Source organism: Molothrus ater, chromosome W (assembly GCF_012460135.2).
Source record: "Molothrus ater isolate BHLD 08-10-18 breed brown headed cowbird chromosome W, BPBGC_Mater_1.1, whole genome shotgun sequence".
Classification (NCBI taxonomy): Eukaryota; Metazoa; Chordata; class Aves; order Passeriformes; family Icteridae; genus Molothrus; species Molothrus ater.
Window position 1 is genome coordinate 3,915,534 of NC_050510.2, and position 287,924 is coordinate 4,203,457.

Below are 287,924 nucleotides of genomic sequence, written 5' to 3' on the forward strand. Positions count from 1 at the left end.
CCCATACATCCTTCTTTACACCATCTGTTTCTTGTACATAGTGACGAATCACAGCAGGAACCTTATTTTCCCCAAAAACACACAGGTGGTTCAAAACAAGCAAACACTTTAACAATCTCTCTTGTGGCTCTCTGGTATCCATATATTTACTCAGATATCTTTTCAAGGTACCATTTGCTCTCTCCACAATCGCTTGCCCTGTAGGAGAATTGGGGAGGCCTGTTATGTGTTCTATCCCCCACATCTGCAAAAATTGCTTTATTCTTTTGCTACAGTAAGCAGGCCCATTATCCGTCTTGATGCGCTGTGGCACTCCCATTACTGCAAAACAACTGCTGAGATGTCTCTCTACCTGCCCTGCTTTCTCACCAGTCTGTGCTGTGGCCCATATAAAATGACTGTAAGTGTCTATGGTGACATGTACATACTTCAACCTCCCAAACTCTGCCACATGTGTGACATCCATTTGCCAGGTTTCGTTTGTTCTCAGCCCTCTTGGGTTAACTCCCAGACCTAAACCACAGCCTCCATTATGATGACTACATATAGGACAGGCTTTGACTATTGCCCGTGCCTCCTCCATAGGTATCTGAAATTCTCTATGAAGGCCTTTTGCATTTTGGTGGAACATGGAGTGTGCCTCTCTGGCTATGGTTTGTTTGGGAATCGGAGTTGATTGTGTGATTGAGACTAATTTATCTGCTCGCATGTTACCCTCTCCCAGACCAATATCCCATTTGTGACTTCTGATATGGATAACACAAAAGGAATGCTTTCTTAGCTTAATTGCTCTCTGCAGCTGCATAAACAGTTCATGTAACCTCCTGTTTTGAACCTCTTTTATAGAGGCATCCTCTATTCGCTCACACACTCCTGCAACATACAAAGAATCTGTTACAATGTTAAGAGGTCCAGAGAAATGCATCATGGCCCATACAACAGCCAATAGCTCCATTTTTTGCAAAGTGTCCAACTCAGTAGCTCGGAGTATATGATGATGCCATTGTCCCTCTTCTTGCCAGGTCACTGCAGCAGTTTTGGATCTTCTTCCTGCATCTGTATAAGCAGTTATAGCATCCGACAAGGGCTTTAGTGGTCTTTTTGGGCATTGAATCCAACCCCACTGTCCTATCCAATTCAATGGTACATTGGGAATATCATCAGTGGCAGTCACACTACCGGCTCCCAATAGGGCCTCTTGTAACTCCATACTGTTTGTCAGGTACCAGGTTAATGTATCCTTCTTCATTGGTATCTGTATCTGATCAGGTTCCTTTCCCGTAATCTGTACCGCCCGTTCACGACCCTTTTTGAGCAAATCAGCTAAAATTTCAATTTTCTGAAGAAGGGTTTTATGTTGCTGAAGTGGAGGAGATATCCATTCCAAGGCCCATATCTCCCCCGTTTTTCTGTTATGCTGAGTAAGTGCACCCAGTAAAAATTTTGGTCCACACCAAACTGTCAGCTGTATAGGAAGATCAAGATCACGTCTCCGAACACTGCCTTGTGTGACACAGTCCAATATCTGCTGCAGTGTCTCAACCTGTTCAGGGGTTATATGAACAGGCTGTGCCGGATCAGTTCCCTTTAACAAAGGTCGAAGTTCATCTAACATTTCATTAGGGATACCAACAATGGGGCGTAGCCACTGTAGGTCACCCAGCAGTTTTTGAACATCATGCAATGTATGTAATTTAATGTTTAATTGCAATTTCTGAGGGGTAACAATTTGATCAGTAAGTGTCCACCCCAGATATTTCCAAGGTGCAGATAATTGAATTTTCTCAGAAGCTACAGTCAGTCCATAAAGCTTCAAAGCATCATATATTGTCTGAATTTGTTGACCTGTAAAAGGTTCTGGCTGTGCAAATAAAATATCATCCATGTAATGGTAAATGATTGTTTCAGGCCAGGCATGCCGTAAGGGTTGTAAAGCGGCGTTGACATAGAGTTGACACAAGGTGGCGCTGTTCTGCATCCCCTGGGGAAGAGAAACCCATTCAAATCTCTTGTCCGGCTCTCTCCTGTTTAGAGCTGGCAGAGTGAATGCAAACCTCCGAGTGTCTCGAGGATGAAGAGCAATAGTAAAGAAGCAGTCCTTCAGATCAATAATCAAAAGTGGCCAGTCCCTTGGCAACATAGCCGGATTAGGTAATCCTGGTTGTAAGGCTCCCATAGGCTCCATTTGTTCATTTACAGCCCGCAAATCATGTATTAAGCGATACTTCCTCGACTTCTTTTTAATAACAAAGATGGGGGTATTCCATGGGCTTGTTGACAACTGTAAATGTCCTTGTTTATATTGTTCATATACCAGTATGTGAACCTGTTCGAGACTCTCCCTTTTTAATGGCCACTGCTTAACCCATACCAGAACGTCTGTGGTCCAGGTTAATGGGATTGGGAAAGTCCATGCAATGGCCCTTAGCCCAAAGGGTGTTCATTTGTCAGTACTACACCCATCTGAGCCAAAATGTCCCGACCAATAAGGCACTAATAAGGCACTGCACAGTAGGAGGCAAAGGTACAACTGACAAAACGCTCCACACAGTTTTGTCATCAATAGTCACAGATAGCATGGGTGTGTTCCTTGCAAGTGTCAGGCCTCCAACTCCGGTTACTGGCATTGTGGTTGACTGCAATGGCCAGTTGTGGGGCCAAAAATCCGGACTCACAATGCTGGAGTCCGCACCAGTATCTAATAATCCTACCAAGGTTTGCTTTTCACCCCGATAATCCAAAATTACAGTGCGCTTTGGTCGTTCATTCAAGTTCATTGTTAAAAGAGTAAGGCCCCCAGTGGATCCAAATCCATGCTCTCCTCTCGACTGTGCTTGACGAGGGGGTACAGTTTTAGCCAACTGTTGCAAAGGAATCAATTGAGCTATCCTTTGTCCTTTTTTGATTCGCATAGGTGGAAAAAGAGTATACACCATAATAGAAATCTCCCCTGTATAGTCAGCATCTATTATTCCAGATAAAACAAATAATCCCATCATTGTAGCCGAGGAACGACCTAAAAGCAAAGCTCCCATAGGTAATCCATCAATAATGAGTGGTCCCTTCACTCCAGTTGGAACCTTTTCTGGGTGGGTGGTCATTAGGGTTACTGTGGCTGCAGCTTCCAGGTCCAATCCGAGGCTCCTGGCGGTGGCGGGCTGGAGGCAGGTTGAGCTGAAGCGGTGACAGCTGCTACTTGTGTCTGGGCGCGGCAGCTGGTGGGTGCGCTGGCTCTGCCGTTTCCCGAGTGGCGTCTGCAGGCTCCGGTGTTGTGGGTAGCCAGGTGGCAATTATTACACCAAACACTGACTGCGGGACAGGCTCGTCGCGTGTGCCCCATACCTCTACACCGGTAGCATTTGAATCGGCCAGTAGATGGAGCTCGTGGAGCATTTATTGCCGCTGCCTGGAGCGGGGCGAGGGCTGCAAGCATCTGATTCTGGGAAGACTCTGCCTGTTTCTGTAACCTGACTCCTAGCTCTTTAATAGCATTTACTAGCATTGCTTGTGATCCCACCGGAACATTTGCTAACCGACCTAAAGCTTCCTCTATAGACCAATTAGCTCCCAGGGTATTTAACACATTCTTGGTAGGCGGATTGCTGTTTTGGAGTGCACATTGCTTTAGCAAGGTCCCTTTCATGAATTCAGGGACTCCTGCCCATTCAATAGCGTTGGCTACCCTATCTATAAAAGCTCCAAATGACTCATCTCTATCCTGCTTTATTCCTATGTAAGAAGGAATTCCTCCCGGATCCTTAATTCTGTCGATAGCTAAATGTGCCAACCGCATAGCCTCCCTGCACTTTTCCGGACCAATTAATGCCTGTGCTTCCGTTCGAAGAAAAGGCCCGAACCCCATTAATTCCTCCAGGGTCACCCCATATAACGGGTCGCCTGGCTGCCGTACTATTGCGACACATTGCTGACAGATCGCGTGCCAATGTGCGTTGAACAGAAGCTGTTGATGCTGAGTAAAAATGAGCTGTATTAACGCCCTGCAATCTGCCGGCAGCAAAACCTGAGTGCCCCAGATGTAATCCAGCATTTGTTTTGTGGGTTCACTGGTTACTCCAAATTGACTAACCATGGATCGTAACTGTGATAACAATTTCCAATCCAAAGCAGTTATTGTAGCTTGAAACCCTCCCCCCGCCAGGGGAGAATAAACCACTGGACAGGAAATTTCCATAGCAGCTGATATCGCTTCGTCATCCCCCGTGTCCATGAATTCTTTCACTACCGCCGCCCATGCCTCCCTTCGCTGTTGTGCAATGGCCCTTGCTAGGTCACTCTCTGACCCGGGGATGGGCGCATTACTAGGCGGAGGAGGTGTAGGGTTTGACACCGGGGCAGGCGGTGCGGACGGCATTGGTGGAGTACACGCGGGGGGGAAGCTGCTGCCTGAAGCAGGAGCTGATACCGGCGGGGAGCTGCTGTTTAGAGCAGGAGCTAATGTCGGCGGGGAGCCGCCGCTTAAAGTAGGTTCTGGTGCCGGCAGGGGACTGCTGCATAAAGCAGGAACTGAAGTCGGTGAGGAAGTGCTACTTAAAGCAGGAGCCGATGTTGGCGGGGCCGTGTTGCTTAAAGCAGGCGCCGATGTCGGCGCGGCAGCGTTGCTTAAAGCAGGCGCCGGTGCCGGTGGGGAACTGCTGTTTAAAGCAGAAGGCGATGCCAGCGGCAGATTGACTGTGGACGTAACAGGGGGTAACGGGGAACCAAACCAGTCCCCATAATTCCTGTTTCTTTCATGGGCTGCACTAGCCTGCTGAGCAGCTCTTTCCTCTGCCTGATATTTCAACAATTCATCATGCACGACTCGCCATAACTTTCCCAACTTTCTTGCAGTTTTATCATCATCTATGACTGCCTGCCACAACTTATCCCCAAATATACGCCACTCTGACAACTCATGCACTGTGTGAGGATTTCGAAAAAGTCCCTGTGCACACCCATAAGCTAACAACCCAGGAAGCTCTTTCTGCAAGTCTATACCCTTAACCCGACGCTTTTGTAAAAAGCCAGTAAATAAATCATATGCTGCTTGCCTTTCTTCATCCATGTTAAAGATAACAGCACGCTTCTTGCAGCCCTTCAAGGCTCCGGCAGCACGTATCGGCCGGGGTCTCCGATGAGTTCCCCGAGGTGCGGCACTTTCCCTTTTTCAGCGGTGCTTTCGCCGTCCTCGGCTGCGGTAGGACCCGAACTCCTTACGCCGATCGACCGTGGCTACCGGCAAAAAACGTCTCGGGTCACCATTTGTTGTGAACGGCAGAAGAAATGCCTCACACAATATGCGTGAACAGCAAATCCCAAAGTTTATTGATAGCTCACACATATTTATATTGGTGTTAATGAAGCTTATACATATTGCAAAAGCTGGGCTCATTATTGGTTAAAGCACACTTAGATCAACCACACCTACTTCTATGCTCTAATGATTATTTTGTTTCTATGTTTACATTCTTATAGCTACTCTACCTAGGCTATCTTCATTTTCTGGCAAGCGATTTTCTCCCCCATCTTCCTGTTTCAGCGAAGGTCACTATGACCTTTGTCAGTGATTGGACACTGGTTGCTTAATCCCCAGCTTGTTTCCCCTATTCTTATCCAACGGTATCACATCGAAGTGGCCTTTCTCAGCTAGCCAATTATCCAAAAAGCTCTCCACACAGTACACCTGGAACCGACTGCCCCAGGGGTGGAAGCACAGCCCCACCATCTGCCATGGACTGATCCAGGCTGCACTGGAAAAGGGTGAAACTCCAGAACACCTGCAGTACATCGATGACATCGTTGTGTGGGGGAACACGGCAATGGAAGTATTTGAGAAAGGAGAGATGATCATCCAGATTCTGCTAGAAGCTGGCTTCGCCATGAAGAAGAGCAAAGTCAAGGGACCTGCCCGAGAGATCCAGTTCCTGGGAGTAAAGTGGCAAGATGGACGGCGTCAGATTCCAACTGAGGTCATCAACAAGATCACTGCGATGTCTCCACCAATTAGCAAGAAGGAAACACAAGCTTTCCTAGGCGCCATAGGTTTTTGGAGAATGAACATTCCTGAGTGCAGTCAGATTGTGAGCCCTCTTTACCTGGTCATCCGCAAGAAGAACAATTTCCACTGGGGCCCTGAGCAGCAACAAGCTTTTGCCCAGATTAAGCAGGAGATGACTCATACGGTAGCCCTTGGCCCAGTCAGGACAGGACCAGAGGTGAAGAACGTGCTCTACTCTGCAGCCGGGAACAATGGCATGTCCTGGAGCCTTTGGCAGAATGTGCCTGGGGAGACTCGAGGCTGACCACTAGGATTTTGGAGTCAAAGTTACAGAGGGTCCGAAGACAACTACACTCTCACAGAGAAGGAAATTTTGACCGCCTGTGAAGGAGTTCAAGCGACCTCAGAGGTGATCAGCATGGAAGCACAACTCCTCCTGGCACCCCGACTACCGGTGCTGGGGTGCATGTTTAAAGCAAAGGTTCCCTCTACCCACCACGCCACTGACGCTACATGGAGCAAGTGGATTGCTCTTATCACACAGCGTGGCCGTATTGGAAACCTGAATAGCCCTGGGATTTTGGAGATAATTACAAACTGGCCGGAAGGTGAAAACTTTCGTCTCAGTGATGAAGAGGAACAAAAGAAAGTGACACGTGCTGAAGGGGCTCCACCATACAACCATCTACCAGCAGAGGAAACACGCTACGCTCTTCTCACTGACGGTTCCTGTCGCATCGTAGGAATGAACCGGAAGTGGAAAGCAGACGTATAGAGCCCCACACGACAGGTTGCACAAGCTACCGAAGGAGAAGGTGGATCAAGTCAACTTGCTGAACTCAAAGCTGTTCAGTTGGCCCTGTGTCGCAGTGCCTCTCCGAGTGTGAGCTCAGAGCCACTCCGGCTTGCTCTGGCACAGCGAGCAGCGAGGGACACTCTCCCGTTCCTCGAGAGGTCAGGAGAGCAGCTAAGGCTTTCACCTTTCGGACGAGACAGCAGCATGACGTAGGTAGAAGAAGGAGAGTGGACTCCAGTTGGGGGCAAAGTCCAGGTTTATTCCAGAGCTCAAATGAGGTCCCAAACCCAGGGAATCCAGCCAACAGAAGACCCCGATTTGGGGGTCTGCAGGGTGTTACAAAGGGGGAAGTAAACCAGGGAGGGGTTTGCCCGCCTGCCAATGGAGAGACAGGAGGGCATGGGGACCAGGGAAACAGGCAGGTAGGGGGACCAATAAGGGCCACCTGAGGGAGGGGCCCCGGTGCCTGAACCTATCACTCGACACCCTTGGTAGAAACTTCTAGAGGGAGAGGATGGGCCATCGAGTGAAGGACAGGACACCGGGGAGGGGTTAAGGGAAGGATTCAGCCACTTTTGGGGAACAGGGGGAGGAAGTAGGGAGATTGACATTAACAAGAAGGGAGGAGGCAGCAGGGGCAGAACCATTATAACAGGGGGGAAACTGGGATAAACCGAAGTACAACTTAATGAAACTAAAACATATAAGAACACAATACAACATATCCCCCTTTTTTGTTTAAAACAAACAAAAGGAGAGAGGGGAAAAGCCAAGTCTTTAAAACAAGGAAGACTCCACTTGATTGCCATACTCGGAGTCTGTATAAATGTCACCAAACAAAGGTTGGTTTATTGGGGCCGAAGCCCACTGATTGTCTTTGGCTGCCTGGTTGTCCTCAGCTGTCTCGGAGACTGTCACTCAGTTCATGCTTGGTGGGGAGAGTGCTCTGTGCAACAGCTGAGTTACCATTCTCCAAAGGATGCTGGAAGCTATTATGACTACTAGAATAGTAAAAAGAACTAAAAGCCCAGTTCTTAAAATGGACCCAGCCCATCCTGAGAGACCCCATCCAGAAAAGATGTTCCCCAGCCAGTCCGCAGTCTCTTGTTTCAGGTCCTGGACCATGTCTTGCATTTTCCCGATGGTCTTTCACGCATCCTCGGCCTTGGTGGTCAAATTAAAACAGCAGAGACCCTCAAACTCCTCGCACTGATGCTTGTGCAATAGGAGAAGGAAGTCTATCGCAGCCCTATTTTGTAAAGTCGCCTTTCTTGTAATTTCCTCGTCTGATAGGAGGTCTGATAGAGCGGCTAAGATTTGCCTGTTCCTCTACCCAATACTCTAGGCAGGCCAATTCACCGAGAGCCTTGGCTGAAGCCACCCAAGGCAAAAACACTGTAACTGCAACGCCTTTTGGTTTCGACCAATGGATAATTTCGGAATTGCAATCTGGGTCCAAATTCTTAAGGTCTCTTTTTGGGACGTGCCGAATCATGGGTATTGTTTTTGGTCTGCCAATCTACATCTTGGGTTTGATTGGGTGTGAACAGGGTCAGCCGTCCAAAGGTGCATGGGCCTCCAATCAGGTGAGAGGGGATGCCTGGCCATGCTCGGTCTCCACAAATTAAGAAGATACCTTTGGGGAGAGCTAAGGGTTTATAATTTAGGATTGAGGCCATCATTATGTGGGCCAGTCTGACACACCAAGGGTTTGCGGTGTATTCCTCTTTGTACTGGTGGACAGCCTGAAATAACTTATCTGAAGGATCGGGTTCAAACATAAACTGAATGCAATGGAAGGCTTTGGAAGAACTGAGCAACTCAAATTCAAGGGGCTCACTGTCGAGTAGGGTTAGTGTCTGGATTGTGCCCCTCCAACTGACCGTTGGATTGGCCACAGGAAGGGGGGATTGAGGCTTCAGGACATCGGTTAGGAAGGGAGGAAATTCATTTGGTTTAAAAGGGATCCCCACAAGGCAGGTCGACATAGGGTTCTCTGCTGATGCAGTGGTGAGGCAAATGTGGTCTTGGCCGAGGGCTCGCGCAAGGGTCTTCCAGACGTTGACCCTTGGCTGGGGATCAATCCATTGGTCCGTGGGGTGGATGATGGACCACAGGATGATCACAAAAATTAATTCTGCCATACAGATTTGAGTCATTGGGCTCAGGTCACTAAAAGAAAACATAACATGTCAAAGGGGTAACTTAAAGGGATTTGGTCCTATTGTAACTCAAAAGGGTTGGAGTTTGTGCTTCCTCCTCCAGCAGGCCTCTTCGACCTGTGCCACAACTCCAATGTCCATCTGTTTTTTTGGTAAGTAAGGCTTGACCCATTTGGAGGGGACCCACTTCAATCCTGAGGGGGTGGATACGCAGGCCTACCCTCTCCCCCAGATGACCAGGTCGAAGGGCCCTTCCATCCTCCAAGTCTCCCGGTCTTTTACTAGAACCAGAGGCCTGGCTTTCAGGTGCACCTGTGTGTTCTGCTGAAAGTGCTTTGAAATAGGGGGGTTAAGGTTTTCAAAAGTACAGTTTAAAAAATTCAAGGTGAAAAGTGCTTTGGAAAGCTGGACCTGAGGGGATTCCACCTTCATTGCCTCTTGTTGTTGGAGGACTCTTTTGAGACTCTGGTGGGTCCTCTTGACCACGGCTTGGCCCGTTGGGGAATAGGGGATGCCGGTCTTATGTTCAATTCCCCATTGCTGCAGGAAGCTCCGGAACTCCCTGGACTTGTACGCAGGCCCGTTATCAGTTTTAATTACCTTGGGGACACCCAACACGGAGAAAGCTTGTACGAGATGTCTTTTTGTGTCAGCAGCTTTCTCCCCTGCATGGGCTGAGGCATAAACAGCACCAGAGAAAGTGTCCATCAAGACGTGGATGTAATTGACCCTGCCAAAAGAGGGAATGTGGATGACGTCTGTCTGCCACACCTCACAGCTTTGCAGCCCACGAGGGTTCATGCCTGAGCTCAGAGATGGTAGCTGGTGGGACTGGCATGAGGGGCATATGGCCACAATCGCCTTGGCCTGTTCCCGAGTTAGATGGAATTGCTGAACCAGGCCAAGTGAGTTTTGATGGAAAAGCTGGTGGCTGATCTTGGCCTGCTGGAACATATCAGGAAGCGGGGCCATCTCAATAGGGGCGGCAAGGGCATCAGCCCTGCGATTGCCCTCGGTGATGAACCCCGGCAGGTCTGTGTGTGACCTGACATGCATCACATAGAATGGTTGCTCTCAGTGGGAGACTAGTGTTACTAATTTTGAGAGCAACTCAAAGAGAGGCATGTTGGAAACCTCCTGCAGTACTACATTTTCAGCCCTGGATACTACACCGGTGACATATGCCAAATCAGTGACCAAATTAAATGGTTCAGAGAACCTCTCAAAGGCCCTGACGACAGCAGCCAACTCAGCTACTTGAGGTGATCCTTCCACCTCGACAACATCTGCCTCCCACCTCTGAGTCTGAGCATCTTTCCAAGTCATCACTGACTTGTGGGACACTCCAGAAGCATCTGTAAAAACTGTCAAAGCCTTTAGAGGTGTCCTACTTTGGATGCTTTTCAATGATAGAGAAAATTGCACATCTGAATTGAAAAACTTGCGGGCCAGCCAATGAAATGAAATTTGACCGGTGTAGCTATCCAATGCAAACTGTAGGGCTTTGTTCTCCTGAAGCAATTGCCCCAATATGGCCTTTTTTAGTTGGCCTGAGCTTAATTGGAGAGGCAAATGGATGCAGTCAAGGTCACAACCTGCTAATTCCCTGATCCATGATCTTGCTTTGCGGATCAGTTCTGCCACCAGCTCTTGTGGCCATGTCATTCTCTTGGACCTGTGATGGCTGAGGAAGACCCACTCTATAATTAAGAGAGGGTCCCTCTGGCCCTGGTCCTTCTGTTTGGATGTTACGTCCCATTGAAAAATCACCCCATGGAGGTGTGGCAGTTTCCCTAGTACAATGAATTTAAAGGGCAAGCCCGGCTGATACCGATGGGCCTGCCTGGCAGAGATGGTCTCCTGGACTTTCTCCAGTGCAGTCCTTGCCTCCTGGGTAAGTGTCTTGGGAGAACTGAGCTCCTCTCCCCCTTTCAATAAATTGAAAAGGGGGACTAGGTCATCGGTGGGAATGCCCAGCCAAGGTCTTACCCAGTTCAAAGACCCACACAGTTGGTGGACATCCACCAGGGTCTTGATGTTATTTTTGATGGAAAATTTTTGTGGAACAATGGTCCGCTTTCCAATTTCAAGACCCAGGTACTTCCAGGGTGGCATCCGTTGGATTTTTTCCTCCTGAAGCTCGAACCCTGCAACAACCAATGCATTGATTGTGAGGTCAAGCGTATGGGTAAGTAGGTCGTCATTTGGAGCATACACCAAGATGTCATCCATATAATGTAAGATAATTGCATCCCTTGCGGCTGCATGGACAAGAGACAGCAAAGAGGAGACGTACCACTGGCATCTCACTGGACTGTTTTTCATTCCTTGTGCAAGAACTTTCCAGTGGTACCTCTTCTTTGGGGCTTCTTGGTTGATGGTAGGAACTGAGAAGGCGAACTGTGCAGCATTGTCAGGGTGTAGGGGAATTTGGAAGAAACAATCTTGGATGTCAAGAATAGCCAAATTCCAATTTTGGGGGAGCATCATGGGGACGGCATCCCAGGTTGGAGAGAGTCCATATCTTCAATAACATTGTTTATTTGGCGGAGGTCATGGAGGAGCCGCAATTTGTCTTTGTTTGGCTTTTTTATTACAAAGACAGGGGAGTTCCACTGACTCATGGTCTCCACGATGTTACCTTTTTCTAGCTGCTCCTTCACGAGCTCCTCAAGCACCTTTAATTTTTGTTTATTGAGCGGCCACTGTTCTACCCATATTGGCTTATCGGTCTTCCAATTCAGTTTCTGGGTAGAGCGCTCTTCAGTGGCCGCTGCCAAAAAAACCTGGGGGGGGGGGAGTCTTAGGAAGGTCAATTCTGGCCCCCCACTGGCCCATGAGGTCTCTCCCCCACAGGAGTTCCACATAATCTAAAACGAATGGACGTATTGATGCTAATTGTCCATCCGGCCCCTCAATTTGAACGACACTCTTTGACTGTTTTGCCAATTGAATTCCTCCTATACCCTAAATACGACCAGCCACGTTTTGCTGCTCCCAGTGTGACGGCCATTCCCAAGAGGGAATGATTGTCACATCTGCTCCCGTGTCTAAGAGTCCATCTAGATATTTTCACTGTCCACCTCTTTGCATCCCACATGTAACACATGGTTTTTCTTTTCCCAGTACCTGAGCCCACGAGACCATAGGATGGGTATTTCATTGGAGCAGATGGCCTCGCTCTGGGTCCCAGGTCAGCTCAGGCACTGGTATGGCCTGTGCTATGATTTGGCCCTTTGGCAGATAGGTGGGGAGGCAGACACAGTGCAGTCCAAGGGAGAATTATCCCGGGTCCGATGTCAAGAGACCCGGAACAATGTTGATCTTGTGTGGTGTGTATTCGGTGTCTCCAATGACAACGTACTTACATCAGATCCGGTTCCAAGTACCTTGAATCTCAGGGCACACTGACACAGACTGGAAATTTGAGTCTTGCAGGTGGACCGGCTCTGTCAGCTGCAACCTGAAAGGTTCAACATTGGAAAAAGTGGTTAAAATGGGTCTGGGAATGTCCGGTTGAGTTGTGGTCACAGGTAGGCTCTGCTTTCTAACATGTTCTCCTTCACTCCTCCCCTGATATGTTAACGAGCCCACCTCATTTATGTCATGGCGCAGGGAGGGACTGTGCTCTTCAATTAGTTTTTTTGTTGAGCCTCCACAGGAGCCATTTTCCCCTTTTTAAAATCTAAAAATTGTTGTTTCAGTGGGCAGTCCAGAATCCAGTGTCCTTTGAGTCCACATAAATGGCACGGCTTGTCCGGGTCAAAAGATTTTCTAGGGGGTTTTGGGAAACGAGAGGGATGCACAGTTGGTGTTGAGGCCGAAGTGACAGCAGAGTTTGCAGCAAAGACGCGCCAGGGCGGCTGAATCTTATTATCATGTTCCTCTGGGGCAGTGGTGACTTTTCGAGCGCAGACTTCCAACATGTGAGACAGAGTTGGAGGAGGGTCGAAAGGCAGACTCTGGATGGCGGCCTTGTACTTTGCGTTTGCATTGGCCAAAGCCACTTCTTTAAGGATGTTCTGCCGGGTGTCCTCACTCTGTACCTGCTGCTCAATTGCCCTGTGGAGTCTCTCAACAAACGTAAGAAAAGATTCGGCTGGTGACTGCATAATTTTTGTATAACTGCAAGCGGGTGCCTCGGGTCGCAAGGCAAGAAAGGCTTTTTCTGCTGCTTTGGTGCTTTCCCTCAGCGCCTCCCTGGGAATCCCCTGTGCCTGTTTGGCACCATCGTCCCATTCCGCCTGCCCACAAAGATGGTCTATAGAAATGGGGTCAGCATTGATGTCTGATGCCATGCGAGGGTAATCCCATATTGATGGGGGAATTTCCCTTACCTCTCTCTTCCATGCTGCTTCCCACATTAAAAATTTGGTGGGGATGAGCAGGCAGGAAAATAACTGTTTAAAATCAGCTGGAGTGGCATCTGATGCTGACAGGGTTGCCTTCAGGAGCCCCTGGAAATATTCGCTTTCCCGGGAAAACTCCTTCTGGGTTTTACACAGCTCTTTAATAGTGTGGTAGGGGAATGGGGTCCATTTGGCCTGTACTGTCCCTTCCCTGTCTGGATTATATGTAACTGGGGCACCTGACAGCGTGGGAACAAGTCCCTGGCTCTGATTCTCAGGCTCCTCCCCCCCAGATGCTGAAGTGTGGGAACCAGAAGAGGGGGGCGTGGGAACTGGGAGTGGCTGGGAAACTGGGGACACTTCACAGACAGGTCTCTGATTTGGAGGTGTGGTCAGAAGGCGGGTCTTGAGAGGGCATGGGAGGAGCAGAGGGAGGAGGAGGAACATAAGAAGGGGAGGGTTCACGAGAGGACTCTGGGGATATGAAGGGGTTGGCAGACTGGTGAAAGGGGTTATGGGAAAAAGAAGGGAAAAAGGCGGGAAAAGCCATGTGGCTGCCACCATTTTGAGCTCCACAGGAGCCATTTTGAGGACAGTCAGGGTCAGGGAGATTAAACTGGACAGAAGGTTTTTGGGACAGGGTTTTACTAACTGGGTAAATGGGAGAAAGGGAAGGATCCCGAGAAGTTGGGCCCAGATTCCTCAGGCAGGGGGAATCGAGACTTGAGGGGAGCCGGGGAGACGGTGGAAACCCCATGCTGAGGAGGAGCAGGCTGCTCCTCTCAAGATCCCAGTTTGAGGGAGAGCAGGTGAGGGAAGAGGGCTAGGACAGGGAGAGTTGGGAGAACTGGGGAACAGGCTGTCAGAGGATGGTTGTTTTCTCACCCCAAATTTGGATTTTAAGACTGTTCTGATTTGGAGACTCCAGAAAGTAATTTTAGACAAGGAGGAGTCCCCTGACATGCCTAATTCTGTTAATTTATTACCAGCTAAGTCCCAAAAGTGAATGTCATAAATTTGTTCAGGGGACACCTCAGGAAAGTGAGAAAGCAACCACTGGACAAGCTGTTTTAATTCCCTTTTTGAATAACAAACTCCCCCCCCCCCCCCCCCCCCCCAAAAGGATTCCAACAACTTGGTTTTAAACTCCTTTTTGAGCTGCCAACAGCCTAGCACCCATGGCTGAGATAACAAATTGAGCAGCTCAAATCACCCCACCGCCCTGGAAAAACCACAAAATGAAGCAGAACAGCACTGCCAGCTCCCCACGAGAAAGAGAAAAAGCTGTGCAGCAAAAAGAGAGGGGTCCTGGCTCCAAACCAAAAGGAGCACAAGGACAGGGTCCCTTAGACAAAGGAGACCTGTACAGATGGCAGGGAGAGTAAGGAGAAAAGGACCTCACTCCATAGAAAGGGAGAAAAGAGGATTCCTTACCTGTCCGATGAGTGGAAAAGAAAAATCCGGAGGCGATGGGTCCTACCAGAGAACGACTCCTGTGGGGCTTCAGGAGCTACTGTCCTCGTCCCCCAGGAGCGCCGCCCACGAAAATGGGGTCTGCTCCCACTGGGGGTAGCTTGCCAGCCAAGAAACCTTTGAGGGCACTCCAAGGTACAAAGTCCAGGAAAGCATCCAAGGTCTCATCCGTGGGGTCCGGTGGCACAGCCCCCATGTGGGCGACAAACTGTCGCAGTGCCTCTCCGAGTGTGTGCTTGGAGCCACCCCGGCTTGCTCTGGCACAGCAAGCAGCGAGGGGCACTCTCCCATTCCTTGGGAGGTCAGGAGAGCAGCTAAGGCTTTCACCTTTCGGACGAGACAGCAGCATGACGTAGGTAGAAGAAGGAGAGTGGACTCCAGTTGGGGGCAAAGTCCAGGTTTATTCCAGAGCTCAAATGAGGTCCCAAACCCAGGGAATCCAGCCAACAGAAGACCCCGATTTGGGGGTCTGCAGGGTGTTACAAAGGGGGGAGTAAACCAGGGAGGGGTTTGCCCGCCTGCCAATGGAGAGACAGGAGGGCATGGGGACCAGGGAAACAGGCAGGTAGGGGGACCAATAAGGGCCACCTGAGGGAGGGGCCCCGGTGCCTGAACCTATCACTCGACACCCTTGGTAGAAGTTTCTAGAGGGAGAGGATGGGCCATCGAGTGAAGGATAGGACACAGGGGAGGGGTTAAGGGAAGGATTCAGCCACTTTTGGGGAACAGGGGGAGGAGGTAGGGAGATTGACATTAACAAGAAGGGAGGAGGCAGCAGGGGCAGAACCATTATAACAGGGGGGAAACTGGGATAAACCAAAGTACAACTTAATGCAACTAAAACATATAAGAACACAATACAACAGCCCTGGACATAGCTGAGAGAGAGAAGTGGCCAAAGCTCTACCTTTATACTGATTCGTGGATGGTAGCCAATGCTCTGTGGGGCTGGCTGGAAAAGTGGAAAAAGGACAACTGGCAGCGTAGAGGAAAGCCAGTCTGGGCTGCTGATGAGTGGAAAGGCATTGCCTCTCAATTGGAGAAGCTACCTGTGAAAGTCCATCATGTGGATGCCCATGTCCCCAAGAGTCAGGCTAATGAGGAACACCAAAACAATGAGCAGGTAGATCAGCCAGCAAAGACAGAGGTGTCAAAGATAGACTTAGATTGGCAACATAAGGGGAAGTTGTTCCTAGCTCAATGGGCCCATGATGCCTCAGGTCATCAGGGCAGGGATGCCACCCATAAGTGGGCACGAGACCGAGGGGTGGTTTTAACCACAGACAGTAGTTCTCAGGTTATCCGTGACTGTGAGAGGTGTGCTGCCATCAAGCAGGCCAAGAGGGTGAAGCCCCTATGGTATGGTGGGTGGTGGTCCAAGTACAAGTATGGGGAGGCCTGGCAGATTGACTACATCATACTGCCCCAGACACGCCAAGGCAAGCGCTACGTGCTGACCATGGTGGAAGCCACCACTGGATCATTAGAGACCTACCCTGTGCCTCACACTACTGCCCGGAACACCATCCTGGGCCTAGAAAAGCAAATCCTGTAGAGACATGGCACCCCTGAGAGAATTGAGTCGGACAATGGGACCCATTTCAAGAATGGCATTATCAACACGTGGGCCAGGGAACATGGTATTGAATAGATATATCATATCCCCTATCATGCACCAGCTGCCGGGAAAGTTGAACAGTGCAATGGACTACTTAAGACTACCCTGAAGGCGCTTGGCAGGGGAACTCTTAGAAATTGGGAAATGAACTTAGCAAAGGCCACCTGGATGGTCAACACTCGAGGGTCCATTAATTGAGCTGGTCCTGCCCAGTCTGAACCCTTGCACATAGTGAATGGAGATAAAGTCCCTGTTGTACACATGAAAGGTATTTTTCCCACCTCAGGCAAAGACAAACCCATCCGTGGGATTGTTTTTGCTTAAGGACCTGGTTACACTTGGTGGGTAATGCAGAAAGGTGGAGAAAGCCGTTGTGTACCACAGGGAAACCTAGCCTTAAGTGAGAACTCTCTGTAGCGTTTCATTGTGATGCAGATGGAAATAGAATAAGGTGTGGATAATGTCCTGCATTGTCAAGCAAATTGTATTCTATTTACCATCTCTATGGCAGTTGTCTTCTGTTAAGTGGGTAGTTTTCCTTATCTCTTCCACAACTGGGGAGACATCTGCTGATAACAGGCTACTGAATGTCACTGCATGACTGATAAGAACTATAGCATCCCAGTGTGAGATGCTCCGCCCAGAGGGGAGAGCCAAGCACTCTACCCAGATGTAATGTGGAGATTCTGGAACACCAGCACGGCCTTTTCCACTGGATTTCCCAGAGGAACAGCAGCTCTCTTCCCTTGGATTGTCAGAGGAAGACTACACCTTTTCTACAGGATCCCTGCTCCAACAGAAACACACCTGTCACTCCCAGAGGACTGCAGCCACACCTCCAATTGGACTGCTACCAACACCCTGACCAACAGGGTGTCAGGTTGTGTTCTGACTCTGTCAGTGTTGTTTTAGTTTACTGCATTGTTTATTTCATCTTTTTATTTTCTTCCCTATTAAAGAACTGTTATTCCCTGCTCCCATATTTTTTGCCTGAGAGCCCTTTAATTTAAAATTTATAGCAATTCGGAAAAACGGGGGGTTTACATTTTCCATTTCAGGGGAGGCTCCTGCCTTCCTTAGCAAACACCTGTCTTTTGAAACCCAGACATGGAGCCAGCCAAGGGAAAAATCATCAATATTTGGACAGACTCCAAATATGTTTATGGGATTGTCCATGCTCATGGCATGATTTGGAGAGAAAGAGGACTCTTAACAGCTCAGAAGAAAGTTGTCAAATATGCAACCGACATCCTCAGACTCCTTTAAGCAGTGAAACTCCCATCACGGGTGACAATTATGCATTGCCGGGGACACTCTAAAGGTTACACTCTCCCTGAAGAAGGTAACAGATTGGCAGATTATGAAGCTAGGCTGGCCGCTGAAAGAAAGGAGCCAGTAGTGGCTGCATTGATACTCACTGAAGTAGATACTGGGCAACCAGTAAATTATCAGCCATCAGATTACAAATGGATGCAAGATAATCAAAGGAAACTTCCAGAGAGAATGGATGGGGACAGTTAGAAACAGGCCAATGAGTAATACCTGAAAGAGCTTTGAAACACTATGTGAAATCTGAACATGATAAAACTCATTAGGGAGTAGACTCCCCTCTACCAATATCTCACGCCCACGTCTGTTAGAAGTCATTAAGGAAGTAACATCACAATGTGACATTTATTTAAAGAACAATCCAAATACAACAGTTAGGCTAGAACAAGGAGTGATTGGCAGAGGAACTTTTCCGGGGGAAGTATGGCAAATAGATTTTAGCTCCATACTCTTTTACAGAGCAATATAAAATAGAGGACTATCTCAGCAGAGTATTTCAAGTGTATCTGTCTTACCAACTTGTATGTAAGTGTTTTCTTCTTTGTACACAATACATTCATTTCAATTTTTAATTTTAAAATCCACAAGAAAATTTTCAGTTATGTATGTATTAATTTTTTCTTAAAATAAGCAAGTGCTAAAAAAGCACAAATAATTAATTTTGTATACTGGCATGCATTTCTCAGAGTAATGCATTTAACCTGCTCTGCTTGTAAGGCAAGTAATTGTTTTACCTTTATGTCCAGGAACCACTACCAGTCTATTCTGCAACCAGTTAGCAAGTCCCCTTGGAAAGCCCCTTCCACACTCCAGAGGCTAAATGCTCTTGTTGGTGATTGAAATAAAGGCATATCCCAAAGCTATGTATTGCAGTGGGAGAAACCAGAAGCTGGCTTCCTTCAGTGGGCACCGCATGGCAAGTCTTAAGGGTCTATTGATAAGGACAGTAGAACAGAATAGCACAGCCTTTAAGAAGTGGATTAAGGATGTAACTTGGGCAAAAAAAAGTAATGCAAAATGCAAGCAGGATGCCAGCTCAGCTTTGCAAGGCTGACAAAGTAGAAGTTATGCAAAACAAGGATGTTGCGCTTACTCAAGAGCAGGGGTTGAGAAACAGCCAACTAAAAAGGCCACTGGATGTTGAAGACAGACCCCAAAGAACCATATAAGGACTTTTGATAAGGGATGCGACTATGTAAAATAAAGTAATACATATATCTTGGGATCTCTAGCTGGTCAGAGTGACCCCGAGTGTCGTGAACGGCGGAGGAATTGCAACACACCATATGCGTGGATGGCAAATCCCCAAGTTTATTGAAAACTCACACATATTTATATTGGTGTTAATGAAGCTTATACATATTGCAAAAGCTGAGCTCATTATTGGTTAAAGCACACTTAGATCAACCACACCTACTTCTATGCTCTAATGATTATTTTGTTTCTATGTTTGCATTCTTCTAGCTTCTCTACCTAGGATATCTACATTTTCTGGCAAGCGATTTTCTCCCCCGTCTTCCCGTTTCAGCGAAGGTCACTATGACCTTTGTCAGTGATTGGACACCGGTTACATAATCCCCAGCTTGTTTCCCCTATCCTTATCCAACGGTATCACATCGAAATGTCCTTTCTCAGCTAACCAATTATCCAAAAAGCTCTCTACATTTCCCCCGTTTTTCTGTTGAACAAGCATGGTTTGATTAAATGCGGTAGTTATCATCTTTCGCACCATATTCTGCAAGCATATACAAAAACATGGCAAGACTAATATTAACAAAGCTACAATAGCTACTACAATGCTAACCTTAACAATAGAGCGTAACCATGATCCTAAGTTTAAAGATTTGAGCCATCCATCAATACCAAGGCCTGATTCTACCTGTAAATTCCCAGTTAACCTTCGTAACTCAGAGAGCTGTGAGTGTACAGACTGCGCATGATCAGAAAGATTCATGCAACACATGCCCTCAAATTCATCACAGCCATGGCCTTGTGCAAGTAAGAGAAAATCAATTGCAGCTCTATTTTGAAGTGTCGCATGGCGAATAGAATCTACATCAAGCAAAAGACTAGAAATCACTAAAGAAGTTGCCTTTGTTTGTTTAGCAAGCCAACACCCTAACCTATTTAAAATAGCATGAGCACGTGCTGCTGATACCCCTGGAGCTACGAAAGATGCTGCGATTATGGCCGCTGGGGACCAAAACTTCACATCATCCCGGCAGTCTGCAGCAAATGCATGAGCCATTCGTTTGCTTCTACGATGGCGGCGGCTCATGTGTAGTATCATGGACATGTTAGGTGTAAGTAGAGACAGCCGTCCAAGTGTACATGGTCCCCTGTGCAGCATTGATGGGATACCGGCCCAAGCATGGTCTCCACATATCAGGAAATATCCTGTTGGCAATTGAATAGGGTCATTCGATGAGACTGACACTCTCTTTGTCGTATAATTACACCAGGCCGATGCATTACGGTAGACAGCCATGCTAGAAGTTACGACATTAGAATGGTTCTTGACTGACAGCTGGCTTCTATGGTTAAAATGAATGCACACATCTGCCATCACTGACCCTAGCAACTCTAACTCTTGGGGTTCCTGTGGTGCTATAGGAAAGTGGGAAATCCACTGATCCCAATTATCCACACTCGTCCTAGCGTTGCTGACCTTACAAGTTGGCACATGTGAAGGGCACGGCCAGGGATCTGCTGGTAATCCAACCAAACAGGTTGTGAAAGGATTGCCAGGAGAAGATAATGACAGGCAAATAGTCTCCTGTTTAGTTAAGCTTGCCAGGCTGACCCATATGTTAGTCTTGGGCTGAGGTGGGGCCCATGCCTGATAGTCTACACTGTCCACAAAAGAAGCAAAAATTAATAAAGCAACAACATAAAGATATCCGCGGCTCCAATATAACACCTTAGCAGGACCTTGCCATTGTCCTGTTTTAGGATCTCTATATCTCACCCATACATCCTTCTTTACACCATCTGTTTCATGTACATAGTGACGAATCACAGCAGGAACCTTATTTTCCCCAAAAACACACAGGTGGTTCAAAACAAGCAAACACTTTAACAATCTCTCTTGTGGCTCTCTGGTATCCATATATTTACTCAGATATCTTTTCAAGGTACCATTTGCTCTCTCCACAATCGCTTGCCCTGTAGGAGAATTGGGGAGGCCTGTTATGTCTTCTATCCCCCACATCTGCAAAAATTGCTTTATTCTTTTGCTACAGTAAGCAGGCCCATTATCCGTCTTGATGCGCTGTGGCACTCCCATTACTGCAAAACAACTGCTGAGATGTCTCTCTACCTGCCCTGCTTTCTCACCAGTCTGTGCTGTGGCCCATATAAAATGACTGTAAGTGTCTATGGTGACATGTACATACTTCAACCTCCCAAACTCTGCCACATGTGTGACATCCATCTGCCAGGTCTCATTTGTGCTCAGCCCTCTTGGGTTAACTCCCAGACCTAAACCACAGCCTCCATTATGATGACTACATATAGGACAGGCTTTGACTATTGCCCGTGCCTCCTCCATAGGTATCTGAAATTCTCTATGAAGGCCTTTTGCATTTTGGTGGAACATGGAGTGTGCCTCTCTGGCTATGGTTTGTTTGGGAATCGGAGTTGATTGTGTGATTGAGACTAATTTATCTGCTCGCATGTTACCCTCTCCCAGACCAATATCCCATTTGTGACTTCTGATATGGATAACACAAAAGGAATGCTTTCTTAGCTTAATTGCTCTCTGCAGTTGCATAAACAGCTCATGTAACCTCCTGTTCTGAACCTCTTTTATAGAGGCATCCTCTATTCGCTCACACACGCCTGCAACATACAAAGAATCTGTTACAATGTTAAGAGGTCCAGAGAAATGCATCATGGCCCATACAACAGCCAATAGCTCCATTGTTTGCAAAGTGTCCAACTCAGTAGCTCGGAGTATATGATGATGCCATTGTCCCTTTTCTTGCCAGGTCACTGCAGCAGTTTTGTATTTTCTTCCTGCATCTGTGTAGACAGTTATAGCATCCGATAAGGGCTTTAGTGATTTCTTTTTGGGCATTGAATCCAACCCCATTGTCCTATCACGACCCTTTTTGAGCAAATCAGCTAAAATTTCAATTTTCTGAAGAAGGGTTTTATGTTGTTGAAATGGAGGAGATATCCATTCCAAGTCCCATATCTCCCCCGTTTTTCTGTTATGCTGAGTAAGTGCACCCAGTAAGAATTTTGGTCCACACCAAACTGTCAGCTGTATAGGGAGATCAAGATCACACCTCCGAACACTGCCTTGTGTGACACAGTCCAATATCTGCTGCAGTGTCTCGAGGATGAAGAGCAATAGTAAAGAAGCAGTCCTTCAGATCAATAATCAAAAGTGGCCAGTCCCTTGGCAACATAACCGGATTAGGTAAAACAAATAATCCCATCATTGTAGCCGAGGAACGTCCTAAAAGAAAAGCTCCCATAGGTAATCCATCAATAACGAGTGGTCCCTTTACCCCAATTGGAACCTTTTCTGGGTGAGTAGACAGCAGGGTCACTGTGGCCGCTGCTGCTGCCAGGTCCCATCCGAGGCTCCCGGCGGTGGCGGGCTGGAGGCAGGTTGAGCTGAAGCGGTGACAGCTGCTATTTGTGTCCGGGCGCAGGGAGCTGGTGGCCGGGAAGCAGAACCGCGCCGGGCAGCCGCGGGGCGGGCGGACTCCCCGGAGCCCGCTTCCCCACGGGGGGTGGGAGGCCCGTCCTGCCGCCCTCCCCCTCAGCTCGGGGGTCGGGGCGGCTGCGGAGCGGAGCGGGGCGGGAGGCGGCCGCGCTGCAGCTGCTAAGCCGCTCAGGGCCGGGGCCGGCACGAGCCTCTCCGGCGGGGCGGCTGCAGGCCGTGCTGCGGCGGGGAGGCTGAAGGCGCGGACGGCACTGCTGGAGTACGCGCGGGGGGGGCGCTGCCGCCTGAAGCAGGAGCTGATAGCTGCAGGGAGCTGCTCTTTAGAGCAGGAACTAGCATCGGCGGGGACCCAAACCAGTCTCCGTAACTCCTGTTTCTTTCATGGGCTGCGCTAGTCTGCCGGGCAGCTCTTTCCTCTGCCCGGTATTTCAAGAATTCAGCATGCACGACTCGCCATAAATTTCCCAACTTTCTCACGGTTTTATCATCATCTATGACTGCCTGCCACAACTTATTCCTAAATATACGGCAGTCTGATAACCTATGCACTGTGCGAGGATTTTAAAACAGTCTTTGTGCATACTCATGAGCTAACAACCCATGAAGCTCTTTCTGCAAATCTATACCCTTAACCTTACGCTTTTATAAAAAGCTAGGAAATAAATCATATGCTGCTTGCCTTTCTTTATCCATGTTGAAGATAACAGCGCGCTTCTTGCAGCTCTTTCAGGCTTCTGGCAGCACGTATCGGCTGGGCTCTCCTTTGAGGTCACCCGGGGCCCACACTTTCCCTCTTTTCAGCGGTGCTTTTGCCGTCCTCAGCTGCGATAGGACCCGAACCCTGTACGCCGCTCGACCGTGGCTACCGACGAAGAAGAACGTCCGGGGTCACCATTTGTCGGAATCGGCGGAGGAATTGCAACACACCATATGCGTGGATGACAAATCCCCAAGTTTATTGAAAACTCACACATATTTATATTGGTGTTAATGAAGCTTATACATATTGCAAAAGCTGAGCTCATTATTGGTTAAAGCACACTTAGATCAACCACACCTACTTCTATTTTCTAATGATTATTTTGTTTCTATGTTTGCATTCTTCTAGCTTCTCTACCTAGGATATCTACATTTTCTGGCAAGCGATTTTCTCCCCCGTCTTCCCGTTTCAGCGAAGGTCGCTATGACCTTTGTCAGTGATTGGACACCGGTTACATAATCCCCAGCTTGTTTCCCCTATCCTTATCCATCGGTATCACATCGAAATGTCCTTTCTCAGCTAACCAATTATCCAAAAAGCTCTCTACACCCGAGATACGTTAGAAAGGCTCTTTTCCCAGCCCAGCGCTCGAAGAAGGAGTCAGAGCTCTTCAGTTCTCAGACTCAAGGTTGTTTATTGTATCTTATCTATAAAATTTTTTCTCCTGTCCGGCCGACGTCCACTCAGCAAGACAGTAAGAGGCACTCTGCCAGCCCCCAGAGTGGTGTTATCTTTTTATACTAAAAACTACGTGTACAATATTTACAATTACTTTCCAATACCTATCACCTATGTTAGACAGTGAGCTTCCACTCTAAACAAATCTGTAAGTGCCAACATCACACCAAAAGATGGAGGCCAAGAAGAAGAAGGAGAAAGGCTGGACACGCCCAGATTCCTCCATCTTGCCCCCTGAACCCCCATTCTAGAAAACCCCAAAAATCTATTTTTCACTCTGTGATAAATTCTACTTAAACTGTTGTGGTTTGCAGATCTTCATATAAGGTTGGTAACTTGCTCCACGGGTCATAATCAAAACTACAGGCGTCTTGGGCTCTGTGCCAGGGTCTCTGAGCCCCCTGGCAGGGGTCTTGGCAGTCCAGGACAGCCAGAGGGATGTCCTGGGTTCCGACATTTCCCCCTTCTGTTTGCAGCAGAAACACCTCTTTTGCAGCTTTGTTCATGGCCCGCCGCATGCACTGAAAAATGCATAGCAAAATGAGCAGAAGAACTACAAGCCCTATTAAAATATAACAAGCTATCATCTAACAAAAGTTCTACAACATCACTGATTCCCACACCCATGAAGAAACCCAAAGTTCACAATCTTCTGTGGGCGAAGCACAAGGGTTGGAATCTCAGCACAGTCCATGTCTGTGCGTCTTCTTTTCTGCTTGTAGAATGGTCAGCGTTTTCTGGCCAGCGTTCTCTTGCACTTGATGGAGTTTCACATTCTTCACTGAAATCCACCTGGACTTTTGCACCTGATAAAACACAAACAAATCCACGTCCCCGCAGGGACTGAAGGATTTTCTCAAAATCCCAGAGGTGAAGAATGGGTCCTGCTGTGAAAATAAAACATTGATCAGTTCTGTTTCAGTCTCTATGCAAGATTGCATAGAGAAATGTAAGATAACAGCAATTAGGAATCAATTAGATAATACACATAATCAAAAACACATCTGAAATCATACAATTACCAAGCACTACAACACAGAACTGTCATCCCAGAGTCTGCGACAGCTGATAAACCTTAAAACAACAGAAAATTGGAGAATTCATGTCCGGATTCATGTTTCTCCAAACTCTCTCTGAAAACAGGCTCAGCTGTCATATATGGTCAAATCGCCAAGTCAAAAGGACTTGAATACTCTTTGATGCAGAAAACATCTGGGCTGATTTTCAATCACTCCATTCAAGTAGAGCTAGGGCTTGGCCAGAGCCCGAACTCTAAATGATGGATATCATTTACACATTTTGAAACAAGACTCTTAAAAATAACAGTTATGAATAAGAAACCTTAGGGTTAAAAACCAATCAAACCATCAAATAATCGAATCCCTCCGAAACTTCTTTCAGGATAGAGATTCTTCAAACACAGCAAACTTTTTGACCTCTCTGCTTGAGTACTTCTGTAATAATAACTGAAGAAAACCATGAAACTGGCAATCTGGTTTTAAAAGAAATCCAAAAACATATGAGTAGTTAAGAAATAAAAAGACAAGATTTTGAAGGGACACATGTCTTGTAGATGATCACACAGAGATAGCAAAATACACAAAAGCTGGATACAAATACTACAACAATATCTTGATAATAATTCTTATCAAAATTTCTGAGAATTCTCATTATATAATCAACTTATCAACAGGAAGTGTTTGAAAGGGTTAAGACAACTTTTTTAAAGTATTCATATAGCATTAACAACAATCATTATTTATTAGTATTGCTTATAAAAAAACAAAAATAACAAAGGTTACAAACTCAATACCAACAATCCCTAAAACTCTGAACCATTGGAGAATCAGCTGATGACCCCACATTTGTAGCATTGTCCTCCAGGAGAATTACTGTTCTTTTCAAAGTTCGCAAAAACCTTTTTGAGCTTTTCATTTTGCTCTTGGAACATTTTCTCTATCCGTTCTTCCAACCGTCCTTCCAGTCGTACTTCTAACCATTCCTCCATGATGGATGCAACATGCTGAGGTGTTTCCACCTTGCTGCACGCCTCTGATAGTGGAGCTCTGGAAAATGTTAAAGATAGACTCTGAAAATGTTAGGCTTTGTGTTTTCCCAGATCACTGCACCTGCATAAGCAGTATGATAAATGATATAATTGTTAGATGTGATGATTGTTTAGTAATTAAATATAATTATTATATAATCATAAGAAGAATCATGAGAAACTATGTTAGAAATTTAAGGGGGGCTATGCTTGGCTGAAATCTATGTATACAATAGAACAATATAAGTTTAATAATTAACATGAAAGTTATATAATGATAGAGTATAAAAACGTGATCATCTCGAATGTATGGTCGGAGTCAGATTTGAGTTGAATACTCCTGACACCCAGAGCTCTTAATAAAAGCACCTGCATATAATTGCTTATGTGATTATGTGTTTCTGAACGCTAACACCTCCACCATCTCTGCCAGAGAGGGTTGATTTGGCATCACATTGATGACTCACCTGCAGTCCTGGTTGGCATTGGCAAAGGCAAGGCTCTTGATGATGTGTGGTTTCGCTCCCTAATCAATCACCTGTCAATTCACTGCTTGCGTGAGACGATATGTGAATGAAGAGAAAGGTTCAGGACCTTGCCTGACATCTGTGTAAATGGTGTCTTGGACTCCTGCTGGTGCGATTTGTAGGATTGCCCTCTGTGCTGCTTCCTTGATGTCGCTCAGCACCTCTCGTGGAAGCCTCTCCGCTTGCTGCACCAGGCTGTCCTCTGGAGGATCACCTGCCAACTGTGCCAAGGTGAGGTTTGCATTTGGTCTGCCCTGGTATCTGGCTTTCAGCTCACCAAGAGCTCTTCTCCATCTCATGTCCCACACGAGGACCTGTGTGTCTGTAAGAATCATCGACACAAGACATCTAAGATCATAAGGTGTTAAATAATATATTTTGAAAGTGCCCCTCAAAAGCTGCTTAAAATATGAAGAACCCAGTCCATTGTCTCTGATGGCCTTGGCTAGATCTTTGACCACTTTGTGATCTAACCTCTCCCATCTTGGGTTCTGGCCCTGTGCATCGTAATTCACAGGCATCACAATGTCTCCTGAGCGCCGTAATAGGTCTTTTTCTTTTGCTAATTCTTTTTTAATGTTTGCCTAATCTATAGCTGGAATTGTTTGTGCTTTGGGTACCTGTGTTTCCATTGGTACTTGCATGTAAAGTGGAGTCATCTGTGGGGGTTGCTGCCATGCTGCAGCCTCTCCCATCGTGGAACTCACTGGCGTAGTTGGAATCCGCATTCCCTGCCGGGCTGTAGCCTTGGCCCTTGACCCTAGATTAGGAACAGGGATTTGAAAGTCCTGTGCTGTGGTTTCCAAACCTTTATCCAAATACTGTAAAAGAACTTTGGCCGCACTCTTCGGTATTGCAACTGTTGGCCCCTGGCCAGATGAGCCAGTAGTTACCGATGTTGAGAGCATCCAGGCTGGAACACCCTCTGAAGCAGTAATACGTACTGTATCATCCTGTTGCTGCACTTCAGTAGGAGTATCATGAACCCCATGATGTTCTGGAGTTGATGGAGGCTCCGCTCACTGTGTCGGAGCTGTCTTCTTTGACCTAGCCTTTTTATATGAAACTGGAAAAAAATGTTGCAACGTTACAGTCCTGCCACTAGGTGGCACTGGGGTCCAATCACCTGGGTCTGGCAAAACTTGCAATGTGATGATCCCACCACAAGGTGACGCTGTCGCATGCCCAGTTGAATCTGTCATGGCGAGCAGTTGTAACACTTGCACTTTCTCGCTATAGTCTCTTATCTGTGTCTCTGATGGGTCGTTGACTGCCTCACATAATATCTGCTTTATTTGTGACAACTCTCCCATCTGAGATTTTGATTAGGCTGAAACTATGCGGTTTGCTGAGCTTGGTTTTGGGCTGGCCGCTGGGGCTGGCTGCGTGCCCGCTGCCATGGGACCGGAGAAGGGGTGGTACCTCGGGAAACCTCTGCACCCTGACCATGCCCTGTCTCTGCCTGTGTCATCACAGGAGTGCGGATGCCCCCGCCCCGACCGCGCCTCCTCTGAGCTCGCTTCAGCGCAGGCGCGATCTCAGGAATGCCCTCATCTCCCAGATCGACACCCTCACTGCTCAGATCCCATTCCGGCTCTGATGTTTCCGCCCTGCCCTGATCCCCATTGGGACGCTCATCTTCTGACCCCGTGTCAACACCCACAACCAACGCGCGCGGTCCCCACTCGGTCGATGCTTGAGACGTGTCCGCGAAATGGGAAAAAACCCTCCTCGCTCCGACTTCCGGGTTTCGCGTCATCATCGGGCACTTGCCGCGTTTCGCCGCGGTAGCCCCCGTGGACTCTGCAGCTGTCCCGGCTGGCTTAGTCCCTCCTGATGCATCTGCCGTGACCCGTGAGCTTTTCCTGGGTGGCTGCTGATCGCCTGCCATCGCAGTCGTGCGGGTTTTCCCCTTCGCATGCGTCTTTCACACCGCCCTGCCTGAAACCGCCGCTACCACCAGTACCACGCATGCGCTCGCCGCCGCAGCTTCTGTGCCTCCCGCCGCCCCCGCGGCTCCCCCGGCTGTCCCCTCTGCCGCCCCAGGCTGCCTCTGGCTGTCTGGTGCTTCCGCCGCGCGGCTGTGCCAGTCGCCAAAGGGCAGATCCCCCTCCCCCTCGGGCCCCGCGATCTTGTCTGCGACCCCCCCCCCCCCCACTGGTTTTGCTGCCGTTCCCGCAGTGAGGCTGCGCTTTGGCTTTCTCGATTTGGGATACAGAGCCTCGAAATAGGCGGAATCCCAATCCTCCTCAACGGGGAAAATGGCTAATTTCAGCTTTCCCGGTGAGACAGAGTAGAAATTCTCCAGAGTAGAAATCCATTTTGATTTAGGTGAAATGTACATCTTTGAGTTAAGTCTGTAGTTTGAAAACATAGCTATTTAGTCTCACTGCCTGTTCTCGCAAAAAGCCTATGCTCAGAGAAACTGCTTTAGTGAAGGACAGAGATAAGGGGGGGAGACAGAGAGACTGCTGTGAGAGCAGGTCAACCTGACCTAGGAATTCTTTCTGATGAAGAAGAACTACCGGCAAATGTCACGCGAAATTCGTAAAAATGAATATGTATGAACCTATTGTGAAATTGTATGCATATGTATTTGAGAGGGGGATAAATAGGGACCTGAAGTCCCCAGAAGTACGCATGTCTTTTAAGGAGAGTAATCTCCAGATGCGTCCAGTGCTGTAATAAACAAACCGGCTTTACAACTTTCACAAAGTTGTGGAGTTTTGTTTATCTCCACAAAACATTCTGGCGAAGCCAGGCAGGAGGAACCGTCTCTGTCCCCGCAGAGGCAGGGGAGAATAGACGGACCTCCTAGGCGTGCCCTGGGATTTTCCTGGAGGAGCTCTGCTTGTCTCGGCTTGCCTCCTGCAGACACAGACAAGGACCTGCTGGTGTGCGGAGGATACGGTATGTATTGAGGGGCCTCTGGGCAAAAAGAGAGCTAGGACGGCTGAATAAGTCACTCAGAGACATCTGAGTGCTCAGCTTGTGCCTGCAGGCAGACTGGTCGATAGAGTGACTGAGAGACAGGAGTTCACTGTGCGATAGAGCGGCCCCTAGCGACCCTGGCGCTGTGTTCGAGTGGACTCGTGTGTGCGTGTGTGTGTGGTGTCCGGACACTGTATCGTTGTATAGTTAATGCATTGTGTGGTTAATGTTAGGGTATTTGTAATCGTGCGAGTGCATGGTGTACAAAAGAGAGTGAGCGAGTGAGTATATCTACACTGTGTGGGGGGGTTTCTACCCGCGACTGAACGGGCCGAGTGAGTCCTGAGGCGCCGGCTGGGGCAGGCTGTGGGGGCAGGGAGCGCCCGGCAGAGAAGTAGAGCAAGAAGTGGAGAAGCGTGGGTGAGGACCTTCATTAAGTAAAAGTGGTGAATTGTAGTGTAGATTGTGCACGCTTTTACCATGGCTAGACGAACTCAAGGGGTTCCTCTGCCCCAGTGGTTTGGACTCGACCCCTGGGAATTTGTGAATCCTGTGAATTATTGGATAGATAAAGGAGACGAACGAGTTCATTTAGAGGGGCTTTATCGGACTTCAGCTGGTACTATAGTAAGTCTGGACTGGGAACAACCTGACGTACAGGATTTAGAGTTCCCTGTAATAAACAGAATAGCCTGCCTCTGCGGACAATTCCTGAGAGCCTTTGGTGCATCAAGAGGCTGGCACGCTGCGTGGGTATTATTGCAGTGCGGAGTTTGTGAGAGACGCTGGTATTGCTGTTCTAATAAGTGTAGGGGCATATACCCTGAGTGTAAATTAAAGTTTCCTGATCAAGCTGATTCAGAACCTAAGATCTTAAAGCTTGTGTGTGGGAAATCACATCTGATACCTGCCATGTGGAGTTGTGTGTGGGAGGAAGACTGGGAAACGACTGTAAAGATCTGTGAAGAGAGGTTTGGGTGGAAGCGAGATAGGGCAAGGAGAAGGAGATAATGGGAACTAACCAGAGCAAGGAAGTTCCTTGGGCTAGCCCCTTGGGGTGCGTCGTGGCCCACTGGGAGGAAGTCACTAGTAGGGGGGCCTCTGAGAATAAAAAAGATCTAATCCAATATTGCACGCGCTGGTGGCCATTATACAGGTTAGAGGACGAAGTGAAGTGGCCACCCACTGGAACTTTAGATTATAATACCTTATTGCAGTTAATGTTGTTTTTAAGACGGGAAGGTAAATGGGATGAGGTTTCTTATGCTGATATGTTTTTTGTTTTAAGAAATCACCAAGAATGGCAAAGGGACTGTGGGATCAGACCACCCTTGGACCCACTGGTCTTAGCCCTTGAAAAGGAAAACAAGGCAAAGAGGGGGCAAATCAAACGTTGTTGTTCAGCATGCGGTATAGGACAACAGTGTATGAGATCAGACAAGGTTTATCATTCTGAGGAGCAAGAACGAGATAGATTTGAGTGGATGAAAGCTCCTCCTAGGAGGAGGGAGGTTGAGGATGAGGATGAAGAGGAAGAGGACTTCCCCAAAAAGGAGGAGGACTCAGGCTGGGAAGGCACATCCACTAGAATCCACCCCTTGCCTGACAGTCCAGTTGCATCTAGATCTAGGAGGCAAGCAGTGTTACAGGCCCCTCTGTGAGAGGCAGTGGGACCAGAAGGAGGGAGATTAATGATTAAAGTGCCATTTACCACTCTTGATTTAGAGGCATGGGAAAGGATTGCTAGGAGTTATCGTATCGATCCGATACTTACTGCCAAACATCTACGATATGTTATCAAGCAACACAATCCAGATTGGGCTGACATCCAGTTACTACTGGATGCTTTCACTGAAATGGAAAAACAGCTGATCTTAAAGACAGCAAGGACTTTGGCAGAGGATCACTGCAAGAGCAAGGAGCTAGATGTAAAAGAATATTTCCCCCTCCAAGACCCAGAATGGGATCCTAATGTATCAGTAGAGGTAAAGAAATTAGCAGATTATCAAGAGTGGATAGCAACAGGGGTGGAAAGAGCTATTCCAAAAACCATAAATTGGTCTGCCTTATATTCCCTTAAGCAGGGGCCTTCTGAGACTCCATCCGAGTTCCTAGAGCATTTAAGGGATGCAATGCGTCATCATACATCATTGGATCCGGGGTCTGAGATAGGGATGAATCAACTAGTTAATTCATTTTTGGGGCAGTCTGCTGGAGATATTAGATGTAAACTTCAGAAAATTCGGGGACCGGAAGGGAGAAATCTCGAAGTCTTGCTAGAGGAGGCCTGGACGGTATTTAGTAACCAGGAAGAAGGGTATAAACAAGGAATGAAAAAGTTAGTGGCAGTAGTACAGGAGGAAAGACAAAGAAAAGGCAACCAGGGACCACCCAGACAAGGATCACCTCGGCTGGGCAGAAACCAGTGTGCAATCTGCAAAAGAACTGGTCACTGGAAAGATCAATGCCCAGAACGGAGACGAGGTGACCAACAAGTGACTGCACACGCACAAAACAACTGAGGAGGACCGGGGGATTCTGCCCCAGCGGATCCACTGGTTATAACAATGAGGCTGGGGGAAGAAGGGAAAGGGTGGAATTTTTGGTCTATACAGGGGCCACATATTCAGTTTTAAATAAAGCTTTAGTACCTGTGGAAAATTATTATAAAGCAGCAGATTGTAAGACTGGGGCAGGAAGTTAATCTACCCTGGCCCTAAGCTCTTCCACTGGCAATACTGATACTGTGAATTCGAACTAAACCTCGGGCTGAAGAAAAGCTGAGTCCTTTTGAAATGCTTTATGGAAGACCATATGGAATACAAAAGGCAATGTCCACCCACATTGGGGAGGTAACACTGGCCAGCTACATGGTGGCTTTAAGCAAACAGCTCAGAGAATTTGAGAAACACGTGGCTGGAACTTGGAGCAGGGAGTTAGATGAGCCAGTACATAACATACAGCCTGGGGATTATGTATATGTTAAGTCTCTTACAGAGAAGACTTTGGAACCACAGTGGGAGGGACCGTTCCAGGTGGTGCTTCTCACCACCTTCACTGAAATCAAGATCAAGGAGCCGAATGCCTGGATCCATCACTCTCGAGTGAAGAAGGCCCCAGAAGCCCCTTGGAGAGTGGCACCAGGAGACAATGAACTGGGACTAAAACTTATTCAGGCAAAATGAGTATGAGTATATTGCAGTCAGGGGTAGTTCATACTTTTGCTTACAGAATTGTTTTGTATATAATTATAACTGGAGTCTTAGAATTAGAGAGTACCTCTTTCGAAAGCGATGCTGAACGGCCTTGGTCCCAGGCTTTTAATCAGTATACTGGATCCATGGGAGAACTTTCTGAGATAAAAGATTTAAACCTATCCACTGCAGTAATTCACAGGGATCAGGTATATGAGGAGCAGGAGTGGCAGGAACGGGAATTGTGGACACTTCAGGGGATCAGAGGAGAAGAAATCAAGGTAGCGTGCTGGGTGGTCAATGGGACGGCTTATGAGAGACCAGATGCAATTAGTGTCTCAACCTCTCCCGTATACAGGCATCAGGAAGTTTGTGATAGCCTAAGTGAATCAGACTGTTGGTGTAATTTCACCTTGATACAGCCTGTAGAAGTGACTTGCCTTTGGGCTTGGGATGCTATCAGGCTCTCATTTAAGTTTAAAATAGATACTGCACTTTTTACAACAGCAGGACCTTATACAACCAACACTAGTACTCAAATAGTTCAGACTCAACCCAAACTTGAACCTGAAGTGTATGAAATAGGCCCATATGTAGTGAGGAATGTGGGTGAACAACAACTGTTGTTCAATCCAGAATGGTCTCTCAAACGTGTTGAGTTGCTAATGCAAATTAACATCTCAAAAATCCAACCAGCCTGCTCCTCTTTCCTAAGAACATCCTTTGAAAGCTAGACAACATGGTTACAAAGACAGGTATACCTCAGGAGCAGAATAAGAAAGGATCTAACTGGGATATTAGGGACAGGATTGGGAGTTTTAAATTGAATTGATTCAGAAATACTGATGAATAAGCTGGCCACTGCAGCAGGTGGCCTAACAAAATTGAAGCAACCTTTACAGTAATTTCTATTGGCATTAGGAACTAGCCAGTGGCAGATTTCAAAAGTACTGCCAAAGTGGGAAAAGGCCAGGGACCAAGACCACAAGCTAATAGTAGAAGCACTTAGTACAGTTCAAGATAATGTGTCTTTAGCTTTCAGTTGTATACAAGCACAGTTATGGATGCAGGCAACAGCAGCTCTGATCATACGGGAAGGGGATGAAGGTAATTTTCCAGCTGAAATTCAGAAAGTTGTCTGGGATAATGCAATTGATTTTGAAAGGAAGTTTCAATCCTGGTGGACTATGATAAATTTCACCTATGATCCTGCTTGTAATGTGGCCACTGCCTTTGTGCTTACCATACGTAATGCCACTGTTTACGTTATCCACCCCATCATTGCACTAGGATTAAATCATGAAAAAACGGTGCTCTACCCTTCAGAACATAGAGTGTGGGCATGAAAGGTGAATGAAAAGTGGCAAACAGTAAACTTAGAATCCTGAATTACTAGAGAACAACTAATATTCATTTGTGAAAGCAATACTATTAATGCCCAAGATGTGTGTCTAGACACTGAACAGAGTATTTGCCACTTCGAAATTCATCCAGTCACTGATCAGAAGACTGTGCTTGTATATACTGGTAAAGGTTGTGTGTGCCTGAGAACTGCTTGTGCTGCTGTAAAAATTGATAACAACGATGTTGTCTTGCAGAAATCATTCTAATTTTTGTATTTGTAATTTTTTTAAGATTATCGGGTGTGATTTTTCGTACTTGGCCCCAGTGACATCCCACCAGTTGATTAAAACCAATTACACAATGTATCACAGACTGTCACCTACTCCTATTGGAATGGACCTCACATTGGTAAAACAATTAATTAAGCACCAAGACCTACTGGAGATCTTGAAGGAAATTCAAGAAAGCGAAAAGAAAACCTTAATTATTGTCCAACATGATACAAAAGAAATAACCAGAATTCTACAAAGAATAAAACAAAATGTGGATCATCACTAGTGGCATGTGGTCTTTGGGTGGTCACCAACTGGAAATGGAATCTTTAATAAGTTGTGTCATCCCGTTGTAGTTTGGTTAGTATTAGTTGGAATATGTTTAGGATTATCCATTATATTGCTAATTTGGAATTGGAGAATACTACAGCGAGTAGCTGTGTTAACCTCCTTATCAAACATGCATGGTAAAGCATTAAAAGACACTTATTGTCGTAGGGATTTGCATTAAGTAAAAGAATTTACTTGTTTTCTAGAAAAGGGGGGAAATGAGACAGAGTAGAAATCCATTTTGATTTAGGTGAAATGTACATCTGTGACAGTGTTCACAGGGGCTCTTGGATGAGGCAAGAGACGAGAATGTTGACTCCATATTTCAGAAAGCTTGATTTATTATTTTATGATATATATATATATATATTACATTATAGCTATACTAAAAGAATAGAAGGAAAGGTTTCCTCAGAAGGCTAGCTAAGAATAGAATAGAAAAGAATGATAACAAAAGGCAGCTCTCTCGGACTCTGTCCGAGATAGTTCGGCCTTGATTGGCCATTAGTTATAAACATCCAAGATGGGCCAATCACAGATGGACCTGTTGCATTCCACAGCAGCAGATAACCATTGTTTACATCTTTTTGCTGAAACTTCTCAGCAGGAAAAATCCTAATGAAAGGATTTTAATGAAAAGATGTCTGCAACATACATCTTTAAGTCTGTAGTTTGAAAACATAGCTATTTAGTCTGACTGCCTGTTCTCGTAAAAAGCCTATGCTCAGACAAACTGCTTCAGTGAAGGACAGAGATAAGGGGGGGAGACAGAGAGAGACAGAGAGAGACAGAAAGACTGCTGTGAGAGCAGGTCAACCTAATCTAGGAATTCTTTCTGATAAAGAAGAGCTAGCGGCAAATGTCATGCGAAATTTGTAAAAATGAATATGTATGAACCTATTGTGAAATTGTATGCATATGTATTTGAGAGGGGCATAAAAAGGGACCTGAAGTTCCCAGAAGTATGCATGTCTTTTAAGGAGAGTAATCTCCACATGCATCCAGCGCTGTAATAAACATACTGGCTTTACAACTTTCACAAAGTTGTGGAGTTTTGTTTATCTCCACAAAACACCGGGACTGGCAGGGGTGTGTCTGAGTCCGTGTCCGAGGACCCTGAGGCTTCTGGGGTTTCTGGGCGTTCTGGGGACCGTTGGGACCTTGGAGGTGATGGCATTCCCTCCTGCTCCCCCTCAGTGGGAGCAATTTCTGCTTCCCCTGGGCTGGTAGGGACAAGTGCAGCCTGCTCCTGCTAGGGCAATTTCCTCCATCCGACCCCTGTGGGAGTTTGGGCTGCCTGCTGATGGCTGGCAGCCCTCCTGCTGTTTCTCGTGGTTGCCTCCAACATTACCCTTGGGGACGGCAACAACTTTACAGTTGCTTTATCTCTTCTCGTGGCCAAGTGATAAAGGTGTCTGTTGATCTCTTGCCAAAAGCCTAGCTCAAACAACAGATGCGTTTCTGTGTGTGGATAATTACACCGCACCCACAACAAGAGATCTTTGAGCTCTCTTTTGGAAATTTCCACAGGGTGTGTGGCTGCCATGCCCTGTAGGGCTGACAAGAGGCTGAGCTGTTCCTGGGAGCATGTACCCCCCATGTTCTCAATTTTGACCTTTCTTACCAAAAGCTGAATCGTCTGCAAGGTCAGTCCAGAGGTTGCCCTGGTCACTGTCCAGCAGGTCACAGGTGAGGATTTCCAGGCCGGCTCCTGGTTGTCCTCCTTTCCAGGTTGAGCTTGAAGTAAGTCGTCTTGGCAGAGGTCAAGTTGTTCTCTCTGGACTTTTTCTCTGGTGGCGTGCCTCTTCTCTGAGAGTGCCTCTTCTCTGAGTGTGCCTCTTCTCGGGCTGGTTTTCAACATCTGATGTCTGGTGGCGTGGCTGCTTTCCAAGTGCCCACCTGGGTGCCCTCTAAGAGCCCACCCAAGGGACGCCAATGTCTTGAGATCTCTAGCTGGTCAGAGTGACCCTGAGATACGTTAGAAAGTCTCTTTTCCCAGCCCAGTGCTCGAAGAAGGAGTCAGAGCTCTTCAGTTCTTGGTCTCAAGGTTGTTTATTGTATCTTATCTATAAAATTTTTTCTCCTGTCCAGCCAAGGTCCACTCAGCAAGACAGTAAGAGGCACTCTGCCAGCCCCCAGAGTGGTGTTATCTTTTTATACTAAAAACTACGTGTACAATATTTACAATTACTTTCCAATACCTATCACCTATGTAGAGCTTCCACGCTAAACAAATCTGTAAGTGCCAACATCACACCAAAAGATGGAGGCCAAGAAGAAGAAGGAGAAAGGCTGGACACGCCCAGATTCCTCCATCTTGCCCCCTGAACCCCCATTCTAGAAAACCCCAAAAATCTATTTTTCACCCTGTGATAAATTCTACTTAAACTGTTGTGGTTTGAAGATCTTCATATAAGGTTGGTAACTTGCTCCACGGGTCATAATCAAAACTACAGGCGTCTTGGGCTCTGTGCCAGGGTCTCTGAGCCCCCTGGCAGGGGTCTTGGCAGTCCAGGACAGCCAGAGGGATGTCCTGAATTCCGACACATATACATCAAGTAAGCAGGGATAGCTAATGAATATGTAATCAGTGTGTATGATAAAAACTCTGCTTAACCAACACCCAGGGCACTTGATTAGAGGAAGGATCCTCTAAGTGACCAGCATGCTGCAAAAAAGAATGCCTGTTTTCTAATACTCAAAACTGTGTTACAAAGTTTCTGTAAGACCAATTTGATGTCACTATAACTAGAACACAGACTGTTAGGGCAGGGATCATATAGGACATGGCCACAGAGGAGTAGACCTTATTTCTAGGTAGACATCTATACCACCTCATGGAAACTGCCAGGCTCATGAAAGAAACACCAAATCATAGCTGGGCTCAGACAAATGGAGTACCCATAGAGCAACACTGTTATCATTAATACCTTGCTGTTAATACTTTTGGAATTGCTACTAGTTCTTCTGCATCTATGCCATTGCATTTGTTCTATTATGAGTGTCAGCTCTAGTGAAGAATGAATATCACTGCTCTTTATGACCGTATCATCACAGCTACCTGATGGCTGTAAAAATGCTTGTCCACAGTCTAGAACTTTCAATGTAATGGTGTAGCCATGATATTTTCTGAAAAATCCTTTCCTTAGGATTTTTTCTCCTGAGAAGCTGAGAGGCCTCAGGAACAAAATGTAAACAATAATTATCTGCTGCTGTGGAATGCAACAGGTGGATCTGTGATTGGTCTCATCTGGTTGTTTCTAATTAATGGCCAATCACAGTCCAGCTGTCTGGACTGTCTCGGTCAGTCACAACATTTGATTATCATCCCTTTTCTATTCTTTGCTAGCCTTCTGATGAAATCCTTTCTTCTATTCTTTTAGTATAGTTTTAATATAATATATATATATCATAAAATAATAAATCAAGCCTTCTGAAACATGGAGTCAGATCCTCATCTCTTCTCTCTTCCTGGGACCCCTGTGAACACCATCACATAATGGTAGCTCAGAAAAATAGTCTACATTGGATGCAACATGCAAACACATCACACCATATTAATCAAGGCTCTCAATGCTATATTTATGCAGAGGAACTATTCATATAAAAAATACTAGGTGCTATAGGCAGATATAACATTAATATTAACCAGAACCTACAACAACGTTTCAATCTTTGCAAATTCCTCTAGGCAAATAAGACATGTTATTTCGAATTAGTCCAGTGTGCCCCGAAACAAAGTATATATTCTAAGAAACAGGACTGATGAATTGGTTCATCCAGGCAAGTACTCTGTTTCTGAGGAACAGGCAGAGAATTTGAGCAGTCAGTACTGGAAGGAGCTGTACACAGAGGAAGTGTCTTCTCAGTCAAGGACCAGAGGTTATCTTAAAAAAAAAACAGGCTGTAAAAATTTATATCCTTTCCCAGGTTGCAGTGAGATTTCTCCCACATAACTTTAGCCATACTGTTGCCTGGAATCACACAGAATCACTAGGTTGGAAGAGACCTTCAAGATCATCGAGTCCAACCCATGCCCTAACACCTCTACTAGACCATGGCACTGAGTGCCACATCCAGTCTTTTTTTAAACACATCCAGGGATGGTGAGTCCACCACCTCCCCAGGCAGACCATTCCAGTACTTTATCACCCTTTCTGTAAAAAACTCTTTCCTAATATCCAACCTATATTTCCCTTCGTGCAGCTTAAGACTGTGTCCTCTCATTCTGTCAGTTGCTGCCTGGAGAAAGAGACCAACCCCCACCTGACTACAGCCACCTTTCAGGAAGTTGTAGAGTGATAAGGTCACCTCTGAGTCTTCTTTTCTCCAGGCTAAACAAGCCCAGCTCCCTCAGTCATTCCTCATAGGGCTTGTGTTCCAAGCCCCTCACCAGCCCATTGCCCTCCTCTGGACACACCCAAGGGTCTCAACGTCCTTCCTAAACTGAGGGGCCCAGAACTGGACACAGTACTCAAGGTGCGGCCTCACCAGTGCCAAGTACAGGGGAAGAATGACCTCCCTGCTCCTGCTGGCTACACTATTCCTGATACAGGCCAGGATGCCGTTGGCCTTCTTGGCCACCAGGGCACACTGCTGGCTCATGTTCAGCCAACTGACGACCAGTACCCCCAGGTCCCTTTCTGCCTGGGCACTGTCCAGCCACACCGTCCCCAGCCTATAACATTGCAGGGGGTTATTGTGGCCAAAATGCAGGACTCGGCACTTGGACTTATTAAACATCATCTTACTGGACTCTGCCCATCTATCCAACTGTTCCAGGTCTCTTTGCAGAGCCCTCCTACCTTCCAACAGATCGACACACGATCCCAGCTTAGTGTCATCCGCAAATTTACTAATGGTCGACTCAATACCCTCATTCATGTTGTCAATAAAATTATTAAACAGAACTGGCCCCAGCACAGACCCCTGAGGGACACCACTGGTGACTGGTTGCCAGCTGGATGCCACACCGTTCACCACCACTCTCTGGGCCTGGCCATCCAGCCAGTTCTTAACCCAGCAAAGAGTGTACCTGTCCAAGCCATGGGCTGCCAGCTTTTCCAGGAGTTTACTGTGGGAGACAGTGTCAAAGGCCTTGCTGAAGTCCAAATAGACAACATCAACAGCCTTTCCTGCATCCACCAGGCAGGTCACCTGGTCATAAAAGGAGACCAGGTTGGTCAAACATGACCTACCCCTCCTAAACCCATGCTGGCTGGGTCTGATGCCCTGACAATCCTGTAAGAGCTGCGTGGTGACACTTGATAGAAACTGTTCCATTACTGGGTACTGAGGTCAGGCTAACTGGCCTATAATTACCAGGATCCTCCTTCCCACACTTTTTTGAATGGGCGTCACACTGGCCAGCTTCCAGTCATCTGGAACCTCACCAGTGAGCCAGGACTTGGTAAATGATAGAGAGTGGCTTCACAAGCTCATCTGCCAGCTCCCTCATCACCCTGGGATGGATCCCATCTGGGCCCATAGATTTATAAACATCCAAGTGGCTCAGCAGTTCTCTGACTGCCTCTTCCTGGATAACAGGGGGACCATTCTGCTCCCTGACACCATCTACCAACCCAGGAGGAGAGTTGTCCTGAGGACAACCCCTCTTCTAACTAAAGACTGAGGCAAAGAAGGCTTTAAGCACTTCCGCCTTCTCATCTGCAGTTACTAAGTTCCCTCCTGCATCCAATAGAGAACAAAGTTTGGTCTTACCCTTCCTTCTACCATTGATATATTTGTAAAAACATTTTTTATTATCCTTCACAAAAGTTGCCAAATTAAGTTCAAACTGAGCTTTGGCCTCTCTAATTTTTTTCCTACATGCCCTAGCAACCCTCCTAAATACTTCCTGAGAAGTCAAATCAGAAGACAAACTTTCAAAAAATATTAAAAGTGGTAACATAAAGAGCAGTTCTTTAATGAAAGCTTTCAGGTGCACAAATTATAGCTATGCTTACCCGCAGCATCGGATTTTCACAATTTTTATAAGTTTAACCAATTAGTCTACCTAGCAAGTATATTCAATAGGAGACCAGTTGTCCTGGTAACCCACCCTTGGATCTGCCCCATTGGAGTCCCTCCAAGGGGTTCTTAGCCCTTTATCTTGTTATTTCTCCCAAATGCTGATGCAAAACAGGATGTCCTTGTTAGAAATTCTTTTCTTGAAAATAAGAGTAAATAGAATTTCAAGTGTGACATGTGAGAAAGGGTAACTACTGTTCCAAAGTGTAAGAAAGTGCTAGAAACTATACAGTTATATATTAAAAACCTACAAAGCTACAAATATAAGAAAAAGCTAAAAATATTTAGGCATCAATATAAACAAGACGCTCAGTGTAAACCAGTGCCTGGCATCTGTCAGTAAAGTGAGAGGAACATCTTAGAAAGGCTGATTTATCTCAGACTGCTCTATCCTATTTTAGAGGGGGATAAGAAACTTTTAGGAGGTGATTGAATTTCTTTTCAATGAGTTTCTGTGTATTGGGGAGCAGATGACTAACTTTTACATGGTAATCAAGAGGAACCAAGCTTTTGTTTTGGCAATTGTAGATGTTTTCTGATACCAGTTCTCCCTGGAATTGCTTGAGCCCAGTCAAAATTAGTTACACAAAGCCCTTTGAACTTCTGGAGCCTTCAGAGTATGGATATAAGCATCTTGTCCAGAAACACTGCTTTTCTGGCATAAGTCATATATCTATATCTATACCTGAATGTGCAGAAAACCTATGTTTTTAGTATCTTATTAAGTGAACTGCTTTAAAACAAAACAAAAAAGTTAACAAAAATATTTAGATTGCCAGTAGGGAGGGAGGGAAATACGACTAAAATTTTGCTGCACTGCCACAAGATTCAGGAGACTGAACTCTTGGCCTTGCACAATGGAGCTGCTTTTTTCATCCAACATCAGGGTTGCAGCTGGAGCCTCGGCACGGCCATGATGCTTCAAGGCTGAGATCCTGGGAGAGCCTCGGGGAGTGGGAGATGGCCAAGACAGCAGTAAGGGTCTGGTAAGACAGGGTAAGACAGCAGGAGGGCAAAGGAGAAGGTTGTATATGTGAGGGACGACGGACCTTCGCCGGCCAGGAGAACACAAGCGGAGGGGTCACGTGGAAGGTCGAGGTGCACCTCAAGGCCACCCTTGCGGCGGTCCCTCGGGAAATTGTTCTCCCCCCTGCGTTCTTCCTGCTTCCGGGGGCCGCCGCCGGGAGCGTTTGCCGCAGATGACATCAGCTGTGCATGCTGGAAAAGTGGCTGTGCGGGGATGCGCCGGCTCCTCCCCCCCTCCCCGCCCCTTTTCCTGCTCCTTCTCCTCCTCCTCGCCAGGTCCCTGCCCTGCACCGTCTCCACATAAAAGCGCCGCCGCCTCCCCATCCATCCTCACTTTCTGCTTCCTGCGGAGCAGCCGCGGAGCGACCTTTCTTCCCCCCAGCACTCCGGAGCCGCGGTGCGGAGGAGTGAGGCGCCGGCGATGGCCACCGTGGTGGTGGTAGAAATGGATTCAGAAGCCTCCTGTAGCATCCCCAACCCCACCTCCCTCTCGCCCAGCCTTTCGTACCGCTTCCTGGACAGAAAATTTTACCTGCTGGTGGTTATTGGCGAGCTGGTGACCGAAGAGCATCTGCGGCGGGCTATCGCCAACATCGAGCGAGGTGAGACAGCGGGGAGCGGCGCCGACGCAGGAAGCGCCGGAGCCCCCACCCCGCAAACGCCTTCCCCTCAGAGGGCAGGCAGTCGCTTTCTTCCCCTTCCGCGCGGGGCCAGCAGGGGCGCTGACCGGGTTCGGCCGGCGGGGTGGGGGTGCCTGGACGCTCTTGCTTATGATCGGAGCGACACATGCAGAGCACAGACATATAAGCTGCGAAGTCTAGGTCTCTGGTTTCTTCTTTTTATTGCACGAGGGACTCTTCATCCCATCTGCGCGCACGCCCCTCCCGTCTTACCGGACTCGGAACCCTTCCGTCGGGTGCGAGCGTCGGGAAGTCGCCCGCGGCGGTCAGCGACTGAGGGCCGGTCCCCGTGCGGCGTCTGCAGGCGGCGGCGGCTCCCTGCTACCGCCCGCACAAAGATCCGCAGTCGGCTCGACGTATACTGCGCCCCACTGTTCGTCCCCAGGAGCGTCTAGCGAGCAGCGGTCAATGGTGGCAAGCCTCCTCCTCACCACTGTTGGAGTGGAGGGGCTGCGGCAGTGATCTAGCGCCGCCGAGACCTTCTGCCCGGAGACAGTGGCGGGTGGGCGCGGCGCAGTCCGCACTGCGGTCCCTATGGCAGCCCGGAGCTGACAAAGGGCGTCCGCGCCTCCAAAAGAACCGGGGCTGGAACTGGGGCGGTTGGGCTGCGGGGCGGCCGTTTGGCGTTTCCCTCGGTTCCTCAGCAAACCCTTGTTCCCCACCGCGAAACGAAATCAGCGGGCTTCAGAGCGTTTTCCTTCTCAGTGACAAAGATCCCTGAGCAGGAATGCGGCTGTGCCTATTGTGTCTAACTTTCGGCTACGAGACTTTTCTCCTGGCTGGAGAATTTTTCAGGACCTAGGCTCTATATGCACATAGATATTTCAAAACCCAAAAAGATACGGGTAATAAGGCTAATACCTGAGTGATCAGCCTCATTATTGTCCAGCTACAGGATGCTATGATTCACTGTTTATTTGTCCTTAAGACAGCAATACAGGAAGGTATTGCTAGTGAAATAACAATATTATAACTTCTCGATGTGGTTTCTGATACAATAGATTGTAGTGTACATGGAGAGGGGAACAGAGTCCTGTTGCCGTAATAGTGGCATGAAGCACAAAGAAAATTATTGCTGGGCTCTGTAGTTTGTTAAATTCAATTGATAAATGATTTTGTAACATATTTTTGTTCTGGGCTGGTGAAAACAGAAATATCAGAATCCTGTCATTGTTAGGAGAGACCTTGGAAAGGGGAATTGGTAGCAGCCTTGTCTTATAGGTGTGGTTCAGCAGTCCAGCTAGGACTTGATTTGTCTCTATCGTTTTCTCAACTATTGTTACTTTAGTTGGCAATTTCTCTTGATTCTTTTTTCATAACTGTTTGTGGTAAAAGGCTCTCTCATCACTGCTAACCAGCTTCACTGTGACCTGTGTATGTTTATTTGCTACCATTGTGTCCTAGGTACAACTACTGAGTCAGATGCTTTGTCATTCAGAGCCTCTTCAGCACTGCACTTGTCTAATGCTATCTTAAGTTTTGGTTGTGCCAGAAGTATATTGGCTACATTTATTTACATTTTTGTCCACTTGCTCTATACATTTTAATACTTATGCCCTCAAAACATTTGATGTCATTCTTCTCTGAAAAAATGCTCTTCAGTTTCTTCATTACACTCTTCTATTAGTCTCTTCTATTGTACAGTTGCTGCTACATAGCTCTGTTGCCGCTGTCTACCTCTTGCCACCTGCAGTTTTAGAACTTCAGAAGGAATGCTTTTGCCTTTTTATTAATCATTTTAGGTTAGAAGTCACCTCACTGTTCCTGGTGTCAGACAGTCTGATTGAAATTTTGCCTGCCAGGAAAAAACCTTGATCAAATTTTGAGGTGCATTGTTCTAGATGAGTATACTAGGAGTCTGAAGCTCTATGTGAGGCAAATATGATCTTGGCTAATCTCTTTCTTATGGAAAAATATGTTGTAGTCTGGAAAAAATTGCTTCTTTCAACCTTTATTCTCAACATAGCCTTAGGGTTCTTGATAACTCTGCCTCACTGTCTTCTCTGGTGCATCTCCTAAGTACCATCACTGAAAAGTGTGTATTCATGCACTGAACTACGGTACATGTCAAAGAAAACATCTGCTGATAACACATCAGTGGTGTGATACCATGCAACCTGGTGGAATGTGGAGTCATTTCTCAACATGTCATGAAGAGGGAATAGTATGGTGAGCTGAATTTCCAGTAATTACACTTAGGATGTCACTTTGTTAAGGGGGCAATCTTCCAACCCATTGTCCACCAAAAAAGGAGGGAGCAAAGACAAAACTTCAAGATTTTTCCACCGTTTGGCAGATGCCATTGGGTGTGCCCTGTCTGCTGTCTGCTAAGTCCTATGTCTAGAGGCATTGCACTCCTAAGCCTGCAGAAATAGCTCCAGTCATACTTCCAGTAGTTACTTCCATGCTTTTAATGATATACATCATCGGATTGATCTTTGATTTTAGTTCCAGAATTGCCTCTGTTCTACCCAAACCTGATTTGGTATATAATACATTATACTACATTATAATGTATGTCCAGATTTTTTGCATCCAGAATGCTGAATCATACAGCTGCAGATTTGGGATATTCTATTGTCATGAGTTGGCACTGGCACAATGCCAGTGCACCCATGAAAATATTTTTTTCTCAAATGGCTGCTGTGAGATACGACCAGAAACAGAGCAGAGCAGGCTCAAGCTTAGAAATAAATTTAAAAAACTTTATTACCCTATACTATAATAAAAGGAACACACAGAATTCAAAATGAAAACCTTCCAAAACATTCCTCCTCCCCCCACCCAATTTCCACCAAAGCACAGTGAGACAAAACTTTGGATTCTCAGTCAAATTGCCACTTCTCAGATAATCAATTCTCAGTTCATCAAGGGAGAGAGGAATCTTTCTTGTACCATAGTCTACCACAGGAAACACAGTTGAAACCTCTTATGTTTCCATGGCACTACCCAGAGAAAATCTGCTATCGTGACATCCTCCTTCCATGTACAGTGCTCTCACCACCGTCCATGGACCAAAACTGCTTATAGGGTTCCTTTTAAGGATGCTTTGCCAAGTACCAAAAAAAACCAATTGCTCATTTTGGGACAACAGTCCCCCCCCCCCCCCCCCCCCCCATTTTCACCTCCCCTGGGGCCAAGGGTCTTGAGAACAGAGATCTTCTTCTTCCCTGAAGACAGAGGGCACCACCACACCTTCCTCATCTTTCTCTGTTCACTCCTGCACTGGCAGTCACTGCAGCAGGTCACTCTCAGTCCTGCACTAGCAATCACTACAGCAGGTCACTTTCTTGGCTCAAGCCATTGCATCCCCCTAAATGCAGTCTCTGTGTGTCACGATCCGTCCTTACGAATGGGTTTCGTGATGGTTCGTGGATTGATCTCAGGGTGCAAAAAACCGACACGGCACAGGGGATTTGCAGTAATAATCAAAACAAATATACCTTTATTGAATGACCACAGCAAAATGCGATAGAGGGATTAAGGGAGAGAAAAAGATAGAGAGAGAGAAAAGGGGGGGGGGGGGGGGATGATATAGCTACCAAATGTAGAGACAAAGTTCTTTGGTCCAGTCCAGCCGAGGATCTGCCTGTTACGTCGGGGAGATTTCGAAATCTCTAGCTAACTCAGAGGTTTTTATTATGATAACTCTATTGGAAATTGTGAGGGGGGGGGAAACAGATACAATAAGGAATAGATGTAACAGGTAGTCCATGTTCGCAGCAGTAAGCGAGAGCCATTGTTTTCTTGGTCCAGTGGTCACATCCTGCAGGCAAACATCTCACTTTGGTCAGCTTGCCTCCCCCACACACCTCCCCCAGGTTGGGGGCTTCAGTCCCAGTCCTTGGAAAGAGGAGAGGGGCCTTTTCACATGGGGGTTTCATGTCTCAGTCTTTGATGGAGAGGCTTCTTACATCTCAGTCTGTCTGTCACAGTGGTTGTAAAACAGGTGAGGGTCTTCTGTGGGAGACCACCTGAAACTCAAGTCCAGCCAGGCCAAGAGGTGGGACAGCTTCCAAGGCTATTGTTGCAAAAAGGGCACGGTGCCCCTTCTTCTCATTGGGCTCAGTGTAGCATACAGCAAACAACACCTGTGAAAACAATAGCTTAGCAACGCTCTCAGGTCACAGGCACATGACTTTCCCCCTACAGGTTCAGCAGACATTAGGGGTTTTGTTTTTTCGGTGGTCTCCCCAATGACAATTGTGAGGCAGATGAGGGATATTTTGGACAGACTCTCACACTGTGTTACAGGAAAATTGGTTCAGTCTATGGCTGTACAAGAAAAAGTCCAGCCAAAGGCCAGTCCATCATCTCTTCCCACCTAGGATTCTTTCCCATCTTCTTCTGACATCTCAGGTCCCAGGCTGCCTCTCTTTTTCAGATCAAGGAGGATTAGTGTTTCGAAAAGTTTTCTTTGTCCAAGAAAGGGTTAAAGTCTCGGGCTCTGCTGCCCTCAGGATGGCTGAAATCTCACAGCAGCCTGCCCAGGACTCCCACAGCTGGGCACCTTCCCCCCCCCCCTTCTCTTTCCCCTCTCCTTGCGGTGCTGCCAAATTTCAAGGTGGCATAGGCTCTCTCTCTCTGGGGGGGGAGGGGGGGGGCTGTCTGGGACATCTCAGTGTTTCTCCAGCCCTCCATCCTGCAGAGACTGGCCCGGTTCCATTCCCTTCACCCCCCTTCTCTGTCCAGGGCTCCTGGCCTACCTCAGCCTAGGCTGCATGGCTTCCCCTCCCCCGCCCAGCCTGTGGCTGGGCAGGGGAGGTCTGAACTCTTCACTGACTGGAACAAAAGAGAGTTCCTCTGGGCGTTCTCTGCTTTTAACCCCCTGTGTTCTTAGAGGCGTGTCCATGTCTTCAGTGGTTACACCAGGTGTCAATATCCAAATCTGACCACTGATTGGTTTGGCTATAACTTCCTGAGAAAACTCACTTCCTTGTCAACTTATGACATCTATTCAAATCCCAACTTCAGCTTCTAGCACTACTGTGTGCATGGTATATCTAGGCTTTTTCTTTTTGGACATTTTGGAAATTACCTGACTCATTAGTCCATGTCTAATCAGAATCTTATCCCTACTGTAAATTAGGATTAATAACAAAAGCAGCTAGGGATGGATGGTTGACAGATCCTATCATCAGTAGCATTAAGTGGTTTGACCTTATCTGGATGCCAAGTGTCCATCTAAGCCATTCTATCACTCCTCTCTTCAAGAGGACAGGTATTGTAGATGAGTGACCCCCATCTGGGGAATAACATGCAGTGACTCCAATGATTCTAGAAGGCTGAGCAATTGCTTTATTAAGCTATACTATATTACACTAATACTCTATTATAACTATACTAAGAGATACTAAAGAAAAACCCGTGACTCTCTCCAAGTCACGACACAGCTTTGACCTAATTGGCCAATCAATCCAAACAACCATCACCGATGTCCAATTAACAAATCACTCTCAGTAAACACTCTCCATAACACATTCCACATGTGCCAAACAACAGGAGCAGCAAGTAGAGATAAGAATTGTTTTCTCTTCTCTGAGCTTTCTCACTGCCTTCTGCAGGAAAAATCCTGGGAGAGAGAATTACGTCTCTCTCTGTTCAGAGAATGTGAATACCACAGACAGGGAAGTAAAAATATAATGAAAGGCTTGTGGGTTGAGATAAGGAGAGGGAGAGATCACTCACCAATTACTGTCACAGGCAAAACAGACCTGACTTGGGGAAATGAATTGAATTTATTACAAATCAAATCAGAGTAGGATAATGAGAAGTAAACCCAATTCTTAAAAAACCACCTTCCCCTCATGTTGCAGCCTGAATGGCTGCTAGTAAAGTCCATGGTAAAGAAGCAAAAAGGGCCTTTGCATAATATTCACAGATGTTTAATTCAGCTGCGCAGTGAGATCTTCAGGTCCCAGACACCCACACACCCGGAGGGTCCAGCTCTCTCCCTCCAGGGGCCCCTGGGGCTGACCTTGGTCTCCAGGCAGTACAAAGGTAAGGCCCAATCAGGAAAAAGGGAGGGAGTGGCTCAGGAACACCTATGTTCAGGCATAGGAACAGGGGAAGGAGCCAATGGGGTGTAACTTAGGAGAAGCCCCTCCAGGGCCTCCACACCCCCACCCCTCCCTTCTTCCTGGGTTTTAACTTTATGCCCGATTTTCTACCTCCTTCTCACCGGTGGCACAAGGGGATGGGGAATGGTTGTTTCTGCCACTCCCTCCTCAGGGGGAGGACTCCTTCACCTGGTCCAGCATGGGCATCTCTCTCCATGGGTGCACAGGTTCTACCAGGAGCCTGCTCCAGCACTGTCTTCCCATGGAGCCACAGCCTCCTTCAGGGCACATCCACCTGTTCTGGTGTGGGGTTGTCCAAAGGCTGCATGTGGATATCTGCTCCACTCAACCTCCATGGGCTGCAGGGGGACAGCTGCTTCACCATGATCAACACCATAAGCTGCAGGGGAATCTCTGCTCTGGTGGCTAGAGCACCTCCTTCACTAACCTTGGTGCCTGCATAATTGTTTCTCTCACATATTTTCACTCCTTTCCAGCTGCAATTTGCTTCTGCACAGTAACTTTTTTCCTCCTTCTTATATATGCTATCACAGAGGTATTATTACTGTCACTGATTGGCTTGGACTTGGTTCATCTTGGAGCCAACTGGTGTTTGCTTCACTGGACATAGGAAAGGCTTCTGACAGTTTCTTGGAGAAGCCATCCTGTAGCTCGCCCACTACCAAAACCTTGACATGCAAACCCATGTTATGAACTAGTTTAACACAGAAGACCAAAGGAAACTAAGCCTCTGTGAATAAAACAGATCGGACCCAGAAAAGTTTGAAATATACACAAAAAACATTATTAAAACCAAATGAGGTTAGATGTTGGTGCTAAAAAATGGATATATGTTATTTAATAGTAAAAGAGGCAAAGAGAAAGAAAGATAAAAGAAAGAAAGAAATAGAAAAAGAAGTGTGTGTGGAAGCTAGGGGGACAGGGAGAGGGTGATGGGGTTAGGTAGAAACATCACCCATCCAAGGGGTCCCAATGACGTCTCATGGCTTCCCTCCATCTGGTCTTCTTGGTGGTGAGGGTCCCCTGCCGCCGTGCTGTGCCACACCATGCCACGCCAAAAAGTATAAAATCCAGTGGATTAATAAATGTTTGGGCCAGGTGGGAATGCCCAGGTCCCTCCCTTGCAGGGGCCCAGTTTGACACTGTCCCCCTGCAACACTGTGAATCTGTTGCATCATGTTGCAGTGCTCTGGTGCAGGGTCTGGGGACCCCTTTGGGGGGGGCTTTCATGGGGCATGACACCCCTCTGCTGTGGATAAGCTTTTCCCAGGGTGAAGGGGCCCCTGCAGCTGGGCTCCTCTGCACAGTGGAGGATGGGCATTCCCTGCCTCTGACCAGAGGCTTTTTCACCAGAAACCCAAAGCCTCTCTTCCCCCCCTCCCCTTTGGTGTGAGGGTCTGTTCGAGCCTTGCAGCTGATAGCCCTGGGGCTATGGTCTCCACCTCAAAGGTGCTAAGCTTGATCCCTCTGTGAATGTATTTCTTCTCTCCCCATACCCGAATTTACTTTATATTATCTCCATCAGGGAGCAGTCCAGGGCCTCAGTCAGAAGGCCTATTCAGGGTGTGGTAGTCTTCTCTGCAGCTTTTGTACAGTTTTGTTATAATAGGCAAAGGTCTTTCATGAAGATGCTTAAGCCATAAATCATAACATTCAGTCTCCCAATAACCCAATAACCCAATACACAGCATTGTTGAATCATAGTCCATATTGCTTAATTGATCTCTAGAAAGCTTCGTAGCCTCTCCACACAAGCCTGCTGCCAGAGGCCAGTGAGCTATCTTCTAGTTTCTTGAAGTTCAGCACCTTGTTGGGAGGAAAGGGTTAAAAGTAGAAGAATGATGAGGAGATGGTAGATTCTCTTAAGTCACCTTGCAGCTGGGAACATCAGGGCCTGGAGAATAAGTGTTGCAAACCCCAAATATTATGCCTACTGCTGTTTATCCTCTCTGTAGTAATAACATAGGTGTTTGGAGAGATTTGGAGGCACTCTCATGGACATTCTTGAGCTTCCTGTTTTAGGAGAGAGATCAATGCTCAGAGATCATAAAAAGCACATGCACGGGCCCTTGATAAATTGGTGCAAGCAGCAGGCCTGCCACCTGTCAAAATGGACTGAGCCTAATGGGGTCTGCATTCCCACTTGTGTGTCTCTACCTGGATGTTGCTTCAGGATCCTCCAGTTAGCCAGTTAATTAAATAAATTTACTCTTTGCATTTCAGCTGTGGTTTTGTGGTTGTTCTTCTGGCCACCTGCCTGTGTCGATTAACACAAACTTCTTTTCAATGTACTTCAGCTTTGTGATCAGTGTCAGTTTACTAGTCATAGTTTTCATATGTGCTTTATGTGTGTGGTATTATATCATCATTACTTTCTTGCTCTCAGAAATTTCCAAGACCTGGAAAAAGTTAAAGCCTGCTGGGCTGTATTTGTCTGACAAGACTACACTCCAAAAATGCACTATATGGCCAAGAGGTTTTTGAGAAATGAAGATAAGGAGACTTACAGAAGACTCTCACTGCTTGTGCTTGTGAACAATGATGCATAAATTCAGGAAGTGGAGGTGGCCAGTTATAGTTCAGTTATTTTTCTCTTGAGTGGTTATGAAACACACAGGCGATACTTTATTTCCAAAATTATTTCGTTTCAAATGGCAGCTGCTTAATAGCTGGTAGCATATCACAGTAAGAAGCATGGTCCTTCCTTGACTGGGATGCTGACAAGGAAAAGCCATGAATGAATTACCCCTGAAGAGGCTTCAGGCTCTTGAAATGCAAAGGTTTTCCTACACAGAGCTGCAATGGGAAACCATCAACACAGATCTGGTTTCTCTGCTCTTCCCCCTCTTTCTCCTTCTCTACTTTCAGCCCTTACAACAGGGTTTCTGACAGTGCAAGACTTGATGTTTCTGCTGCCTTGAAAGAGAATATATTGCATGAGAGGCAGTGTTGACAATAAAGTTTGCAGCCTGAAATCCTGACAAGAGTTATGAGAAGAAATATTAGTGCTAGTCTCATGGTAAGGGGTTGACCACACAGCTCTTAAAGCATTTCTGTACCCCAAAGGTACCAAAACTCAAAGTGATTTAACTAAAAGATTTCATGAAACCACATGCTCAGGAATGTGGGGAGAGGTCACTAGACAGTTCCTCACATGCAATCCCTTATGCATTTGCCAGCTCGTTTGTGTATGTTTAACGACCTTACTTTAGGGGAAAAAGAAAAAATCGCTATAATGTTGGTGTTCAAAATCACTGCAGGGCTTGGATTTACCAGTAGTGAAACTGTTTGCTCATTATTTTCAAAACAAAGCAAGAAAACAATAGGAAAAAATCATAGAATCATAGAATGGTTTGGGTTGGAAGGGACCTTAAAGATCATCTAGTTCCAACCCCCCTGCCATGGACAGGGACACCTTCTACTAGACCAGGTTGCTCAGAGCTCCATCCAAACTGGCCTCTCTTATAGCCAGGTCTTCTCAGAACCTTCTCTTTTCCAGGCTGAACAACTCTAACTCTCAGTCTTTCCTCATAGGAGAGGTGCTCCAGCCCATCATCTTCGTGGCCCTCCTCTGGACCCAGTCCAACATGACCTTCTTATGTTGGGGGCCCTAGAACAGGACACAGTACACCAGGTGGAGGTCTCATAAGAGCTGAGAAGAAGGGGAGAATCACCTCCCTTGACCTTTAGGTCATGCTTCTTTTGATGCAGCCCAGGATGTGGTTGGTTTTCTGGGCTGCAAACACACATTATTTTATCATGTCAAGCTTAGAATCATATCAGGGATCTCTTACCCAGGAGACCAGGGTAAAGGAATCTAGAGGGTAGTGGTCAATGGCTCAGAGTGCTGTGCTTTGGGGTTCCGTATTGGGACCAATGTTATTTAATATCTTCATTAATAACATAGACAAAGGCATCAAGTATACCCTCAGCATATTTGCTGATGACACCAAGCTGAGTGGTGCAGTTGACACCTGAAGGACAAGATGTCATCCAGAGGGACTTGGACAAGCATGAGAAGCAGGCCCATGGGAATCTCATGAGGTTTAACAAGACCAAGTGCAAGGTGCTCTACCCAGGTCAGGGCAGCCCCTGCTATTAATACAGGCTGGGGGATGAACAGATTAAGAGCAGTCCTGCTGAGAAGGACTTGGGAGGTGCTGGTAGATGAGAGGCTGGACATAAGCCAGCAGTGTGTGCTCACAGCCCAGAAAGCAAATTTTATCCTGGGCTGCATCCAAAGCAGCATGGCCAGCAGGTTAAGGGACTTGATTCTGCCCCTCTGCTCTCATGAGACACCACCTGGAATGCTGCATCCAGCTCTGGGGTGCCCAGTACAGCAAGGACATCAACCTGTTGGAGTGAGTCCAGAGGATGGGCACCAAGATGATAAGAGGTATGGAGCACCTTTCCTACAGGGAAAGGCTGAGAGAATTAGGACTGTTCAGCCTGGAAAAGAGGAGGCTTCAGGGTGACCTAATTGTGGCCTTACAGTACCTGAAGGGAGCCTACAAGAAAGATGGAGAGAGACTATATACAAGAGCATGGAGTGACAGGACAAGGGGGAATGGCTTCACACTGAAAGAAGGTAGGTTTAGATTAGATATTAGGAAGAAATTCTTTACTGTGAGGGTGGTGAGGCACTGGAAAAGGCTGCCCAAAGAAGTTGTGGATGCCACATCTCTGGAGGCCACGCTAGATGGAGCTCTGATCAACCTGGTCTAGTGGAAGGTGTCCCTGCCCATTGCAGAGGGCTTGGAACTAGATGATCTTTAAGGTCCCTTCCAATCCAAACCATTCTGTGATTCTGTGAATCTTGGAAGAAAGACTCTTGGGTCAAGGGGGATTAGATTAGAGAACACCTATGCAAGCTTGTCATCCAGAACTCCATGGGCCCTGACAGGATGCATCTACAAGTGCTGAGAGAGCTGGTGAATGCCATAGCTAGGACATTCACAATCGTATTTGAAAGGTCATGACAATCAGGAGAGGTGCCTGAGGACTGAAAGAAAGCAAATGTCAACCCCGTCTTCAAAAACGGCAAGAAAGAGTACCTACGGAACTACCGGCCAGTCAGCCTCACATCGACCCCTGGAAAGGTGTTGAAGCACCTCATTTTGGAGGCCATCTCTAAGCACATGGATGACAAGAATCACAGAAGCACACAATAAGCTGAATTGGAAGTGACCTACAATGATCATCAAGTCCAACTCCTAGCCCTACGCAGCACCATTCCCAAGAATCATATCATGTGCCCAAGAGTGTTGTCTAAACTCTGTCATGCTTGGTGCTGTGACCACTCCCCTGGGGTGCCTGTTCCAGTTTCCAACCACCCTCTGGGTGAAGAACCTTTTTCTAATATCCAACCTAAACCTCCCCTGACACAACTTCAGGCCATTCCCTCAGGTCCTGTCACTGGTCACCACAGAGAAGTGATCAGTGTCTGCCCCTTCTCTTCCCTTCATGAGGAAGTTGTAGACTGCAATGACTCCCCTCAGTCTCCTCCAGGCTGAACAGACCAAGTTACCTGAGCCATTCCTCATACAGCTTCCCTCTCAAGGCCCTTCACCATTTTAATTGCCCTGGTTTGGATGCTAATAGTTTAATATCTTTCTTACATTGCAGTCACCAGAGCTGCACACAATATTCAAGGTAAGGCCACACCAAAGCAGAGTAGAGTGGGACCATCACCTCCCTTGACCGTCTGGCAATACTGTGCTTGATGCATCCCAGAATATGGTTCGCCCTCCTGGCTGTCAGGGCACACTGTTGAATCATATTCAACTTGCCATCAACCAGGACCCCCAGATCCCTTTCTTCAGGGCTGCTCTCTAGCCTCTCGTTCCCCAGTCTGTACAGATATCCAGGGTTGTCCCATCCCAGGTGCAGAATCTGGAACTCATCTTTGTTAAACGCTGGGGATTGCCCAGCCCTCTAATTTGTTACAGTTCCTCTGCAGGTCCTCTGCCTTCAAGGGAGTCAGAAGCTCCTCCCAATTCAGTGTCATTGGCAAACTTAGTATTTATGAAGACAATTAAGAGCAGTGGCCTAAGATAGAGTCCTGCAAAACCCCACTAATGACTAGACTAATTAATTGGTTTTGTGGTCCTGGCTGGGTGGCCTATAGTAGACTCCCATGATGACATCCACTATATTTGTTTGTCCCTTAATCCTTACCCAGAGGTTCTCAACCATGCCATTACCAACTGCAAGCTCTGTTGTGTGAGTTGACACAGGCAGGCAGCCAGAACAAACTCATGGGTAGAATACAAAGAATCAATTTATCTCTGTTATCTCACTAACTGGGTTATCCCCAAAGCAAAACCCAGGCAGAAGCACTCAAGTGGAGACACAGGCACCATTAAACTTGGTCTATGATAGAGGATCACTGGCCTGCTTTTCATACAGGCTTACCTAGGGAAATTCCCAGCTGCAAGGTCACTTGATCTATTTACAATCTGCCTTACCAGTTTTCTGCTTTTAACCCATTCCTCCCAACATCCATACATTCCAGCCCATCCATTACCTACTATGCCCCTCCCCCACCTTGCCTGCTCTGCCTATCCCTCCTGAAGATACTGTAACCATCCATCATGGCACACCAGTCACAAGACCCATCCCACCAGATTTCACTTATGCCAATGGTGTCATATCTCTAGGACTGGACCAAGGCTTCAAGCTCCTCTTGCTTGTTCCTCATGCTGTTCATGGTGGTGTAGAAACATTTCAAGTGCAGTTCAGTGTAGCCAACAACTCGTGGAGCAGAATGAAGGATCTCACTAGTACTCAGTCCCTCCAATTTTGGCATGTCCCATTGCTTATCACTGGCAGGCCTGGTTTTGTCCCTTTCCCCTTTCCAATCTAGTTTAAAGCTCTATCAATCAGCCCTGCTAAGTCCTGAGCTTCTCATTAACCAACATCCCCAAGTCTTTCTCCTCAGGGCTGCTCTCAACCCATTATCTGCCCAGCCTGTATTTCTGCTTGGAATTGCCCTGACCCACATGCAGGACCTTGCACTTTGCCTTCTTGAATTTCATGAGCTTTGCACAGGCCCACATTTCAACCCTGTTAAGGTCCCTCTGGATGGCATCCCATTTCTCCAGTGTGTCAACTGTACCACACAACTTCATGTCATTGACAAACTTGCTGAGGGTGCATTCTGTCCCACTGTCCATGTCACTGACAAAGATGTTAAACAGCTCTGCTCCCAATACCAACTCCTGGGGAATGCCACTTGTCACTGGTCTCCACTGGACATTGAGCAATTGACCACAACTCTTTGAGTGCAACCATTCAGCCAATTCCTATTGTATTTGTGGGACTCCCATGGCAGGAAGGAATGATGAATCTGACTCCATGTTCTCAGAATGCTAATTTATTATTTTATGATACTATATTATATTAAAGAATACTATACTAAACTATACTAAAGAATACAGAAAAGATACTTACAGAAGGCTAAAAAGATAATAATGAAAACTCGTGACTCTCTCCAGAGTCCCAACACAGCTTGGCACTAATTGGCCAAAGAGTGAAAACAACCCACACCAGAAACCAATGAAACAATCACCTGTTGGATAAACAATCTCCAAACACATTTCACATGAGCAAAACAGAGGAGAAGCAAATGAGATAATTATTGTTTTAATTTTTCTCAGAGGCTTCTCAGCTTCTCAGGAGAAAAATCCTGGGCAAAGGGATTTTTCAGAAAATGTGAATGTGACAAATTCCTTATTCACCAATTGGTCCACCTGTCAAATTCACGTCTCTGCAGTTTAGAGACAAGGATGTTGCTTCAGATAGTGTCAAATGCTTTGCACAAGTCCAGGTAAAGTCAGTTGTTCTTCCCTTATCCATCAACACTGTAACCCCATTACAGAAGGCCACCAAATTTGTCAGGCACTATTTGCCCTTAGTGAAGACATTTTGGCTGTCACCAATCATCTTATTTTCCATGTGCCTTAGCATAGTTTCCAGGAGGATCTTCTTCATGATCCTGCTGGGCACCGAGAAGAGACTGACTGGCCTGTAGTTCCTCAGGTCTTCCTTATTTCCCTTTTTAAAATTGGGGATTATGTTTTCCCTTTATTCAGTCAGTGAGAACTTCACCGGACTTCTCAAATATGATGGGCTGTGGCTTAGCAACTCCATCCGCAAGTTCCCTCAGGACCCATGGATGCATCTCATCATCAGGTTCCATGGACTTGTGCATCTTCAGGTTCCTTAGGTGCTCCTGAACTTGATCATCTTCTACAGTGGTTGGTTCTTCATTCTCCCAGTCCCTGCCTTTGCCTTCTGTGACTCAGGCAGTGTGGCTGAAGCACTTGTCAGTGAAGACTGAGGCAAAACCGTCATTCAATACCTCAGCCTTCTCCATATGTTCGGCTACCAGGTCTCCTGTTTCCTTACGGAGAGGGTCCACCCTTTCCCTAGTCTTCCTTTTATCATCAATGTACCTATAGAAGCTTTCCTTGTTGCCCTTGACATCCCTGGCCAGGTTTAATTCTCTCAGGGCTTTAGCTTTCCTAACCTGATCCCTGTCTGCTCAATCTCTGTATTCCTCCCAGGCTACTTGTCCCTGCTTCCACTTTCTGTTGTCTTCTTCTTTGTGTTGAGTATTTCCAGGAACTCCTTTTTCATCCACACAAGGCTCCTGTCATTTTTGTTTGACTTCCTCTTCTCTGGAATGCATTGCTTCTGAGCTCAGAAGAGGTGATCCTTGAATATCAACCAGCTTTCTTGGGCCCCTTTTCCCTCCAGGGCCTTATCCCATGGTACTCTACCAAGCAGATCCCTGAAGAGACTAAAGTCTGCTCTCCTGAAGTCTGAGAGACTTTATTTTTATAAAGAAAAATCCTAAAACATGTTCTGTTAGTTTGTTGTAGGTTTTGGTTTGGTTTTGGTGTTTTGGGTTTTTTTTTTTAATTTAGTCATCATAATGTTATGGTAGGAAACAATAAATTTTCGTTTTGGCTACAGTGATTTTTTTTTCTGGTCAAATTTGAATCCTTAAAAATACATTTCAGAAAAATACATTTTATGATAATATATTTGTCAAATGTCTCACTTTCTAAGTAGCCGGGGGAAAAGTGGTAGTGAATAAAGATGAGATTTATTTTTTTAAAGAAAAAAGATCAAGCATAGCATTTTAGTCTTAAAACTAGGATTTTGATATTACATTAACAAAAGATCACTTAAATTTTAATTTAAATAGGGAATGCTTCAAAGCTTTTGAATGAAGAAGTCAGCAATTTAATATTTTGTATTTAAATATTAATTTGCAACATGCTACGTGTTGTCTTTATTTTTTTTCTCATACAATTGTCTTGCAATAGGGCTAACGTATCTCCTGAGTTATTCAGTCTTTTCAGTTTTATAAAACAGTGTATTGCTATTTTAAAGTAAATTCCAGGACATCTCATAATGTGGCTATTAGGATGTTGGAACCAGCAGTCATAAATCAGGGGCCTTGAATGATTGTTACCTTTTGGAAAGGCAGATTTCCTCTTGCTTGTGACTGATCCCCATCCAGAGTGCTTTTTGTGAGTGCTCAGCACTTTGCAAAGGATAGCTGCATGGCTTGAAAGGAGTAGTGAGTCGTTAAAACCAAAGATCATGGACAAAGACTCTCTAACTAGTCAAATTTAAAAAGTGGTATGTTTATTAACACTGGCAGGTGGTATGGGAGTCGTCCCCAAAAGGCGTGACCACACTGCACAAGGTTCTTTGTCCTCTATTCTTTGTCCTCCGAGATCTTACATACAATACATATGCATAACCCCAGCACCTCCCATCCTCGCTCTGTATTAAAATGAGGTTATTAGTTCTTCATGCGTGTGCAATTCTTCTCCTGAATTGGGTTGGTGGTCTTGAATTGGGTCAGTGGTCTTAACAGATGAAGTCAGGAATGTCTTCATCAGGTCTCCATGACCCTCTGGCACGATCTAAGGCCCCCTGCTTCGTGATTGATTGATGTAAAGCCCAGGTGCTAACCATTTTTCTATTGGTTTCAATATGTTCACTTCACTTCCTTCTACAAACAAGCTCATAATGGCAAACAATATAACAATCAGCTCTAGCTTAAGCATCTAATAATCATTAACCTATCATCTACGTATTTACCTTACATCCTGATCAAAATTAATTGCTTCTAACCCTCAGCTGAAATCTTAACTTTTTGAAATCATGCTTCAGTAGAGGTTGGTTTTGGAATTTAGAAATATGCGAATGTCATTAGTGTAAATGGAGAAATAATCAATTAAAACAGTGCTCATATATCAAGGTAGACAGGTCTTGCATTTTAAATTTTAGGAATCCGATCATGGGATACAAGCTTGATTGAACGCAACTTGGATCAAGAACTAAGACTTTTTGTATCCCGCCATTCAGCTCGATTCTCTCCTGAAATTCGAGGTGAGTTTTTGGAAATGTTGGTGAAAGTTTTATATGTTTTTTTTAATGAGCAGAATTAACAAATACACTCAGGTATTGGGTGGACTTCTTTCATTTGTGATTCTCTACAATGAATACTTTTTTTCTTTGTTTAAAATAAAACCTGAAAATTATAGTTCATTTTAACTTTCTGACAACAGGAAATCTGAAAGATTTAAATAATCAGCCTTTTAGGTTAGCTTCATGTATCTCACCACGATTATTTTAGCAGTAGATGTTAGTTTTAGGCCACTTTTAAAGTTAAGTGAAACTCACTTTTTGACTGAATAGTTTGTTTGTGTAGCACCAATCTAGTAGTCCTGGAGACTGAAGCTGTTCCTCACTGTGGTAGGTAGAGCACATACAGAAAATAACCTGAAAGGTTAGCTTTACAGTTTGATAGAGCCAGAAATGGCATCATGGCTGTTGTAGGAGCATGGCTCAAACCCCATGTTTCTTCCTAAAGGACAGACTCTTTTTCTTGGTATAAAAAGCTGAGGGGTAGAGGGTCTAACTTGACTCACAGGAACTTTCTTTGGCTTGTATTAAGAAACTAGAATTTTAAAGGCTACATCTTCTCTTCTGCTGCGTTTTCTTCAAGACTGTCCTTCCTTTAGAAGATTAATAAAATAAATTTAAAAACCCAACAATTTTGTGAAGTGTAAAATTTCATTTTATTCTCAGTGCATGGAAACTGTATATTTGGTAAGTTTTTTAACATGTCATTACTTTAACACAAATGGTTAGAGAGTATATGATGGATTAATTTTGGGTTTTGTATTAAAATATATATCTTTCTCCAATAATTATAGGTTGCTTTTATTGGTGTAATTATTGTAGCCATGTGCACATTGACTAGTACAACCTAGCATTGATGAATGTTATAAATTCTGACTTCAGGAACATCTTTTAAGTATGGTGATGTCATGGTTTAACCCCAAGGAGCAATTAAGTACTACACAGCCACTCTCTGACTTACCCCCATCCTGGTGGGATGATGAGGAGAATCAGGAACAAAAAAGTAAAACCTGTAGGTTGCCATAAGAACAGTTTAATAATTGAAACAAGTATATTATTATTATTATCATTATTATTATTATTATTATTATTATTATTATTAATAATAATAATAATAATAATAATAACAACAATAATAATGGTAATAAAAAGGAGAGCGAGACAGATAAAACCCAAGAAAAACAAGTGATCCACAATACAATTGCTCACCACCTGCTGACTGATGCCAAACCTATCCCTGAACTGTTATTGACACCCATTCTGGGTAACTCCCACAGTTTATATACTGAGCATGACATTCTATGATGTGAAATATTTCTTTGGCCAGTTCGGGTCAGCTGTCCTGGCTATGCTTCCTCCCAGCTTTTTTGTGTAGCTCTTCACTGGCAGAGTGTGAGACACTGAAAAGTCCTTGACTTCAGGTAAGCACTACTTAGCAACAACCAAAAGATTAGTGTGTTATCAGCATTATTCTCATACCAAATCCCAAGCACAGCATTGTAGCAGCTACTAAGAAAAAAAAAAAAAAAAAAGAACTCTATCCCAGCCAAAACCAAGACAGGTCAGGTGAAAAGGGGTATGAAATGTTGTATCATACTACTGCATCACATTCCTAAGGTCAGTTGCTATACACTGTTGACAAAGAGGTCTTGATGTCTTGCTAGCATGACATCATTGACCTGATGGTCTTGAATAATGTACCAAATGTCTTGTGTTACCAATTCTTCCTCTTGCAGCATAGATTATAGCAATTTTTTCCATATCTATAGAGAGTAAAACATTATTTTTCAGCACTGTTCAATCTTTAAACAATAAGCTGCCAAAATCTGTGTTGAAAGAGCTTTAAGAGAGCCTGAAACTGGGAAAGAGGGAACATCCAGGAATAAATCTAGTCCTCTTGACCAATTTAATTTCTCAGATTTTGTGGAGAAGCCCATTGACACCTTCAGAATTCCACTGCACAGATCAGAGGACAATATTTTAGTTTCTCTATTCTCTCTGTGGTTGTCTGATGTAGAATCTTTATGAGGCTCCTTTATGTCTTCTGTACTGTTTGATAGGAAGGAGGGTTTTTTTCCTTGCCATTCATCAATAAAATTTTAGAATTTTTGATTTCTGTTCAACAAATGTTGAATTTTGTGTGTTTAATCAGGGAAAATGACAACATTTATAATGAAGAAGATTGTAAATATGTATTCTCTTAAACTCAGAAATTCTCTGGAATTTGAAGAACTAGGTGACCTCTTGCCCAAGGAAAGTATTCATCCAAGATGATGGGATAGTCTGTGGGATTTAATTAAACAGCCTTTTTTTTAGTCTTCTGAGAGTAAACTCTGTGCAACTCAAACATAGGGACAGTTTACTCTTGAGAGTCATTTAGTATGTCTGCACAGCTCTTAGTATAGTGAGGTCTGACTAATGGACGAAACTTTTTATATTATAATGTTTATTATGGTAATTGCAGGCCCAATTCAGTACATGCTTGTGCGATTCTCAAAGCAGCTTGAGAAAATATGGAACACACTTTCCAAGAAGATACATGCAAGAGAATGTCTGTCAAAGCATTTGTGTGTTTTCACTTGAGGAATTTGAGGTCTAATCCTTTGCCATGTGTAGTGAAAAACAATGTACATATTGACATTGCAGGCACCATGACCAGATCCAAACACTCTTTTTGTGCTTTTATCAAGGAAATGGATTGTCACAGTGGTATTTATGTATTGTATATTCTGCTGCTGGGCAATTTATGGATGATTTATGATTCCCTGAAAAATAGGATTGAGAATGGAAATGCCAGCAGATATTTTCTGATACTTTGTAAAGCAGATCTTAGCAGACTCCTTAATAATACCAAATCTTGCAGAGACATTGTCAGGTGCTGATGAAAAATGAGTAACGGAGTTTATTAACTGATTGCCAAGACAACAGGCAACATGACTTAAAATAGACACTCCAGTGCTTGCCTCTGTTTTCTCTGTCAAATACTGATGATAGCTTCCATCTTATGTTAACTTCACAAGGACAAAAAATTCAAACAATGAGTTGTAACATATACATGCTGGAAAAGGAATTGTGTATCTGATAGTGAGAGCAAGTGGAGAGTATTGGAAAGACATCTGTTGAAATTGCAGCTGTTGCTACCAGCCTTAATTAAAAAAAAGTTTCAGCTGCATAAAGCTGAATATCCTGCTTCACAAAAGATGAAGTAAAAGAATTCTGTGTGTGAATGAAGCCATTGAGGGCCTTTCTGCAAGATTTCCACACCTGCTATTTTGTCTATCAGCTTCCACCTGGGATACATGACTCTATCATTGGTTTGTATTCAAGTCCTTATATAGATTAAAATCTGTTGTAATTAAGGTGCAAATGAGACCATGTGCCAAAGTCAACAATACGGATTTTATTTAAAAATAAATGTGAGGTAAAGAGATGGAAAGAAATAAAAAAGAGGAGAGAGAGAGAGAGAGAGAGAAAGATATCAAGCAGAAGATAGTCACCACCCATGGATCCAGTGGTGTCCTGTTGGTCCTTCTTCATCCTGGGCTTCTCGGTGGTGGGGGTCCCCAGGTCATTCTTATGGTGGTACCACCTTTATCCAGTCCATGTTCTGGGTATCCACAGAGGCATATTCCTAATTTACATGTGAATTTGCATGCTAAGCAAGGATGGGTGTGTCCTGCGCATACTTCCTCCAAGATTTCAGGGGGCTTTGGTGGTTGTTGGTGACCGCAGATTCCTTATGTCCCATAGCTTGGGGTGATCTTTATTTGACTGGTGATATGCGTATAAGCAGTTGCTTCCTTTCACACAGTTCACCACAGTGGGAATTTTTATCTGGGTGAATTAACCAGGATGTGCTAACCAGATCTTGCCTCTGCCAGGCCTGGAATTAATGCCTTCCTGTCACAAATTCCTCCCTTCTGTGCTTATCTCAAGTTTCAACTGCAGTGGCTTATCTTGTGGCAAATTCCTTCTGTGGCCTTGACAGTGTTTGAGACAGGTGGCAACTGTGCTCTTTAAGTCCTTACAACCCCTCACTACAAGTGTCCCATCCCAGAGTGAGACCAGGGGAATTCTGGATTCCTAGGGCTAAATTAGATGCAAATGAGGCCAATATTACACCTGTGAACCGTTTAATGATAAAAGAAAATAAACGGGCCTAACAGGGGGATAGAAAAGCCAGAGAAAAGAGTGAGAGACAGTGTTACTGCTACAGCGTTGCTATGGTGTTTGTGGCACACTGTTGATGTTTGGTTGGCAGGTGACGTGCGTGCGCTGCGAGCCAAGTCGACACAGCACTCGCAGCGCGATTCTAACGGCCTGAACTGCATGCAACAAACAGCAGGACGCTCAGTAAGCGACATGATGCTCAGGCAGGAGACTCGGCAGCAGCAGGGAAGGAGGCAAGGCGTCAAGCTGCAGCAGGGACAGCGGGGAATTGGGACAGCGGTTGCAGACTGCAGCAGGATAGGGACAGTGGCAGCTGCAGGCAAGAGAGAGCAAGGGCTGGGGCCAGGAGCAAGGTGAGGCTTGGGGTTTGGAGGCACTTATATACTGTGTAACCCCTCCCATGGTCCTATTATCCTAGGAAGGTCACCTGGAGAGTCTCCCTAGTGATAGAGGCTCTCTTCACCCTGATAGGCTGTCAGGAGAAATTTCCCTCAGAGACAGAGCCGTTTTTGTGCACATGCTGTCCCATGCTGGTACTGCCAAGACACGTGAAGCTTTTCTAGTACTTTCCATTAACGTTAAAAAGAACAGATTTATAACCATCAATCCAAAATAAAATCCCAACAATGTTGAGGCACTCTTATTCTAAAATTAATTGGTCCCTTACAACAAGAAAGACATTAAGGTGCTGGAGCCTGTCCAAAGAAGGGCAGTAACGCTGGTAGTAGAGTCTGGAACACGTCTTGTGAGGAATGGCTGAGGGAACTGGGGTTGTTTAGCCTGGAGAAAAGGAGGCTTGTTATGGGGAGCACATGTTTATCCTTGTTACCAAATGTAGCATGAGAGGTGCCACTGTATCTACTGCAGTCAGTCTCACAGTATCATGAGGAGCTCCAGCCATCATCTACCTTGAAGAGACAAATGCAGAAAGCATTGCAAGACATGCATTAGTGCTGGCTGCAGATCCAGGTGCTCCTGTCTATAGACTGCTGGGAGTATCCCTTAGTACTTCATAGTCTGCATGAGTAGGTGTTTTAACACACTCTGGGTGGATCTGTCCTTATCTCAACCCTTCAAGCCTCACATTGGGTGCCAAAAGGACTGTCTGGTTTTAAGCCCAGATGGAAATAAAACACCATGCACCTGCTTGTTCAACTTGCCCCTCTCTTCCCCTCCACCCCACTGGAATAGGGAGAAGAATTGAAGTAAAACTTGTAGGTTGGGATAAAAACAGTTTAATAATTGCAAATAAAGTAAAATATAATAATAATGTAAAATAATAATGATAATTAAAAAAAAACCCCAACAAACAAGTGATGCACAATGCAATTGCTCACCACCCACTTACCAATGCCAGACCTCCCCTCCTGAACCCAGACTGGATGCCCTTCTGGGTAACCCCCCCAGTTTATACACTGTGCATGACGTTTTATGATGTGAAATATTTCTTTGGCCAGTTTGGATCATTTGTCCCAGCTATGATCCCTCCCAGTTTCTTCTGCAAACCTCCTGACTGGAAGAGCATGAGACAAGGAAAAAAAAGTCCTTGACTTAGGATAAACATGTGTCTTTGGGATGGTTTTTTAAATCCCATATCCGGTCTTGTTTTTGTTTTGTGTCCAAGGTGGTCACTGCCTCCCCCCCACCGATGGCTCTGGGAGTATCGTGATAGGTGAGACCCAGCTCAGGATTTCCTGCAAGTTGGGGGTGAGGGGCAGCTGCTTCCTTCCAGTGGAGCGATCGTCTCTGTGGCCATGTGGCGTGGTGTCTGACTAGAGATATTGTTGTCTTGTGTGTTTTGCCCGCTTATTTCTTTTCCTTTGGCACTGTGACTGGAGCTTACTGGCTTGCTTGGGATCCCAGAGCCAGCGCGTGCTGTGCCGGGAGCCCACCGCCCCCCCGCCAGGGCTGCACCCTCTGCGCAGCTGGACCCCAGAACCAGCCATCACAGGTGAGCTATCCATGAGAGTGATTCCCCACTCAGTCCTCCTGTTATTGCCACTGCTTCAGGGCTTCTTGCTATACTGTAACCTGACACCCAGACATCCCACGGCTTTGGTTAGGGCCCCAGAGTTTCTGCTACATTTTGTCACCCCCAGGTGTGCCCACATCTGTGTCACTCGTGCGCCAGGGTCGGGGCAGGAACAGGCAAGAGGCAGGATCGTAGAAAAGGCAAAGAAGGCTTTATTCAAAAGAACCGTGTGGTTTTTATAGAGTGGTACGATAGATTCTATTCTATTGGCTAACTAACAGAAGCATCTTTCTCATGCACTGTCCTTGAGAGGAACAGAAAAATAAAGTAGAAAAACACCACCTGCAAATTGTTTATAGTCAACAAGTTATCACATCTTTCCAGCTCCCTAAAACTTCTCACAAGCTGCTGTGAGAAACACTTGCCGTTTCTCTCTCTCTATCCCATGGCATCCACACCTCTGCTGTTCCAGCTTGCTTCTTCAGAGGTTTTCTGCTGCAGTCCATTCAGTTTCCTGAGTGGCATTGAGACTGGCTGCTTCCTGTGAGTTTGCAAAGGAAAACCCCTTCTCTCTCTCCTGCCGGCACACCCACCATTACGGCATGGAGAGAAGTGGCTGAGCTTGTGTCACAGCGCCCCCTGCAGACGAAGGGAAATCATCGCACCTGCCCTGCCCGGCCAGGAGACAACAGCGCCCCTGCCAGCTGTCACTGTAACTACACCAAAGGGGAAAGTGCTTGACAGCTGAGAGTAGGCCGGTGTTGGGTCTCTGTTTTTGTTTGTTGTTGCTGCCATAGTTGTTTTGGTTTGCCATGTTATACATATATATATACACTAGTGCACAAATGTTATTCCTTTTCCTGTATCTTTGCCTGAAAGCCCCTTAATTTCAAAGTTGTAATAATTTGAAAGGGGGGGGGGGTGGTGTCATATTTTCCATTCCAAGGGAGGTTCCTGCCTTCTTTGGCAGACACCTGTCTTTCAAACTAGGACAACATGACTTAGCAGAAACAAAAACATCAGTGTTTTATCAACACCCTTCTCATTCTGAATCCAAAACACAGCACTGTAATGGCTACTGAGAAGAAATGAACTCTACCCTAGCTGAAAACAGGACAATATGTACTTTAGTCAGTAATAGTCACAAATAGAAAGCTAGATAGTTCTATAACAGAGACCCATTCTTTTGCATCAAACGCCCAGATGGTCCCACCAAAAAGACATGATAGCTACTTTTGATTTGTAGTTGCTGGTTGCAATCTGTTCCTAGAGATAAGAAAAGCCAGTGCTCCTGTTGACTTGGGTTTGCATGCTGTCTGTGTGGGATCCATGTGTGCAGAATAGACTCATAAATGTAAGGACATTATTTTTCTGGTTCTTGGATGTTCTACTGGTTGGAATTAGTCTGTTTATGATTCAAAACCAGTTGCTGATATAAGACATAATCAAGTTAAAATTATAAAAAAAATAATTAAACAGTGTATTCAGAAATGAATGTAGAATTTCAGTATTTGATGCTGCAACTTTATGTACTTTGGTACTTGAGGGCTTTTCTATAATGCTGAAATGAGTGACTCCCTTGTGTCCCTATGTCCCCATCTCCTTCATAGCTGTTTGTGTGAGACTCTGCCTATCAGAACTGTGGAATGCTTAGGCTTTTATTTAACAAACAAATAAACCAACAAACCCTTCCAAGGAAGTAACCAAGTTCGTAGTCCTTTAATATTAGGCTGTGTAATCTCTGAATGACTCTAATGAGCTATGGAGACTTTCACATGGAAGTCAACTACCCTTTGCCAAGCTAGGCAGCCTTTGGAAGCTCTTCCAATTTTATGTCTATTCTGTAGCTCTTCTGGTGAAAAGACTGATCCCACCTTCAGCTCCCATGTCTTGAGTCACAAATGAGGTTTTCTAAGTCTCTGTCATGGTTTAACCCCAGCCAGCCACCAAGTACCACGCAGCAACTTGCTTGCTCCGCCCACCACTGAAATCAGGGAGAGAATTGGAAGAATAAAAGCTTGAAAACTAATGGGTTGAAATAAAGACAGTTAAATAGGGAAAGCAAAAGCTGCGAATGCAAGGAAAACAAAACAAGGAGTTAATTCACTGCTTCCCATGGGCCGGCAGGTGTTCAGCCATCTCCAGGAGAGCAGGGCTCCATCATGCATAACGGTGACTTGGGAAAACAACTGCCATCACTCAAAGTATCTGTTCTCCCTTCCTCCTTCTTCCCCCCACTTTATATACTGAGCATGATGTTATATGGTCTGGAACATTATTTTGATCAATTGGGCTCAGATGTCTCAGCTGCATCTCCTCCTGTCATGGTTTGACACTGGCAAACGCCAGGCACCCACAAAAGTCGTTCGCTTATGCTCTTGTCCTGGTTTAGGGCAAATTTGGGAGAAAACCTCCAAAAGGGGGCCCCTCCAGAAAGTAAACCCACACGGCCCCTCCCCCCAACGGGTTCAGGAAAGATTCCTCAGAGAGAAGTGGAAAGAACCTATTTATTTAACAGGCAAAACACCCCCCAGCACACAAAATGAACAATACCGGATGGCAACACTCTTTCACTGCTCTGAAAAAGATGACAAACTCAGAAAGTCTCTCTTGGGGGTGGTCGCTCTGTTATCAGTCCCACTGGTGCTGGGGGTAGCTGCTGCAGGCTGCAAGGTGCAAACTTTTGGTGTTTCCCAAGTCCCAGTCCGGAGCAGGTTCGAGTAGTTCCAAAAAAGGGAAAGGAAAAACAGTCCAGGGAAAAATTTGGACTGCTTAGCTAAACTAACTAATGAGCAGAAGCAAAAAGCAAGGGCAAAGCAGGAGCAAAGCAGAAGCAAGAGCAAAGCGAAAAGCCAAGCAAAAAGCAAAAGCTGCACTATGTACTGCCCCATCTCTGTGTCCCGCCAGCCGCGGGGGAGAAGGCTGATAAGAAAAACCAAAACAAACCATTCGCTCTTCAGACCCAGTCTTGAAGGCACAGGACATAATATCCAGCATAAACAGAACACACGAATGGGGATACAAGCATCATAACATCACCCTAGGACAGCTCTCCTGCTATAGCTGAGCAGAGGAAAGGGAAAAAAATTAACGAAGGGCTCATGAGTTAAGAATTGGGAAGAAAACACTCTAAGGGCAAAAAAGGTTCAAATTTAAAGGTATAAAGTAAATTTATTATTAACAGAGTCAGAGGAGGATAATGAGAAGTAAAAGAAGCTTTTAAAACACCATTTCTGTGAGAAATGACTACTCACTTTTAAAATTTTAAAGGTTTATTAAACCTTAACAAAAAATACAACAAAAGGACTAAATAAGGAAAAATTACAGCGCTGGGAGCTCCGGTGACTATCAGCCACGTGCTCATCTACAAAATGGATGCTCTGCCTTTTATACCCTTAGCCCCTCCTAAAGTTTTGTCAGTCAACTCCTTCCTTGCCGTCTAGTGGTGGAGATCACTTTCTTACATCCTGACTGGAGGTCAGGTATTACTATAGTAACCAGCCAACCCTCCCCAAATGCCCTGACTACCAAGGCCATCCCGTGATAACAATGCAAGGGGGAAGACAAATTACAGTAACATAAGTATACATCTACAAAACTTCTCTTAACATACATATAATGTTCACCCCTTAATTGTGAGAGCCAACCATTTCATTACTCATTTATAACAGTTTCCCCCCCAGCCCCTCCCTCCTTCCCACCAACAGCACAGGGAGACAGGGTGTGGGAGTTTTGGTCAGTTCGTCACTCGAGGTCTTTTTCTGTTCGCTCAGGGAGAGAAGTCTTTGCTATGCTGTGTGGTCCCTCCCATGGGCAAACAGTCTTCTCAAAAGTGTTGTGGCATGGGTCACTCGTCCATGGGGTGCAGTCTTGTAAGGATAGGCTGCTCAAGTTTGGCAGCAAGGGCTCTCTATCTCTGGAAGCAGGGACCCTCTCTCTCTATTCAGGTCTCCCACTGGATCACAGCTTTCTCTAGCATCCACTCACTCCAGCGTGAACACTTTTCCTACGGGCTGTGAATGGACCTCTGTATCCCCCCTGGACAGGGGGACAGTTTGTTTCACCATAGTCCTCACTATGGCTTTCAAAGGAATCTCAGCTCTGATGGTTGGAGCACCTACCCCCTCTCTTTTTTCCCACTGAACATGGTGGTGCCATGTTGTTTTCCCTCACATGTCTTCACTTCCTCTTCTTTGACTAGAAGAAAAATTGTTGCTCGTAGGCGCCATTGCCAACAAGTTCCACCAATTCAGATTCCTATAGGATCCTGCAGCACCAAGAGGTCAATTTCATCTTGGTTCTGCATCAGGGAATCCCTTGCCATGCTTTTGCTGCCGTGGTGCTGGTGCTAATTTAATGCCTCTCTTAATGCAGGGCCCCAGGAGGAACTGCCCCTGCCCTTCTACCAGCAGCGCGGCTGTCTAGGAGTGGCCAGGCAGGCAAGGCTCACTGCGGGCCATGCCGAGATAGTGGCAGCCACAGTGCTTTGCCACCCCTGGAAAAAACTGTGCGTACTCTGTTTTGAGTTTCTTCTTAAATATGTCATCACAGAAGCATTACCAACTGCTCTAATTGGGCAAGTAGCATGTCCATCTTCAGAGCCATCAGAGATTGGTTCTGTCGGACATGGTGGGAGCTTTTAGCCGCTTCTCACAAAAGCTACCCCTGTGTCGTCATTCCCACTCCCCAACCACTACCAAAAAACCAGGCTGTGCAAACCAACACACCTCTCAACTTCCCCTGCACCCTCAGCCTCCTTGCCATCATGGCAGTATGAAAAACAGAAAAGGCCTTGGCTCTGTGCAGGCCCTGCTGAGCAATAATAAAAACATCTCTATATAATCAACCCTGTGTTCAGCACAAATCCAAAACACAGCCCCATACCAGCCACTGGGAAGAAAATTCACCTTACTCCAGCTAAAACCAGCACACCAGCTTAGAGAAGAGGGCAAAGCACAAGGTCAGAGCCTGCACTAAGCAGCCTCCAAGGCCAGGCACAAGGACAATAATCACAGGAAAAAGGATATGCAAAGCATTTCAATTTCCTTAAACAGTGTAGACTAACTCTCCATTGCATTGAACCATATAATACAATCATGCTTTTGAGCTGTACTTACCAAAAAATAATGTAGATTTGAACTCTGGATTGTTTTGTGGCCTGCTTTAATTAAATTAATTTAAATTAAAAGAAAATTCCAGACCAAGGAATCAGTTTCTTGCAGACAATATGTCCTAGGGTGACATTATGATGCTTGTATCCCCAATTGTGTCTTCTGTTGATGTCGCTGTCGAGGCAGTCACGACACAAAGCAGAGACCACAAGCAGTCTCAGTTGGCAACTCTTTATTATTGAACATGGCTGACCTTTTATACACTTTCCAATTGTTTATGCTTCTTCTACCCTAACTATTGGCCACAATAAGTCAACATAATTCTATTGGTGAAAAGTTATAGTGACTTCAACTAACTTTCTAAAAATACTTCGTCCAGCTGCAAGGTTCTCTTATCTTTCTTCTCTCAGTCTCCTTGGTTACAGCCTTGGAGAGAGCTCCTTATCAGCTTCTTCTTACTTCTCAGCTTCTTCTTGCTCCTTTAGCTAACAGGCCCGCTGTTAGCCCCTTCCACATGTTTATGCTGGATGTCATATTCTGTGCCTTCAAGACTGGCTCTGACAGTGAAAGTGGAGAGAAGAAGAAGCACGGAGTTTCGTTATCAGCTGCACTCTTCCCCACAGTCTGCTGGAACACAGAACTCCACTGTTGTTGTCTGGGCATGGACAGGGCAGAACACAGCGCTCCTTTTGCTTTTTAGTTAGTTTGGATAGCTGAGGCAGTCCGAGTTTTCCCTGGACTGTTTTTCTTTCCCTTTTCTTGGAACCATACAAACCTGCTCTGGACTGGGACCTGGGGAAACACGGAGAGCTCTCACTTTGCAGCCTGCCAGAGGCCTACTCTGGGCAGCAGCCTTTCCCAGTGCCAGAGGGACAGGTAACAGCAACCACTCTCAGGAGAGATTTTCTGAATTCGTCATCTCTTCAGAGCAACGAATGAGTTTTGTCATCCAGTATTGTTCATTTTGTGTGCTGGGGAGTGCTTTGCCTGTTAAATAAACAGGTTTTCTTTCACTTCTCTCTGAGGAAATTCTTCCCAAACCGGTTGGGGGAGAGGGGCTGTGTGGGCTTGCTTTCTGGGGGGGCCCTTTTGGAGATTTTCTCCCTAATTTGCCCTAAACCAGGACAATATGGAAGAAACATAGAGATTTACTTTGTTTTACAGGTCTCCACTTTTTTCAGTTTTGCACAGCATACTATAAATTTGCAGCGTTGTTGTTCTAACTTTCAGTCCATTCGAAACTTGATTCTTTTCCCCTGATGATGTCGGACACAGCTGGGCATCTATGAAATTACCTGTGTCCTCCTGCACTTTTCAGGCCTTTCTAAGTACTCAGAGTGTCTAGTGAGATTTTAACAGTCTGCTGCTTTCCAGAGACATGGTAGTTTGTGTGGTGTATTCAGACCAGGGCAATGTTTAGTCCTGGTATGGTAACTTTTCCCTTTCTTGTCTTGACTTGTAGTCACAAAAAGAAGCACCGTTGACTTTAAAAGAAGGGCCCACTTGAAAAGGGAAAGGAAAGGGGGAGGGAGGGAAGAAGAAAGAAAAGAAAAGAAAAGAAAAGAAAAGAAAAGAAAAGAAAAGAAAAGAAAAGAAAAGAAAAGAAAAGAAAAGAAAAGAAAAGAAAAGAAAAGAAAAGAAGAGAAAAGAAAAGAAGAGAAAAGAAAAGAAAGAAAGAAAAGAAAGAAAGAAAGAAAGAAAGAAAGAAAGAAAGAAAGAAAGAAAGAAAGAAAGAAAGAAAGAAAGAAAGAAAGAAAGAAAGAAAGAAAGAAAGAAAGAAAGAAAGAAAGAAAGAAAGAAAGAAAGAAAGAAAGAAAGAAAGAAAGAAAGAAAGAAAGAAAGAAAGAAATGGTGCAAGGCAGCCCTATGTATATCTATCCTACAAGCACCAGATAAGCTGGTACACTTGACCAGGACAGTGCAGCTTCAGACTTCAGTCCCTAGGAGCAGAATGATCACATGGGTGATTGAGTCTCTCAGAAGACCATCAGGAGGGATTATCTTACATTCATCATCACATCAGTATTTAACTTTGCCACAGCACTGTGATGGCAAGAGTCTACTGCCATGTTTCAGAGACAGCTTTGGTGTCTCTTTCAAGGGCAGTTTTTGCAAGAACGAAGCATGCAACATAGACTTTATTCTGTGACACTGACATCTGAAACTATTTTTCCCATTTTCCTGATTAGTTATTTCTTCATCTTATGAGAAACGACTACTCACTTTTAAAATTTTAAAGGTTTATTAAACCTTAACAAAAAATACAACAAAAGGACTAAATAAGGAAAAATTACAGCGCTGGGAGCTCCGGTGACTATCAGCCACGTGCTCATCTACAAAATGGATGCTCTGCCTTTTATACCCTTAGCTTCTCTGCCATCTGTTGGTGGAGTTTACTTTCTTGATTGGAGGTTAGATGTTGTTACGCTGCACTTCCTGGTAGCAATGTGGCCTTCTCTGAATGTCCTGACTACTAAGGCTATTACAAGGGGGAGGGCAAAGAGGACTATGGAAGGACATATTACCATAACATTACTATACATTTTAACATCTACATAATATCTATCTCTTATTTGTGAGAGCAAATTATTACATTACTCATCTATAACAAGCTTATTTTAGAAATTGTATTCTATTTCCTTCTACTTTCCTAAAGTATGTGAAATGCTGAATTCTGATATTAGCAGATGTTTTTATGACTCGTGAAGAAGAAGCTTGTGTTCATCCTAGATGACACTTCTTCCTTTCCCTGTTGCTGTTCTTCCTGTAGTCTTCCTATATGTCGCAGTAAGTTAAGGTGACTTAGTGGTATAATGTGAATGGTACCTTTTCAGTACTGGCACTTCCAGGCTTCCTCCCTTTCATGAAACCATGCTGCAGCTAACAACCAAGGAATTTTAAGAAATGAGTTTAGAAAAAGCTGTGGTCAGGGATATCTTTGCTGACAAGTGATGCTTTGTAGTCTACTACTACTCCTGGCTTCTCTCTGCTATTAAATACATTGGAGGCTACTTCTGACACTTCCACCTTTTCTTCTTTTTATTTTTTTTTGTCTTCTCTTTGAGCAAATTGCTGTCTCTCTATCAGTGCTTGTTTAAGATTTAGACCAAAGATCTTTCTGAAACCCACCAAATATTACTCCCTGTAATATTCTCCCACCAAATATTATTATTGTACTCGCAAAAAATATTACTTCATATATATTACTTGCAAAGATAGGTGTCATGGTTTGACACTGGCACAATGCCAGTGCCCCCATGAAGATACCTTCTCCCTGGTTTCTGCTGTGAGATGTGACCAGGAATAAGCAAAGCAGGCTCCTACTTAGGGAAAAAAGAACCAGAACTTTATTAACTACTCTACAACTACAGATAAAAAGGAACACACACACAGGGAAAATGAAAACCTCACAAATGCATTTCCTCCTCCCCCCACCAAATTTCCAACACAATACATTTGTTCCTCAAATCACCAACTCTCGGTCCAGCACCACCTTTTAGACAATCAATCCTCAGTTCATCAAGAGGAGAGGAGTCCTTCTTGTACCATGGGCTTCCCCTGGAAACACAGTCGAAGCCTCGTGTGTTTCTGTGTCACTCGTGGCACCGCCCGGAGTACATCTGCCGTCGTGACTTCTTCCTTTTCATGTCCAGTGCTCTCACCACTGAACACGGACCAGAGCTGCTTCTAGGGTTGTCTTTTTTTAAGGATGCTCTGTCCCGATCCAAAAAAGGCACAGTCTCTCCTTTGGGACACCTGTCCCCACAATCTCTCCTTTGGGACACCTGTCCCCCCCATATTTTTTCACCCCCTGGGGCCGAGGGGCATCAACACTGAACCCTCTTGGTTCTGAGGCCATTGCCTCCCCCTAGAATGCAGTCTCTGTATCACAAGGAACATGGTTCTGTCCATGGCTATACAAAAAGAGTCCAGCAAAAGCTACTCCATCATCTCTTCCCACTAGGATTCTTCTCTATTCTTCTACTATCTCTCACTCGCCCAGACCTCTCTCACACTGGCCCATTTCCTTCCTCATCTTCCACTCTATCTTCTAGGAAAGGTCAATGTTCTGTAAAGTTCTCATTCTCCAAAAAGGGGTTAAAAGCTCCTACAAGCGGCCGGCTGAACCCCCCCCTCTTCTCCGTCCCAGCCATGCTGCCGGCACAGGCCCATGTTTATCAAGCTTCAAGGTTACAGTCTCAGGCAGCGGCTCTTTCTCTCTCTCTCTGTGTCTCTCAGGGGGGGCTGCCCGATGGCTCCCGGTGTCTCTCTCTCTCTCTCTCTTCCACCCTTCCACCCCGGGGCTCAGGCCTACCTCTCTCGGCCACATGGCTTTCCCCTCCCCCTGCCCAGCCAGCAGCTGGGCCGGGGGAGAGACCCGAACTCTTTCCCGCTGGAAACCCAAGAGGACCCTCCCAGGGGAGAGCTCTGCTTTTAACCCCGTGTTCTCAGAGGCGTGTCCATGTCCCAATGGCCAGGTTAAATGCCAATATTAAAGTCTGAATATCCATTGGCCCAAAACACAGCATCCCAAAAAACACATTTCCTGTCAAACCACCACAATAGGACACTCAAAGAATATTGGTACAATATATAACCAACTGGTTTTCATTAGATAGTCTAAGTAACCTGATTGTTGACTAAGCATGGACTGGATGCAGTAAAAAATCTCATCAGTAATTGCAAAAAAAATATAAAATGTCTGCCTTGCCATAGTGCAATGACAAGAGCTATTGCTTTGTAAACAGAGTTAATAGGACATATTCTCCACCAAGGTGACTATTTGTCATAAAATCATGAATTGGCTGAGTAAAGTTTGGAATCAGGGTTGATATAGCTGACAGCACAATAAGTTTCATTGCTGATTTTGATGCTTTTTCAGATTCTTAGTGTGTGTGGTGGTTTAAAAGTAAACTAGTGGGAGAAATGAACCCCACTCAACTACCTCAAGAGAGATTACAGGTCAGATTTACAATTTACTAAAGAGATTACAACAAATACAGTGATGAACCAGGGAAAACTGTTTTTAACTCAGGAAGTCAGAGTACAACCTGGCACCCTGTTGGTCAGAGTGGTGGTCACAGTCCTGTTGAAATTCTGATCCTCCTCCAGATCTGTCAGGTGGTGGTGGTCAAAGCCCTCAAGCCTAAAAATTTTATAGGTTCCAGTGGGAATTCTCATTACCTCCCCCAGGACGCGAGAATTGGGGGGGGGGGGGGGGGGGGGGGGGGGGGTTCTGGTTCCCAATGGAATTATGTAGTACTGTGAGTCATGGGTTATTTTGGGACTTTTGATGGTCTAAGTCCCTGTAGCTGCCTATTCTGCTAGTGCCATTGAGTCCATTATGGCCCATTAGCAGAGATGACCCCTCAGGATGTGTGTGACTGTGCTGGTGCTTTCCCGGAGGGGAGGGGAGTTATCACAGCTGAATCATTTGTGTGAAGAAAAAGAAACACTACCCTGCCTCCAAGGGTTTGCCTTTTTTCCTTCTCTCCTGTAACACCCCAGTTGTAGCTTGAGGTGTTGGGTGTGCACTGGGTAGCTAGTGCAAATGATCCATCATTAACAGTTTATCAGAAATTATGTAGAGGGGTGTAAGAATACACAGTTTGGTTACATCCACATAGTGCTAAACTGGCACCCAACTTCTGTAACCAGGACAGTGTGAAAGGCTTAGACACTGAATATCCTCACCAAATATTTAAAGAAGTTTAAGGAGTTATTTTTCAAGGTTCTGTGAAATAAGAGACATCATAGGAAAGTAAAAGGAATCTCAGTCTTGCAGGTCTATTAATATTTTCTTATTATCTCTGCTGTCTTTTAAATTGTTACTATTTTCAACTATTAACCTTTTCTGGTACAAACTTAATTTGCAAAAATTTTAATAATTTTCAGAACTCATTCCCAGCAAAGTTTCTACATAAAATTCAACATCATATATTGTAGTTAGAACTGCTTATTTTAAAAAAGAAAGAGTGAAATGAGTAAATTAAAAAAAAACAAACACCAAAATCCAACAAATTAAAAACCCACAACAACCCACAATTTTATTACCCTTTCCCTTTTTTTGGAAATAGCCTGCCATGGAATTAGGCTTATTTGTGCCTTTTTTTTTGCCAGTAGATGGCATTGTCAATGCCTATATTCATTCCTGTGCAGTAAATGAGTACATATTAAAATCAGTACGAATACTTCTCTGCTGTTTTTAGGCCATGATACTTAATGTCATAGATATGTTTCTGTTTTGCTCTGATCTTGCTTGGAGTTTAAATTTCAGACAATTCAGATCTGTTGACTTTAAAGGACAAATCCCTCAATGTGAAATGAGCTCAGCAAACTTAAGATCTATCATAGAAGCAAAATGTAGCTCAGCCAGGGTGAGAGCTCTCAGTTTGAAGACCACAGATAGTGATCATTTATGAAAATACTTAACATTATGTTGATGACACCAAGCTGTGTGGTGCGATTGACATGCCTGAAGGATTGGATGCCATCCAGAAGGATCTGGAAAAGTTTGAGGAGTGGGTCCATGGGAACCTCATGAGGTTCAATAAGAAGTGTAGGGTCTTGCATCTGGGTCAGGGCAATCACTAGCACAAATTTAATTTGGAGGGAGAATGGATTGAGAGCAGCCTTGAGGAGAAGGACTTGGGGGGTACCAGTGGATGAGAAGCTTGGCATGACCCAGAAACCATAGAATCATTAAGGCTGGAAAAGACCTCCAACATAGAGTCCAACCTTTGACTGAACACCACCATGCCAGCTATATCATGGTACTGTTATTAATGAATTAGCCAATTTGATTAATAAGGAGAATTTATTCCATAATTAAAATACAATTGTAAAAAGGCCACAAGCAAAGATCGGATCGGTGCTGAACCAGGCTAACAGCGTCGGGTGAGACAGGTGGGGCACTCTGGCTCCTCTCTGTGTAACATGGAGAGATAGCTCTCACAAAGTCTTTTTTATACATTTCCAAGCTCCGAGGGTTGCTGGGGAGGGTTTTTTGCTTTCTTATGTTGATCTTATCCTTTTAGCATATTCATGTAGTTTTTCTTTTCTTACTGCTGCTCTTGCTGAAACTGGTAAATAATTCACTTTGTTAGAGGAAAATCTCCTGCAATATACATTCTAGGAGACACATATTTATCTTATCAATGATGCATATCGAATGCATATTGCTGGGGTTTGGTCAGACGAATAATCCTCTGGAATCAACGTTTCTGGAGACGAATATTCAGGCTAGGATTTTGGTGCATATCGCTGTGATCTCATCAGAGGGAATTTCCCAGAACCCTTCTTTGGTATGCCAGGTTTTTCATCAGGCGAGATTACTGTAGCCTCAGCATGAATTTATACATATCATCTATTACAGTACTAAGTGCCATGTCCAGCCATTTCTTGAACACTTCCAGGGATGGTGACTCCACCACCTTCCTGGGCAGCCTGGTCCAATGCTTAACTACCCTTTCAGTGAATAAATTCTTCCTGATGTCAAACCTGAACCTCCCCTGGCACAGCCTGAGGCTATGTCCTCTTCTCCTGTCATTAGTTGCCTGTAAGAAGAGGCTGATCCCCGCCTTGCCACAACCTCCTTTCAGGTAGTTGTAGAGAGCAATAAGGTCTCCCCTGAGCCTCCTCTTCTCCAGACTTGTCATGGTTTGATGCTGGCACAATGCCAGTGCCCCCATGAAAATACATTCTCCCTGGTGTCTACTGTGAGATATGACCAGGAAGAGAGCAAAGCAGGGTCCAGCTTAGGAATAAAAGGAAAAAAAACTTTATTACCTTACAATATATAAAAGAAACACACAGAACTCAGGATGAAAACCTTCCAAACATTCCTCCTCCCCCCACCAAATTCCCAATACATCACAGTAAGACAAAACCTTGGATTCTCAATTCAGTTACCATCCCTCAGATCACCAACTCTCAGTCCATCACCACCCTTCAGATAATCAATTCTCAGTTCATCAAGAAGAGAGGAGTCCCTCTTGTGCCATAGGCTTCCCCTGGAAACACAGTTGAAACCTCTTGTGTTTCCATGGCACATGTGACACCGCCAGTGCTCTCACCACTGCACATGGACCAGAGCTGCTTCTAGGGTTTTCCTTTTAAGGGTGCTTTGCCCAATTCCAAAAAGAGCACAGTCTCTCACTTTCGGGACACCTGTCCCCCCTGAATTTCACCCCCTGGGGCCGAGGGGTCTCGAGAACAGACATCTTCTTCTTCCCTGAAGATCGAGGGCACCACCACCCTCCTGACCCATTGTCTCTGTTCATGCACTCCTTCACATAACATCACTGCACTCTCTTGGCTCCAAGCCATTGCCTCCCCCTAAATGCAGTCTCTGTGTCACAGGAAAAATGGTTCTGTCCATGGCTATACAAGAAAAGTCCAGCCAAAAAGCCACTCCATCATCCCTCCCACCTAAGATTCTTCTCAGCTTCTCTCGTGGCCCATTTCCTCTTATCTCTATCTCTCTTCTCATTCAACTCCAGGAGGATCAGCATTTGTAAGGTTTCCATCATCCAAGAAAAGGGCTAATAATCTCAGGTTCTGCCTGTCCAGAACTCCCACGGCTGCCCTGCCGGGGATCTTCTTGCGGCACCCCCCCCCCCCCCCTTCTCCTTCTCGGCCGGCCGTGCTATCAAATTTCAAGGTGGCACAGGCACAGGCACCGGCTCTCTCTCTCTCTCTCTCTCTCTCTCTCTCTCCTGGGTGGGGGGGGGTGGCTGCCCGATGCCTCTTAGTGCTCCTCCACCCTTCCATCCTGCTGGGGCCTTCACCTCCTTTCTCTGTCCAAGGCTCCGGCCTACCTCACCCAGCCGCATGGCTTCCCGTCCCCCACCCAGCCCACAGCTGGGCAGGGGAGGTCTGACCTCCTTCATGGACTGGAACCCAAGAGAGCTTCCCCCTGGGAGTTCTCTGCTTTTAACCGCCTGTGTTCTCAGAGGCGTATCCATGTCCTCAGTGGCCACATCAGGTGCCAATATTCAAATCTGAGCACCTATTGGTTTGACCACAGCATCCCAAAAAACTCACTTCCTCTCAAACCAGGACAAGACTAAACAACCCCAGTCCCCTCAGCCACTTCTCATAGGTCTTACCCCCTAGACCCTTCACCAGCTTAGTTGCCCTTGTCTGTACACACTACAGCACCTCAATGTCTTTCCTGAAGTTAGGGGCCTAGAACTGGACACTACTCTGTGCCAAGTACAGAGGGACAGTCAGTTCCCTAGCCCTGCTGGCCACACTGTTTGTGTTCTTGCAGCCCAGAAGGCCAACTATCCAGGGTTACATCAAAAGAAGCGTGACCAGCAGGTTGAGGGAGGTGATTCTTCCCCTCTACTCCACTCTTGTGAGATCCCACCTGGAATACTGCATCCAGCTCTGGGACCCCCAACCTAAGAAGGATGTGGGTCTGTTGGAGTGAGTCCAGCGGAAGGCCACAATGAGGATCAGAGGGCTGGAACACTTCTCCTAGTGGAAGGTGTCTCTGCTCATTGCAGTGGGGTTTGACTAGATGAGGTCCCTTCCAACCCAAGCCATTCTATGATTATATAATTAATTATGCAGTGCCAGTGGGGAAAAAAGCAAGAACATTATACATATGGCTATATTTGTGCATAAATGAATGCATGCTGTAGATCTATCTGAAGAAATAATTGTTAAATCAGCCTTACAGATGTTAGGAAAATTAATCCACAAACATCAGAAGTTTATGTCCAAAAAGGAGACAGAGGAGTCCTTTTACTTTATTCGAATAAAGGAAGAGGCCATGGGGCATTCCCCTGGGGTGTCTCAAATTTTTGGAGGACGCAGCCTCCTTTTTATCCTAATTTCCTGGCTGCATTTCCCTTCTCTCTTTCCCCATTGGCTGAGGTACTTGAGAGGTACGGACTTCCTGATACGCCTGATACCGAAGATTTCCCTCTAATGTATAACCTTCCCTTTTAGTTTTTAATTCTTATGGAATTTAGGGGTTTTTCTTCCCCATTGTTTCTTTCATCTTTCAATGTCTAATTTCATTTATTATCAAACTTAAAGTTTATTTGTAAAGGCAAATATCTTTTTCTATTCATCAATCAGTGGAATCCTTCCCATTGTTTCTTTTATCTCCCAGTGCTAGTTTTACCTACCAGCAGACCCACAGCTTGTTTGTAAAGACAAATTCGCTATTCCTCTCACAGATAATGTATTCTCTGTCTTGTCAGAATGCCTCTAACAGACATGTTTTCCCTGTTTTGAAGTTGCAATATAACCACACCAAGGCATATAGTAGTGCCTTTTCTCCCTTGATGAATTTAAAGCACAGCATGAAATAAAAGACCTGACACCCTGACACCTAAGCAAGTAGACTGACTTACTTGTCAAGTTTAGTATATCTCAGCTTTTCTCCTGTCTCAGTCTGTGGTATGACTGTCTGTTGGGAATATAGGACTACAGTAGCATATAGTTTGACAAAGCATTTCAGTGTTGTCTACCTAAAAATACTGGTTCAAACAAGTTAAATCCCAGTGTGGCCTGTTGCCTTTCTTAGAGGATGGAAAAAAAATTCATGGCTTTCTAAGTGACTGTAGAACACATGACAAATCCTAAATCAAGACACCTGAAGTTTAGTTCTTAACTTTGCCCCTCAACTGCATAAAGACGATCTGTGACTGTCAAACTCGAATGTTGTGGACAAGCCTTGATCTGGATTATTCAGTTGCAGTGGCCTAACAACTTTTTTTTTCTTGCTTCAGCTTCCCATCAAGGACTACTCTGCCAAGTGTGCCAGTAGAGAAGCTAATGTCAGTCATTTATGTGGTGTGGTTTTCATTAGAATTTAGAATGAGGCCACCAATCCTCTTCAAATAAACCACCAGCCAGATGTTACAAAGTAATCACTACAGGGATCAATCAACTTGATTAGATTATTATGTTAGATGTTAGAAAGAAATTCTTTACTCAGAGGGTAGCAGGGAAATGGAACAGGTTGCCCAGAGAAGTTTTGGATACCCCATCCCTGGAAGTGTTCAGGTCAGGTTGGATAGGGCTTTGAGCTACCTGATCTAGTGGAAGGTGTCCCTGCCCATGGCAGGGGGTTGGAACTAGATGACCTTTAAAGGTCCCTTATAACCCAAGCCATTCCATGATTCTATGATTTGAAAATAACAGAAAAGTTGAAAAGCTGTTATTAGTCATTTACCATTTGTGGAACTTCTTCAGATTTCTGAGTTGTGTTTAAAAAAAGGTAAAAAAATAAGTGAGGGCTATTTTACGAAACTGAATACCTATGTACATCTGTATGGGCAAAAGTTTTTGATATACATCATTATATATTAGACAAACATTGGAGCGCTGTTGAAGAACTGCAGTTTTTGAGATCCCATCTATAGGTAGTTTGAGGGAACTGGTTTTAGTTTGTAACAGGGTTCCACATAAAATTAAATGCAGCACTGCTCAGTTGCTGTGGCACCACATGAAATAAATCTGAGCAATTCTCTCAGATGGTTTCCTTGCTAGTTTAGTGCTGGAGTTGGCTATAAATCAGCTGACTTCCATTAGACCTTAACCCCTCTAGGAAGCTCAGCATTTGTGCACAGCACAAGCTGGTGAAATATTGTCTGCCATCTCTATACAAAACTTCATGTCAAGTGGGACTGAAACGCTTTTAAGTGCTGCTGCATGTCTGTGGAAATGTGTGCTTTATGATTACTAAAATCTTTTTGCCAGTCCTAACTCCAAAAATGCTTACAGGGTAGAAGTTAAAATGCCATGGAGAGATGAAATAAATTACATTTTTATTACCCCTCAGAGACTGACTTAGTGACTGACACAACCTTCAAATCCTGGGGTAAGACAAGTGGCAAGGAATAGTCTTTTCCCTTTGACACGTCTGCTATGCTATCCCTGCCTCTGCACGACTGCTTATCTCATGTCAAAGGGTTAATTAGAAGACTTTAGGATGAAGTTGTGGAAAAGAATTTAAATTCTATCTGTATGGATTATGATCTTGTGGAGTTCATGAGCATGCAGACAGTCTTTGAGTGTAATTAATTTGGATGTGTACTGAGCACTGCAGTGGATTTCCTGGGAATTTAGTGAACATTTTTCTAATTAGAGATGACACAGTTCTCCACAGCAGTTCTTTTATGTATAGGATGAAACTATTTCACCAAGTGCAAATTCTGTGCCCTCCTATAAAAGCTTGCTGTAGCCATGCAGGCAGAAAGTATCCTCCCTTTATGGGGCAGCAAGAGTAGTCCTCTGCTCTCCAGCTCAGAGTCTGTCTGAACTCTTTTGGGAGGCATCTGCTTCTTCCTAGGGTGAAGTAAGAGAGGATATGAGAAATGATAACTCAAACACTTGAAGATGCAAGTAGGTGTTTTAAGAACTAGATCTGTTTCTCACTTCTTTTTTTTTCCCATACTGAAGTTGGTGCAGGGACAGTGTACAGGGTCAGGAAAAAAAAAGTAAATCCAAGCTAGACTCTTGACTGGTTTCTGGAGTCTGCCCACTTTTATCATATAGATGGACAGCTTTTGCCTTCACATGTGCTGGTTCATTGATTTCTGGTTTCCAAGCCCTTTGACTTCCAATAGCAGGTATTTTTTTTCTAGTAGTGTATCCGTGGATATGAACAACCACTCTTTGTTGTTCATACATTTCTTTTTGATACTACAGTTTCCATCACTGAAAAATTTACTGGTTGCCAGACTGTAGGAAGATTCGACCATAAATAATGTCATATATTACAAAGTTCAGTGTCTAATCTGGAGTGCAAGGCTTGCTGCAACAACCCTTAGTGCTTGTGAACAGATCCATCATTCATTATTCATGGGCTACCGAGACAATTAAATTCTCTGAATTGAACTAGGAGGAAAGATAGAAATTACATATAAACTAAGAAACCATAATCTTGTATTAAATACATGTCAAAGAAAATCTGCTTGAGGGGAGAAATGGATTCCTTGTGTGTGAAATCCCTATAGGTTGTATTGTCTTGTCTGACTGAACAGAGATGGTAGATGAACTTAAAACTAAATTGCATTTGTAGTAATGACCCCAAGACCAGACATCTTACCTAGAGGATTTTAATTGGCAGGTTCAGCTGTCATATTGATGAGAGCCCATTAGTAAGAATATTGTGGCAATTTTGAAACATTAACAAAGAATATCTGAAATTATCAAAATTTAGAGACTTTTCCCTCAGGAAGACACTAAAAGTCTAAAAATGTATTCATGTAGAGATGTCCGAGAACAGGAAAGGCAGACTTCTTACATTTTTTTGAAATATTAATTTCAGTATTTATTCATTTGCTGCACAATTTGTGTTTATATACTTTTATCTGATGCTGCTCCATTTTCCATATGAAGGTGGGAGTTGTGATATGCAAGGAAGGATCTGCAGAGAGAGCTGCAGTGAAAAAGAAAAATTCTGGGCCCACATTTTTCTTAGTCTTCCTTTTATCTCTGACTTCTATAGAAGCTTTTTTTTTTGTTGTTGTTGCCCTTGACATCCCTGGCCAGGTTTAATTCTCTCAGGGCTTTAGCTTTCCTAACCTGATCCCTGGCTGCTTGGACAGTCTCTGTATTCCTCCCAGACTACCTGTCCCTGCTTCCACTGTCTGTAGTCTTTTTTGTGTTTGAGTTTGTCTAGGAGCTCCTTGTTCATCCACGCAGGCCTCCTGGCTTTTTTCCCCTGACTTCCTCTTCATCGGGCTGCTTCACTTCTGAGCTTGGAGGAGGTGATCCTTAAATATTAACCAGTTTTCTTAGGCCCCTCTTCCCTCCAGGGCTTTATCTCATTGGATTCTACCAAGCACATCCATGAAGAGGCCAAAGTCTGCTCTCCTGAAGTCCAGGGTAGTGAGCTTGCTGTTTGCCCTCATTTCCCTAAGGATCTCAAACTCCACTATTTTATGATCACTGCAGCCAATGCTTCCCTTGAGTCTCACATTACCCAACCAGCCACTCCATGCTGGTGAGCTCAAGGTCCAGCATAGCAGATCCACAGATCAGTTCTGCAGCACATTGTAGAGTTGTCCTTGCCATTTTCTATGCATTTAAGGGCAGGAGAGATTAGCATGAGACAATGGAAGGATTACAGCCTAAACATATAGTGCGGACTACATGTTTTGCCAGTGGGTAGGGTCAGAGACACAGAGAGAGACACCAATTAAAGGAATAGTGTAATTTACTATAATGCAAAACTGCAAAGACTCAGAAAATTATAAGCTAAGCAATGCACATAATCATTACTACGAAAAAATGCCTATAGTGATTAGGAAAGATACATAACAAGTTACCCTTATACTTTACCATCATCCTAGTCCACACATCAGCTGTGGGAGGAAGCTGTCACAGTGAAGGAACGGAGAACCATGCCAGGTAACTGCGGTGTGTCTACCTTGCAGGCCATGAGGCTTTCCAACTTTGCTGTGACAGTAGCCCAGCTCTTACACTGTTAAACAACAAGCTCACAATTTCTAAATTAATTCTTCTGTTGGCTTTTGCCTAAAGCCTGGCCAGGCCTCAAGGAGGAACCAAGGGAGTTGTCTTTGATCCTATACCCCCCTGATGCCTTAAAGATCTATAAATAAAACAACACACTTTTGAGACAAAATTAGTATAGGAGGTAATATAAAAGCTGGTCTTTATTGGAGGCCTCTAGGGGCAGATATGGAAAAATGCCCAGGTAACATAAGATGAATACAGCTTTATAAGTTTAGCAAATAGAATAATTGACAAGAATTCCCAATTAGAAGCACAGGTGATGAGGTAATTCCCCCTTCTAGTTCAACCCTTTTCTTGAGCCCCTCCCCCCTTGGTACTAGCTGTACTTTGTTTATGAGAAAGTGTCTGGGGAGAGTATTTCGTCCTTGGCTCCCAGAGGAAGCAGCAAGATAGGATAGGAGCCTTGGACCCCTGGAGCTTGGAGTCGCTGGGGAATGTATTTTGTTTTTCTGCCTGATAGAATAGGAGAAGTACTGGAGTTAGCTAGGAACTATATAACTATGCAATAGTCTACAGAGCTATGAATATATATATGAAGGAATATAAAGACTATATAAAAGCAAAAAGGCAAAAATCTATTTGGCATCACCCCAATAAGGTCAGATGTGGCCTTATCCAGTTTCTAGATATGGAAAGGTAAATACATGTTTTGTGAAAAAATGAACACATATGACAATACTTTGTTAATGAATGAATATATGTACAATATTTGGTTGGAAGGTTCATCTAGAGGTCAACTTTGGCTCAGGGCCTGTTGTTCAGGCCTTAGTACTTCACCACAGTATATGTGCCATTAATTTATTTAGTTGCCGTTAACAGCTTTTTAAGGTTATTACTTGTAATGGAGAAGTGTAACTCAAGACAAAAGAGAATTTAACATTTGACTATCTGTCTGTCTCAAGTTTATGAAATAAAAAAACTGAGACAGGAAAATATTAAATTTATTTGCTTTTTATTGATAGTCCCAGACAAATTTCTCACTAAGTCCAGTGGGTGCTGTTTTCTGTTGCCATTTGCTTCCAGGTCTGCAGTGATAAAATTATTATTTCTTAAATATTATACATATCTTAATACCCAGGTGAGCAGTGTATGGAATTTCAGCCATGGTGTTGGGGGTTAGTTTTTCTTTTTTCTGTAGGGAATTTTCTTCCTATTTGTTTTCATAGAGATGGCAAATGGTTTTAAAAGACAAAAGATGTAGCCAGTGCCTTGGCATACTGTTGGAATGGTTCTGGAAGAGGGGGTGAAGCAGTGTGGGTTTTGGCAGTTTCTTATCTTGGGGTACTTCAGTCTTTGCCTGGCTTAGAGGGCAGATGGTTTTGGGTTTTGGTGCTGAACTCCTGCCCAGAGGACTTGCTGCTATTGCTGAACCTTCCTTGCTGTTTCTCCTTACCATTAGTAAGCCACTGCTCGCAAGAGCAGCCATTGGACTGGGACTTTTCAACATCTGCCCCTCACTGGGAGAGACCCTCACCTTCTGTGTGGGTGCCTCAGAGGAAAACTGGGCCCCCACCTCCTCCCTCTCTCTGGAGGGAGCACCTCCCAGCTGCTTACTAGAGCCTCAGCTGCTGCTGCCGTTGCTGGGACACCACACAGGACGTGAGAGCCTGGGGAAAACCAAAACACCACCTCACTTCAGCTTCTCTCTCTCCCTGAGACCACCACTACCCTTTAGGGAGGCTAAGATCTTACTTTGTCTGCCCTCTGAAGCTGCTTGAGCCAACAGTGCCCCCTGGAACCATGGGTGAGTCACTGCATCCTCTCTGCCTCACCAGGAGCCAACAGCGCACCCTGAAGCCATGGGGGAGTCATTGCAGCCTTTCTGCCACAACACATGCCATCAGTGTCCCTAGCCGGTTGAGGTTGTAACTATGCCAAAGGGGAAAACAGCTTGATGTGTAGGGAAGAGGCTGTTATTGGGTTTTCTGGGTTTTTGTTGTTGCTGTTGTTGTTGTTTGTCTATATATATATATTCTAGTAAAGAACTGTTATTCTTTTCCCCATATCCTTGCCAGAAAGCCCTGTAATTTCAAATCTATAATAATTTGGAGGGAAGGGATAATCTTTTCCATTCTAGGAAGGTTCCCACCTTCCTTGGCAGACACCTGTCTTTTAAACCAGGACACATGGAAAGTAGTTAAAAGTGACTTAGGGAGTCCTTCCATTAAAAAAAAAAAAAAAAAAATCCATTATGCATAGTTTTTCAAGCATTCGGTATTTTCTAACACACAAGATAGTTGTGTGCCTACCAGAACCAAAAGGGCTGTGCAGCTAAAGCACTCTGGCTTCTAAAGATTCAGGGTTTTGTTTCTGTACAACCCTAAAAATTATTAAATTATGTCTATTTTAGGGGATTTAAGTTCTTTCAGACCTATCAGATGTGTTCTAAAGATAAAATTCATTGTGAAAGTACTTGTTCAGAGATCACAGTGTCTATAGAATTCTAATCTACAAAACCAATATGTGGAAATATTAAATGAGATTAAAGTATGCATTTCAGGAAGCCACTCTAAACTGAATATTTCGGAAGAAGATCCTAAGTTTTGTTTATATGGAGCATTAATAAGTGCTACCTATTGTCTTGAAAATAAAGGAAAAGACTGCAATTTATATAAAAAGGCTTTAAGAGCAAAACAATAGGGAAAAATATATAAAGATGGATACGGAGATTTCCATGTTGGTAAGTGCTGCAGTCTTCTAGCTTTCTGTGAAACCTTTCATTTCAAGGTTGGAAGGGTGATTCCTGAGGATGATGGTGTCTTGAGTTAAATGAATTTTTAGTGAAAGCCCATGTCAGACACTTTGTGATGGATGTTGGCTTCTCAAAGCTATACTGACTACAGCCATGTCATTGAACAAGACAGTTCTCATGACTACAGACATTGCATGGCCCTCTGGTAAACAGCCATAACTCTTCCCTCTCTACCCACACATGAAATTGCCCTGTGTACTAGTTTGAAAGCAAACCAGTGGGATATTCCAAGTCAGAGCTACAATTAATTAGGAAAATTAAAATAAAGGCAATAGTACAGAAACACTGGCTTAAACTGACAGAGTCAGAATACAACCTGACACCCTGTTCACCAGGGTGGTGGTAGCAGTCCGATTAAATGGTGGCTACAGTCCTGTTGGAGTGATGGATGTGGTTTTGTTGAAGTGGTGATCCTGTAGAAAGAGCTAGTCTTTCTGTGGAGGTCCAGTGGTGGTTATTTAGCTCCTGTCCTCTGGGAATCCAGTGGTACTGCCCTCCTGGTGTTCTAAGCCTCAGATTATATACAGGCAAGAATGTTTGGTTCCTCCCTCTTGGGCGGGGAATTTCACAATGGCATGATGTAATTCTATGAGTCATGCTGGGAGACCTTGATGGCTCATTAGCCGAGATGGCCCCCTTAGGGTGGCAGCTGTTTCCCCAGAGGGTGTTATCAGGGCTGAGTCATGGAGAAGATAAAGAACACTGCTTATCTATATTAACAGCTTATGTAGACGACAATAGAATACATACTTTTGGTTGCATCTTCCATTATAACCCAAGACACCCTGCTTCCTAAAAACTCTTCTTTTTTCCCTTCTTATAATTACAGGATAACATTTTTTGGAGTAGGGTTATAAAGCCTCACTCACCTCTTTGAAATGTGTAATTCCATCTGTGCCAGTCTGGATTTATATCCTTTGCTAGCCATGCTCTCACTGAATTTATGGGGCTGGCAAATAGTGAAGGACAAGGCTTATGGAATTTGAGCCTTATCCACCAAATGTGGATTGTGAATTACTCAGATCACTGAAAGAAGTGGCAGAGTTCAGAAACAGCCCATGGATGCATTTTTCTTTGCTTGAGGCAGAAATAATCCAGTCTTTCCTAACATACCTCTCATATGCACCACCAGAACCTTATCTCCATCAGTTGTACACAGGGGTTTGGACTGAGCAGGGCCAGCTTGGTTGGTGGAACCTCTGGTGTTAACTAACCATGTAGCCTTTGCTAAATGCCGATCCCACTGCTTGGAAGGTCCCACCACCCATTGCCTTCAATGTTGTTTTTAAGAGTCCATTGCTGGCTCAACTTTCCTGGCAGCTGGTGCATGGTAAGGAATGTGATACATCCACTCAATACCATGTTCTCTAGCCCAGGTGTTTATAAGGCTATACTTGAAATGAGTCCTGTTGTCTGAGTCACTTTTCTTGGGGGTACCATGCCTCCAAACGACTTGCTTTTCAACGCCCAGGATGGTGTTCTGGACAGTAGCATGAGGCATGGGGTACGTTTCCATTGCTTAGGCATCACTACCATTGTAAGCACATAGTGCTTGCCTTGGCAGGTTTGAGGCAGTGTGATCTCATCAATCTGCCAGGCCTTCCCATATTTATATTTGAACCGCTGCCCAGCATACCACTGGGGCTTCACCCACCTGGCCTGCTTGATCTCAGTGCATGTCTCACAATCATAGATAACCTAGGAGATACTGTTCATGGTTGAATCCACCCCTCGGTCTCATGCCCACTTACAGGTGGCATCTCTGCCCTGACAGCCTGAGGCATCATCAGCTCATCGAGCTAGGAACAACTCTCCCTTTTGTTGCCAATCCAAATCTATCTGACAACTCTATTTTTGCAGCCTAATCTGCCTGTTGGTTGTTGCAGTGCTCCTTGTTAGCCTGACTCTTGGGCACATGGGCACCCACATGATGAACTTTCACAGGTAGCTTCTCTACCCGAGTGGCAATATCTTGCCATCCTTTAGGAGCCCAGTTTGGCTTTCCCCTATGGTGCCGATTGGCCTTTTTCCACTTTTCCAGCCACCCCTCAGTGCATTGGCTACCATCCACAAATCAGTGTAAAGGTGGCTTTGGCCACTTCTCTCTTGCAGCAATATCCAGGGCCAACTGGAGAGCTTTGAGTTCAGCAAGTTGGCTCGATCCTGTTTCTCCTTCAGTAGCTTCTGCAACTTGTCACGTGGGGCTCCATACAGCTGCTTTCCATTTTCTGTTCATCCTTACAACGCAACAGGAACTGTCAGTGAAAAGAGCATAGCATGTTTTCTCTTGGCAGTTGGTTGTAGACTGGAGCTTCCTCAGCACGTGTCACCTGTTCCTGCTCTTCTTCATTCGTCACACAAAAGTTCTCACCTTCAGGCCAATTCGTAATTATTTTCAAGATCCCATGGCGATTCGGGTTTCCAATCCAGGCACACTGTGTGATGAGGGCAATCCATTTACTCCGTGTGGCTTCAGTGACGTGGTGGGTAGAGGGAAACTTTCCTTTAAACATCCACCACAGCACCGATAGTCGGGGTGCCAGTGTCCAGAACGAGTGTGCTTGAGATCGCTCAAAAAATCACCAGGGTATGAGCAAAAGTCAGATTTAATATAAAACTACAAATCACAACAGATTCGTTGGCAAGATTCACTCTAGTTACAAAGGGAAACTAAGACACAACAGGGAAAGAAAGCAACAACAAAACCAAACAAAATCCAGGCAATTAAAGCAGAAATGAATTGAAACTACTTAAGGGGGTGTGTGTGTGAAGACAGTGTAAACAAGGATGAAAAGGAATGCGACCTAAAGCTTGAGAACAGTTAAACTTAACAGTACTTTATTTGATACCTTATTTATAGCTTAACCTTAGCAATCTGTCTTAGGTTGAAAGATTTAGCTGGGGTGTGTATTCTATTTGCCATCTGTTAGAGGTGAGCCAGTTATCTTCTGTTAATTGGGCAGTTTTCTTTATCTCTTCCACAAACCAATCCTCCTTCTGGGAAATATCTTCTGTTCGTGGGCCATTGAGTCTCACTGCATGACTTATAAAATTACATCATCCCATTGTGAGATGCTCCACCCAGGGGGAGGAGCCAAGCATTCCTACCTGGATATAATCTGAGAATTGGAACACCACAGTCAGCCTTTTCCCCACTGGATTCCCAGAGGAGCAGCTGTCTTCCTCACTGGATTCCCAGAGGAAAGCCAGGCCCATCTACACCACCACTGGACCTTCAGAGGAAACCTACACCCTTCTACAGGATCACTGCTTCAACAGAACCATATCTGTCACTCCAGGAGGACTGCGGCCACCATTTAATTGGACTGCTATCAACACCCTGGCCCAGAGGGTGTCAGGTTGTATTCTGACTCTATTAGTGGTTTGTTTTCTTTTTTTGCACTATTGCATTTGTATTTTTAATTTTCCTAGTAAACATCTGTTATTCCTATTCCCACATCTTTGCCTGAGAGCCCCTTAATTAAAAAAATATAATAATTCAGAGGGAAGGGGTTTACATTTTCCATTTCAAGGAAGGCTCCTGCCTTCCTTAGCAGACACCTGTCTTTTCAAACCAAGACACAATCTAACAGAGAAATAACACTTAACAGCATTTATCCTAAATTATAACTTAACCTAACTTCCAGATTTACTATGGCATATGCACAAAGGGTATGCATGCAGGCAGTCAGTGCAAGATAAGGTACCTGTGGAAAAATTTCCCTCAGAGGTCTGTGAAAATACTCACTTCAGATGCTTTTGCATCTCCTGACGGCCGAAGGATCGGGCCTCAAGGAGTGAGGACATCAGCCTAGGACACATTGTGGTTCCGTGATCCTCCAGGTATAGCAAACCTGAGGGTTTGCTGGCTCTGAGACGCGTCCTACTCAGAGGGAGATTGCTGGTCACAAGCCCGCTGAGGTCCAGGAGAACTCAAGGGTCCCATTTTGGACCGCTGTTTATAGGGTCGCAAGAGAATGGGCTTTAGTCATAACAATGTTTCATCTTGGCCATAGTTTGGGTTGGCACTTTCTTTGAAAGTGTGAGAATAGGAATGATATGCCATTCAGGCCAGAGAAATATTTTCCAAGGCTGGTCATGAGAAAAACAGAAGCTCATTAGGAGTTCCTGAGAGCTGACAGTGTTTTTTGAAAAGTTCAGAAAGAGCTGAGTCCAGGTGGTGTTTTGAAGGACGAGGCCTAACAAGCATTTTCTCAGATCACACTGCAGCCTGGAAAGGAGTTGAGGGGGAATGCACCACCACAGCCAGGAGGAGTTGGGCTTCCGTGCCAATCACCTCCGAGGCAACTTGAACTCCTTCATAGGTGGCCAAGATTTCTTTCTCTGTTGGAGTGTAGTTGGCTTTGGACCCTCTGTAACTTCAGCTCCAGAATCCCAGTTGTTGGCCTCAAGTCTTCCCAGGCACCTTCTGTCAAAGGCTCCAGGACAGACGATTGCTCCTGGTTGCAGAGTTGAACATGTTCTTCACCTCTGGTCCTGTCCTGACTGGGCCAAGGGCTACTGCATGAGCAATCTCCTGCTTGATGTGGGCAAAGGGTTGTCATTGTTCAGGCCGCAGTGGAAATCATTCTTTTTGCAAGTAACCAGGTAGAGAGAGCTCACAATCTGGCTGTACTCAGCGATGGGCATTTTCCAAAAATCTATGGTGCCTAGGAAAGCTTGCGTTTCCTCTTTGCTGTTCGGTGGAGACATTGCAGTGACCTTATTGATGACCTTGGTAGGAATCTGATAGCGTCCATCTTGCCTCTTCACTCCCAAGAACTGGATCTCTCAGGCAGGTCCCTTGACTTTACTCTTTTTTGATGGTGAAGCCAGCTTCCAGGAGAATCTGGATGATTTTTTTCTCCTTTCTCAAATGCTTCTGTTGCCATGTTCACGCACACGATGATGTCATTAATGTACTGCAGATGTTCTGGAGCCTCACTCTTTTCCAGTGTAGTCTGGATCAGTCCATGGCAGATGGTGGGACTGTGCTTCCACCCCTAGGTCAGTTGGTTTCAAGTGTACTGCATGCCCTTCCAGGTGAAAGCAATCAGAAACCTGCACTCTGCTGCCAGACAAATGGAAAAAAATGCATTAGCAATGTCAATAGTGGCATACCACTTTTCTGCCTTGGACTCCAGCTCCTACTGGAGCTCCAGCATGTCTGGCACAGCAGCGCTCAGTGGTGGAGTCACTTCATTCAAGCCATGATAGTCCACAGTCAATTTCCATTCTCCGTCAGACTTGCATACAGGCCAAATGGGACTGTTGTGTTTTGTGGAGATAAACAAAACTTCACAACTTTTGTGAAAGTTGTAAAGCCGGTAAGTTTATTACAGTGCTGGACACATGTGGGAATCCTTCTCTTAAAATGACATGTGTACCTCTGGGAACTCCAGATTTCTTTTTATCTCCCTCTCAAATACATATACATGCAATTTCACAATAGGTTCATACATATTCATTACACTGATTTCGCGTGACACTTCCCACTAATTCTTCAGAAGGAACTCCTGGGTCAGGTTGCCCTGCTCTGTCTGCACCCCTCCTCCCCCCTTATCTCTTGTCCTTTGGCTGAAGCAGTCCTTTTAAGCACAGGCTTTTCAAGAGAACAGGCAGTCAGACTAAACAGCAAGCTACAGACTTAACTCAAATATGTACATTCTACTTAAATCAAAATGGATTTCCACTCTGGAAAATTTCTACTCTGCCTCAGTTGAAGGGAAATGGGCCTTGCTGACCACCCCTTGGCTCTCCACCTCACAGATCATCTTGTGGATGGGGATCACGGCATCCTGATTCATCTGATACTGCCAGCAGTGCACTGTTGAGCTGGCAATTGGGACATATTTATCTTCCACCTTCAGGAGCCCAGCTGCAGAAGGATTTTCTGATAGTGCAGGCAAAGTGTTCAATTCCCTAATTCCCTCTGACTCTACAGCAGCTATTCCAAAAGCCTACTGGAGTCCTTTTGGGTCTTTGTAATAGCCATTCAAGAGGAAGTCTATGCCCAGAATACATGGGGCCTCTGGGCCAGTCACAACGGGATGTTTCTGCCACTCCTTCCCAGTCATGCTCACCCTGCCTTCCAACAGGGTCAACTGATGCCTTCCCCGTGTCACCCCAGCAACAGAAATGGATTCTGCCCCCACATATCCCGATGGCATTAGGGTACACTGCCACCAGTATCAACCAACGCTTCATATTTCTGTGGGTCTGTTGTGCCAGGCCATCAGATCCATACCGTCAAAAAGATCCGGTTTTCCCATGCCTCTATCTGGCTAGAGGCAAGGCCCCTCTAGCCCTGGCTATCATTCCCTCCCTGGGCATACATTTTAGAGGTTCCTTCAAGGGGATTTGACATATCATCCTCTCTTCTGTTATACCTGTCAGCTCGGTCATGGGAGGCTGAGGCTACCTTTGCTTTATCGGAACTCCCTCGGTTAGTGTTTTCTTCCTTGAGTTGATGCCAGGATGGAAGTGGGTTTCCCATCCCATCTTCTCATGTCTTCCCCGTGATCACACAGGAAAAACCACAGGTCAGCTTGTGGGGTGTACCCCCTCTCCCTAGCTGGGGGATGTCATGCTCTGACTTTGGGGTCTGTGACACACTGGTGCCAAACTTCTTCCTCACCTCCTCCCTCCCTTCCCTAATCTCCTATTTAAACTCCTCTTTGATGTCCTTAACCACAGCAGAGACATGGGCGTGCATTGGACCATTGACCATACTCTCATAATACCTGAGCCTGTTGGCGACAGAACCCACTGTTTCTCAGTTGTCCTTTATTAAATATTAAGCCCCAAATGTTTCAGGGTGTGTCCTGCCTGGCTTCGTCTGGCCTCGCTGCTGGACCAAAGGCGGCAGCTGTGGCGTTTTTCACCCCAGAGATGCCTTTGGCTGGCTAGGTGCTGCAGCTGGGCGCTCAGAACAAGTCCAGGCAAAATAGGAACTCAGTTTACCTTTGGTAGAAAAGGTTCAGACGGTGAAGAGAAAAGGAGCGGGTTCTGCCGTGTAGCTTAGATCCAGAGTTTATTGTAGCATGGTAGACATCTGAATGTGGCAACAGCTCCAGACAGAGCCTGCAGAGACCGAACCACAGCAGAGACAATGGCAGAGACCCCGACCGCATGGTCTCGTGTCCTTTTTAAGTCCTGGGGAAAGGGGGAGGGGACGGACAGGTGAGGGCCAACCAGGTGTGAGCAGGGGAAGGGTCAGGGGATGTGGACGCTAGGACAAACCAATAAGCCCAGGCCTGGGGGGGCATCTGCCAATCACACGACACCTTGCTGGAAGGTGAAGATTAATGGACAGCTTCCAGGCAAGAGGGAAAAAGGGGGAGGGGGAAAGGTTGGCACACCTGAGGGGATTGGGATAGGTGAGACAGGAAATGGTGACACACTGCAACAGTCCTTAGCATTAATCATTGCAATGATGGTGGTGTATTTGGATGGCCCTAGATTTGTCAGGTTCCACAACATTTGCCCTGTGCACCTGACCTTGTCAGGGTCATTATCATGCTTTCCATCCCTTCCAAAGAGCACCTCTAATACTGCCACTTCTCTCAGCTGTTGGATCCCTTCCTCAAGTGTCTTCCAGTGCATTCTATGATGGTAGTCCTGTATTCTGTCTCTGTGAACAAACCTCTCTCTTTCACTCATTAAAAGCCGGTCTCAGAGAGAAAGGGGCCTTGGATCCCTCACAAATACCTGATCCACACCTGCGTCCTGGGTCAAGGATCCCAAATACCTTGCCTCGCCACTATCCAGGTACATGCCTGTACCCATAAGGTCCCAAATCTGAAGTAACTATGTCAAGTAAGCCTCGTGCTCCCGTAGCACAATGTCTTTTCGCATATTAAGAGACCATGATACAACAGAGACTCAGTGATGATTTCAGCCTCCAGCTCCCCTGCAGGTTGTGAGGGCCCTGGTTCCCCATCATCAATAACTGGGTGCACTGATTTGGTCTTATACTTCCTCCACTGCACAGGGGAACTGCTGCTGGCTGTGGCTGCTCTTGCGGTTCCGCTAGGACCTGGATGGTTTTAACGTCTGTGGGTTCCAGTGCTGCACCATGAGACTCTCTCTCTCTTTGAGGAAGGGAGAGGGTTTCCCACCAGCTGGGGTAGTGTATTCCTTCAGCACCTGGCATATCTTCTCCTCCATTACCCCCATCTAATTTGGGTGGTTCATTTCTGAGGTGGACTTTTGGGCAGGGTCAGGCTGTGGGGCAGCGTCTGGGTCAGGGGCAGCATCAGGTTCTGGGGTTGATGCCTAGAAAGGCTGATCTGGAACAGAGACTAGGCAGAGCTAAATGAACAAAATAGGTGTTTATTGAAAGGCCTTAAAAGGATACACCTTGGGCAGCACAAGAGCCTGGCCAGGGCTACACACAGGTTGAATCCAAGATGGATCCCAGTCACAAGTTTTTACACCTTTATAAGTTTTGGTTCATCTACATATTGGGTTCAATTGTCCAATTACAGCTCCAGGTCATGAAGTCTCAACCCCCTGGCTTGCCCCCTTCTCTTCGCCATTGTTTATGCTTTTTGGGTTATGGCTGTCCTGGATTCTCTAGCTGGGAAGGGATTGTTTTGTCTAACTAGCCTGTGAAGAGAACCTACTAACACCTAATATGAAGTTTCAGAGGTACATACCAGGCAGCAGAGAATCTGAAAAATATAAAAGCTAAAACCCAAGGCATCAGGGTGTGTTGCCTTCTTGTGAAGGCCGCGATGACCTGGTATCGGAGTCCAGCACTGCGATCTTATCCTTGGGATCCTTCGTGGCCAATAACGGACACTGACACCAATGTGGTGGACGGTTAAAGGCGTTTATTGAGGGGTCTCGAGGGTATTTATGGACTAAGGGGCTTCTCTACGTCAGACAGGGGTTTGGCTATACTTTCTAGGGTTAGTATGGAGTGGAAAGTTACTGGCATGCATAGGTTAGGGGGGCTACACGTCTGGCTACATTCCAAGGGTGATCTTTATCTATGGGGAGAGGGGTAGAAGGATTCCTGTAATTTTCCGTCACAGCCCGAAATCTTCCGAACGCCTGTCCCTACGCCTACTACACTTCCCCCCCCTCTTTCACAAATGAACGAGGTAGTCTTATACATAGGCACTGAAATGAGGTAGGGGGTTGAGATCTGACTAGGGAAAAGGGTCTTGGGAAACCTGAGTAAGTTTCTGCCAGGCAAGTCTCTCGTGACTGGCAGTGTTCCCTGTTGAATTCACAGTAATTGTTGCTGTCCCACGAATAGGATGTTAGTCCATTCTAGGTGGGCCTGAGCGAATGAGACTAGCTTGTTCAGCAGGCATGGCCCGAAGGTAATAGCTAAAAGCAGCATTGCCAATGGACCTATTAGGGTAGAAATCAGGGTGGTTAACCATGGTGATTGATTGAACCAGGATTCGAACCAGCCCTGTTGGGCTTCCCTGTCTTTCTGTCTCTGAGCCAGTCTGTTTCGGAGTTCTGCCATGGAGTCTCTAACGACTCCTGTGTGGTCAGCGTAGAAACAACATTCCTCTTTCAAGGCAGCACACAGGCCTCCTTGTTGCATGAACAGGAGATCCAGTCCTCGCCTGTTCTGCAGGACCACTTCCGAGAGCGAGGAGACTGACTTTTCTAGAAAGGAAATGGACTTCTCGATCCTCTGCAGGTCCTCATCGATGGTCATCTGCAGCTGAGACAGTCCTTGGTGTTGAGTTGCTAGGGCTGAGACACCTGTTGCTGTTCCAGCCGCTCCTAGGCCGAGCAGCATTGCGATAGTTATACCTGTTAGTATCTCTCTCTTGTGGAGCCGGCTGTTTTCCTCGAGAAGGTGGTATACCTCCTCGTCTGAGTGGTACAGGATCCTAGGGATGATCAGAACTTGGACACAAAAGTCGTTAGAGTTATCGAATTTGGCAAGAGACACGCAGGGACTCACTCCAGATCTCTGGCAAACCCACATTCCAGATGCGGATGGTACTACCCACTTATTATTCTTCCTGTCAGGCTCAACTACTTCGGTGCAGACGTCGCCTTTCCGCTTAGCTAGGGTTGCATTGCCAAAGCATCTGCCTTGACCTGTGACTTGACTCAGGGTAATTCCTTTGCGGGGTGTGTCCCATCTGCACTGGCGAGGGGCATCGGCTGTGGAATAGCTGAAGGGGGTATCTAAAGCGATTCCTTCGTAAAAGGGGGGTTTAACATCATAACAAAGCCAGCAGGAGTCGGTTAGGTTAGGGTTAGATTCATTCAGGGATAGAAAGGTAGCTTCTAACATGCGAAGGATTGGGTCCGGGTCCGACCTGGCTGGGCGGCCTATCTGGAAGGCTTCTTTATCGCCAGTCGGGACCTCGGTGACCCTTGTGGGCAAGGGTTTGGGGTAGGTCATGTTCCTCCCTTTCTGTGTGCTTTTGATCACTTTGTTGGGCCCAACTGCTCTGGGTGCTGACGGTTGGAGTCTGATAATTCGCACATTCACCCATTTTCCTGACCCTTGAAGGACTACCGTCCACGTTTTGCCCACGGCCCAGCTAGGGTGATTTGGCTGCAAGACTGTCATGTTATAGTGAGTGCATTTCCGGAATTTGGGGACTTTATGGTGGTTTCGATAGAAACTTCCCTGAAGGAAGATGGGTGTTTTGCAACCTGCGGGTGCCCAGGTGAACTGCAGGAATCTGTCGGGCTCTTGTGGGTCCCACCCAGGTCCTGATGGCCTGGCGTCTGTAACTATTGTTTCGCAGCCCCAGTGCCCACAGTATCCCCACCCTGGGCGATTGCAATAACTTTTTCCTGGGTTTGATGCTGGGCACCAGTAAGTTAGGTACATGTGTGTGGCGTGTGAAGAATGGGGGTCTACCTTTGGCTGTTCCGGAAACAGGTCGGTGATGCTAAGCACGAAGGACGGGGCGTTTGGCGTGGTGATGTCTCTGAGCATCTTGTCACCATCAAGATGCTGCATGACCCACCTGAAGGGCTGGTGAGGGTAGTGGTCTGGGCTGGCTTGTCCTCTGGCAACAAGCCCCAATAGCATAATCACACAGAAACACCGTTGTAGCTTGGGTCTCGCCCGTGCGGGTCTCTCGGGTGCTGTCCGGCGGCTCGGTGGACTGTCACTTCCCTCTGGGAGGGGAACATACGCATCCCGGGGACGACCCATAAGCATGTCCTGTAAATAGAAACTCACAATTCTCATCAATCTTGTCCCGCCCAGTGCGAAGGTCGGGCTTGATCGACCTAAGCGGACACCACCTAATTTCGCCGTCCTTTTTGACAGCCGCGTACCCTCGTCCCGTGAGCATCAACCTCCAGCCCTGTTCCCATTCGCCTAGCTCATTTCTAATTGCAACCTGTGGGCCTTCCTCTAACGCCTTGGTGGCCCAGTGTTTCTGGATGGGGCTGTTTGTTTCATCCCCCCTAGGGAATTGATTCAGTGCTAGCAAGGCGGTTGCTAGTATGTGTGCCTGATCTCCCGGGGGAATAGAATTGGCAAAACCCTCTGCTTTTGCCAACACCTCCAGCCTGGTTTTCAGGGTTTGATTCGCCCGCTCGACTATGGCCTGCCCGGTACTGTTGTACGGGATACCCTGTACTAATGTGATGCCCCATTTCGAGGCGAATTCTTGTACTGGTTTGGAGGTGAAATTGGAACCGTTGTCAGTTTTGACCTGTTTGGGGATGCCAAGCCACGCCATGGCTGTCAGTCAGTGTTGAATTGTGGCTTTAGAGTTAGTTTTGGGGTGCTGTGTGGTCACGATCATTCCGCTGAAAGTGTCCACCGTCACGGCAAGCCACGCTCGGGGCTTCAGCAGTTGACACAAGGTGAAGTCTGACTGCCAGATTTGTGAAGGCTTGAGACCTCTCGGGTTGACTCCACTGGTCCACAGGGGTGACTTCTGGCAGTAAGGACAGGTCGCCACCACATGTCTTGCGTCTGCTGTAGAAATCCCACACCTCTTCGCCAGGGCCTTGGCCCCGATATGGAGTGATTCATGCAGCTGACGAGCTTCCTGCAACGTCCATACGCCTTTTGCTGCGGCGTCCGCCTTGTCCCTATTTTCATGGCCAGGGCCACCCAGGGGTCCCGGTTTGGGACGTCCCCTGCTGGTCCTGTAGCGCTTGCTTGGCTTGTGATGATGGGTGGTGTGAGGGCACGGTTGGTGGTACTGCATAGCTCTGCCATTGTATCGCTGGCGGGGGTGTGATACTGACTGCCTCCTGTGGGGGCATAGGGTATGAAGGTCCCCTGCCCCACTGTGGGTTGGCATAGATGGGCCGTCTCGCCTCCATAGCGGGAGGGGGCCGAATATGGCCTGCACGCCCCCCCCCTCTCCCGTTTCCCCGGGGCCGGGATCTACAGTCCCTAACAAGGTGACCTCTCCTCCCACAGTTCCAGCAGATCCCTCTGGGGCGCTGCTGGGACGAGGGTGTTGCCTGAGGAAGCTGTGCTGGTTGAGGGCAGCTGGCCGCGACATGACCTGACTGGCCACATTTAAAGCAGGCCATCGCACTGGTTAGGGTGTGGACGGCTGCTTTGAGTGGGGTCAGCTGCTCTTCCCTCACAACATGCTTAATCATGTCAGCCAGGCTGGCCCCGGCCGGCAGGGAACGCAATATATCTTTGGTTACGGTGTTACATTGCTGCCGAAGGCAGTCGGTTATCACCGGACCTTTAGCAACAGCGGGTAAGTTAGAAGAGTCCACCGCAGCCTGAAGGCGGTCAACAAATTGTGTAAAGCCTTCACTCTCCCCCTGTTTGATGGTCGACCATGGTGTCGGTCTGTCCACAACCCTGGATGCGGCGCGTATAGCTTCTCTGGCCGCCCGGGAAGTCGCCCTGACTTCCTCAGTCCGAAGCTGCGCAGCTTGCTGCTGGGGTGTGGCTACTTCGTCATGCTTCCCCAACAACCTAGATAAACTCGACCCGTGGAGTGGTTGCCCTTCTCCCGCTGCCTGAGCGAGCATGGCCGTACATCGGTCTGTCCATTCCTGTTTAAATATTATCAAACCCGCCCCATCAAAAAGCATACGGCTTATTTGCACAATATCAAAAGGGAGTAAATCATCATTGCTAAAAAGACCGTCCACGAGAGTGGAAACCACTCCTGAGTTAATTCCTTTTTCCGAAATAGCTTTTACTATTGTTTGAACGTCTTTGGAATTAACGGGAGTATATGTTCTTTGCTGGTTCCCCTGGGGTCCTGTAATTCTCACCGGGAAGGCATGCACCGATGCTGCGGGTGCCCATCCCGCGCATTCGATTTTGATTTTACCCCAGTCGGTGAGTTCGTATTGGGGCTGGTTCTCGATTGTTTTAAAAGTTTCACTTGGTTTCGTCCGAAACCGCATTGATTCAGTTTTCTCTGCTTCCGAGTCGCTGCTGGACTCAGTGGGCTCTGTAGAGCAATCCGAGGAGCTGTGGCTCTCTTCAGAGTCGGAAGTCGACTGCCAGTGAACTTCCGGTCTCTGCTGCCGTTTTGTTCGGCTTCGGTGCCGCTCCCGCCCCCTGGGCTCGCCCCGCCTCCCGCAGGGAGGGATCTCTCCCATATATGGCGGCATCAGTGGGCGCGGCTCCCGAGCGAGCGTCCGCCCTCTGTCGCACCCCCACGCATGCGCGTCTGCTGGAATCCACAGCTCCCGGCTGGGCATGGGCTTAGCGTTGGTTTCCCGCGCATGCGTGTTCGCGGCTGGCCGTGCCTCCGGGTTCTTCCCGCCGCGGGCTGGCGGGCTCCGCCCCTCCCCCCGGCCACCCGCGCCATATTCAAACGGGTAGGGCGGCGGATCCCCTCCGCCGTTCGCCCGCGCGCCAGCCCTCTCGATATTTCGGGCTTCTGCCGTCAATCCCTCCCAAAGGGACCGTGCGAGTCCCTCGGCTTCTTGCGCTAAGTCAGCTATCGGCGGGGAAGGGATGGGCGAGGGGTCCGCGGGCACCCCGGGGGGCTCCGGAGGTGGTCTGGGCCCCGGCGGGTCCCCCGAAGGGGTCCGCGGGTCTCCCGGGGGCTCCGGGGGCTCTGGGCTCGGGGAGGGATGGGATGCGCCCGGCCCCCGCGTTTCCTCGTTTTCAATCGGTTCGCCACCGGGGGGGGTTCGCGTTATCGCCCCCTCCCCCCGCTGCGGCGTGATTAACAGACAGGAGCGCGCAGTGTTCCACGCCTCCTGTTCTTCTAATGCTTTGCGTAGGGCGGCTTCTGCCTTCCCCCACGCTTTCAGGCTTTTGCTGCTGCCTGTGGCTTTTGTGTCCTCCGCTAGCGCGACAGTACATTTCTGCCACACCTCAGAGTGTAATATATCTATGGGTCGAGCAATGACCCGAAGCTCTAAGAGTCTCGTCAATGCGAGATTAAAATTCTTGAGCTCACATTTGATTCCCCATTGCATATGTATCAAACTTACGACCTTCGCTATTGCTTCCATACGAATCGCGGGTCCTGGGACGTCCCCCTTCTTCGCTATAGCCGTTCCGGCGTTGAGTGCTGTCCCCTGGCCAGGAGTTCCCCCGTCGCCCGGACTCGTTCCCGGTCCCGGGTTTCGGCACCACTATGTTGCCTTCTTGTGAAGGCCGCGATGACCTGGTATCGGAGTCCAGCACTGCGATCTTATCCTTGGGATCCTTCGTGGCCAATAACGGACGCTGACACCAATGTGGTGGACGGTTAAAGGCGTTTATTGAGGGGTCTCGAGGGTATTTATGGACTAAGGGGCTTCTCTACGTCAGACAGGGGTTTGGCTATACTTTCTAGGGTTAGTATGGAGTGGAAAGTTACTGGCATGCATAGGTTAGGGGGGCTACACGTCTGGCTACATTCCAAGGGTGATCTTTATCTATGGGGAGAGGGGTAGAAGGATTCCTGTAATTTTCCGTCACAGCCCGAAATCTTCCGAACGCCTGTCCCTACGCCTACTACAAGGGTGGCATCAGGATCTGGGGCAGCATCCCTAGTCTCTGGGGTAGATGTTAGAGTCATTACCTGCCATCACAGCAGACCCCTGGCGGGGTAATAATTAGCATTGACTCCATGATTCACAGAAGGCTGATCAATAATAATCTTTATTAAGAAACCCATTGCTTTTATAGACTGCTACGATACACGTGTACTTGATTGGTCCTTTAATTAAAACATCACCACCACTGGCTAATTAGGAAACCACCCTTTGTTAAAGAAATCTCCATAACACATTCCACATGTTCACAACAACAGGTGCAGCAAGTTAAGATAAGAATTGTTTCTCATTCTTTTCTCTGATTTTCTCACAGCCTTTCCCAGGACGATGCCTGGGAAAGTTGTGTTTCTCTCAGTGGCCAGAGAGCTGCTGCCACGATTACCCACGGCAATCTCACTTTGCCTCTGTATGCTAAATAGAGTAGGCCTATCAGCAACACAAGCCACTGTACAATATTGTTAGCATCTAGAGATCTGAACCCTTCAAAAGTTTGTGGGATAGGCTCAGAGAACTGGGTGAAGGGTTAGGAAAAACCTTCCCCCAGTGTTACTTCCTCACAATAGGTACCATTATTAATGTAACCCCAAAAATATACACTTAATGCGTGATAGCCCTGTATCCATGTGCCTGCCTTCCAGACGAAGTTAAAATCCATGAATTCCTCACCTTATTGACCCATAGTGCAAACTGGATAACAGCCACAGTAGCCTTAGTCATAGGACCCATGTTTAGATAAGGAGCTGCAAATGGGAAAAATATAGCCACAACCATGTGCGACCTGAACCAGAGTAAGCTAGACCACATGGTGCTGCCCAACAAACTTTCTATATTCAGCACACAAAAAATTAGTTTACTTAGGAACTGTTATTCCTTTTTCACCCTTTCCTCTAAATGGCCTCAGGCCTCACATTGGGTGCCAAGATCTGTCTTAGATTCAAAGACAGGTGTCTGCCAAGGGAGGTGGGAACTTCTCTTGGAATTATGACCCCCTTCCCTCTGAATTATTACAACTTTGAAATTAGGGGTTGTACTAGTTTGAAAGCAAACTGGTGGGAGATCCCAAGTGAGAAATACAATTTAATGGGAAATTAAAAATAAATGCAATAGTACAAAAACACTGACAGAGTCAGAATACAATCCAATACCCTGTCAGTCAGGGTGTTGGTAGCAGTCCAATTAAATGGTGGCTGCAGTCCTCTTGGAGTGACAGATGTGGTTCTGTTGAAGCAGTGATCCTGTAGAAGGGTGTAGTTTTCCTCTGGGAATCCAGTGGGGAAAAGGCTGACTGTGGTGTTCCAATTCTCAGATTATATCCAGGTAGGAATGCTTGGTTCCTCTCCCTGGGTGGAGTATCTCACAATGGGATGATGTAATTTTATAAGTCATGCAATGAGACTCAATGGCCAATTAACAGAGGATATCCCACTGGAGGGAGGATGGGTCATGGAAGAGATAAAGATCACTGCTCCACCTGGTTTTAACAGATGGTAATAGAATACATACTTTTGGTTACATCTTACATTGCAACCTAAGAAAGGGGTTTTCAGGCAAAGATATGGGAAAAGGAATAACAGTTCTTTATTAGTATGTATGTGTATAACAAAGCCAACTACAACGATGGTGGCAATGACAAACAGAAAACACGTTATGAGTAAAAAGTTGTCCATATTTTTAAAAGTTGCAAAGTTCACAAGTTAAACAAATTGCTGCCAAGTTGGAGTTCTAACTATTGTTAATATTTTCATGTTGTAATCTCCTGTTAACAGTTTCCTTTTGATTACCTGTACTGCCCCGAGCCGGCCTGCCGCTGCCTGCCCGCCCAGGAGCGGCGGGGCCCCACCCCCACCTTTTGGCGTGGGCCTGCCTGTGCCAGGAGTAGCCCGAGGGTGCCCCAGGAACGGTGGGACACCCCTCCCTTGGCGCGGGTCCCAGCCGTGCCGGGGGAGCCCTGTGGGTGGTGCCCCAGGGGTGCGGACCCGCCCCAAGAGCGGTGGGGCACCCCCCCCTCAAGGGTCCCAGCCGTGCCAGGGAAGCCCTGCGAGGGGTAGCCCAGGGGTGTCCTGAGAGCGGGACCTGCCCTGGGAACAGTGGGGCGCCCCCCCGCCTCGGCATGAGTCCCGGCCGTGCTGGGGGGGGGCCCTGCAAAGACCGGCCCGGGTCACCGTGTCCCGCGGGGGCAGCTGCTGGCCGGCTCCCTTAGCCGGGCGTCGCCCTGCTGCTTCCTGGAAGATGGCACCCAGACAGTGAAGAGGAGGGGACATCGAGTCAACATGTAAATGACATCGGATCCAGCATGCAACGGGAGAAACCCCTCACCAAACCTAGCCAAAAACCCCTAAAAACAATGAGCCAACACAAAATTGACGAATCAAAGTGATGTCTAGACATGAGGAATGGAATCTAGTATCCACTAAGACCCTTTTTACCCCTCACCCTAACCTAAAAGATGTCAGCTAGACAGAGGACCTCGAATGTTGAACCGAAAAGTAAGGAATCTCTTGATACTCTTGTGAGGACGGATCCCCCAGCTCTGCCCACAGACCAGTGGACAAAGCTGCACTCTTCCACCTCCTCTGTGCCATTCCTGGGAGCAGCGGCGGCAGGAGGGTGGACCCGTTGGTTCTCCCCAATCGATCTGATCACTTTTAATAAAGGCATTAAAAAGGAGTAAGATCTCCAGCCCATGTTTATTTCACCCAATAAACAGTCTTTCTTGCTCTTTAAGTAAATTCCCCTTTGGTGTCGTTATGGTCACAGCCGGCACGGGCGCTGCTGGGCTTCTGCTGGGAAGGGCAGGTGCGATGATTCCCCTGCAGCTGCAGGGGGTGCTCCAGTGCGAGCTCAGAGACCACGCGGTTAATGGCGGCTTGGCCCAGATGGGAAGTCACAGGTGGCAGCTGGTCACGGTTGCCGAGCTACTGTGCAAAGGTGGCCTGTATGGGGACACCCCACACGTCTGCTCCGGACCCCGCCCCAAACAGCTGGGAAACATAAAAAAAGAATTAAGCAGATTTGCAGTGCAGGAAAACCACAGCAGACTGGGATCTCGGAGTCCAACACACAGAAGTGGCCATGGCAACACGTTGTGGGCAGAGAATCTGGTGTGAGCCGATCCCAATGTTTCGGCACCACATGCGTTCGTTCTGAGCTCCAAGCAGCCAGGTCACAGGGAAGCAGGCAAACAGCTCCTTCATCTTCAGAACCCGGAAACTGGACTGACCAAAAACCCAGCCCTAAAACTTCCGGGGTAGCCCACTCACCTTTTCTCCTGCGTTAACCTTTTCCCCAGCCAGGGGAATGGAATGTTGTGACACTCAGCTACATCTTTGTTTTCTTAAGTATTAGTAGTTATTGTTTCCTAGTAACATATGGGACAAAGTTCCATGAGGGAAAGAAACAAAAGGAAAAATCCTGACCCACAACAGCCCCCTTCAGATACTGAAAGGCTGCAATAAGATCTCCTCAGAGCCTTCTCTTCTGGAAGCTGAACAAACACAATTCTTTCAGCCTTTCCTTATAGGAGAGGTGTTCTATCCCTCTAATCATGTTTATGGCCCTCCTCTGGACTGAAAACCATGAAATAAACTCTCCAACCAATTTGCTAGGTTAGAAAGCCAACATTAATTAGCAGTGCTGGATGCGTGGGGATTTGTCCTTAAAGCATACATGCTGAGTAACCTAACAGACCAGCTTATATTCCTGAAACTAATACATATTAATCACATTTCCTGAATACATGCATGTATGCTAATTAGTTGTGTGGACTTATTTGGATATGATTTCAGATCTGATGAATCTTTTCTCCTTGAGACTATCTCAAATATGTGGTCAGGTCATAACGTACTTCTCTTGTCATTCTTTGCTCTGACACACAATCCCATCCTCAAAGTTAAGATATCAGCTAGTACATATTAATCATTAATAGAAGTAAACAAGGAAGCATTAGCTGGCACAAGACTTTTTAGTCATAGATATAGGGAGTTAACATAAGGCTGTAATAATCTCTGGCATTTGTACTAAGCACTGGATGGTACAAAACTAAGCATTAACCATGAATATAGGGATCATACACTTGTCTAAAGTTAAAAGAATTTTCCAACATCTTCCCTGACTGCTGCATAGACTTCTTCTTAAACAAATATAACTTGTTCAGTAACAACTTCAACTCAAGTAACAACTTTCCTGTACTGAGGACCCCAGAGCTGGACCCAGTACTCCAGGTGGGGTCTTATGAGAGCAGAATAAACTTGTTTTGGTAGGGACAGTCCAAACAAATTAGCCCATTTAAAAAAAAAGGAAAAATCCACCATGCAGTCATTTTGTGTTTTGCATCAGTGCTGTTGGTAGCTTCCCTGGCAAGTGGTCCACAAGGTTTAGTTAAAGTCATAGGTACAGTATTGATGCATAGTAGATTGAACATCACAGCCTGTCCTATCTGTAATGTTGTTGTATATTATCTTTTCCCAGTAAGTGGAGTGCTAAGCTCATTTTTTACAGAAAATACTCTGCTTACAGGGCTTCCAATAGGCCTGTATTGATTATTTAATTGATGGAGCACTCTGGGAAGTCTCATATCTCATTGACCTTTGTGTGGTTTGAGTTTCCTTTTCAATAAGCCATTAGCGCTTTCTACCATCCCATTTGATTGAGGGTAGTATGGAGTATAGAATACCCATTTCATTTCCTCTTGTTTTGCCCAGTCTTGCACTTCCCTACACAAAAAATGTGAGGCATTATCACTTTGGATAACATCAGGAATAATTAATTTGCAAACGAAAATTATAGCCCTTGCACTATATTTCACTGATTTTCTTTCTGGCACTTAGTCACCATAAGCAAGCCAGAGACTACTTCCACTCCTCTGAGGATGTATTGATATCCCACAGAGGATTTAATAATCAATTTGCCATGTAGACCATAACATTTCCCCTTTGTTGGTATGTAGAGGTGGTGCTTTAGCAGGGTGATCTGCTCTTAATTTCAGTCTATGCTGGGGACATTTTGTAAGAAAAGTTTCACAAGTTCTCTGTTTATATTTCTTTTTATATTTCTATATTTTGTTTCTATTTCTTTACTCTGTGGAGAAAAATAAAGTGCTTCTTTATGTGTGTGGCCTAGGTTTTGATGTAACCATTCTCCCAATCAATACCACTCAGGATTTAAGATGATTTTCCTAATTTTAGTTAGCTCATCTGCCTTTTGATTCCACTTTGTAGCTGGTTGATTATCCTTTGCACGAGCTTTTGCCCATCCCATCTTGAAAGGTGTTTTCCTGGCTTTATATAGCAATGATTGCCAATCTTTGCTTCACCAAACTGGGGATTTCTTTACTTTCCAATTCAAGGTTTCCCATTGTTACTGAATTTTTGGAACTCTCTTAACACGGACAAAGAGTCAGGTTTAGAAAGAAGACATTGTTTATTCTGCACAGGGTGTAAAGTGGAATATCTCCATCCCAATCTTCAGGGGACACCACTACTTTCCTAATCTGTAGGATTTTAGGGGAATGAGTAATCTGTAAAAGCATACTTTTGACCTGTTCTCATGACTTTTATGTTTTTTACTTTTCTTCCTATAATTGTTTTTGCAGCTGTTTGATTTTTAAAGACAGCAATAACTCAGTTGCCTTCCTACCCTCTGTTTCTTTCTCTAGGTCCTGCTCCTTATTTTATCTATTCTCCCTTTCTTTTGATGCAGTCCAGGATACAGTTGGCTTTCTGGATTCCGAGCAGACACTGCCAACTCATGTTGGGCTTCGCGTCCATCAATACCCCCAAGTCCTTCTCCTCAATCCATTCTCCACCCAGGCTGTATTTGTGCTTGGGATTGCCCTGACTCAGGTACGGGACCTTACACTTGGCCTTATTGAACCTCATGAGGTTTGCACAGGCACACTTCTCAAGCCTGTTGAGGTCCTTCTGGATGGCATCCCTTCCCCCCAGCATGTCGACTGCACCTTACAGCTTGGTGTCATCTGCAAACTTGCTGAGGGTGCACTTGATCACACTGTCGCCAACAAAGATGTTAAGCAGCATCAGTCCCAATACTGACCCCAGAAGGACGCCACTTGTCACTGGTCTCCACTTGGATGTTGAGCCATTGACTGCAACTGTTTGAGTGTGACCATTCAGCCAATTCCTTATCTGCCAAGTGATCCATCTGTCAAATGCACGTCTCTCCGGTTTAGAGACAAGGATGTCATGCAGTACAGTGTCAAATGCACCACTTATATCACCTTGTTCCAGTACCAGTCCTATGAGCAGTTGCATGGGGCACTTCAGTCCAACGAGTGGGTGCATCCTGTGGCCCAACTCTGCTGCCCAAAGGTGGCACCTTGTAAGAGCCATAACGAGAGATGCGGGACTTCAAGTGGCTCTTCAAAATGCAGTTTATTGTATCCAAGATGTTACAGCAGTCCAGGGTCGTGGGTGACAGAGCCTTTTACCTACAGCCTATCATAACTACTATCATTACCATATTATGGTTAATACTATCCAATCACATGAGTTAGTATACTACAGTTTAAGCTTAAAGTTGTTTTTCAGATTTCTTGCAGTGGAAAATTCTTAGACCTTTTTTCTACTTGCCACATCGACAAGTCTTGTTTGCCTGTGGTATCTTTCTGCTTGGTAAAAACATCCTTTTGTTTGTGGTCAGCTTCTCCTCTGCTCTAAGTAAGTCATAAAACCTCTTTCCAAGTCGACATAACATTTGCCTTCTTAGTTGTCCAGCAAGACTGGCTCAGTAAACCTCAATTTACACATCTATTATTCTTCTATATCAAAACTTGCTTCCATCTCTATTTCATTCTCAGATTCTACATTCAAAGATCTTCCTGCCAAGCATAGATATCTGTTAAACTTTCTTGTCAAACTTTCATCCTTCTCAACAGCACCTGAGCTTGGGCCCCTGAGTGCTCCCATTCCAGGACTACCACAAGCAATGCTTTGGCTCCTCCTTATCTCATCACCAAAGAAAACTCCATTCTGTTTCAGGGACTCTTCCTGTCTCTGGCATCCCTGTTTCCAGCCAGTTTAGCCCCTTCTGCAGCTGGGCCTTCTTGCCCTCTGTTCCTGCCAGATCATTTCTTGGTCACAAACTACCACTGCCAAGCAGTTACAATTTGAATTTCCCTTCCAGAAAGGAGGCTCTGTTTTCATCCAAAATATGAACAGTAAGTGATACTACTGAAATTGGGAAACCACTTAAGCACCCAGGGACTGAAACGATTTCAGAAAGCACAAAGTGTCACTAATCCCAAGTGAAACACAGCAGACATAAATACCATTCATTCTGAGAGATAAAACTTAAAATGCACCAATATTTTTCTACAAACCAAGGACAGTTAATAATTCTACACTGAACTTTTGAAACAGTCCAAATACTAATATCATAGTGTCTAACTCTTAATAAGCAGAAAAGAACTTCTAGAACTAACATTAAATAAACTCTAAACTTTGCAAATGAGCATCCCCAATCAAAATGTGGGCTGTTAACCAGGATGTCCACCAAGGTCTTTCAGCTGTCATCTGTGGGCTACTCCTGGGAAAGCTGAATAAGGAAAGCAAGTTGGCTCTGCACAGAGTGGTCTGAAAGCCCATTTCCAGAGCTGTGCTAACCAAAATGCTGCTTTTCTAGCTTTGTTACTGGGCTTGCATCCAATGTTTACATTGCATTACCAATATCTTCTCTATATTGTTTCTTTCACAGTGTTTCAGATGGCATACATTTTTATTTTATAGCTCTCCTGCTTGTCTTTAACTTATGATCTTTATTGAAAATTAACCCATTTGCTTGCAGACTGCCAGGCAAAATGGTTAAATCACAGGGGCTTGGCATCTGTGAAATGCTTTGCAATCCACTGCAGCGGTATCAGGAAAGCAGTGATGGACAACAATAAACTGCCTGAGATTAGTTTATTCTGCAGGACCCCAACTTTCCTTAGGAAGGCCAAGCACATTTCAAGCCCTCCCCAAAATAAAAACAAAGGCCTGTCAGGAATGGACATTTTGATGTTTCTCTAATGCATTTCATTATTGACTTTTCAGTCTTTAAAAAGCATTTCTATCCTTTTCTTCATACCTTTACTGCTCATGCAACTCACAGTCCTCCTTAATGGATCCTAGGTGCTTGCACAAAGTGTTTCAGAATCCAAAAGGGTACTGGGTGAATTCTAGAACTCAGCAAAGTTTGTCAGTGGGAACCCAACAGCAGCGCCAGGACATCGCACATTACAAAACAGAGACAAAAATCCATTTTGCTTTTATTTCAACAGCCCACTAAAACCTAACCACTCATGTTCTTAGGATGTCTGCATTGTTTCCTAACAACTTATAGGATGCTCTCAGTTTAAGAAATGCATATTCAGCATTCATCTTTTGTTCAGAGCAGAGCAGGGTGAGCTCTGAACCAGTGCCCCTGACAAGGGGAAGGGTTTAGCATGCTTGCCAGGAGGATGGGACAGGTCTGAGGCTGCTTGTCAATGCATGCTGTTGCTGCATATATACTCATAACAAAAGTCTCTTCACACCCAGACTTGGAGCTAAGCAAGCCCTACCTGAAAGTGCCTTTTAGGAGACTAGGCATTTTCCCAAGAGTTTAGGTGGAAGCCTAGATTGGATTGAGTATTCTGTGGAAGGGAACCACAGGTAAAGCCAATCTGCCTGCTGTCCCCCACCCCACTGGTAATGCTCTGGAAGTATGCAGTGGCAAGTACATGTGCAGTTGCTTTCATTGGGGGCCTTTGCTGGATATCTTTGCTTCTCTGGGTGCGGCAGAATGAAAATCCCATGGCAGCTTCCCTGAAATGGCCACAGTCTTCAGAGTGGCAAAGGGCTGAGACACAAAAAAAGAGCAATGAGGTCAGTGGAACAGGCTTATTTACTTGGCTTCTGAGCTCTGCTGCTTATGCTCTCCTGCTAGCTATTGACAACTCATACAAGTTCTAACAGCCTTGGCACCAGTCAGAAAAACAACAGCACCTTTACTGAACCTGAAATTTTGGAGTTGGAGGGCTTTGATATTCTGGGATAGGTATGTTTGGAACATGATTTTCAAAACATAACCCCCCCTTCCCTTTTCCCTTCCCCAACCAAACATAATCAACAGCCACAGTGAAAAAGTTGACAATGGCATTTATGTGTGGTCCATACAACTGAGAGTTAAGGTTACATCCTTGTAAAACATGAAATTCATGCTTACCAGAGTTTATTGGAGGCTCAGGGCAATACCATTTCATCAAGGTTAATCTGGGATGGGGAGAGGGAGGAGGAGCAGGGTGGGGAGGGAGTGACTTGATTCCATGCCCTTGATAAGAGAGATACAAAATTTGGATGCTATGAAAGGAAGAGGGAAAAAATTGAAAATTGAACCAGAACACTGCTCACACCATTGTTCAGGCAACTCCATCTGGTATGAGATACCATGGAAGGCTACCATATTTAATCATGATTCCTATACTGGAGTATTCCCCATTGCAGTGCATAAATACCTGATTGGCGGGAGTAAAGAAGTCAGAGACAGACTCTTCTCAGTGGTGCTCACTGACAGGATGAGAAGGAACAAACTGAAGTATGAGATATGCAACTTAGACTTAAGGAAACACATTTTTACTGTGAGGGTGGCCAAGCACTAAAACTGGGTTCCCAGAGAGGTTGTGAAGTATCCATCCTCAAAGATATTGAAAAAAAACCCTGGATATGGTCCTGAACAATCTGCTCTAGCCTACCCTGCCAACCTCAACTATCCTGCAATTCTCTGACTGTAAACAAATTCAAATGCTGCAGTACAAATTGGGTGGGTTATGTTCCATTTCACCTCACACTATGCACGTTCCTGCTTCCTGTGAAGTAGAAAATTCTGTATCTTTTCACAGGCATGCCAGATTTTTGCTTAATAATATTCATTTTGTATTGTTTAGATAGCTGTCTGATTTTATTGTTACCTTATGTAGAGGAAAGCTTACATGCTGATTTATTCTGTTACTTTGGTTCTGATGCCTTTTCCTGGTATTAAAAAATTGAGAGCCAGACACGGTTAAGGAATAAGGGGTTTTTAGGTTGATATTTTAATAAGGATCCTTATTGGTGCACCACTTCGCCAAGGTGGAATGTGTCACAATGCACCCACTCGATAGATCACATATACAATTTATAGACCTTAAAAATTAGCATATCTAACAAGGATGCCCCCATGGGAGGCCTGGATGAATGGTGTAATATTCCCCCATTCGAGGAATTGCCCCCTGGATGGGCCAAATCTCTCATTTACAGGATATATTCTAGAGAGGACCTTGGTTTTCCAAGATAGTGTAGGGTTTTCCAGCCTCCTACTACGAGGCCTTTAGGATGTTTGGTCTCCTGGCCTAACAAAATACTAGGGCTATGCTAAGTTATCAGACTTAAGGAATTACAAGAATGCATGCTAAGAATACTGAGGATAGATAAAAGGTATATAAAAGAAAAGGCAAAAAAATCATCTTGGCATCATTTCCCCCCTTTTAGAGACTAACAAGACTCTACTTTGTCTAGTCTCTACATTACCTGCAGTACCGGTTTACACAACTGGCTGATCCACAGGCTATTACACAGATGATAACTATAATTACAGCTATTATAAATGTTTCTTTTATCCAGATACAGTTTGGTTACCATGAGGTGAGGGTGTGCAAGATATGGTCAAATTTCAAGGTGTCATTACTGGAAGCCACTTCATGTAAAATTTGAGTCCCCTTCCAAATTTCATCCACATCCTTCTTAACTCTCTTACTTTGGTCCACATAAGAACAACAAGTGGTATTGACAATAGCACATACACCTCCCTGTGTGGCAAGTATGAAATTGAGAGCTATCCTGTTCTGCATAACTGCATGGGACAGACTGCCAACTTACTCCTGTAAGGCTGAAATTGCATCTGCAGTATGCTGCTCAATACATTCAATGACGGCTGAGATGTTTACAATTACTCTCTCCAGTTCAATCACTCCGTAAGAGGGAAGGAAAGCTCTGACTATACTATGAAAAAATGTGGGACGCTCAATGAGGGGATTAAGAGATCTTTTCTTCCTCCCATTTGGTTTTTCAAGATGATCAAATACTGTTATATTTGGGACCACAGCCCCAAGGGCACAAGCCTGATCTTTATTCACGGGCAGGACTTTCCAGGCCTTATCATCACATATAGTTCCCATGTTTTATCAGGCCGCTCAGGGGTATAGGGGCCAGAATTGGCTCCCACCTTTCGGTATGGTTCTCTTCCATTAAAATGCCAATCAATGGCCAGTGACCACCCCCATCTAGAGGTGGTAGCTGGATACAGATCCAGCAATTGTTCCTATTAAGAACTCTGGACACCTTTTGGACTACAGTCCTATGCAAATCATGGGGCGAACCCTGAATCATGGTTACCAGTTGGGCAGACAACAGACATGTAAAAAACAGTTTAAACCACATCCTCCTGATTTGTATCAATCTCCATTTTCTTAATGGTTTCGGGAACAGAAGCTTTCTTCACTCTGTAGTAGTGGATCCCCAGTCCCTTGCCAGCAACCTTGACTGCAGTGAGGGTGGTCAGCAAAACTTGGAACAGTCCCTTCCACTTGGCTTACAAGGGGTCACTGTCCCACTGACAGTAATTGATAAAGAGACGGGGTCTCCATGGTTTGCACACATGAAGCCGTTTATTGATACACAAAGCTGAGTTTATATACCTTTTCAGCTGTAACTAAAAATAGCACAACTATAACATTTATGTAACTAGGTAACATTGCTTAATTCAAAGCCTCATACAGACTAGGACAGGTGTGTATGATCTTACATAATTTCTGCTTACCAAGCACATGGTTATTGTAAATCAAAGGCGACTCTGACAAAGGGGAGAGAGAATGATGCATCTGACTCCATCATCAGAAGGCTAATAAATTATTATACTATACTATATTTATTTCATCTAAACAGAATCTGCCATGCACTCACTCTTGCTCACAACTGCACAGAACTGCACTCATCTCTGATTCTCTCGTGACTGTCCCGTGACAATCCGACACACGCACACTTCTTGGCCCTGATAGGCCAAGGGAACAAAACATCCTCACTTTGGGTAAACAATCTCCATATTGCATTCTACTTTAGCACAACACAGGCACAGCAAGCAAGATAAGAATTGTGTTTTCCTTCTCCTCTGCTTGTCTCACAGCTTCTCTCTCTTCAGAGGGCATGTGAATACCACATTTCCCCCTGTTTACTATAATAAAAAGAAAAGGAGCTGCATTTGCAATTCTTCTGCTGGGCCCTTGCAGAAGAGAGAACAAACACATCTTGAGAGGTTCATCTGTGGCCAATCAAAATCTCAATCAAGTGCTGATGTAGAATGATCAAGGAGATTCTTTACCTGTAGAATATCTACTTCTATTATACCACTAACGCAGGGTTTTCAATATCAGAAACCCAAACCAACATGCAAAGAATGTTCATTGTTTCAAGTCCAAACATCTGAGTTTCAGGGGAAGGTCCATTCTGGAGATGTTGCTCTTTGAGATCCCTGGTGATCCTTCCTGGTTCTGAAACAGACCTGCAGAATCCTGAAACAGAGAACTGCTAAAGAAAATCATTAATAACTATTTAGAAATCTACTGAGCCAGTAGCTCTTTCCCCCTTTTTCTTTTTTTCAAAAAGACCACCAGCAGCAGAGGCTTCTTAGACCCTGCGCTGCTGGGCAGGGCGGAGTCCTTGGCCTTGGTGGTCGGGCCAAGGAAACCAGACCCAACCCACGAAGCGGTGGGCCAGGCCCAGATGGGGGGACCAAATCCCCCAAACCTGGCGGTGGGCGGGGAGGGGGCCCCGGGCCAGGGGGATGGGCCAAGCGGCCCAGACCCGGCCCGTGGGGCGGGGTCCTTGGTCTCAACCCAGCCCCACCAGGCTGCCAGTGTCCCGGCAACAAGAGCGGCCAAATGCTTCCTCCCCCTCCCCCCAGACCCAGCGGCCTGTGTTGGCGGCTGGGAAGGAGAAACTTTTTCGGGAATGTGAATCCCCATGATGGATATGGAGTTCCCACTGGCCCAGGACAAGCAAGTGCCATCCGCTCTCTGCTGCGCCGTTCTCCCCCGTGATACAAATGAGGGTTGCCCAGCCCTCTGATCAGCGGCCCCATCCCCTCGGGGCTCGGGACCAGAGGTAGCACCTCCGGAAACCACCCCCCCCCCCCCCCCCCCCACGTCGCTGATGCGCGCGGGGAGAGCCATTCGTCCCAGACGCCAGAGAGAAGCCCCCGACCAAACCAGAGCTGGCCCGCGAAAAATACCTTGCCCGAGAACACTGAGTTTCAGAGTTGTCAGCCAGGAGGCACCTGCAATCAGCTGTCGAGCCACGCCTCCCCAGGGAGACAGGCTGACACTCCCTGCTGTTGTCCCAGCTTCCCCCGCAGGGGCAGCCTTGGGACAGCCCGAAAAAATCGGGGTGGGGTCCAGGCTGGTCGCAGGCGCCGCGACAGCCGCCGCCAGAGGCAGAGAGGGCGGCAGAATCGGCAGCGGGGGCGGTGGGAGTGCGCAAAGAAGCGCTGCCGCTGTCTCTCTCGGCTCCGGGCAGGGCGGCTCCGGCGCGGGCTCTGCCGCTGCGGGAGAGGGTGGTGGGCTGATCACGGGTGCCCGCGGAGGTCGCCGCCAGAGGCGGGGCCACGGGCAGCGCGCGAGGTGGTTCTGCCGGCTGGTCACCGTCCTCAGCATCTTCTTGAATTGGAGCCGGGTCGGCGGGAGGCCGTGGGGGTGGCTCTGCTGTCCCAGCTTCAACATTTCCCGCCGCGGCAGCGGGCGAGGGCGGGGCCGCCGCGGTCGGAGCCATCACGGGCTGTGCTGGAAGGGCGGTCGCGGGCGGGGCCGGCGGGGCGTCCTCAGGCTGGCAGGCAGCGAGGGGCGGTGCCAGAGTTGGCACCACCACTGCCGGAGCAGCGGGCAGGTCTCTCAGCTCCAGGAGGGGCCGAAGAGGCGGGTCCTGCGCATCCTTCAGGGAGTCAGAAAAAAAACTCTCCGCCGGCACCTTGGGCAAAGCCTCCTCTCCCCACTCTGCGCAGGGAGGCAAGCCAGTAGCGGGGACTGTCCTTGATGAGTCTCTTCTCCCGCCGGCCGCGGCGGGGGGGGCAGGTGGCCCTCCGCGTGGGGGGACATATCCCCCCACGTCCCTGCCGGAGGCCCTCATGAAGTCAGAAACGCTCTTGAAATGAAGGGGGTCCCTTCTCACAAATCCGAAGAGCAACTCCCAGGTCGGCATCTGCCGATGGACCCTCCCAGTCCATTCGAAATGCCTGAGAAAATAAGCACCCAGGGCATTCCACAATCGGGGGTCCCAGGAGGAATTCATGCCCATGGGGAGTCCATGGCGTTTGGCCCAGTCAAAAAACTAGTAAAGTTCTTGCTGGGGCACGAGAACTCCATGGTCACAAAGTGTGACCTCCCAGAATTCCAAAGTGAATTTCTCTCCACATGAAAATTGAGTGCTGATGTCTATAGACATCTCTTCCCAAAGTCAAAGCCCACCCATTCGGGCAGTGCCTACCAGAAGAGCTTCCCCAGCCCCTGCCTCAAGGCTTGGGGGCCAAACACAGCCAGAAAGACCAGGTCTTCTCCTAGGGAGACTCAGGAAAGGGTTAATACCTTTCTCTCTGGGGAAAGCAGGTGTCATCGTCCAGGCTTGGGGTCCTGTGGGGTTCTAGGGGCTTCCCATCTGTTCCATGAAGATCTCTGGACATGCTTCTGGGATTTTTTCGACAGCTTCTTTCTGTGCTCAGCCGTGCTGCAAACTCTGCCCAAATTCAGGGTCTTGGTTCTCCAGTCTAGGCCACAGCCACATGTCGGGTCACCACTTATTGTAAATCAAAGGCGACTCTGACAAAGGGGAGAGAGAATGATGTATCTGACTCCATCATCAGAAGGCTAATGAATTACTTTATTATACTATACTATATACATTTCATCTAAACTGAATCTGCCATGCACTCACTTGCTCACAACTGCACAGAACTGCACTCATCTCTGATTCTCTTGTGACTGTCCTGTGACAGTCCGACACACACACACTTCTTGACCCTGATAGGCCAAGGAAACAAAATATCCTCACTTTGGGTAAACAATCTCCATATTGCATTCTACTTTAGCACAACACAGGCACAGCAAATGAGATAAGAATTGTGTTTTCCTTCTCCTCTGCTTGTCTCACAACTTCTCTCTGTTCAGAGGGCATGTGAATACCACACATTGTACCAAGCACACCGTTAACTTCTGCATTCCTTCTTCAGGGTTCTGCTTTCTGTTGCCAAGGCTTGTGGCCTAATGCTAACATATCTACTTCTGTCATGAGTTGAACAGTACTCCCACCTTGGCTTTCTAGCTGTATTTCTACATGTCCCCCTTTCTTTCCCACCTGTAAAATTTTCTTTGTGGATTTATCAATCAGTCTCTGAACACATTGCAAAACACATGGCGAACAAATCATCATAAGCAATAATATGGCTGAAATATAAATTCCTGTTTTAGCTAAATGTTTAAACCAGCCAGTAAGGCCCCATCCCCCAAGTATGTGTCCAAGCCAGTTGCTATCATCTAATACTTTTAATTTGGTTACTCTATCTCAAAGGGCCTGTATGTTAGCATGAATAGACAAAGAGTTGTCAGAAAGGTTCATGCAGCATAAGCCTTCAAAATCCTCCCAACTGTGTCCATGCGCCAAAAGTAAAAATCTATCACAGCTCTATTTTGCAGCGTAGCATGCCTCACACTATCAATATCTGTTAATAAGCCAGTTAAAGCAGAGCTAGTAGCATTAGTTTGTTTTGCAAGCCAGCAGTTGAGGCTATTTAAAGTTTTTAATGTGTGTGCTGTGCCCATAGATGGAATAATAGAGGCAAACACTTAGGCTCCAATGTTCCAGGATTCAACATTATCATCAAAATCTGGGCTATACGTCTGCGTGTTATGCTTTGCTCACACCAATCTGGGTAAAGACAGTAAGTTTTCTCAGAAGGAGTGAAACATGGTTAGTCGCCCAAAAGTGCAAGGGCCTCCTACAGCCCTTCCTGGTATTCCTTTCCAGGCTCTATTTCCACATATCAAAAATATGTTCTCTATTAATCCAATAGAAGCACTTCCAGGTAAAATTGGTTGAGGCAGGGTATGATTACACTAGGCAGAAGCACTGGCATAAATTCCCATACCTGAAACATCAAGACCAAATCTTTTCTCAGCAAAGGGTCCACTAGTATAATTTTAAAATAAACATGCAAAAGACTGCGTAGATCCAAAAAAGTCCAATTCTTGAGGCTGTAGGGAAAGAGTAAAAAAGTTAGAAACTTTATTTACTCCTAACCTTCTGCTGTTAGCAAAATACCATCCAGCTGGCCTATTATTCTTTTTACAATACTTATTGCACCACCATGCTGGGTCAATTTGACCCGGGGTCTCATGTTCTTGGCTGGGATCCACCTTGGGCTGTTTTCTGTGGAGACACAAGCAAAACCTCTTCCCCATGTGACAAGGGGATAAAGTCGCATAATTTTACCTGTTTCTGGGTCCTTAATAAGGACTGGGGCTTTCTGTTTAACTTCTAACTGAGGGTTATTGCCAAAATGACTTAAAATTGGAGGGTTAGGATCCATGAGGGAACAATCAGAAAAGTTAAAAACATACAATGCCTTCTGTAATCGCTCTGCTGGGGTAGCATTCCTCATTCCCCCTTTCTGTTGTAACAAAAGACACTTCAGTGAAGCGTGGGTTCTCTCAATTACGGCTTGGTCTGTTGAGGAATGAGGAATCCCCGTTTTGTGTGTCAGCCCCCAGAGGGCAAGGAAGTTTGCAACCCTCTGGGAAATATACACTGGGCCATTATCAATTTTGATTTGTGAGGGGATTCCCAGGACTGCAAAGGCACTCCTGAAATGACAGCAAATGTCTTTTGCTGATTCTCCTGTATGACAGGATGCAAAGAAAGCACCTGAAAAGGTGTCAGTAGAGGAGTGAATGTACTTAACTCTGCCAAATTTGGGAAAATGAATAACATCTGTTTGCCAAATTTGAAGGCTCTGGAGTCCTCAAGGTTTAACACCTCCTGCAACAGAGGGAAAGGAGTGTCTTTGACAGTCTGGGCACACAGCCACGGTACTAGCAGCTTGGCATGTGGTCAAGTCAAAGGCGCGGGCGAGCGCAGCAGCATTCTGGTGAAGCAATGAGTGACTGAGTTTTGCCTGGGCAAAGCAGTCTGGCAGTTGAACAGGTAAGGCAAGTAAATCTGCTTGTCGGTTCCCTTCTGCAATGAAACTGGGTAATGTTGTGTGAGACCTGACATGCATGACAAAGCAGAGGGTGCTGCCTCGTATCTAAAAGGAAAACAAGTTGCTGTAAACACTGAAACAATTCCTTGTTGGGCACATCCTTTAGTACAGCAGCTTCAGCTCTCTCCACAATTCCTGCAACATAAGCAGAATCTGTTATTAAGTTAAAAGGGGTAACAAAGTGCTGAAAGGCCTGCACAACAGCTGCCAATTCAGCAATCTGGGGAGAAACGGAAACAGTAGTGACATCCAAATCCCATTGGTTGAGATCAGTGTTCCACCAAAGCAGTACCGACTTGTGGGTGCAGCCAGATCCATCTGTAAAAACAGTTAAAGCTTGTAATGGGACCTTGCTTCTCTCGGGTCGCGTTAGGAGATTAAAGCTGGTTGCCACAAGCTTGTGCTTTGGGGGATGTGTAGAAAGCTGTCCAGAAAAGTCAGCGAGGGCCATTTGAAAAACTTCAGATGGCTGCAACAGCCACTGTAAATAGACAGTAGTAATAGGCAAACAGATCAAACAAAAATCCACACCTGAAAGTGTGGTCTCTGTCTAGCTTTTACAATAAGCAAAGCAAAAATCTCATGTTGTGTGCTTACAGTTTTAGACATTTGGTCTGGCAGTGTGAGAAATGATGCTCACTTTTAAAATTTCAAAGGTTTATGAAACCTTAACAAAAAATACAACAAAGGACTCAATAAGGAAAAATTACAGCACTGGGAGTCTCCACAACTAGCAACCATATGCTCATTTACAAAATGGATGCTCTGCGTTTTATATCCTTAGCCCCTCCCAAAGTTTTTCCAGTCAACTCCTTCTCTGCTGTTCATTGGTGGAGATCACTTTTTTACATCTTGATTGGAGGTCAGGTGTTGTCATGTCGTGCCTCCTAGTAATAAGCTGGTCCTCCCCAAATACCTTGACTACCAAGGCTATTACAAGGGAGAGGGGAAAGAAGACTATGGGAGGACATATTACAAACACATTACTATATATCTACAAAACGTAACATATGCATAATATTTATCTCTTAATTGTGAGAGCCAACTATCACATTATTCATCTATAACAAACCACCCTTTTCCTTTTTCATAAGTCATTTGGCTTGAACAATTAACTCTTATTTTTGATTTTGATAATTTACTTCTCAAAAAAATTATGTTACTGAGTCATATTAGCATTAGTTGATGGGAGCGAGGACAGTGGGAACAGAAGGAAAAAATCTCAGGTTTTCTTTAGACACACTTATTTGGAATGGACAAAATGGGATCACAGAGGTCTGGTACAGCTTATTTATTTTTTTTTTATCCTTATCTACTGTTCCTATGGGGTTGCTACTCATAGCAGGTGTATCTTGGTGGCAAGTTCAGAGGCCAACTCGGTCTTGTCCTCTAGTCCCTGTTGTATTAAAAGACAACTGAGTAAGGATAGAGGCTCCCTTGTCCCCGCCTTACCATGCCTACTGCCTATGGGATTGCTGCCCGCAGCAGGGCTATAATCTTGGTGGCGAACACAGGGGCCAACCCGGTCTTGCCCTCTATTTCTTGTTTTACTTTATTTGTTGGTTCTTAAGGAAACCTCTCCAATACCTCTTACAGTTTCCTGTGTACTTCCCCTCAACAGATGCTTGTAACTCTCATCTATTAAAACAGGACAATTACATCAATAAACGATACAGTTCAAGCTCTCCACCTAAAGTGTTAGTTAAAACAATCCTCAAGCTGGCTGGTAAAAGCTGGACTCTACTTTTTGGACATCTTCGAGCTTCTTTGGTTATCTCTCACCTGGTCTGGATGTTATAGTCTATTCTTTGGGTTCTTTTACTGGGCCTTTAATTCTGTTGATATGAGTCCACTCTTGCTCTACGATTCACACAGCCGATTCAGTGATTAGCAGTACCTGAAAGGGACCTCCCCACTCAGGGGTTAAACTGAAGACAATGCACAGAGGACTGCCTCATATGTTTCATTATTTGAAAGGGTAATTGAGTTTTAAAGTTGTAACTTACTACTGCTGACACAAGAGAACTGCACGGCCTAGGAAGCAGTACAATCACAGAGAGGTTTAGCACTTGGCCTAGCATCCTGTTTTGATGGAAGCAGTTTTTAGGGAATGTGGGTTACTCTTGTTTATAGGGATTTAATGGAAACTAAAACACTATTAAATTTGATGGAAATCACTGTACACAACTTTACATAAATCTTTTGGCCAACTTATACGTAGAGGCAAATTCTTCTCCCTACAGGAACAGAGTGTACACAGAGAGCCAGGGGCCACTCTAGCCAGCAGAGCTGGGTAGTGACACACACACATATAATATATACACACGTCTGTTTTTCTAGGTGGGACAGCAGCTGGATGCACAGAGCCATGTATCCAGAGCCATGTCCCTGGGAATGCCCAGCCTGTGTGTGCACACAGGGACATGTGCAGAGCTAGTGCACATACACACAGGTACTTGCTCACTTGCACAGAGCTCCTGTGCTCAACGGTACTTGCTAGCAGTACACACTTGTGTGCACCTGACTTAACACACCAGCACACATGTGCTACACAGACATTAACACATGCATGTCTCACACAGAGCCATGCTCACACTTGTAAACAGCAGTGTACACATCATGTGTACACGTCAGCACATCTATGTGGACAGCGCTGTGCACACCAGCACACATATACACTGTGCAAAGAGTGCACACTCACATCTGGGCACACTAGAAAACCCATGTGCACACAGAGCCGTGCACACTGGCACACATGTGCACAGCACTCTTTTAGAACTCTCCTGGCCCCAATGCCCCTGTGTGTCTCAGTCTCTCTGCGAGCCTCTCAGGAACCCTGGGCCAGTCCCGAGTCGGCAGACACCGGGGAGGGCAGCCCCGACACGGCCGACAGCAGGGAAACACTCTCTGTGCCCCGAGGGTACTGAGGGCACTTAGGCTGGTTGCCTTCGCTGCAGCAGAGACAGCAGAGACATCGGTAGAAGAGAAGGGGCCGACTCTCAGCAGGGGTTAATCCAAGGTTTTATTCTAGGAGTCCCGAAGGAGCTCCTGCACCTCAGGGGGCCTCCTGCCGAGAGCCCCGGGGGATGTCCGGAGTTCACATTTAAAGGGGGGAGAAAACCAAAAGCAGATAACATTTACTGACCAATAGGTATCTCTGGGGGATAGATCCTGGGGGACAGGCATATCGGACAGCATATGGGACTAGGCCTGGGGGGCTGACCCCTGGCCTCTGGCAAATCACTCGACAACTTGGACCGAAACTTCTGGATGGGGGGCTGGGATGCTGAGTGATAGACAGAGAGCCAGGGTGGGGGTTTAGGGAATGATCTCATCCCAGGAGAGGGATAACACAGATAAAGGGAGGGGAGTACAGTCTGGGATAAACCATTTGGGAAAAATATTGGAATACAAAACAAAACTATTTCAAAATATTACAAAATATAAAAACGCACTACAACACCTGTGGGTCCCTCTGTCGCGGTGAGGGAAACTTGGACACTCAATATGAGTGTTTAGCAAGCTTCGTTTATTGAAGAGAGCATCAGACTTTTATGCACAACAAGTAATAAGCTCATACATATTCTGCAAGCTAAGCAATCTATTGGCTATACTACAATATCAGCTCTTCCTCATACCTTAGGGGTTACATCTTTCTTTTCTCATGTCTCTCTCACTACTTGTTATTGTACCACAGCTATGCTCAAGGACACAGTGTTTTGAAGGTGCAGGGACCCAGATTAGCTGCATCCTCCCGATTCTTGGTCCAGAACGTGGCCCCTGTCACGTAGCCATTCCTCCACAATTCCCCTGTTTTCTTTTTGCACAAGCAATGTTTGATTAAATGCAGCAGATATCATCCTTTGCACCATATTTTGTAAGCATATGCAAAAGCAAGGCAAAACTAATACTACCAACAAAGCTATAATGCCTACTATAATGCCAGCCTTAACAATAAAGCGTAGCCATGATCCCAGGCCTAAAGATTTGAGCCATCCATCAATACCAAAGCCCGATTCTACCTGTAGGTTTCCGGTTAACCTCTGCAACTCAGAGAGCTGGGAGTGAATGGACTGCGAATGGTCAGAAAGGTTCATGCAACAAATGCCTTCAAATTCTTCACAACCATGGCCTTGTGCAAGCAAAAGAAAATCAATTGCAGCTCTATTTTGAAGCGTTGAATGGCGAATAGAATCAACATCAAGCAAAAGGCTAGAAAGCGCCATAGAAGTGGCATTGGTTTGCTTCACAAGCCAGCATCCCAACTTATTTAGGGTGGCATGGGTGTCTGCTGCTGCCACCCCTGGAGCCAGAAAGCTACCGACTGAGCCATCCAGGCTGCAGGGCTCCCATACTATGCATCTGATCATTGACGGCACGTAGATCATGCAGGAGCCAATATTTGCCAGATTTCTTTTTGATCACAAAAATAGGAGTATTCCAAGGACTAACAGATAACCGGAGATGTCCTTGGTCAAACTGCTCCTGTACCAGCTTGTGTGCCTGAATGAGACTTTCCCCTTTTAAAGGCCATTGCTCAACCTACACTGGGTCCTCTGTTTTCCATCGGAGTGGGATTGGGAAAGTCCATGCAATGGCCGTCCCTATAAAGGGAGATCTGTGGTAAGGACCATTCCCAACTGTGCCAACACATCATGGCCCAGCAAGGCGTGGACACCCTCAGGGAGCGGTATTACAGAAACTGCACAGGTGACAGTCTTTCCCTCTATAATAATTTTCAGCAGAGGGGATTTCCGTGCAAGCGTGAGTCCTCCTACTCCTGTGACTGTGGCATTTGCCGCATGGGTGGGCCACTGGGGTGGCCATTTCTGTGTCCCTATGATGCTGACGTCTGCACCAGTGTCTAGGAGTGCAACCAGGGTGATGGTTTGACCCTGATATTGGACGTCAATATGTTTTTTAGGACGATGCTCTAAGTCCACTGTTAACAATGCCATTGTTCCTGTGGAACCAAAACTACCTTCACCACGTTGCTGCTTGCCAAGTGGTACAGTCCCTCCGGTTAATTGAGGCAAAGGGATTAATTGAGCAATTCGCGATCCGGCCGGAATAAACAATGGTGGGAATAGTGTTTGTGGCATTATTTGTATTTCACCTGTATAATCAGCATCAATTAGTCCAACAAGAATAGTAAGTCCCGACATGCTGGCAGATGAGCGTCCAATCAACAAAGCTCCTGCAGTTTGTCCACCGGCTGTAACAGGGCCCTTAATCCCCATTGGGATACGCTGCGGTTTGCAGTCTATTAAGGTGCAGTCTATTGAGGTTGCCAGGTCCAAACCGAGGCTTCCACTGGTTGCGGGGCAGAGGGAGGAGGTGCTTGTGCTGGGAAGGCGCTTGGGCTCTGGGCCGCCACTTGTGTCGGAGCGGGGCGACCCCTCCCGCTCCGACATCTTTCTTTTCTCATGTCTCTCTCACTACTTGTTATTGTACCACAGCTATGCTCAAGGACACAGTGTTTTGCAGGTGCAGGGACCCAGATTAGCTGCATCCTCCCAATTCTTGGTCCAGAACGTGGCCCCTGTCATGTAGCCATTTTTCCACATCCCTCCTCGTGGGATCATGACACGGTGGGGATGGAGACATTCTGTCACAATTTAAGGAACACCCTCTGTGCCTTTGGGGTGGGAACAGACAGGCCTGTCTTAAAGGAAAGGTCAAAGAGAGACTACGCTGGATTCTTGCTTCTTGCCTTTCACTGTACAAGGGCAAAACTGAGCACTTTTTGCTGTCCTGTTTTCTCAGGAGCTTGACTAGAACAAAGGAGAGGATTAGAAGGATTTATTGAGGATCACTGCTAGTGCATAGCACACATGGCATTTTTCACCCCTTACATGATCATGGGATGTTGGGGTAGGAACTAACAACAGCCTTGCCCCACTGCCTTAGAAGCTCGTGTTTTGTCAAGGGGCATCTTTCACTTTTTAACTGAGACGGGGTACTTGTGGCCTTTATTACTGTGGAGGGTAGCTCACAGTCCCCTGGGGATAAGGTAAGTAAAGCTCCAGGCCTCTCTGCAGGGGTGACAGTGACTTTGAAATCAATTTTTTACTGAAAGACAGAAAGGTATCTATGTTATGCATGGAAATTTGAGTGGAAAACAACTGTAATTTCTAATGAATAATTCTTATCAGTGTAAGGTCTCCTGTTTTCCAAAGAAGTTTTGGTTCAGTGAGACAGAAAATCACTTCCTGATGTACAGCTGTCAGTGCTGACTTAATGTGCACTTTTACAAGGTATATATTTAGTTTTCTACAGCAGTGCTAGATATTCTATGAGCATTTGAATCCTTGCAGTGCAACAAAGCTTGTGAGACTCAGCTGTCAGAGGGCAGCCACAAGCAGGAAGGCAGCTATACCTGGTTAGCAGGAGTTTAAATTGGAAAGATAAAGGCAAATTAACTTTTTAGGCAGATAACGTCACATCTCGTGGTCACCTTGGTTTTCTGCTGGGTAAACATGCTGACAGGAGCCGCTGCCAGTGCCCATGGGAGGAGCTGGGAACTCCTGGCCAAGATTGGATGTGCTGTTTCTGATACTGCCAAACTATTACCTGGCTCACTTGGAGTCAGGAAACCTCTGTTAGAAACTGTTATAAAAATAACTGCAGTCATTTTTAGGGATCTTACCAAAATTTCTGAGTTAGCTCCCTGGCCTCACTACATGTGTCTACTTTAAAATTAAACTGTTAGGTAGAAGGATATTGATTTGTGGAAAAAACCTCTACAACTTGTAAAAGTTGTAAAGCTGGTATGATTTATTCTAGTGTTGGGCGTATGTGGGAATAGCTCTCTTTAAAGGACATGCGTACCTCCGAAAATTCTTGAGTCTACTTTATTTTTTAACTTGTATATGTATAAAAGACATATGCATATATATTAAACTGTTTTATTAATTTTTATGAGCTTGTGCAGTTCTTCAGTTATGTAACTTAGATTTAGTTTTTCTGTCTGCTTTAGTCTTAAGGTTGGTGGGGTTTCTTTTTATTTTTCTTTTGGTTGGATGTTTCTAATTTTTTTAAGTAGTTTTGAATTTCTTTTGTTCCTTTTGTAGGCTTTTTTTTGTGAGTACACAAGTTAACAGACTAAACAAGTAGATTTTAGTTAAACCTAAAATTGCTTTCTACTCTGAGTTAAATTTCTAACTTCTTGTCTTTCTCTCTTTTTTTAGACAATGAGTAAATTTTTTTACTTAGTATAAGTTTTTATGATAATAGATGCCTTTTAATGTTTTGCTAGGTATATTTGATAAGGAGGTCAACACTGTTACTCACTGTAGTATTTTCTAATTCTAAATTAGCACTATAAAAGATAACTTTAAACTTACTTTAATTAATATTAATAAAACTGTAATGGATTGGTACAACTTATTGAAAATCTTAGTTGTAGTTGGTGACTATTTAAAGATTACATCTTACTAGGGATGATTTGAATCTTGTTTTTTGCAGAATTCTGTTTATTTCTTTTGTATTATGATGGACTATGTATTGTATTATGTATTATATTATGATGGTATTATGATTAGAGTTTTTTCTTTGTTTTTTGGATCTTTTAAAAAATTTTGATTAGGTTTTGGTGCCTAATTAATTGTTTTACTAATGTAAGATTTATTCTTATAGGAGTAGGTGATAGCTTGTGATATATTGTGTAATTGTTTCTGATTAGTTGGTGGGACGTTACTGGTGCTAAATACAAAAAATTGCACTTGATAATTTTAACAAAATTATAAATGTAAAAATTAGAATGATTTTTTGATCTCTTGAAGTGGCTACAGTCCCCGTTTTTGTTACTTTTGCTTCTTATATGCTTAACTTCTATGTAGTACTACAGTTGATAGGTTTAAATGTTTTACATTTACATTAGAATGCATTCTAGTGCAAGATTTGAAGGCTGTCAATAAGCTAACAGAAGATTTATATCCTGTAGTAGCAAATCCATATACTTTACTAACTTGCTTAACACCTGAGCTAACCTGATTTACTGTTTTAGATCTGAAATATGCCTTCTTTTGCCTCCCTATCCATGAAGCCAACCAGAAATTTTTTGCATTCAAATGAGAAAGCCCTAAAAGTAGGCACAAAACCCAGCTCACATAGACAGTGTTACCCCAACACTTTAAAAACTCTCCCACTCTGTTTAGAAAACAACTTAAAAAAGACAGAGTCCTGAGAAGCTCTACCAGAAGAAGGAAAGCAATTACAATATGTAAATGATCTTCTAGTAGCCACTCAGAGTAGAGAGGCATGTATAGCTTAGACAGTAAGCCTTTTAAACTTCCTAGGACTCCAAGAGTATAGAGTATTGAAGAAAAAAGCACAAGTAGTGAAACAAAAGGTAATCTACATCGAGTACAAATTTAGTGCTAGGCAAGAGACTTTAGGGCAGGCTCGCAAGAAAGCAATATACCAAACCCTGAAACCCCATACAATAAAAGAACTCCACAACTTCTTGGGCATAGCAGAGTGGTGCCAACTGTGGGTCTATAACTACGAGCTACTCGTAAGACCTCTATATACTCTTATTACCAATAGAAATAGAGATGTTCAGTAAACAAAAGAAGACACATGAGCCTTTCACTAGTTAAAAAGTACCTTCATGTCACTTCTAGCTATAGGACTTCCAGATATAAGTAAACCATTCTTTCTGTTTTCCCATGAAAAGCAGGGAATTGCCTTAGGAATAGTAGCCCAAGACTTGAGTCCATATCAGAGGGTAGTTGCTTACTTTTCTAAGCAACTAGATACAATGGCCAAAGGATAACCAGGTTTGCTCAGAGCTGTAGCAGCAGTTGTGCTGAATATCCAAAAAGCACGCAAATTTACTCTGAGACATAAAATAACTGTACTAGGATCCCACAGTGTGTCTGCAGTACTGGAAGTAAAGGGCAGGCACTGAGTTTCACCGCAGAAGTTCTTAAAATACCAGGCCATCACAGTAGAACAAGATGATATAGAGATAATAGTAACTAATATTGTCAAACCAGCTTCTTTTCTCAGTAAAAATCAAAGAGAAGCAGTATACCATGACTACCTAGAGACTATTAAAGCGACTTACTCCAGCCACCCAGACTTAAAAGACACTCTTTTAGACAGTACAGAGACCTAGCTCGCTAATGAGAGTAGCTACGTTACCAATAGAGAACAACACACTAAATATATGGTCACTACCTACAGAAACGTAATAGAATCTAGACCCTTACCAAAAAGTACCTCTGCACAGAAGGCCGAGATAATTGCTCTGACCAGTGCTTTGAAAATAGCAAAAAAAAGAGAATAAACATCTATACAAACTCGAGGTATACATTTAGATTTGTACACACACAGAGCCAGCTGGAGGGAGAGGGGACTGTTGACCTCACAAGAAAAAAACATCAAACATGCGCAAGAAATAATCCGGCTGTTAAAAGCAGTTCAACTGCCTGAAAAAGTAACAATTATACATATTAAGGCACACCAGAGAGTGAGCTCAGAATTAAAAAAAAAAAAAAGAGCTAGTAGATAGAAAGGCAAAAGAAGCAGCAAAAAGTGAGATTGCCATTAAAGAAGGTCTAATTCCAGATAGCCAGATTTCCCTTAAAAGTAAGCCAAAATATAATAAGAAAGAAAACTAATCGAAGATCAAAAAAGACATATAACCAAAAAGAGTAAGCTACTATTAAAGAGAAGCTAGTAATCCCTTCCCATGTGTTGTAGTCACTAATAAAAGAACACCAGAAAACACACTGAAAAATTGACTCCCTAAACACCTATTTAATTAAACGAATCATTACCAAAAATTTATATGCCACTATTACTCAAGTAACCCAACAGTATAATCTTTTCCTCCAAACTAACCCCAAGAATACACCCAAACCAAAACTTAGTCAAATTAAGAAGAGTCATAGACCTAGACAACAGCAACAAATTAACTTTTCAGAACTCCCAAGAAAAGGGGGGCATCAATATTTATTAGTATTAACAGATACATTTTCAAAGTAGCCAGAAACATTCCCCACCAAGACTGTCAAGACTCGAGATGTGACCAGGGTATTATTACAAGAAATAATACCAGACTTCAGAGTCCCAACCACAATATCCTCAGATAAAAAAATCACATTTCATTTCCAAAATAGTACAACAAATTAGCAACCATCTAAGCATAAATTAAGAACTTCATACACTATACCACCCCCAATCGAGTTACCAAGTAAAAAAAATGAACCATTTAATTAAACAACAAATTGTAAGAATTGTAAGACTAGAGCAAGAAGTTAATTTACCCTAGCCACAAGCTCTTCCACTAACATTATTACAAATTCAAACTAAACTTAGAACCAAAAAGAATTGAACCTCCTTAAAATACTTTATAAAATATTATATAAAATACAAAAAGAGATATCCACCCACATCGGAGAGGTGACATTAGCCACATACTTAGTAGCTTTAAATAAACAACTCAGAAATTAAAAAACATGTAACTAAAACTCAGAACAGAAAGTTAAATAGACCAATGCATAACATACAGCCTAGAAATTTTGTATGTTGTCACTTACAGAAAAGACTTTAAAACCACAGTAAGAAAAGCCATTCCAAGTGCTTCTCACCACTTTCACCATAATTAAAATCAAAGAACAGAATACCTAGATCCAACACTCTCAAGTGAAAAAGGCCCCAGAAGCCCCTTAAAAAATAACACCGAGAAACAATAAACTGAAACTAAAACTTAGACAAAATAAGTATATTGCGACCAGAAGTGGTTAGTAATTCCAATTACAGAATTATTCTGTGTGTAATTACAATTAAAGTCTTAAGATTAAAGAATACCTCTATCCAAAACAATACTGAATAACCTTAGTCCCAAACTTTTATTCAGTACACTATATCCATGAAAAAACATTCTAATGTAAAAAAGACTGATTGTGGTTTTTCTTTAAGTTTGATTACTATGGAGGGGTATTTTTTGCCTTTCTTGTTGCATCGGTGGCCTATACTTTGGGAGACACTTCACTTAATACCTCTTCACTAATTTCTTCTTTAGGTTTAATGCTCATTAATATTAAACTTAACACTTCTATGTTCTTTTGATTATTTACTTCTAGAGTAACATCTCTATTTGTAAATGTAATGGTCGCTTGTAACTATTCTAATAGGTCTCTCCTTAAAAGTGCCTTTGGAAAATTGGCTATATACAGAAATTTGTGAATACTTTATTGTTTTCTAAGCTTATACTTTAAAGGTTTGCAAAAAAATCCTTTCTCAGCCTGTCTAGTTGCCTCCCATACTACAACATAATCATTCTTCACAGGTACTAAAGCTTGGTTTAAAACTAAATATGTGACTCCTGTATTTACTAAAAAATTTATTTTCTTCCCATCTTTCCCCAGTTTCATTGTTATAACTAGTGGATCTGCTGGGGTGGAATCTCCTGGTCTTCTTTAGTTGTCTTTCATATGTGCAATTACTTGTCGGTCACCTCGTCTCCGCTCTGGGCATTGGTTTTTCTAGTGAACAGTTCTTTTCCAAATTGCACACTGGTCTCTGCCTGAGGTGGACCTTGTCTGGGTGGGCCCTGTTTGCATTTCTCTTGTTTTCCCTGTTGTACCACTGTTACTAGTTTTTTCATTCCTTGTTTATATCTTTCTTCCCAGTTACTAAATACTCTCTATGCTTCCTCTAGTAAGACTTCAAGGTTTCTCCCTTCCGGCCATTGGATTTTCTGAAGTTTACACTTAATATCTCTAGCAGACTGTCAAAAAAATTAATTAACTAACTGATTTATCCCTATCTCAGACCCTGGGTCTAATGATTTATGGTGACAGATGGTATCCCCTAAACAGTCTAGAAACTCAGACGGAGTCTCAGAAGGCCTCTGCTAAACAGAATAAAGGGCAGACTAATTTATGGTCTTCGGAATAGCTCTTTCTACTCCCATTGTTATCTACTCTTAATAATCTGTTAGTTTCTTTAATTCTGCTGATCTATTTGGATTCCATTTTGGATCTTGGAGGGGGAAAAATTCTTTTACATTTAGCTGTTGACTCTTGCAGTGATTTTCTGCCAGAGTCCCTGCGGTCTTTAAGATTAACTGCTTTTCTGTTTTGGTGAAAGCATTTAGTAGTAACTGGATGTCCCCCAATCTGGGCTGTGTTGTTTGATAACATATTGTAGATGTTTGGTAGTAAGCATTGGATCAATGTGATAATTTTTAGTAATCTTTTTCCATGCTTTTAAATCAAGAGTGAAAAATGGTACTTTAATCATTAATTTTCTTCTTTTCAGTCCCACTGCCTCTCTCAGAGGGGCCTGCAACACTGCTTGTCTCTTGGTTCTGGACGAAATAGGACTGCTAGGAGGGGACTGGGTTCAAGTGGATGTGCTTTCTGAGCCTGTGTCCCCCTCTCTTTTAGGAAAGTCGTCCTCTCTTTTGGGAAAGTCCTTCTCATCTTCATCTTCATCTTCATCTTCATCTTCATCTTCATCCTCATCCTCCCATCCTCTAGGAGGAACTTTCAACAAATCTAATGTATCTTGTTCTTGAGCCACAGCATGATAAACTTTGTCTGATTTCGTACATCACTGTCTTATACTGTATGTTGAACAACATTGCTTAATTCACCATCTCTTTGCTTTATTTTCAAGAGCTAACACCAGTGGGTTAGAGGGAGCCCTGAGCCCACAGTCCCTCTGCTATTCCGGGTGATTTTGTAAGGTGAAAAACATATCAGCATATGAGACCTCATCTCACTTCCCTGTCTCGCTTTAAAAACAGCATTAACTGTAATGAGGTGTTATAACCTAAAGTTCTGGCAGGTGGCCACTTTGTTCCATTCTCTAACCTGTATAATGGCCACCACCATGTGGAATATTGGATTAAGTTTTTTTATTCTCAGACCCCCCCCCTGCTGGTGACTTCTTTCTAGTGGGCCAAAATACACCCCAAGGGGCTAGCTCAGGGAACTTCTTTGCTCTGGTTAGTTCCCATTAAATCCTTCTCTTTGTCTTATCTCACTTCCACCTAAACTTCTCTTCACAAAGCCTCACAGTCTTTCCCCAATCTTTCTCTCACACGCAACCCCAGGTTACGGGTACTAGATGTGACTTTCTACACACAAGCTTTAAAATCTGAGGTTCAAAATCGGCTTGATTTGGAAACTTCTGTCCACACTCAGGGCATATGCCCTGCCACCTACTAGAACAACAATACCAACACCTTCTGCAAACTCTGCACTGCAATAGTACCCAGGCAGAGTGACAGCCTCTCGATGTGCTAAAGGCTCTCGAGAATTGCTCGCAGAGGCAAGCTATTGCGTTTATGTCTTCGGGGATTTCTAAATCCTCTACAGCAGGTTGTTCTTAGTCTAGACTTACTATATTACTAGCTGAAGTCCGATAAAGCTCCTCTAAGTAAACTCATTCATCTCCCCTATCTATCCAATGATTCACAGGATTTACAAACTCACAGGGATCAAGCTCAAACTACTGAGGCAGAGGAACTCTCTCAGTTCCTCTAACCACGATTGAAACTACAAATTACCACATCTAAACACAATACGTGTCCTCACTTACACTTCCCCACTTCTCCCCAGCCACCTCCTTGCAGAGCGCAGTCTGCCCCCACAGCTGCCCCAGCCGACGCCTCCCATCCACCTCTCCGGGGCCCGCTTGGCCGCCTCAGATGCGAGTAGAACTCTCCCCCCGACCTGCCATGGGTATACTCACTCACTCACTCCTCCTTTCATGTAACCAAGCCCACTAAGCTACTCACTCACACAATCACAAACATACTAACAATGTCCAGACACCACAAGCACACAATAGCAGTAAGTGGAATAGCAGCAATAAGGTCCAGATTCACTCGGCCCACCCCCAGAGCGCCTAGTGATCATACAATGGAGAGTGAACCCCTTCCCGGTCACCCTATCAATCAGGGTACCCCCTCTGCCGCCGGCTGCACTTGGCCAATGGCTGCCAGCAAAACCTCAAACTTTTACTCACACAGGGACAAGGCCATGCACTCAGATGTCTCTGAGTCAGCAGATCAGCAGTCCTATTCCTTGCCCCCCAGGGCCCTTCTAAGGATACATGCTGTTTGATCTGCACACCAGAAGGTTGTTGTCTGTCTCTGCAGGGTGCAAGCTGAGGCACGGAGCTCCTCCAGGGAAGATCCCAGGGCACGCCTAGGAGGTCCATCCCCCCCTGCTCCTGCGGGGATAGAGAGTCTCCTGTCTGGCTTGTCACAAATGATTTGTAGAAAAAACCTCCACAACTTGTAAAAGTTTTAAAGCCGGTATGATTTATTCTAGTGTTGGGCGCATGTGGGAATAGCTCTCCCTAAAGGACACGCGCACTCCCTAAAATTCCCGAGTCTACTTTTATTACTTAACTTGTTGCATATGCATGAAAGACATATGCATATGTATTAAACGGTCTTATTAATTTTTATAAGCCTGCGCAGTTCTTCAGGCGCATAACTCAGATTCAGTTTTTCCATCTGCTTCATCCTCAAGGTCCGTGGGACCCCTTCTTATCTCTCTTTGGCTTGGTTGATTGCATTCTTTTCTAAGTAGCCTTGAATCTCCTTTGTTCTCTCTGCAGGCCTTTTTGTGAGCTCACAAGTTAACCGACTAAACAGATAGACTTCAGCTAAATCCAAAATTGGTTTCTACCCCGAGTTAAATTTCTAACCTCCTGTCTCATATATTTCTAAGTAAAAAGGATTTCTGAAGCAGTACTAACCTGCACCACTTGGGTGCCTTCAGGCCATCTATCAAAAATGAAAATTAACTTCTGGACCTTGAGAGAGCCAAGTGTTCTGTTGGCATGAGAAATCAGGAATAGAGAAGTTGATTCTAACTTTGTGATTTGCTGTTCCTCCCCATTAGACAGGAGAGGATCAAGTACGTTCAATCAGCCTTTGCTTCCATAGGGCATGAAATCTCTGAAGAGATAAGGCCACTTTAGGGCCTTCAGATCCCACCTGATAGAAGCAAATGCTAAAAACTTCATCATGGTCTCAGCCACTGCTTTCAATCTACTAAAATGAGGAACTTTTCTTGTGGGTGTTCAATACCATTTCTAACAAAGCCCACTTGATGTTGAAAATTGCATTCACATTCAGGAGGCAAAAAAAATTAAGGAATTATAAAAGACTACATGGAAGTTTATAGACATCTGAGGTAAAATTAGGGTTCCATAAAAGTAAAATTTCTCTTTGTTTTCAACAGAGGCAGATTTTCATCTTTTAACCCCAAATTTTCTCTGTCACACAAAAGAACATAAAATATAGAAACACTTTAGTTCAAATCTGAAACATTTGTCTTTTGGGAATTCCATTTCTACATGAAGTGTGGCTGGATGAACACTACTGAAGCACACAAATACTAAGACCACCACTACAAACTGCAGAAATTACTGAAAATTCTCTTCTACTGGAAGTAAGAGTAAACATGTCTAAAGGTTTCTTTATATGGAGAGCAGCTACAATGAATGGTTTAAACATCAAAATTAACTGGAAAACAACGATTTCAGGTAAAGTGTTAAAAAGAATTAACACTGTAGTTTAGGTATTTTCTCAGTTACATTTTCAAGATGATGTACACAAACTAAACTGCCTGAGGGCAACATCATTACAGTGTACTGTAAGACTCAGCTTTTTTTAGTGAGAGGAGGGAAGAGTAGAAGCTTAGCAAAGCTTTGCCAACTTTCTGTCCCCTTACAGAGAATCTAAGAATTCAGAATTAAGCATAAATAAACACTTGCTTATGGTTTGGGGATCCCTGTACCACTGGGTCAGTTCTGCCACTCCTCTCTTGCTTTGGCTTGGTGCCCCGGCACTCTTGGCACACCAGCTGTCCTGGTTTAGGGCAAATTTGGTAGAGAATCTCCAAAGGGGGGCCCCTCCAGTAAGCAAACCCACACGGTCCCTCCCCCCCAACTGGGAAGAATTCCTCGGAGAGAAGTGCAAAGAACCTGTTTATTTAACAGGCACAGCTACCCCCAGCACACAGAATGAACAATACTGGATGACACCACTCTGAAAAAGATGACAAATTCAGAAAGTCTCTCTCTTGGGGGTGGTCGCTCTCTTATCAGGCCCTCTGGCACTGGGGCAGCTGCTGCAGGCCACAAGTTGCAAACTCTCAGTGTTCCCAGGTCCCGGTCCAGAGCAGGTTCAAGTTAGTTCAAAAAAGGAAAGGAGAAACAGTCCAGGAAGAAATTTGGACTGTTTAGCTAAACTAGATAATGAGCGGAAGCAAGACCAAGCAGAAGCAAAGCAGAAGCAAGAGTGAGAGAGCAAAGCAAAAAGCAAAAGCAAAAAAGCAAAAGCAGCACTATGTACTGCCCTGTCTCTGTGTCCCACCAGGCTGATAAGAAAACCCAAACAAAACTTTCACTCTTCAGAGCCAGTCTTAAAGGCACAGAACATAATATCCAGCATAAACAGAACACATGAATGGGAATACAAGCATCATAACGTCACCCTAGGACATCAGCACAAGCAGCCACTGAGCCACTCACATGGTCTTGAGCTTGCGTGACTTTATGCTGACGGGAAAGTGGGGAAGCCTCTGTGCCTCAGCACTCTGGCCCTCCTTCCCAGCACACCAGTGCAAGCAATCACTGAATCGCCCACGTGGTCCCCCGCGCTTGAGCAGCTCCATGCCGGCGGACACCACAGAAAAGTCTCTGCAGACCGGCACTCCCGGGCCAGCCCTGCCAGGCACCACTGCTCCCAGCAACCCCAAGTCCCCGCAGGCAGCCCTGTACAGATGAGCCCACAGTGCCGAGGCTCCGCTAAGAGGCACCGATCACCGGTCGCGCCATGTGCAACAGTGCCCTGTGCCCCCAAGCTGCTGCTCCCTCCCTGCCGAGCTGGTGGTGCTGGGAACAGCAGCACTGGGCTTCGGTGCCCTGGTGCTTTTTGTGCCCACTTGGCTTTATGCTGGTGGGTCGCGGAGAAACTCCTGCACAACTAGGAGGTTTTGACCCTCAGTGGCTTTTTATGTAGACTGTGTCTCGTGCCACCACCGGGCTAGTGACTTTTGTGGTTTCTGAGGCCCTGGTACAACTAAGCCAGCTCTTATCCCTAGCGGCCATGCCCTTGCTTCCGAGCTAGTGATCCCTGTTAGTTTCACAACCAAGCCCATTCCTGACTCTCAGTGGCACCGTGCACAAACCGCGCCTGGCATCACCACCACCTCTGCTGGGGCAGCAAGCACTGGGAGCAACCACGCCAGGTCTCTGCTGGCTGCCACTTACACAGACCAGCCTCCGCCTGCAGCTCCCTCTCGGGAAACTCCCGCACAACCTCTCTGCTTGTGATCTCTTGGAAAACCCCACACATGTGGTTCTCTCTGAGGGGCTTTCCCGCTGCCAGCACCAATCTTACACAACCGGGAAAACCCTGAACATGCGGCACCCTCCAAGCAGCAGTTTGGTGAACACCCTGCCCGTGGCTTTTTCTTACTTGCATTCAGCCAGCCACGGCTCTGCCATCTCCTTGGATTTTCTTAAATCTAATATCTGTCTACCACATGCGTCCCCCTGGCCACAGGGTTCCTGCTTTTCTCTTCTACGCGTCCCGCCTGCAGCTTCTCTGCCCCTCCTCTACACATGTCCCACCGACCACGGGGTCTCGGCTTTCCTCCTCTGTGCATCCTGCCTTATATGTCCAACCGCCCAATTGTCCTTAAGCTCCAACAGACTCCCAGAATGGATCCCACGTACTACTTGCCTGGAGCTGACGTTTGTACACTCAGATTGTGGACAAAAAATCTGGCCAAAACAGTCATCAGGATGGTACTCACCTTCCCCCTTTTCTTTTTCGTTATTCAGTCTTTTGCTGTCTTTTGGGTGTTTACCTGCTAATCCCCAGTGACCCAAAGAGAAGTTGACTGAGCTGCCAAACTTGGTGGGGCGCACCTCCTTCTCTAAATCTCCCAGGGCCACGAAGACAAGGTTTTTATCCCAGGCAAGCCCCCATTTGTGAGAAACAATGCTCACTTTTAAAATTTCAAAGGTTTATGAAACCTTAACAAAAAATACAACAAAGGACTCAATAAGGAAAAATTACAGCACTGGGAGTCTTCACAACTAGCAGACACATGCTCGTTTACAAAATGGATGCTCTGTGTTTTATATCCTTAGCGCCTCCCAAAGTTTTGCCAGTCAACTCCTTCTCTGCTGTTCATTGGTGGAGATCACTTTTTTACATCTTGATTGGAGGTCAGGTGTTGTCATGTCGTGCCTCCTAGTAATAAGCTGGTCCTCCCCAAATACCTTGACTACCAAGGCTATTACAAGGGAGAGGGGAAAGAAGACTATGGGAGGACATATTACAAACACATTACTATATATCTACAAAACGTAACATATGCATAATATTTATCTCTTAATTGTGAGAGCCAACTATCACATTATTCATCTATAACAGCAGGAAAATCTACTCTATGATCAGCAAGGGGTTAGATGCTTTAGTATCCCACTGAAATATTAAAGCATGGGGTTGCCTATCCAGACTCAGAATTATTTAAGAAAAAGGCAACTCAGGGGCCCATCGGGCCACTTGCCAATTTGAAATAGCATCAGCTACCAGTTGCAGTGTCTAGCAGGTTACTGATGTGAGCTGCTGAGGCAACAGGAGATCTGGTTCACTTTTCAACAGATCAAACTAAGGGCTCAGGTCTGCATTTGAAATTCCTAATAAGGAATGAAGCCAATTAATTGAACCCAAAAGCTTTTGAGCATCATGCAAAGTGCAAATGTTTGTTGGAATTGGTAAAGGCTAAGGAGAAATACTATGAATTCTAATGTGCCAGCCAAGGTATTTCCAAGGGGGTTGACGTTGGATTTTTTCAGAAGCAGCACAAAACCCTGCTTGGGTTACAGCAGCAATGACAAGGGCTAAGGCTTCCTCCATGACTTCCTGTTTTTCTGCCACAATAAGAATGTCATCCATGTAAATATACAGTAAAGCAGCAGTCATCTTTTGTCAAATGGGGCTGAGGACCCTCACAACAAACCACTGGCAAATAGAAGGGCTGTTTTACATGCCCTGGGGAAGGATCACCCAGTGATACCTTTACAGGGGTGCTTGCATGTTAGTGCTTGGGACAGAAAAGACAAATTTAGGAGCATCATCAGGATGCAAAAGAGTGTCAAAAAAAAAAAAAAGCAGTCTTTAAAGTTAGTGACTGTCAAGTGCCAATCTTGAGGGATCATGGTGGGGCATGGGATACTAGGCTGGAGTGCTCCTATGTCCTCCATAGCAACATTGATTTTGTGGAGGTCTTGGAGCAAGTGCCACTTGCCAGTTTGTTTTTTAATTACAAGCACAGGTAAATTCCAGCGACTGGTAGAGGGGACTATATGCCCCTTCTGAAGTTGTTCTTGGACAAGATCAGTGAGTGCATGCAATTTAGGTAGTGGGAGGGGCCACTGGTCCACCCAGAGAAGTGTATCAGTTTTCCAGGTTAATTTCAGGGTGTTGTATGCCACAATGGCCCCTATTAAAAATCAGACTGAATTTTGAGACCTTATTAAGAAAGTTCATCTTGTCCCCATAAAACCATGGGCAAAGGCAGAACAAACGGCTTTACAGAGGCTATGTGACCTTCAGGTCCCATCACCTGGATTAAATGGTGACTTTGATACCTGCAACTACTTCCCCCAATCCCAGTGAGGGCTTGGGGTACCTCAGTGAGGGGCCAAGTAGGAGGCCACTTAGCTTGAGAGATAACAGTGACATCAGCTCTGGTATCTAAAATACCAGTGAGTGTTATCTGTTCCCCCTGTAATGACAGGGTATGTCACGGTTTGCAGCTAGCTTGTAGTTGCCAAATGAATCAGACCTTCAACCTTGGCCAGACTAGAGGTAAAACAGGTCCTCAGATGAGGCAGGGATAGGTTAGATTCCAATTTACACAGGGACTTCACCCAATCACATTCTGTCAGGGGCTGTAGACATCTCACTGGTCAGGAGTTGGGCTGTGTGGGGATCAGACCAATCAGCAGCTGACACCAAGGAGTTTTGAACTCCCTATATAAGAAAGCTCTCAACAATAAAATGCGGTTTGTCGCATGGAGCTTTGAGGCATGTGTGTGTGTCATCCCTGTCTCCGACCACTGACCCCACAAAACATGTGGATTTAAACATAATAAAGGTGCATTTGCAAGTGGGACGTTCATCAGAAAATGCCTGTGCCCATAGTATTTGTGGGGTTCCTGTAGAGGCAAATCCTCCCAGCCTTGTTTTTCATTCTTTTACAGGGGATGACAAATTGTGTGAAAAAGGAATCAATTATGCTATACAGGTTCCTTGATGGACAGTACAGGGTGGAAAGGGGATCCAAGCCATGATTTTAATTTCCCCATCAGAGTCTGAGTCAATAACTCCTGGGAGGACAAGAAGTCCTAAAAGGGTAGTTGAGGATGTCCCCACTAGCAAAGCACTTTTCTGGGGTCCTGGTGGGTCAAAAATTCCTGTAGGGAGTAAATGAACAGAAGAATCGAGCAACATTACTGTGATTGAGGTTGCCAGGTCCAGTCCGGCACTGCCTGCAGTTGCTGGGTGAAGACTTGAGGCGACTCTCCGCTGGGTATCCTTGGTGGCTGTGCTTGTGGAGGCAGCATCTGCGGAGGCAGCATCTGCAGTGGTGGCTGAGGTATTTGTGTCGGAGTGTGGCGCTGGCCAGTGCTGCAGCTCCAGTTTCCCTGGATCGGGCGACCTTCAGAATCATACTTGGAGCAACACTGGTTAGCGAAATGGCAACCTTTATGACACTGTGGACATATATCAGGGGTTTTAGACTTGGCTTCTTTCTGAGCAAAGCAGTCCTTTTTTAGGTGGCCAGGTTTGCCACAGCCAAAACAGACTCCCAGAGTTCCAGAGGGACCTTTGATGGCTGCAAAAGCTGCAGCCATGGCTTCATATATTGATGTTCTATTGCCCTAATACAATTGCATGCTTCAAGCATTTCAATAAGAGTTGGGTCTTGGTTAGGCAAAGATGCAAGGAGTTTTCTACAGTCTGTCTTTGCATTTTCAACAGCAAGTTTTGAAAGAAAAATTTCATGGGCGTCTGAATTATCAATTTGGCATTCAAGTGCTTGCTTAAGGTGGTCAATAGGCTGCATGTAGGGCTCTTGAGGCCCCTGGGCAATGGTTGTGAACGCTTCCTGAAGTGTTTTTGCATTAGGGACCTTAAGAAAGGCTTGACGAGCTGCATCCAGGACTCCATCAAGGGCTTCCATCAGGCAGTCTTGTGCCTGGGTGGCAGGATCTGTGTATGGTCCTGTTCCCATAAGCTGACTGATTGAGGCCCACCAGGGTCTGATTAGCATGACCCACTTAAGTTATAAGAAGGTCCTGCAGACCCCTCTCCCACTCCTTTTCCCATAAGGCATATTGAGTAGGGGATAGCAATAACCAAGCTGGAGTTTTTACATTGTGAGGGGTCATTATGTGACCAGCAAACACAGAATCTAGCATGCTAGCAAAATGTGGTAAACTGATACTGTGCTCTGTAGCTGCCTGTCGGAGCTCTTTAATTTCTGAGAAAAACATGTGTTCCCAGTGGCAGTTCGCTTTCAGGGTCCCACATATATGACCAGTGCCACAATTCTTTCAGCAATGTCAAATTCTCCCTCCCTTAATGCTTGCTGTTTTAAATGTACCCAGTTGTCATGAAGGTAGGGGGGATATAAATTAGGCTCTTTGTCAAGATCGATGAGTGCGGGATCAAAGGGATCCTCCTCTTCGTTTTCCTCACTGTTCTATGGGCAGTAGTCAGCAGCAAAAGCCCCTACAGATCACATGCGGCCCTTCTCCCTTTCACTCATAAGAGGGGGTACAGGAGTTTTGGGCCATGTTTGCTGTAGCAGGAGACATGCAGTCTCTTCCGAATGTAAGGAATTCTGAGACTGCCATAAAGGGGGATCAAATGGCAATCTGTTAAAATTTAGCAGCAATCTCTTCAGATTTTAAAGAGCATTGAGCCTCTGCAGTAGGGGGAGGGCATTTTTCTTGAGCCTTTAAGACCTCAAAAATCACCTGCCAGGAGGGTAGCGTTTCTGCAGCCACTTTATTTCCCTTGGTTGCAGAATCCCATAGCTTAATTCCTGCGTTGTCCCACAAATCTGTCGTAAAGACCATGGACTGTCTCAGTCTCTCTGCGAGCCTCTCAGGAACCCTGGGCCAGTCCCGAGTCGGCAGACACCGGGGGGAGCAGCCCCCACACAGCCAACAGCGGGGAGACACTCTCTGTGCCCCGAGGGTGCTGAGGCCACCTGGGCTGGGCACCTGTGCAGCACAAGAGACACCAGAGACATCGGTGGAAGAGAAAGGGCTGACTCTTAGCAGGGGTTAATCCAAGGTTTTATTAGGATCCCAAAGGAGCTCCTGCACCTCAGGGGGCCTCCTGCCGAGAGCCCTGGGAGATGTGCCAAGGTCACATTTAAAGGGAGGTGGAAACCAAAAGTAGATAACATTTTACCAACCAATGAGTGACCCTAAGGGATGGGTACTGGGGGATAGACATTTAGGACAGTGCATGGGGCAAGGCTTGGGGGGCTGACTCCTAGCCTCTGGCTAATCACTCGACGACTTGGACCGAAACTTCTGGATGGAGGCTGAGTGATTGACAGAGAGCCAGGGTGGGGGTTTGGGGATGATCTCATCCTGGGAGAGGGATAACACAGGTAAAGGGAGGGGAGTACAGTCTGGGATAAACCATTTGGGAAAAATATGGGAATACAAACAAAACTACTTCAAAGTATTACAAAATATAAAAATGCACTACAACAATGGACTCAAGTGACTCCTGGTATCTCAGCTGCTGCCCATCAAAATAGGACTTTTAATCATGTGAGGGCAAAGTTTTGCCATGCTGTCACAACAGATTAAATATAAGTTCAAAAAGGTCTCTGTCCTGGGCAGACATCCCCTGACTGATTGTCCCCTGCAGCAGCTAACCTCCTTTATCCTGGAGGGGCTCATTGCCAGCTGGCTTTCCTGCTTCCTCACATCAGCACTTCATTCTGCAGGGCTTGTTGTCAGTTGCTCAGCTAGGCGATCATCGCTTCCTCACATGGGGCACCATTTGATGGCGTGTCTTAGGTTGGAAAAGGTGTGTATTCTATTTGCTATCTGTTAGAGGTGTGGCAGTTATCTTCTGTTAATTGGGCAGTTTTGTTTAGCTCTTCCACAAACCAATCCTCCCTCTGGGGAGATATCTTCTGTTAATGAGTCACTGAGTGTCACTGCATGGCTGATAAAATTATATCATCCCATTCTGAGATGCTCCACTCAAAGGGAGGAGCCAAGCATTCCTACCTGGATATAATCTGAGATTTGGAACACCACAGCAGCCTTTTCCCACTGGATTACAAGAGGAGCAGCTTTCTTCTTCACTGGATTCCCAGAGGAAGACCAGGCCCATCTACACCACCACTGGACCTTCAGAGGAAAACTGCACCCTTCTAAAGGATCACTGCTTCAACAGAACCACACCTGTCACTGCAGGAGGACTACAGCCACCATTCAATTGGACTGCTACCAACACCCTGACCCACAGGGTGTCAGGTCGTATTCTGACTCTGTAAGCAGGGGGTTTTTTGTTGTTGTTTGTACAATTGCATTTGTATTTTTAATTTTCTTAGTAAAGAACTGTTATTCCTATTCCCATATCTCTTCCTGACAGCTTTTTAATTTCAAAATTATAATAATTTGGAGGGAGGGGGTTTACATTTTCCATTTCAAGAAAGGCTCCTGCTTTCCTTAGTGGTCACCTTTCTTTTAAAACCAAGACAGATTTTGGCGCCCAATGTGAGGCCCGAGGGCATTGAGAGAAAAAAGGGTGGAAAAAAAGGAAACACAGTTCTTAAAATCCCTAATTTTTTGTGTGCTGGACATAGAAACCTCACTAGGTGTCACCATGTGGTCAAGCTTACCTTGGTTTGGATGGCACGTGGTCATGGCTATATTTCTCCCATTTGGAGGCCCTTATCAAAACATGGGTCCTATAACTAAGACTACTGTAGGTGTTATCCAGTTTGCTTTATGGGTTAATAAGGTGAGGAATTCATGGATCTTTACCTTCCTCTGGAAGGCAGGCACATGGATTCAGAGCTATCACACACTAACTGTATGTTTTTGGGGTTACTTTAATAATGGTACTTACTGTGAGAAAATGACACTGGGGGAAATTTTCTCCCAACCCTTCAACCAGCTCATTGGGTCTGCCCCACCAGTTTTCAAAGGGTTCAAACCTTCTTTAAATGCTAATGATATCATATAGTGGCTGGTGTTGCTGATATGCCTGTTCTATTTAGCATTCAGAGATTAGGGAAGATTGACTTGGATAACCACCCTGATACCTACCCCAGAGAACAGGGATGCTGCCTCAGAACCTGAGACAGCCCCAGAAACTAGTGATGCTGCTGCCCCAGAGCCTGACCCTGCCCCACAGCCCACATCAGAAATGAACCACCCAGATTGGGTGGGGGTTCTGTAGAAAGAGATTTGCGAAATGAGCCAGATGCTGATGTACTACATTTCCCCAGCTGGTGAGAAACCCTCCCACTGCCTCAAAGAGGGAGAGTCTAATAGTGCAGCAGTAGAACCCACAGATGTTACAATCATCAAGGTTCTAGCTGAACTGCAAAGGCAGTCACAGCCAGCAGCAGTCCCCCCTGTGGAAAAAGGAGGTCTAAGATGAAATCAGAGCACCCAGATAATAAAGATAAGAAAGGAGGGCCCTCACAACCTGCAGGCGAGCCAACGGTTGAGATCATGACTCAGTCCCTGACATATGAAAGTGTCTGTAATCTGCACAAAGACATTGTACGATGGGGACGTGAGGCTTATACAACCTGGTTACTCCGGCTCTGGGACCTTATGGGTACAGGCATGCAACTGGATGGTGGTGAGGCAAGGAATTTGGGACCCTTGACCCAGGACACAGGTGTGGATCAGGTATTTGTCAGGGAGCCAGGATCCCTTTCCCTCTGGGAGCAGCTTTTAATGAGTGTAAGCGAGAGGTTTGTCCACAGAGAGAGAATGCAGGAGCACCATCATAGAATGTGCTGGAAGACACTTGAGGAAGGGATCCAACAGCTGAGAGAGGTGGAAATATTGGAGATACTCTTTGGTAGGGATGGACAGCATGATAATGACCCCAACAAGGTCAGGTGCACAGGGCAAATGTTGTGAAGTCTGGCAAATCTAGGGCCATCTCAATACACCACCTTCATTGCAATGATTAATGCCGATAACAACCGAGAGACAGTGGGTTCTGTTGCCAACAAGCTTAGGAATTACGAGAGTATGATCAATGGCCTGATGCAGGCTCATGTCTCTGCCATGGTAAAGGAACTCAAAGAGGAGTTCAAAGAGGAGATGAGGGAGATGAGGGAGGAGGTAAGGAAGATCAATGCAGCACTTTTAAGTCACAGGCCCCAAAGTCAGAGCCCAACGTCCCCCAGCTAGAGAGAGAGGGTACACCCCACAAGATGACCTATGGTTCTTCATGCGTGACCATGGGGAAGACATGGGAAGGTGGGATGGGAAACCTACTTCTTTCATGGCAGCATGGGTGCATCATCTCAAGGAGGGAAACACTAATTGAGGAAGTTCCACTAAAGCGAAGGTAGCCTCAACCTCCCATGACTGAGCTGCCAGGTATGATGTGTCAGATCCCCTTGAAGGAACATCTTGTATGTATGCCCAGGAAAGAAATAATAACCAGGGCTAGAGGGGCCCTGCCTCTAGCCAGGAAGAGGCATGGGAAAACCAGATCTTTGGATGGTGTGAAACTGATGGCCTGGCACATCAGACCCACAAAAATATGACGCCTTAGTAGATACTGGTGCACAGTGTACCCTGATACCACCGGGACATGTGGGGGCAGAACCTGTTTCCATTGCCAGGGTGATGGGGGGATAGCAGCAATTGACCCTGTTGGAAGCTGAGGTGAGCCTGACTGGGAAGGAGTGGCAGAAACATGCTATTGTGACCAGCGCAGAGGCCCCATGCATTTTGGGCATAGACTTCCTCCAGAATGGCTATTACAAAGACCCAAAGGGACTCAGGTGGGCTTTTGGAACAGCTACGGTAGAGGCAGAGAACATGAAGCAGTTGAACACCTTGCCTGGACTATCAGAAAACCCATCTGCAGTAGGACTCCTTAGGGTGGAAGAGCAGTGAGTACCAATTGCCACCTTGACAGTGCACCGCTGGCAGTATCAGACAAATCGAGATGCTGTGATCCCCATCCACAAGATGATCTGTGAGATGGAGATCCAAGGGTTGGTCAGCAAAACCCATTCACCCTTCAACAGTCCCATTTGGCCTGTGCGCAAGTCTGACAGAGAATGGAGATTGACTGAAGACTATTGTGGCTTGAATGAAGTGACTCCATTGCTGAGGGCTGCTGGACATGCTGGAACTCCACTACAAGCTGGAGTCCAAGGCAGCAAAGTAGTATGCCACTGTTGACATTGCTAACATGTTTTTCTCCATTCCTCTGGCAATGGAATGCAGGCCTCAGATTGCTTTCTCCTAGAGGGGTGTGCAGTACACCTGGAACCGACTGCCCCAGGGGTGGAAGCACAGCCCCACCATCTGCCATGGACTGATCCAGACTGCACTGGAAAAGGGTGAAGCTCCAGAACACCTGCAGTATATCGATGACATCATTGTGTGGGGGAACACGGCAATGGAAGTATTTGAGAAAGGAGAGAGGATCATCCTGATTCTGCTAGAAGCCAGCTTTGCCATCAAGAAGAAGAGCAAAGTCATGGGACGTACCCAAGAGATCCAGTTCCTGGGAGTACAGTGGCAAGATTCCCATTGAGGTCATCAACAAGATCACAGCAATGTCTCCACTGAGCAGCAAGAAGGAAACACAGTCTTTCCTAGGCGCCATAGGTTTTTGGAGAATGCACATTCCTGAGTACAGCCAGATTGTGAGCCCTCTCTACCTGGTCACCCGCAAAAAGAATGATTTCCACTGCGGCCCTGAGCAGCAACAAGCTTTTGCCCAGATCAAGCAGGAAATCACTCATGCCGTAGCACTTGGCCCAGTCAGGATGGGACCAGAAGTGAAGAATGTGCTCTATTCTGCAGCCGAGAACAATGGCTTGTCCTGGAGCCTTTGGCAGAAGGTGCTTGGGGAGACTCAAGGCTGACCACTGGGATTCTGGAGCTGAAGTTACAGAGCGTCCAAAGCCAACTACACTCCCACAGAGAAGGAAATCTGTGGCAGCAGCTCTCTGGCCACTGAGAGAAACACAGCTTTCCCAGGCATCATCCTGGGAAAGGCTGTGTAAAGGTCAGAGAAAAGAATGAGAAACAATTCTTATCTTAACATGCTGTACCTGTTGTGAAAATGTAGAATGTGTTATGGAGATTTGTTTACCAAAGGGTTGTTTCTTAATTAGCCAGTGGTGATGGGTTTTGATTGAAGGACCAATCAAGTCCAGCTGTATAGTAACAGTATAAAAGAGCAATGGGTTTCTTAATAAAGAGATAGATTGATCAGCCTTCTGTGAATCACGGAGTCTATACTAATTACTACCCAGCCAGGGGCCTGTTGCTACAACACAAATCTTGGCCGCCTATAAAGGAGTTCAAGACGCCTCGGAGGTCATTGGCATGGAAGCACAACTCCTCCTGGCACCCTGACTACTGGTGCTGGGGGTGGATTCTTAAAGGAAAGGTTCCCTCTACTCACCATGCCACCGATGCCACATGGAGCAAATGGATTGCCCTCATCACACAGTGCACCCGTATTGGAAACCCGAATTGCCCAGGGATTTTGGAGATAACTACAAACTGGCTGGAAGGTGAAAAATTTGGTCTAAGTGATGAAGAGGAGCATGAACAAGTGACAAGGGCTGAAGAAGCTCCAGCATATAACTGACTACCAGCAGAGGAAACATGCTACACTCTTCACTGATGGTTCCTGTCACATCGTAGGGATGAACTGGATGGGAAAAGCAGCCGTATGGAGCCCCACACGACAGGTTGCACAAGCTACCGAAGGAGAAGGTGGATCAAGTCAACTTGCTGAACTCAAGGCTGTTCAACTGGCCCTGGACATTGCTGAAAGAGAGAAGTGGCCAAAGCTATACCTTTATACTGATTCGTGGATGGTAGCCAATAGTCTGTGTGGCTGGCTGGAAAGGTGAAAAAAGGCCAACTGGCAGCGTAGTGTGGGAACCCAGAACATCCCTCTGGCTGTCCGGGACGGCCAGGACCCCTGCCAGGGGGCTCAAAAGCCCTGGCACAGAGCCCAAAACACCTGTTGTTTTGATTATGACCCATGGAGCAAATTACCAACCTTGTATGAAGATCAGCAAGCCACAACAGTTTAAGTAGAATATTAGTGAAGTTATCATGGAGTGGAAAAGTAGATTTTAGGGTTTTTGGTATGGGGGTTCAGGAGGCAAGATGGAGGAAACTGGGCGTGTCCTGCCTTTCTTGTTCTTCTTCTTGGCCTCCGTCTTCTGCTGTGATGTTGGCACTTACAGATTGGTCTAGAGTAGAAGCTCACTGTCTAACATAGGTGATAGGTATTGGAAAGTAGTTGTAAACATTGTATATGCAGTTTTTAGTATAAAGACATAGCATCACCCTGGGGGCAGGCAGTGTGCCTGGAACTGTCCTGCTGGATGGACCTCAGAAGGGCAGGACAAAATTTTTTATAGATAAGACGCAATAAACAACCTTGAGACCGAGAACTGAAGAGCCCTGACTCATTCTTCAAGCGCCTGGGCTGGGAAAAGAGACTTTTAACAATCTCGGGGTCGCAGTGACCCAGAAAGGCCCAGAGAGCGTAGAGGAAAGCCAATCTGAGCTGCTGATGAGTGGAAAGATATTGCCACTTGGGTAGAGAAGCTACCTGTGAAAGTCTGTCATGTAGATGCCCATGTCCCCAAGAGTTGAGCTAATGAGGACCACCAAAACAATGAGCAGGTAGATCAGCCAGCAAAGACAGAGGTGTCAAAGATAGACTTAGATTGGCAACATAAGGGGAAGCTGTTCCTAGCTCAATGGGCTCATGATGCCACAGGTCATCAGGGCAGAGATGCTACCTATAAGTGGGCATGAGACCAAGGGGTGGATTCAACCATGGACAGTATTTCACAGGTTATCCATGACTGTGAGATGTGCTGCCATCAAGCAGGCCATGCAAGTGAAGCCCCAGTGGTATGATGGGCGATGGTCCATATAGAAGTATGGGGAGGCCTGGCAGATTGACTACATCGCACTGCCCCAGACACACCAAGGCAAGTGCTATGGGCTGACCATGGTGGAAGCCACCACTGGATCATTAGAGACCTACCCTGTGTCCCATGCTACTGCCCAGAACACCATCTTGAGCCTGGAAAAGCAAGTCCAGTGGAGACATGGCATCCCTGTGAGAATTGAGTTGGACAATGGGACCCATTTCAAAAATGGCCTTATTAACACCTAGGCCAGGGAACATGGTACTGAATGGTTATATCATATCCCTTATCATGCACCAGCTGCCAGGCTACTTAAGACTACCTTGAAGGCACTTGGTGGGGGTACTTTTAGAAATTGGAAAATTAACTTAGCAAAAGCCACCTGGATGGTCAACACCCAAGGGTCCATCAATCGAGTTGGTCCTTCCCAGTCTGAACCCTTACACACAGTGAATGGAGATAAAGTCCCTGTGGTACACATGAAAGGTATTTTAGGAAAGACTGTTTGGATTAGTCCCACCTCAGGCAAAGACAAACCCATCCATGGGATTATTTCTGCTCAAGGACCTGGTTACACTTAGTGGGTAATACAGAAAGGTGGAGAAGCCCGTTGGGTACCAAAGGAAAACCTAGTCTTAAGTGAGAACTGTGTATAAAGTTTCATTGCGTAGAGTTTATTGATTTGGGTATGATGCAGCTGGTAATAGAATAAGGGGTGAATCATGTCTTATATTGGAAATGGGTGTGTGTATTCTATTTGCCGTTTCCTAGAGGTGGGGTGGTTATCTTCTGTTAATTGGGCAGTTTTCTTTAGCTCTTCCACAGCCAATACTCCCTTCGGGGAGATATCTTCTGTTAATGGGCCATTGAGTGTCACTACATGACTGATAAAAATTACATGATCCCATTGTGAGATGCTTCACCCAGGGGGAGGAGCCAAGCATTCCTACCTGGATATAATCTGAGAATTGGAACACCACAGCAGCCTTTGCCCACTGGATTCCAAGAGGAAGACAACATCCTTCTACAGGACCACTGTTTCAACAGAACCACACCTGTCACTTCAGGAGGACTGCAGCCACCATTCAATCAGACCACTAACATACCCTGACCCACAGGGTGTCAGCTCGTATTCTGACTCTGTCAGTGGGGTTTGTTGTTGTTGTTGTTTGTACTATTGCATTTGTATTTTTAATTTTCCTAGTAAATAACTGTTTTCCCTATTCCCATATCTTTCCCTGAGAGCCTCTTTATTTCAAAATTATAATAATTTGGAGGGAGGGGGTTTACATTTCCCATTTCAAGGAAGGCTCCTGCCTTCCTTAGCTGACACCTTTCTTTTCAAACCAAGACACGGCGATCGATAAAGAGACAGGGTCTCCATGGTTTGCACACATGAAGCTGTTTATTGATACACAAAGCTGAGTTTATATACCTTTTAAGCCGTAGCTAAAAATAGCACAACTATAACATTTATTTAACTAGATAACATTGCTTAATTCAAAGCCTTGTACAAAGTAGAGCAGGTATGGATGGTCTTTCATAATTTCTGCAAGCACATTGTACCAAGCACACTGTTAAATTCTGCATTCCTTCTTCAGGGTTCTGCTTTCTGTTGCCAAGGCTTGCGGCATACTAATGCTAATATATCTACCACTGTTATGAGTTGAACAGTGCTCCCACCTTGGCTTTCTAGCTGTATTTCTACATTTCCCCTTCCTTCCTTCCTTCCTTCCTTCCTTCCTTCCTTCCTTCCTTCCTTCCTTCCTTCCTTCCTTCCTTCCTTCCTTCCTTCCTTCCTTCCTTCCTTCCTTCCTTCCTTCCTTCCTTCCTTCCTTCCTTCCTTCCTTCCTTCCTTCCTTCCTTCCTTCCTTCCTTCCTTCCTTCCTTCCTTCCTTCCTTCCTTCCTTCCTTCCTTCCTTCCCCTTCCTCCCTCCCTCCCCCTTTCCCCTTTCCTTTCCTTTCCTTTCCTTTCCTTTCCTTTCCTTTCCTTTCCTTTCCTTTCCTTTCCTTTCCTTTCCTTTCCTTTCCTTTCCTTTCCTTTCCTTTCCTTTCCTTTCCTTTCCTTTCCTTTCCTTTCCTTTTCCTTTTCCTTTTCCTTTCATCACAGCCAGCCCCACCCATCATCCTCACTCCAGCTCAATGACTCATTATGCCCTCAGGCAACCAAAGCCCTGACACACACGAAATGCAACCCCATCAATCTGGTCTGGAATGAGTCCCCAGGGGTTCCCTTTGCAAAGCAAGCACAATCTCCTCCAAACCTTTGTCACATAAAAAATTGGGTGACATGACCCATGTAAGCTTTTAGTTAATAGGTATAAGCTTTTATTTAATGTTGGAGCGGGGGCATTTTTATTATTAATATCTGCAGTTATGCATTTGAGGGCAGGATGTCATATAGACTAATGTTGTGCTACATTTTTAGTGAGAAATACTTTTCAAAAGATCCCAGGGTGGCAGGGATGATGCAGAGGAACTTGTGAAGTTATCCAATGTTAAGCCCAACACTGCTTTAAACCAGCACTGTCCTTTCCCTCAGATCTTTGCTGAAGACAAAGGTGTCAGGGTTTACTTTCTAAATTAGTAACCTTTTCAAAGATCTGTTTATTAAATGACACCAAGATTACTTAGGAGCAAGTTCTGGTTGGTGTGTGGAGAAGCCCAGAAGAGAAGGGGCTGCTGGGTAAATCTCAAACACCAAGAGTCAGATGGCTCTGGAACCCACCAAGGACTGTTGGTTAAAAGGCAAGAACAAGATGTTACTGGAGAAGGGTCCATGCAGGGTGCAGGGGGAAGGCAGCACTTTTCTAGCACAAACATCCTTCTTCCATTCCCTGGAGACACAATAAACAAAAGACAGCATCAGCACAGGAGTGGGCAGGAACTGTTGACCTAAGGGTGATCTGGTAAGTGGATAGAAATCACCCAAGACCCCCAAAGCCTTGGACCCACTTCCAGAAAGGTCTGAAAGAACAGACTTCTCATGAGAACTAATTTGCAGACAAAGTGACAAACCTGTGTCAGAGTGAGGAAGTCTGTCCATAAAAAGGTACCCCCAGCAACCCCAGGCAGTGCCTCCAGGACCCTGAGTATCCCAACACTTGCTTGCTTGCTTTGTATCTTTCTTTCATGGCCTGCAAGAGGACACAGTGAATGTGACAGCTACATGGTACTAAATATAATTTCCTTGAACAAACTGTCCATTTGCTTTTCTCTTCCCACCTTGCTGATGTCTGCAGAATCAAGAGAAAATGCACAGAGTGACTTGATGGAAAATAAATTATCTGGATTTGCTTTCTAGAAATTTTTACTCCCTGGTGTGAGCCTATTAACAAGTGTAATGAATTGGAAATCTGTGTCACATGGCCAAATCACTTCAACTCACATCAAATCAAGAAACTTGCTGAAAGGTTGTCCTGGTTCAGGCCAGAAGAAGGTTAATTTTTGCAGTTGCCAGAAGGGGCATGGCTGGGACTCGTGTTATTCTATACCATCTCACGTCATTTTCCAGGTATGGATGAAGGGATCCCTCCTTGGGTCTTGCAGCATGGGGAAGGGAACAGTTGGCAAGTGTCAGGGATTTCTGCATGGTAAGCTTGTGTCATGGTAACAAGAGAAGAGTGCCAATATGGGTGTAACCAAACTGTGTATTCTACTCCCCTCTACATCATTTGTGATAAACTGTTAATGATGGGTCATTTCGTAGTAGCTGCCCAGTGCCCACCCGACCTCTCAGGCTACAAGCTGAGTGTTAAATGAGAAGAGGCAAACCCTGCAAGTCAGGGTAGTGTCTCTTTGTCTTCGCAAATGACTCAGCTATATGATATATATGTTAACTCCCTCTGGGGAAGCACCAACAGTTACACCCATCCTGAGGGGGTCAACTCTGCTAATGGGCCACAATGGCTCAACAGCACCAGCATATAATAGGCAGCTGCAATGACCACCAAAGACTCAAAAAATATCCTATGACAGTATTACATCCTTCCATTGTGAAACTCCCTGCCCTAGAGGAGGTACTGAGCATGCCTGCCTGAATCTGAGCATATATAATCTCGAGGTCTGGGGACTTGGAACACACCACCACCACCGCTGGACGGATCCAGAGGAGGATCAGAACTTCCACAGGACTACTGCTTTCACTTTGTTAATCTCAGTCTGGTCAGACACACCATCAGAGCCCAGTATTGACACATCAATGACAACACATATGAGAACAGTCAAAAGTTTACAACGTAATAAATATTGAACTGAACTCACGCATGCTATCCTTTTGTGGCCTGAGTAGGATTGTAGGCAACCAGTAATTTGTAGGCATCTGTGATTCTGTGATTTCTTTTTATGGCTTCAATATGGCATCATGTTGCAACACAAGAATTGAACTCAAAAATTTATGGAGCCCTCTGCTGTTTATCTGAGTTCTCATTTGCCTCAGCAGGTTACCTCAGACAATGGACTGATCTAAAACAAACACCACCTAAAAAGTGCTTAACAATAGACAATTATGATCTAATCTGCCTTAAAGGGACATGTATTTTTCCCTCTCACATCCTGAGATGCAGCCTAGAAGAAGAAGGGCAGTCTGGTAGAGACCTAGACAAGTCACCTAGACTGGCCCATTGGCATATAAGGATTGATATCTCAGAAGCAGATAGGATTTCTGAAATGTGTAAACTGCATGTTTACGTGGAAAATTTGTCACCAGAGCTCAGCTGTGTTTTTAGGGTAAATGCTAGTATTCCATTAGAAAACCATGCAGGTTGCTTTAATTTCCCTTTCAGTCTTCAGAGAGAACATATTGTCCCTTTGCCCTTTCTGCCAGAATCATTACATCACACCACATCATTTGCTGCTGCATATAGGTTATTCTGAATTTAATTTGTGTGGGAATGGCAATGATGGGGAGCAAGTTAGCACTGGTGTCCGTCTGGGATGGCAGGAAGCACTGATGGGAAGCCCTCTGTTGAGTAGCTTGTTGCCTACAGCATACATCCCCATGGACTGCTGTTGCAACAGCATGGCCAGTAAGAAGTTTGTCAGTAGTGATCCTTGGTTAAACAAGACTTGAAGTAGGACTTGCTTTCTTTCCCTTGCTATTCATTTACATTTTGGTATTGCACAAAATTGTCTGCAACACAATCACCATAAAAAGTGGGCCCCATGATCAGCCTGAAAAGATCAAATGTGTAAGTTAGGAAACTTTTCATTCACTTCTCTAGAAAATGTTACAGACACCATCCTGATCTCAATAATTCTACCATAAATGTCATCAATATTTGGCTGAATAGGTGAGCAATAGGATTTCATGGCTGTGGGAACTAGGATGATGCACATGGAAATCACCCTTTAAGAAACTGTCACATGGTATTTACTTCTTCTTTGTATTGGACTGATTCTGAATCAAGCAGCAGCCAAGTCTCCTTATTCATATCTGGTTTTAATTTGAAACTTTACTTAATAAAATCAAGGATGAGGAAATACCTACAAACAGATAAATATTTTTTTCCCCAGAAGTCTTTAGATAGGATTTTAACATACAGAAACTAGAGGTAGATACAATCTAGCTAGTCAATCACTTCTGTGCAATCTGGAAATGTCTTCCTTTCTTCCTTTGACGAGTCACAAAAATATTTTGTCTAACATGTAGAGATAAGCTGCAAAAACTTGGTAGAGTTACTTTAAAGCAACCCCAGATCTTCTGTGCATGTCTCAGATTCTCCCACTTCATCTGTAGTTTAATAAATCTCGGTCTCTTGCCAGCTTGTAAAAGGCTGTTGCTGCTTTCTACTCCCAGACTATATTTCATTTCTGTTTGATAAAATTCTTTCCAAGGGAGACTTTCCTTCTTTCCTTCATTCCAGCTGAGCATCTGAGTATCAGCCTGAGCAGTAAGCTTGAGTTATTCTTACAAAAATCAACTACCAGCATCCCACCCTGTAAGATAATAAGTTAAATATGCCAAGGAGTGGAAGAGGGAGGCAGTCACATATGAAGCTCTAAATAGGCCCATTTACATGGTCAAGACCTCTATACTTGCCTCTGAAATTGTGCAAAGCATTTGACAATGTCACTCATGACATCCCTGTCTCTAAACTGGAGAGACATGGATTTGACAGATGGAACACTCTTGTCGTGGATAAGGAATTGATAGGATGGTCAGTCTCAAAGAGTTGTGGCCAACGGTTTGATATCCAAGTGCAAATCAGTGACAAGTGGCATTCCTCAGGGGTTGGTATGGGAATTGGTGCTGTTTAACATCTTTGTCAGTAACATGGACAGTGGAAATGAATGTACCCTCAGCAAGTTTGCTGATGGCACCAATTTCTGTGGTGCAGTGAACACGCTGGAGGGAAGGGGTGCCATCCAGAGGGACCTTGACAGACTTGAGACATGGGTATCTGCAAACTTCATGAAATTCAACAAGGCCAAGAGCAAGGTCCTGCACCTGGGTCAGGTCAATTTCAAGCAGAAATACAGTCTGGGCAGAGAATGGATTGAGAGCATCTCTGAGGAGAAGGACTTCTGGGGGTGTTGGTGGATGAGAAGCTTGACATGACCCATCAGTGTGTGCTTGCAGCCCAGAAAGCCAACTATATTCTGGGCTGCATCAAAAGAAATGTGATCAGCAGGTTAAAGGAGGTGATTTTGCCGTTCTACTCTGCTCTTGAGACACCCCACCTGGAGTACTGCATCCAGCTCTGGGGTCCCCAGCACAGTAAGGACATTGACCTGTTGGAGCAAGTCCAGTGGAGGGCCACAAAGATGATTAGAAGGATGAAGCACCTCTCCTTTGATGAAAGGCTGAGAAACTTGGTACTGTTCAGTCTGGAGAAGAGAAGGTTCTGGGGTAACCTTCATGTGGCCTTTCAGTACCTGAAGGGAGCCTACTAGAGGAGTGGAGAAGGACTTTTTACAAGGGCATGTAGTGTTGCTTTTTCTCTGATCCTAGAATTATGAGCCAGATACGGTTAAGGGATAAAAGGGTTTTTACCATGATATTTAATAAGGATCCTTATGGTGCAACAATTTGTCAAAGTGGAATGCACCAAAATGCACACACCTGGTATACCACATTGCCTTAGATTGCAAGATAATGTGTGTATTCTATTTGCCATCTGTTAGAGGTGTGGCAGTTATCTTCTGTTAATTGGGCAGTTTTCTTTAGCTCTTCCACAAACCAATTCTCCCTCTGGGGAGATATCTTCTGTTAATGAGTCATTGAGTGTAGTAAACCCCATAGATTTAGGAAAAGCACCATGGAGAATATGAACTATAAGAATGCTGAAACAGCAAAAGAAAATTCCTGTTTCCCTGTCCTCCGCCCTTAAGCTATCTCTGTAACCCTATAAGGCAATGTCATGTTAACCCCTTACCCATTGGTCAAGCTTGGAGCCTTTCCAACCCTATAAAAGAAGCATACTGTACCCCATTAGGAGAGAAAGAAGAAGAGCAGAGACCCTTCACGGACCTCCCCAAATAAAGCCATCTCCGTGGAACAGCCTGCGCCTTCTCCTTCTCCTCTCTCTCCGTCTGCTGCAGCCTCAAGCCCAGGGCACCACTACCTAGCAAGCAAAGCTGAAATCCTGAGAGCTTGCTAATCACTATAGAGCTGATAATCACCATGCTTGCTAGATGGTAGCCCCGCGGCGTTGGCATAAGCAAGCTAGCCTCGGGCACCCGGTCCCTACCCAGGGACTGAGCTCCTGAGCCCTATTGCTCTGCTTTATAATAACACCAAATGAGGCTTTATTAATTGAGTGTCACTGCATGATGGATAAAATTACATCATCCCATTGTGAGACGCTCTGTCCAGGGGAAAGAGCCAAGCATTCCATCCTGGATGTAATCTGAGATTTTGGGACACCAGGGTAGCCTTTTCCCCACTGGATTCCCAGAGGGGTAGCTGTCTTCTCCACTGGATTCCCAGAGGAAGACCAGGCCCATCTACACCACCACTGAACCTTAAGAGGAAAACTCCACCCTTCTACAGGATCACTGCTCCAACAGAACCACACCTGTCACTGCAGGAGGACTACAGCCACCATCCAATTGGACTGCTACCAACACCCTGACCCAAAGGATGTCAGGTCGGATTGTGACTCTGTCAGTGGTTTTTTTTTCTTGATGTTTGTACTATTACATTTGTATTTTTTAGTTTTCCTAGTAAAGAACTGTTATTCCTATTCCCATATCTTTGCCTGAGAGCCTTTTAATTTCAAAATGGTAATAATTTGGAGGGAGGGAGTTTACATTTTTCCATTTCAGGGGAGGCTTCTGCCTTCCTTAGCTGACACCTGTCTTTTTAAACCAAGACACACCTATACAGTTTTATAGACCTTGCAAATTAGCATATCTGACAAAGATTCCCAAATGCGAAGTTTAAATGAATGGCGTGACATCTCCGTATTCTAAAGTATTTCCTCCAGATGGGGCTTGAACCTAGTTTACAAAATATGTTCCAGAAAGAGTCTTGGTTTCTCAAGATAGTGTAAGGCTTTCCAGCCTTCAACTTTGAGGCCCTTAGGATGTTTGGTCTTCTTGCCTAGTAGAATACCAGGACTAAGCTGAGATATCAAGCTAAAGAATAACTGTTGCATATAGGTAAAACCTTAGAAAGGAGAGGCCTTGTAAAATCATGGATCAGGCCTGCTACTTCAGCTAAGCAGAAAAGGACTACGGGAAAGTGACTCAGCTGAATTAGAGGTAGAAAAACAAGTTATGTAACCATCGTGTGTTCACATCGGGGTGTATGGTGGTTGGTAGAATTATGTTTGTTATTATTTAAAACTGTGTAGCTGATAACCAGCTAATTGCTTTAAAAGGCCAGGTTTTTGAAATAAAGCAGCTCTCCTCTGCACCTTCCTGGGGACTCTACATCACTACAGACCCTCACCTCACAAATTACAAGTATGTATGCTAAGAATACTGAGAATACATAAAAGGTATATTAAAAGAAAAGGCAAAAAATCATCATGGCATCAATAGTGATAGGATGAGGTGGGAGTGGTTTCAAACTGAAAGAGAATAGGATTAGATTAGATATTAGGAAGACTTTCATTACTGTGAGGGTGGTGAGGCACCAGAACAGCTTGCCCAGAGAAGCTGTGGATGCCCCATTCCTGGAATTGTTCAAGGCCAGATTGGATGGGGCCCTGAGCCAACTGGTCTAGTGGAAGGTGTCCCTGTCAATGTTGGGGAGTTGGAATGAGATCATCTTTAAGGTCCCTTCCAACCTAAACCATTCTATAATTCTATGAATTTTTGAGAGTGGTGTTTCTGGCCCATAAGACCACATGCTATGGGTATTCCTGAAGACATGAGCCAGCACACAGTAGTTGCTGTGGCCGGTGTGCACTGTCCTGGGTAACCTTAGGGCTGTGCCACAGTGGAACATATAAGTAGCTCTGGGAAAGCACTGGTTTAAGCCACGCTGGTTGAATTTAATGTCTTCTTTTTCCTCTCCGTGCTTGCAGGTCAGAAGATTCTTCACCACAGAAGTGATGTCTTAGAAACTGTAGTCCTAATCAATCCCTCAGATGAAGCAGTTAGCACTGAGGTAAGTCAGAAATATTTCACTGGATGTGTCATAAAAGCTTCATTAAGTGGACAGGTTGAGAGAAGCTCCTAACTGCAGACAAGAGGACAAGGTAGGAGCAAATATAATCAAAAACATCAAAAAAGCCCCTTGATTTTTTCCTGTTTTCCTGGACTTCTGATAAAGCTTCAAAGACATAGGACAGAAACATACCACTTAGCCAGCACTCATTTCCTCATAACACACCAAATTATTTTCTTGATGAAGTGAAGACAGCTGTGGTGAAGCTACAGCTGGTTTTCTTCTGTTCCTCCATTGTTTGGTAGCTCTGGCTGCCTTTTTTGCATACAAAAAAGTGCCTGAAATGAAATCCAGTTCCTTGAGATAAATTTAGGTCCTCAAGAAGAATGACCATCTACGTGGTGGTGATGCTAGATTGATCTATGTGATCTGTCCTTCAAAAACTGTATGGCATGATCAATGGACTCTGAAGAGTGCACCAGAAGAGTTCTGTCAATTCCTCATGAACTTGCTAGAGTAGAGCCAAATAACTGAGGATGTAGTTCAAAGAAAAAATTGACAAATTTAGCTAGTGATATTGAAGGTTGTAAAAATTAGTGATAATTACATTGCTAGCCAGTGCTGAGAAGCACTGACATAGTACAATTTCTTTTGTGAAATTAAATTACTCTGTGTGGTGATTTGAGAGTTGCCAGATGCCAGACACCCACAAAATCCATTCACTCACCCTCCTCTGCTACAGCTGGACAGAGGAGAGAAAATTTAACAAAGGCTTCATGAGTTGCGATAGGGATGGGGAGAAAACACTCCAAGGGCAAAACAGGCTCAACTGAGTGATTTAAAGTGAATTTATTACTAAAAAAATCAGAGCAGGATGATGAGAAGTAAAATAAACCCTTAAAAACACCTTTACACCCCCCCCCCCCCCAGCCTGTCCCTCCTTCCCACTGACAGTGCAGGGACACACAGAGTGGGGGTTTTGGTAATTTATTACCGGTAGTTTCTCTTGCTGCTCAGGGAGACAAGTCGTTCCTCTGCTGCACCATGGGGTCCCTACCGTGGGAGACAGTTCTCTGAGAACTTCTCTGACGTGGCTTCATCTAATGAGCAACAGTCACAGAATCACAGAATCACAGAATTTCTAGGTTGGAAGAGACCTTTAAGATCATCGAGTCCAACCCATGTTCTAACACCTCAACTAGATCATGGCACCAAGTGCCACATCCAGTCTTTTTTTAAACACATCGAGGGATGGTGACTCCACCACCTCCCTGGGTAGATGATTCCAGTATTTGACCACTCTTTCTGTGAAAAACTTCCTCCTTAATTCTAGCCTGTATCTCCCTTGGTGCAGCTTGAGACTGTGTCCTCTTGTTCTGTCTGTGGTTGCCCAGAGAAAGAGACTGACTCCCAGCTCACCACAGTCACCCTTCAGGAAGTTGAAGAGCGTGATAAGGTCACCTCTGAGTCTCCTTTTCCCGAGGCTGAACAACCCCAGCTCCCTCAGTCATTCCTCATAGGGCTTATGTTCCAAGCCCCTCACCAGCCTTGTTGCATCTCAACATCCCTCCTAAACTGAGGGGCCCAGAACTGGACGCAATACTCAAGGTGTGGCCTCACCAGTGCCGAGTACAGGGGAAGAATGACCTCCCTGCTCCTGCTGGCCACACTATTCCTGATACTAGCCAGGATGACATTGGCCTTCTTGGCCACCTGGGCACACTGCTGGCTCATGTTCAACCGACTGTCAACCAGCACCCCCAGGTCCCTTTCCTCCTGAGCACTGTCCAGCCACACCATCCCCAGCCTATAACGTTGTAGGGGGTTATTGTGGCCAAAGTGCAGCACTCGGCACAAAACTTCTGTAGCGTGGGTCACTCTTCCACGGGGTGCAGTCCTTCAAGGACAGGCTATTCCAGCCTGAGTGCAGGGCCCCTCTCTCCATGGGTCTCCCACAGGATTACAGTATCCACCAGGCATCCAGCTGCTCCAGCGTGGGCACCTCCTTCATGGGCTGCAGGAGGACAGTCTGCTTCACCATGGTCTTCACCACAGGCTGCAGAGGAATCCCGGCTCCAGTGCCTGGAGCACCTCCTCCCCTTCCATTTTCACTGACCTTGGTGTCTACATAGTTGTTTTTCTCACGTGTTCTCACTCTGCTCTTCTCTGGCTGGAATTAAAACTGCCCAATTATTTTGTTTTTCTTTCTTCTTAAATATGTTATCACAGAGGCGTTACCACTATCTCTAATTGGCCCACCCTTGGCCAGTGGCATGTCCACCCTCAGAGCCATCAGGGATTGGCTCTGCCGGATGTGGTGGAAGCTTCTAGTATCTTCTCACAGAAGCCACCTCTCTGGCCGTCACCCAATACCAAGAACCAGGCAATGCAAAACCAACACACTCTGCTTGCAGTACTTTGTCAAAAATTCTACTTATTTACCAACGTGAAGTGATATCAAACACAAACAGGAAGAAACTTTCATGGTTTGACCCCAGCAGCAATTAAGTACCAGGTTGTTAGGATCCAATTATTAAAAGATGCCTCCACCCAAATTAAGGTACAAATGTGACCATATGCCAAAGTAAATAGTATGGATTTTATTTAACGATAAAGGGGGGGGGGCAGGGGGAGGAAGAGAGAAAGAGACAGATTAAGTAGAGAGATAGCCACCACCATGTGGGTCCCTGCATCATCCTGCTGGCTTTTCCTCTTCTGGTCTTCTCAGTGGTGGGGGTCCACTGGTTTTCTTCTGGAGGTGCCACTTATACAGTCCAAGTCCCAGGTATCCACAGAGCATAGATGGTGTTCCCACAACCTGGGCTGGCATGTGTACAAGGACTTTCTTTCTCACAGTTTGCCATGGTAGGAATTTTTGTCTAAATAGGTTACCCACGTCTGCCTCGCCAGGCCTGGCATCTTCCTTTTCTTGACATCTGCGCTTATCACAAGTTTCTACACTACAATTTTGTTTAGTGTCTGAATTCCAAACATTCTCCTCCATTTAGGCCGGAAATTAACACCTCCCTGTTTGCCAGCTGTGCCTGTTTTGGTGGCTTATCTTTTGGGAATTTCCTTCTTTGACAGTGTTTTGAGACATTTCACTGCATTCTTTAAGTCTTGACGCATGCAGCCACTCACTCACTCCACACTGGGGAAAAAGAGAATCAAAAAAAAAAAAAGTAAACCTATAAAAACAGTTTCATAATCAAAACATAATAAAATGCAATAAAATAATAAAATAATAATAAAATAATAGTAACAATAATAAGAGTAATGAAAAGGATAGAGGGAGAATAATAAAACCCAAGAGAAAGAAGTTATGCACATTACAGTAGCTCATAATCTGTTGACCAATGCCCAGTTAGTCCCCTCCTGGCCAACTCCCCCCAGTTTATATACTGAGCATGATGTTCTATGTTATGGAATATTCGTTTGGCCAGTTCAGGTCAGCTGCCCCAAACTGCAGTCTCTATTCCTACACGTCTCAAGTGGATGGATTACAATATGGGGACTGAAGGAGCAAAGTCCCTGCCACTGTAAGAGAACATTAGGTCTGTGATAGCCTAAGGAACTTGAACATATATGAATCTATGGGATCTGATGAGATGCATTCCAGAGTCCTGAGGGGATTGACTGATGTAGTGGCCAGACCACTCTCCATGATATTTGAAAAGTCATGGCAGTCAGGTGAACAAGATAAAGGAAAAATCGCACCCATCTTAAAAAGAGTAGAAAGGAAGACCCCAGGGACTACAAACCTCATCTTTGTGCCTGGGAAGATTGTGGAACAGATCCTCCTAGAAGCTATGCTAAGACACATGTAGGACAGGGAGGTGATTTGAGACAGCCAGCACAGCTTCACCAAGAGCAAGTCCTGCCTGACCAATCTTGTGGCCTTCTATAATGGAGTGACTGCATCAGTGGACAACAGAAAAGGCTACGGATGCCATCCATCTGGACTTCTGTAAAGCTTTTGATACAATCCCTCACAACATCTTTCTCTCTGAATTGGAGATATGGATTTGATGGGTGGGCTGTTCAGTGGATGAGGAGTTGGTTGAATGGTCACATCCAGAGGGTAGTGGTCAACAGCTTAATGTCCCCATGGATACTGGTGACAAGTGGTGTTCCTCAGGGATCTGTATTGGGACCAGTGCTATTTAATATCTTCATCAATGACATAGACAGTGGGATTAAGTGCCCCCTCAGCAACTTTGCAGATGACACCAAGCTGAGTCGTGTGGTTGCCAAACCTGAAGGACAGGATGCCATTCAGAGGGACCTGGGCAGGATTGAGATGTGGGCCCATGGGAATCTTATGCGGTTTAATAAGGCCAAGTGCAAGGTTCTGTACCTGGGTAGGGGCAACTCCTGGTATCAATACAAGCTAAGGGATGAATGGATTGAGAGCAGCCCCACCAAGAAGGATTTGGGGGTGCTGGTAGATGAGAGGCTGGAAATGAACAGGCAATGTGCACTTGCAGCCCAGAAAGCTAACCATGTTCTGGGCTGTATGAAAAGAAGCATGACCAGAAGGTCAAAGGAGGTGATCCTGTCCCTCTGCTCCACTCTCGTGAGATCCCACCTGGAGAACTGCATCCAGTTCTGGAGCTCCCAACATAAAATAGATGTAGACCTGCTGGAGTGAGTCCAGAGAAGGGCCATCCAGAAATGCCAGTAGGATGGGATGCCACCCAGAGGGACCTTGACAGGCCTGAGAGGTGGGTACGTGCAAACCTTATGAAGTTCAATGACACCAAGAGCAAGGTCCTGGACCTGGGTCAGGGCAATCCCAAGAATAATATAGGCTGAGCTGATGTGGACTTGGGGTTGTTGATTGACAAGAAGCTTGACGTGACCTGAGAATGCGCACTTGCAGCTGAGAAAGCCACCTATATCTTGGGCTGCATGAAAAAAGCATTACCAGCAGATTCAAGGAGGCGATTCTCCCCTTCTGCTCTGTTCTCGAGAGACCCTACCTAACCTAGAGTACTGCATTCAGCTCTGGAGTCCTCAGCACAGTAAGGGCATCAGCCTGTTGGAGAGAGTCCAGAGGAGGACCATGAAGATGAGAGGGCTGGAGCACCTCACCAATGGAGATGGGCTGAGATAATTGGGACTGCTCAGCATGGAGAAGAGAAGGCTCCTTATAGTAGCCTTTTGATATCTAAAGGGAACCTACAAGAAAACTGGAGAGTGACTTTTTACAAGAGTATGAAGTCATAGGACACTACATACAATATGTCATAAAAAGGCTTGGTGAGGCCACTGAAGGTCAACCCATCACATTTGCAAAAAGTTTACTGAACAGTACAGAAGTTTACTGAATATATGGATTTTTCTTAGCATGCAAGTAAATCTCCCTCTGGAGGGAAATAGGGATTATTAATAGCTATAGTGAGGGTAAAATAAAATAACAAAGCTCTAGTTTAAAATATTTAACAGTTGTTTCAAAATGCAGAAGTATATTTCTCCATTGCATGTTCCTTTGAGCCATCAGGCATCTACATAATTTATTACTGTTTTGAAAAACATCTTGGGATGGTACACTTAAAAAAGTTATTGTGTCCATAGTTAGTGGTATCATGAGATGTAAATAGTACATGTGACTGTATCTGAGTGCTTGATTATAATTATGGTGAAACAGAAACATCCTTTAACTTTGTAGGGAATTTAACAGAATGACAGTAAATATGCAACTTCTTTGTGTGATTTAAGGCTGTTGCTTTTTAGTGACATTTTTGTAACAGAATGACAATCAATGCTGTACATTGGGAAAAGAAATTTGGCCTTCCAAAAACAGTCTGATATATTAGCATGTGGGATACAGTTGCCCAAGGGTGTCCTGATACAGTGTTATTAAAATTCAACAAGAGTTATGGAAGGAATATATACTTTTTCATTCAAATTTTGTTTTCTTCTGCTCCTTACTCTATTTTCCCTTGTGTCTTTACTTTTATTTCCTTTCTCTTTTTCGCTTGCCATGGTTTTACCCCAACTGGCCACTAAGTACCATGCAGCCACTCATAAGTCTCCCCCCACTCTGGTGGTATGGGGAGGACAATCAGGAAAAGAAAAATAATCATGGGTTCAGATAAAAACAATTTAATAATTGAAAAAAAATATAATTTAATAATAATAATGGTAGCAAAAAGGTGAGAGAGACTTCCAGCCTTCTTGGCCTCTTTTGCTCTTCAGGACTGCCCCCCAAGGAACTCTCTCAACCAGTCTCCTTAACAGGCCAAAGTCTGCCCTCCAGAAGTCCCAGGTGGCAGTTCTGCCGACACCCCTCCTTATTTCTCTAAGAATTGAAAACTCAATAATTTCATGATCACTATACCCAAGATAGCCTCCAACTGTCACATCACCCACCAGTCCTTCTCTGTTCACAAACAGCAAGTCCAGGGAGGTGCCTTCCCTAGTTGGCTCCCTCACCAGCTGTGTCAGCAAGTTTTCTTCCACACACTCCAAGAATCTCCTAGGCTGTTCTGTCTCTGCTGTATTGTATTTCCAGCGGATATCTGGTAAATTGAAGTCCCCCAGGAGAACGAAGGCTAGCATTTGTGAGACTTCTCCCAGTTGCTTATAGAATATTTCATCTACCTCTTCATCCCAGTTGGGTGGTCTATAACAGACTCCCACCAGGATATCTGCCTTGATTGCCTTTCTCCTGGTTCTTACCCATAAACACTCAACTCTATTTGGGCCATCATCAAGCTCCAGACAATAAAAAAACTCCATAACTTGAAAATGTTTTGACAGTCTTATGGAGGCTTTGGTGCAAAATATGCTTTAAATTAAATGAGGTAAACCTTATGTTCCCAGAGGAATGTACAAACACATGATAACTCCCATTACTGATGTGTTTCTCTCCTCTTTAGGTGCGCTTAATGATTACAGATGCTGCAAGACACAAGCTCCTTGTACTAACTGGACAGTGCTTTGAAAACACAGGAGAACTCATTCTTCAGTCAGGGACCTTCTCCTTCAATAATTTTATGGAAATCTTCACAGATCAAGAGGTGTGTTCAGAAAAGTGTTTTCCATATATTGTCATGTGATGGCACAGGTTTTTAAGAGACTAAAATTGGCCCTCTTGTTAGAATTAGCATTAACTAACTAATGCTGATGCTTTTTACTCTTTATTATGGGCTTTCTTTAAAGACATTCAATTTACTTCAGTTTTGATGTAAATTGCTTTATAAAGGAATTACATTTTAATTTGGGGGAATTAAATTGTAATTTCAAGAAAGAGAAAACCAAGGAACATTTTGACAATGGAAGGAGACAGTGTTGTGTTTAAAATATACAGCTTGTTTATCTAAGGTGCACATACAAAGCAGTTGAATTTGACAGCAGGTTCTTGCCTGATGGGAGTTAGTAATAAATAACATGAAATAAGACAGACTATCTGTTGGAATGGCTCTAGTTTTTTGCACCTCCTACCTGTTTGGCTTCTTTACTGTAGTGCTTAACATTTTGATAGTGAAATCTAAATCTTGTGGGATTTACAGAAGAAAAATATAATAATGAAATATACCAATATTCAATGCTGTTTCTTTCATGACTTGTGATTTTGCTGTTTTGCTTAATGTATTGTCTAAATGTCCCTGTAGGGCAGGAACCTGTAGTAAACAAGCTGTCACACTTAATTTGGCTGCTGTGTAAAGTATATATTTAAATAATCTGTATGGCTTCATCCCTAGGTATTTAGTTCCCAAAATTAAATAGGAGCATTTCAGTGGAGTGAATTTTGAAAGTTCAGCACTGACAAAAGTTTGCATGAGTTCCAGTGTGACCTTGTTCTATCCATTTGGGAACAGACTTTTTAGCAGGGCCTGTTGAAATAGGACAAGAAATACTGGTTTTAAACTAAAAGAGGGTTGATTTAGATTAGATATAAGAAATAATTTTTTTTATAATGAGGGTGGTGAAACATTGAAACATGTTGCCCAGAGTGGTTGTAGACCTTATTGTAGAAGGATGTAGTGGATGATGGGAAGGTGATGGATGTAGTTTTTCTGGATTTTAGTAAGACTTTTGATACTGTCCCTCACAGCATCCTTCTGGAAAAGTTGCCCAGCTATGGGATGAGTGGGCTTATGGTGAACTGGGTGAAGAACTGGCTGAAGGGCATGGCTCAAAGGATTGTAGTGAATGGGGCTATATCTGACTGGTGACCAGTCTCTAATGGTGTTCCTTAGGGTTCAGTTCTAGGGCCAATTCTGTTCAATATATTTATCAATGATCTCAATGCAGGAGTTAAATGCACCATTAGCAAATTTGCTGATGATACCAAACTGGGAGGTGCTGTTGACTCTCTTGAGGAACAAGAGGCCTTGCAGAGGGATCTACATAGATCAGAGCATTGGGCAATGAAATTTAACAAGTCCAATTGCTGGATTTTGCACCTGGGATGGAGCAATGCCAGACATGAGTATAGATTGTGAGATGAGTGGCTGGAGAGCAGCCCTGCAGAAAGGGATCTGGGCATGCTGGTTGAGACAAGTTTCACTTCCTTTTTTTCTGCTTTGCTTTTTTACAGAAGAGCCATGTGTGACATAGGAGTGAGATTTATACTCAAATCAAATGGTTTCAATGCAACAAAGATAGAAAACATGTATTTTCTGCTTGATTTAGTTATTGGTATGATCATTTTTCTTTCAATTACAGCCATTATCTTTGTTGCATTTTATTATTGGTAAGTGCTGAAAATAAATTATGTAACACAAAGAAAGGAAGCAAGACACACAGAGGACCACAGAGATCTGCTGCAATCAAGCATCTTTTTTTATATATCCATTTCTTCTGATTCAGTTTGTAGTCCAAGACTTTCAAATTATTCAGCTGCATTCTAATTGATATTATCTTTATGAAAGCTACTCCTATAGCTTGAACTAGTAATTGAGTGTCTGCAAAGAAGGTTGGGGTATTTTGCATGATACCATGTGGGTATATTTTGCATTGAATTTTATGTCTGAATTAATTCTATAGTTTATATAATTTGGTGATCTCTTTGTTAAGTGCAAATAAAACAGAAATGAGCTACATTTGACCTATTTTCCTGTTAAAAAAAAAGTCAAATGTGTCTGTGGAATTGGAAGAACATAAAAAGTATATCATACCTTTTCATGTTTGTGTACTAATATGGAAACACCAAATATTGGTTTTTAGTTCAGACTGGAATAGAGCAATAGCTCTTCATACTATGGCATAGAATGTTTTGTTTTCTATGCCTTTATTTCAGTAAATCATGTTAGTACTAGCATGTTGTGGTTTAGGAATGGTACTCCCCAATTTAGTGCCCCCACCAAGACTCTCCCAAACCAGATGCCACGCTCTACCCCTCCACCCCCACTGAAAGCACAAAAGGCAAAGATCATGGGTTGAGAAAAGAATAATATACTGGAAACAGCAATAAGATAAGAAAACTAACAGTAACAGCAAGAATATTAATAATAAAAGCTGTAAAACAAAGAAACTATTTACATAGAAAACTTTGACAAATACTGACTGACTCTTCCTGACCACATTTTTCTCCTGACCAAAAAAAGGTCACCCTCCTCCTCTGAAGCCAGAGACAGTCCCTTTCCCCCATCCCTAGCAATGACATGAGGTGGTATTGAATAACACTGGGATCTGGCCATTCCCCCTCCTGACTACTGTAAAAAATTAGCCCTGTCCTGGCCTAAACTAGGAAACATATTTTCAAACACTGTCAAAATTAATGGAGTTATTCTAGATTTTCACTTTTGTGATCCATGAGTTGAAAATAAAAATAATGACAAGATTGTTTTTAACCATAACACTTTTTTTCTGGCTCTTTCTTTATCACTGAATTTATATTTTTTTATTTATAAAACTATATATATAAAGCATTATAAATATATATTGCATAATATTATATATGTATTTATATATATATTTGTCATAGCTTAACCCCAGCTGGCAACTAAGCCCCACATAGTGGCTTGCTCATTTCCCTCACAGTAGGATTGGTGAGACAGTCAGAGGGGGAAAATGCGAGAACTCATGGGTTGAGATGAAGACAATTTAATAGGCAAAGCAAAATAAAGAATTAGTTCACTGCTTCCCATTAGCAGGCAGGTGTTCAGCCATTTCCAAGAAAGCAGGGATCTATCATGAGTAATGGTGACTTGGAAACACAAATGCCATCACTCCAAACATCCTCCCATTCCTCTTTCCTTCCCTAGCTTTATATGCTGAGCATGATATATGGTATGGAATGTCCCTTTGGTCACTTGGAGTCAGCTGCCCCAGCTGTGTCTCCTCCCAACTTCTTGTGCACCCACAGACTACTCATTGATGGTGTGATATGAGAAGCAGAAAAGGCCTTGATTCTATATAAGCCCTGCTCAGCAACAGCTAAAACATCCCTGCGTTATCAACACTTTTTTTTAGCACAAATCCAAAACACAGCTCTATATTAGCTAATATGAAAAAAATTAGCTCTATCCCAGCCAAAACCAGAAAAATAAAACATATATAAATATATTTGCCTCACAATCTCACAAATACAAAACTTGCAACTTTTTGCATTTTTGATTGAATAAATAATTTCTTAGTGTTCTGGAAAACTGTCCTGCAGTCTGGGAGTCAGGAGCCAATCTGCAGAAAGAACTGTGGTGTTGTGAAATACATGCTGTGTAAGGAGGGAATGCGTAAGGCAGTTGCTCCAGGAGGATGCTAGTCTCCTCTGGGCTGCAGTTATTCTTTCTGCCTGTTAAGAGGATGTGCTGTTTCCCTTAGATATTTTTCTGGCTCTTCTGAATGGACAGGGGCAGCAGGGAGACTTGTGAGCCAATAGCCGAGATAGTGGCAGCTCTGGCAACATTAGCTTCATAGTCCTCATCCCCCTAAATTAAAACTTGTACTGTTCTCCTATAAAGGGTAGAGGAGGCAGGGGAGAACATTGAGGTACTTTCCCCCTTTAGATAGCGAGGAAGGGACATTTCCTCATAAGTTGATCCTTTGTATTTTAAAAAATACAGTAGAAAACTAATTGTGATAACTGGTTCCTTTAACTTCTAGGATGGGTACTCAACAGTGCAGAAGGAAATGAAAAAGGTTTTATCTGTTCAGGAACTATTATGTTCTGATATTAATTGTAATTAAAAAAGGAATTTACATGCATCTTGTGGTTTTGTTTTACAACCTTAGATTGGTGAATTATTGAGCACCACACACCCTGCCAACAAAGCCAACTTAACTCTTTTCTGCCCTGAGGAAGGAGAATGGAAAAATTCTAACCTTGACAGACACAACCTTCAAGACTTTATTAACATTAAGCTCAACTCAGCTTCCATATTGCCCAAAATGGAAGGACTCTCTGAATTCACTGAGTATCTGTCAGAATCAGTAGAAGTGCCATCACCCTTTGACATTTTGGAACCTCCAACTTCAGGAGGCTTCTTGAAACTCTCCAATCCCTGCTGTTATATTTTCCCAGGTGGAAGAGGTGACTCTGCCTTGTTTGCAGTGAACGGATTCAACATGCTTATCAATGGAGGATCTGAAAGAAAATCTTGCTTTTGGAAACTTATCCGGCACTTGGACAGGGTAGATTCCATTCTACTCACTCACATTGGAGATGATAACCTGCCAGGAATCAATAGCATGCTTCAGCGAAAGATAGCTGAATTAGAAGAGGAACAGTCCCAAGGGTCTACTACCAACAGTGATTGGATGAAAAATCTGATCTCACCTGATTTAGGTGTTGTATTCCTTAATATACCTGAGAACTTTAAGAACCTGGATCCTAACTTTAGAGTAAATAGGAGTGTAGAAGAAGCTTGGTTTACTCTCCAGTATTTAAATAAATTGTCTATGAAACCAGAACCTCTTTTCAGAAACATAGGAAATACCACTGACCCTATCATTTTATTTCAGAAAATGGGAGTTGGCAAACTTGAGATGTATGTGCTTAATCCTATCAAAAACAGCAAAGAGATGCAATATTTTATGCAGCAGTGGAGTGGTACTAGCAAAGATAAAGCTGAATTCCTGCTACCAAATGGCCAAGAACTAGACATTCCATTATCCTGTTTCACCTCTGTCTCATCCCTCATTGTGTGGCATCCAGCTAATCCTGTAGAAAAAATAATCCGAGTTCTGTTTCCTGGAAACAGCACACAATATAATATTCTAGAAGGACTAGAAAAGCTCAAACACTTAGACTTTCTTAAACAACCAGTGGTTACACAAAAAGACCTAACTGGAAACATTGCTAGTCCAGCTGTGAAACAAGCAAAGTTGAAACAGCAAACAGACAGCAAGGAGAGTCTGAAGCCTGCTGCAAAGACACCAAGCAAGCCTGTCAGAAAGGAATCTAAAGAAGAAACACTGGAGCCTGCAAAACCTAGTCCAGCACCGGAAAAGCTTCAGAAATTGGAAAGCAAAGAAAAAGTTTCAGTTGAAAAAGAGAAACCAGCAAAAGGGGAGACCAAACCCATAGTGGCAGAAAAAGATGTTAAAAGTAAAGAAGAGCAAAAATCTGAAACTCCTGAAAAACAAGCTACAGATGTAAAAGCAAAAGTGGCAAAGGACAAGCCAGTGAAAAAGGAAGTCAAAGCAAAACCCGAAGAAAAGAAAAAAGAAAAAGAAAAACCAAAGGAAGAGGTTTCTAAAAAGGAGGAGAAAACACCCATCAAAAAAGAAGAAAAACACAAAAAAGAAGAGATCAAGCAAGAAGTTAAAAAAGAGGTGAAAAAGGAAGAGAAGGAAACTAAGAAGGAAGTCAAGAAAGAAGCTCCACCTAAGGAAGTTAAAAAAGAAGGTAAAAAAGAAGAGAAGGAAATTAAGAAGGAAGAAAAAGGAATAAAAAAAAAAGACCTCAAGAAGGTTCCTAAAGAAACAAAGACATCTGCTGCTTCAACTGAAGTAAAAAAGCCAGCAGCAAAGACTAAACCACAAAAGAAGGAGGAACCTACTAAAAAAGAAGCTATATCTGCTGAAAAGCCAAAGGAAAAAGTAAAAATTAAGACTGTCAAGAAAGAGATTAAAGTCAGTGGAGTTCAAACTGCCCTTGCAACAGTTGGAGCCACTACCACAACTGTAGCAGCTGCAGAAATTGCAGCTAGTGGAAAAGAACTTCAAGTTGAGAGATCCCTTATGTCTTCACCAGAGGATTTAACAAAGGATTTTGAGGAATTAAAAGCTGAAGAAGATGAAACAATAAAAGAAACGAAACTTCAAGTTGCACTCATAGAGGATGAACTAAGACTCACTGGCATAGAACAAAAAGAGACCTTTGAAGTCCAAAAAGAAAAATTAGATCATGAAGGACCTGCTGAGTCCTCTGATGAAGGCATAATTACCACAGAGGCAGAGGGTGAGTGTGAACAAACACCTGAGGAATTGGAACCAGTAGAAAAGCACAGGGTTGATGACCATGCAAAGTTTGAAGATGAGGGAACTGTCTTGGAAGAATCATATGAAGGAGGAAATTATGAGGAAAAGGCAGAGACAGAGGAAGCTGAAGAGCGAGGTGAAGATGAGGAGGTAAAGACACAACTGGTCACTACAAAACCATATATGAAGAAAGCAAGAAAAATGCAAGAGAGTTCAGAAGAAATAATGGCTGATATTAAAGCTGAAAAATATATTGAAAAGGCAGATGATGAGGCATCAGATAAACAGGCTGAGGAAGATGGGGAAGAAGCAGTGGAAAAGGCAGAAACTGAAGAGACTGAAGAAGACAAGGAAGACAAAGCAAAAGGCATTAAAGATGAAGAGGAGACTGGAAAAATAAAAGCTGAAGAAGATTGTGTGATGGCTATAGTAGACAAAGCTGCAGAAGCTGGTGAAGTTGAAGATAAATATGGCTTACTTATACCAACAAAACACTCAGAGCCTCAGTCTCCAGCAGTTGAACTGGCTTCTTCTGTCCATGAAGAAACATTACCTGGTGGCTCAGAAAATGAAGCCGCTGTTTCTGATGAAGAAGATAGAGAAAATCCACCTGAGGAATTCACAGCTACTTCAGGTTATACACAGTCTACCATCAAAATAGCCAGTGAACCAACTCAAATGGATGAAATGTCTATGCCCCGGGATGTCATGAGTGATGAAACTATCAACGAGGAAAGTGAGTCACCTTCTCAAGAGTATATGTACATTACCAAGTATGAGACTGCATTGTACTCTCAAGAATTTGCTAGACCTAAACTTTCTCCACTTCCAGATGCTTTTAATGGATTATCAGAGGGATCCAAAACAGAGGCCACAGAAGGTAAAGATTATAATGCCTCAGCTTCTACCATCTCACCACCTTCATTAGAGGAAGACAAATTCTGTAAATCTGCATTCCAAGATGTATATTGTCAAAAAGGAAGTGAAATACAAGGCACTGACAAATTAGAAATCAAAGAACCCTATCCAGAAGATGGTGGAAAACACAGTCCAGCCAAGAGCCCAGCTATGAGTTTGTCCCCTTTATCACCTGTTGCCAAAACACTACTGAGTCAACACAGTGTGAACTTTTCACTTGCTCCCAATGAGATCAAAGTCTTGGCTGAGCCTGTCCCCATGGCTACATTGTCTGATGTACATCAAGAAGTTGCCAAAGAGCACTGTGCAAGCCCTGAAGATAAAACATTAGAAGTAGCATCTCCCTCACAGTCTGCTGCTGGTAGTGCTGGCCACACGCCTTATTATCAATCTCCCACTGATGAAAAATCCAGTCAGCTTCCCTCTGAAACCAGTGAAAAGACAACAGAAGTTCCTGTTATCTTTGAACTCAGTGAAGACAAAGATGAGTCTGCCAAACCCAGAATTAGCCCTATGGATAAGCCTGTGCCAGATTCAGAATCTCCTATTGAAAAGGTTCTCTCGCCTCTATGGAGTCCACCACTGATAGGTTCAGAGGCCACTTATGATGCATTTTTGAGTGTTTATGTAAAGTCTCCCACCAAAGATTATGGAAATCCTTCTGAGGGGAAACCTGAAAAAAAAAAATCACCTGTTCAGATGAACCCAGCTTCTGAAGCCAGCTCTGTGAGCCTTTTCCAAGAAAAACAAGGTGAAAAAAATATGGAGTTTATGGTAATTAAGGAAGGTTTCAGTCTAGAAATGAAAATGGATGATACAATACCCAGCAGCTCTCAGTATTCACTGGTCTTGGATCAGCGGAAGTTAGCAGGTGATCTCTCACCAACTCAAATAGATATCGGTCAGTTTGGTTTCTTAAAGGAAGACACCAAAATGTCAATTTCAGAAGGCACTGTTTCTGACACATCTGCAACTCCAGTTGATGAAGTTGTAGCAGAAGATACCTATTCTCATATAGGAGGAGTAGCTTCTGTCTCTACAGCATCTGTTGCTACTAGTTCATTTCCAGAACCAAATACTGATGATGTATCTCCTTCTTTGCATGCTGAGGTTGGATCCCCCCACTCTACTGAAGTTGATGATTCCCTTTCAGTGTCAGTTGTACAAACACCAACAATGTTTCAGGAAACAGACATGTCTCCATCTAAAGAAGAATGCCCAAGACCCATGTCAATTTCTCCACCAGATTTCTCACCTAAAACTACAAAATCAAGAAGCCCAGTGCACAATCACAGATCTCCTGAGCAGTCAACTATGTCAGTAGAATTTGGTCATGAGTCCTCTGAGCAGTCTTTAACAATGGACTTTAGTAGGCAATCTCCAGACTATCCTACTGTAGGCACTAGTATATACCATATATCTGAAAATGGACTGACAGAAGTAGATTATAGCCCTTCAGATATACAGGAGCCTATTTTTGCATGGAAGACTTCCCCTGTGGAGCAGTCATCTTACTCTCAGGAGAAGGATATTTCAGAAATTATTTCAGTTTCTCAAATTGAAGCTTCATCCTCAACTTCATCAGCTCATACACATTCCCAGTTAACTTCACCACTGCCAGAAGAAACCTTTTCAGGTGTTGTTCCACCCAGACATATGTCACTACATTCTTCTTTCACTTCACAAAAGATGCAGAGCCTAGGAGAAAAGCTTTCACCAAAGTCTGACCTGTCTCCATTAACTCCAAGGGAATCTTCTCTGTACTCTCCTAGTTTTCCAGATTCACCTCCTGCAATCACAGAAGCTGTGTCAGCTACTCACACATCTTCATTATCTTTGCAAGTGTCCTCTGTCAAAGCATTTAGTTACCAAGAACCCCTAACAAAACACAGTCCAGAACCTTTAATCAGCCCAGAAAAAGAAGATTTAGAGAAAAGCAGCAGGTCACCAGAAGAACCTAGTTATTCTTACAAGGTCTCAGAGAAAACTGTTGGGTTACCAGAGGATATTAGCTACTCCTATGAGGCAGTTTCAACATCTAGATCACCTCAGTTCACAGATTATTCCTATGAGGTGACAGAGAAAACCATGTGGTCACCAGGAGTCACAGATTATTCCTATGAGATAATTGGGAAAGCTACCAGATCACCTGATGCTATGGATTACTCCTATGAGACAACAGGGAAAGCCACCAACTCACCTGAAGCTACAGATTTCTCATTTGAGACAACTGGGAAAACCACCAGGTCATCCAAAGCTACTAGCTATTCCTATGAAGCAAGTGCACATTTTACTCCAGAAAAATCTTTAGCAGAATCCTGTCAAGATGTTGACTTGTGCCTTGTGTCCTCCTGTGAATATAAACATCCTAAAACTGAACTTTCACCGTCATTTATCAACCCAAATCCTCTTGAGTGGTTTGCAAGTGAGGAACAGTCTCAATATAAAAAGAAACCATTAACTCAATCTATGAGAGCTCAGCCACCTTCTGGGGGAAAGCAGCAAGAGTGGCAGTGTGATGAAACCCCTCCCACATCCATGAGTGAGTCTGCCCCATCTCAGACTGATTCAGATGTTCCCCCTGAGACTGAGGAATGCCCTTCCATCACTGCAGATGCTAACATCGATTCTGAAGATGAGTCAGAAACCATTCTGACAGACAAGACAATTACATACAAACAAATTGACCCACCACCTGCCCCAATGCAGGATCACAGTCCTTCCCCTAGGCACCCTGACATCTCCATGGTTGATCCAGAGATTTTGCCCACTGATCAGAATTTGGGTAAACCTTTGAATAAAGACCTCAAAGAAAAGACAAAGACAAAAAAGCAGGGTACTAAGACCAAGTTGTCTTCTGCTTTTAAAAGAAGTGATGGTAAATCAAAACAAGCGGCTTCACCAAAACCAGCTGTAAAGGAATCTTTGGACAAAAATTCAAAAATAGTTTCTCAAAAAAAGGAGTCTGTGGAGAAAGCAACCAAAAATATCTCTAATCCAGAAGTAAAGTCTCGAGTGGAAGAGAAAGATAAGGACACCAAGAATGCAGCAAATACAACAACATACAAGTCAGCAAAGACTGCAACCACAGGTAAAGACAGGAGTTCCCTAATGTTAAGATTTTCTTTGTTGTTGCAGTGAAGTTAGGTTGCCTTTACATCAGCTGACAATGTGGTTGGAAGCAAACCCCCAAGGAAAGTTCATGTTTTAAATATAAATTTGGCATATTATAGCTACATTTAAATGAATGAAATTCACTAAATTAAATTTTGCAGTCTGATAAATCTGATGTGTCAGTTTGCTAAGATGCAAAGAATTAGAGAGGGTACATCAAATATAAAAAACTTAATACTGTCTAAATTGTTAACCAACTATTAGAATTAAAAGTACCACTTCTGTAGGTGAAATTAAATCAGTAGTGAACTAAATTACTTTATTTATAGTAAAAATCAGATAGGCATAATATTCTTAACATAAAGTAATGCAATTCAATATTGTGAGAGGCATAGGTACAATCAGACATTGGATGCTTTTATTACTTTGCTTGAATGATTTTAAAAATAGTAATTAAAAAAAATTATAATAGCAGTAAGAGCACTTTTAATGAGCTGAGCATGTACATCACATAATCCAGTTGTGATCAGTTGACCTTGGCTGGACACCAGGTGCCCACCAAGCTGCTCTGCCACTCCCCTTCCCAGCTGGACAGGGGAGAGAAAAACAGATGGAAAACAACTCGTATGTTTAGATAAGGCAGTTTACTAAAGTGAAAGCGAAAGTTTGCGCACGCACAAGCAAAGAGAAAAAAAGAGTTTATTTTCTGCTTCCCATCAGCAAATGATGTTCAGTCACTTTCCAGGAAGCAGGGCTTCAGCTCATACAGCAGTTGCTCTGGAAGGCAAACATTGTAGAATAACCAATGGCCCCCTGTTCCTCCTCTCTCCCTTAGCTTTTTTATCTGAGCTGTTGTCAGATGATATGGAATATCCCTTTGGTCAGTTTGAGTCAGCTATCCTAGTTGTGTCCCCTCCCAGGATCTTGCCCACTTCCAGCTCCTTGATGGGGGGGAGGGAATGTTAGCGCTGACCTTGTGCCAGTGCTGCTCAGCAGCAGCCAAAACACTGGTATGTTGTCAACATCTTTCTAGCTGCAAATGCAAAGCACAACACTGTGCGGGCTGCTATGGAAAAATGAATTACAGCTCAGCCAGAACCAATACACAGTTAAAGTTTTATGCCATCAGTGATGACTAAATATCCAGAAAACTAATGCAATTTTGAATTACTGTTGTGTATTCCAAGTAGTAATAAAATATGAATTAGATTACCAAAGGATACGTGCTAGCTTTTTGTTTCTGGCACATCTTGTTAGAGTGTTTTGGGGATACTTGGATTTTGCTGATTTCAGGACTGATGTTTAATTGAAAACTTTTTACAAGGAACAAGTATAGGATTCAGTACAAGCAAACCAGCATTCAGGTCTCTGTAGCTTCATCATTTTAAGTGGTCCACTATTCCTTTCTTACACAATTATTTGCATGTCGCTCCTAGTAGATGTTTTTCAAAGCAGCAGTGCAGTTCCTCATGCTGTACATTTCTCCAGCACTTCAGTTTTATATTAGATTCTTCTTCCTTGAGGCATGCTTCTAAAGTATATTCTAGCACTGAATACAAGGGTCTATTTGATAATGACATTTAAGTGTAATGTCTAATAAATTATGCAATCTTAGCATATACAATTCAGAAATATGTATCACAGAATTTTTATGATAAAAGATAAAAGTTTTTTTTAATATACCCAGTAGTTAAAAACTCTCTAATTCAGAAAATCTTATCATGTTATGATGCTTATTTGACATATTACCCTGTGATGAATGTCCTTCTAGACAATTGTATTGGACTTTCGTGTATTTTCAATATGTAATCCTAAATAGAGTACATTGTTCAGATAATTTAGTTTACCAAATGCGATGGGTTGATGCTGGCTAAATGTCAGTGCACCTAAAAAAATTATTTATTTATTTTCTTCTGCTATAGTTAAGCAGAGGAGGGGAAAAGAAAATTCATGGGGTGAGATAAGGATTTGGAGAAAAACACTTTAAGGGCAAAACAGGCTTAAAACTTTAAAAGGTATAAAGAAAATTTTATTAACAGAATTAAAAGAGAATAATGAAAATTAAAAATAAACTCTTAGAACACCTTTTTCCTCCCCTCAGCCCTTCTTTCTTTCTCACCCACAGTGCAGGGAGACAAAACATGGAGTTTTCAGTTAGTTTGTCACTTCTAAAAATTTTTCATCGGTTTACTTAGGGAGAGGAGTCTCTTTTGTTATGCCATGGGGTCTTTCCTACAGGAAACAATTATCTGTGAACTTTTCCAACGTGGTTTTAATTTTCACGGCTAAGAGTCCGCCCAGAACCTGCTTGCAATGTGAAGTCCCTCCCACAGCTTGCAGTCTTCCCACAACTGCTTTTTGTGGGCTGTTTAGCTTATGAGGTGCAGTTTTAAAGGATGAGTTGTTCTAGTATAAAAACAAGGGTCTTCTTCTATTTCTTAAAGCAAGGGTTTTCTTTCTCTCTGTTCAAGCCTTTCACCCGATCACAGCTTTTCAGCATCCACATACTCCAGCACCAGTGCCTTTTTCTCATGGGCTGCAGGTGAATGATGCATCGTCCCCATGCACTTCATGAATTACAGAGAAACAGTTTGTTGTATTGTAATCCTCACCATGGCTTACAGAAGAATCTCAGCTCCAATGCTCAGAGCACGTCCTCCTCCCCCCCTCTTTTGTACTGACCTTAGTGTCGCCATATTGTTCTCCTCACGTGTCTTCACTTTTTCCTTTTCTCGGACTCGGGAGAGAATGAGTGTTCGTAGGTTCATTTGTTCTCAAGTTCTATCAATTGAAACCATTTTTATAGAGTTCTGCAGTGCTGAAAGGCTAATCTTGTCCAGGCTCTGCAATTGGGGAATTGCTAGCCGTGCTTCTCTCTCTATTGGTCATGTGGTCTCTGCTGGCACTGTGCAAGCCGTGCCAGCTGCTGGCTCCACTCCGCACCTTTTCTTCATGAGGGACGCCCAAAAAAGAAAAACTGCTGCAGCCGCTTTTGTCTTTCTGTCCACAGCATGGCTGGTTAAAAACAGCTAAGTAAATAAAGTCCATTGCAAGCCATGCTGAGACAACCACAGCCGTGTGGCACCGCCCCAGCTGCATGGTTGTTCGCAGCACCGAGATGGCCCCCAGCAACATGACCCAACAACCACACTGGGATGATGTCCAGCGGCCCCCTCTGGGAAGGGGCCCCAGCCTGCCCCCCCACCCCTCTTTTGAGAGCAGGGAGCAAGACAGCTTCCAGCGGGTTTTCATTCCTAAATATGTTATCATGCAGACATTATCAGCTTTTTTCTAATTGGCTTAGCACTGTGCTAATTATCAGAGCTAGCCAGCGATTGGTTTCGCCAGGCACAGAGGAAGCTGATAGCAGCTCCTCACAAAAAAATCACTTCTGTGGCTGACTTTTTTCCCTCTTCACCACAAATCAATTATTGCAAAACCAGCACACCAAACTTTATCCTCTGTAACATCATGAAGAGATCAATAAAACATAAATGGTGATCATCTAGATGAAATTACTGGTTGAATCCTGATTGTCAGTTCACACCATGATCCGGTGTGCAGCAAAAGCAGCTATTTTTGACTTCTTAGAACAGATACTATGCTATGTATAGCAGAAAAACATGCTTCCCTCTACTTTTTGTGATAAGTGGCTAGTTTGTATATGCAAATAAGGAACCACCAGGCAAACAAACATTTGTTCTCAGTTTCCTGCAGTAATTGCTTTAAGAAGTTTCTCTTTTCTTCCACGTTCCACTTTGCCCCTCTTTCTTCTCTCATGTAGTATCTCCCTGATGCACCTGTAAGACAGTTTGAACATATCAACAGCTACTATGTCTTGGTATGTGCTGATACCCCAAATCTCAGGACCACTTCTGCATTGCTCCCTGTGTGACCCTAGCTTTTATAATCATGCATACCTGAAACTTTCAAAAAGTTGTACTTCTTAAATCGGAAAATAAAACTACCATTTATTGAATGGTAATTCAGTAATCACAGCCCTGCATAGTAATTGTTGGATAATAGTATATTACTGGGAAAGGTTTGGTCAAATGTTGATTATATGGTAGTGAGGTTTTATTGTATTATATAGTTAGGTTTTTTTATTCCATTTTTTTTCCTCCCAGTCCAATTGCAATTGGCATGCAACAAAGTTGGAACATGTTAGATGTAGGAGGGTAATGGCATAAGTGTTTCAGGGGACATAGAAGTACAATTGTAGCTATGTAATGTTTAACTAAGACAAGCAATTGTAAGAATATAATCTCAGCAGTTATAGTGGTAATTAACAAATGCATGTTTTAACAAGCCTGTGATATGTTCTTTTTTTGTTTGATTTCCAAAGGAGCTGGGAATAGTAAGTCATCAAAATCTACAGCAGTGCCTCCAGGACCTCCAATGTATTTGGATCTGGTGTACATTCCCAACCATAGCAATAGAAAGAATGTTGATGTTGAGTTTTTCAAGAGGGTGCGGTCATCCTACTATGTGGTGAGCGGGAATGATTCTGCAGCTGAGGAGCCAAGCAGGGCTGTTCTGGACTCCCTGCTGGAGGGCAAGGCTCAGTGGGACAGTAATATGCAGGTAGGCTCTTCACTAGTATTTCTACCTGGAAATGTAATTTTCTCTGGAAAGCAACTACAGGAAGCCAGAGTGCCTCTGGAGTGAGCAGCAGCTGCTGGAGACTGGAGTTCCCAGCTTGGATGCCTTCTTTCACAAGTGATGTGAGAGGACACCCAAGTGAGGAACAGAGCTGCACCATGCTCAAATGCTTCTCCATTTCTGACCCTTCTGACGTGTCTCTGGAGAATAAAACAGTTGGGAACTGGTTTAAAGGGCCATTTGTCTTTTTGATCTTGTTGCTATACCATATATGATCCAAGTTTAGAAACCTTGCAGGTTTTAAGTAGGAAAGAAAAGTGAGTGTTTAATGGTTTATACCATCAACGTGTACACATGGAAACTTCATGTGCCTTTCCAACATGATAAATAAGTAAACAAAATATTTGGCCATAATCTGAAGAGCTATCAGTGCAGACTATAGACTGCTGCTTCTCTGGAAAGTTGCACTTCAGTACCTTAGAGAACCAAGGTTTCGTTTTGATAAACTGCTTCTTCTCAGTCATTTTATGTTATCTACATATTTATTTATTTTCTTTTATCCGATCCACTCTTTCCAAAAGAGAATCATAATTGTTGGCTAGGACTTCTTAAAAAGACATTTTTCTTATCAGTTGCTTCTGTTGTCCATTCCTCAGGAATTCTCTTTTGTGTTGCAGGTGACCTTAATCCCAACCCATGACTCGGAAGTGATGAGAGAATGGTACCAAGACACCCATGAGAAACAGCAGGATCTCAACATTATGGTTTTGGCAAGCAGCAGCACTGTTGTTATGCAAGATGAATCTTTTCCCGCATGCAAGATTGAACTGTAAGAACCAAACCATGCACTGCAAGATTAATTTTTGTCCAGAAATCCTTCAGTTTGAAAACACCTTTTCTAAAAGTTTAACCCATCTATTTCAGCTGCTGAACTGTATACCTGCAAAATGCTATATCCTATCACAGTGATGCAAGTCACAAAGATTTTTTAGTCTTTGCTCATTGCTAAGGGAAATAACAGCATTCCCATAATAGGGTCAAAATTACTGTGAAAATACAGATCCAGTTTCATCTTCACTGAATGTTTGAAAACCATGTACTAGCAACTCCAAGTGACTTATGCCAGGTAGGGGCATTTGACCTCTAAAGAATTACAAAGAGAGAAAAAGAGAGAAAAGTGTAGGAGGTGAAAGTAATAAATAATTAGATCTCCAGTAATCTCATGGCAACAGCTGTATCGCTTACTGTAGTTTATGCACTCACATGAAAAGGAGGTTTGAAATGTGTATAAATCTGAGCTATTGCAAAGGAGGTCCTTACTTTACAGAATTAAGTTAGCTGCAAAATAAGAAGAATGTGGCTAGGAAGTGTCATATAACCTAAATGCTCATTAGCAGCTTTCCACTTTAATTTGAACCCTGCATACTGACATCCCATAACAATCATAGGCCAAATATGCATGTAGTCTGAACCTCATTGTGAATTCTAAAACCTTTACTTCAACATGCAAAATTGTTGATCTAAGGCATGCTCCCAGCAAAAATCCACTCACTCCAGTCAGAACTGACTAGTACACATGCCTAAACACCCATGTCCACTGTCAATTAACTAAAAATACCAAAGCAGTTGGGAGTACATACAGTAGACAATTTGCCTTAGAAAGTGACTTGAATGTACAAAGAAACTTGATGCACTTTTTTTTTAATGTTGACACAGCAAATTTGTAAAACATCTGTGTAGGATCATAGTTGAACCAGTAAAGAAGTGTGAGTGTGCATGAAGTGTATACTAGAAACCTATCTGACTGATCAAACAGCTTGGTGCTATGAAGTACATATGTTAGTTTGGCGAACAATTCATTGATGCACCAGGACAGCTCAACAAGGCAAGATGAGCATTTTGTTTTGAAAGCTTCTTTTGTACTGTGGAAGCAAGATTGAAGTGGTCTTCACTATTGGAGTTGCAAAACTTGGTAAAATATTCAGGATTATGAAGAAGATTATCTGTGAGTCTGTACAGTATTCAATCTTCCTCTGTCTTACCTTATTTGTTTAATTTAAAAGCATATATGGGTAAAAACATACAGAAAACTTTTTTGAAGTGCTGCATGAACTTTTAATAGGTTTTTAACAAAAGTTTTCATTTAAAGGAAAATTCAAAGAAATTTTTTTCAGGCCAAGGCAATTTTTTTAGTAGTCTTGCAAGATAAATTAATGTTGTTTAAAGTTCTAGTGAGAATGGATATTGAGGTAAGATTTGTTGAAAATAGTCACTGCCTTTTTGGAAGCAGGGAGGAAGGAGGTCCCTGGTGGAAAAATTAACCTATTGATGATGACAGAAAATGGGATTTGAAATGCTGATTGACTAATATTTACAAGAGTGTAATCTATATGTTCAATGCCCCCAAGATCTTGAAAAAAGATAGAATAAATGATAAGCTAAGTCCCTTTCCTCCTTCTGTCTCTTCCTTTCTCCCTTCCCTTCCTTCTTTAGACTGCTTGCAGCAGAACAGCATGTAGAACAGTTATGTAATTTAAGACAGTTTGAACTTTTTAGTCTCAGAAGTTATCCCAATTAAAAAGTCTTGTTACACTGTAGAATGTTTGCAAATCTGAATTTATAGAAGGTGTAAAGGCCTCCAAAATGAAAATATGTGCTGATCTGTATGATTCACCATTATGGCTGGTATTAAGCTTCACAATGTAGTGAACTATGACCTCATTTTATTTTCTTTACTTAAAATTTGTTTTAATTTTACATTGTTAGGATATTTTTGTTTAATAGGTATGTGTTTACACTCCTAATTTTTATGAGGGTTTTTTTAGTATTGCTTTAGGGCCCTTTATATGTGGGTTCCTGAGGCCTATTTAAAGCTGTGAATTACTGTTTGTCCATTGTTGAGGTTTTTGATTTATTTTTAATGGCTTCTTCATTTTAGGTATCTCTAACAATGCTGTTTTATTTATTGCTATACCTTTTAAGTTGTGAAGAACTTCACTCAAAATGACTATGGCAGAAAAAGCAGATGAAAATGTATTGTGAAAACAAGCATGTTGGCTGGGGTCATTCACTTAAAATGGCTTTTGTAATACATAGTCTTCCAAGTTATAGGCAAAATGTTTGGAAGAATAATTGTGTTGCCGTTGAGTTAGGAACGGCTGAAGGAAAGCAACATTGACTTTATGCTCAGGAGGCATAAAGCAAGCTTTATTAGGAACTTCACATATTTTGTAGGCAGGATCGTTCACCCAGAACCTGATTGGTTCTTAACAACACCCCTCACACCATTGGTTAATTAGGAACAACACCTTCTTTCCATAAACATCACGTACAAGTATTCCACATGTTCACAAACACCAGGTGCAGAGACTAAGATAAGAATTATTTTAAATCTTTTCTCTGAGTGTTCTCACAGCTTTCCCCAGGATGATGCCTGGGAAAGCTATCTGTTTCTAAACTGTCACATCCACATAATTGTACAATTTTTACAATTCTGCTTTGTCTACATTCTTATACAGGTCAGATTTCAAACTTTTTAAGTGGGTGGGAACTGTTTTTCTGATAATATCTGAAATGGTTTGTACCTCTCCTTTGGTAGAAAATCTAAGTACAGCAATGGTCCTGAGTCTAATCTCACTTATGCCACTTATTCTTGTGAATCAAGAGCAATTTCACTACAATCAGGGAAGTTACAGTCATTAGGTCCTACTGTAAATAAAATAAGAATCAAGCCTTAAATCTCTCCAAGTAAGTTTGTGATGGGTCAAGCATTTATTTTACTTTAAAAATAATAATTAAGCAGTTACAGCTGTTCTTAAAATATTTATTTATGTTTTTCTTTTACAATAATAATAAAAACCCAGTCTTACTATTCTGAGGTATTGTAATGCCTATTCCATCCATTCCCTTTTAAATGTTAATCATGCCTGGGTGTAACACAGCAATGAACTCCATTAGCTGCTCTTGCCTTTATGTCTTTCCTGCCTGTGGAACTAATCTAACTGTACTAATGACTACACAATTAGTTTAGAAACAGAAAAATGTTGCATGTACATTAATGATGAGTACTGTTGATCAGCATAGATTTCTAGAAGCATGGTTTCTTATTGATTAATTATAAAGATTCAATAGGACACACCTTTTAAATGATGGTATTACCCATAACAGAATCCCCAGTCATGATCTTCATGCTATTACTATACTGCTTCATAAAATTCAATGAAGAATTATTTTAGAGGTTACACCCCACTCCTGAACGTAGACAGGGCCTCTCTTTCATGCCTTTTCAAAGTCCTGTGGTGGGCCTGACTTCGTTGATGTCTAATTTTCATGCCATCTTTCATAAAATTAATTTTTTATTTTTTTTATTATCTTGCATACTCTGGTGAGTGGAGCTAACTGCATATATGAATTGGTTTTTTTAATTGTCTACAATAGGTTATGCATTTTAGGAGAGTTCTGGTACTCATTTACTAAGATTGAATCAATTTTTTAATTTGAATTTTCAATCCATCCTACCACAAGAAAATCATCTCCAAAGAACACTTACTGTGCATATAGGATATTTCTGTCATATGCTTCTCTTTGTTCATCTGTTGCAAAAGGTTCTCGCTATGATGTTTTGAGAGAAATAGTAAGTTCGTTTAAAATTAAAAAAAAAATCTAATGTGAATTTACAAAAAAAATCTAAAAAGAAAAAGTAACTAGATAAAACAATGGCATAAAAATTCTGAAACAAAAAAAGGAGAAAAAACCCAGCTCTGCTCTAGAAAATCTAGGAGGTCCAGATGGCAGAGCTAAATCTGCAGGACTGGGGTGAAATCACAATTGTAAAAGAGGAAATCTGAAACATGCTTTCACGCATTTGCATGTAGTCATCATCTTCCAAACCATGGAAAGAAATAGTCTTGTTGCTGGCTGAGAAGCACCTCACATACCTCCTCTCTTGTTCTGAATGGTGTTTGTGTCAGTCTGCAGCTATGTATGACATTATGTCATAATTCTGCATCACTTCTATCCAGTCATATCTAATGTAGAAAATTAGTTTTCAGTGAAAGTAATATGCAATGCTTTTATTATATTTGTGTGCAATGTCCCCTCTTCCATTGAGCATATTTGATGTAAAAGAAAAAACACAGTTCCACAATAAAATAAAAAAGTAGTAAAGCAGTATTGACCTTTCTTGTTGTTGTGTATGTAAGTACTTATAAGTTTTCCCTTTCCTTCAGTCATGATTACCTACTATTTGGGCTTTTTCTCAAAAGTTCAATGACTATTTAAATGCTATATAAGCACTAATCTTTATTTAGAAACTGAAAAATAAATTCTAAAAATTAGTTTTATCTCTTGTGATGTAAAACATTACCATTTTAACATTACCAAACTCAATTTCTTATGCCTAGTGTTGTTCATCCTTTGCCTGTTTTGAGAAGTAGAATTCCTTAGAATTCCTGTGGAAAGTCAACACACTCTCACAGACATGCTTTGAGCCTCCTGCTGGGAGAGACAGAGATTTCATAAAAGCACAGCCTTGTAATAATCTGTGGGTGGGCAAAGCCTTTTGATATACTGGGGCAGGCAGCAGGCCCCCCTGCCCCTGCCTGCCCTTCACTAGGATGAACTGAGCCTGTGTCCCCATGTGTCTGCTACCAGGCATTGTTAGCAAGGTAATGAAATAAATCTACTCTTTGCATTTCAGCTGTGGTTTGGTGGTTGCCTTAGTTACCTGTATATGTCGATTCACACAGTGCACATTCAAGGGGCTCTATCAGAGATGACACCATATAAAACCACATCACTGAGGCAAGCAGCTCCCGTGCTGGCATGATCCACAACAGACTACTCTAATGCAGTCCACAGGGGAATTTCCTGAATCAGGGAAACTTGGGGGAGCCGAGACACCCACCAGGAGGCTGAGATAGCAGCTGATGGGACATGGGCACAGCCAGGAACAACCATAGTCCCATTCCCCCACCCTGCCCCCTATATGAAAGAAGCCCCTAGGGAGCATGGCTGTCAGGAAGGATGCTCTAGTTCTGCTGGATTGATCAGGGAGCAATGATATCCAGCTGGCAGAAGGCTATGTCCTCTCTAAACATCACCACATCCCTGGAAGCGTTCAAAGGTAGGCTGAATGGGGCTTTGAGCAACCTGATCTAGTGGAAGGTGTCCCAATCCCAGGGGATTGTCACTAGGTGATCTTTGGAGTTTCTTCCAACCCAAACCATCCTATGATTCTATGTGAAATCTTCCTACCCTGGTACAGCCTTTATATTATTTTCCATTATTGACTTTTCAGGTAGGCAGCAATGAAGTTGCAACAAGAAGTCTAAGGGCAACCAAGAGCGACCTCAGGCCTTGGGACTACTGGTTAAGGGATCAGGAGCACAAGAAGTGTTCTCCTCTATCCTTCCAATTGCAAGGAATGATGAGGTAAGAAACAGGAAGGGCCAGCAGATCAATAGCTGGCTCCAAGCCTGGTGTCACTGCCAGAATTTTGGGTTTTTTCATCATGGTCAGTCTGCACAACACTGAGTCTGCTGGATACACCTGTCTCAAAAGGAGAAAAGTATCTTTGTACAGGAGTTAGTAAGGGTCATTGAAAAAGCTTCAAACTAGATTTGAAGAGGGAAAGGGATAAAACCAGGCTTTCTAAAAATAAGACTGGGGACAGCACACCAATGTTTGAGGGACAGTGTGCCAGTGAGGTCCTTTGGTCTGCCAGTTCAGTGGAAGTAGGGGATGGAGATCCATATGGCAATGCACCAGTGCATGCAGCAATGGGGAACAAACAGGAAAAGCTGAAAGCTGTTGTGCTTCTGGAAAACTATGATAAAGTTATAATCATGGGATGACTCACACAACTGGAGTGTAGCAAAAGATGGCTATAAACTCTTCAGAAGGGACAAGCAAGGAAGGAGAGGCAGTGAGGTAGCCTGTATGTTAGGGAGTGTTTTGATTGTCTAGAGCTTACTGATGGTGATGTAAAGTGTTTATGGGTAAGAACCAGGGCGAAGGCTAAAAAAGCAGAAAGGGGGACGTGGAAGATCAGACAGCTACAGAAGCTGAGCTGGGTAGCACCACAGACCTCCTGGCCCTAGTACAGTGGAAGCTGTGGGAGAGATAAACTCAAGGCAAGAACAAGAAGTGAAGACACCACGTCTGACCACTCTGATGAGAGAGGATGTTGACAAGGACATCACTGGTGCAAGAAGATGCAACAGGGACTTGATAACCAAAAAGATTGTATTACTAAGGGAGCAGGGGCAAAGGCGTCTGAGTGGAAAATTTTGTGCGGAAGTTAGAGAACTATAAATTCTGCTAATCAGTGTAATAAAACTGGCTTTGCTTTGCTTGCACTGCATGGTCTGTTTCTTTCAATCACTGCATCCACCCAAGCAGGATGAAGACGCAGATGAAATATTCTATAAGCAGCTGGGGGTAGTCTTGTGATCACTGGCCCTTGTTCTCCTGGGGGACTTCAACTTACCAGAAGACTGCTGGAAACATGATGCAGCAGAAAGAAAACTGCCTAAGAGATTCCTGACACAGCTGGGGAGTGAGCCAGCTAGGGAAGGTGCCTCCCTGGACCTGCTGTTTGTGAACAGAGAAGGACTTGTGGGTGATATGGTTGTCAGAAGCTGTCTTGGGCACAGCAATTATGAAATTATAAAAGTTTTAAATTCTCAAAGAATTAGAGGATGGTTAGTAGAATTGCTACTTTGGACTTCTGAAGGGCAGACTTTGGCTTGTTCAGGGGCCTGGTTGACAGAGTCCCTTGGGAGACTGTCCTGAAGGACAAAGGAGTCCAGGTATGCTGGACAGTCTGCAAGAAGGAAATCTTAAAGGTGCAGGAGTCCCCAAGTGCTGAAATACGAGCTGATGGTAAAGAAGACCGGCCTGGCTGAACAGAGAGCTTTGGATGGAATGCAAGAAAAAGAGAGATTATGACCTTTGGAAGAAGGGGAAGGCAACTCAGGAGGACTTACAAGGATGTCATGAGGTTATGCAAGGAAAAAATTAGAAAGGTCAAAGCCCAGCTAGAATTAATTATCTACTGCTGTAAAAGACAATAAAAAAAGTTTATATAAATACATTCACAACAAATGGAGGGCTAAGGAGAATTGCCATGATTTATTGTATGCATGAGGAAGCATAGTGACAAAGGATGAATATTGCGAGATATTAGTTGTTTGGCTTAATAGGTAAAATTTAAATAAGTCACATGAAGTTATACTACTGTGTGATTTAGTATGCTGTTTGCTTAGCTTTACTTGCTTGGCATGAGTCGCTGGATTTGCTGAAGCCTTGGGCCCCAAGCTGTGAACTTTCACCTAGATAGGCTTTCAGCTGGAATAGAATTAATTTTCTAAGTAATTTTCCTAGTAGCTGTAATGTGCTGTGGTTTGGATTTAGAATGAGAATAATGTTGATAACACACAGATGTTGTAATTGTTTCTAAATAGTGCTCACTCAAAATCAAAGTCTTCTTAGTTTCCCATGCACTGCCAACTGAGCTAATAGACAAGAAGTACAAACCAGAAGATAGAGGTTACGGTCATCACCAGAAGCTGCAATGTGATAAGAACTGTTAATGGCCTGCTTGCACGGACACAGAGGAAACAGAGAAAGGATTCAATAAGGTGTTAGAAGACCCCAGACCAAAAATCACCATTGGACTTAGGGGCGTGTGCTAGGTGCATAAAGAGTGTGAAAAGAACAGGTGCATAGACTGTAAGGGTATAAATGCTTAGGGGTTTCTTTATTCTGGGTCCCTCTTTTGAGGCACCCAGCTTGAGCTACCAGATTTCAGGACTGATCTGTGCCAATAAACCTATCTAATAGAGATGAGAGCTTAGTGTCAAAAATGTCTTTGTCCTTGTCCTAGGGTGACGTTATGATGCTTGTATCCCCATTTGTGTGTTCTCTTTATGCTGAATATTATGTCCTGTGCCTTCAAGACTGGGTCTGAAGAGCGAATGGTTTGTTTTGGTTTTGTTATCAGCCTGCTCCCCCATGGCTGGTGGGGCACAGAGACAGAGCAGTACATAGTGCAGCTTTTGCTTTTTGCTTGGCTTTTTGCTTTGCTCTTGCTTCTGCTTTGCTCCTGCTTTTTGCTTCTGCTCATTAGTTAGCTTAGCTAAGAAGTCTGAATTTTTCCCTGGACTGTTTTTCCTTTCCCTTTTTTGGAACCACTCGAGCCTGCTCCGAACTGGGACCTGAGAAATACCAAAAGTTTGCACCTTGTGACCTGCAGCAGCTATCCCCAGTGCCAGAGGGACTGATAAGAGAGCGACCACTCCCAAGAGAGACTTTCTGAATCTGTCATCTTTTTCAGAGCAGTAAAAGAGTGTTGTCGTCCAGTATTGTTCATTTTGTGTGCTGGGGGGGTGTTTTGCCTGTTAAATAAACAGGTTCTTTCCACTTCTCTCCAAAGAATCCTTCCTGAACAGGTTGGGGAGAGGAGCCGTGTAGGTTTGCTTTCTGAAAAGACCCCCTTTTGGAGGTTTTCTCCCAAATTTGCCCTAAACCAGGACAGTCTTCAACAATGAGGAAAAGGCTGAGGTACTTAATCTATTTGTTACCTCAGTCTTTAATAGTAAGGTCAGTTGTTCTCAGGGTACTGTCATGGTTTGACACTGGCACAATGCCAGTGCCCCCATGAAGATACCTTCTCCCTGGTTTCTGCTGTGAGATGTGACCAGGAATAAGCAAAGCAGGCTCCTACTTAGGGAAGAAAGAAAACAAAACTTTATTAACTACACTACAACCACAGATAAAAAGGAACACACACACAGGGAAAATGAAAACCTTACAAATACATTTCCTCCTCCCCCCACCAAATTTCCAACACAATACATCTCTATTCCTCAAATCACCAACTCTTAGTCCAGCACCACTCTTCAAACAATCAATCTTCAGTTCATCAAGAGGAGAGGAGTCCTTCTTGTACCATGGGCTTCCCCTGGAAACACAGCTGAAGCCTCATGTGTTTCCGTGTCACTCGTGGCACTGCCCGGAGTACATCTGCCGTCGTGACCTCTTCCTTTCATGTCCAGTGCTCCCACCACTGAACACGGACCAGAGCTGCTTCTAGGGTTGTCTTTTTAAGGATGCTTTGTCCCGATCCAAAAAAGGCACAGTCTCTCCTTTGGGACACCTGTCCCCACAATCTCTCCTCTGGGACACCTGTCCCCCCCATATTTTTTCACCCCCTGGGGCTGAGGGGCACCAACACTGAACCCTTTTGGTTCTGAGGCATTGCCTCCCCCTAGAATGCAGTCTCTGTGTCACAAGGAACATGGTTCTGTCCATGGCTGTACAAAAAGAGTCCAGCAAAAGCCACTCCATCATCTCTTCCCACTAGGATTCTTCTCTATTCTTCTACTATCTCTCACTCGCCCAGACCTCTCTCACACTGGCCCATTTCCTTCCTCATCTTCCACTCTATCTTCTAGGAAAGGTCAATGATCTGTAAAGTTCTCATTCTCCGAAAAGGGGTTAAAAGCTCCTACAAGCGGCCGGCTGCACCCCCCCCTTCTTCTTCTCCATCCCAGCCGTGATGCCGGCACAGGCCCATGTTTATCAAGTTTCAAGGTTACAGTCCCAGGCAGCGGCTCTCTTTCTCTCTCTCTCTGTGTCTCTCAAGGGGGGGGGGGGGGGGGGGGGGGGGGGGGGGGGGGGCTGCCCGATGGCTCCCGGTGTCTCTCTCTCTCTCTCTTTCTCTCTTCCACCCTTCCATCCCCGGGGTCAGGCCTACCTCTCCCGGCCACATGGCTTTTCCCCTCCCCCTGCCCAGCCAGCAGCTGGGCCGGGGGAGAGACCCGAACTCTTTCCCGCCGGAAACCCAAGAGGACCCTCCCAGGGGAGAGCTCTGCTTTTAACCCCGTGTTCTCAGAGGCGTGTCCATGTCCCAATGGCCAGGTTAAATGCCAATATTAAAGTCTGAATATCCATTGGCCCAAAACACAGCATCCCAAAAAACACATTTCCTGTCAAACCACCACAGGTACCCAGCCCCCTGAGCTGGAAGACAGAGACGGGGAGCAGAATGAAGCCCCTATAACCCAAGTGTCGCAGACATCTTTTCACTAAAAATCCTTTCTTAGGATTTTTTCCCTTCTGAGGAGCTGAGGCCTCAGAAACAAAATGTAAACAATGGTTATCTGCTGCTGTCGAATGCATCAGGTGGATTTTTGATTGGCCCATCTTGGATGTTTATAATTAAGGGCCAATCAAGGCCGAGTTATCTCAGACAGAGTCCGAGAGAGCTTCCTTTTGTTATCATTCTTTTCTTTTCTATTTTTAGCTAGCCTTCTGAGGAAACCTTTCCTTCTATTCTTTTAGTATAGTTATAATGTAATATATATATATAATAAAATAATAAATCAAGCCTTCTGAACATGGAGTCAACATTCTCGTCTCTTGCCTCATCCAAGAACCCCTGTGAACACTGTCCCACCCAAGGGGAAATGGTAAGCGATCTGCTGTGCCATTTGGATGCACACAAGTCTTTGGAACCCAATGGGGTTCACTCAAGGGTACTGAAGGCGCTGGAGGAAGCACTCATCAAGCCACTTTCATTTATCAGCAGTCCTGGATAACCAGGGAGGTCACAGTTGACTGGAGATGAGGAAATGTGACACCCATCTCCAATTGCCAGAAGGAAGATCCAGGGAACTACAGGCCTGTCAAGGCCTGTCAGTGTGACCTTGATGCCAGGGAAGGTTATGAAACAGATCATCTTGAGTGCCGTCACACAGCATGTACAGGACAACCAGGGGATTAGGCCCAGTCAACATGGGTTTAGGAAAGGCAGGTTGTTTTTCCTGGAGAAAAGGAGGCTAAGGAGAGACCTTCTTGCTCTTTACAACTACCTGAAAGGAGGCTGTAGTGAGTTATAGGACAAGAGGAAATGGCCTCAAGTTGCACCAGGGGAGGTTTAGATTGGATATTAGGAAAGGTTTCTTCACAGAAAGAGTTTTAAAACATTGAAACAAGCTGCCCAGGGAAATGGTGAAGCCACTGTCCCTGGAAATGTTCAAAGAACATATAGATGTGGTGCTTAAAGACATGGTTTAGTGGTGGACTTGGCAGTGCTGGGTTAATGGTGGGACTTGATGATCTTAAAGGTCTTTCTTTTCCAACCTTAATGATTTTATGATTCTATGACTTGTCTTGCTGCTTCCAGAGGTCAAATAAAAGTTTCTTTCCTCAACACAGCTGCTGAAGAGAAGAAATTTTATTTCTACTAGTGTTGTTAATTAATAAATTCTATTTGCTTGTGTAGTATTTCAGATTGCATGGGGAAATGACCCTCTTGGGTCTACTTAAAATGAGGGATTGAATTTGTGGCATCCCACACCTAAAGGCTGTTTAATATTGATTTCTAATATTTTATGTTTGGGAGGAAATTGGATCTTTTCCTGGTTCCTAGGATGGGATTGAAAGAGGTGTCCATGGATCTCTTGAATAATAGCCATAGTGATACCTCATAGATCCAGCTCGTTCATAGAGTTATAGCTGTATTGTGTTTGCATGGCAAGGTTTTGGTAACAGGGAGTGATACCTTTTTCAACCTAGAAATGAAACAACGCACACTTTCGAGATAATATTACTGTAGGAGGTAATATAAAGGTGGATCTTTATTGGGGGCCTCCAGGGGCAGTTATGGAAAAATGTCCACAAAAGCCCACCCACACAGGGTGAATACAGTTTTTATAAGTTTAGCAAATTAGCATATTTGACAAGAATTCCCAATTAGAAGCACAGGTGTTGAGGCAATTCCCCCTTCTGGTTCAACCCTTTTCTGGAGCCCCCTCCCCCCCCCCCCCCTTGGTACTATCTGTACTTTGTTTATGGAAATGTGTCTTGAAAAGCTGTTTTCAACCTTGGTAGCCAAGGAGAACCAAGATGGGATAGGAGCTTTGTAATATGTTTTGTCTTTCTGCCTAGGGAAAGGGCATGGAAAATTGCTGGGAAAACTAGCTACAAATGCAATAATAAGCTACAGGGCTACAAATATATGTGTAAATAATACAGAGAATATATAAAAGAAAAAAGGGAAAAATCAATAGGCATCAGCAGGCTACAGGGGTGACTTCTGTGAGAAGCTGCAAGAAGCTTCTCCCATGCCTAACAGAGCCAATGCCAGCTGGCTCCAAGACAGATGTGCTGCAGGCCAAGGCTGGGCCAATCAGTGATGGTAGTAACACGTCTGTGATAACATACTGTCCTGGTTTAGGGCAAATTATGGAGGAAACCTCTGAATTGGGGTCCCTCTAGAGAACAGATTCTAGCGGCCCCTCCCCCACCTGGTTTGGGAAAAGATTTCCTTGGAGAAAAGTGGAAAAAAACTGTTTATTTAACGGGCAAAGCATTCACCATCCCAAAAAAATGAGCAATATTAAACAATAAAACTTCTTGCCACTCCAAAGAGATGACAAACTCAGAAAGTCCCCTTTGTGGGCTGTAGCTCAGCTCACTCAGTCTGTTATCAGTCTTATCAGTCCCTCTGGCGCTGGAAAATGCCACGGCCCAGGCAGGTTGAAACAGTTCCATGAAAAAGAAAAACCACAGTCCAGGGAACTTCTCTGCCTCAGCTAGCTAAAAACTAACTAAAAAGCAAAGGAGAGCTTTCTCTTGCCGTCTGTCCATGCTGCAGACAACACAGTCCAGGAGAAGGATGTGGGGGAGCGAGTGCAGTTTCTGATAACAAACTCTGCGCTTCTTCCCTCCCCACCTTTGCTCTCAGAACCAGTCTTAAAAGTGCAAAACTTATTTCTGGGCTAAACAGACGAATGGGGATACAATTCAGCATCATAAAGTCACCCCAGGACACCCGGGTAAGGGATGTAGTCAGGAAGCTGCCTGATTGGTATCAGCCCTCTGACTTTGTTGGAGGTTAGAATCTTTCCTTTTGTTTGTTGATAGGAAGCAATAACGACCGGGTATTTAAGAGAGACAAAAGAAGTGGCCAAGCTCAGGGGAGGAAGGCATCTGGCTGCACTTCTCTTATCTGAGGTATCTTTTGGAGGGCCAGAGATACCAGAGATTTGGGCTGGTAAAAGAAAGGGCTAGGGCATCTGTTAGCTGTCTCTCTCAGCTTCGGAGGAGGAGGACGGTGGGAGCTGCTGCTTGGGGGGGGGGAATTCGCTGCCGAAGACCAGCCCAGTCCTGCTTCTTCTGCCATGGGGTGAGCCTCTGCTTGTGAGAACCGCCACTGAACTGGGACCTTATAAACACCCTACCTCAGTAAAAAAAAGGACCCTTGCCATCTGTTCGGCTGCCTCAGGGGAAAATACCGGGGCCCTTCCCTCCTCCCGGAGGGTACGTATGTGTGCCGCAGCTGCTGCGGAGGAGCTGGCCTGCCCCTGCCCTTCCCCCGCCGTTCCTTTTGTTTCTCTACATTGTAGCTCTGCACCCCCTGCCTTGCTGGGACGCCCCGTGGCTCCTGCCTGTGTGACCCGTGGTTCCAGCTGCAGCTGCAGGGTTTCTTATACATTTCATCTACCACTCCCGGACTTTTGCTCCAAAGTTTCCTGCTACAGCTCCTTTTGCTATCCAGAGGGGGCACCGGGATCACCTGCCCCTGGGGGTTGGTAAAGGAAGCCCCTCCTCCATCCCTTCCTGCCGGCTGCATCCATCATTGTCCACATGGAGAAAGATGGCCAGACTCCCCACACAGCATCCCCTACAGCCGAGGGAAAGTCATCACACCTGCCCTGCCCAGCTGGAAGCCTGCCAGCGCCCCTACCTGCTGCAACCGTAACTACACAAAAGGGGAAATTGCTTGAAGAGCAGGATGAGATTGTTTATTGGGTTTTCTGTTCTTTGTTTGTTGTTGTTTATTGCCTTGTTAAAGAACTGTTATTCCTTTTCTCATATCTTTGCCTGAAAGACCCTTAATTTCAAAATTATAATAATTCAGAGGGAAAGGGGTCATATTCTCCGTTCCAAGGGAGGTTTCTGCCTTCCTTGGTGGACACCTGTCTTCCAAACCAAGACAGACTACTACCCTCTATTAGTATTCCAGGTGGGTAGGGATGAGACTGAAGGAAGAATTCCCAGGGTAATGAAAAGGGACTTCAGGGAACTGGGGCACTTGGCTAAAGGACTCGGTGTGCAGCTAGTTTTCTCCTTGATTCCTTCAGTATTAGGGGAAAATACTGAAAGGAATAGGAAAACTCAACTGATTATGACATGGCTAAGAGGCTAGTGCCATAGGTGGAATTTTGGGTTTTTCAACAATGGGGTGGCTTACACAGTAAGCCATGAGGCCTGCTCATGTTGGATGGGGTACACTGGACTAAGAGGGGAAACAGGCGTTATGGCCCAAGAATTAGGAAGGTTGATTGAGAGGTCTTTAAACTAGGTTCAAAGGGGGAAGGGAGCAAGACGAGGCTCACTAGAGATGAGCCATAGGGTGGCAGGCCTGTGATGGGGACAAAGCCATTAGCCTAGCTGAAGTGCATCTACACCAATGCACACAGTATGAGCAGCAAGCAAGAGGAGTTGGAAGCCATTGTTCAGCAGGAAAGTTATGATGCAATTGCTATCATGGAAATGTGATGGAATGACTCTCATGACTGGAGTGCTGCAATGGAAGGCTATTAAGCTCTTTAGATGAGACAGCTGAGAGGTGGCAGGGTAGCACTGTATGTTAGGGAGTGTTTTGATTATATTGAAATTGATGATGATGATGAAGATGGCAAGGTTGCGTGCCTATGGGTAAAGATTGGGGGAAGGTCAGCAGGGCAGACATCATGGTGGGAGTCCTTTATAGACCACCCAACCAGGACAAACAGGCTGATGAGGCATTCTACAAGCAGCTGACAGAAATCTCACCGTCGCTGGCCCTTGTACTTGTGGGCAACTTCAACTTGCTAAATGTCTGCTGGAAATTCAACACATCAGAGAGGAAGCAGTCTAGGAGGTTCCTGGAGTGTGTGGAAGAAAACTTCCTAGTATAACCGGCAAATGAACCTACCAGAGGAGGTCCTCTGCTAGACCTGTTGTTTGTAAACAGAGAAGGACTAGTTGGTGATGTAGTGGTTGGTGGCCATCTTGGGCATGGTGACCACAAAGTGTCAGCATTTTCAATACTGGGTGAAGTAAGGAAGGGCGCCAGCAGAACTTCCACCTTGGACTTTCAGTGGGCAGACTTTGGCATGTTTAGGACATTGATTGACAGGGCCCCTTGGGAGTCAGTCGTGAAGGTCAAAGGAGTCCAGGAACTCTGGATGTGCTTTAAAAAGGAATTGTTAAATATTCAGAAGCAAGCTGTCATCATGTGTAGAAAGACAAGTTGTCGGGGGAAAGGACTGGACTGGTTAAACAGAGAACTTAGACTAGAACTTAGGGAAAAAATGAGACTCTATCATGTATGGAAGGAGGGTCAGGTTGTCGCAGTGTGTGGGGACGGAGAAGTGACACGACATCAAGGTTTCATGCAGCAGAGAGACTTTATTCGTGTGCCCGGCTCTTTTTAGAGGCTATTCAAAAGACTCTGCATTTGACTCTGATTGGTCACAACCTAGCTCACTGACCAACAGCCACCTGCTTGTGCTCACACCAGGGACTGGCTCTTTGTAACCAACCCCCTCCTTCTCCTATGAGGCACACAATCCATTCCATGCTGTGATAAGTCCGCCTTTCTGTTTTAAAATATAAAACTTTTTAAACCCAATCTTTCTAGCTATTGGTGTGTTCTATCAGTTTACTATCATGTCTAGGAGCTATTAAAGTACAGTGTTACCAGGTGCACGCTGCAGGTTAATTACTTGAAACGTACAACTAATAACTTGAACATTACAAACAAATTAACTTAAAAACTATCAGAGGTAACATTAAAAGCTGTTAGGAGTAGTATTCATTGTTTTTAAAGTGTCCGATTTTTGAGGTCTAGGTGAAATCACAGGTGAGTTGTTATTCCAAAGGTTTCTAGCTGGTGCAGAGGGTTGTTGCCCATTGAATACTGGCATTTGTGGAAATATACCTGTGTTATTATGTTTGGTTGTGGTGAGTTGGTAAACTTGCTATTAATTTCAACAGGAGTTGGTATTGTGAAAAATGACCAGATAATACTGGCTTTTGCATTTATGTATTAGCCTATGCATGTTGTTAGTGATTATAAGTATTTAGAAATACTATCAATTATAACTCTTTTTAGCTGCATGTTAGTATAATATAATCTATCAGCTTAAGTATGCATTGTATTGCTCATAGAAATAGTAGTGTAATTAATATAATATCTATGTATCACTTATGGAAATAATAGTGTGATGAATGTACTGTGTTATAGACCTTAGCAAAACATAAGACGTGAAAAAGGCTTTTGTGTAACTAAAAACAGTGTAAGGCCATCCACTGACCAACCTGTCCAAGTGATAACCATGACACAAACCAGAGCACCGGAGGATGTCGCTATTGAGTAAGAAACGGCACAGACTCACAAGAAGGCTGGTTTGCACAGCAGCCACGTTAATACCGAAAAGCTCTCTTTTTATAGACTGTTCCGATACATTTCACCTGATCAGCTAATTAACAAAAACACCTTTCTTACAAACAATCTTTGAGAAAAACAGGAAAACAGAGAGTAGGAAAACACCACCTGGAAGTTGTTTATAATAACAAGCTATCATTGTTTCTCTACAACTTCCTAAAAGTCTCACAAGTTGGCCGTGAGAAACCTTATCTGGTTTTCTTGCTCTCTGACCAGGCTGTCACATCCACAGGAGGACAATTAGAGAATACCATGTTAAAATTAAGGAGGACATACTAAAATCTTATCAGAGGATGTGAAACAGCAGGATGGTGACACAAGAAGAAATAAAATATATAATATAAATATATAATATAACCTGACACCCAGGATGTCCTGCAGATAAGCTGGAGTGTGAAGAAGTCAGACAAAGGAGTTCCCAAAACATCAGAAAGGTCACAAGAATGTTTGAAAAATGCATGAAACACATGAATATGCATGTATCTCAGCGATGTAACAGTATAAAGATAGCATTGTCTGTATACCCCTGCCATGTGTTCTTTGGCTGTTGGCCAGGAGCACCCCAGCGCTGGAAATATTGTCCTTTTTTAATCCTATTACTATCATTATTAGAGTGGTTGGAAAGGCTGAGGAAGAGCCTCAGAACGTATTCCAGGACGGACCCTGAGTCCCCAATTGGGGCGGTCCTGTTGAAAACCCAGTTCGTGGCGAAATCATGGGAAGACATTAGAATGAAATTGGAAAAGATAGAGGGATGGCAAGACAGAGAGCTACAGGATTTGCTTCGGGACGCTCAGAAAGTGTACATGAGGAGAGATGAGGAAAGGCAGAAAATCCAGGCGAAAGTATTAGTAGCTACAGTAAGGGAAGCACAGAAGCAGGAGCAGGTCTGAGACTCGTCAAAGCCAGTGCTGCCGAAGAAACAGAACCCTTCCCAAGGTAAGGGCTCAAACAATCAGAAAAAGGACATTGAGTGCTATTACTGCAAGCAAAAGGGACACATTCGGAGGAATTGCCCAAAGAAAGACAACGACAAGAAAATGTTTCAGGAAGATTAGAGGCGTCAGGGGATTTTCAGTTTGGGGTCTGGGACATCTAAGGAGCCCTTGATAAAATTGAGACTAGGACCCCACAAGCAGGAAGTATTATTTTTAGTAGACTCTGGAGCCGAACGAACCACAGTGCAGCGATTACCACGAGGATGTTCTATAAGGGACGATACTATGATGGTAATCAGGGCAAAGGGGGAAACTTTTAGGGTCCCAATCATAAAAGATGTTGAAATAGAATCAGAAAACAAGTGTTGTATTGGAAATATGTTGTTGGTCGAGGAAGCAGAATACAATCTGCTGGGAAGGGATTTGATGGTGACACTAGAAATTAGCCTAGTGGTGCAGAATTCTCAGCTCATGGTGAAGTTGTATCAACTCACTGCCAAGGATGAGGAGAAAATAGACCCTAAGGTGTGGTACACCCAAGGGGAGGCTGGGAGGTTGGACATAGAGCCAATTCACATTGAAATTGACAGACCTGAAGACCCTATTAGGGTAAAACAATACCCCATTCCCATGGAAGGGAGGAGGGGGCTGAAACCAGTGATAGAGGAATTAGTGAAGAAAGGAATGTTGGAGCCGTGCATGTCCAGACAATACCCCAATTTTGGCGGTGCGAAAAACAGATGGGAGTTATAGGTTGGTACAGGACTTGAGGGCTGTGAATCAAAGGACTAAGACACTGTTCCCCACGGTTTCAAATCTTTACACTTTGTTAAATAATGTCTCTCCCGAGGACACATGGTACAGTGTGATTGATTTGAAAGACGCTTTCTGGACTTGTCCTTTAGCAAAGGACAGCAGAGATTATTTCGCATTTCAATGGGAAGACTCAGAAACCAACAGAAAGCAACAATTCAGGTGGACATCCTTGCCTCAGGGGTTCGTGGATTCCCCAAACCTATTTGGTCAAGCCCTTGAGCAAGTGCTGAGTCACTTTGTACCGGTGGAAGGAACAAAATTGTTACAATATGTGGATGATTTGTTGATTGCTGGTCCAAGGGAGGAGGATGTAAGGATGAGCACTATAGCGCTCTTGAATTTCTTGGGGGACAAAGGATTGAAAGTGTCTAAGTCAAAGCTTCAGTTCACAGAGCCCGAGGTCAGGTACTTGGGACACTGGTTAACCAAGGGAAAGAAGAAATTAGACCCTGAGAGGGTGGCGGGGATTATTTCCCTGCCTCCTCCATGGACAAAAAAGGAGGTGAGACAGTTATTGGGGTTTTTGAGATATTGCCGGCAACGGATTGAAGGATACAGTGAGAAGGTGAAATTTTTATATGAGAAACTCACAACTGACAAGAAAAAATGGTCGGAGAAAGACAAGGGTGAATTTAAGGAAGTAAAGGAAGCACTCGTGGCAGCACCAGTGCTGAGCCTCCCCGATGTGAAAAGGCCATTCCAGTTGTTTGTGGATGTCAGCAGTCACACTGCCCACGGCGTGCTAACGCAGGATTGGGCGGGGGCCAGGAAACTGGTAGGTTACTTGTTTAAGCTTCTGGACCCTGTAAGCAGGGGTTGGCCCACGTGCTTGCAAGCAATCGTAGCAGTGGCATTCTTGGTGGAGGAAGCCAAGAAAGTAACTTTCGGGGCCCCGTTGGTAGTATTCGCGCCGCATAATGTGCGGAGTGTACTACAGCAAAAGGCAGATAAATGGGTCACGGACACTAGGTTGCTGAAATATGAAGCCATTTTGATCCACTCGCCTGATTTGGAACTGCAAACAACAACAGCACAAAATCCAGCCCAATTATCATTCGGGGAGGTCTCAGAGAAATTCATACATAACTGCACGGAAGTGGTGGAGCTGCAGACCAAGATAAGACCAGATTTAGAGGAGGAGGAATTGGAAGAGGGAGAAAAATGGTTTGTGGATGGATCAAGCAGAGTGATTGAAGGGAAAAGGAAATCAGGATACGCAGTTGTGGACTGGAGGACAGGAGAAGTGATAGAAGCAGGTCCACTGAACGCGGGATGGTCGGCTCAGGCGTGCGAACTGTAGGCAGTCTTGAGAGCTTTGAAAAGGCTGAAAGGGAAGAAGGGGACAATTTTTACAGACTCCAAATATGCTTTTGGGGTGGTCCACACATTCGGGAAGATTTGGGAAGAGAGAGGGCTGATCAACACTCGAGGGCGGGGACTGATGCATGGAGAACTGATCAAGCAAATTTTGGAAGCGATACGGGAGCCAGAGGAAATTTCAGTAGTACATGTAAAGGGGCATCAGGCGGGAATGCAGTTTCAAATCCGGGGAAACAACCTGGCAGACAAAGAAGCCAAGAATGCAGCATTGATGATGGTAAGTACCTCGGAGGTCGAAGTGAACCGAGGCTCCAGAATGTCCTCCACAGCCCTCCCAAAAAGAAATTGAAGGGTACGAGAAAATTGGGGGAAAATTGGAGGAAGGTAAGTGGAAATTACCGGACAGGAGAGAGTTGGTATCAAAAGGTTATACCAGGAGAATTTTGAGGAGACTGCACCAGCAAACGCATTGGGGGCCTCAGGCCCTGGCAGAACAATTTCTAAAATTCTTTGGGTGCAGAGGGATTTATGAATTGGCCAAGCAGGAGGTACAAGGATGCCTGATCTGCCAGAAAGTTAACAGATCTAAGGCATGACAGGCAGTCCTGGAGAGTCGCCCCATCGCGTACCAACCTTTCGAAAGGATCCAAGTTGATTTTACCGAGCTGCCCAAGGTGGGAAGGTACAAATTCGTGCTAGTGATAGTAGATAAACTGACCCATTGGGTGGAAGCTCAAGAGCGACAGCTCAAACAGTGTCCAAAAGACTTTTGGAAGAAATTGTGCCCTGATATGGAGTGGTGAATTACATAGATTCGGACCAGGGAACTCATTTTGCCTCAAAGATTATTAAGCAGTTGGCAGTCTCTAGGCATCCGGTGGGAATACCCCACTCCGTGGCATCCCCAGAGTTCGGGACAGGTCAAAAGAATGAATCAGACTTTGAAGGCACAATTGTGAAAATTAATATTGGAAACCCGGATGTCCTGGTTGAAGTGCCTCCCCCTTGCCTTGCTTAATATCAGGACTATGCCTCACTCCGAGATGGGGCTCTCACCATTTGAAATGTTATACGGAATGCCGTATAAACATGGAATGCCGGTGGGATACCCCAGGTTGGAGGATAGTCAGATTCAACCTTACTTGATTGCGATAAACAAGAATTTACAGGAATTAAGGAAACATGGGATAGTATCTCAGAGCGCTCCTCTGGGGTTTGCTATCCACAAAATTCGACCGGGAGACAAAGTACTTGTGAAAGTGTGGAAAGATGTTCCCCTCTCCCCTCACTGGGAAGGTCCCTTTCTTGTTCTTCTGACAACAGACACGGCCATTCGGATGGCAGAGAAAGGCTGGACACACGCATCGTGGGTGAAAAAGGTCAAGCATCAGGAGGAGGCTCCCGAGTGGAGGATCACCTCTTCCCCTGGAGATTTAAAGATAAAGCTACGCCGTCCAAGTAAATGACCGACGGAGAGCAGATAGGTTGTATATTGTCGAGTTGTGTATGCTATCCGTTCATGCACTTCAAGTGCGGGTACTGTCTGGAAGTTTTTGTTATACATTGTAGAAGGGGACAGCGGCCAAAGGGGTTGTGTACTCAGTGTTCAGAGGAAGAACTCGAGCTGACTGACCGAATCTTAACTCTTGCCACAAATTTAGGAATCATCGAACAGGATTCTCAAGAGTGGTTTCATATATTCCAGAACAGTGTACGGGGAAAACTAAATTCTAAGGCAGAGGTCTTAGACGTTGAGTGTCGAAAGTAGATCAGAGTACCTTGCAGCTCAGATGCGATCAAGATATCTAGGTGGGGTGCCTTTAAGAGGAGGTATGCGGCTCAGTCCGAGAATGTATTCCCAGAAGAATACTCCTGCTGCCGAGAAGATGGTCTTCCTCGCCGCTGGTGGCACCCCAGGGGGCGCAGGCAAAGGCAGAGAAGTACGCCTATGGGGATTGGGCCTGATGGGCCTGAGCCTAGCCGTGTGCAGGACATCTAGTCTGCACACTGAGGTCCCGCCTCACACAGGGGAACGGAGCCCCATGGATGAGTGCAGCAGGTGCACTCAGGTTGTCCTGGAGGGACAAGGAGGAGAGGGAGTCTCAGCATACCGAGCCCTGGAGGATTGCATCCTGGAGCAAGGCAGGTATTGCACGATAAATAACACTCGATTGAAATTATGCAGATTGGGCAAAGAAATGTTGTGTTTCGATCCAAAAACAAGAGTTAAGGACGGGCGGTCAGACGAGTTCAACCACAAAATACAGAAAAGGGATGCGGGACGAATGTCAATCCCCGTTTGTAACCAATGTAATTGGACCGTGTGGGTCAGGGGAAAGACTGAATCAGTTTTAGTAGTGTACTATCAGGTTAGCCAATTGTGTTATGATAACTCGAAGTTGGGAATGTGTACAATGAATGGAAAAATGTACTGGGTCGGGAGAAATTTGAAATATGAGGATAAGCTCACCCTGAACAAGGAGCCTGTCATTTTGGACCTCGTCCAGGCAAATGATGACAGGGCTTGTTTGCAGTATGATAGGACTTTCTGTTTTTTCAAAGAATAAGGAAGGGGTAGATCCTGAGGGCAAAATGAAACAGATAACTCAGGAATTGAAAAGACAGGAGTCAGAATTGAGGAAAAGAGGGTGGAGCAAGAAAGGCTAAGAACGTTGAGCGAACAATATGAACAACTGGAGAAACAATATGCCGACTGGGGGCTACCTGCCCCTAATCGGAACTTATTCATTGATCTTGTCCAGAAGATCGCGACAGAGATGGGATTGTCAAATTGTTGGATTTGTGGGGGGCTGAAATCCGCCAAGAAATGGTCCCGGAAAGGTGAGAGTTTAACTCTGGAGCGACTTCTGAAATGGGACAACACACGGGTCTCCAAATCGGCACAGAGACCTGAGGGGTGGGTGTTGGATCAGCGAGTGATTGGAACCATTTGCATCAGCAGAGAGGGAAGGGAATATACCGAGGTGGTGGGATATACCCTATGTACATCCACATTGGCGGTAAATTCAAGTAGTAGGAGCAAGGTCTGGCAACCAGAGCCTCCTACGGGATATTGGAGTCAGAAAAATGAAACAAATTGCGAATGGAATGACCAAATTGGACTTTGTTGGGTCAAGGGCTCCGAAGTTAACCCCTACCAATCCTTGGGGGAATTGAGAGAATACTGGAGAGAACCGGGAAAAACAAATATAAGGTGGAAAGCCCCAGATGGAATTTACTGGATATGCGGGAAGAAAGCATACAGCGAATTACCCCCAAAGTGGAAAGGGTCATGCACTCTAGGCATGATCTGACCTGTATTCTTCACTCTCCCCTGAACAGAAAGTAACCTGTTAGGGGCTCCTTTGTATGAGACCCTGAACAGGGAAAAGAGGAGTCTGAAAAAGACACTCCCTGTCATAGGCGGCAGGCAGACATGGGGAGAAGAAGAATGGCCGTCAGAAAGAATAATTGACTATTACGGGCCGGGCCACTTGGGCTCAAGACAGAAGCTGGGGATATAGAACCCCGATTTATCTACTGAACCAATTGATTAGGGTACAGGCAGTAGTAGAAATAGTCTTGAATCACACCTTGGAGGCCCTTGACTTGTTAAGCCGGCAGCACACTCAAGTGCGGGCTTTTGTGTATCAGAATCAAATAGCATTAGACTATTTGTTGGCCGAAGAAGGGGGAGTGTGCGGAAAATTTAATGAGTCAGAATGCTGCATTGAGATTGACGATTATGGACAAACCATCAGGGGATTGGCAGCAGAAATCAAAAAGGTGGCTCATGTCCCAGTCCAGAAATGGAATTCCATCTTACAGGCGACTTGGTGGGACAGACTATTCAATGGAGCCTGGTGGAACAAAGCGATATTTTTTGTAATGTGTTCAGTAGCCAGGGTCAAATTCCTGCCATGCCTAATACCTTGCCTTATTAGGCTGATACACTCCATGGTACAGGGTATGCAAATAATGGTCATACCCGTGGACCCGGAGCTGGCTTCTGGAAACAAAATATCCAAAATCATGAGCCTGGGGGAAGGTGGACACGAGAGCAAAGCAGCAGAAGTCTTGGCAAAATTTGAAAACCAAGTAAGAAGTGACGGGAACGGTTACAATTTATACCAGGGAGTCCCACAAGGAGAGCAGGGCATGGAAAGAGTTTGAATAAGTCCCTCTCTCCTTGTAGGAGATCCTTAAAGGTGAAGGGTAGATATAGATAAAATATAGATAATAGATATAAGGGTTGTAGTGGGAGCATGAATTAATGCGTTTATATAGAAGGGGAGGGATTGTAATATATCTTATAAAGTAATTCATGCTGCAAGAGAAAATGTATATTATAAAATTGTAAAATCCAATGAGTCTCTGACCACAAGCAGCCCAAGGACAGATAACTACTTTGGAATTTCGAAATTCCTGAAGGCAGCAGGAGAACAATGCTCCATTAGCCCATGAATAGACGTGGCCAGCGGGATTATGGGCTTCCTCCAGGGCCATCAGGAGACACCCAAGGGTGATCATCGCTTGATAGATACCATCAATCAAGATAATCAAGATCGCCAAGAAAGATACATCTGAATACGCGACTTCCCCTGACATGATCAGCACTCGATACTACTCAGGAAACAGCAATTGTCCAGCCCTGCACAGTGAAAGAAACTTTCATACATATGCAGGGTTACAAAAGAAATCGGGGCACCTCTGCCTAAGGCATAAAAAACTGTATAAAAGAGCCTCGCTGGAAACGGCATCCGTGAACAGAGGAATATCCGGTGCGATAGAGGTCAGATCTACTTTCACCCAGTGCCGATCCCAGGCTCGACGCTGTCTCTTTGGCTGTGGGTTTTTGAGGACCGTATTTTGGTCGCGAAAATAAATTCTTTCGCATTTATTAATTTTGATTTCTGGCTGATCATTTATAACATAGCTTTACCGGCTTTTCTGCCTTTGTTTCACACAGCTGTTTGGCTGTCCTTTTCTCAGAGCTCTGGTTACGTTTCCAGCTCTGGCTATGTTTCTAGCTCTGGCTGTATTTTTTCACAGCTGTGGGCTGTGGCTCTCTGCTGTTTCACGTCGTTCATTTTCTCACGGCTTAGTTATTTTCTTCACACGGGGGTCACCATCTGTCATGGTGCGTGGGGACGGAGAGATGACACGACATCAAGGTTTCATGCAGCAGAGAGACTTTATCCGTGTACCCAGCTCTTTTTAGAGGCTATTCAAAAGACTCCACATTCGACTCTGATTGGTCACAACCTAGCTCACTGACCAATAGCCACCTGCTTGTGCTCACACCAGGGACTGGCTCTTTGTAACCAACCCCCTCCTTCTCCTATGAGGCACACAATCCATTCCATGCTGTCATATCAGGTAACTTGGGAGGACTACAAGGATGTCATGAGGTCACGTAGGGAAGAAGATTAGAAGGGCCAAAGCCCAACTAGAACTTGATTTGGCCATTGCAATTAAAGACAACAAAAATGTTTTTATAATTCCATTGACAGCAAAAGGAGGATAAAGGAGCATCTCCATCATTTGTTGAACGCAGAGGGTTGTGTAGTGTCAGAGGATGAGGAAAAGGCAGAGATACTTAATGACTTCTGTGCCTCAGTCTTTATTATCAAGACCAGTTGTCCTCAGGATACCTAGCCCCCAGAGCTGGAAATTTGTGCTGGGAAGCTGAGCGAAGCCCCCATAATGCAGGAGGAGATGGTTAGTGACCTGCTATGCTAATTAGACATGCACAAGTCTATGAGCCCTGATGGGATCGACCCCAGAGTAGCGAGGTGTAAGGCCCCAAGAATGCACTCGAGAAACCTCTTAAAAGGGCTTATGGTTTTTCATGTACTCTGAGTTAGATGCATGGGAGAAATACCAACAAGATATTCTCAAAAAAACTTTACTGGCAAACTTCAGAAAATCAGAAACTTTTGGTAAAAGTTTAGAGCAGCAGTCAATCACCATAAGCCATTTTACAAAGCATTAACTTAGCCCATCCAATTTAGCAAACTCCAAGCCCATCTGATTTTAAGTTACTCAGAACTCCAAGAAGAGGTAATTAGAAGGGCAAGAAAGAGAAAGACAGAAGCAATATAGAAAAGAACAAATATAGCTAGCATTCCTGGGTTCCAGTGATGTCTCAGCTGATATAAAATCCAAGGAAATGTAGGATCAATATGTGCTTGCCTCGTGTTCTGGCTTATGTACCCTTTGGCATTCTTGGGCCCTTGCCCCCAGGTGGGACTTCCATTCATCTGGCCACTCTGGGGCTAGATCGGGGGTCCAGGGGTGGGGTGTGGAGTATTGCCTCTGGTGTGCCACTGATTGGTGGCCACTGAGAGGCTGGGATACAGGCCCCAGGTGGGTGGGGTGTGCAAAGCAGGGCATTGCCTCACCAGGGTAGGGCTCAACCTGCCCCTTTCCCCACACACACCCAAAATGTTTCAAATCAGCAATCCTTCCAGTGTCTCACATGAGGGAACTGGTGAAAGAACTTTCCAAACCACTCTCAATCAAATACCAGCAGTCCTGGTTTACTGAAGGAGTTCCAGCTGACTGGAAATTAGCAAATGTAATGCCCATCTACAAGAAGGGTCAGAAGGATGATCTGGGGAACTACAGCTTTGTCGGCCTTACTTTGATTCTGGGCAAGGTTTTGGAAGAGATCATCCTGAGCGCCATTATGCAGCACATGCAGGGGATCAGGCCCATGCAATATGGGTTTAGGAAAGGCAGGACCTGCTTGACCAACCTGATCTTCTACAGCAGTGACCTGCTTAGTTGATGAGGAAAAGGCTGTAGATGTGGTCTATCTAGACTTCAGTAAAGCATTTGACACCGTTTCCTACAGCATCCTCCTAGAAAAACTGGCTGCTTGCAGCTTGGATGGGTAGAGTCTTCAATGGGCAAAAACTGTGTGGATGGCTGGGGCCAGAGAGTTGGGGTGAATGGAGCTAAATCCAGTTGGCAGCCAGTAGCTATCTGTGTTCCCCATGGCTCTGTATTGGGGCTGGTCCTGTTTAACATCTTCATTGATGATCTGGATGTGGGGATCAAGTACACCCTCAGTAAAATTGCAGACAACAATCGTTGTATTGCACTAAATAGTTATTTAGTTGTTTGCACTGGGTGTTTGGTAATTTTCACTGTTCACATGATTTGTATCCTACGACCACACGGTCTTCCCCTTTCCCCCCCACCAAGTGTCAGCATTGGTGGTCTCTTCCTGGGTCACCCCTCCCCTTGCCCCTCCTCACTTGTATCCCATTGGCTGTGATCCTCTTCCTCCGCCTCCCATTCCCCTGGGTATAAAACCCCCCTAGAGGCAGCTGGCCTGCCTCTTTTTTCCATGTGGGTCTTTCCATGTGGTGGTTCTCCTGGGAATAAACAGATGACATTCGTTCCCATGTGGAGAAGAGCGCTTCTGGTCTTTTGCCTTTTGTCCATGTAAGATCGTGTGGGGTCCATCGCTAGCCGGATTGGACCTGAACAGCCCGCCCAGACACAGATTCTTACAGACAATAAGTTTGGTGGGAGTGTTGATCTGCTTGAGGGTAAGAAAGCCCTACAGAGAGACCTTGACAGACTCAATCAATGGGCTGAGGACAACTGCATGAAATTCAATAAGGCCAAGTGCCAGACCCTGCACTTGGGTTGCAGCAACCCCATGCAGTGCAACAGGCGTCACTGAAAACCGGGAAATAAGCTGTATTGGGTTTGCATGGCCAAGTTTTAATAGTGGGGGGGCTACAGAGGTGGCTTCTGTGAGAAGCTGCAAGAAGCTTCCTCCATATCCAGCAGAGCCAATCCCTGACAGCTCCAAAGATGGATGTGCCAATGGTCAAGACTGGACAATTAGAAATGGTGGTAACGCTTCTGTGATAACAGATTTCAGAAGGAGAAAAAGTTGCTCAGTTGTAATTGTGGGCCAGAGAAGAGTGAGGTGAGAACATGTAAGAGGAACAACTATGCAGACACAAAGGTCAGTGGAGAAGGAAGGGGAGGAGGTGCTCCAGGCGCTGGAGTTGAGCTAACTCTGCAGCTCGTGGTGAAGATCACAGTGAGGCAGCTGTTCCCCTGCAGCCCATGGAGGTCCACAGGGATGCAGAGGTCTACCTGCAGCCTGTGTAGGAAACACAAGCTGGAGTAGGTAGATGCCTGGAGGAGATTGTGATCCCGTGGGAGGTCCGTAGAGAGAGGAGCTCACGCTGGAGCAGCCTGTCCTTGAAGGACTCCACCCTGTGGAAGAGTGACCCACGTTGAAGCAGTTTGGGGAGGACCGTTGCCTGTGGGATGGACTCACATTGGAGAAGTTAATGTAGAACTGTCTCCTGTGGGAGGGACCCTACGCTGGAACAAGGAAAGGACTCCTCTCCCTGAGCAGCAGGAAAAACCACAGGTGATGAATGGACCATAACCCCCATTCCCTGTCTCCTCATGCCACTGGGGAAGGAAGTAGAGCTGAGAAGGAGGGAGGGGTGGGGGGAGGGTGTTTGTAAGGGTTTATTTTACTTCTCATTATCCTGCTCTGATTTTTTCAGTAATAAATTCAATGCATATCTCTAAGTTGAGCCTGTTTTGCCTGTGATGGTATTTGGTGAGTGATCTCTCCTGGTCCTTATCTCAACTCATGAATGCTTTGTTATATTTTCTCTCCCCTGTCCAGCTGCAGAGAGGAGTGATAGAGAGGCTTTGCTGGGTACCTAGCATTCAGCCAGTGTCAACCCACTACAGTGTTTTTGGTGGGTTGACTAGTTTGTTAGGTTAGAAAGTCAGCATTACTTTATTCAACATTGAGGTATATGGGAATTGCTCCATGTGAGAAACAAGGCTCAGTCTTTAAAATTTTTAAAAGTTTAATAAGGAATAAAAGGGACAGTACACAGCGCTAGGTGCTTGGCAAAATGCCAGAGGCATGCCAGTTAGCTTAAAACAATTTTCTTATATGCTTTTTCATTACATTGGTTAAATGCATATTCATGAGGGTTATACATATTCAAACATTCCTGTGAGTTTACACGTTCCAGGAATTCTTTTGCTTGGTTCTGCCTTTGACTCGTCTTCTTAAAGCACATGCCATCCTGCAGATGAAATGTGAGGGAAACAATGGATAACAAAAGATTTATTCTCTACTGCTTATCACCAGGCAATGTCCAGCCACTTCCCAGGACCTAGGGCTTCAGAAAGTGTATTGGTTACTCCAAAAGGCAAACATTGTGATAACAAATGCCCTCCTCCTTTCTTTTTACAGTGAGTTTGTGACATGAGTTTTATAGCTATAAGACTAGACAGATGCACGTTAAAAATGGAAACACTTATCAGACCCTGTGGTAAAGCACAATGAGACAACACTTTCACTGCCATAACAAGCTGTAATACAGCAAGGCTGCTTCTAGTGTCTCCCTATTTGTAAGGGACTTTACCTACCATGAGCTGTAGGAAGTCACTGGCTGCATCTGATTGAATTCTGTGGTGACAGGGAATGCATCAGGGATGGATGCTGATGCACCTAAATGTGATGCATGAAGGAATGAGAAACACCAGCAGAAATGCAGGATTTATTCGGAAGCACTATGTATATAGATCTCTAAACCTAAAGGGCTTTTTTTTTTTGTTACAGCTTACAGGCTTAATCACAGTTCTACAATAAATCTGTCCTCTTGACATCTTCTGTTCTCTCCAAAGCCATGGCCAATAGAGCATGAAGAGTGTACTGTTCTATGTTGAACTAGAAACTCATTTGTCCAGTTCTGTCTCAGATACATGCTGCCCAGAGGGACGCTGCTGCTGCCAATGCTGGTCTTTGTTTAACTCTTTCCTTACACCACTGCCTGTTACCCAAACATTTCCCTCTTTTCTATTTTTTGGAGTCATGGACAAAGCAAGTGCAACCGCAGCTTGGTTTTGTGTGCCTTTAATGGCTCTGATTATGTTGAAAAGGACAAGACAGAAAATTAAAAACGATATCACTACCAAACAGCCTAATCCAGTTAAAACCCAGACTCGTAAATTTATTTGTGAAAACCAGTTTTTTTTATTTAGTCAAGGTAATTTTTAAAGTCTGTCAGCACCTTTTGTTGCTCCAGAGTTTGCACATCTCTGAGCTGATCTTTTAATTGAGTGTGAAGTGTGTGGATATCTTGTCTTAGGGTTTTATTAAAGGCTCCTTGGAGGTGGTTTTTAAATGTTTCCCAATTTTGTTCCCTTTCATTCTGATTTGCAGAAAAAAAACTCCACAACTCGTAAAAGTTTTAAGTAGGTATGTGTCTTTATTCAGCACAAGCATGCAGGATCACTCCTCAAAGAACATGTGCACCCCCCTTTGTCTCCTAACCTGCTGCATATGCATTAAGTTTTGAAATAGGTCCACACATATTCATTTACTAGCCCCACTTCGCATTACAAGTAGTCCTTATCAGTCTTTGCACAGAGAGCTCTCTGCTCCCCTCTCTGTTGTAATGGTGGTTCTTAAGAGGAGACTGGTAGTAAAGACTAGTTTTGCCTGGGGGTGCATTAGCAGGGGAAGGAGTTGAACCATCCTCTTCAGGGTATGGACCCGATAGCTTGTTTAGCTGACCCTACTAGAAAATAATATAAGGGAAGTATGGAGGGTTTTGATCCCTCTAGTGGAAGTTCAATTCCTGCTTTTCTAAGTGTTAGGTGTAAGAGCCTAAATGAGAGATGCAGGACTCCAGGTGGCTCTTCAAAATGCAGTTTATTACATTCAAGACATTACAGCAGTCCAGGGTCGTGGGCGACAGAGCCTGTGCTTACAGCTGTCAGCTCCAGCTGCAGGCAGGCCTGGAGACCCTTTGGTTTTGGTTACATTGCATTATATACTTTTCTTTGTTGAGCATCTTAATACAGTAGAACCAATCTATACCTTAACTTTTACCTATAGCCTATCATAACTACTATAATTACCATATTCATGTTACTGTTCTCCAATCACTAAAAGTTAGTACATTACAGTTTAAGCTAGAAGTTATTTTTCAGTTTTCTTGCAGTGGAAAATTCTGAGACCTTTTTTCTACTTGCAACATCGGCAGGCTTGTTTGCCTGTGCTATCTTCCTGCTTGGTAAAAACATCTTGTTTGAGGTGGGTTTATCCTTTGCTCTAAGTCATAAAAACCCTTTCTAACTAACATACCCTTTGCCTTCTTGGTTATCCAGTAAGACTGGCTCAGCAATTCTTTTCTTCTATATCAAAACTTGCTTCTATCTCTATTCCTTCATCAGACTCTACATTCAAAAATCTTTCTGCTAAGCATACATATCTGTGAGACTTTCTTGTCGAACTTTCATCCTTCTCAACAGTTAGGAAATGAGAGGGCTGGTATAACTCCACATTCACTTTATCATAGTGACCCTTAGTGTTCAGGCACATTTCCTTGGGGTCTTAGATAGGGGGGTAGGCCTGTGTAGCAAATTGGTATTCTGGTGTGTCACAGGCATAGGGCTAGTGTAACTGGGAGGAAGTTTTTTCATAGTAGATGCATTAGTTGGGCATATCGGAATCATGGGTAGGAGGCACAGATTCATAAGAATCCTGATGATAGAAGTAAGACTTTTGTGGCTAGTACTAGAGGGAATAGTTCTTGAGGGAGATTAAAGAGGCTTGGGTCAAAGAATAGAATAGTGGTTAGTGTGTTTATAAGTATAATGTTGGCATATTCGGCTAGGAAAAAGAGGGCAAAGGGTCCTGCTGTGTACTCTACATTGAAACCATAAACTAGCTCTGATTCCCCTTCTGTTAGGTCAAAAGGGCACGATTTGTTTCAGTGAGTGTGGATACCTATCACATTATAGCAAGGGGTAAGCAAGAGAAGATGCGGTAGAGAGCTTCTTGGGTAATTGCAAGACTACTGAAGATATAATTTCCACTGAGAAGAATGTTTTTGTTCGTCTTTTTCCCTGGTATCTTGGCAGCCTCAGTTTCTTTTTGCTTCTTGTTTCAAGGTCCAAGGGGCCCCTCTTATCTCCCTCCAGTTTGGAAGCACACATTTCTTTCACCTTGTTTGGGGCAGTTTTGCATTCTCTTGTCTACGGGCGTTTGCGAGCACAGCAAGTTAACAGACTAAACAAGTTAAAACAACACACTTCATCTATGTGAAATTGATTTCTAGCCCAAGTTAATTTCTAACCGCATGTCTCATTCCCCCCTTTTCTAGAAAATGAGTAAATTCTTTTACTTAATGCAAATATCTACAATAATATGTATCCCTCAATTCTTTACCATGTACATTTGACAAGGAGGTTAGCACTGCCACTCGCTGTAGTATTCTCCAATTCCAAATAAGTACTAGAAAAGATAACCCTAAACTTATCCTAACTAATATCAGTAAAACTACAATGGGGTGACACAACATATTAAAAATCCCAGTTGCAGTTGGCGACCATCCAAAGATTAGATCCCACCACTGATAATCTGCATCTTGTTTTATTCTTTGCAGAACTCTGCTTATCTCCTCTGTATCATGATGGACAGTAGTTAGAGTTTTCTTTCCATTTTCCTGGATTTTCTTCAAAATTTCAATTAGGTCTTGGTGTTTAATTAATTGTCTTACCAAAGAAAGGTCCATTCATATAGGAGTAGGTGATAACCTGTCATACATTGTGCGGTTTTGATCCGCTGGTAAGATGTCACTGGTGCCAGATACGAAGAATCACACCATATGATCTTAACGAAATTACAAATACAAAAATTAGAATGATTTCTACTAGGCAAAGCTACATCTTCATATGTAGTAAACCCCATAGATTTAGGAAAAGCACCATGGCAAATATGAACAATTGGAATGCTGAAACAGAAAAAGAAAATTCCTGTTTTCCTGTCCTCCGCCCTTAACCTATCTCTGTAACCTTATAAGGCAATGTCATGTTAACCCCTTGCCATTGGTCAAGCTTGGAGCCTTTCCAACCCTATAAAAGAAGCATACTGTACCCCATTAGGGGAGAAAGAAGAAGAGCAGAGACCCTTCACGGACCTCCCCAAATAAAGCCATCTTCGTGGAACAGCCTGCGCCTTCTCCTTCTCCTCTCTCTCCGTCTGCTGCAGCCTCCAGCCCGGGGCACCACTACCTAGCAAGCAAAGCTGAAATCCTAAGAGCTTGCAATCACTATAGAGCTGATAATCACCATGCTTGCTAGATGGTAGCCCCGCGGCATTGGCATGAGCGAGCGAGCTTCGGGCACCCGGTCCCTACTCAGGGACTGAGCTCCTGAGCCCTATTGCTCTGCTTTATAATAAGGCCAAATCAGAGAGGCTTTATTATTTGTAATCTATTTTTACAAAAGCACAAGCAGTTCTTAAGCATACACAACCTTGGCCAGCATACACAAGCACAGTTTTCTGATTAGTGACTGGATGAATCTCAAAGTGGCAAATACCTTGCTCAGTATCAAGATACACATCTTGAGCATCAATAGTATTACTTTCACAAATGAACCCTAGTTGTTCTCGGGTAACACAAGATTCTAAGTTTAAGGTTTGCCACTTCTCATTCACCATTCGTGCCCATGCTCTATGATCTGAGGCGTAGAGCACTGTCCTCTCGTAGTTTGGTCCTAGTGCAATGATGGGGTGGATAACATAAACAGCGGCATTGCGTATAGTAGACACAAAGGCAGTGGCCACATTAGAAACTGGATCATAGGTAAAATTTATCATAGTCCACCAAGATTGAAATTTTCTTTCAGAATCAATCTCATTGTCCCAAACAACCTTTCGAATTTCAACCGGAAATTCACCTTCACCTCCTTCCTGTATGATCAAGGCTGCTGTTGCCTGCATCCATAACTGTGCTTGCATACAACTGAAAGCTAAAGACACATTATCTTGAACTGTACTAAGTGCTTCTACTATTAACTTGTGGTCTTGGTCCCTGGCCTTTTCCCATTTTGGTAACACTTTTGAAACCTGCCACTGACTACTTCCTAATGCCAATAAAGATGACTGTAGGAGTCATTTTAGTTTTGATAAATCACTTGTTGCGGTGGCCAGCTTGTTCATTAATATTTCTGAATCAATTCCATTTAAAACTCCCAATCCTGTCCCTAATATCCCAGCTAAATCTCTTCTCATTCTGCCACTGAGGTGTACTTGTCTTTGTAACTACATTGTCCAGCCCTCGAATGATGTCCTGAGAAAAGAAGAGCAGGCTGGTTGGATTTCTGATATGTTGATTTGCATTAGCAATTCAACACATTTGAGAGACTACTCTGGATTAAACAACAGCTGTTGTTGGCCCATATTCCTTACTGTGTATAGGCCTACTTCATAGACTTTAGGTTCAAGTTTAGTTTGGATTTGGACTGCTTGAGTACTGGTGTGAGTTGTATGAGGCTTTGCTGTTGTAAGAGGTGCAGTATCTATTTTAAATTTAAATGAGAACCTGATAGTATCATGATCCCAAAGACAAGTCACCTCTACCGGCTGTACTAATGTGAAATTATACAACAGCCTGATTCACTCGGGCTATCACAAACCTCCCAGTGCTTCTATGTAGGAATGACTGAAACGCTAATTTGGTTTGGTTTCTTATGAGTAGTCCTGACGCTGTTGAGTCAGGGACAGAAAGAAGACTCCAGAATTCAGGTGGATCAGAAGGCAAAAGCATTTAATGAAAGTAGCAGGTCTTTTTATAATGTGACTCGCTAAGGTGATACTTGATTGGTCTCAAAGTAGAAACAAAGTAGAAACTCCTGCAAATGAAATTATTAACTATTCCCGGCCGCAATATACTCAATTTGCTTGAGTAAGTTTTAGTTTCAGTTCATTGTCTCCTGGTATCACTCTCCAAGGGGCTTCTGTTTCTGGGGCTTTCTTCACTCGAGAGTGGTGGATCCAGGCATCCTGTTCCTTGATCTTAATCACAGTGAAAGTAGTAAGAAGAACCTGGAATGGCCCTTCCCACTGTGGTTCCAAAGTCTTTTCTGTAATAGACTTAACATATACGTAATCTCCAGGCTGTATGTTATGTACTGGTCCATCTAGCCCCATGCTCTGAGTTCCAGCCACATGTTTTTCAATTTCCCTGAGCTGTATTTGACATGTATGTGGCCAATGTCACCTCTCCAATGTGGGTAGACATTGACATTCCCTTTTGCACTCCATATGGCCTCCCATAAAGCATTTCAAAGGGACTCAACATCTCTTTGGCTCCAGGTTTAGTCGGAATCTGCAACAATGCCAGTGGAAGAGCTTGGGGCCAGGGTAAATTTGCTTCCTGCCCCAGCCTTACAATTTGCTGCTTAATCAAATGATTCATTTTCTCCACCTGACTACTCAATTGGGGGTGGTATGGGATATGAAGTTCCCAATATATGCCTAGGTGGCTGCTAATCTGCTGCACTATTTATGAAATTAAATGAGATCCTCTGTCTGAAGATATTGAGTCTGGAACTCCAAAGCTTGGTATTATTGATTTTAAAAATACTCTGGTTAGTTCCCAAGCTTTGGCAGTCCTAGTGGGAAAGGCTTCTGGCCACCCTGAAAATGTATCTGTCAATACCAATAAATAGCGATAGCCCCCTTTTCTTGGGAGTTCTGTAAAACCAATTTGCCACTGCTGCCCAGGTCCATGGCCCCTCCCAATTTGGCCCAGTTTTGGTTTGGGGACATTCTTAGGGTTAGTCTTGAGGCAAAAGTCACACTGCCAGGTCACCTGGGTGATGGTGGCATATAAATTCCTGGCAACAATTCTTTCAGTTAAATAGGTGTTCAGGGCATCAATTCCCCAGTGTTTTTCTGGTGTTCCTCCCTCACCAATGGCCACAACAAATGAGAAGGAATATGTAGCTTCTTGTTAATTGTAGCCCACCCCTCTTCATCATATATCCCTTCCTGATCTTTGATTAACTTTCTGTTTTCTTATTATATTCTGGCTTACCTTCAAGGGAAATTTGTCCATCTGGAATTTGGGCTCCCTCAGTGGGAATCTCACCTTTTGCTGCTTCTTTTGCCTCTCTGTCTGCCAGCTCATTTCCTTCCTCCAATTCAGAGCTCACTTTCTGGTGTGCCTTAATGTGCATAATTGCTACTTTCTTAGGCAGCTGAACTGCTTCCAATAGTTGGATTATCTCCTGTGCATGTTTAATGTTTTTCCCTTGTGAGGTCAGCAGTCCTCCCCCTCTCTAAATGGCTCCATGTGCATGCACAACCCCAAATGCATATCTCAAGTCTTTGTATATGTTCATTTTTTTCCCTTCTGCCATTTCTAAGGCACAAGTCAGGGCAATTATCTCAGCCTTCTGTGCAGAGGTCCCTGTTGGCAAGGGTCCAGATTCTATTACCTCTCTGCAGGTAGTGACCGCATGCCCAGCATGTAGTTTTCCACTGATGTAGCTTCTGCCATCAGTAAACCAGGTCTCTGCATTGTCCAAAGGAGTGTCTTTTAAGTCTGGGAGGCCAGAGTAAGTCGCTTCAATAGTCTCCAGGCAGCCACGGTGTACGGTGTACTGCTTCTCCCTGGTTTCCACTGAGAAAAGAAGCTTGATTGATAATATTAGCTACCACTATCTCGACATCATCTTGTTTCTACCATGATGGGCTGGTATTTCAAAAATCTTTGTGGTGAAAGCCAGTGCCAGCCCTTTACTTCCAGTACTGTGGACACTGTATATGACACTAGCACAGTAATTTTCTGTGCCAGGGTAAATTCGCATGCTTCTTGGATATTTAGCACAGCTGCTGCCACAGCTCTGAAGCAACCCGTCCATCCTTTGGCTGTTGCATCTAGTTGCTTGGAAAAGTAAGCAACTGCGCTCTGATATGGACCCAAATCTTGGGCGAGTATTCCCAAGGCAATCCCCCGTTTCTCATGAGAAAATAGAAAGAATGGTTTATTGACGTCTGGAAGTCCCAAAGGCGGAGCTGACATGAAGGCACTCTTTAGCTAATGAAAGGGCCCGCATGGCTTCCTTTGTCCACTGGAGATATCAATTTCCATTAGCAATAAGTGCATATAGGGGTTTTACGAGCAGCCCATAGTTATAAATCCATAGCTGGCACCACCCTGTCATTCCTAGAAAAACTCGGAGTTCTTTTATTGCCTGAGGTTTCTGGGTTTGGCATATCGCTTCCTTGAGAGCTTGCCTGAAAGTCCGTTGTCCAGCAATAACCTAATGTCCCAGGTAGATTACCTTCTGTTTCACTATCTGTGCCTTTTTCTTTGATACTCTGTATCCTTGGAATCCTAGGAAATTTAAAAGGCTTACCATCCAAGCCACACACTCCTCCCTTGTCTGAGTGGCTATTAGAAGATCATCCACATACTGCAATAGCCTTCCTTCTTCTGGTGAAGCTTCCCAGGACTCAAGGTCTTTTGCAAGTTGTTCTCAAAACAGAATGGGAGAGTTTTTAAAACCTTGAGGCAATACGGTCCATGTGAGCTGAGTTTTACGCCCACTTTTAGGGCTTTCCCATTTCGAATGCAAAGATTTTCTGGCTGGCTTCATGGATGGGGAGGCAAAAGAAGGCATCTTTCAGATCTAAAATGGTAAACCAGCTTAGCTCAGGTGTTGAGCAGGTTATCAAAGTATATGGATTTGTCACCACAGGATATAAATCCTCTGTTATCTTGTTGACAGCCCTTAAATCCTGTACGATTCCATATGACCCATCAGGCTTTCGAACAGGTAAAATGGGAGTATTGAAATCAGATTGGCATTCCTTTAGCAATCCTAACTGTAAAAAGTTCTCAATTATCGGGCTGATCCCTTCCCTGTCTTCCTTTTTCAGGGGGTACTGTTTGATCCTAACTGGTGGTTTCCCTTCTTTAAGTTTGACCACTATGGGAGGGGCATTTTTCGCCCTCCCTGGTACATTACAGGCCCTTACTCCAGGAGACACTTGGCTCAATATCTCTTCACTAATTTCCTCTTCAGGTTCAATAGTTGTCAGTATTAAACTTAACACCTCTATGTACTTTTGATCATTTATCTCCAGAGTAACCTCCCCGTTCTTGAATGTGATGGTTGCTTGTAATTGTTTCAATAAGTCTCTCCCTAAAAGCGCCTTTGGCAAATTGGGCAGGTATAAAAACTTATGGATGCCCCACTGTTTCCAGATTGGCCAGTTGCCCCCTGCAGCACAGCATAATCATTCCCCACAGGCACTAAAGCTTTATTTAAAACTGAATATGTTGCTCCCATGTCAACCAAAAATTTCACCTTCTTCCCTCTTCCCCCAGCCTCATTGTTAGAACCAGTGGATCCACTGAGGTGGAGTCCTCCGGTCCTCCTCAGTCATCCTGCACATGAGCAACCACCACCCCTTTCTCCTGATGGTCACCTCATCTCCACTCTGAGCATTGGTTTTTCCAGTGACTGGTCCTCCTGAAAATTGCACACTGGACTCTGCCCAACTGAGATGGACCTTGTCTGGGTGGTCCCTGCTTGCATTTCTCTTGCTTTTCCTCCTGTACCACTGCCACTAGCTTTTTCATTTGCCCTTTGCATCCCTCTTCCCGGTTACTAAATACTCTCCATGCCTCTTCTAGCAAGGCCTCAAGGTTTCTCCCTTCTGGCCCTCAGATTTTCTGAAATTTATGCCTAATATCTCCAATAGACTGTCCCAAAAATGAATTTACTAGCTGATTCATTCCTATCTCAGACCCCGGGTCTAATGATGTATGGTGACACATAGAATCCCTCAGACACTCTAGAAACTCGGACAGAGTCTCAGAAGGCCCCTGCTTAATAGAATATAGGGCAGACCAATTTATGGTCTTTGGGATAGCTCTCTCCACTCCCATTGCTATCCACTCATGATAATCTGCTCATTTCTTTAATTCTGCTGATATATTTGGATCCTATTTTGGGTCTTGGAGAGAGAAAAATTATCTTACACCCAATCTCCGGCTTTTACAGTGATTTTCTGCCAATGTCCCTGCTGTTTTCAAGATCAGCTGCTTTTCTGTTTCAGTGAAAGCATCCAGTAATAACTGGATGTCCCCCCAGTCTGGGTTGTGTTGTTTGATAACATATCGTAAACGCTTCACAGTAAGTATCGGATCACTGTGATAATTTTTAGCAATCCTTTTTCATGCCTCTAGATCAAGGGTGGAGAATGGTACTTTAATCATTAGTCTCCCTCCTTCCAGTCCCACTGCCTCTCACAGAGGGGCCTGTAACACTGCTTGCCTCCTGGTTCTGGATGAAACCAGACTGCCAGGATGGGAGTGGGTTTGAGTAGATGTGCCTTCTGAGCCTGCGTCCTCTTCTTTTTTAGGAAAGTCCACCTCATCCTCATTCTCCCGTCTCCTGGGAGGAGCTTTCAGCAAATCTATTGTTTCTTGTTCTTGAGCCTCATCATGGTAAACCTTTTCTGTTATGTATGTTGCTGTCCTATACTGCATGCTGAACAATGTTGCTTAATTTGCCCTTTCTTTGCTTTGTTTTCCTTCTCAAGGGCTAACACCAGTGGGTCTGAGGGAGCTCTGAGCCCACAATTCCTCTGCCATTCCAGATGATTTAGTAAGGTGAAAAACATATCGGTGTAAGAGACCTAATCCCACTTCCCTTCCTGCCTTAAAAACAGCATTAACTGCAACAAGGTGTTATAATCTAAAGTTCCGGCAGGTGGCCACTTTACTCCATCTTCCAGCCTGTATAACGGCCACCACCGCATGCAGTATTGGATGAAATCCTTCTTTTTCTCCGATCCACCCCTACTGGCGACTTCTTTCCAGTGGGTTAAGATACATCCCAAAGGGCTAGTTCAGGGAACTTCTTTGCTCTGGTTAGTTCCCATTATCTCCTTCTCCTTGTCCTATCTCACTTCCACCCAAACCTCTCTTCACAACACCTCAGAGTCCTTCCCCAATCTTCCTCCCACATGCAACCCCAGGTTACGGGTACCAGATGTGATTTTCCACACGCAAGCTTTAAAATCTGAGGTTCAAAATCAGCTCAATTAGGAAACCTCAGTCCACACTCCGGGAATATGCCCCGCCACCTACTGGAACAGCAATACAAACTCCTCTCACAAACTCCGCACTGCAATAGTATCCATGCAGGGTGCCAGCCTCTTGATGTGACCAAGGCTCCTAAGAATTGCCTGCAGAGGCAGGCTATTCTGTTTACTACTTTGTGAATTTATAAATTCTCTACAGTGGGTTGTTCCCAATCCAAAGAAACTAGATTACCAACTGAAGTCTGGTAAATCCTCTCTAAATAAACCCGTACACCCCCTCTGTCCAGGGATTTACTGGATTCAAAAACTCCCAGGGGTCAAGCCTCAACAACTGAGGCAGTGGAATCCCTTCAGTTCATCTAGCCACCATTAAAACATGCACGATCTACACAAATACATTTAAACACAATAAGTGTCCTCACCCACACTTGTCTCACTCTGCTTCTCCTCAGCTGCCTCCCTGCAGAACGCTATCTGCCCCCACAGCCTCCCAGCCAGCAAACCCCAGCTGCCGCCCTGGGCCTCACTCGGCTGCCTCAGTGGCGGGTAGAACCTCCTCCTGCACCGTGAGTACACTCACTCACTCACCCCCTCTTTCATATAACTGAGCCCACAAAGCCACTCACTCACACAATCGAAAAAACCACAATGTCCGGACACCACAAGCACACAATAGCAGTAAGTAGAATAGCAACACTAAGGTCCAAATTCACTCAACCCACCCCCAGAGTCACTAGTGGTCGCACAATCGAGCAGTGAATCCCTTCATTAGCCACTCTATTGGCAAGCAGACCCTTCCCCCTCCCACCAGCCATGCTTGGCTGGTGGCTGCTTGCAAGCCCCAAACCTTTACTCACATAGGGACTGAACTGTGCGCCAGATGTCTCTGAGCGGCTTACCAGCAGCCCTTTTGGCCAAGGCCCATTTTAAGCTTGATACATACCATTTATCTCCACATACCGGCAGGCTGTTGTCTGTCTCTGAAGGGGGGGTGAGCCAGGACTCGGAGCCCCTCCAAGGAAATTTCCCTGGAGTGGGCCAAGGAGGTCCACCTCCCCGCTCTGCCTCTGCGGGGGACAGAGACGATCTCCTGCCTGGCTCGCCAGAAAAATGGTTTGCGTAAAAAAAAACTCCACAACTCATAAAAGTTGTTAAGTAGGTATGTATCTTTATTCAGCGCTGGGCGCATACAGGATTACTTCTCAAAGAACATGCACACTTCCCGAGAGTCCAGACCTCCCTTTGTCCCCTAACCTGTTGCATATGCCTTAAGTTTCACAATAGGTCCATGCATATTCCTTTACTAGTCCTGTTTCGCATTAAAATTAGTCCTTATCAGTCCTTGCGTAGAGCTCTCTGGTTGTCCGTCCATTTCCCCGGTATCTTGGTAGCCTCAGTTTTGGGTTGCTTCTTGTTTCAGGGTCCGAGGGACTTGGGAAGGACAAGTCTGAGTCAGATTTACAGGTATCCAAATTTCCAATCTTCTCTTAAATGGAAAAAGAACAGATAAGTTATTAATATCTTCATCGGTTACACATGATTTGAAAACAAAAGAACTAGCAGACAGAAAATACAAGCCATTCCTATAATTAATGGAAAAATCATAAGCTAAAGCAAAAACATATGGGTGTGAAGTCCAAGTCATTAGTGATTATTTAGTACTGTCAAATTCGCAAGTGTAGCATTCTTGTTCAAGTTCACCTGGCATATGGTATTAATGAAGGCAGGTAACAGCATTTTTCACAGATGCTTGTGAACACGTGATTGATTACTACCTAGATAATATTGAATCAATGGTCTGACCATTCCACCATCATGCCAAACAATGCTGTGGTTTCCCTTTTGGAACAGAAGGATTGTTTTATTTGTCCCATTTTCCCTAAGGATACTATGTGGTCCCCAGTCAATATTTTCCCATGTCACCGTATCTCCAAGCCCTGGGGTTAACTTACAGGGGCTTCTCCCAATTAGATCTCTCATGGAGCTGCAAGCATTTTGTTGGCCAGATCCTGAGGGGGCGCGGAGTTCAGACCAATGAGAATATCCAGACCGGATCTTTCAAATGCTCTATATAAGGGGTAGCCTGGGAAATAAACGCTCTCTGTGCCACATGAACATCAGGGGTGAGTGGTCTCTGTCTCCTTGCCCACTCTCCCCCTCATGCGATCCAACACATGGTGAACCCCAAAGTGATCAGAACTCAGCAGCACAGAGCAAAGGAGACACATGGCGTCAAAACTGGAAATCGGTGTAGAACTGGAGCAATCAGCATAGAGCTGGAAATTGGTGATTGGAACTGGAATACAAGGGCGTCAGAGCTGGGATCAGTGTTTGGAACCAGAAAAATACAGCGTGGGAGCTGGGATCTGTGTTTAGAACCGGAATACATACAGCCTGGGAGCTGGGAACGGCAACAGAGCCAGCACGGTGAAAAACCATGACTCACTGGTAGACAGTGGCAAAAAACCGCCTCGGCAGACAGCAAAAAGTGCTGCGAGGTTTTAAAAGCTTGTTCTTGTGGACTGGAATCGCCTAGGAGACCATGGAAGCCTGGATCTCAGCACCAGAAAACTCCGTCTCAAAGGTACGGATCTTATCTTTAAAAAAAGAGGGAATGATTATGATGAATGGGCTCTGCAAGCCCTGCTCATGTGGTGTGAAAGCCATGAGCTGGATATATCTGAAGAGACTGCTTTAAATGTAACCTTTTGGGAGGAAGTTGGACAATATATACTTGCTGCAGCCTCCGATGGCAAGGACACAGCCATCGGTGTCATAAAGCCATAGTCCTTACAGACTTGCTAAAACAGTTGGAATATGAGAGGCAAAGGGTGAAGGGCAGTAGCACAACCATTTCTTCATGCACCCCTGCATGGGAGCCGGCAGACCCCAGACGCTGCGAGAACATGCCCTGCTGTAGTGGCATCGCGGCTGACAGTTGTAGAGCAATCCTGGGGAATGGGACAATCCCAGGGAGTGGGGAAATCCCGATGAACAGAGGCATTCTAAGGGCTCCCCATGCTGTGGACGCTGGCATTGTCCAGGGAGGCGGCGTGACTGATTGCGCAATCCTGCCACATGGACACATAACCCTGGCCAGCTGCACAGCCCCGGCAGCTCTGAGATGCCCTGTGACCTCCCCAGACTGCTGTAATCACTATGCGGCCACCTCGGGCCAGTATATCACCCATCTGGGTGGGCTCACCATGCTGCCCTGCTATGAGGGACCAGACTGCGTGGTGGCCACTCTGACCCTTCCTGGGACAGGGGAAAACCCCACAGCCATTCCATGCCACGTGGTCGAAGGGACCGCCCCCTCACCCTCCTTGGCCAGCCCGGCTGCACCCCCAATCTAGCTTACCTCATGGGGCCTGGCCCCGCCCCCAGCCCCACCTCTGTGGAACCTGGCCGTGCCTCCAGCGACTGTGACCACACCCCCAACCCTGCCCCCATGGGTGGATTTGGGAATGTCACTACCAGGAGCTCCTGCAGATGTGAAACCTGGAAGTGAAGCAGCCATCCCCTCAGCCCCACCTCTACCAGAATTACAGCCTTACACGCTGGCAAGGGACAGAAGGGATCATCATCCCCCTGCAGAACACCGTGACAATACCACAGTCATCTTGTTGCTGACAGCCCTGCCAGATCCTTCAAGTGTCTGGGAAAAGGTAAAGCTTGCTGCTATCACAAGTGGGGATTATGAGGGAGCAGAACTCATTCAAGTTCCCATGTTGGAGGGCTGGGAGCCTGAGGAAGAGACACTGGGAGTTTATCCTGTAGCAAGGGGCAATGGGACTAGTTCTGACAAATATACCCCTTTTCAATGGCCAGATCTATCTGAACTACACCAGCTTGTGGCCAAGCATGGTTTGGATTCTACTGAAGTTGCTAATATGCTATGATTCTTAACCACCGAGGAGGTAACTCCCTTTGATATAAAGCAACTAGCAAAACTGATGTTTTCAACCATCCAATATATGGTTTTTAAATCAGCATGGAAAAGCAGTGCTGAAGAACAGGGGTTAAAAAATCTAAAGCTCCCAAGAGAGGACCCGTGTTATGGGGCAGGGGGTCTCTCAACTTCTAGGTCTCACACCAGTGGAAGACAAGGCTCCAGGTCAGGCTACACCCATTAATACTGGCACAAGTAAAGGAATTGGGTAGGCAAGCACTGTTTAAAGTAACTAACATGACAAACCCGACCCAAACATATTCAAAGATAAGACAAGTACTCAAAGAACCATACTTACAATTCATAGAGAGACTACAAGATGCTATGGATAAACAAATTGTTAATGCAGAAATCATCTGATTTTACAGCTGGCAAATGACAACACCAACGAGGACTGCTGGAGGGTGATAGAACTGCTACCTAATGAGAATCCATCACTAAATGACTTGATAAATGCTTGTTCTAAGGTTGGATCTAATTTTCATAACATGACTATGTTAGCAGATTCTGTAACAACAGCTGCGAGAGTTGCACCTCAATGCTTCCGGTGTGGTCAAGTAGGTCACTTGAAGGCGAACTGTCCCCAGAAGCCCTTTCCACAGGGGACGTTTCAAGGATAGAATGGAGCATATAGCAGCTGCAGCCAATGTGGAAGGACCAGACATGTGGCTAAGGTATGCAAGATTTCATGCTAATGGTCAATCTCTTAAGAACCAGGGAAACAGGATACTGAGCATGGATGGGAATCAAGCGACGACACAAGTAACTTCCCACCCTCTGGCACAAGCCTATGTGATCAGCTCACAAGAGGGGCTTGAGGAGCAGCTGGAATGGATGTGTCCACTTCTGTCACAGTAACTATGTGCACCTCAAAGATACATAAAGTCCCTCTCAAGGCTTGGGCGCCTATTGGGGAAGGATTGAGTGCATTGTTAATTGGAAAGTCCAGTACCACAATGCAAGGCATAATTGTGTACCCTGGTTTTATTGACACAAGTTTTACTGGACAAATACATGCAATGGTCCCTACCCCTACTCTACCTGTAACCATTCCCAAAAAAAACAGAATTGCTCAACTTGTACTTTTTCAGTCTTATGTCCCCAAAACAGACTCTAGGAAGCAAGGAGACCAAGGCTTCAGATCAACAGGACAGCCAGGTGAACTGGACTCAGGTCGTGGGTGATCAAAGACCCAACATGGTCTGTACTGTCACAATGCCTAAAGCAAAGCCCTCGCAGATAAAGGTCAGTGGGATGATTGACACAGGGGCAGACATCACCATCATATCTGCCAACATGTGGCTTCCATCATGGCCCACTACACCTATGGGATCTGCTATTGCTGGCCTTGGAGGGATCACACAGAGCTGCTTGAGCAGCAATCCTGTGTTGATAAAGAATACTGAGGGCCAAACAGCTACACTCCGGCCATACATCACTACTGTACCATTTTGAACCTGTGGGGGAGGGATGTTCTGTCTGCATGGAGAATCTGGGTGGGGACTGATATTTAACAGGACCCACTGTGTTAAAGGGCATAAGGTGTCCCACACCAACTCTAAAATGGCTTACAACTCAGCCTGTGTGGATACCACAGTGGCCCCTCGAGGAAGAAAAATAAAATGCCCTAAAAACACTTGTACAAGAACAACTAGCACAAGGACACATAGAACCATCTATGAGCCCTTGGAACACTCCTGTATTTGTGGTAAAAAAGAAATTGGGTAAATGGAGATTGCTCTATGACCTGAGAAGAATCAATTTGGTACTGGAGGGCATGGGGGCTTTGGAAGCTGGTATGCCTTCTCCTACAATGATACCTGCCTCCTGGGAAATCCTGATTGTGGGCCTGAAAGATTGTTTTTTCATTATTCTACTGCACCCAGATGATACCCCAAAGTTTGCTTTTACAGTGCCTTCCATTAATAACACTGCACCGGTGCAACGTTATCAATGGCGTGTTCTTCCACAAGGAATGCGAAACAGTCCAACAATTTGTCAGTTGTACATTGCACAAGCACTCTCATCAGTGAGAGAGCAGTTTCCAGGGGCATACTGTTATCACTGCATGGATGACATTTTGATTGCAACCCAAACACAGGATGAACTCTTGCCAATTCAGCCAAACCTGCTGCAAGCATTAAAATAATTTGGGCTACAGGTGGCACCAGAAAAGATGCAACAGCAAGTGTGGATGTGACAGTCTGGTCAGAGAGAGAGAAAGCTAGATAAGTTTTCCCATTAATCGGTCTGGGAAGCTTTAGGGAACTGGAGAGAAATAATGATAATCAAATATTAAACAATTTGCAGGTGGTGTTTTTTAGCAAGTGGTTTTTCTCCTAAAGTTGTTTACCAATGGGTGTCTTCTTAATTAGCCAATCAGGTGAAATGTGGTGATTAAAAGACCAATCAGGTCCACCTGTAGCAAACCAAGGTATAAAAAGGAGAGGATTGACTAAACGGGCTGCTTTTACCCTTTTGCCTTCTGATCTGACTCTGTGTCATTTCTGACTCAACAGTGACAAGCAAGCACCCTGGAAATATTTGGGACTTAAAATAATGAACAAAACAATACAGCCACAAGCAATTCAATTTTCAACCAAAACTGAGAATTTAAATGATGCACAGAAACTTTTAGGTACTATAAACTGGGTCATATCATACCTGGGAATAACTGTAGCAGCCACAGGGCCTGCAAGGCCTCCCTGGCAGTCTGTTGCTTAAGATAAGAAATGCCTAGTCATGATGACTGGACCAAAAGACCCCTCATCCACCTTGGACCCTTATTATCTCTCTGTGTAAGACCATTGGTCATATTGACCTTGACCCTTACTATTGGACTGTTTCCCAAAACCCACATACCCTATATAAATCCCTGCCTCTGCCCAGCTTGGCAGAAGAACTGTCCCTGACACCCTTTGCAGAGGCTGACAATAAAGACACATCTGTGGAACCTCACATAGCTCTTCTCCTCTCTCATCCCTGCATCTGCCAAGGCACTTAGCAAGCAAAGAGCTGAAATGGCTAAAGAGCTGAATTCACCAAAGACCTGATCTCACTTAAAGAGCTAAGCTGCTTGCTAACATTGCCTATGGCTGGGAGCCTGCCTGGGGCACCTGGACAGGTTGTGCTTAGCGGGACTTCGCTATCCGGGACACCTACGGCAGCCGGGGTTGAACAGACCCCGAGAACTCAGACCGTAATAAATAACCAACTCACAACTAGCACCTTTGTTTGACCTCTTGAGAAGGGATCCTGAATTAACTTCCCCCAGAAAATTAACCCCTGAGGCAAAAGCCACTCTAGAAATCGTAGAGCAAGCCATCACAAACAGACAGGTCCACCAGATATGCCCAGAGGCGTGTATCACTGTATTCATTATCATTATTGAATTTCATTTTACTGGCATATGGTGGTTTCAGTTTGAAACCGGGTGGAAATACTAATTTCGTGTAGTGGTTTTGGTTTTTTAAGTTGAGATTTTACTAATTTTGAGATTTTCTGGTTAATGTACTAAAGAGTGTGGTGGGTTTGGTGTTGGTTGATTACTAGTGTACTCACTTCCTGCTGTGAGATAGGATTAAGAGAAAGGTAAAGCAGGCTCAAAATCTTAAAAGAGTATAAAGAAAATTTCATTAATAGTAATTAAAAGGGAAAAAAGTAGTAAGAATTAAAACAAACCCTTCAGAACACTTTTCTTCTTCCTACAACCTTTTTTTTTCCACTGATAATGTAAAGAAATACAACTTGAAATTTCCAGTTAGTTTATTACTTTTGAAATAGTCTTTTTTCAGTTCACTTAGGGAGAGAAGTCCTTTTTGTTAATGTTATGGAGACTTCTCCATAACAAGAAAAAACAGTTCTCTTGTGGTTTTTAATTTCCTCACTGATAACAGCTTCCTGGGGAACCCTGCTATTGTGAAGTCCTTTTTTACAAGCCTTTTTACATCTTGTTGATGGGTTATGTTAACTTATGGGGTATTGTTTTAAAGATGAGTTGTTTAAAGGCAAAAGTTTTTATCATCTATTTCTAAAGTTATCTTTATTCTTGGGAAAAGAGATCTTCTCTTCTTGGAGGTATAGGATTATTCTTCTTTCTTTTTTTGTTCAAACTTTTCATGGGATTATAGTTACTTTAATCTGTTTACTTTAACATGGAGGTTTTTGCTCAGTGTTAAATTGAATTTTTTATCTCCCTATAGTTTTATGTATTACAGGGAATGTGAAAAATGCATGTTATATGATTGGCTCTTCGCAAGTATTAAAATGAATATTATACGTGTTATATTGGAAAGTTATGCTAAATTAACCTCTTCTAAGTAATACGGTATTAATCTATTTTAAGTAGTGTGATAAATATAGTTCTTAAGCTATAACATAATATTAAAATAGAAACTATGTGATGTAAGATACTTTTTGTAACTGCCTTAAGGAATGGAAAAGATAACCTAGAAATTCTTCTCATTCTCCTAACTGGATAGAGATAACAGCAATAAGACACCAAGATTCCAAGAGAAGACTTATTGCCTCCTTATCAGGAAAACTCAGACTTTGAGGAACCTAGAAAGTTGATTTACAAGATGAAGCTGAAATTAAGCAGTAACATCCTAGTTTGAAAAGAATGTTTGAATCACGTATGAGATATATGAATATGCAATAGGCTATTGCTTTTAAGGATTAATCCTTTGTTAGCAAAGCACCCGTATGTCTGTAATTCTTTGCTTTTATTGTCTTTTATTTTCCTAACTTTGATTGTCCAAACTCCTATTGTCTTAATTTTTATTACTATTTTTATTACTATTAAACTTCTAAAATTTTAACACAAGTGAATGGCATTTTTCACAGGGAAAAGGAGTTCTTTTTCCATAGTTTATAAGAGGATTTCATCTCTAAAATCAAGGTATTTCTTTATCTCTCTTATCTGGGATTTAACTTCTTCTTTACTGACCATGATGTTTTCATATTGTTCTTTTATATGCTTGCATCTTGTTCTTTTTTCTCACTTGAGGAAGGATTGAAATATTGAAAGGGTTAACATCCCGCCTGGAGTTTGTAAATGGTTACTTTGACCCCAGTTGGGTTGGGTGTTACAGACGGTGGGAGTTGTGGCTGGGGAAGTGGTTTGGATTGAATCAGACAGGTCAGAATTCAGCAGTAGTAGTATGCGGGGGGGGGGGGGGGGGGAGGGGGGGGGGAGTGCTTCTCCTTTCCCTTGTCTGATGGCTGTGGGTAACATCCATGGGGGTAAAATCCTGGTACTGATCCGGGGCTGTTCCCAGGGCCCAGCAGGCTCAGCTTGGCCCCAGGCTGGTGAGGGGGTGTAATAAGCAGCCAGATGTTAGTAAGGCTGGCTCCATCCGGCCCCCGGAGCATCCCCCTCTCCCTGCCCGGTAGTCGATGGGGGAGGAACCAACAGGTGGCCCAGGGGAAGGGGGCCCAGCCCGGCAGGGCCAGCTGGCCCGTCCTGGCCAAGCCAAGGGGCCGGTGGGCTATGTTACATGTCCCTAGGCCAGAAGTAAAAGAGGAAGTTCCCAGGTTTCTTTCATCTTTTAACATGTGTTTTTCACAGAGGCGTGTCCAGCCTTCCAGTGGCTGGAAGCTTTGCATCACTTGTCTAGATGTCTCTCATGCAAAACCATGACATGGTATTATTGGGCAGTGGAACACACAATGGCCTGAACCTTTGCACATTCTAGAGTGGGTAATTTTACCTCACCAACCAAAAAAGATGGCACCTACTGTTCCTGAGCTAACTGCACAGTTAATCTTTAAATGCCGTCACAGGTGTCTGCTATTAAATGCCAAAGATCCTTCACAAATTATTATTCCTGCACAACAAGAGGAATTCAAATGGAGTCTGGCTAACTGCACAGCCTTGCAATGAGCTCTGCACAACTTTACTGGACAAATTGCTTACCACTTACTGAGCCATAAATTGCTAAAGTGGTGAAACTACACTCTCTCTAAAACCCCTAAATAGCCGAACACCCTGAAAGGGTGTTACGGTATATACTGATGGTTCTTGGAAAACAGGAAAGGCCATTGTGACATGGAAAGAAGAGGGTGAATGGCAAACATTGGAAGGATATGAGAGTGGATCACCTCAAATAGTAGAGCTACGGTCTGTAGCTATGGCAATTCAATGTTTTCCACACACTCCCTTAAATGTTGTAACTGATTCTGCATATGTGGCTGACATCGCACAAAGATTAGACCGAGCACTACTAAAGGAAATCAATAATGCACAGTTCCTTAAATTACTAAAATTTCTATGTATAACCATCCATACTATATCCTGCACATCAGAAGCCACACAAATTTGCCAGGTTTTATCACAGAGGGCAATGCCAGAGCAGATATGCTAGCTAGCCCTGCCTGGACAGCGCCACAACGAGATACGCTGGCACAAGCAAAGGCATTACACGATTTCTTCCACCAAGGTGCTCGAGCCTTACAGCAGCAATTTCAGCTGTTAAACACAGAGGGTTGTAATATTGTTAGCACCTGTGCTGACTGCCAAGGCCATGCTGCACCACTGCAGATTGGAATAAACCCTCGTGGACTGCATGCTTTGCAAATCTGGTAAACTGATGTCACATACATCCCTGAATTTGGCTGCTTAAAATATATCCATGTCTCAATTGACACCTTTTCCTCAGCAATATGAGCTACAGTACACACAGGGGAAAGAGGATGGGATGCCATCGCACATTGGCGATCAGCTTTTGCAGCCTTGGGTATTCCTCACTCTATCAAAACTGATGATGGCCCTGCATACACTTCACAGAAAACCAGACAATTTCTGCAGCTCTGGAGTGTATCACACCATGCCAACATCCCTCATTTACTAACTGGACAAGCAATAGTGGAAAGGGCACACGGTACCTTAAAAGGTATACCTAATAAACAAAAGGGAGGTATGTGTGGTGAGACCCCACAAAGCAGAATAGCTAAAGGTATATACACATTAAATCACCTAACAGTATTAGAATCCAGTTATTCTAAATAATTTCTTATTACTACAATCATCTTGCAATGTTCAACTGCCCAAACCCAAGGTAATGGTAAGAGACCTCCTTACCAATACATGGGGGGGGTCCTTGGGATCTTATCACCTGGGGTTGGGGATATGCATGTGTTTCAACTGACAGTGGGACACGTTGGGTACCTGCCAGATGTATCCAGCCTGCACTACATCCTGCTCAGGACCACAAACAGCATCCTCCTGATGACCCCTCAACAGACATCACAGAGCTGTGTGATCAGAACGATTCATAACTTCCTCATGGAAATCTGGACTACAGTTCATATAAAGACTCGATCTGTTTACAAATTATTTTCCTGTTTACAAACTGTTTTTCTGTTTACAGATTGTTTTCTTGGATTTGGGTTTTTTCTCCAGGGGATAAAAGGGTTATAGATTGTTTTTAATAGTTGGTTTTTTTATATATGGGTTAAAGGGGTAAAGGTTGAATGGTTTTGTTTTTAAAGATAAGTTGTAACATATAAGCATTGTGCTTGTGGCCTGAGTTCTCCCCTAACAGATCCTGGACATGAATGCTGCAGCTTCCATGAAAATTTAGCCCATGCTGTCTTCTGTTGTCCCATTTTCAAAGAGCCCTTGCAGATGGGCGGCAGAGAACAAATTACAAATGTTATTTAACAAGAAAGGGTGAGATGTCACCGTATCTCCAAGCCCCGGGGTTGACTTACAGGGGCTTCTCCCAATCAGATCTCTCATGGAGCTGCAAGCATTTTGCTGGATGGATCCTGAGGGGGTGTGGAGTTCAGACCAATGAGAATATCCAGACTGGGTCTTTCAAATGCTCTATATAAGGGGTAGCCTGGGAAATAAATGCTCTCTGTGCCACACAAACATCAGAGATGAGTGGTCTCTGTCTCCTTGCCCACTCTCCCCATCATGTGATCCAACACTCCCATACTGTAAGAATTGTTGTGGTTGTTGTCCTAAACATGATGTCCATTCCAAACACTGTAAATTGGAAATGGACATAAAATGACGTTTCGGATAATGATGCAGAGTGGCATCCACAGGATTGTTGGAGATGGACAGATAGGTCATCCCTAGAGGAAAGATTCAAAAAATTTAAAACATAAATTGCTTTATCAAGCTGCTCTTGAGGGAGCATGCCTATGGGATTCCCCCTTTTTTGTTTCTGTAGCATATTTTTCAATGTGTAATGCACCTTCTCTGCTATGGCTTGGCCTGATGGAGAATGGGCAATACCTATAACATGTCTAATCCCCCATGTGTGGAAAAATTCTTGCGTTTTTTGAGATGTACATACCGGTCTGTTATCTGTTTTTATCTGTTGAGGAATGCCCATTGTCACAGACATCTTTCATGAAAAATCCTTTCTTAGGATTTTTCCTTGTGACAAGCTGCAGTTTCAGCAACCAAAAGTAAACAATGGTTATCTGCTGCTGTGGAATGCAACAGGTAGACCTGTGATTGGTCTCCTGTGGATGTTTAGATTTACTGACCACTCATGGCAGAGCTGGCTCTTGCTCTCTGTCTGAGACACAGATCTTTGTTATTCATTCTTGTCTATTCTTAGCTTAGCTAGCTTCTGAAGAAACCTTTTCCTTTCTATTTCTTTTTAGTATAGTCTTAATGTAACATATATCATAAAATAATAAATCAAGCCTTCTGATCATGGAGTCAACATTCTCGTCTCTTCTTCATCCTGAAAACCCTTGTGACCATGGTCACAGCCCATAGTAGCAAAGGTACGCAGCCAGTGTCAGGTGGCATCTCTTGATTTCTCACCTTTGTGAGCTGTTGCTACTATGAAACCTGAAAAGGTATGAATGGAAGCATGTACATATTTAAAAATCCCAGAATTTTATATGTGGGTAATATCTGTTCGCCAAATATCATTAGGTTTTAACCCTCATGGGTTTGTACCTAATATTTGTGGTAAGGAAAAGGTTTTCTGGCATTGTGAACAAGCATTCACTATATCTTGAGCTTGTGGCAAGGTTTAACCAAACTGTTTTGCCAGTGCTCAGACATTTTGATGATAGAAATAATGAGAAAATTTTGCCTGCCCTAACTTCTGTGGTATAGTGACTGTCATGGTGAGAGCATCTGCTCTTGCATTACCTTCCACTACAGGTCCGGGCAGAGTGGTGTGTGACCTAAGATGCAGAATGTGATATTCATGAGATCTGTGAAGTAAAAGGTTATACAAAGTGGTTAATAACACAAAAAGATCTTTGTTAGAGACTTCCTTCAGGAATAAATGTTCCGTTCTCTTGATGACTGCTGTAACATAAAGAGCATCACAAACAATGTTAATAGGTTCCTGTGAAAAAAGACTAAATGCTTCTACCACAGCTGCTGGTTCAACTATCTGGGTAGATCCAGGTTATCCAGAGTTCCCATTGTCCCATATAATTTTTCTACAGGGTCACAGCTTTGTGTGTTTTCCCTGATCCATCAGTGAAAAGTTTTTGCATCAGGAATAGGTGTCTTTGACTGTAAATGTTTTTTTTGGAAGTTCTTTGCAGGACTGCTAGGATGCATGTCAAGGCATTGTGTGAATAAATTGTCCATTATAATCTTCAAGAGCAATTTGAAATGACAGTGAATCCCTGAAAAGATTCTCTAATTCTGCTGCAGTAATAGGGAGATGTATCATTGCTGGATCATATCCTGTCAGGCTCTGACATCAGAGCCGTCCCATCGACAGCAGTCAAATAATAGTTTTGAGTTGAACGGTTACAGTTTTTGAAAAGGTGTATGGCAAGAAAATCCACTCTAATAGCCAGAGACAATGTTCCTGTACATCACATTGACCAATAGGAGCACAGGTTTGGAAAGATTGCCAAGTCAAAAACAGCCACAAAGGCAAATCTGGGTTTCAATGTGTAGCAAAGGACTTATTAATTTTATCATTTACAGTCTGCAAAGCCTTTTGGGCAGCTTTTGTTGATTGCCTAGGGGAAGAGAGGCTTGAGTCCCCTTTTAACAACTGAAATAAATGAGATAATTCTACAGCTGTAATTCCCAACAAAGGGCAAATTCAATTAATGGTTTCCAGTAACTTTTGCAGGTCATTTAATGTGCATATGTTAGTTTTCAACGTTACTGGCTGTGGAGTTACTGTTGTTTCAAGCATTTTAAAGCTCAAGTGTTTCCAAGATTTTGTTTTAATTTTGTCTGTGGCTATGCACAGACTTCTGCTGGTGAGTGTTATTTTTAAAGCTGCAAGGCAATCACGCAATAGTGTCACACTGTCGGAGGCAATTAAAATATCCTGCATATAACAATACAGCAAAACAGTTGGATATTTTTACTGTATTGCTGAATGAGCGACAAATTGACAAATAGTTGGACTATTTTTCATACTGTCATGGTTTGACGCTGGCACAATGCCAGGGCCTCCATAAGAATACCCTCTCCCTGGTTTCTGCTGTGAGATGTGACCAGGAATAAGCAAAGCAGGCTCCCACTTAGGAAAGAAAAAAAATTTATTAACTAAACTACAAGGGAAAGGAAGAAAAAAAAAAAAGGAACACACAAGGAAAATGAAAACTTCACAAATACATCTCTTCCTCCTCCCCACCAAATTTCCAATACATCCCCCAAATCATCGACTCTCGGTCCGGCACCACCGTTCAGAATACTCAATCCTCAGTTCATCAAGAGGAGAAGGAGTCCTTCTTGTGCCAATGGTGACCTCTTCCTTTCATGTCGAGCGCTCTTACCACTGAACACGGACCAGAGCTGCTTCTAGGGTTGACTTTTAAGGATGCTTCGTCCCACTCCAAAAAGGCACAGTCTCAACTTCGGGACATCTGTCCCCCCCATATTTTTCACCCCCTGGGGCTGAGGGGTACCCACACCAAACCCTCTTGGTCCTGAGGCATTGCCTCCCCCTAGAATGCAGTCCCTGTATCACATGGAACATGGTTCTGTCCATGGCTATACAAAAAGAGTCCAGCATAAGCTACTCCATCATCTCTTCCACCTGAGTTCTTCTCTATTTCTCTCATGGCCCATTTCCTCTTATCACTATCTCTCTTCTCATTCAGCTCCAGGAGGATTAGCATTTGTAAGGTTTCCATCATCCAAGAAAAGGGTTAAAAATCTGAGGCTCTGTCTGTCCAGAACTCACACGGCTGCCCTGCTGGGCACCTTCTCGCACCCCCCCTTCTCCTTCTCGGCCGGCCAAGCACAGGCACCAGCTCTCTCTCTGTCTCTCCTGGGGGGCGGGGGTGGCTGCCCGATGCCTCTCAGTGCTCCTTCACCCTTCCATCCTGCAGAAGCCTTCACCTCCCTTCTGTCCAGGGCCCCGGCCTACCTCACCCAGCCGCATGGCTTCCCCTCCCCTGCCCAGCCCGCATCCGGGCAGGGGAGGTCTGAACCTTTCCCTGACTGGAACCCAAGAGAGCCTCCCAGGGGAGAGCCCTGCTTTTAACCCCATGTTCTCAGAGACGTATCCAATGTCCCAATGGCCACATTAGGTGCCAATATTAAAATCGGAGCACCATTGGCCTAACCACAGCATCCCAGAAAACATATTTCCTGTCAAACCACCACACATACCCTGTGGTAAGACAACCCAGTGGTATCATTCCATGGGGGTTTCATGATTGACAGATGGTAAAGGCAAATTTAGGTGCATCATCAGGATGTAAAGGAATTGTGAAAAAACATTCTTTTAAATCAATTATTACCAAGTCCCAGTGTTCGGGAATCATCATGGGGTTAGTTATTCCTGGTTGTAATGACCCCATTGAGTCAGTAGATCTCACCCTGACAAAGTGCCTGGGATTGGGAGTACATATGGTATCAAGGTGGCAGTCTTGCCTTCTGGTCCAATAAGGTGTAGTTCTTTGGCTGATTGCTATGGTATCTCTTGTCCACTGACTCCAGTGACAATTACCGTAGAAGGTGCCATGGACCACTCAGGAGGGCACTCCTGTGCTATGATGGATATATTGGCTCCTGTATCAACCAATCCTGTAAAAGACTTTCTGGGTCTATTTGGCAGGTGAGTAATGGCTGTTGTGTTTCAGTTACTCTGGACTAAAAGATCTGAGGAACACCTGTGCTTCCAAAGCTCCCATTGTTTCATTGCTGCTGTAATATTGGCACTGGACAAGGAATTGCTGGCAGCAGTATGAGTCGGGCCAAGCGCATCCCTTCAAGCACAGAGCAAGGGGGATTAGGAGTCCAAGTCATAATTTTGATTTCCCCTCTATAATCTGCACTAATAATTCCCAGTAAAATAAACTGTTCAGTTCAAGTGGTAGAAGAACAACCCAATAATAAAGCATGAGTTTGAAATGGTAGTGGACCAAAAACAGCAGTGAGTAATACATGAACAGAAGCATCTTTTAAGATTGTTGTAGAGCTGATAGCTACCTCCAGGCCAATGGAGCCTGGGCTGCCCCTTGCCAGACCTGAGTTTGCATTGGGGGTTGGCTGAATTGGGCCCTGTTGGGTTGAGGGGCACCAGCTTGCACACCCCTGTTCAATTGCAGCCGGGCACACGCAGTGGGACATGCCGGTCCCTGAGAGCTGGGGTGCTGTGGTATTAGGTGGCGGATTTTGATCACCATTATTCAGTGCCTCGGTTTGAGCCAAATCTACAAATTCTGTCCACCACACCAAGTACTGCCACCCCCGTTAAAACTGTTTTAAAAAAAGAGATTTCCAGTCCACCAGTGTAGGATTCACATTCTCTGAACCTGAGAGAAGCAGTGAGAGAAGCAGAGAAAAGAATGATCAAAACAATTCTTATCTCATTTGCTGCTCCTGTGTTGTGCCAAAGTAGAATGCAATATGGAGATTGTTTACCCAAAGTGATGGTGTTTTGTTTCCTTGGCCTATCAGGGCCAAGTGTGTGTGTGTGTGTCGGGACTGTCGGCTGACAGTCATGAGATTCTGTGCAGTTGAGTGCAGTTGGGTGCTTGGTAGATTCAGTTTAGATGTAGTGTAATATAGTATAGAATAATATAGTATAATAAAGTATTTAATTAGCCTTCTGATATCCAGGGAGTCAGATGTGTCATTTCTCCCTTTCACAGGGGTTGCCTTGTTTTACTATACACCAGTAACATGGTATGCGATTCAGCAATAGCATCTATTAAATTCACAGTAAAGGAGGAATGCAAGCCATTTTCCTTCACCAATTTCCTTAGTTCTTTAACCATTTCATAGGACAACTGTTCATGGCGTGGATTTTTGATTGTGATATATTACAGGCATAGCTTGTAAAAATTCAATATCTCCCTCTTGTAAAGATCGCCTGTGGCAGCTATGTATAAACCTTTCTGGCTCGGGTTTAGTGGGTGACACATCCTCATAGTCATTAGAAGAGTGAGACATGGCATAAGGAGGAGGCCGAGTGGGTGAAATGGTTGCAGCTGCCTTTTGGCATACTGTCTGTAATATTTCTTCCACACTAGGAGCAGTGGCTGCCATAACGCATATTGGGGTCAGAGGAGGGTATAAATCTGGTTCTTGGTCAGGATTGACTGGCCCCAGATCAAACGGGTCTTAGCGTTCCTGATCATCCTCCTCAGGAGAGGATGGTGGTGCATCCAAGGGGACATGGTCCACTTCCTTAAATTGTTGCAAGGCAGAATAGATGACACACCAAGTAATGATATCATTGGGATGAACATCATGGGGAGTAACCTGACGAGTTTGTAAGCATTCCCCGACATTTTTGTCAATGAATGAATTCATAAGAACCATCAGAGGGGTACCAGGGGCAGTTTTGTCAAATCCATATGAGTAAGGACATAAATTTCTGAGGTAGGTAGTATGTTAAATCCTTTCTCCCTAGTAATGCGCAACAGAGAGTCTTTATGGAGTCTTTGAGATTTGGTTGTGCTTTGCCCCATAAAGAGAAATGACTACCTGGCCATTTGCTTGTCTATCCTTGTTCTTTAGGCCACAATAAAAGAAACCCCTCAGTGATCTTTCAGGCACAATGGGATGGTTCAGCCAGGGTGTATCACAGGACTAGATCACCATAACAGTTGTCAGCCCACGTTGGGCGCCATTTGTGATACATGAAGGGATGAGAGACACCAGCAAAGATGTAAGTTAATCTAAGGTTTTATTCGGAAGCATCAGAATATATATTTCTATTCCTAAGAGCTTTTTTTTTGGTTACAGCTTACAGGCTTAATCACAGTTCTACAATAAATCTGTCCTTGTGACATCTTCTGTTGTTCTCTCCAAAGCCATGGCTAGTAGAGCGCAAAAAGCATCCTGTTCTTAAGTGGTAGCAGAAGTAGAAACACTTTCATCCCATTCTGTCTCAGGTATACGCTGTCCAGAGAGACACTGCTGCTGCCCACACTAGTCTTTGTTTAACTCTTTCCTTACACCAATACCTGTTACCCCAACATTCCACGAGCCTTGTTGCCCTTCTCTGGACACATTCTAGCACCTTAATGTTCTTTTTGAAGTGAAGGGCCCAAAACTGAATGCAGTACTCAAGATGCAGCCTCACCAATACCAAGTACAGGGGACAATCACTTCCCTAGTCCTAGCTTCACTATTCTTGATACAGGACAAAATGCTCTTGATGCTGAGGAATGCATCTAGTGCAAGTAGCTTGGTCTGTAAGCTGCGGTTCAAGATGGAGATTGAGATGCAGACTGAGCTCTGGGTGAGAACCCAAAGACACAAGAGTCATGAACTGCCAACCCTTTGCATAACAAAGGGCACCCAAGACTGGTGGCATCATCCAGGTGAATGGACATTGAGAGACACAGCAGGAGCTGAAGTCAGGAGGAAGAGTGAGACTTGCACTATAGGTAGACTGTGAGGATATAAAAGCCCAGATGTTCTTTTGTTGGGGGTCTTCAAAGGTACCAGCTCTAGCTGTTTCTGTGTTACTGAGCAGTGAATAATTTTCATTATGGAACGAGACATTGGAGATTCTGCCATGGGAAACCTGGGGTTGAATCAGTAAGGAAACCTGGTGTGACTGCGTGTTAGTGAGGTGTGTAGGGAGTCAAGCTGAGCACCATTGGCTCACAGGAGCCACCCACTGTGAAGGAACTTCAGTCCCAGCAGTTAGTTTCTGGTATTGAGAGTGTGACTGCCAGAGAGTCTTGTGAATGGTCAGACTTGGAAGTTTCTTTAACAATTGGCCTTCTTGGCCACCTGGGCACACTGCTGGCTCATATTCAGCTGGCTGTCAACCAGCAACCCCAAGTGCCTTTCTGCTGAACTGTTCTTAGGCCACTCCCTCCCAAGCCTGTGTTACCAAATGTCATGGTTTGAAAGACAGGTGTCTGCTAGGGAAGGCTGAAGCCTCCCTTGGAATGGAAAATATAACCCCCTTCCTTCTGGATTATTATAATTTTGAAATTAAGGGGCTCTCAGGCAAAGATATGAGAATAGGAATAACAGTTCTTTCCTAGTATGTATAACAAGGCGAACAAACAACAAAACTATGGTATTAACTACAAACATAACCAGAAACCCAGTAACAGCTTTCTTGGTCACAGGCACTTTCCCCTTTGGTGTAGTATTGGTCACAGCTGGCAGGGGCGCTGGCGGCTCCTGGTGGGCAGGGCGGGTGTGATGATTCCCCCACAGCTGCAGGTAGCCCTCTGGTGCAAGCTCGGGGAGCACATGGTAATGGCAGCTTGACCAAGATGGGAAGAAAGGCTTGCTTTACAAGTCAATCTTGGTGTCCCAGCAGGACTCTTGGAAGCAGCAAGCTAGAACGGCAGGAGTGAGCAAAAATCCTGGTGTGGTGGACGAGATGTATCAGCAGCTCCGCAGCTGTAGCTGGAACCTCAGGACGTCTTGGCAGGCAGGGGGTGCAGGGTACAGTGTAGCGAAAGCTCAGAACAGAAATGGCGGGGGTGGGGCACTGGCGGCCCAGCTCTGGGCAGGGCAGAGAGAGGCTGGCTCTGGATCCCGGGCACCTGAGAAGGTGGTGAAAAGTCCCTCTTTTAGTGAGGTAGGGATGTTAACAAGGTCTCAGTTCAGTGGCTGTTCTCACAACCAGAGACTCACCCCATGGCAGAAGAAGCAGGACTGGACTGGGCTATAGCAGTGGCAGCGAATTCCCTCCCCCAAGCAGCAGCTCCGACTGACCGCCGTCCTCCGAATGTCGAGAGAGAGAGCTAGCAACTGCCCCAGCCCCTCCTTTTACCAGCCCAAATCTCTCTGCCCCTCCAACACAAACTCTCAGATAAGAGAAGTGCAGCCAGATGCCCTCCTGCACTGAGCTTGACCACTTTTTTGTCTTTCTTAAGTATCCAGTCATTACTGTTTCCTATCAACTTATGGAACAAAATTCATTGAGAAAAAAAAACAAAAGGAAAGATTCTAACCCCCAACACCAAACAAGTTATATTTCTTTAAACATGAGCCTATGAAGCAGTGGGGGATAAATGTTAAGACATTCAACAAGAAGGGAGATTTAATCTGTGAAATACATAGCAGCTAAAAAGCAAGCTCTAAGTGGTGTCCATGTGTTAGAAAACCAAATTAAAGTTAGGGCTTGACATGCTTTGATTCTCTCAGACCTGGGGGAGGAAGTTAGCATGGCTTGGGAAGGGGGATGAACAAACACAAAAGAATGCAACATTTATGGGCAACCAGGACATCTGGCAGGCCTCCCAAGATAAGGAAGAAACTAATAAAACAAACTCAGTAGTTGTGCTGAAATTAGCTCCAAGAGGGTAAAAGGTAATTCTGGTAGGGGGATCTGCAACCACCAACCCAAGAAGGCCCCCAACCCAGAAGAGAGAAAGTGAGCAACCAGACTAATTAGCATGAGAAATGAGAGAATCATTAACGAATAGAAGATAGAATAATAATTAATAAGAGAACTATGCCACCTGTAGCTAATGAACACTAATTCCTTTGTTTGCTAAAATGTATAAGTAGTCAAAAGTTTTGATAACTGATGTACATGTTTTGTGGAGTGTTATAAATAACTATGTAGTCATTGGTTTTTGCTATTATATTGCCTTTTACAAATTACTTTGATATAATACAGTTTGTAATCACTCTTTAACTGCTTTTGATTGAGACAGAGTAAAAATTCTCCAGAGTAGAAATCCATTTTGATTTAGGTGAAATGTACATCTTTGAGTTAAGTCTGTCGTTTGAAAACATAGCAATTTAGCCTGACTGCATAAAGCCTAGGCTCAGAGAAACTGCTTCAGTGAAGGACAGAGATAAGGGGCGGGGAGGGGAGACAGAGGGTGATAAAGAGAGAGAGACTACTGTGAGAGCAGGTCAACCTGACCTAGGAATTCTTTCTGATAAAGAGGAACTAGCGGCAAATGTCACGCAAAATTCATAAAAATGAATATGTATGAACCTATTGTGAAATTGTATGCATATGCATTTGAGAGGGGGATAAAAAGGGACCTGAAGTCCCCAGAAGTACGCATGTCATTTTAGGGGAACGATTCCCACATGCGTCCAGCACTGTAATAAACATACTGGCTTTACAACTTCCACAAAGTTGTGGAGTTTTGTTTATCTCCGCAAAACACGATATAGTATTTGTCAGCCTTTTTTTTCCTGTGTAGATTATAGAGTGTGATAAATATAGTTTAGGCTCTTGTAAAATATCAAAATAGAGATTATGTGCTATAACATTACCTGTTGCAGAAGAAGCTAATGCCTTTATTTGTATAACTGACAATAGTGAGAATAACTCAGATAATGTTGATTTAATATACTTGAGGAATACTTTATCTGTATGATGACACTGAAAAGAACCAGAAAAATAAACACCAAGAGGAAAAATGCAAGGAGGACTTTACTACAGACCCTCCAGTTATCAAGAAGTGTCAAACCACAGAAAAGATCCTCGAGAAGACATAAAGTATATAAATTTCACCTGCAGGATGGCATGTGCTTTAAGAAGACGAGTCAAAGGCAGAACCAAGCAAAAGAATTCCTGGAACGTGTAAACTCACAGGAATGTTTGAATATGTATAACCCTCATGAATATGCATTTAACCAATGTAATGAAAAAGCATATAAGAAAATTGTTTTAAGCTAACTGGCATGCCTCTGGCATTTTGCCAAGCACCTAGCGCTGTGTACTGTCCCTTTTATTCCTTATTAAACTTTTAAAAATTTTAAAGACTGAGCCTTGTTTCTCACATGGAGCAATTCCCATATACCTCAATGTTGAATAAAGTAATGCTGACTTTCTAACCTAACAAACTAGTCAACCCACCAAAAACACTGTAGTGGGTTGACACTGGCTGAATGCTAGGTACCCAGCAAAGCCTCTCTATCACTCCTCTCTGCAGCTGGACAGGGGAGAGAAAATATAACAAAGCATTCATGAGTTGAGATAAGGACCAGGAGAGATCACTCACCAAATACCATCACAGGCAAAACAGGCTCAACTTAGAGATATGCATTGAATTTATTACTGAAAAAATCAGAGCAGGATAATGAGAAGTAAAATAAACCCTTACAAACACCCTCCCCCCACCCCTCCCTCCTTCTCAGCTCTACTTCCTTCCCCAGTGGCATGAGGAGACAGGGAATGGGGGTTATGGTCCATTCATCACCTGTGGTTTTTCCTGCTGCTCAGGGAGAGGAGTCCTTTCCTTGTTCCAGCGTAGGGTCCCTCCCACAGGAGACAGTTCTACATTAACTTCTCCAATGTGAGTCCATCCCACAGGCAACGGTCCTCCCCAAACTGCTTCAACGTGGGTCACTCTTCCACAGGGTGGAGTCCTTCAAGGACAGGCTGCTCCAGCGTGAGCTCCTCTCTCTACGGACCTCCCACGGGATCACAATCTCCTCCAGGCATCTACCTACTCCAGCTTGTGTTTCCTACACAGGCTGCAGGTAGACCTCTGCATCCCTGTGGACCTCCATGGGCTGCAGGGGAACAGCTGCCTCACTGTGATCTTCACCACGAGCTGCAGAGTTAGCTCAACTCCAGCGCCTGGAGCACCTCCTCCCCTTCCTTCTCCACTGACCTTTGTGTCTGCATAGTTGTTCCTCTTACATGTTCTCACCTCACTCTTCTCTGGCCCACAATTACAACTGAGCAACTTTTTCTCCTTCTGAAATCTGTTATCACAGAAGCGTTACCACCATTTCTAATTGTCCAGTCTTGACCATTGGCACATCCATCTTTGGAGCTGTCAGGGATTGGCTCTGCTGGATATGGAGGAAGCTTCTTGCAGCTTCTCACAGAAGCCACCTCTGTAGCCCCCCCACTATTAAAACTTGGCCATGCAAACCCAATACAGCTTATTTCCCGGTTTTCAGTGACGCCTGTTGCACTGCATGGGGTTGCTGCAACCCAAGTGCAGGGTCTGGCACTTGGCCTTATTGAATTTCATGCAGTTGTCCTCAGCCCATTGATTGAGTCTGTCAAGGTCTCTCTGTAGGGCTTTCTTACCCTCAAGCAGATCAACACTCCCACCAAACTTATTGTCTGTAAGAATCTGTGTCTGGGCGGGCTGTTCAGGTCCAATCCGGCTAGCGATGGACCCCACACGATCTTACATGGACAAAAGGCAAAAGACCAGAAGCGCTCTTCTCCACATGGGAACGAATGTCATCTGTTTATTCCCAGGAGAACCACCACATGGAAAGACCCACATGGAAAAAAGAGGCAGGCCAGCTGCCTCTAGGGGGGTTTTATACCCAGGGGAATGGGAGGCGGAGGAAGAGGATCACAGCCAATGGGATACAAGTGAGGAGGGGCAAGGGGAGGGGTGACCCAGGAAGAGACCACCAATGCTGACACTTGGTGGGGGGGAAAGGGGAAGACCGTGTGGTCGTAGGATACAAATCATGTGAACAGTGAAAATTACCAAACACCCAGTGCAAACAACTAAATAACTATTTAGTGCAATACAACGATTGTTGTCTGCAATTTTACTGAGGGTGTACTTGATCCCCACATCCAGATCATCAATGAAGATGTTAAACAGGACCAGCCCCAATACAGAGCCATGGGGAACACAGATAGCTACTGGCTGCCAACTGGATTTAGCTCCATTCACCCCAACTCTCTGGCCCCAGCCATCCACACAGTTTTTGCCCATTGAAGACTCTACCCATCCAAGCTGCAAGCAGCCAGTTTTTCTAGGAGGATGCTGTAGGAAACGGTGTCAAATGCTTTACTGAAGTCTAGATAGACCACATCTACAGCCTTTTCCTCATCAACTAAGCAGGTCACTGCTGTAGAAGATCAGGTTGGTCAAGCAGGTCCTGCCTTTCCTAAACCCATATTGCATGGGCCTGATCCCCTGCATGTGCTGCATAATGGCGCTCAGGATGATCTCTTCCAAAACCTTGCCCAGAATCAAAGTAAGGCCGACAAAGCTGTAGTTCCCCAGATCATCCTTCTGACCCTTCTTGTAGATGGGCATTACATTTGCTAATTTCCAGTCAGCTGGAACTCCTTCAGTAAACCAGGACTGCTGGTATTTGATTGAGAGTGGTTTGGAAAGTTCTTTCACCAGTTCCCTCATGTGAGACACTGGAAGGATTGCTGATTTGAAACATTTTGGGTGTGTGTGGGGAAAGGGGCAGGTTGAGCCCTACCCTGGTGAGGCAATGCCCTGCTTTGCACACCCCACCCACCTGGGGCCTGTATCCCAGCCTCTCAGTGGCCACCAATCAGTGGCACACCAGAGGCAATACTCCACACCCCACCCCTGGACCCCCGATCTAGCCCCAGAGTGGCCAGATGAATGGAAGTCCCACCTGGGGGCAAGGGCCCAAGAATGCCAAAGGGTACATAAGCCAGAACACGAGGCAAGCACATATTGATCCTACATTTCCTTGGATTTTATATCAGCTGAGACATCACTGGAACCCAGGAATGCTAGCTATATTTGTTCTTTTCTATATTGCTTCTGTCTTTCTCTTTCTTGCCCTTCTAATTACCTCTTCTTGGAGTTCTGAGTAACTTAAAATCAGATGGGCTTGGAGTTTGCTAAATTGGATGGGCTAAGTTAATGCTTTGTAAAATGGCTTATGGTGATTGACTGCTGCTCTAAACTTTTACCAAAAGTTTCTGATTTTCTGAAGTTTGCCAGTAAAGTTTTTTTGAGAATATCTTGTTGGTATTTCTCCCATGCATCTAACTCAGAGTACATGAAAAACCATAAGCCCTTTTAAGAGGTTTCTCGAGTGCATTCTTGGGGCCTTACACCTCGCTACTCTGGGGTCGATCCCATCAGGGCTCATAGACTTGTGCATGTCTAATTAGCATAGCAGGTCACTAACCATCTCCTCCTGCATTATGGGGGCTTCGCTCAGCTTCCCAGCACAAATTTCCAGCTCTGGGGGCTAGGTATCCTGAGGACAACTGGTCTTGATAATAAAGACTGAGGCACAGAAGTCATTAAGTATCTCTGCCTTTTCCTCATCCTCTGACACTACACAACCCTCTGCGTTCAACAAATGATGGAGATGCTCCTTTATCCTCCTTTTGCTGTCAATGGAATTATAAAAACATTTTTGTTGTCTTTAATTGCAATGGCCAAATCAAGTTCTAGTTGGGCTTTGGCCCTTCTAATCTTCTTCCCTACGTGACCTCATGACATCCTTGTAGTCCTCCCAAGTTACCTGATATGACAGCATGGAATGGATTGTGTGCCTCATAGGAGAAGGAGGGGGTTGGTTACAAAGAGCCAGTCCCTGGTGTGAGCACAAGCAGGTGGCTATTGGTCAGTGAGCTAGGTTGTGACCAATCAGAGTCGAATGTGGAGTCTTTTGAATAGCCTCTAAAAAGAGCTGGGTACACGGATAAAGTCTCTCTGCTGCATGAAACCTTGATGTCGTGTCATCTCTCCGTCCCCACGCACCATGACAGATGGTGACCCCCGTGTGAAGAAAATAACTAAGCCGTGAGAAAATGAACGACGTGAAACAGCAGAGAGCCACAGCCCACAGCTGTGAAAAAATACAGCCAGAGCTAGAAACATAGCCAGAGCTGGAAACGTAACCAGAGCTCTGAGAAAAGGACAGCCAAACAGCTGTGTGAAACAAAGGCAGAAAAGCCGGTAAAGCTATGTTATAAATGATCAGCCAGAAATCAAAATTAATAAATGCGAAAGAATTTATTTTCGCGACCAAAATACGGTCCTCAAAAACCCACAGCCAAAGAGACAGCGTCGAGCCTGGGATCGGCACTGGGTGAAAGTAGATCTGACCTCTATCGCACCGGATATTCCTCTGTTCACGGATGCCGTTTCCAGCGAGGCTCTTTTATACAGTTTTTTATGCCTTAGGCAGAGGTGCCCCGATTTCTTTTGTAACCCTGCATATGTATGAAAGTTTCTTTCACTGTGCAGGGCTGGACAATTGCTGTTTCCTGAGTAGTATCGAGTGCTGATCATGTCAGGGGAAGTCGCGTATTCAGATGTATCTTTCTTGGCGATCTTGATTATCTTGATTGATGGTATCTATCAAGCGATGATCACCCTTGGGTGTCTCCTGATGGCCCTGGAGGAAGCCCATAATCCCGCTGGCCACGTCTATTCATGGGCTAATGGAGCATTGTTCTCCTGCTGCCTTCAGGAATTTCGAAATTCCAAAGTAGTTATCTGTCCTTGGGCTGCTTGTGGTCAGAGACTCATTGGATTTTACAATTTTATAATATACATTTTCTCTTGCAGCATGAATTACTTTATAAGATATATTACAATCCCTCCCCTTCTATATAAACGCATTAATTCATGCTCCCACTACAACCCTTATATCTATTATCTATATTTTATCTATATCTACCCTTCACCTTTAAGGATCTCCTACAAGGAGAGAGGGACTTATTCAAACTCTTTCCATGCCCTGCTCTCCTTGTGGGACTCCCTGGTATAAATTGTAACCGTTCCCGTCACTTCTTACTTGGTTTTCAAATTTTGCCAAGACTTCTGCTGCTTTGCTCTCGTGTCCACCTTCCCCCAGGCTCATGATTTTGGATATTTTGTTTCCAGAAGCCAGCTCCGGGTCCACGGGTATGACCATTATTTGCATACCCTGTACCATGGAGTGTATCAGCCTAATAAGGCAAGGTATTAGGCATGGCAGGAATTTGACCCTGGCTACTGAACACATTACAAAAAATATCGCTTTGTTCCACCAGGCTCCATTGAATAGTCTGTCCCACCAAGTCGCCTGTAAGATGGAATTCCATTTCTGGACTGGGACATGAGCCACCTTTTTGATTTCTGCTGCCAATCCCCTGATGGTTTGTCCATAATCGTCAATCTCAATGCAGCATTCTGACTCATTAAATTTTCCGCACACTCCCCCTTCTTCGGCCAACAAATAGTCTAATGCTATTTGATTCTGATACACAAAAGCCCGCACTTGAGTGTGCTGCCGGCTTAACAAGTCAAGGGCCTCCAAGGTGTGATTCAAGACTATTTCTACTACTGCCTGTACCCTAATCAATTGGTTCAGTAGATAAATCGGGGTTCTATATCCCCAGCTTCTGTCTTGAGCCCAAGTGGCCCGGCCCGTAATAGTCAATTATTCTTTCTGACGGCCATTCTTCTTCTCCCCATGTCTGCCTGCCGCCTATGACAGGGAGTGTCTTTTTCAGACTCCTCTTTTCCCTGTTCAGGGTCTCATACAAAGGAGCCCCTAACAGGTTACTTTCTGTTCAGGGGAGAGTGAAGAATACAGGTCAGATCATGCCTAGAGTGCATGACCCTTTCCACTTTGGGGGTAATTCGCTGTATGCTTTCTTCCCGCATATCCAGTAAATTCCATCTGGGGCTTTCCACCTTATATTTGTTTTTCCCGGTTCTCTCCAGTATTCTCTCAATTCCCCCAAGGATTGGTAGGGGTTAACTTCGGAGCCCTTGACCCAACAAAGTCCAATTTGGTCATTCCATTCGCAATTTGTTTCATTTTTCTGACTCCAATATCCCGTAGGAGGCTCTGGTTGCCAGACCTTGCTCCTACTACTTGAATTTACCGCCAATGTGGATGTACATAGGGTATATCCCACCACCTCGGTATATTCCCTTCCCTCTCTGCTGATGCAAATGGTTCCAATCACTCGCTGATCCAACACCCACCCCTCAGGTCTCTGTGCCGATTTGGAGACCCGTGTGTTGTCCCATTTCAGAAGTCGCTCCAGAGTTAAACTCTCACCTTTCCGGGACCATTTCTTGGCGGATTTCAGCCCCCCACAAATCCAACAATTTGACAATCCCATCTCTGTCGCGATCTTCTGGACAAGATCAATGAATAAGTTCCGATTAGGGGCAGGTAGCCCCCAGTCGGCATATTGTTTCTCCAGTTGTTCATATTGTTCGCTCAACGTTCTTAGCCTTTCTTGCTCCACCCTCTTTTCCTCAATTCTGACTCCTGTCTTTTCAATTCCTGAGTTATCTGTTTCATTTTGCCCTCAGGATCTACCCCTTCCTTATTCTTTGAAAAAACAGAAAGTCCTATCATACTGCAAACAAGCCCTGTCATCATTTGCCTGGACGAGGTCCAAAATGACAGGCTCCTTGTTCAGGGTGAGCTTATCCTCATATTTCAAATTTCTCCCGACCCAGTACATTTTTCCATTCATTGTACACATTCCCAACTTCGAGTTATCATAACACAATTGGCTAACCTGATAGTACACTACTAAAACTGATTCAGTCTTTCCCCTGACCCACACGGTCCAATTACATTGGTTACAAACGGGGATTGACATTCGTCCCGCATCCCTTTTCTGTATTTTGTGGTTGAACTCGTCTGACCGCCCGTCCTTAACTCTTGTTTTTGGATCGAAACACAACATTTCTTTGCCCAATCTGCATAATTTCAATCGAGTGTTATTTATCGTGCAATACCTGCCTTGCTCCAGGATGCAATCCTCCAGGGCTCGGTATGCTGAGACTCCCTCTCCTCCTTGTCCCTCCAGGACAACCTGAGTGCACCTGCTGCACTCATCCATGGGGCTCCGTTCCCCTGTGTGAGGCGGGACCTCAGTGTGCAGACTAGATGTCCTGCACACGGCTAGGCTCAGGCCCATCAGGCCCAATCCCCATAGGCGTACTTCTCTGCCTTTGCCTGCGCCCCCTGGGGTGCCACCAGCGGCGAGGAAGACCATCTTCTCGGCAGCAGGAGTATTCTTCTGGGAATACATTCTCGGACTGAGCCGCATACCTCCTCTTAAAGGCACCCCACCTAGATATCTTGATCGCATCTGAGCTGCAAGGTACTCTGATCTACTTTCGACACTCAACGTCTAAGACCTCTGCCTTAGAATTTAGTTTTCCCCGTACACTGTTCTGGAATATATGAAACCACTCTTGAGAATCCTGTTCGATGATTCCTAAATTTGTGGCAAGAGTTAAGATTCGGTCAGTCAGCTCGAGTTCTTCCTCTGAACACTGAGTACACAACCCCTTTGGCCGCTGTCCCCTTCTACAATGTATAACAAAAACTTCCAGACAGTACCCGCACTTGAAGTGCATGAACGGATAGCATACACAACTCGACAATATACAACCTATCTGCTCTCCGTCGGTCATTTACTTGGACGGCGTAGCTTTATCTTTAAATCTCCAGGGGAAGAGGTGATCCTCCACTCGGGAGCCTCCTCCTGATGCTTGACCTTTTTCACCCACGATGCGTGTGTCCAGCCTTTCTCTGCCATCCGAATGGCCGTGTCTGTTGTCAGAAGAACAAGAAAGGGACCTTCCCAGTGAGGGGAGAGGGGAACATCTTTCCACACTTTCACAAGTACTTTGTCTCCCGGTCGAATTTTGTGGATAGCAAACCCCAGAGGAGCGCTCTGAGATACTATCCCATGTTTCCTTAATTCCTGTAAATTCTTGTTTATCGCAATCAAGTAAGGTTGAATCTGACTATCCTCCAACCTGGGGTATCCCACCGGCATTCCATGTTTATACGGCATTCCGTATAACATTTCAAATGGTGAGAGCCCCATCTCGGAGTGAGGCATAGTCCTGATATTAAGCAAGGCAAGGGGGAGGCACTTCAACCAGGACATCCGGGTTTCCAATATTAATTTTCACAATTGTGCCTTCAAAGTCTGATTCATTCTTTTGACCTGTCCCGAACTCTGGGGATGCCACGGAGTGGGGTATTCCCACCGGATGCCTAGAGACTGCCAACTGCTTAATAATCTTTGAGGCAAAATGAGTTCCCTGGTCCGAATCTATGTAATTCACCACTCCATATCAGGGCACAATTTCTTCCAAAAGTCTTTTGGACACTGTTTGAGCTGTCGCTCTTGAGCTTCCACCCAATGGGTCAGTTTATCTACTATCACTAGCACGAATTTGTACCTTCCCACCTTGGGCAGCTCGGTAAAATCAACTTGGATCCTTTCGAAAGGTTGGTACGCGATGGGGCGACTCTCCAGGACTGCCTGTCATGCCTTAGATCTGTTAACTTTCTGGCAGATCAGGCATCCTTGTACCTCCTGCTTGGCCAATTCATAAATCCCTCTGCACCCAAAGAATTTTAGAAATTGTTCTGCCAGGGCCTGAGGCCCCCAATGCGTTTGCTGGTGCAGTCTCCTCAAAATTCTCCTGGTATAACCTTTTGATACCAACTCTCTCCTGTCCGGTAATTTCCACTTACCTTCCTCCAATTTTCCCCCAATTTTCTCGTACCCTTCAATTTCTTTTTGGGAGGGCTGTGGAGGACATTCTGGAGCCTCGGTTCACTTCGACCTCCGAGGTACTTACCATCATCAATGCTGCATTCTTGGCTTCTTTGTCTGCCAGGTTGTTTCCCCGGATTTGAAACTGCATTCCCGCCTGATGCCCCTTTACATGTACTACTGAAATTTCCTCTGGCTCCCGTATCGCTTCCAAAATTTGCTTGATCAGTTCTCCATGCATCAGTCCCCGCCCTCGAGTGTTGATCAGCCCTCTCTCTTCCCAAATCTTCCCGAATGTGTGGACCACCCCAAAAGCATATTTGGAGTCTGTAAAAATTGTCCCCTTCTTCCCTTTCAGCCTTTTCAAAGCTCTCAAGACTGCCTACAGTTCGCACGCCTGAGCCGACCATCCCGCGTTCAGTGGACCTGCTTCTATCACTTCTCCTGTCCTCCAGTCCACAACTGCGTATCCTGATTTCCTTTTCCCTTCAATCACTCTGCTTGATCCATCCACAAACCATTTTTCTCCCTCTTCCAATTCCTCCTCCTCTAAATCTGGTCTTATCTTGGTCTGCAGCTCCACCACTTCCGTGCAGTTATGTATGAACTTCTCTGAGACCTCCCCGAATGATAATTGGGCTGGATTTTGTGCTGTTGTTGTTTGCAGTTCCAAATCAGGCGAGTGGATCAAAATGGCTTCATATTTCAGCAACCTAGTGTCCGTGACCCATTTATCTGCCTTTTGCTGTAGTACACTCCGCACATTATGCGGCGCGAATACTACCAACGGGGCCCCGAAAGTTACTTTCTTGGCTTCCTCCACCAAGAATGCCACTGCTACGATTGCTTGCAAGCACGTGGGCCAACCCCTGCTTACAGGGTCCAGAAGCTTAAACAAGTAACCTACCAGTTTCCTGGCCCCCGCCCAATCCTGCGTTAGCACGCCGTGGGCAGTGTGACTGCTGACATCCACAAACAACTGGAATGGCCTTTTCACATCGGGGAGGCTCAGCACTGGTGCTGCCACGAGTGCTTCCTTTACTTCCTTAAATTCACCCTTGTCTTTCTCCGACCATTTTTTCTTGTCAGTTGTGAGTTTCTCATATAAAAATTTCACCTTCTCACTGTATCCTTCAATCCGTTGCCGGCAATATCTCAAAAACCCCAATAACTGTCTCACCTCCTTTTTTGTCCATGGAGGAGGCAGGGAAATAATCCCCGCCACCCTCTCAGGGTCTAATTTCTTCTTTCCCTTGGTTAACCAGTGTCCCAAGTACCTGACCTCGGGCTCTGTGAACTGAAGCTTTGACTTAGACACTTTCAATCCTTTGTCCCCCAAGAAATTCAAGAGCGCTATAGTGCTCATCCTTACATCCTCCTCCCTTGGACCAGCAATCAACAAATCATCCACATATTGTAACAATTTTGTTCCTTCCACCGGTACAAAGTGACTCAGCACTTGCTCAAGGGCTTGACCAAATAGGTTTGGGGAATCCACGAACCCCTGAGGCAAGGATGTCCACCTGAATTGTTGCTTTCTGTTGGTTTCTGAGTCTTCCCATTGAAATGCGAAATAATCTCTGCTGTCCTTTGCTAAAGGACAAGTCCAGAAAGCGTCTTTCAAATCAATCACACTGTACCATGTGTCCTCGGGAGAGACATTATTTAACAAAGTGTAAAGATTTGAAACCGTGGGGAACAGTGTCTTAGTCCTTTGATTCACAGCCCTCAAGTCCTGTACCAACCTATAACTCCCATCTGTTTTTCGCACCGCCAAAATTGGGGTATTGTCTGGACATGCACGGCTCCAACATTCCTTTCTTCACTAATTCCTCTATCACTGGTTTCAGCCCCCTCCTCCCTTCCATGGGAATGGGGTATTGTTTTACCCTAATAGGGTCTTCAGGTCTGTCAATTTCAATGTGAATTGGCTCTATGTCCAACCTCCCAGCCTCCCCTTGGGTGTACCACACCTTAGGGTCTATTTTCTCCTCATCCTTGGCAGTGAGTTGATACAACTTCACCATGAGCTGAGAATTCTGCACCACTAGGCTAATTTCTAGTGTCACCATCAAATCCCTTCCCAGCAGATTGTATTCTGCTTCCTCGACCAACAACATATTTCCAATACAACACTTGTTTTCTGATTCTATTTCAACATCTTTTATGATTGGGACCCTAAAAGTTTCCCCCTTTGCCCTGATTACCATCATAGTATCGTCCCTTATAGAACATCCTCGTGGTAATCGCTGCACTGTGGTTCGTTCGGCTCCAGAGTCTACTAAAAATAATACTTCCTGCTTGTGGGGTCCTAGTCTCAATTTTATCAAGGGCTCCTTAGATGTCCCAGACCCCAAACTGAAAATCCCCTGACGCCTCTAATCTTCCTGAAACATTTTCTTGTCGTTGTCTTTCTTTGGGCAATTCCTCCGAATGTGTCCCTTTTGCTTGCAGTAATAGCACTCAATGTCCTTTTTCTGATTGTTTGAGCCCTTACCTTGGGAAGGGTTCTGTTTCTTCGGCAGCACTGGCTTTGACGAGTCTCAGACCTGCTCCTGCTTCTGTGCTTCCCTTACTGTAGCTACTAATACTTTCGCCTGGATTTTCTGCCTTTCCTCATCTCTCCTCATGTACACTTTCTGAGCGTCCCGAAGCAAATCCTGTAGCTCTCTGTCTTGCCATCCCTCTATCTTTTCCAATTTCATTCTAATGTCTTCCCATGATTTCGCCACGAACTGGGTTTTCAACAGGACCGCCCCAATTGGGGACTCAGGGTCCGTCCTGGAATACGTTCTGAGGCTCTTCCTCAGCCTTTCCAACCACTCTAATAATGATAGTAATAGGATTAAAAAAGGACAATATTTCCAGCGCTGGGGTGCTCCTGGCCAACAGCCAAAGAACACATGGCAGGGGTATACAGACAATGCTATCTTTATACTGTTACATCGCTGAGATACATGCATATTCATGTGTTTCATGCATTTTTCAAACATTCTTGTGACCTTTCTGATGTTTTGGGAACTCCTTTGTCTGACTTCTTCACACTCCAGCTTATCTGCAGGACATCCTGGGTGTCAGGTTATATTATATATTTATATTATATATTTTATTTCTTCTTGTGTCACCATCCTGCTGTTTCACATCCTCTGATAAGATTTTAGTATGTCCTCCTTAATTTTAACATGGTATTCTCTAATTGTCCTCCTGTGGATGTGACAGCCTGGTCAGAGAGCAAGAAAACCAGATAAGGTTTCTCACGGCCAACTTGTGAGACTTTTAGGAAGTTGTAGAGAAACAATGATAGCTTGTTATTATAAACAACTTCCAGGTGGTGTTTTCCTACTCTCTGTTTTCCTGTTTTTCTCAAAGATTGTTTGTAAGAAAGGTGTTTTTGTTAATTAGCTGATCAGGTGAAATGTATCGGAACAGTCTATAAAAAGAGAGCTTTTCGGTATTAACGTGGCTGCTGTGCAAACCAGCCTTCTTGTGAGTCTGTGCCGTTTCTTACTCAATAGCGACATCCTCCGGTGCTCTGGTTTGTGTCATGGTTATCACTTGGACAGGTTGGTCAGTGGATGGCCTTACACTGTTTTTAGTTACACAAAAGCCTTTTTCACGTCTTATGTTTTGCTAAGGTCTATAACACAGTACATTCATCACACTATTATTTCCATAAGTGATACATAGATATTATATTAATTACACTACTATTTCTATGAGCAATACAATGCATACTTAAGCTGATAGATTATATTATACTAACATGCAGCTAAAAAGAGTTATAATTGATAGTATTTCTAAATACTTATAATCACTAACAACATGCATAGGCTAATACATAAATGCAAAAGCCAGTATTATCTGGTCATTTTTCACAATACCAACTCCTGTTGAAATTAATAGCAAGTTTACCAACTCACCACAACCAAACATAATAACACAGGTATATTTCCACAAATGCCAGTATTCAATGGGCAACAACCCTCTGCACCAGCTAGAAACCTTTGGAATAACAACTCACCTGTGATTTCACCTAGACCTCAAAAATCGGACACTTTAAAAACAATGAATACTACTCCTAACAGCTTTTAATGTTACCTCTGATAGTTTTTAAGTTAATTTGTTTGTAATGTTCAAGTTATTAGTTGTACGTTTCAAGTAATTAACCTGCAGCGTGCACCTGGTAACACTGTACTTTAATAGCTCCTAGACATGATAGTAAACTGATAGAACACACCAATAGCTAGAAAGATTGGGTTTAAAAAGTTTTATATTTTAAAACAGAAAGGCGGACTTATCACAGCATGGAATGGATTGTGTGCCTCATAGGAGAAGGAGGGGGTTGGTTACAAAGAGCCAGTCCCTGGTGTGAGCACAAGCAGGTGGCTGTTGGTCAGTGAGCTAGGTTGTGACCAATCAGAGTCAAATGCAGAGTCTTTTGAATAGCCTCTAAAAAGAGCCGGGCACACGAATAAAGTCTCTCTGCTGCATGAAACCTTGATGTCGTGTCACTTCTCCGTCCCCACACACTGCGACAACCTGACCCTCCTTCCATACATGATAGAGTCTCATTTTTTCCCTAAGTTCTAGTCTAAGTTCTCTGTTTAACCAGTCCAGTCCTTTCCCCCGACAACTTGTCTTTCTACACATGATGACAGCTTGCTTCTGAATATTTAACAATTCCTTTTTAAAGCACATCCAGAGTTCCTGGACTCCTTTGACCTTCACGACTGACTCCCAAGGGGCCCTGTCAATCAATGTCCTAAACATGCCAAAGTCTGCCCACTGAAAGTCCAAGGTGGAAGTTCTGCTGGCGCCCTTCCTTACTTCACCCAGTATTGAAAATGCTGACACTTTGTGGTCACCATGCCCAAGATGGCCACCAACCACTACATCACCAACTAGTCCTTCTCTGTTTACAAACAACAGGTCTAGCAGAGGACCTCCTCTGGTAGGTTCATTTGCCGGTTATACTAGGAAGTTTTCTTCCACACACTCCAGGAACCTCCTAGACTGCTTCCTCTCTGATGTGTTGAATTTCCAGCAGACATTTAGCAAGTTGAAGTTGCCCACAAGTACAAGGGCCAGCGACGGTGAGATTTCTGTCAGCTGCTTGTAGAATGCCTCATCAGCCTGTTTGTCCTGGTTGGGTGGTCTATAAAGGACTCCCACCATGATGTCTGCCCTGCTGACCTTCCCCCAATCTTTACCCATAGGCACGCAACCTTGCCATCTTCATCATCATCATCAATTTCAATATAATCAAAACACTCCCTAACATACAGTGCTACCCTGCCACCTCTCAGCTGTCTCATCTAAAGAGCTTAATAGCCTTCCATTGCAGCACTCCAGTCATGAGAGTCATTCCATCACATTTCCATGATAGCAATTGCATCATAACTTTCCTGCTGAACAATGGCTTCCAACTCCTCTTGCTTGCTGCTCATACTGTGTGCATTGGTGTAGATGCACTTCAGCTAGGCTAATGGCTTTGTCCCCATCACAGGCCTGCCACCCTATGGCTCATCTCTAGTGAGCCTCGTCTTGCTCCCTTCCCCCTTTGAACCTAGTTTAAAGACCTCTCAATCAACCTTCCTAATTCTTGGGCCATAACGCCTGTTTCCCCTCTTAGTCCAGTGTACCCCATCCAACATGAGCAGGCCTCATGGCTTACTGTGTAAGCCACCCCATTGTTGAAAAACCCAAAATTCCACCTATGGCACTAGCCTCTTAGCCATGTCATAATCAGTTGAGTTTTCCTATTCCTTTCAGTATTTTCCCCTAATACTGAAGGAATCAAGGAGAAAACTAGCTGCACACCGAGTCCTTTAGCCAAGTGCCCCAGTTCCCTGAAGTCCCTTTTCATTACCCTGGGAATTCTTCCTTCAGTCTCATCCCTACCCACCTGGAATACTAATAGAGGGTAGTAGTCTGTCTTGGTTTGGAAGACAGGTGTCCACCAAGGAAGGCAGAAACCTCCCTTGGAACGGAGAATATGACCCCTTTCCCTCTGAATTATTATAATTTTGAAATTAAGGGTCTTTCAGGCAAAGATATGAGAAAAGGAATAACAGTTCTTTAACAAGGCAATAAACAACAACAAACAAAGAACAGAAAACCCAATAAACAATCTCATCCTGCTCTTCAAGCAATTTCCCCTTTTGTGTAGTTACGGTTGCAGCAGGTAGGGGCGCTGGCAGGCTTCCAGCTGGGCAGGGCAGGTGTGATGACTTTCCCTCGGCTGTAGGGGATGCTGTGTGGGGAGTCTGGCCATCTTTCTCCATGTGGACAATGATGGATGCAGCCGGCAGGAAGGGATGGAGGAGGGGCTTCCTTTACCAACCCCCAGGGGCAGGTGATCCCGGTGCCCCCTCTGGATAGCAAAAGGAGCTGTAGCAGGAAACTTTGGAGCAAAAGTCCGGGAGTGGTAGATGAAATGTATAAGAAACCCTGCAGCTGCAGCTGGAACCACGGGTCACACAGGCAGGAGCCACGGGGCGTCCCAGCAAGGCAGGGGGTGCAGAGCTACAATGTAGAGAAACAAAAGGAACGGCGGGGGAAGGGCAGGGGCAGGCCAGCTCCTCCGCAGCAGCTGCGGCACACATACGTACCCTCCGGGAGGAGGGAAGGGCCCCGGTATTTTCCCCTGAGGCAGCCGAACAGATGGCAAGGGTCCTTTTTTTTACTGAGGTAGGGTGTTTATAAGGTCCCAGTTCAGTGGCGGTTCTCACAAGCAGAGGCTCACCCCATGGCAGAAGAAGCAGGACTGGGCTGGTCTTCGGCAGCGAATTCCCCCCCCCCAAGCAGCAGCTCCCACCGTCCTCCTCCTCCGAAGCTGAGAGAGACAGCTAACAGATGCCCTAGCCCTTTCTTTTACCAGCCCAAATCTCTGGTATCTCTGGCCCTCCAAAAGATACCTCAGATAAGAGAAGTGCAGCCAGATGCCTTCCTCCCCTGAGCTTGGCCACTTCTTTTGTCTCTCTTAAATACCCGGTCGTTATTGCTTCCTATCAACAAACAAAAGGAAAGATTCTAACCTCCAACAAAGTCAGAGGGCTGATACCAATCAGGCAGCTTCCTGACTACATCCCTTACCCGGGTGTCCTGGGGTGACTTTATGATGCTGAATTGTATCCCCATTCGTCTGTTTAGCCCAGAAATAAGTTTTGCACTTTTAAGACTGGTTCTGAGAGCAAAGGTGGGGAGGGAAGAAGCGCAGAGTTTGTTATCAGAAACTGCACTCGCTCCCCCACATCCTTCTCCTGGACTGTGTTGTCTGCAGCATGGACAGACGGCAAGAGAAAGCTCTCCTTTGCTTTTTAGTTAGTTTTTAGCTAGCTGAGGCAGAGAAGTTCCCTGGACTGTGGTTTTTCTTTTTCATGGAACTGTTTCAACCTGCCTGGGCCGTGGCATTTTCCAGCGCCAGAGGGACTGATAAGACTGATAACAGACTGAGTGAGCTGAGCTACAGCCCACAAAGGGGACTTTCTGAGTTTGTCATCTCTTTGGAGTGGCAAGAAGTTTTATTGTTTAATATTGCTCATTTTTTTGGGATGGTGAATGCTTTGCCCGTTAAATAAACAGTTTTTTTCCACTTTTCTCCAAGGAAATCTTTTCCCAAACCAGGTGGGGGAGGGGCCGCTAGAATCTGTTCTCTAGAGGGACCCCAATTCAGAGGTTTCCTCCATAATTTGCCCTAAACCAGGACAGTATGTTATCACAGACGTGTTACTACCATCACTGATTGGCCCAGCCTTGGCCTGCAGCACATCTGTCTTGGAGCCAGCTGGCATTGGCTCTGTTAGGCATGGGAGAAGCTTCTTGCAGCTTCTCACAGAAGTCACCCCTGTAGCCTGCTGATGCCTATTGATTTTTCCCTTTTTTCTTTTATATATTCTCTGTATTATTTACACATATATTTGTAGCCCTGTAGCTTATTATTGCATTTGTAGCTAGTTTTCCCAGCAATTTTCCATGCCCTTTCCCTAGGCAGAAAGACAAAACATATTACAAAGCTCCTATCCCATCTTGGTTCTCCTTGGCTACCAAGGTTGAAAACAGCTTTTCAAGACACATTTCCATAAACAAAGTACAGATAGTACCAAGGGGGGGGGGGGGGAGGGGGCTCCAGAAAAGGGTTGAACCAGAAGGGGGAATTGCCTCAACACCTGTGCTTCTAATTGGGAATTCTTGTCAAATATGCTAATTTGCTAAACTTATAAAAACTGTATTCACCCTGTGTGGGTGGGCTTTTGTGGACATTTTTCCATAACTGCCCCTGGAGGCCCCCAATAAAGATCCACCTTTATATTACCTCCTACAGTAATATTATCTCGAAAGTGTGCGTTGTTTCATTTCTAGGTTGAAAAAGGTATCACTCCCTGTTACCAAAACCTTGCCATGCAAACACAATACAGCTATAACTCTATGAACGAGCTGGATCTATGAGGTATCACTATGGCTATTATTCAAGAGATCCATGGACACCTCTTTCAATCCCATCCTAGGAACCAGGAAAAGATCCAATTTCCTCCCAAACATAAAATATTAGAAATCAATATTAAACAGCCTTTAGGTGTGGGATGCCACAAATTCAATCCCTCATTTTAAGTAGACCCAAGAGGGTCATTTCCCCATGCAATCTGAAATACTACACAAGCAAATAGAATTTATTAATTAACAACACTAGTAGAAATAAAATTTCTTCTCTTCAGCAGCTGTGTTGAGGAAAGAAACTTTTATTTGACCTCTGGAAGCAGCAAGACAAGTCATAGAATCATAAAATCATTAAGGTTGGAAAAGAAAGACCTTTAAGATCATCAAGTCCCACCATTAACCCAGCACTGCCAAGTCCACCACTAAACCATGTCTTTAAGCACCACATCTATATGTTCTTTGAACATTTCCAGGGACAGTGGCTTCACCATTTCCCTGGGCAGCTTGTTTCAATGTTTTAAAACTCTTTCTGTGAAGAAACCTTTCCTAATATCCAATCTAAACCTCCCCTGGTGCAACTTGAGGCCATTTCCTCTTGTCCTATAACTCACTACAGCCTCCTTTCAGGTAGTTGTAAAGAGCAAGAAGGTCTCTCCTTAGCCTCCTTTTCTCCAGGAAAAACAACCTGCCTTTCCTAAACCCATGTTGACTGGGCCTAATCCCCTGGTTGTCCTGTACATGCTGTGTGACGGCACTCAAGATGATCTGTTTCATAACCTTCCCTGGCATCAAGGTCACACTGACAGGCCTTGACAGGCCTGTAGTTCCCTGGATCTTCCTTCTGGCAATTGGAGATGGGTGTCACATTTCCTCATCTCCAGTCAACTGTGACCTCCCTGGTTATCCAGGACTGCTGATAAATGAAAGTGGCTTGATGAGTGCTTCCTCCAGCGCCTTCAGTACCCTTGAGTGAACCCCATTGGGTTCCAAAGACTTGTGTGCATCCAAATGGCACAGCAGATCGCTTACCATTTCCCCTTGGGTGGGACAGTGTTCACAGGGGTTCTTGGATGAGGCAAGAGACGAGAATGTTGACTCCATGTTCAGAAGGCTTGATTTATTATTTTATTATATATATATATTACATTATAACTATACTAAAAGAATAGAAGGAAAGGTTTCCTCAGAAGGCTAGCTAAAAATAGAAAAGAAAAGAATGATAACAAAAGGAAGCTCTCTCGGACTCTGTCTGAGATAACTCGGCCTTGATTGGCCCTTAATTATAAACATCCAAGATGGGCCAATCAAAAATCCACCTGATGCATTCGACAGCAGCAGATAACCATTGTTTACATTTTGTTTCTGAGGCCTCAGCTCCTCAGAAGGGAAAAAATCCTAAGAAAGGATTTTTAGTGAAAAGATGTCTGCGACACTTGGGTTATAGGGGCTTCATTCTGCTCCCCGTCTCTGTCTTCCAGCTCAGGGGGCTCGGTACCTGTGGTGGTTTGACAGGAAATGTGTTTTTTGGGATGCTGTGTTTTGGGCCAATGGATATTCAGACTTTAATATTGGCATTTAACCTGGCCATTGGGACATGGACACGCCTCTGAGAACACGGGGTTAAAAGCAGAGCTCTCCCCTGGGAGGGTCCTCTTGGGTTTCCGGCGGGAAAGAGTTCGGGTCTCTCCCCCGGCCCAGCTGCTGGCTGGGCAGGGGGAGGGGAAAAGCCATGTGGCCGGGAGAGGTAGGCCTGACCCCGGGGATGGAAGGGTGGAAGAGAGAAAGAGAGAGAGAGAGAGACACCGGGAGCCATCGGGCAGCCCCCCCCCCCCCCCCCTCAAGAGAGCAACCTTGAAACTTGATAAACATGGGCCTGTGCCGGCATCACGGCTGGGATGGAGAAGAAGAAGGGGGGGGTGCAGCCGGCCGCTTGTAGGAGCTTTTAACCCCTTTTCGGAGAATGAAAACTTTACAGATCATTGACCTTTCCTAGAAGATAGAGTGGAAGATGAGGAAGGAAATGTGCAAGTGTGAGAGAGGTCTGGGCGAGTGAGAGATAGTAGAAGAATAGAGAAGAATCCTAGTGGGAAGAGATGATGGAGTGGCTTTTGCTGGACTCTTTTTGTACAGCCATGGACAGAACCATGTTCCTTGTGACACAGAGACTGCATTCTAGGGGGAGGCAATGCCTCAGAACCAAAAGGGTTCAGTGTTGGTGCCCCTCAGCCCCAGGGGGTGAAAAAATATGGGGGGGACAGGTGTCCCAGAGGAGAGATTGTGGGGACAGGTGTCCCAAAGGAGAGACTGTGCCTTTTTTGGATCGGGACAAAGCATCCTTAAAAAGACAACCCTAGAAGCAGCTCTGGTCCGTGTTCAGTGGTGGGAGCACTGGACATGAAAGGAAGAGGTCACGACGGCAGATGTACTCCGGGCAGTGCCACGAGTGACACGGAAACACATGAGGCTTCAGCTGTGTTTCCAGGGGAAGCCCATGGTACAAGAAGGACTCCTCTCCTCTTGATGAACTGAAGATTGATTGTTTGAAGAGTGGTGCTGGACTAAGAGTTGGTGATTTGAGGAATAGAGATGTATTGTGTTGGAAATTTGGTGGGGGGAGGAGGAAATGTATTTGTAAGGTTTTCATTTTCCCTGTGTGTGTGTTCCTTTTTATCTGTGGTTGTAGTGTAGTTAATAAAGTTTTGTTTTCTTTCTTCCCTAAGTAGGAGCCTGCTTTGCTTATTCCTGGTCACATCTCACAGCAGAAACCAGGGAGAAGGTATCTTCATGGGGGCACTGGCATTGTGCCAGTGTCAAACCATGACAGTACCCTGAGAACAACTGACCTTACTATTAAAGACTGAGGTAACAAATAGATTAAGTACCTCAGCCTTTTCCTCATTGTTGAAGACTGTCCTGGTTTAGGGCAAATTTGGGAGAAAACCTCCAAAAGGGGGTCTTTTCAGAAAGCAAACCTACACGGCTCCTCTCCCCAACCTGTTCAGGAAGGATTCTTTGGAGAGAAGTGGAAAGAACCTGTTTATTTAACAGGCAAAACACCCCCCCAGCACACAAAATGAACAATACTGGACGACAACACTCTTTTACTGCTCTGAAAAAGATGACAGATTCAGAAAGTCTCTCTTGGGAGTGGTCGCTCTCTTATCAGTCCCTCTGGCACTGGGGATAGCTGCTGCAGGTCACAAGGTGCAAACTTTTGGTATTTCTCAGGTCCCAGTTCGGAGCAGGCTCGAGTGGTTCCAAAAAAGGGAAAGGAAAAACAGTCCAGGGAAAAATTCAGACTTCTTAGCTAAGCTAACTAATGAGCAGAAGCAAAAAGCAGGAGCAAAGCAGAAGCAAGAGCAAAGCAAAAAGCCAAGCAAAAAGCAAAAGCTGCACTATGTACTGCTCTGTCTCTGTGCCCCACCAGCCATGGGGGAGCAGGCTGATAACAAAACCAAAACAAACCATTCGCTCTTCAGACCCAGTCTTGAAGGCACAGGACATAATATTCAGCATAAAGAGAACACACAAATGGGGATACAAGCATCATAACGTCACCCTAGGACAAGTTTAGTTATATTACTAAAAATAGTAATATAATTCGAGTAATAAAAATTTGAACAATTGAGATTAGGACAATACGAGACAATAAAAAACAAAGAGTTACAGACAGTCCGAATACCTCTTTCTGGGCAAAATAAGCCCAAAAAAGGACACCCGTTAACAAAGGATTAACCCTTAAAAGCAATAGGCCGTTGCATATTCATACATCTCATACATGATGCATAAATTCCATTCAAACAAAGGATTCTCTCTGGTCAGTGTCAGCTTCTTGCTCTTAATCCTAACGGGGTCTTCCTAGATGAGCAAGGCGGGAAGAAGTTAGTTTCTTCAGCTAATGGAGCAATAAATTCTCTTTCTGTTAAAGATTTAGGTGTCCTGTGGCTGCTATGTGGTGTGAGTACCTCATTCCTTTCTTTACAAAATATCCCACATACATAGTTTCTATTTTAACTACAGAAGTTACATTTTAACTACAAAACTACATTTACAATTCCATTAAAATGTTAATACAGCACTACTAATCAATACAACATAATACACATAGTAAATATCTGCATAGAGCCATATAATATGCACTTTTCACATGGGCAAACCGTCCTTCCAGAACTGCTGCGAAGTGGGTCACTCTTCCATGGGATGCAGTCCTCCAAGGACAGGCTGCTCCAGCCCGGAAGCAAGGGCCCTCTCACTCCACTGTGTTATAGATAAGTAATGTAAAAGTTGTCTCTCACAATTAAGAAATAGATATTATGTGTATGTTAAGATGTGTAGTGAAGTTATTGTAATATGTCCCCCATAGTCCTCTTTCTCCTCCCCCTTTATTAGCCTTAGTAGCTGGGGCATTTGAGGGGAGAGCAGGCTTGTTACTAAGAGGCACAGCATGGCAACACCTGACCTCCAATCAAGTTGCAAGAAAGCAGTCTCCACCAATGGATGTCAACGAAGAGTTAACTGACAGACTTTGGGAGGGGCTAGGTGTCGCTGTCTTTGCATTAGGCAAAAGGACAGGATCAAGATCGGACTAAGAATGATTTATGGCTTAGATAACATCAGTCTCAGAGGTCGTGCGATTTATAAGACAGCAAGCAATTTGCCATAGTTCAAGATAGTCACAGGTTCTTCGTTACAAGGCAATATATAGCTTTCTGACCCAATAGGCTGATGCCACAGAGTTTATTTTGTTTTTCTGACCTATCACCTTCACTTGTTTCTACTGCAGTGCAGATACTTTTGTCCAATAAGCTCTCATTACATGTACACACATATTTCTCTATTATAATATCGAAATTCTTAGCTTATTCTCTACAATCGCATTACTACATTACTACACTATAAAACCCTTCATCATCTTATCTAATACAGTTTCTTACTTAAGGCATCTTACTTACAACTATAGAAACATAAGTTTATGATTTTTCTGTTCATTGTCTGTGTACCTTGCTTTCACATCAATCTAGGCTTCTTCTAAGGCTGTAAATCAAACCCTCCTGAGTCTGTGAAGATTTCTATCTTTACGATTCCCACAGCTAGGGTTACCTGATGCAACACCAAAAGGTATAAAAAGGGGAGCAACTATTTTGTGAATGAGCCCTGTGGCTAGTAGCCACGGGGGGAGCTCCCAGCTCCCAGCGCTGTGATTTTTCCTTATTCAGTCCTTTGTTGTAATTTTTGTTAACGTTTAATAAACCTTTAAAGTTTTAAAAGTGAGCAGTCGTTTCTCACAACCAGGTCTTCCACTGGATCACAGCCTCCTCCAGGCATCCACCTGCTCCAGCGTGGACACCTCCCCCACGGGCTGCAGGTGGATCTCTGCATCCCCATGGACCCATGGGCTGCAGGAGGACAACCTGTTTCACCATGGTCTTCACCATGACCTGCAGCGGAATCTCAGCTCTGGCACATTGAGCACCTTCTCCCCCTCCTTCTTCACTGACCTTGGTGGTGCCATGTTGTTTTCCCTCACATATTTTCACCTCCTCCTCTTCTCTGATTAGGAGAAAAACTGTGTGACTTTGTTCGGAATCTCTTCTCCAATATGTCATAACAGAGGCATTACCAACCTCTCTCATTGGCCTAGTTTTGGCCAGCAGCATGTCCATCTTCAGAGCCATGAGGGATTGGCTCTGCTGGACATGGTGGAAGCTTCTGATCTTCTTTCTGATCCTCCTCCTGAATGAGAAGAGAGACAGGGATGAATAGCAGGAAATGAGCAAGTGTGATGCAAGTTAGTGCAAGTGAAAGATGTCTGAGAGAAGTTGAGAAGAATTCTAGGTGGCAGGAGATGATGGAGTGGCCTTTGGCTGGACTTTTCTTGTATAGCCATGGACAGAACCATGTTTCCTGTGACACAGAGACTGCATCCAGGGGGAGGCAATGGCTCAGAGCCAAGAGAGTTCAGTGTTGAGACCCCTCGGCCTCAGGGGGTGAAATTTGGGGGGGACAGGTGTCCCGAAGGTGAGAGACTGTGCTCTTTTTGGAACTGGACAAAGCACCCTTAAAAGGACAACCCTAGAAGCAGCTCTGGTCCATGTGCAGTGGTGAGAGCACTGGGCATGGAAGGAAGAGGTCATGATGGTAAAGGTTGTCCAGGCGGTGCGACGAGTGACATGGAAACACATGAAGTTTCAACTGTTTCCTGGGAAGGCCTATGGCACAAGAAGGACTCCTCTCCTCTTGATGAACGGAGAATGGGTTATCTGAAGGGTGGTGATGGACTGAGAGTTGGTGATCTGAGGGATGGCAACTGAATTGAGAGTCCACGGTTTTGTCTTACTGTGATGTATTGGGAACTTGGTTGGGGGGAGGAGGAATGTTTGGGAGGTTTTCATCCTGAGTTTTGTGTGTTTCTTTTATATATTGTAGGTTAATAAAGTTTTTTTCCCTTCTATTCCTAAGCTGAAGCCTGCTTTGCTCTATTCCTGGCCCCATCTCACAGTAGACACCAGGGAGAAGGTATTTTCATGGGGGCACTGGCATTGTGCCAGCATCAAACAAGGCCCCATGTACACTTGGCATAGGCTACCTCCGGAGAGGGTACTTGAAAGACCCAAAAGGGTACTGGTGGGCTTTCAGTATAGTTGCCTTGAGTACAGAAAAGATTAAACAGCTGTCTAGTTTGCCTGGTCTCTCAGAGGATCCTTCTGTCATGGAGTTGTTGCGGGTTAAGGAACAGCAGGTGCCAACTGCTACCATGACAATTCACCAGCAAAAATATTACACAAACTAAGACTCCCTGTCTCCTATCCATGAGCTGATTCATCACTGTCGTGGGTAACCCAAAATGTTGTTGTATTCATATTTATCTGTACCCAAAAGTTGTTACTGTCTCTTTGAGGCCCAGCGGCATCGCCAGAACCGGAATCTCAGGGCAATCGGAAGTTACTGCAGTCTCTTTTAAAGGTCAGAGCACTGGAGCTGAACCTGCTCGTCTCCTGGTCTTCACCCAAGACAGAGACCCTGCTTCGGTTTTTTTTTCCCTTCTCTTTTGTTATAAATGACGTTATAGTTACTGGCTTTCACAAGTTATTATTGATTGTGACCGTGGTCACAGGGGTTTTCAGGTGAAGTAAGAGATGAGAATGTTGACTCCATGTTCAGAAGGCTTGATTTTTTAATTTTATGATATATATATATTACATCATAACTATACTAAAAAGAAAAAGAAGGGAATGGTTTTCTCAGAAGCTTGCTAAGCTAAGAATAGAAAAGAAAAGAATGATAACAAAAGCAGCTCTCTCGGACTCTGTCTGAGATAGCTCGGTCCTTGATTGGCCATTAATTATACACATCTAAGATGGGCCAATCACAGGTGCACCTGTTGCATTCCACAGCCGCAGATAACCATTGTTTACATTCTGTCTCTGAGGCCTCTTAGCTTCTCAGAAGGAAAAATCTTAAAGAAAGGATTTTTAGTGAAAAGATGTCTGCGACAATTGATCACAAAGATTCTGATATAGTACAATTTGTAATTCCTTTTAACTGCTTTTTGGTATAGTATAATCTGTCAGTTTACACATGCACAGTATAGTTTATATAAGTAAGTAGTGTGATAAATATATATCTTAACCCTTAGCACAATATTAAAATAGAAACTATAAAATGCTTTTATTTGTGCAACTAACTAAAAAAATGGTGTGAAATAGCTATGTCGTTTCTCACATTTGTGGACTATCTTAACTGAATGATAAGATAACAGTGACAAAAACCAAAACACCAAGAGAAAAATTTACTAATGACTCTGTAGTTATTAAGAAGTGTCAAAACAACAGAATGGAGCCTCAAGAAGAAATCAAATATATTCATTTAATCTACAGGATGGCATGCAGACAAGTCAAAGGTTAAAACCAAGCAAAAGAGTTCCCAAGACATGTAAACCCATAAGAATGTTTGAATATGCATAAACCTCATTAATGTGCATTTAACCACTGTAATGAAAAGTATATAAGCAAATTGTTTTAAGCTGTGTGAGAAACATGGCTCACTATTTGAATCTTTTATAAAAATTTATGAAGGTATAAAAGGGATAAAATCCAGTGCTGGGTTGCTTGGCTATTTGCCAAAAGCAGACAGTTAACTTAAAACCACGTTCTTTATATACTGTTACATTAAAGGACGTACATGCATATTCCTAAGAGTTTATACATATTCAAACATTCCTTTGAGTTTAGATGTTCTTTTGCTTCATTTTAACCTTTGACTTGTCTTCATGCCATTTTGTAGATAAAAACGAATATATTTTATTTCTTCTTGTGGTTTCATCTTGTTGTATTTTCACTCCCTGATATTGAAGGTCAATAAATTCTTCTTTTTTTCAGTGGTCTGGTTTCTGTTTCAATTATCTTGTCTTTCAGATAAGATAGTCTCAGAATGTGGGAAATCACCTAATTATTTTACACCATTTTCTGAGTTAGTTACATGAAAAAGCATTTTAACATCACATAGTCTCTATTTTAATATTGTGCTATGGCCTAAGATATATTTATTAAATTACCATTAACTATTTATATAAGCTATACGGTGCATATATAGACTGACAGATTATACTATACTAAAAAGCAGTTAAAAGGAATCAAAATTTGTACTATATCAGGATCTTTGTGATCAATAATAACTTGTAAAACAAAAGCTAATACATAAATACGAAAGCCAATAACTACATATGTCATTTATAAGAGTGTGCCTTTGGCAGAATGCCAAAGCACCTGTTATAGGTGGATAATGAGATGATTGACTCTCGCAATTACAAGATAACTATTGCGTGAATATTAAAAGAAGCTTTAGGGATGTGTTAAAAATGATCAAATTTGCAGCCAAATTTATAATAAAAGTTTAACAAAGATTTATTAGATCGTTAACAAAAAATAGAATTTAGAAAAACCACCACAGCCAAGACAGCGTCAACCGCGGGTGCTGGCGCTGGGCGAACCGAGATCCGACCGACAAAGTGTCAGCGTTTCCCCAGTGGTTCACCCTGACTGCTTCATGCAGCTAGCTTATATACAGTTTATTCTGCCTGGGGCAGAGATGACCGAATGTTCCTTTGTGTCTCTTCACATGTAGAACTGGGGCCATACATGTGCAGAAATATACAAAGGACAGTCCGGGTGTCTGGATGGTTGTCTGGACTCCTTGGAAGAGCCTTCATTCCCATGTAGCAGAGTGGCGCCGGTGTTTGGTAGATGCAATCTTCCCAGGTGCAGGACCTCGTGAGTGGCTTAGGCATTCCAGGGAAGCCAGCAATCATGGCCCGAGAAGGTTTCATTCATACGTTAAGAGACTCGATATTATCTTAACGTTGTCTGGGAACTGATTGAATAGAAATAAGACTCTGCTCCCAGCCAGAGTGGTCAAAGACATAACTTTGGACTTTACAATATTTTATACATATATAGCATGAATTATCTCTACCATATACTACAGATATATAGTGCAGTAATCTGTGGTTCTCTGGGCTTTGTATGGGTCTGGTTCCAGCTAGCTAGAACCCAAGCCCACACGGACCTGCATGGACTGAAGATAAAAGACGAGAAGCGCTCTTCCCCATGTGGGAGCGAGTATCCTGTTTATTGGCTTGGGCCAGGACACTTCTGGAGACAGCGACCACCCAGGCAGGAAAGAGGGTGTGGCCCCCTTGCAGTGGAGTTTTATGCCCCAGGGAAAGGGGGCGGGGAAAGAGGACCATGGCCAATGGGATGCCATTGGGGAGGGGCGAGGGGAGGGGCCACCCATGAATACAGAAAGGGGGGGAAGTGTGTGAGGGCGCAACCATGTGAAAGGGAGGGGAATACACCATCCAAGTGACCAGTAACATTTTTTTCCCATCACCCAATACAAAGACAGCCACTAAATAAAACTATTTAGTGAAATACAACAGATCCACCTTTTCTGTTAACTAAAACCAAAAGGAAATGGGTCGGATTATTTTTGCTGCTGATTATGAATTTGTCCACCACTCATGGTTTGCGGGCCTGTCAATTTGCTTTAGTCCCACAAACTCCGAGCGGTTGACTTCTGCGGTACTGGAGACCAAACCATTGATAGCCTTTAAAAGTATGCGACATAGAATACCAAATGCTAACATGACTAGGAAAAGAACAACAAAAACCAACAGAATTGTCCTAATTATAGAGGTCCACCACCCCGAGAGTCCCCAGTCCTTGAACAATCCGCTGAACCAGTCTTCGGATTCCTGCTTGACTTGTCTTATCAGGCTTTTCATTTCTCGGAGAGTTGCATGGACGTTGGGTGCTTTTGATGTTAGGTTCATGCAGCACAGTCCTTCAAATTCCTGGCACTCATGTCCATGTAGCAGCAGGAGGAAATCTATGGCTGCACGATTTTGGAGTGTGGCCTGCCTGGTAATCGCCTCGTTCTCTAGGAGGGAGCTGATGGCGGTGGATGTCAAGTTTGCCTGTTTGACTACCCAGCACTCTAGGTGGCCCAATTCACCTAGAGCTTTGGCTGCTGCTACCCATGGATAGAACAGGGATACAGCAATTTGCTTTGACTTGGCCCAATGAAAGATGTCTGCATCACAATTTGATTCCAAATTGTCTACGCTTCTCTTATGAATTTTGCTGACCAAATTGTTCTTTTGAGTCCACTCGCCAATCATGGTTTGGTTGGGTGCCAACAGGGACAACCGCCCGATGGTACACGGCCCTCCTAAAAGCCGAGAAGGGATTCCTGCCCATGCCCAATCCCCACAAATTAAAAACAAACCTTTGGGGAGGGTCTTAGGATGTGAACGGTCTGGATTGTCTGCTGCAACATGGCTTAAAACCTTACACCACCTTTTGGCAGTGAATTCCTCTCGATACTGTTTAATGTTGTTAAAAGGTTTGGTGTTGGAACGTGGGATAAAGAAGAAGTGTATGCAGTATGGTGCAGGGGAGGAGCCCAACAGCTCTAACTCTTGAGGCTCCTGAGCATCTCTGGGTAGCTTTGGCAGCCACTCCTATATGGGGTTTTAATCATTACAGCTCGCTGGTGATGGATATTCTGAGGTTGTGTGTGATTTGGTTTGAGACTTGGGTGAGGTATAGGCGTATCTAACTTGTCTGTGAACTCTCCAGCTTGCAATGGAATCCCTACCAGGCAGGTAGACATTGGGTCTTTCGCTGCTGCTGTGGACAGGCATATATTTTCCTGTTGGAGCGTCTGTGCCAGGGTCACCCAGATGTTTTGGCGTGGCTGAGGAATGATCCACGCAGCTGTCAGACTGCTCAGCGCGAACAGGATGATAACTCAGACAGGTCTCATCGTGAGGTTAGGTAGGAGGTAGATTTTCTTTTCTACAAAGGAAAACAAACATTTTTTTAAAAAAACATATTCAAGTTCATGGGTCTGCCAGAATGCAGCTAACTCTCTTAGGAAGATTCTTCCTTCTTTTTCCAGTGGCGTCTTCTCTTGGAAGCGACAGCTGCTTGCTTCTTATCCCCGTCTGCTGGAGCTGGATTTTTGGGGACAAAAGGTTTTACCCACTTTTGGGGTATCCATCGAGGGCCTGAGGGGGTGGATACACATGCATAACCACGCCCCCAGGTGACGAGCTCATAAGGACCCTTGCTTTCCCAAGTTTCTGGGTCCTTAATGAGAACTGGTGGACGCTGTGACAACTTAAACCGCTTGTTATTATTGAAATGACGTATTACTGGAGGGTTCATGTTTTCAAATGAACAATTCAGAAAATTGATGGTAAACAAGGCTTTGCAGAGCTTTTGTTGTGGAGTCATCCATGCTGCAGAATTTCCCTGCCTAGCCAGGACTTCTTTGAGCGTGCGGTGGGCACGCCCAATCACAGCTTGACCTGTGGGGGACTGGGGGATGCCTGTCTTATGCTCCACTCCCCACTGCTGGACAAACTCTAGGAACTCCTTGGAGGCATACACTGGGCCATTGTTGGTCTTAATCAACCTAGGGATCCCCAATACTGAAAAGGCTTGCACCAAGTGTTGTTTGGCATGCACAGCCCTTTCCCCTGCATGGGCAGAGGCATAAACCGCATCTGAGTATGTGTCTATGCTGACGTGTACGTATTTCATGCGACCGAAACTGGGAATGTGTGTGATGTCTGTCTGCCACACTTCACAGCTCCCAAGGCCTCGGGGGTTAACCCCAACACCCAGGGATGGCACTGCCTGAAGCTGGCAATTGGGACAGGTGGCCACAATGGCTCGAGCCTGACTTTGTGTTAGTTGAAACTGACGGATTAGACCTGGAACATTTTGGTGGTATTGTTGGTGATTTAGCTTTGCCTGTTGAAAGATGTCTCGAAGGCATGCCATTTCTGCTGGAGCAGCAAGGGAATCTTTGTGATTACCTTCTGCGACCTCGCCTGGCAAATCGGTGTGTGACCTCACATGCATCACATAGAAAGGGTGCTCCTGCTGCGAAACCAAATAAATTAGTTTTGAGAGCAACCTGTGGAGATGCCCATCCTCGATGTCTTTGAGAACTACCTGCTCCTCCCTGGACACTACTCCCGCCACATAGGCTGAATCGGTAACCAAATTAATTGGCTCTGAAAACTTCTCAAAGGCTCACACAACTGTGGCCAGTTCAGTGATCTGGAGCGACCCCTCCACAAACTCAACATCAGCTTCCCAATGCTGGGTCTGGGGATTTCTCCAAGTCATCACTGACTTGTGGGATGCTCCGGACGCATCAGTGAACACTGTAAGCGCCTTGAGTGGCCTACGACTTCTTTTCTCAGGAGCAAGGAGGTGGAATTCCTCGTTGAACAGTTTGTGTGACGGGGCCTGGACTGATACGTTCCACTGTAGCTGTCCAGGGATAGCTGGAGACTGGCATTGCTCTGGAGCAGGTCATTGAACCTCTTTTTGGTCAACCTCTCAGGAGAGTCCTTTCCCTCCTTAGAAAGGTGAACTGGAAGGTGAATACACTGAAAGTCAAAACCGGCCAGCTCACACAATCTTAACCTGGTCTTCCAGATCAGCTGAGCTATTAGCTCCTGTGGCTATGTGATAGCTTTGGATCACTGATGGGAGAGGAAAACCCACTCTATGATTAGAAGTGGATCCTTTTGCCCTTCAAACCACTGGAATATCAACCCGTATATGTGTGCTAACTTCCCCAAAACAATGAATTCAAAAGGCAGCTCGGGCTTATAACAATGAGCCTGCCTTTTGGCCAAAGCCTTCTGCACTTTTTGGAGGGCGGTTTTTGCCTCTGGGGTCAGTTCCCTGGGAGAGGCTAGCTCTCTCTCTCCCTTCAGTAAATTGAGAAGGGGAGCTAGGTCCTTGTTGGTGAGACCCAGCCAGGGCCTGACCCAGTTCAAAGACCCACACAAGGAATGGAGATCTGCTAGGGTTTTGGGATCACTCTTAATTTCCAATTTCTGTGGAACAATGGTCCGCGCAGTGATTTGCAAGCCCAGGTAATTCCAAGGTGGCATCCTCTGAACCTTGTTTTCCTGCAGTTGGAATCCAGCAGAGGTTAAAACTTTAACCACTAGGTCAAGTGTGTCTTGGAGTATTATGTCATCAGGGGCACACAGAAGCACATCATCCGTGTAGTGTAGGATGATTGCCTCTTTTTTCTGGCCGTGCACTGGGGACAGCAATGAAGCTACGTACCACTGGCAGATGGATGGACTGCAATTCATCCCTTGAGGCAATACTTTCCAGTGGTAGCACTTCATTGGGGCTTTTCAGTTGGTGGTGGGAACTGAGAAAGCAAACCGTGGTGCATCCTCTGGGTGTAGGGGAATGTGACTGCGGTCACAAGGGTTTTCAGGATGAAGAAGAGACGAGAATGTTGACTCCATGATCAGAAGGCTTGATTTTTTAATTTTATGATATATATATATTACATCATAACTATACTAAAAAGAAAAAGAAGGGAATGGTTTTCTCAGAAGCTTGCTAAGCTAAGAATAGAAAAGAAAAGAATGATAACAAAAGCAGCTCTCTCGGACTCTGTCTGAGATAGCTCGGTCCTTGATTGGCCATTAATTATACACATCTAAGATGGGCCAATCACAGGTGCACCTGTTGCATTCCACAGCCGCAGATAACCATTGTTTACATTCTGTCTCTGAGGCCTCTTAGCTTCTCAGAAGGAAAAATCTTAAAGAAAGGATTTTTAGTGAAAAGATGTCTGCGACAATTGATCACAAAGATTCTGATATAGTACAATTTGTAATTCCTTTTAACTGCTTTTTGGTATAGTATAATCTGTCAGTTTACACATGCACAGTATAGTTTATATAAGTAAGTAGTGTGATAAATATATATCTTAACCCTTAGCACAATATTAAAATAGAAACTATAAAATGCTTTTATTTGTGCAACTAACTAAAAAAATGGTGTGAAATAGCTATGTCGTTTCTCACATTTGTGGACTATCTTAACTGAATGATAAGATAACAGTGACAAAAACCAAAACACCAAGAGAAAAATTTACTAATGACTCTGTAGTTATTAAGAAGTGTCAAAACAACAGAATGGAGCCTCAAGAAGAAATCAAATATATTCATTTAATCTACAGGATGGCATGCAGACAAGTCAAAGGTTAAAACCAAGCAAAAGAGTTCCCAAGACATGTAAACCCATAAGAATGTTTGAATATGCATAAACCTCATTAATGTGCATTTAACCACTGTAATGAAAAGTATATAAGCAAATTGTTTTAAGCTGTGTGAGAAACATGGCTCACTATTTGAATCTTTTATAAAAATTTATGAAGGTATAAAAGGGATAAAATCCAGTGCTGGGTTGCTTGGCTATTTGCCAAAAGCAGACAGTTAACTTAAAACCACGTTCTTTATATACTGTTACATTAAAGGACGTACATGCATATTCCTAAGAGTTTATACATATTCAAACATTCCTTTGAGTTTAGATGTTCTTTTGCTTCATTTTAACCTTTGACTTGTCTTCATGCCATTTTGTAGATAAAAACGAATATATTTTATTTCTTCTTGTGGTTTCATCTTGTTGTATTTTCACTCCCTGATATTGAAGGTCAATAAATTCTTCTTTTTTTCAGTGGTCTGGTTTCTGTTTCAATTATCTTGTCTTTCAGATAAGATAGTCTCAGAATGTGGGAAATCACCTAATTATTTTACACCATTTTCTGAGTTAGTTACATGAAAAAGCATTTTAACATCACATAGTCTCTATTTTAATATTGTGCTATGGCCTAAGATATATTTATTAAATTACCATTAACTATTTATATAAGCTATACGGTGCATATATAGACTGACAGATTATACTATACTAAAAAGCAGTTAAAAGGAATCAAAATTTGTACTATATCAGGATCTTTGTGATCAATAATAACTTGTAAAACAAAAGCTAATACATAAATACGAAAGCCAATAACTACATATGTCATTTATAAGAGTGTGCCTTTGGCAGAATGCCAAAGCACCTGTTATAGGTGGATAATGAGATGATTGACTCTCGCAATTACAAGATAACTATTGCGTGAATATTAAAAGAAGCTTTAGGGATGTGTTAAAAATGATCAAATTTGCAGCCAAATTTATAATAAAAGTTTAACAAAGATTTATTAGATCGTTAACAAAAAATAGAATTTAGAAAAACCACCACAGCCAAGACAGCGTCAACCGCGGGTGCTGGCGCTGGGCGAACCGAGATCCGACCGACAAAGTGTCAGCGTTTCCCCAGTGGTTCACCCTGACTGCTTCATGCAGCTAGCTTATATACAGTTTATTCTGCCTGGGGCAGAGATGACCGAATGTTCCTTTGTGTCTCTTCACATGTAGAACTGGGGCCATACATGTGCAGAAATATACAAAGGACAGTCCGGGTGTCTGGATGGTTGTCTGGACTCCTTGGAAGAGCCTTCATTCCCATGTAGCAGAGTGGCGCCGGTGTTTGGTAGATGCAATCTTCCCAGGTGCAGGACCTCGTGAGTGGCTTAGGCATTCCAGGGAAGCCAGCAATCATGGCCCGAGAAGGTTTCATTCATACGTTAAGAGACTCGATATTATCTTAACGTTGTCTGGGAACTGATTGAATAGAAATAAGACTCTGCTCCCAGCCAGAGTGGTCAAAGACATAACTTTGGACTTTACAATATTTTATACATATATAGCATGAATTATCTCTACCATATACTACAGATATATAGTGCAGTAATCTGTGGTTCTCTGGGCTTTGTATGGGTCTGGTTCCAGCTAGCTAGAACCCAAGCCCACACGGACCTGCATGGACTGAAGATAAAAGACGAGAAGCGCTCTTCCCCATGTGGGAGCGAGTATCCTGTTTATTGGCTTGGGCCAGGACACTTCTGGAGACAGCGACCACCCAGGCAGGAAAGAGGGTGTGGCCCCCTTGCAGTGGAGTTTTATGCCCCAGGGAAAGGGGGCGGGGAAAGAGGACCATGGCCAATGGGATGCCATTGGGGAGGGGCGAGGGGAGGGGCCACCCATGAATACAGAAAGGGGGGGAAGTGTGTGAGGGCGCAACCATGTGAAAGGGAGGGGAATACACCATCCAAGTGACCAGTAACATTTTTTTCCCATCACCCAATACAAAGACAGCCACTAAATAAAACTATTTAGTGAAATACAACAGATCCACCTTTTCTGTTAACTAAAACCAAAAGGAAATGGGTCGGATTATTTTTGCTGCTGATTATGAATTTGTCCACCACTCATGGTTTGCGGGCCTGTCAATTTGCTTTAGTCCCACAAACTCCGAGCGGTTGACTTCTGCGGTACTGGAGACCAAACCATTGATAGCCTTTAAAAGTATGCGACATAGAATACCAAATGCTAACATGACTAGGAAAAGAACAACAAAAACCAACAGAATTGTCCTAATTATAGAGGTCCACCACCCCGAGAGTCCCCAGTCCTTGAACAATCCGCTGAACCAGTCTTCGGATTCCTGCTTGACTTGTCTTATCAGGCTTTTCATTTCTCGGAGAGTTGCATGGACGTTGGGTGCTTTTGATGTTAGGTTCATGCAGCACAGTCCTTCAAATTCCTGGCACTCATGTCCATGTAGCAGCAGGAGGAAATCTATGGCTGCACGATTTTGGAGTGTGGCCTGCCTGGTAATCGCCTCGTTCTCTAGGAGGGAGCTGATGGCGGTGGATGTCAAGTTTGCCTGTTTGACTACCCAGCACTCTAGGTGGCCCAATTCACCTAGAGCTTTGGCTGCTGCTACCCATGGATAGAACAGGGATACAGCAATTTGCTTTGACTTGGCCCAATGAAAGATGTCTGCATCACAATTTGATTCCAAATTGTCTACGCTTCTCTTATGAATTTTGCTGACCAAATTGTTCTTTTGAGTCCACTCGCCAATCATGGTTTGGTTGGGTGCCAACAGGGACAACCGCCCGATGGTACACGGCCCTCCTAAAAGCCGAGAAGGGATTCCTGCCCATGCCCAATCCCCACAAATTAAAAACAAACCTTTGGGGAGGGTCTTAGGATGTGAACGGTCTGGATTGTCTGCTGCAACATGGCTTAAAACCTTACACCACCTTTTGGCAGTGAATTCCTCTCGATACTGTTTAATGTTGTTAAAAGGTTTGGTGTTGGAACGTGGGATAAAGAAGAAGTGTATGCAGTATGGTGCAGGGGAGGAGCCCAACAGCTCTAACTCTTGAGGCTCCTGAGCATCTCTGGGTAGCTTTGGCAGCCACTCCTATATGGGGTTTTAATCATTACAGCTCGCTGGTGATGGATATTCTGAGGTTGTGTGTGATTTGGTTTGAGACTTGGGTGAGGTATAGGCGTATCTAACTTGTCTGTGAACTCTCCAGCTTGCAATGGAATCCCTACCAGGCAGGTAGACATTGGGTCTTTCGCTGCTGCTGTGGACAGGCATATATTTTCCTGTTGGAGCGTCTGTGCCAGGGTCACCCAGATGTTTTGGCGTGGCTGAGGAATGATCCACGCAGCTGTCAGACTGCTCAGCGCGAACAGGATGATAACTCAGACAGGTCTCATCGTGAGGTTAGGTAGGAGGTAGATTTTCTTTTCTACAAAGGAAAACAAACATTTTTTTAAAAAAACATATTCAAGTTCATGGGTCTGCCAGAATGCAGCTAACTCTCTTAGGAAGATTCTTCCTTCTTTTTCCAGTGGCGTCTTCTCTTGGAAGCGACAGCTGCTTGCTTCTTATCCCCGTCTGCTGGAGCTGGATTTTTGGGGACAAAAGGTTTTACCCACTTTTGGGGTATCCATCGAGGGCCTGAGGGGGTGGATACACATGCATAACCACGCCCCCAGGTGACGAGCTCATAAGGACCCTTGCTTTCCCAAGTTTCTGGGTCCTTAATGAGAACTGGTGGACGCTGTGACAACTTAAACCGCTTGTTATTATTGAAATGACGTATTACTGGAGGGTTCATGTTTTCAAATGAACAATTCAGAAAATTGATGGTAAACAAGGCTTTGCAGAGCTTTTGTTGTGGAGTCATCCATGCTGCAGAATTTCCCTGCCTAGCCAGGACTTCTTTGAGCGTGCGGTGGGCACGCCCAATCACAGCTTGACCTGTGGGGGACTGGGGGATGCCTGTCTTATGCTCCACTCCCCACTGCTGGACAAACTCTAGGAACTCCTTGGAGGCATACACTGGGCCATTGTTGGTCTTAATCAACCTAGGGATCCCCAATACTGAAAAGGCTTGCACCAAGTGTTGTTTGGCATGCACAGCCCTTTCCCCTGCATGGGCAGAGGCATAAACCGCATCTGAGTATGTGTCTATGCTGACGTGTACGTATTTCATGCGACCGAAACTGGGAATGTGTGTGATGTCTGTCTGCCACACTTCACAGCTCCCAAGGCCTCGGGGGTTAACCCCAACACCCAGGGATGGCACTGCCTGAAGCTGGCAATTGGGACAGGTGGCCACAATGGCTCGAGCCTGACTTTGTGTTAGTTGAAACTGACGGATTAGACCTGGAACATTTTGGTGGTATTGTTGGTGATTTAGCTTTGCCTGTTGAAAGATGTCTCGAAGGCATGCCATTTCTGCTGGAGCAGCAAGGGAATCTTTGTGATTACCTTCTGCGACCTCGCCTGGCAAATCGGTGTGTGACCTCACATGCATCACATAGAAAGGGTGCTCCTGCTGCGAAACCAAATAAATTAGTTTTGAGAGCAACCTGTGGAGATGCCCATCCTCGATGTCTTTGAGAACTACCTGCTCCTCCCTGGACACTACTCCCGCCACATAGGCTGAATCGGTAACCAAATTAATTGGCTCTGAAAACTTCTCAAAGGCTCACACAACTGTGGCCAGTTCAGTGATCTGGAGCGACCCCTCCACAAACTCAACATCAGCTTCCCAATGCTGGGTCTGGGGATTTCTCCAAGTCATCACTGACTTGTGGGATGCTCCGGACGCATCAGTGAACACTGTAAGCGCCTTGAGTGGCCTACGACTTCTTTTCTCAGGAGCAAGGAGGTGGAATTCCTCGTTGAACAGTTTGTGTGACGGGGCCTGGACTGATACGTTCCACTGTAGCTGTCCAGGGATAGCTGGAGACTGGCATTGCTCTGGAGCAGGTCATTGAACCTCTTTTTGGTCAACCTCTCAGGAGAGTCCTTTCCCTCCTTAGAAAGGTGAACTGGAAGGTGAATACACTGAAAGTCAAAACCGGCCAGCTCACACAATCTTAACCTGGTCTTCCAGATCAGCTGAGCTATTAGCTCCTGTGGCTATGTGATAGCTTTGGATCACTGATGGGAGAGGAAAACCCACTCTATGATTAGAAGTGGATCCTTTTGCCCTTCAAACCACTGGAATATCAACCCGTATATGTGTGCTAACTTCCCCAAAACAATGAATTCAAAAGGCAGCTCGGGCTTATAACAATGAGCCTGCCTTTTGGCCAAAGCCTTCTGCACTTTTTGGAGGGCGGTTTTTGCCTCTGGGGTCAGTTCCCTGGGAGAGGCTAGCTCTCTCTCTCCCTTCAGTAAATTGAGAAGGGGAGCTAGGTCCTTGTTGGTGAGACCCAGCCAGGGCCTGACCCAGTTCAAAGACCCACACAAGGAATGGAGATCTGCTAGGGTTTTGGGATCACTCTTAATTTCCAATTTCTGTGGAACAATGGTCCGCGCAGTGATTTGCAAGCCCAGGTAATTCCAAGGTGGCATCCTCTGAACCTTGTTTTCCTGCAGTTGGAATCCAGCAGAGGTTAAAACTTTAACCACTAGGTCAAGTGTGTCTTGGAGTATTATGTCATCAGGGGCACACAGAAGCACATCATCCGTGTAGTGTAGGATGATTGCCTCTTTTTTCTGGCCGTGCACTGGGGACAGCAATGAAGCTACGTACCACTGGCAGATGGATGGACTGCAATTCATCCCTTGAGGCAATACTTTCCAGTGGTAGCACTTCATTGGGGCTTTTCAGTTGGTGGTGGGAACTGAGAAAGCAAACCGTGGTGCATCCTCTGGGTGTAGGGGAATGTGACTGCGGTCACAAGGGTTTTCAGGATGAAGAAGAGACGAGAATGTTGACTCCATGATCAGAAGGCTTGATTTTTTAATTTTATGATATATATATATTACATCATAACTATACTAAAAAGAAAAAGAAGGGAATGGTTTTCTCAGAAGCTTGCTAAGCTAAGAATAGAAAAGAAAAGAATGATAACAAAAGCAGCTCTCTCGGACTCTGTCTGAGATAGCTCGGTCCTTGATTGGCCATTAATTATACACATCTAAGATGGGCCAATCACAGGTGCACCTGTTGCATTCCACAGCCGCAGATAACCATTGTTTACATTCTGTCTCTGAGGCCTCTTAGCTTCTCAGAAGGAAAAATCTTAAAGAAAGGATTTTTAGTGAAAAGATGTCTGCGACAATTGATCACAAAGATTCTGATATAGTACAATTTGTAATTCCTTTTAACTGCTTTTTGGTATAGTATAATCTGTCAGTTTACACATGCACAGTATAGTTTATATAAGTAAGTAGTGTGATAAATATATATCTTAACCCTTAGCACAATATTAAAATAGAAACTATAAAATGCTTTTATTTGTGCAACTAACTAAAAAAATGGTGTGAAATAGCTATGTCGTTTCTCACATTTGTGGACTATCTTAACTGAATGATAAGATAACAGTGACAAAAACCAAAACACCAAGAGAAAAATTTACTAATGACTCTGTAGTTATTAAGAAGTGTCAAAACAACAGAATGGAGCCTCAAGAAGAAATCAAATATATTCATTTAATCTACAGGATGGCATGCAGACAAGTCAAAGATTAAAACCAAGCAAAAGAGTTCCCAAGACATGTAAACCCATAAGAATGTTTGAATATGCATAAACCTCATTAATGTGCATTTAACCACTGTAATGAAAAGTATATAAGCAAATTGTTTTAAGCTGTGTGAGAAACATGGCTCACTATTTGAATCTTTTATAAAAATTTATGAAGGTATAAAAGGGATAAAATCCAGTGCTGGGTTGCTTGGCTATTTGCCAAAAGCAGACAGTTAACTTAAAACCACGTTCTTTATATACTGTTACATTAAAGGACGTACATGCATATTCCTAAGAGTTTATACATATTCAAACATTCCTTTGAGTTTAGATGTTCTTTTGCTTCATTTTAACCTTTGACTTGTCTTCATGCCATTTTGTAGATAAAAACGAATATATTTTATTTCTTCTTGTGGTTTCATCTTGTTGTATTTTCACTCCCTGATATTGAAGGTCAATAAATTCTTCTTTTTTTCAGTGGTCTGGTTTCTGTTTCAATTATCTTGTCTTTCAGATAAGATAGTCTCAGAATGTGGGAAATCACCTAATTATTTTACACCATTTTCTGAGTTAGTTACATGAAAAAGCATTTTAACATCACATAGTCTCTATTTTAATATTGTGCTATGGCCTAAGATATATTTATTAAATTACCATTAACTATTTATATAAGCTATACGGTGCATATATAGACTGACAGATTATACTATACTAAAAAGCAGTTAAAAGGAATCAAAATTTGTACTATATCAGGATCTTTGTGATCAATAATAACTTGTAAAACAAAAGCTAATACATAAATACGAAAGCCAATAACTACATATGTCATTTATAAGAGTGTGCCTTTGGCAGAATGCCAAAGCACCTGTTATAGGTGGATAATGAGATGATTGACTCTCGCAATTACAAGATAACTATTGCGTGAATATTAAAAGAAGCTTTAGGGATGTGTTAAAAATGATCAAATTTGCAGCCAAATTTATAATAAAAGTTTAACAAAGATTTATTAGATCGTTAACAAAAAATAGAATTTAGAAAAACCACCACAGCCAAGACAGCGTCAACCGCGGGTGCTGGCGCTGGGCGAACCGAGATCCGACCGACAAAGTGTCAGCGTTTCCCCAGTGGTTCACCCTGACTGCTTCATGCAGCTAGCTTATATACAGTTTATTCTGCCTGGGGCAGAGATGACCGAATGTTCCTTTGTGTCTCTTCACATGTAGAACTGGGGCCATACATGTGCAGAAATATACAAAGGACAGTCCGGGTGTCTGGATGGTTGTCTGGACTCCTTGGAAGAGCCTTCATTCCCATGTAGCAGAGTGGCGCCGGTGTTTGGTAGATGCAATCTTCCCAGGTGCAGGACCTCGTGAGTGGCTTAGGCATTCCAGGGAAGCCAGCAATCATGGCCCGAGAAGGTTTCATTCATACGTTAAGAGACTCGATATTATCTTAACGTTGTCTGGGAACTGATTGAATAGAAATAAGACTCTGCTCCCAGCCAGAGTGGTCAAAGACATAACTTTGGACTTTACAATATTTTATACATATATAGCATGAATTATCTCTACCATATACTACAGATATATAGTGCAGTAATCTGTGGTTCTCTGGGCTTTGTATGGGTCTGGTTCCAGCTAGCTAGAACCCAAGCCCACACGGACCTGCATGGACTGAAGATAAAAGACGAGAAGCGCTCTTCCCCATGTGGGAGCGAGTATCCTGTTTATTGGCTTGGGCCAGGACACTTCTGGAGACAGCGACCACCCAGGCAGGAAAGAGGGTGTGGCCCCCTTGCAGTGGAGTTTTATGCCCCAGGGAAAGGGGGCGGGGAAAGAGGACCATGGCCAATGGGATGCCATTGGGGAGGGGCGAGGGGAGGGGCCACCCATGAATACAGAAAGGGGGGGAAGTGTGTGAGGGCGCAACCATGTGAAAGGGAGGGGAATACACCATCCAAGTGACCAGTAACATTTTTTTCCCATCACCCAATACAAAGACAGCCACTAAATAAAACTATTTAGTGAAATACAACAGATCCACCTTTTCTGTTAACTAAAACCAAAAGGAAATGGGTCGGATTATTTTTGCTGCTGATTATGAATTTGTCCACCACTCATGGTTTGCGGGCCTGTCAATTTGCTTTAGTCCCACAAACTCCGAGCGGTTGACTTCTGCGGTACTGGAGACCAAACCATTGATAGCCTTTAAAAGTATGCGACATAGAATACCAAATGCTAACATGACTAGGAAAAGAACAACAAAAACCAACAGAATTGTCCTAATTATAGAGGTCCACCACCCCGAGAGTCCCCAGTCCTTGAACAATCCGCTGAACCAGTCTTCGGATTCCTGCTTGACTTGTCTTATCAGGCTTTTCATTTCTCGGAGAGTTGCATGGACGTTGGGTGCTTTTGATGTTAGGTTCATGCAGCACAGTCCTTCAAATTCCTGGCACTCATGTCCATGTAGCAGCAGGAGGAAATCTATGGCTGCACGATTTTGGAGTGTGGCCTGCCTGGTAATCGCCTCGTTCTCTAGGAGGGAGCTGATGGCGGTGGATGTCAAGTTTGCCTGTTTGACTACCCAGCACTCTAGGTGGCCCAATTCACCTAGAGCTTTGGCTGCTGCTACCCATGGATAGAACAGGGATACAGCAATTTGCTTTGACTTGGCCCAATGAAAGATGTCTGCATCACAATTTGATTCCAAATTGTCTACGCTTCTCTTATGAATTTTGCTGACCAAATTGTTCTTTTGAGTCCACTCGCCAATCATGGTTTGGTTGGGTGCCAACAGGGACAACCGCCCGATGGTACACGGCCCTCCTAAAAGCCGAGAAGGGATTCCTGCCCATGCCCAATCCCCACAAATTAAAAACAAACCTTTGGGGAGGGTCTTAGGATGTGAACGGTCTGGATTGTCTGCTGCAACATGGCTTAAAACCTTACACCACCTTTTGGCAGTGAATTCCTCTCGATACTGTTTAATGTTGTTAAAAGGTTTGGTGTTGGAACGTGGGATAAAGAAGAAGTGTATGCAGTATGGTGCAGGGGAGGAGCCCAACAGCTCTAACTCTTGAGGCTCCTGAGCATCTCTGGGTAGCTTTGGCAGCCACTCCTATATGGGGTTTTAATCATTACAGCTCGCTGGTGATGGATATTCTGAGGTTGTGTGTGATTTGGTTTGAGACTTGGGTGAGGTATAGGCGTATCTAACTTGTCTGTGAACTCTCCAGCTTGCAATGGAATCCCTACCAGGCAGGTAGACATTGGGTCTTTCGCTGCTGCTGTGGACAGGCATATATTTTCCTGTTGGAGCGTCTGTGCCAGGGTCACCCAGATGTTTTGGCGTGGCTGAGGAATGATCCACGCAGCTGTCAGACTGCTCAGCGCGAACAGGATGATAACTCAGACAGGTCTCATCGTGAGGTTAGGTAGGAGGTAGATTTTCTTTTCTACAAAGGAAAACAAACATTTTTTTAAAAAAACATATTCAAGTTCATGGGTCTGCCAGAATGCAGCTAACTCTCTTAGGAAGATTCTTCCTTCTTTTTCCAGTGGCGTCTTCTCTTGGAAGCGACAGCTGCTTGCTTCTTATCCCCGTCTGCTGGAGCTGGATTTTTGGGGACAAAAGGTTTTACCCACTTTTGGGGTATCCATCGAGGGCCTGAGGGGGTGGATACACATGCATAACCACGCCCCCAGGTGACGAGCTCATAAGGACCCTTGCTTTCCCAAGTTTCTGGGTCCTTAATGAGAACTGGTGGACGCTGTGACAACTTAAACCGCTTGTTATTATTGAAATGACGTATTACTGGAGGGTTCATGTTTTCAAATGAACAATTCAGAAAATTGATGGTAAACAAGGCTTTGCAGAGCTTTTGTTGTGGAGTCATCCATGCTGCAGAATTTCCCTGCCTAGCCAGGACTTCTTTGAGCGTGCGGTGGGCACGCCCAATCACAGCTTGACCTGTGGGGGACTGGGGGATGCCTGTCTTATGCTCCACTCCCCACTGCTGGACAAACTCTAGGAACTCCTTGGAGGCATACACTGGGCCATTGTTGGTCTTAATCAACCTAGGGATCCCCAATACTGAAAAGGCTTGCACCAAGTGTTGTTTGGCATGCACAGCCCTTTCCCCTGCATGGGCAGAGGCATAAACCGCATCTGAGTATGTGTCTATGCTGACGTGTACGTATTTCATGCGACCGAAACTGGGAATGTGTGTGATGTCTGTCTGCCACACTTCACAGCTCCCAAGGCCTCGGGGGTTAACCCCAACACCCAGGGATGGCACTGCCTGAAGCTGGCAATTGGGACAGGTGGCCACAATGGCTCGAGCCTGACTTTGTGTTAGTTGAAACTGACGGATTAGACCTGGAACATTTTGGTGGTATTGTTGGTGATTTAGCTTTGCCTGTTGAAAGATGTCTCGAAGGCATGCCATTTCTGCTGGAGCAGCAAGGGAATCTTTGTGATTACCTTCTGCGACCTCGCCTGGCAAATCGGTGTGTGACCTCACATGCATCACATAGAAAGGGTGCTCCTGCTGCGAAACCAAATAAATTAGTTTTGAGAGCAACCTGTGGAGATGCCCATCCTCGATGTCTTTGAGAACTACCTGCTCCTCCCTGGACACTACTCCCGCCACATAGGCTGAATCGGTAACCAAATTAATTGGCTCTGAAAACTTCTCAAAGGCTCACACAACTGTGGCCAGTTCAGTGATCTGGAGCGACCCCTCCACAAACTCAACATCAGCTTCCCAATGCTGGGTCTGGGGATTTCTCCAAGTCATCACTGACTTGTGGGATGCTCCGGACGCATCAGTGAACACTGTAAGCGCCTTGAGTGGCCTACGACTTCTTTTCTCAGGAGCAAGGAGGTGGAATTCCTCGTTGAACAGTTTGTGTGACGGGGCCTGGACTGATACGTTCCACTGTAGCTGTCCAGGGATAGCTGGAGACTGGCATTGCTCTGGAGCAGGTCATTGAACCTCTTTTTGGTCAACCTCTCAGGAGAGTCCTTTCCCTCCTTAGAAAGGTGAACTGGAAGGTGAATACACTGAAAGTCAAAACCGGCCAGCTCACACAATCTTAACCTGGTCTTCCAGATCAGCTGAGCTATTAGCTCCTGTGGCTATGTGATAGCTTTGGATCACTGATGGGAGAGGAAAACCCACTCTATGATTAGAAGTGGATCCTTTTGCCCTTCAAACCACTGGAATATCAACCCGTATATGTGTGCTAACTTCCCCAAAACAATGAATTCAAAAGGCAGCTCGGGCTTATAACAATGAGCCTGCCTTTTGGCCAAAGCCTTCTGCACTTTTTGGAGGGCGGTTTTTGCCTCTGGGGTCAGTTCCCTGGGAGAGGCTAGCTCTCTCTCTCCCTTCAGTAAATTGAGAAGGGGAGCTAGGTCCTTGTTGGTGAGACCCAGCCAGGGCCTGACCCAGTTCAAAGACCCACACAAGGAATGGAGATCTGCTAGGGTTTTGGGATCACTCTTAATTTCCAATTTCTGTGGAACAATGGTCCGCGCAGTGATTTGCAAGCCCAGGTAATTCCAAGGTGGCATCCTCTGAACCTTGTTTTCCTGCAGTTGGAATCCAGCAGAGGTTAAAACTTTAACCACTAGGTCAAGTGTGTCTTGGAGTATTATGTCATCAGGGGCACACAGAAGCACATCATCCGTGTAGTGTAGGATGATTGCCTCTTTTTTCTGGCCGTGCACTGGGGACAGCAATGAAGCTACGTACCACTGGCAGATGGATGGACTGCAATTCATCCCTTGAGGCAATACTTTCCAGTGGTAGCACTTCATTGGGGCTTTTCAGTTGGTGGTGGGAACTGAGAAAGCAAACCGTGGTGCATCCTCTGGGTGTAGGGGAATGTGACTGCGGTCACAAGGGTTTTCAGGATGAAGAAGAGACGAGAATGTTGACTCCATGATCAGAAGGCTTGATTTTTTAATTTTATGATATATATATATTACATCATAACTATACTAAAAAGAAAAAGAAGGGAATGGTTTTCTCAGAAGCTTGCTAAGCTAAGAATAGAAAAGAAAAGAATGATAACAAAAGCAGCTCTCTCGGACTCTGTCTGAGATAGCTCGGTCCTTGATTGGCCATTAATTATACACATCTAAGATGGGCCAATCACAGGTGCACCTGTTGCATTCCACAGCCGCAGATAACCATTGTTTACATTCTGTCTCTGAGGCCTCTTAGCTTCTCAGAAGGAAAAATCTTAAAGAAAGGATTTTTAGTGAAAAGATGTCTGCGACAATTGATCACAAAGATTCTGATATAGTACAATTTGTAATTCCTTTTAACTGCTTTTTGGTATAGTATAATCTGTCAGTTTACACATGCACAGTATAGTTTATATAAGTAAGTAGTGTGATAAATATATATCTTAACCCTTAGCACAATATTAAAATAGAAACTATAAAATGCTTTTATTTGTGCAACTAACTAAAAAAATGGTGTGAAATAGCTATGTCGTTTCTCACATTTGTGGACTATCTTAACTGAATGATAAGATAACAGTGACAAAAACCAAAACACCAAGAGAAAAATTTACTAATGACTCTGTAGTTATTAAGAAGTGTCAAAACAACAGAATGGAGCCTCAAGAAGAAATCAAATATATTCATTTAATCTACAGGATGGCATGCAGACAAGTCAAAGATTAAAACCAAGCAAAAGAGTTCCCAAGACATGTAAACCCATAAGAATGTTTGAATATGCATAAACCTCATTAATGTGCATTTAACCACTGTAATGAAAAGTATATAAGCAAATTGTTTTAAGCTGTGTGAGAAACATGGCTCA

At 44.7% G+C, this 287,924-nt stretch overlaps 1 protein-coding gene and 4 long non-coding RNA genes across 7 annotated transcripts; 1 reads left to right on the forward strand and 4 right to left on the reverse strand.

Annotated features, from left to right (window-relative positions):
- Positions 1–23,331: 23,331 nt before the first annotated feature.
- On the reverse strand, positions 23,332–28,359 carry LOC129047001 (uncharacterized). Its single transcript, XR_008508926.1, has 2 exons — positions 26,353–28,359; positions 23,332–25,904 (listed from the first exon to the last, which is right to left on the reverse strand). It is a non-coding gene; the product is annotated as an uncharacterized LOC129047001 (long non-coding RNA).
- A 9,681-nt stretch (positions 28,360–38,040) lies between these two features.
- LOC118701534 (uncharacterized) lies at positions 38,041–42,707 on the reverse strand. The gene is made up of 2 exons (XR_004982545.1): positions 42,072–42,707; positions 38,041–38,370 (listed from the first exon to the last, which is right to left on the reverse strand). It is a non-coding gene; the product is annotated as an uncharacterized LOC118701534 (long non-coding RNA).
- LOC118701532 (microtubule-associated protein 1B-like) lies at positions 41,821–185,466 on the forward strand. Of its 3 annotated transcripts, XM_036406188.2 has the most exons (7): positions 41,821–42,141; positions 58,611–58,712; positions 158,207–158,289; positions 165,174–165,314; positions 169,474–175,672; positions 180,041–180,279; positions 180,975–185,466. In XM_036406188.2, the coding sequence occupies exons 1-7, from the start codon at positions 41,961–41,963 to the stop codon at positions 181,128–181,130; spliced, it is 7,101 nt and encodes a 2,366-aa protein (XP_036262081.1). In that variant the 5' UTR covers positions 41,821–41,960; the 3' UTR covers positions 181,131–185,466. The 3 variants fall into 3 exon arrangements, with proteins under 3 accessions (XP_036262081.1, XP_036262082.1, XP_036262083.1); XM_036406189.2 differs by lacking the exon at positions 58,611–58,712; XM_036406190.1 differs by lacking the exons at positions 169,474–175,672; positions 180,041–180,279; positions 180,975–185,466 and adding an exon at positions 166,838–168,098.
- On the reverse strand, positions 160,875–178,680 carry LOC118701533 (uncharacterized). Its single transcript, XR_004982544.1, has 2 exons — positions 178,378–178,680; positions 160,875–161,440 (listed from the first exon to the last, which is right to left on the reverse strand). It is a non-coding gene; the product is annotated as an uncharacterized LOC118701533 (long non-coding RNA).
- Positions 185,467–262,808: 77,342 nt separating the features above from the next.
- Positions 262,809–265,495, reverse strand: LOC129046993 (uncharacterized). The gene is made up of 2 exons (XR_008508915.1): positions 265,414–265,495; positions 262,809–264,046 (listed from the first exon to the last, which is right to left on the reverse strand). It is a non-coding gene; the product is annotated as an uncharacterized LOC129046993 (long non-coding RNA).
- Positions 265,496–287,924: the final 22,429 nt, after the last annotated feature.

What these genes read in the sequence shown, in the direction of transcription:
- LOC118701532 (XM_036406188.2), top strand. Translation starts at nt 41,961, where the DNA reads ATGGCCACCGTGGTGGTGGTAGAAATGGATTCAGAAGCCTCCTGTAGC. An exon ending in AAATCTTCACAGATCAAGAG is followed by an intron (nt 165,315 to 169,473) that starts GTGTGTTCAGAA and finishes TTACAACCTTAG; the next exon opens with ATTGGTGAATTATTGAGCAC. An exon ending in AGTGGGACAGTAATATGCAG is followed by an intron (nt 180,280 to 180,974) that starts GTAGGCTCTTCA and finishes TTTGTGTTGCAG; the next exon opens with GTGACCTTAATCCCAACCCA.